At 43.2% G+C, this 288,358-nt stretch overlaps 4 protein-coding genes across 16 annotated transcripts; 3 read left to right on the forward strand and 1 right to left on the reverse strand.

Moving 5' to 3' along the window:
• The first annotated feature begins 16,795 nt into the window (after positions 1 to 16,795).
• METAP1D (methionyl aminopeptidase type 1D, mitochondrial) lies at positions 16,796 to 97,627 on the forward strand. 7 transcript variants are annotated; one of them, XM_082629994.1, is made up of 12 exons: positions 16,824 to 16,866; positions 65,685 to 65,721; positions 72,952 to 73,045; positions 79,825 to 79,982; positions 81,745 to 81,894; positions 83,296 to 83,444; positions 83,999 to 84,041; positions 87,520 to 87,683; positions 94,595 to 94,692; positions 96,017 to 96,064; positions 96,960 to 97,038; positions 97,170 to 97,626. In XM_082629994.1, the coding sequence occupies exons 3-12, from the start codon at positions 72,991 to 72,993 to the stop codon at positions 97,246 to 97,248; spliced, it is 1,023 nt and encodes a 340-aa protein (XP_082486120.1). In that variant the 5' UTR covers positions 16,824 to 16,866; positions 65,685 to 65,721; positions 72,952 to 72,990; the 3' UTR covers positions 97,249 to 97,626. The 7 variants fall into 7 exon arrangements, with proteins under 7 accessions (XP_082486123.1, XP_082486122.1, XP_082486120.1 ...); XM_082629997.1 differs by lacking the exon at positions 72,952 to 73,045 and having other exon boundaries at positions 16,796 to 16,866; positions 97,170 to 97,625; XM_082629998.1 differs by lacking the exon at positions 96,960 to 97,038 and having other exon boundaries at positions 97,170 to 97,627.
• A 4,097-nt stretch (positions 97,628 to 101,724) lies between these two features.
• On the forward strand, positions 101,725 to 105,174 carry DLX1 (distal-less homeobox 1; the record flags this gene model as incomplete). 2 transcript variants are annotated; one of them, XM_082631141.1, is made up of 4 exons in its annotated part: positions 101,725 to 101,770; positions 102,502 to 102,885; positions 103,551 to 103,750; positions 104,920 to 105,174. In XM_082631141.1, 4 exons carry the CDS (start codon positions 101,725 to 101,727, stop codon positions 105,172 to 105,174), a joined length of 885 nt encoding a protein of 294 aa, XP_082487267.1. The 2 variants fall into 2 exon arrangements, with proteins under 2 accessions (XP_082487267.1, XP_082487268.1); XM_082631142.1 differs by lacking the exons at positions 101,725 to 101,770; positions 103,551 to 103,750 and having other exon boundaries at positions 102,573 to 102,885; positions 104,920 to 104,942.
• A 6,523-nt stretch (positions 105,175 to 111,697) lies between these two features.
• On the forward strand, positions 111,698 to 235,194 carry LOC309809153 (uncharacterized protein). Of its 6 annotated transcripts, none has more exons than XR_014294821.1 (5): positions 111,698 to 111,959; positions 123,320 to 123,764; positions 144,128 to 144,216; positions 159,221 to 159,315; positions 160,565 to 161,416. XR_014294821.1 is itself a non-coding variant. In XM_082630002.1 (2 exons), the coding sequence occupies exons 1-2, from the start codon at positions 111,791 to 111,793 to the stop codon at positions 123,724 to 123,726; spliced, it is 552 nt and encodes a 183-aa protein (XP_082486128.1). In that variant the 5' UTR covers positions 111,698 to 111,790; the 3' UTR covers positions 123,727 to 123,843. The 6 variants fall into 6 exon arrangements, 1 of the variants encoding a protein (XP_082486128.1); XR_014294822.1 differs by having other exon boundaries at positions 111,698 to 111,935; XR_014294819.1 differs by lacking the exons at positions 159,221 to 159,315; positions 160,565 to 161,416 and adding an exon at positions 235,060 to 235,194 and having other exon boundaries at positions 111,698 to 111,935.
• DLX2 (distal-less homeobox 2) lies at positions 116,647 to 120,160 on the reverse strand. The gene is made up of 3 exons (XM_082630001.1): positions 119,289 to 120,160; positions 118,611 to 118,795; positions 116,647 to 118,099 (listed from the first exon to the last, which is right to left on the reverse strand). Exons 1-3 carry the CDS (start codon positions 119,689 to 119,691, stop codon positions 117,692 to 117,694), a joined length of 996 nt encoding a protein of 331 aa, XP_082486127.1. The 5' UTR covers positions 119,692 to 120,160; the 3' UTR covers positions 116,647 to 117,691.
• Positions 235,195 to 288,358: the final 53,164 nt, after the last annotated feature.

A 288,358-nucleotide genomic window follows, 5' to 3' on the forward strand; every position in this document is an offset into this window, starting at 1 on the left:
AAAGTAAAAACGTGATTTTTTTTTTTTTTTTTTTTTTTTGCTGTACGCGGGCCTCTCACTGTTGTGGCCTCTCCCGTTGCGGAGCACAGGCTCCGGACGCACAGGCTCAGCGGCCATGGCTCACGGGCCCAGCCGCTCCGCGGCATATGGGATCCTCCCAGACCGGGGCACGAACCCGTATCCCCTGCATCGGCAGGCGGACTCTCAAACACTGCGCCACCAGGGAGGCCCAAAAACGTGATTTTTTTAATGTGTGCCAGTAAGCCACGTATTGTATAACATCAAAAATGAGATGTAAGTTGAACTTTACTTTTAAAATCTGATGTGTTCAATGCTCAAGGCAAAATCCCAACTTGGACAAGCACTGTCTTATCCTTAGATCAGCTTTTCATCAGTAAAATCTGTCAAACATAGGAGAAGGAAAATGACTAGTACCCTCTGGACACAAAATAGCTGTGGCCAGCAGCATACCAATGGCACTAAACCATCCCCTTAAAATGAGAGTGTTGCAAACGTTTCAGGCAATCTCATCTCAGAAGCTTACATATAGATTAAATTTGTTGATTTCTGAAAGAGTATATACATGTACATAACTTGTACAGATTGAATGAACCAGTTCAGAGTCCTTCTGAAACTATATGAAAACAGTTTGTTTTCCATCTAAATTAGCAGATTTTAGAATTCTTTATTGAAAAGTCACAATTGATACCTAAAAATGAGCTCGGAGGAAGAAAATCAGTACAATCTAAATTATCTTTCAACATCCTTTTTTATACAGAAACCAGAAAAAGCCAGTGTGATACCAATTTCTGTACATTGTTTTTTTTATTTTTTATTTTTTATTTTTTTTTGCGGTACGCGGGCCTCTCACTGTTGTAGCCTCTCCCGTTGCGGAGCACAGGCTCCGGAAGCGCAGGCTTAGCGGCCATGGCTCACAGGCCCAGCCGCTCCGCGGCATGTGGGATCCTCCCGGACCAGGGCACGAACCCGCGTCCCCCGCATCGGCAGGTGGACTCTCAACCACTGCGCCACCAGGGAAGCCCTGTACGTTGTTTTTAAACAGTGTTCTGTGTTCCATGGTTAAAGATCTCGCTTAGCATTAATCTTTCGGACTTGAAAGGCTGTACCTTCCTTTTGAGTTAGAAGAGTACGTCTGTTAGATCTGCACCTTGTGCAGGCTAATTAAATACCATGATAGATGTACAGGACCGTGTGTGAAACCTAACACAGCCACCTTCTAGGTCTTAGCAGTCACTTTTCACCCTGTGGTAGTAGCCTTCCTCCGCTTTATCACCCACATACACATTGACTGTATTTACTTGCTGCCTTTACCTTTTCCCCTTCCCCTGTCCACCACTCTTATTTTTTTCCCCTATCTTCTCCAAGTTGCATTTTCTCTACGTGTAATATCATGTTTTCTTTCTAAGCATCAGTGTTTTTCATCTGTAAAATGAGGTTGTACTAGAATTATCTCAAGGCTCCCTCCCTGTTCTAAGATCTGTGCTTAATCCTTTTTACATCTTTTCTCATCACTCTTAAGCTTTTCTACTCAGATGTCGGTGTAGGTGTAGTATATGTCTAAAAGTATTTTTATAAATCACACAAAATTCAGTTTATATGTTAGTTTATGTGTGAGAGGAAAGAAAAACAAACCCACTATATGTCCCTGATTGTCTCCAAATTGCAGGGGCCTCAGCTTGCTGTACCAGAGTCTATTGTCTATTCTGAAGATTTATCTGATCTGTTTTCTTGCCTACTAAAGGAAAGCTCACAGCAAAGCCTCCAGTGCCATATCAGAGAATTATTAGAATCACAGACCTCAGAGGTCAAGTGATTTACTTCCTCAAATTCATTCTTACATTCTTTTTACTAGAATTGAAAAGCCAGTTCGAGAATATTAAATACTGATTAAATAATAAGGTACCCATAGTTCTTCCTTCTCCATGAAATTATATATTATCTCTACATACATTGAACATAGTAGCATTTTGTTTTTAACAAACATTTCTAGTGTTCAAAATGGTTCTTACAGACGTACAATATTTCATGTTGATGTGCCCATATTAAGTCATTTGCCTAGGTTTTTTTCTTTTATTATTACAACATTCAAATGAATTAGTGTCTTCGTGTATATATATTTTTGTATCTGTTAAGTATTCCTCAAGATAAATTCCTGGGAAATGCAGTTAACTGAGTCAAAAGGTAGGAATATCTCTATGGCTCAGTTATATAAACATGCCATATTTTCCAGAATGCTTTGTAAATTACTAACAGATACTAATGTGTATACTGGTTTTAACAGAATTCCCGTGGTACGGGATATTGATTTTGTTGTTGCCTCAATAGGTATAAAATCTCAAATTTATATTCCTTTTGCTTAATGGGAAGGCTGAATAATTTTCCATGTTTTTGTGAAATTTTTTCCCTGATATGAATTCTCCATTTGATTTTTTTTCTCTTAGAATTATTTATTCAATCTTCTAAACAGAATCTGTCACTCCCTCTCTTTTCTACTTCTTATTGCACTCCTGTAGTGACTTGGAAGCCGTAGACAAAACACTCTTACATTTATTTATTAAGCTCCTTTGAAATACCTTAGCATATCAACAAAATATTTCAAAATGTTATAAGGTATATTTTAAAACAAAGGAATTTCATAAGTTGATTTAGCTTGGACACAATTGTAGTTATTAATCCAACCTTTCCATTTGATTTTTTAAATTTGTTTTTTAGGATCTACACTCTGATTTTATAGATGGACAATAGATCCAGAGGTTCACTTGCTTAAGGTCACACTGTGAATTAGTGGCAAAGCCAGGACTATATACCCTAGGCTCCTGGCTTCCACTCCTCCATCTCATCTTCCATCAAGCAGGCCAACCAAGTCTTAAGCATGCCAGGAGGGGCTTTTCTTTCATCACCATCTGGGAAATACCTCACCTGCATGTTTGCCCTAGTCAGTAGACAAATACCCCAACTGCCCTCTTGTTTTTATAACCTACAGGAAGAAGTATTAGGAAAAAAGATGTTTATTTGTAATGACAAATTATTGGTGCCTCATTTGAAGTACGGCTTGAAGTTCCTCGTTTCCTCTCAACATTTTCAATTTTTCAACATCTACAACTTTTCTGTGTTTCCATATGCCTTTACATCTTTATTGTAATACATATTTCATTCTCCTTGTATTATGCATTGCAGTGGTGTTACACAGTGCATTAACTCAAATGACTTAGGCAGAGCTGTCTATGTATATAGAAACTAGTATGCGGGCTTCCCTGGTGGCGCAGTGGTTGAGAGTCCGCTTGCCGATGCAGGGGACGCGGGGTCGTACCCCGGTCTGGGAAGATCCCACATGCCGCGGAGCGTCTGGGCCCGTGAGCCATGGCTGCTGAGTCTGCGCGTCCGGAGCCTGTGCTCCGCAACGGGAGAGGCCACAACAGTGAGAGGCCCGCGTACCGCAAAAAAAAAAAAAAATAGTATGCATATAGTACAAAAATGCAAAAGGGCATACAGTGAAAAGTTCCTTGCCCCAGTCCTCTAGAAACAACCGCTATTTCTGAGATCTTGCATATCTTTCAGAGAGATATGTATAAATGAGCATATATATCTTTTATGTATCATATATACATATGGTAACCTCCTACAGATATTGTTCTCTAACTTGCTTTTTAAACTTAATAATATCTTGGTTTTGGGGGGTTTTGTTTTTTTCTTTTTTTTTTTGGCTGTGCCATACGGCTTGGGGGATCTTAGTTCCATGACCAGGGATTGAACCTGGGCCCCCTGCAGTGGAAGCTCAGAGTCCTAACCACTAGACCACCAAGGAATTCCCTAAACTTAATGATATCTTGGAGATAATTAGAGCTATGGCTGCATGGTATCCATTGTATGGATATACCACGTTACTCCACCAGTCCCCTATTATTTAGGTTGTGTCAGTATCTTCCATTACAAACAGTCCTGCAATGCATGCATGTTCTTGTACATGTGCTGTGCATACGTGTGCAAGTACACTTACAGATTAAAGTCTAGAAAGCATGGACTTTAGTCTGACCTCATTCTTAAAGTGACCATACTACTGTTCACAACAGTCAACATTATTAACACCAACTAAGGTTACAGAAGCATAATACTGTATCAATCTGGAATCAGCTATGCAAACAAGAGCATATTGGACTTCTCCAACCTATACTTCTTTCCTATACTACTAGAAATATGAAGTACCTTAAAGGCACGATGATAACACTTAGGCATATGCACGTGACTTTCTTTTTGTTTATTCCTTTAGTCTTGCTTAGCTCTTCTCAAACCTTATCATCCAGAAGAACTGCTCTACAGCAGGGTTTCTCAACCTCAGCACTCTTGGCATTTGGGGCCAGATCACTCTTTGTTTCGCCAGGCTGACCTATATCTTGGCTGGTTAATAACACCCCTGGCTTCTATGCACTAGGTGCCGGCAGTACTATCCCCACCTCCAGCTGTAACAAACAGACATGTCTCCAGACATTGCCACATGTCCTCCGGGGGGCAAAATCACCCTTGGTTAAGAACCACTGCTATATGGGATTGGATATTCACCCACATTAAGCACTGACTTTTTTTATTACGTAACATGGACATAGTACAAAACTCAAAATGAGTAAGAGTATTTGATAAGAAGTAAACTGCCCTCCCTTCCACGCAGTCACCTAGGTCACTTCTCCAGAGGCAATTACTTTTCCCAGTTTCTCTTTTGTCCCTTAGAGTTAATTATCAGTTTCAGAAAGCCATCATTTTTTCTTTTAACACAAATGGTGATATACTACATGCAGTACTTGGAATCTTTTCCAGTTAAATTTAACTCATATCTTTATTAGTGCATATCAGAACAGTTCAATTCTAAACACCTTGATTCTAAACAGCTGTTGGATATTTATTCCATGGTTTGGTTTCAGTGTGTTTAACCCAATCCTGTATTGATGGACATTTAAGGCCGTTTCCTATCTTCTGCTTTTACAAGCAGTGCTGCAGGGAACGTTCTTGTGTACACCTCATTCTGTACATGTGGTGGGGGTACGTATGCAAGATAGTGATGGAATCGCTGAGTGAAAAGGCATGAACATTTTTGGGGTCTTCCCTGGTGGCGCAGTGGTTAAGAATCCGCCTGCCAATGCATGGGACACGGGTTTGAGCCCTGCTCCGGGAAGATCCCACATGCTGCGGAGCAACTAAGCCCGTGCGCCACAACTGCTGAGCCTGCGCTCTAGAGCCCGCGAGCCACAACTACTGAGCCCACGTGCTGCAACTACTGGAGCTCATGCTCCGCAATAAGAGAAGCCACCGCAATGAGAAGGCCGTGCACTGCAAGGAACAGTAGCCCCTGCTCACCGCAACTAGAGAAAGCCCATGCACAGCAACGAAGACCCAATGTAGCCAAAAATAAATAAATAAATAAATAAAATTTTAAAACGGGCATGGACATTTTACATTTTGGTACGTTTTGCACACATTTGAGACAATAGAGAAATGTGAATATGGACTCTATATTAGATGATACGGAATTTTATTAATTTTCATGGTTGTGATAATGGTACTGTGATTGTGTAGGAGAATGTCTTTATTCCCAGAAGTCACATGCTAAACTATTTAGGAACAGAGTCATGACATCTGCAACTGACATTCAAATGGTCCAGGAAAAAAGTATGTTTGTGTAAATGGCATACACATACATACATAGACATATGTACATAAACAGAAATGAAGCAAATATGACAAAAGTTTTAAATTAGTGAATCTATGTGGGAGGGATATACAGGTGTTCACTATGTGATTCTTTCAACCTTTATGCTTCTATGTTTTCAAAATAAGACTTGGGAAAGATATTACATATATGAAATAAAAACAATACTATGAAAAAGGAACAATCAGTGAATAAGAAAGAGTTCTTAGAAATTTAAAATGATTGTTATAATTCAAGCAGCAGAAACTTGGGGTATCAAGTTGAAGAAATTCCCCAGAACATCAAAAAAGAGAAAAGATGGGAGAAAAGATAAATCAGTGTGGGAAATCTGATAGCTGGCTTATTTTCAGAGAGGAAAAGCAAACAGAAGGACATTATCAAAGAAAGGGAGGACAATTCCTCAGAGTTGCAGACATGAATCTTCAAATTAGAAGAGTTCACTGAAGGTTGAGCAGGATTAAATCATCACTAGCATTTATGGAGCACTTACTATCTGCTAAGCACTTGTAACAGTCATCTCAGTTTGCACAACAACTCTCAGTGGCACACATGGTATCCTCCTCAAGTGAGGTCGAGGGAGATTAGTTCGCCCAACGTCACACAGCTAGTAGGTGGCAGAGATAGGATTTTAGCCCTGGCAGTATAATTCACTTGCGTTTTTTTTTTTTTTTTTTTTTTTCTTTTTTTTTTTTTTTTTTTTTTTTTTTGCGGTATGCGGGCCTCTCACTGTTGTGGCCTCTCCCGTTGCGGAGCACAGGCTCCGGATGCGCAGGCCCAGCGGCCATGGCTCACGGGCCCAGCCGCTCCGCGGCATATGGGATCCTCCCAGACCGGGGCACGAACCCGTATCCCCTGCATCGGCAGGCGGACTCTCAACCACTGAGCCACCAGGGAGGCCCTCACTTGCGTTTTTAACCACTATAACACTTACCTAAAAGGATCCACATGTAGACTACATTATTAAATTTCAAAACACTGAGCATAGGGCCTCCCTGGTGGCGCAGTGGTTGGGAGTCCGCCTGCCGATGCAGGGGATGCGGGTTCGTGCCCCGGTCTGGGAGGATCCCATATGCCGCGGAGCGGCTGGGCCCGTGAGCCGTGGCCGCTGGGCCTGCGCGTCCGGAGCCTGTGCTCCGCAACGGGAGAAAAAAAAAACACTGAGCATAAAAGTGCTGAAAGCTTTCAGAGGGGGAAACTTGGGAGAGCAAGGGGAATTTAAACAGCACCAGACTCCTTATCAGCCATACTTCATGCTAAAAGACAATGGAACAATGACTTCAGAGTTCGGATGGAAAATGATTTTGAATCAAGAATCCTATACCCAAGTGTGAGAGAAAAGAAAGGTGGTTTTGAAAATCTATGAAATCAGAAAACTTACTTCCCACACTTTCTGATGAAGTTACTAGTTGATCTATTTCAACGGCATGAAGGTGAAATCAGAGCATGTAAGATGTGGAGTACAGGAAATAGTAAAACTATTCTGATTCCAATAAAAAAAATCTGAGGATGGCAACTGAATAACATGTCTACAAAAGTAATTGGTCCAAATTAGAATAGGAAATTACAAAAAAAGTGTAAAGAAAGTCAGAGTCTAAATATAATCAACTATAATTGGCATGGCTTTGAGCAGTAACCAGAAATGAAAACAGTTCAGATTGGTTGAGTCGGGTCAAACTGGGAGACACTAGGACGGGAGACTATTGCTTTTCGTTGTAAACCTTGTTATAATTGCATGTTTTTTAAAACCAAATATGTGTTACCTTGATATAAAATTTTGTTTAAATAATATTGTTCAGCAACTGAAGCTCCATATAATTGTCAAAGAAAATACAACTGTAAACTAAGGAAATTTTAAAAACAAGTTTATCTGAAGCAGGTAAGTGGCACCTTTAAACAGTGAGATTGTGCTCAGCCTGACTTCCACAAAGCAGAATTTGCCAAAACAAAAGAGAGTAAAGAGTTTCTTTAAAAAAAAAAGGGGGGGGGGCTATACTCAGTTCTGTTCTTTGGAAACTGATTCTCCAGGGAACCATAGTTTACCATATACTTTATTTGGCTACCAAAAGCAAACTGTCCCCATCTTTCACACACTGGCCCTATGAATCCACAGACACTAAATGTAAAACCAATGCTTTGAAATTTTTCATGTCATAATTCGGGGGGCTTTTCATTAACCCTGTGGAGAAATATAATGCAGTAAAAGTGTAATGCGGTCTCATGAACATCTGAAGAGCTGTTGCGTGTAAAATGCTACAAGAGGGGCTTCCCTGGTGGCGCAGTGGTTGAGAGTCCGCCTGTCGATGCAGGGGACATGGGTTCGTGCCCCGGTCCGGGAGGATCCCACATGCTGCGGAGCGGCTGGGCCCGTGAGCCATGGCCGCTGAGCCTGCGCGTCCGGAGCCTGTGCTCCGCAACGGGAGAGGCCACAACGGTGAGAGGCCCGCATACCACAAAAAAAACCCCAAAAACAAAACAAAACAAAACAAAAAATGCTACAAGAAATGCCTCATAAATGTCTTATAAAACAAAAATTTTTAAGACCTCCAGTGTTACAATGTACACAGGCTGGAAAAGGGGCGAATCTTCTCTCCTATGATCTTTCCGGGCCTCACTAGCTTTACCTTAAAATTGGAGGGATAGAGTTCTAGCTGGATTAGTTGATCTTTAAAGCCCTTTCCAGTTCTTCAACTGTATTCTCCCTCTTCCAACTCCATAAAAGACCAGTTGGAAAACGTGCTTTGGTTGGACTTTCAGTTCACCTGGACAGTCCTTTAGATCTTTAATGAATAATACTGGCAGGTGAATCTGTGCAGAAGTCTTGGGCTGTGCAGTGTGTTTGCCTAGCTCTCTGAATCCCCTTTGTGAAGGCTGTGGGACCACCACAGTGAGGCTTGTTTGCTCTCTGCTCCTGGAGCAGCTGCCGCCTTTCTTCCTTTATCCTTTCTCCAGCAAAGGAAAACGTGGTGATGTTTGTGTGTGCCTCAGATGAGGAGAATGCTCTCCAGACAGGTTATTCTCTGGGTGGAAGTGGATGGGGGGAGCACAGAGGAGCTCAGCTCAATGGGAAGAGAGGTCGAGGCAGCATCTGCCCCCTTGTTTGTTTCAACAGCTTCCGTCTTGAATACAGAATCTGTTGAGTGAGAGGCGAGTAGACGAAGTTAAGAAATGCAGTTTAAGCAGTAGTGCATTTCTGCTTAGTTTGTCAGCCAGTTTGGGGAGTGGAGGTGGAGAGTGGGAGAGGGAAAAGGGACACAGGCTAGTTTTCTTTTTCTATTATTAAATCCCTTGTTATTTCATAATCTCCACTTTGGAGATTCTTACTGCAGTGTAGTCTGCATAACTGTTCACTGACCAAGGAGTACTGCTTCATACCTCTAGGTAGGAAATGTCAAAATCACAAATATTTTCAACCTCTGATCTTAGTGGTCCAACTGCTTTCTATATGAACTGGTCTCACATAACCCTACAGGACACTGTTTACTCAAACACACTACAGTAAACACAGAACCATAAACCCAGCAGAAGGGTAAGCAAAGACGAAAAAATAAGAGAAGGTAACCAGGAATGTACCATCATTTCAGGAGGGAAAGGGAAAAAACAGTAAGAGGAGTAATCTTATAGAAGGGTGGAAACATTGGAAGAAGAGAAACAAGGGCAGAGTGAAGGCAAAAGGAAAAGAGAATGTACAGTAGACAGCAACAAAGACATAGGTAATACTAGGCATTCCTGTCCTCTCACATGTGCTTTGCCTAGTCTGTCTTTTATTCTATATAGATATGTGACTAGTCACAGTAAAACAAGTAACTTCCCTTAGAAAGTTCAGCAAATGGTATATGCACAGAAAGAACTCTGGGTGAATACATAGCAACGTATTAACAGTGATTACCTGGGAAGAGCTTTTCTGGGGAACTTCTACTTTCTATATTTTACACTTCCGTATTTTTAAAATGTTTTTAAAGAGCACATATTACATACATGTGTAAACAAAAAAGAAAAACCAAAACAGACTTAAAAAAATTCTAACAATGAGATCGAGAGCGTTTTCCTTTCTCTTTTTTTACAAATGTGGATTAGAGATGGTAAAGGAAGCATTATTTCCCTTTCACCTTCATCTTTGCAGGAAGGATTTTAACAGGTGCAAGTTCCTGGGAATTTATATAATTAGAGTTCAGCATTTTTCTCAGTTCTTGGCAGCCAGGGATAGCCAAAATCTGTGACCCCTCACACCTGGTGTTGCTCCTAAGAGGCTTATAGTCTCAAGGGTACTTGGTCGGTCTTTATGGACAATTTTGTGAGCATGTTAGTCTCAGCTTTCCAACTGGCTTCCTAAGAACAAAAGTAATATCACATCTCCTTGGAGTCTAGAGTAGGCACTTAAGTATTTATTGATTGGCTGATTGATCACTAAATTCACTTGGAAACTTTTTGCCTTTCTTCCTTACTCTGCATGGAATTCTTCATTCTCCAGAAGTGTGTAAGCAGGTGCTACTTTTCCAGGGCTTACTAATTGAGAATGGATGATAGTCGATAACGGTACACGTTTTTATTTAGATTTCATGGGGCAAATACACCACTTCTGCTTTAACCCAGCTTCCCTTAGAGCCAAGAAATGAGGTCAGGGAAGCCCTGTCCCTCAAGATAAAACTCAACAGCCACTGTGAAAAATAGTGCGGAAGTTCCTCAAAAAACTAAAAATAGAACTACCATATGATCCAGCAATTCTACTCCTGGGTATATATCCGAAGAAAACAAAAACACTAATTTGAAAAGATACATGCACCCCAATGTTCATAGCAGCATTATTTACAATGGCCAAGAAACAACCTAAGTATCCATCAACAGATGAATGGATAAGAAGATGTGGTATATGTACAACAGAATACTATCAGTCATAAAAAAGAATGAAAGTTTGCCATTTGCAACACGTGGATCGACCTGGAGGGTATATTATATTTAGTGAAATAAGTCAAACAGAGAAAGACAAATACTGTATGTTATCACTTATATGTGGAATCTAAAAGATAAAACAAACTAGTGAGTATAACACAAAAGAAACAGACTCACAGGTACAGAGAAAAAACGAGTGGTTACCAGTGGGGAGAGGGAAGAGGAGAAGGGCAAGAGATAGGCATAGGGGATTAAGAGGTACGAGCTTCTGTGCGTAAGGTAAATAAGCTACAAGGATACATTGTACAACACAGGGAATACAGCCAATATACTATAATAACTATAAATGGAGTATAATCCATAAAAATTTTGAATCATTATGTTGTACACCTGCAATTAACAAAATATTGTAAACCAACTATACCTCAATTAAAAAAAAAAGATAAAACTCAGATGCATCAGTGAGTGAGGTCTGGGACCACCCCCATCCTCTTCCTTATGGCCTTCCCATCTCTTCCCTCCCTTGGCCCCTGCCACCACTCCAGGTGGCCTGCTGCTCCAACAATGGACAGGCTGTTATGCTGAAGCACTATTTCTGCTTACAAATCTCCCATAATATCTTTCAAGCCACGAGGTTGGAGCGGCTTTAAATGAATGTGGGCCATACTGTGCCTGAGAGCAACAACTCCCTTGAGACAAAGTTTGGTCTTACCCTACAGCTAAGTTAGCCCTATCTGATCCCATTCCACTCTGCTTAATCACAGTGACAGGCTGCTCGGGAGGGTGCAGCATGCTACTTGCTGAGCCCACTTGGATTAGGCCTATAAATGGCTGGAGAGCCACAGAATCTTCAGAATTTCTATGTAGGAGGGGCTCAGGTAAGGCAATCTTGTTAGAAGGAGGTGGTACTTAAAGTTTCATTTGCCTAGGAATTACATGGTCTAGAAAACGTCATTATACAAATCAAAAATGGGGAGGCAGGAGGGTCACACATGATGCCAGCCCCCCTCCCCAGCCTCCTGGCTTCCTCTTGACACTGCTAGAGACGAAGGAAGCAGGGCACAAACAGCATGGACAGATCCTCTTGCACGTGACACTACTTTTCCTCAAGAAAACATGGAGCATTTACACATTTTCTCTAAGGGCCCCCCTAGATTACCCAGTAACATCTCCATCATTGTCTCAAGTGATTGGTATAGGAAACAACATTCTACCAGCAAGTTGGCTGAGAGTGCCCTAGAAACTTTCTGCCTGAACATAGAATCATTTGAAGCTGGACCTTAACTTTAGAGGGGTCCAGTCAGCTTAGACAGCTCCTTGTTATATGTGCAGATTATGTTTATGCAGGACTCCAAGTTCATGGAAAGAACGTTCATTTGACTTAAATAAAATATAGAGTAGCCCCCGCTCACCGCAACTAGAGAAAGCCCGCACACAGCAACAAAGACCCAATGCAGCCAAAAATAAATAAATAAATAAATAAAAAATTTTAAAAGCTTTAAAAAATGTAAATAAATAAAAGTATTTCCTCACACTAAAACTGAACACATTGGAGGGCAGGATGGGAAATATTCTTCTCAAGCCATAGAGTAAACTGCTAAGAAACAATCCTGATATTAAACGAAAAGGCTAATTTTTCTGATTCAGATGGCAAAACTGAGAAGCAAGCTCAGGAAGGGAGAATGAAGCACCTGAGGCTAAATGACAGCCCTACTGAAGCTGTGCAGGTCCCAGGGCACCAGTTTCCCTCAGCAGGCCACAGAGCCTGCTTTGTGCCTAATAGGAAACACCACTTTATTTCAGTTAGTCTTATGTGTTCATATGTAACAAGCTTCTTCTATAGATATGTAAGCACCTTAGTCTTTATTTTATAGTCTATGTTTTTAAGTATCTTGCATTATAAGTAATCTTCATAAGTACTTAAAAATTTAAACTGTGTAACAAGTTACAGGATGATGTATTACAAAGCAAAATTTATTTTTAAAAGGATTTACTGGGACTTTCCTGGTGGCGCAGTGGTTAAGAATTCACCTGCCAACGCACGGGACATGGGTTCGAGCCCTGGTCCGGGAAGATCCCACATGCCATGGAGCAACTAAGCCCATGTGCTGCAACTGCTGAGCCTGCGCTCTGGTGCCTTGAGCCACAAGTGCTGAGTCCACGTGCCACAACTGCTGGAGCCTGCGTGCCTGGAGCCCGTGCTCTGCAACAGGAGAGGCCGCCACAGTGAGAGGCCCACGCACTGCAACGAGAAGTGGCCCCTGCTCGCTGCAACTAGAGAAAGCCTAAGTTAGCCCTGTGAGCAGCAACGAAGACCCAACACAGCCAAAAATAAATAAATAAATTTATTTTTTAAAAAAAGAGATTTACTTCATGTAGCATAATCCCTAGAGCATTTTAAATTGTTAATCTGAATTACAATTCAGTATCTACATTATAGAAACTAATATAATTTCATCACAAATTTATATACAGCTTTTGAAAAAGTTATGTAATATAAGTCTAAAATAAACTATCATTAAGTAGAAGAAGGAGGAAAGAAAAAAATGACTTTTTAAAAATGAGAATGTCGGAATTTATTTCTGATTTATTTCTTTAATAAAAGAAGATTAGATTTTAAAAGATGCTAATAAGACAATCTTTTAAAAACCAAGGTAAAAGACCTATAAAGCAATAATTAATCACAATTAATAAAAATATTTTAACATTTAAGAATGAATTTCTGGACACAGAAACTGAAGGTATTAGGAAGTTATACTTTATTCCTTGAACCCTGGTTTTGAAAAATTATTCAACTTTTTTTTTCAAGAAACACAAGTACAAAATCTGAATAATGGTGGGAGTTCAAATCAATGAAGTGCCACAACATAATTAACCTTCATTTCACAGATGGGAAGATGGGCAGAAATGGAGTAGAGAAGTGAGTCAGAAGTAGTTACTCAACTAAATGAAAGCAATCTAATGCCCTAACACCCAGGATCATAGATGTTAGAATTGCCACGGATCTTATGTCAGGGGTCCAGCCCTTTCTTATACCGTTGATCAGTATGCATATATCTCATAAATTGATGATTTTGGAGGACACATGCTGGCAGTTCTTAATCTTTCTAAGGTCAGAAGGATGTGATGAAAGAAGCTAAATCAAGAATCGGTGCACAAGAATCACCTGTGAAAGTTCATGTCTGCTTCATTTCTAGCTCATCCTGCATATCCACATCCTTGCTGAACTTACTGGAAATTTCCTCACTGGATTCCACTATGGTGGTGCCACCTGAGTTCTCATAGTGTTTCCTTTTCCTTTTCCTTCTAGTTGCAGGGGAATAAATTGTGCATTGGTTTTCCAAGGATTGGCTGAGCTGAATCACATGAACATGTGTTCTATCTCAGATGTGTTTGAAATTGGGCTTAATGTCTTCTGACAGTTCTCTAGGGACTTCTAGGTTTCTTTTTTTTTGCACACTTCTTGAGACTCGGTGTTCTGCTAACTCTCAGGCTCCTTTCCTGCGCTCAGATTGTTGGCTTCAGTTACACTGAGGACAGATTAGCACGTTCAAAAACTCTCTCCTTGGAATTGATCTGCATTTGAAAAAGGTGGGGCTTGAAGTCACCTGAAAGAGTACTTTTCATTCTCATCCTTGTATATTTTATTTACCTCAGTGGAAAACATTTTTTCTTTTTATCTTTCAAGGTGACCCAAAAGCATACAAAACTGGGTCTGCAAGAAGTATAGATGTGTCCTCTAATGAACTACCCAAACTCACTCTCGTTTTTGTCTTTCTGACTTACTTCACTTTGTACGACAGACTCTAGGTCCATCCACCTCACTACAAATAACTCAATTTTGTTCCTCTTTATAGCTGAGTAATATTCCCTTGTATATATGCACCACATCCTCATTATCCATTCATCTGTCGATGGACACTTAGGTTGCTTCCATCTCCTGGCTGTTGTAAACAGTGCTGCAATGAACATTGTGGTACATGACTCTTTTTTTTTTTTTTTTTTTTGCGGTATGCGGGCCTCTCACTGTTGTGGCCTCCCCCGTTGCGGAGCACAGGCTCCGGATGCGCAGGCCCAGCGGCCATGGCTCACGGGCCCAGCCACTCCGCGGCATATGGGATCCTCCCAGACCGGGGCACGAACCCGTATCCCCTGCATCGGCAGGCGGACTCTCAACCACTGCGCCACCAGGGAGGCCCACATGACTCTTTTTGAATTATGGTTTTCTCAGGGTACATACCCAGTAGAGGGATAGTCTGTCATACAGAGTGAAGTAAGTCAGAATGAGAAAAACAGATACTGTATGCTAACGCATATATATGGAATCTTAAAAAGCGGTACTGATGGACCTAATGGCAGGGCAGGAATAAAGACGCAGACGTAGAGAATGGACTTGAGGACACGGTGGGGAAGGGGAAGCTGGGATGAAGTGAGAGAGTAGCATGGACATATATACACTACCAGATGTAAAACAGATGGCTAGTGGGAAGCTGCTACATAGCACAGGGAGATCAGCTGGGTGCTTTGTGACCACCTAGAGGGATGGGATAGGGAGGGTGGGAGGGAGATGCAAGAGGGAGGGGATATGGGGATATACGTATACATATAGCTGATGCACTTTGTTGTACAGCAGAAACTAACACAACATTGTAAAGCAATTATACTCCAATAAAGATGTGAAAAAAAAAGTAAAAACATCAGGACGATGTAGTCATTAAAAAGAATGAGCTCTAAGTGTTCTAAGATTTGATGTTTATGAGTGGAAAAGCAAGTTGCAACAGTAAGTATGTGATTCCATTTAAAATCTTTACACACATTTGCCTGTAAAAGGCATGGAATGACACACACAGTGGCTGACTAAACACTGGGATTGTGGTGTGTAGAGAGGGTGAGGAAGGGGATTTACCCTTTCTTTAAAAAATCATTTCTGAGGGTTTCCCTGGTGGTGCAGTGATTGAGAGTCCGCCTGCCGATGCAGGGGACACGGGTTCGTGCCCAGGTACGGGAAGATCCCACGTGCCGCGGAGCGGCTGGGCCCGTGAGCCATGGCCGCTGGGCCTGCGCATCCGGAGCCTGTGCTCCGCAATGGGAGAGGCCACAGCAGTGAGGGACCCGCGTACCACACACACAAAAAAAATCATTTCTGAATTGTCTGGGATTTTCACGGAGTGTGTAGTTAAATTAAATTCTTAAATATTAATTAGGAGACATCACACATGTTCACCAAGAATCCTTATCAATCTTTACTGCATTTAGAGACTGTTACATTCTTGGTTTGACTGGGTCCATGCAGAGTTCAATTCCTTCACCAGACATTCCTTGAATATCAGGTTCTTTGCTGGGTATCAAGCTACCAAGATGATTAATACCTGGTCCATGACAGAATGGAAATCTGCCCCAGAATGCAGATAAGAGGAACAGCGAATTTGGTAAATTCACTGTCATCACTAGGGATACATCAGCTCCCTCACTTGATTCATAACTGGCCTTCTTTCTGTAGGCTTCATCTTTCGGCAGCGCAATTGGCAGACGTCATCCTCTCATTGTTAAAAGTCAAATTTAGGATTAAGACTCCACTTAATACCGCTGAGCGCGAGGTGTCCTTGGGGAAGGAGAAGTCCCCTGAATATACCCACTGTGGTACTCAGAATAGATTTTGCAGCTGCACACAGATCCTGTCTTGTCTGTTGTCTCTGCTGAGTAATGTAGATTCTGGGACAGCAAAGGGGCAGCTGGTGACTTTGAACCAAATTTTACCTTTCAACCGAATCCAGGGAAATAATTTGCAACAAAGGGCAGACGATGCAAAGTGCTATGTTGAACGCTAGATTGTGCTTTATTTTTTCCTCCCAACTTTACGTTTCCATGACCAAAATGTTGATGCTACAAATATTGGATACCACGCTTACCTGACAGGCTTCTTCCATCCCACCTGGGCGCGGGGGCTCAGAGCGAGCGCGCGAACCGCGGCTGCAGCCCGTCTCTCGCGGCCGGAGCGGGCTCGGCCGGCCGCAGGTTCCCCTACTGGCCCCAGTGCCCGAGCCGCTCCGCCGCCTGGGCTCCCGCAGTCAGCCCCCGCCGCGCACGCGCACTCCCCCTCCGGCGGCCTCGGCGCCTCCGGTCTTCGGCACGGCTGCGACTGGACGGCTCCAACGGGCGGGGCGGGGCGGGGCGAGCGGGGGTGGGGGCGAGAGCTCGCGGCCACGTGACCGACGCCAACATGGCGGCGCCCGGCGGCGTCCACCTGCTCGTCCGTAGAGGTAAGCACCTGGAGGACAGCCCCGCGGGGCTTCTCACTGTCGCTCACTGGCTATGCAGTCGGGTTCAAAGGAGTACACGTCCGCGATCAGACATCTCGGCGCACACGAATGTGCTTTCAGTTCTGCGGACACACGCAGACACACGATGACACATTGCCACAGGAACATACCCACAGGTGTTCATTTGTCACTTGCCTAGATCACGTCACTGCGTGGCATCTATTTGCAGTCCCTCCTTGAGATTTATGGGACATTGTCTGAGGTTTTCTTCGCCCACGTCAGTTGTGTGATTGCTGTAGCAAACTTTTTTATTCCTGGGGCAGAGCGATGAACCTACAGTAACTGAAATGCGCCTGGACACCCAATTGCCGCAGAGAAAGCAATTTGTATCCGTTGGCATGATACAACACGTCTTTTGGGGAACTTTCAAAATGTGATTATTCTCTTCCATTGACTTAAAGTTAAGAAGAGGAGAAATTTTGTCTGGCTAACTTTCAGTAGGTGTTACTCTTGTGTGAGTGGTGAGATTTTAGTAAATGTGCAAATACTTTTGCAGGTGGATCTTTGTTGGATTTGAACCGGTTTCTGAATCTTTGTTGGAAAGAACTAGGAAGTTGTTTCAGGGATGGGGTAGAAGGGAATTAAAATATTTTCAAGGACTATTTAGGTTTCAGGCATGTAGGACCAACAGTCCTGTGAAGCAAATATTATTTTCACAGTAAATAGCTACAGTTTATTAAGTGCTTTTGAAGTACATGATACTGTGTTAAGCACCTAACATATGCTAGCTACCTTTTAAAACCCAGTGAGTTAGGCATTATTCTCTGCTGATGAGAAAAGTGAGACAAAGAGGTTAAGTAATAAGACTAAGATTGCACAGATTGTAAGAGGCAAAATGGGCATTTGAACATGGCACTGATTTCTTTTCTTTTTTTTTTTTTTAAGTGCTCATTCTTCTGCCCTGCATGGCATGGTCTCTTCACAGAAATCAGTTTGCAAAGTTCAGATGAGACAGGACAAGTATGATGAGCATGTGTGAGAAGTAAAAAGGAAGATGGTTTTAGAGAGGAAGGAGGTTGGTAGGCAGATAGACCTCAGTCTTTCAGTGTAATACAGTGTTAGTGGAGATGACTAAGGAGCCACAGGAAGATATGAGGTGAGAGATGTGTAAAGGGAAGGTGATGTAGGCAGTATTTTGGACTGGATGGAAGGGAGAGTGGAGGCCAGTGTGAGAGTACAGCCTTGTGAAAAGAGCACCAATTTACATCTCTTAAGATCTGGGTTCCAATCCAAACTCTGTTTACTAATCAAGTTACTTTTCTTCTGTTTCCTCTTTTGACAAGAAATAATGGTGTTTGGACTTCTTTTTTGTGCACTGCAGGTAATGGTGAAGAGGATCTGGGCAGATAGTCAAGGTAGAGGAGGAGCCAACCCCCCCCCCCACACACACGTGTTATATACACACACATATATGTATGCATATGTATATAATCTCTTTGCAGAGTATAGAAATAACATATTCATCTTTTTTGTCACTTATGATTTTGACAAATGGTGGTTCAGACAGTCTTGGAAAAAGCTATTACAGAACTAGCTATAGTAACCCATCCCACTATACCCCACAAGAGGGTTATCTTCTGACTAGAAGAGGGGGATCTTCTGATTAGAAGAGGGAGGGAAAATATGTCATCAGGAAGAGATTTAGTGATAGGGAAAGGCCCCTTTATGGGCTATTCATAATCACTTTTATTATGCATTGCAGACAGGTTGTCCTGTACCACCTGCTCTCCGCCCCCCAGGGTTGAAAATGAAGGGTAAATTTATGAAGAGTCCTCTCTTTTCTCTCTTCCTCCTTTTCACCCTTTTAGATTGATGTAAATTAATCCACTATAAGGCTTTATGTGCCAGGATTTATCATCAGCATCTATGTGCACCTTTCCCTCTTGGAAAATGGGAAGAAGAGATTTTTTTAAAATTTATTTATTTTTGGCTGCGTTGGGTCTTCGTTGCTGCGCGTGAGCTTTCTCTCGTTGTGGTGAGCGGGGGCTACTCTTCGTTGTGGTGTGAGGGCTTCTCATTGCAGTGGCTTCTCTTGTTGTGGAGCACGGGCTCTAGGTGCGCGGGCTTCAGTAGTTGTGGGCACGCAGGCTCAGTAGTTGTGGCTCGCAGGCTCTAGAGCACAGGGTCTGTAGTTGTGGCGCACGGGCTTAGTTGCTCCGCGGCATGTGGGATCTTTCTGGACCAGGGATCGAAACCGTGTCCCCTGCATTGGCAGGCAGATTCTTAACCACTGTGCCACCAGGGAAGCCCCAGAAGAGATTTTTTAACCTTAAGAAGGGCATAAGGTTTCTCTCATGACTCTCCAGCTCATTGTAGCTTTAATCACAGTACACCCTCTGTATAGTAGTTACCTACTTCCTCTCTCCATCCCCACTCCTAACTAGATTGTTAATTCTTGTTGAGCAGGAACCGTGTCTTATCTATATCTCTATCTATAAGCATAGTACCTGGCTCAAGAGCTTACTGAATTGAGAGGCTGTTAAGACTTGTTTTCTTCTGAGGAATTCCCTGTCAGTCCAGTGGTTAGGACTGGGTGCTTTCACTGCCGAGGACATGGGTTCAGTCCCTGGTCAGGGAATTAAGATCCCGCTCAAGATCCCGCAAGCCCTGCAGCTTGGCCAAATTTGTTCTCTTCTATCATGGGCTAAGGGATGGGTGGAAACTATAAGTAGTGACATTGGAAAGGGGAAAGGATGGATTAGTCTCTTGGAAGGTAGAGAGAAGGTAACAAGAGCCTTTTAGGGATGAAGGTACTCCTGGTATTAGCACTGACACTAAATCCCTGATCACGTGCAAAATCCCTACCCTGGGGCCCCAGGAGTGCTCTCCTTGCTTAATCTCTCACTCCCAGTTCCCACTTTATTAGAATCTTTGTTCCAGCTCTCGAAGCTGGCACATAAGATCCTTTGCCCGGTGAGTATGGGAAGGAATGGTGAAGGCAAAGAAGGGGGCATATTTTCTCTTTTACACTCTTGTTCCTTTTATGAGCCAGTCTCTCCTGGCTTGCCTCCTGTTTCTCTGATTTTCCCAGACTTCCACTAGGCTCTTCTTCTACTTCTAGGTCTTTAAATATTAGTGTTCCCCAGGATTCTGTTCTAAGCCCTCATCCCTGTTTCCTCTCTTTGTTGTCAGCAATCAAATTTACCTACCTCAATGACTGTCAGTTTTTAAAAATCAACAGAGGATCTCCTGGAACTGAGCATCAGGTCTGAATGCCATCTCTCTGTTAGGTATCTTTTCCTAGATGTCTCACAGGCCCTTTAAGCTCAACAAGTCCAATATGGAAATGAATATTTTCCTGCACATCTGCTTCTCCGCATATATACTCTGTCTCCATTAATGACATCGCCATTCAGGTAGTACCTAAGTGTAAGTATTTAAGGGCTTTTGGTCTCCACCACTGCCTTCAGTGTCTGTGTCCAGTGAGTCAGGAAATCCCATTTCTTGGATGCCTCCAGTTTTCTGCATGGTCTGGGTATAATTCTTTACCATCCCCTGTAACTGGTCTCCACCTCAGTCCATCTTCTTCCCCACACCCAGCTGTCTTTCTAAAATTCAGATCTGATTATGATGCTTCCCTACTAAAAAAACCTCTGGGGACTCTTCATTGCTGGGATAGTCTGAATCCCTCAGCATCAAAGGATAGGACCATCTCAGTCTGGCCTCAGTTTACCTTTTCAGCCTCAGGTCCTGCCAGTTTCCTAACCTCATATCTCTGCTAAGGTTTGCCATTGTGTACCTCCTTAATTGCTTTGCCTGCAATGTCTTTTTTCACCCAGCAAACCATTCATCCTTCAAGGCCACGCTTAAATGCCATCTCTCCTTTGAAGCTGTATTTGCCTCTGCCCAGGCTAAACTAACCCAGTCTGCTTACATAGCACTCAGGGCATGCCTTTATCACAACACTTATTACCCTGTATCAGAGTATGCACACTTATCTGAAAAGTATTTGTTTACACCTACATCTCCCTTGCTAGAATGGGAACGTCTTAGAGACAAGAATCTTATCTTCTTCATCTCTGTCTTCCCAAAACCTGGCATACAATGTGTGCACATGGTAAGTACTCAGTTTCATAACCAAATGAAAGACCTTTCAGACTGCAACCTCCTGTAGAAACATTTGTTCACAAAAGTTATATGGTAGGCCTAAAGAATAATTTATCTCAAAATGTCAGTTTTTGTCATATGACCGGCCTAGTTAGTGACTTTATTCCCTGCCCCCACCCCCTTTTATAGTCCATCTCCCTCCAAGATTAATTTAAGGCAGTGTTACTTCTGTATACCTTTTTGGGCAACTGTGAGAATTCCAGGTAATTTGAGTTGTGAGTCAGACTTATTGGAGATAATTAGAAAAAAGAGGTTGGGAGGGGGAAGGGAAGAAATCTAAAAGAGAAGTGCTTAAGGTTTAAGCAGTATAGTCATGGGAGAGATGAAGGAAGCTGATGGAAGTAAACCCTTGGACCTAATCACTATCCTGCTGTCCTTCCACAGTCCATGTGGAGGGAACTGATGCCAGTGAGAGGAGAGGGGGCAGATTGTGGGCAAGTCCAGCAGAAAGTCTAAGAAAGACACAGTTGGTGGGTGTGTGAAATAGTTTGCCTTTTCCAGAGGGCTGTGTGGCAATGTGTATCAAGGTGTAAGGTATACATACTTTTTACCTAACAATTCTGCTTTTAGGAATTTATCCTGAGAGAACAATAGGATGAGTGTACAAAGATGGATAAATAAGAATGTAACTTTATAATAATGGTAATTGGGAAATATTCACCATAATCTGAAATGTCCATTGGTAAGAGAATGACTAAATAAATTATAGTTTATCCATGCAATGGCATGCTGTACAGCCATTAAAAAGATGATGTAGATATACTGTAGACTTAAAAAGTCATGGACATGCATAGAGGAGAAAAGGCTGGTATAGAACAGTAAATCCCACTTACATAAAGTTTGTATCTTTGTTTCCTTATATGTATATATGCCCAAAGAAATATCTAGCATGATGCTCACCCAAGTGTTCATAGCTGTTATTTCCAGATGGTGAGATTGTACTGATTTTTACTTCCTTCATAATTGATGTGTTTGAATTTTATACATTGAGAAGATAGCATTTTTATTTTCCAAACCTTTTTTTTTAAAACTGTATAAAAGAAAAAAACAACCAAGCAAATACAAAAGATATCAAATGTTTGAATGGGACCAGACGCAAGGGAAAAATTTCTTTTACTGTGCATATTCTCTGCAACACAGCAAAAAGTCTATGTAATTTATAATATAGGAAATGAACACCTTTAAGATTTCCATGATCAAGGAATGGTAACTGGAAATTACTTACATATACTCATTACTGTAATTTAAGATGCATATAATGCTACTAATATTTTATTATTCTTGTCTTTTTTTTAACAAATGTACGAACTTTTACAAGTGCTTTTGTTCATCTGTGACTCTGAGGCCATAGATTCTTCCACTAAGAATTTTCTTATGATAGTGGTTTTTCAAAAATTTAACCTCCAGGTAGGGGAGGGGCTATTTTACACCATAAATTAGGTACTTTAAACTTTTGTCAACTGACCTGAGATCCTTACTGTTTTGTATAGCTTCAGTAGGAAAATGTATCCTCAGTTTCATCAAACCAACTTAGAAATCAGCTTTTGGGATGCAGGCCATGGATGATTTGGAAAATATCAATACTATTAATAAGGAGCTTCCTGTGACTTAAACTCTTCGTGTTGATAGCTGAGAATGGAGATGGATTTTTACTATATGATTTTTTTAACAAGTACCTTAATACAAATACAAATAAACTCTGTTATGATATGGCTTGTTACTACATAAATTAAAGCATACTTCACAATCAAATCATGACCCTGAATTCCCTAAAGTCAGACTTGTCCCTCAAGCCATGTGTGCTCTTATGTTTTCCCTCTGCTTGAAATAGCTTTCTATAATGCATAGTTCCTGTCTCCCATTGAAATTATGAACTTTAATACACAGTACAGGGCATGTAGACCCTCAATGATAAATGCTGTGCAGTCATTAACCAAAAAAAAAAAAAAGATGTTGAGCTCTATTTGTTGACATGGAATGATATTCACAACGTATATTATTTGGAAAATGCAAGTTATAGAGCAATTTCATATAATCTCATTTTGTGAAATCAAATATTGATATATCCATGTGTGTCAAAGTGTAGAACATACAGAGAGAGAGAGAAAGAAAGAGAGAGAAAGATAGAGAGAATGGCATTCACCTACATAAATATTCACAGTTTTTATGAAATGTTCACTTTCCCCAAGCATTGGGAATCTTTGAAAATGAAGAGTGGATGCTATGTATCTTTGGGAATTTGGCAAGATGGGAGGAGAATAAGATATATGCAAAGCTTCATTTGAACATTACCCTGTTTTTCAGTTAAAACAGTTTTTTCTTGTAGAGATTGGATTTTCTTTTTTAGCTTTTGAATGTGCAGAATTTCAAACATACAGAAAAGTGGAGAGAGTAGTACATACCCATCACCTAGTTACAATAGTCATCCATTTATGGCAGCTCTTGTTTCATCTTTACCCCCAGCCACTTCCCCTCCCCAAGCTGGATTATTTTGAAGCACATCTCAGATATATAATTTCATCTGTAGATTTTTCATTATGTATCTCCAAAAGCCAGGAGCCTTTAAAATTTCTTCATATATTGCACTTATCAGTTCTAGAATTTACATTTGGTTCTTTTCTTATAGTTTCCATTTCTGTGTTGAGGTTTCCCAGCTGTTTACTCACGTCCATCTTTTCCTTTAAGTACTTGTACATACATATTTATAACAGCTGCTTTAAAGTCCTTATCTGTTAATCTGTCATCTGGGTGATCTCAGGGTCTTTTTCTGTTTTATTGACTTTATTTTCTTGACTGTGGATCACATTTTTCTGTTCTTCATATAGGTAATTGTATATTCTTCCCAAGAGGATAATACCTTGTGGAGATTATGCTGTTCTGCCAGGCATGGTTTTCTTCTTTGGTAGGGTGGATCTGTTTGTTTTGCTCTTAGTACTAGAGTGTGGTTCTTACTCTAGTGCAGAGTTTAGCAAACTTTTTCTATAAAGGGCCAGATAGTAAATACCTTAAACTTCTGTGGGCCCTATCGTCTCTACTGCAACTACTCAAGTCTGCTAATATAGTACAAAGGCAGCATAGACAGTATATAAACAAATGAGCATAGCTATATTCCAATAAAATTTTATTTATAAGAAAGACAGTGAGCCGGGTTTGGCTCACAGGTCTTAATTTGCCCACCCTTGCTCTGCATGTGCGTGGTTCTTATTCCACTGAGGGCCCAGTTGATCTTTCTGGTCCCAGTTGAATGCCTGTGGGGCTCAGTGAGGTCTGTCTACTCGGGTTGGGCTAAGACTTCAACTTCTCCCAGCCCTGCAACGTCTGGAATCTCTATTCAGCTCTCAGCCTTGCACCAGCCGCTGTCCGGTAGGCCTCGCGCCTCTCTGTTTCCCAGAACCCTCAGTACCGCACAAATTCCAGCTGCTTCAGCAGGCAGCCCTCTGCTCTCTGCCTCCCTAAGTAAACAGTGAGGGGCTGTGCTTGGCTTGGGCTCCATCTCCCAAGGCCACATTTGGGACGGTTTCCCCAGGCAGAACACTGGAGCCAATCTGGGCTCACCTTATGTACTTCTTTACCCTCAAGGTTCACTGTCCTACATTGTTCAGCAGCCAATGCCAAAAAATAGCTCCTTCACGTTTTGTCTAGTTGTCTAGTCATTTAAGGCAGGAAGGAATTCTAGTACCAGTTATGCCAACATGGCTAGAAGAGGATGTCAGTTTTTTTTTTTATTCAGTAAGTTTATTTTCCCAGTTTTTTTTCTTGAAATTTATTTGTTGAAGCAACTGACTCAGCAGTCTGCCCTAACGGAGCTTTCCACATTCTGGATTTTGCTGACTGTATTTCCAGTGGAGTCATTTAGTTCCTCTCTCTCTCTATATATATATATTTTTTTTTTTTTGCGGTACGTGGGCCTCTCACTGTTGTGGCCTCTCCCGTTGCGGAGCACAGGCTCCGGACGCGCAGGCTCAGCGGCCATGACTCACGGGCCCAGCCACTCTGTGGCATGTGGGATCCTCCCGTACCGGGGCACGAACCCGTGTCCCCTGCATCGGCAGGCAGACTCTCAACCACTGCGCCACCAGGGAAGCCCCAAAATGTTCCTCTATTAACTGGCAGTTAGATCCAAGGCCTGACTTGATTTAGGTTACACTTTTTGTTGTTGTTGTTTTGGGCAAGAATACTTCCTAGAGTATTGCTTTTTGTGATGTTAGTGGCCACTGGTGATCGATCATTACTTGGCTCCATTAGCTCATTAAGAGTTTGCAAAATGGTAATTCAGTCATTCCTTCTGCATTTATTAGCTAGAAGATATCTACAGAAAGAAACTTTCTCATCAAGTATTTGATTACCCTGATAGACCTCATCCTGAAAAGTTAAATGTTTGATTTGTTCTCTGTATTTACCAGTTTTTAAAATAACAAGTTTATCCTCCAAAAGTGACCAATGAGTTGTGTTTAGAACTGTGTGGATTTATGTTTAATTGGGTATCTACTTCCTTAATTTTCTGAAAGTATATGAAAGGATCACGCAGTGTGGAAGTGTAATCCTAAAGCAAGATTGAAAGATTATAGAAAGAAGAGCAAAAGCAATTGACAGAAATAGCATTTAAAAAAATGAATTTAGCGGGCTTCCCTGGTGGCGCAGTGGTTGAGAGTCCGCCTGCCGATGCAGGGGACACGGGTTCGTGCACCAGTTTGGGAAAACCCCACATGCCGCGGAGCGGCTGGGCCCGTGAGCCATGGCCGCTGAGCCTGCGCGTCCGGAGCCTGTGCTCCGCAACGGGAGAGGCCACAACGGTGAGAGGCCCGCGTACCGCAAAAAAAAAAAAAAAAAAAAATGAATTTAGGGAATTCTTACTATAACAATGTTAAAGTGGGAGATTATAGAGTAAGAAAGGATTGAACATCCTCCAGTGTTTGTTCCAAGTTGAGTCCCACAGTGTTAGTCCTTCACATTGCAGCAAGAGGTTCAGTTTTGTATCTAGTGAAATGTCAGATCTTGTGCTTAGAATAATATGCTTCTTAATATCTAGAGAGTGATTATATATCAGAAAAAGCAACTGGTAAAGATTTGATTTTGGATCCTGTCTCTACAACTTATTATCACGTGAATTTAAAAAGTAACGTAATTTTCCACTCAACTTTTCTGTGAACCTAAAGCTGCTCTAAAAACTATGTCTATTAAAAAAAACAACTTAACCTTTCTGAATTTCACTTTCTTCACCTGTTTTCAAAAAAAAGAAAGGGTATAAAATTATCTAAGTTAAATGAAAATTAAGAAATTAAGTGGGAGAACCTGTGAAAGTATCTAGCACAAGAAATGTCCCTTTCCTTTTAGCAGATATTCTCCATTGGTTGAAGCAATTACAAGGAAGCCCAGATTCAGGGAAGGGGATATAGAGTCCCTCTTTTTTTTTATTTTTTTATTTTTGCGGTACGCGGGCCTCTCACTGTTGTGGCCTCTCCCGTTGTGGAGCACAGGCTCTGGACACGCAGGCTCAGCGGCCATGGCTCACAGGCCCAGCCTCTCTGCGGCACGTGGGATCTTCCCGGACCGGGGCACGAACCCGCGTTCTCTGCATCGGCAGGCGGACTCTCAACCACTGCGCCACCAGGGAAGCCCTAGAGTCCCTCTTGATGGCATACGTGTCAATGAATCGAGACAATCTAAGGCTGTTTCTTGAATACAGTGGGAAGGAAGAAGATGAACTCCTCCAATACATGCAAAATTTTGTCTATATGGACACTTTCCTGAAGGAAAATACGCGTGACTTTCATTAATTTCTCGAAGTAAGATGATTTGAAAAACAAATAGCATCTCCCTTAGAATATCAATATTCTTTGATACCCCTCCCACTGAGAAGTGGGGTCTCACTTAGTTGCTTCACGGCACGTGCGATCTTCCGGACCAGGGCTCGAACCTGTGTCCCCTCCCCTTGAGTCTAGACTGTCTTGTGACTACTTCAACCAAAAGAGAATTGGGGAGGTGATGCTGTGTGACTTTCAAGGCTGTCATAAAAGGAGATGCAGCTTCTGCTTTGTTCACTAGAACAGTCATGCTGGGAGCTTCAGCTGCCTTGTAAGAAACCCAGCTACCCTGGGGCTGCTGTGTTGTGAGGAAGCCAAGCCACTTGAAGAGGTTCTTTGAAAGTTATCCAGTCAGGAGACCTAATCTTTGAGTCATCCCATTGCAGGCACCAGACATGTGAATGAGCCTTCAGATGGTTCCAGCCCTCAGCCCTAGAGTCATCCCCAGCCAAGTCTTCTTCTTTACTCAGGGCCTCAGATATCATGCAGCCTCAGACATTCATTTCCAAATTCCCGATGCAAATAATCAATGAGCATAATAAAATTATTAGTTCTGTTAAAACACTGTTAACTTTTGGGTAACTCGTTACAAAGCAGTATTAACTAGAACACTATGTAATACCTAAGAGCCAGCAGCAATTAATTTTCAGTGGAAAACCTAAAGAACAACTTATAGGTAGTACATGCAGGCAGGCAGTCACAAAATATCTCCCACAAAACTTGGAGTCACCACACACAACAAGTATCACTTATCACCAGATATTTATTTATTTATTTAAGAAAATTTTTTAGACTTCCCTGGTGGTGCAGTGGTTAAGAATCTGCCTGCCAGGCTTCCCTGGTGGCGTAGTGGTTGAGAGTCCGCCTGCCGATGCAGGGGACACAGGTTCATGCCCCGGTCTGGGAAGATCCCACATTCCACGGAGCGGCTAGGCCCGTGAGCCATGGCCGCTGAGCCTGCGCGTCCAGAGCCTGTGCTCCACAACGGGAGAGGCCACAACAGTGAGAGGCCCGCGTACCGCAAAAAAAAAAAAAAAAAAAAAAAAGGCCATTGGGCTTCATTTAAGAATCCGCCTGCAGGGGACACAGGTTCGAGCCCTGGTCCAGGAAGATCCCACATGCTGCGGAGCAACTAAGCCCGTGAGCCACAACTACTGAGCCTGTGGTTTAGAGCCCGCAAGTCACAACTACTGAGCCTGTGTGCCACAACTACTGAGCCCGTGCGCCTAGAGCCCGTGCTCCGCAACAAGAGAAGCCACTGCAATGAGAAGCCCGCGCACCACAACAAAGAGTAACCCCCGCTGACCGCAACTAGAGAAAGCCCGTGTGCAGCAACGAAGACCCAACACAGCCAAAAATAAATAAATAAGTAAATTTATTTAAAAAAAATTTTTTGGGGGGCTGCCCACGCTGCTTTTGGGATCTTAGTTCCCTGACCAGGGATTGAACCTGCACCTCAGCAATGAAAGCATGGAGTCCTAACTACTGGACCGCCAGGGAATTCCTTATCACCAGATATTTATAATTTATTCATAGTCTAGATGAAGTTTATCAAACTGGAGTCATTTTTACCGTAGGTGATATTACTCAGTATCCTGGCTGACTTTCCACATTTGCCAGGTTTCCAAAGAGAACAGAGCTAGAAAGTTAACCCAAGGTCAAATGTGTCAATAGAGAACTATCCATTGAGAAAAGCAAAGTAAGAATATTAATATTAGACAGAATAGAATTTTTTTTTTTTTTTTTTTTTTTTTTTTTGCTGTACGCGGGCCTCTCACTGCTGTGGCCTCTCCCGTTGCGGAGCACAGGCTCCGGACACACAGGCTCCGCGGCCATGGCTCGCGGGCCCAGCCGCTCCGCGGCATGTGGGATCTTCCGGGATCGGGGCACGAACCCGTGTCCCCTGCATCGGCAGGCGGACTCTCAACCACTGCGCCACCAGGGAAGCCCTAGACAGAATAGAATTTAAGGCAAAAAGCATCAAAGAGGACAGAGAGGTTCATGGACCTTTTCTCTTTCTACCCTCACTATCCCCTTAATGATCTCATTAGTTATATGACTCTAATAACCCATTAAGCTGTTGCCTCCCGTGTTTATGCCCTCAGCCAAGACCTTTCTCCTAAATTCCAGACTCATACATCCATCTGCTTACTTAACATTTCCAAATGTCGAAATCAACATGTTCAAAACTCCAAAACTGGACTTGTAATCTCTTCCCTAAAATTTGCTCCACTCCAAAGACTTCCCTACCTTAGTTGTCGGTACTTTTATCCTGTCAGTTTCTCAGACCATAAATCTTCAAATCAACCCCAATTCCTTTCTTTCTCTCACGTATCCAATCTGTCAAGAAATCCCATTGAATCTACCTTTTTTAAAAAAAGAAATAAATTTATTTATTTATTTATTTATTTTTGGCTGTGTTGGGTCTTCGTTGCTGCATGTGGGCTTTCTCTAGTTGCAGTGAGCGGGGGCTACTCTTCGTTGCGGTGTGCGGGCTTCTCATTGTCGTGGCTTCTCGTTGCAGAGCAGGGGCTCTAGGTGCGCAGGCTTCAGTAGTTGTGGCACGCGGGCTCAGTAGTTGTAGCGCATGGGCTTAGTTGCTCTGCGGCATGTGGGATCTTCCCGGGCCAGGGCTCCAACCCATGTCCCTTGCATTGGCAGGCAGATTCTTAACAACTGCGCCACCAGGGAAGCCCAGAAGATATACCCAGATATACCCAGAATGCATCTCTAGACACCCCACTGTCACCAACCTGAGCTGAGTCACTATCATATCTTACCTGGATTACTGCAGTAACCACTTACTGGTCTCCCTGCTTCTACCGTTGCCCTCCTATACTGGATTCTCAACACAGCAGCCAGACTGAACTTTTAAAAGTGTTAAGTCAGATCATGTCATTTCTTTGCTGAAAACCTATTTCACTCAGAGTAAAAGCCAAAATCCTTATAATGTCCTGTAAGGCCCTACTCATAGCACTTAACACTTTCTAACACACTGTATGACTTACTTATTTGTCATGTTGTCTGTTGCCTACCTCCCCACATATATAGACTATAAGTTTGGCAAAGAGAAGAATTTTTGTTTGTTTTTTTCCCTGATGTATCCCAAGGACCTAGAACAATGCCTGGCACATAATAATCACTCAATAAAGATTTTTTGAATGAATAAATGAAAAGTGGCTAGTTAATAGTGATACAATAATGTTATTAATAATGAATCTTTATGAGTCAAATAACATGTTAAAATACATAAAGCAAGAGCTGTTAAAAATAAAAGGAAAAATGGATAAAACCGCAATCGTAGTAGGAAACTAGCATGCCTCTAATTTGTCAATTTAAGTAGACATAATAAGGTTATTGGATTTCAGAATGTTATAATTAGTAAATTTGATTTAATATTAAATTTGATACCTTGGATTAGGATTTTTTTTTACAAATATACACGAAATAAGATAAAAGTTGGTAAGTTATGCCACTGAAAACCTCAGTAAGTTCTAGAAAGAAAAATTGTATAAACTGCGTCCTCTGATCACAAAGCAATAATGCACAAATTAATGGGGAAAGAGGAGATTTGACCCAAGTATTGTGGAAACACAAAAGGAAACTAGATAGCAGGGGATGTGCCATTTACACTGTACTGGCCTTGGAATACACAGTTCTCATCCTCCATCAGTTCACAGCCCTTGGTGGAATCAAACATGTAAATCAGTTTTGCAGCAGAATAAGAAGGATGCACAGATAGAGGTAAGCATATGATGCAATGGGATCATCCAGTAGAGACCGATGCGCCTTCACCTTTACAGAGGAGGAGAAGACTAGGCTGAGTCCTCCAGTGCAAGGAGTCTAGAAACAGAGAGGCCTCTTGTCCAAAGGCAGAGAGAGGGGAGAGAGCCTGTGCAGCCTTCTGGGAGCTCGGCTGGTTTAATATGGCAAGCAAGTAGGGTGAGAGCTAGGGAGTAGCCAGTTGGAGATGCTACTTTTGGCAGTAAAATGTATAGGATTCGGGGACTACCTGAATGGGACAACTGAGGCATGTGTGTGAAAAGGAGTAAAGATACCAGACTTTAGGGATGGAGGAAATGATAGGTGTGCCTGTAGATAGTTTTTCAGCTGGAAGAGGAGACAGAAAATTGAAGAAGCTCCTCGTCCCCCAATTACTTCTGTTTCTTCCTGTACATTTTTGCAGAGATTAGAGATGAAACGAGGTAGGGGGTTGGGAAATAGGAGGAAAAAATGATAAGGAATAATAGAAGGATTGCCCAGCAGTGTTGAGATCCAAGTGAAATTAGAGACCGTGTATCTGTAGTGACCCCATTCATTGCCACTGTGTGATTTTCTCCAAATGGGCATCATCCTGTGTGTATAAAAGAGTGAAGGTAGATAGTTGGATTGATTGGAATTTTCCAGATGGATGCACTGGAAGGACCAGGGAGTAAGAGAAAAGGGGAGTGGGGGGTTAGCAAGAGGGGGGTTGAATTAATGCATTCTAGAGTCTAGCCTAGGCTGGAAGTTTCCCAAGGTCATGGACCTTGTCTATTTTGTTTGTTTCTGGGCTCATTATTACAATGAATAATCTAGAGCGTAGAAGTAAAAAGGGAAGAGACTGATAGTTTGGGGGTCGGGGGGAAAGGAGTTGTCCTAAGACGAGAATTTCCAGCAAGAGCAAAGAACAGGTATAATGGGAATGAGAAGTGAGGAACTGGAAGATTTGGGGGTAGTAGTCTGGAGTTTCACCACGGAGGTGACTTCTGAACTGGGTTAGATGGTTTTTAGTTTAATTGGAGAAAGAAGCCTAATACCTATAACAATGCAAAACAGTATGACAGTGCTCTGGGCAAAAGAGGAAGGAAAGATAATTTGGGGCTGGAGTGATCACTTCACAGAATTGGGCCTTGAAGGATGAGTAAGGTGGTCAGCAGAGAGGCGGAGGGATGAGGGAGGGGCATTTCTAAGGGGGTAAAGCAGGGCAGTGGTGGGGAAACCATGTGAATACAGGAAAAGTCAAGACCTGTTCAGAGGGTTCTGGAATGGAGGGTTTGGCTGGAGCTGAGAGTTTGCGTAGAAGAGTTATGAAGAGGAAGATTAATAATACAGGTTAGGCAAACAGGGCTTCCCTGGTGGCGCAGTCGTTAAGAATCCTCCTGCCAATGCAGGGGACACGGGTTCGAGCCCGGGAAGATCCCACATGCCGCGGAGCAACTAAGCCCGTGCACCACAACCACTGAGCCTGCGCTCTAGAGCCCGCGAGCCACAACTACTGAGCCCGCGCACCACAACTACTGAAGCCCACGCGCCTGGAGCCTGTGCTCCGCGACAAGAAAAGCCACCGCAATGAGAAGCCCGCGCACCACAACGAAGAGTAGCCCCTGCTCGCTGCAAGTAGAGAAAGCCCGCACACAGCAACGAAGACACAACACAGCCAAAAATAAAAATAAATATTAAAAAAAATTTAAAAAAATACAGGTTAGGGCCAGGTGATGAGAACGTTGAAGGTCGGCTTAGGGTTTATCTTATAGGCAGCAGAGACTGATGAAGGTTTTTGACAAATAAGTGAAATAACCTGCAGCTGGTGGTGCCCTGGATGTATTGAAGAGGGAAAGCTATCGTATCATTTGGGAAATATTGGTGGAAACAAAGTGATGGGGGCCTGAATTAGTGCCTTGTCTGCAGGATGGAAAGGGAGAGATGGATGCAAGAGAAATGATACAGAGAAGGAGGAATCAAGACCTGGTGATTAGAAAGGGGACCTGAGGAAGGAGAGAAGCTGTCAGAGCAGAAGAGAGGGAGTTGGCAGAAACAGAGAACCTAGTCAGAAAAGGGGCTCAGGAGGAAATTTTGGGATGACTCAGTAAGGGTCAGTGAAATTGGCCACTTGGAGGTCATAGAGACTTAGACCAAAATTTTAGCAGTGGAAGGAGAGATGAAAAGTGATGGTGGTGGCTGCAGAGAAGTGTGGAGATTCTTGGTTCTCTTTTTAAATAACAACTTCATCAAGATATAATTCACAGACCATGCAATTCACCTATTTAAAGTTTACAATTCAGTGGTATTTAGTGTATTCAGAGTTGTGCAACCATCACCACCATCAATTTTATATTTTCATCACCCCTGAAAGAAACCTCTTACCCATTAGTAGTCACTCTCCAATCCCCCTATCCTCACCAGCCCTAGGTAACCACTAATCAGCTTTCTGGCTTTATAGATTTCCTATTCTGGACATTTCAAATACGTGTAATCACATAATGTGTGGTCTTCTATGACTGGCTTCTTTCACTTAGGACTGTGTTTTCAAGGTTTATTCATGTTGAAGCATGTATCAGTACTTCATCCCTTTTTTAATTGCCAAATAATATTCTACTGAATGGGATATCACATTTTGTCTATCCAGTCACCAATTGTTGGACATTTGGGTTATATCCACTTTTTGACTCTTACAAATAATGCTGCTGTGGACATTTGTGTACAAGTTTTGTGTGGACGTACCTTTTGGTTTTCACATAGAGGTTCTGGCTATGTTTAGACGCAGAGGGAAGAAAGACAACTGGTAAGGAAAAAGGACCACGGGAAATTCTGGAGAGCAGGGGGCTTCCTGGAGAGAGAGCAGACCTGAAAGAGGTGAAAAGGAATAGAAGGAGGAGAAGGGGGAAAATTCCCCTTGGAAGGGGTGAGAGTATCTCTACTTCTACAACAGGAGTGAAGGACGAGTGGGAATTCCTTTTTCTATGAACGAAAATACTTTGAAAATATATTTTCTGATTATAAAAGTAATACAAGGAAGGCTGTATAAACACAGGCTAAGAGTGTGGGTTGTCAAATCAGGCTCCTTAGGTTCGAATCCTGCTGCTGCTGCTTACTAGTTGTGGAACCTTGGGCATGTTAACCTATTCAGGCTTCAGTTTCTTCGTTTTTAAAATGGAGTTGAGACAAGTACTTACCTCACTAGGCTATTATGAAGATTAAAGAAATAATACCTGTGCAGCTGTATTAGTTACCTACTGCTGTGTAACAAATTACCCCAAATGACAAACACTATGTCACAGTTTCTGAGGGGCAGGAATCTGGGTGTAGCTTAGCTGGGGGCCTATGGCTTAGGAGCTCTCACGAGGTTGTAGTTGAGCTATTGGTGGGAGCTGTAGTCATCCCAGCACTTGACTGGGGCTGGACGACCCGCTGCCAAGCTCACTCACATGGTTCTTGGCCGGCCTCAGTTCCTCGTGAAGGCCACTTTCTTGCCACCTGTGTCTCTCCATCGGACTGCTCACAACATGGCAGCCTGTTTCTTCCAGACTGGTGATCCAAGGAGGGTACCAGAGTGCCCACTGTGGCAGAAGCCACAGTCTTTTATAACCTAATTTCAGAAGTGGCATCCCTTCCCCCTGCTCCCACAGACCAGCACAGTGTAGCGGACCAGGGTGTGGATGCCAGGAGGCTGGGTCATTGGCGACCACCTTGGCTACCACACAGTTCTTAATAATAAGCCCTTAATAACTACAGTTGGCCCTTGAACCACACGGATTTGACCTGCATGGGTCCACTTATACATGGATTTTTTTTTGATAGTAAATACTGCAGTGCTACATGGTCCACAGATACTGAAGGCTGACTATTTATTTGCAGATGTTCTCCTGCGAGGAGGGTCAGCACCCTTAACCCCCAGGTTGTTCAGTGGTCAACTGTATTCATAGTGGAAATATTAAGATATTATAAAAGTGGGGCTTCCCTGGTGGCTCAGTGGTTAAGAACCCGCCTGCCAATGCAGGGGACACAGGTTCGAGCCCTGGTCCGGGAAGATCCCACATGCTGCGGAGCGACTAAGCTCGTGAGCCACAACTACTGAGCCTGCGCTCTAGAGCCTGTGAGCCACAACTACTGAAGCCCACATGCCACAACTACTGAAGCCCACGCGCTTAGAGCCCGTGCTCCGCAACAAGAGAAGCCACTGTAATGAGAAGCCCACAGACTGTAACGAAGAGTAGCCCTCACTTGCCGCAACTAGAGAAAGCCCACGTGCAGCAATGAAGACCCAACGCGGCCAAAAATAAAAACAAATAAATTTATTTTTTTTAAGAGATATTATAAAAATGTATAAAGAAGAGGGAATTCCCTGGCGGTCCAGTGGTTAGGACGCGGCGTTTACACTGCCGTGGCCTGGGTTCAATCCCTGGTCGGGGAACTAAGATCCCCCAAGCTGAGTGGTGCCACCAAAACAAAAACAAAAACAAAAAAAAGTATAAAGAAGAAAGTAAAAGTCACTCACAGTCCACCATTTAGATAGAATTGGCATTTCTAAAATGACTTTTTCCCTAAGGAGGGCTACTAGTAATAGGACCATGATTTCTAAAAATTCCTTCCACATCTACAAGACAAAGCTTATTAATTACTGAAATATTAACTTAGGAAAATTAACATTTGAGGTCCTTTTATCTCTCACATTTGGAGTCTGCACATCACACTTGTTTATCCTTCTATTCAGCATTGTGATAATTCTGAATTTGGGGCATCACATACCCTGTCTCTGTCATCAGTAAGATTGTGATTTTCCTATAAGATCAAATAGAAATAGGTCACAGATGAAAAGAACACCCTCACCGGACTCCCTGCCAACTGGCTGGTCCAGCTGAAAACCAGCCCCTCTAAGAATTGATGTTACAAAAACAGCTCCTCTCTGTTGTCTTCTGTCATTTCTCCCCTACTTTATGCTCCGTGAATAGCAGCTGTTCAGGGTATTGCCGAGTGAGCACAGGGGTGCTGCAATCAGAAATGTGAGTGAGCGACACAGCAGGAGAAGGCTGGGGCCGAGGGAGGTGCGTTCTGGTGATACAGTGAGTAAGTGGGAGACATGACAAACAGCCAGACAGCAGTACGATGGCCCACTGGGAAGCGTGTGAAAGATTATCAATTACCTCGATTAAAAAAAAGAAAGCCCCCAGAAGTCTCTTTCACCAGTAGAGAAAAATCACAGCTGCTGAGGAGAGTCTTGTCAAGTCTCTTAGGTGGATTGGTGCTTTGTGCTAGCTTCTTTTATAAAAGTCAGATTAATTTTCTAATACTGTTTTCTACTTTAATGTTATTGCTTTAATCATTAGACTATCGCCAATTCCTTCAGGCAATAGGAAGCGATTGAAGATTTAATGAGATTCATATTGCTTGTCCTTAAATGTTGATGACTTCCTTCATGCATATTAATCATTCCTGACCTTGATCTTAAATTCCTTCCCAGCACAGATTCTCATCAAGCATACCTACGATCCCTCGGTGTTCACCAGAGGCACCTGGTTTGTTTCCAAAAGTACATTAACTCTAATGTTCAGTGTACATCAGATTTCTCAGTATCCTTGTCTGATTTGTCTTCTAGTTCTTACTATGATTATAAATCTGGAAAATTTAGGGGGAGAAAAATCAGCAACCCTGAAGAGGGGATTTAGCCTAGTTTAAAAGACTGTTCTGTTCAGCAGACCTTGAACATGGCTTAATTGGTTGTCTAGGTCAGTATGTCCAACTGGCAACTCTCAGACCCCATCCAGGCCACAGAGTGTTTCTGGGTGGCTGAAGTGCGTGTGCTCCGGCTGGCGAGCAGCAGGACTCGGCCTTTGTCCCCTGCTTTGGCGGCCCCAGCCTTTAGTTCAGGCCTACCCCCTCCTGCCACAGGGGCCTGGGAAACCCTGGCTGACCACCTGGTCTCCTCATGCCCAGCATCCGTGCGTCTGCATCCCCACCCTTGCCCCAATTATCTCCTCAGCCACCTTGGCAGATTTTCTAACCAACAGTCCTTGCCCGAACCAGGACCCAGGAAAGGAGTCGTTCGAGTGTGTGAGAGGAGAGAGGAGAGGGCTGAGGAGTCGGGGGGAAGATGAAAGTGAGAGCGAAGGGGTGTGGGGGAAAGAGGGAGAAAGGATCACATCGTTGAAGAGAAAATAAATATGTAAGACCTTGAGGGTGAGGGAGTCTGTATACAAGGAGACAGAAGAGTAGGAAGAGCTAGGTAAAGAGGTGAAAGAGCTTGCGTATGGTGATGCTGAGATGAGGGCCAAAAGAGGTAAATTTGCGTGTGAAAGAGGCCACCTGTGAGAGAACAGGAAGAGAAAATGGAGAGAGCAAAACAGCTCTCTGCTCCATAGAACCTGACCAGGCGCATCACTGGGAAACACGGTCTGACAAAGCATTTTTTCAGATTTGTGAATATGTTTTTGGTTTTTGTTTGTTTGTTTTTTGCGGTACACGGGCCTCTCACTGTTGCGGCCTCTCCCGTTGCGGAGCACAGGCTCCGGACGCGCAGGCTCAGCGGCCATGGCTCACGGGCCCAGCCGCTCCGCGGCATGTGGGATCCTCCCGGACCGGGGCACGAACCCGTGTCCCCTGCATCGGCAGGCGGACTCTCAACCACTGCGCCACCAGGGAAGCCCGTGAATATGTTTATAACAAAAAAGTATTGTTATAAAAAAGTTAAACCACAAACAGACCCTTAGAAGATTACATTACATTAAGGTTATTTTAGGATGTCCCAAATGCTTGCTGGCGTGTTGATTGTCTTAAATGTGGCTCATCCCAACCAAGAAGTTGGATATCAATTTTAATGATGTTAAGTGCTTACCATTTTTAAAAAACAAATTAAGTACTTTTTGCATACAAATGGAAGTTTTTCATCTTAGGTAATCATCTGTTGATATCACTTAACTGAGTAAGTAGGAAGATATCCATTTTGTGAAGCAGGTTTCTCATATGTAATGATCAAAATCTTTCTCTTTTAAAGATAACTTTTAAAAAATAGTCAGAAATTTTCATACCTTTTAACTCAATTATTTAATTCCACTTAAAGAAGTCTGTATTCAGAAAATAACTAGAGATGCTGGCAAAGATTTCATTCTAAGGATGTCTATTACAGTATTACTCATATTAGCGAAGAACTGGAAGCTCCCTAAATGTGTAATAAAATAGAGGAATGATTAAATTATGATGCATCCGTAAGATGAGAGAGACTATTATATAGTCACTAAACTACTTCTTCTAATTCATCTCCACGCTACACTCAGGTGGCCTTTTAAGTAGCACATTGGATCATTTCACTTCCTCTTAAACCTTTCCTTGGCTTCCCATTGCACTCACCATGAAAATCCTGACCTCCAAGGCTTTGTCGTATCACCCCAACTCTCCCCTCCATTCCTGTCTACTGGCCTGCTTTTCAGGTCCTCTCATTCCCTAAGCCTTTTCCTCCCCAGGACCTTTGCACATGAACTTCTCTTCCCCAGCTGTTGTCTGGCTAAGTCCTGCTTGTTCTTGAGGTCTTAGCTTCATCAAAGGGATTTCCTGACCCTCTTTACCACCCCTGTACTTCACCCCCCCAGTATACTCACTCATTGTGGCCTAGGCTTCTCTTTCATAACACATACCACATTTTAAAATCATATGTTCATTTGTGTGGTTGTTCTTTTAATGCCCAGGTCCCCTCTGAACTTTGTCATTTTGTTCTCCTTTCTGAGAGAGATCCTCAAGTTTATTCTCTGCCCCTTCAATTGAAGTTTTCCTTTCTGTTGTCGTATTTTTAATCTCCCAGAGTCTGTTTTGTTCCCTGAAAGTTTTGTTTAAAAATAGTATTCTGTTCTTGTTTCATGGTTGCAACATGGTTTCTTGAGTATATTATTAATATACTCACCATGGTTTCTTGAGTACATTATTAATAGTTTTCTAGAAATTTTCTTCTCTATATATTGTTTCCTCTGAGGTTTTTGTTTTTGTTTTTTGGTATTTATATTTTATATAAGAGACTTTCTCAGACATCTGGAAATCCATGGTTGCTTGCTTCTGTATAAGAATGGGGGATTTAAAAATCTGAGTGGGCTCGTGAAAGACAAGGAAAGACTGAGAAACTGTCAGAGACTGTAGAAGACTAAAAAGACTTAACAACTAATTACATTGTGGAATACTGGATTTGGAGGCTGGCCCAGAAAAAAGGACATTAGTAGAAAAAATGGTGAAATTCAAATAAGATCCATACTTCAGTTCATATTAATCTACTAATACTAATTTCCTGTTTTGGATGGTAAAACTCTGGTTATGTACAATGTTAACGTTAGGGTAAGCTGATTGAAGGATGTGTAGGAACTTTTTGTACCTCTGTTTCCCTTTGTACTATTTTCAAAATAGAAAATAAAAACAAGACAAACTGGGCTTCCCTGGTGGCGCAGTGGTTGAGAGTCCACCTGCCGATGCAGGGGACATGGGTTCGTGCCCCAGTCCGGGAAGATCCCACATGCCACGGAGCGGCTGGGCCCGTGAGCCATAGCCGCTGGGCCTGCGTGTCCGGAGCCTGTGCTCTGCGACGGGAGAGGCCACAACAGTGAGAGGCCTGCGTACCGCAAAAAAAAAAAAAAAAGAGACAAACTGAGTGGAAACTCTGAGCAAGGGATGGGGACAAGCTGCTGTGGGTCAGCTTGGCCGTGGGGTGACCTGATGGGGCCGTTGAATGAGAAAGTGAGAGAGATGATAAGCAGGGAGGAACAGGTTCAAAGCAGCATGACATAAAGATCGCCCTGGCTTCAGGGAGGAGAATGATTTGGAGGAGGACCCTAGAAACGGAGAGAACAGTAGGGAAGCATTTGTAACCATTTGGGGCAAAAAATGACAGTGGCTTAGACCAGGTTCGTGAGCATGGAGAGAAGTGAATGGTTTTAGGAGCTGTTGGTGAGGTAGACTCACAGAATGGTTGTTGCTTGGATTTGGGGATGGAGATGATGGAAAAGGATGAGTGGTGGGTGACCCTCTGATGCCCAGGTTCTGGTTTAGGCAGTTGAGTGGATTATGGTACCATTCATAGCGAACACTGGAGGGAGGACAAGTTTTGGAAGAGAAGATGATCAATTTAACATGGAGAGTGTTAAGTGTGAAGTGCCCAGAGAGAGCCAAACGGAGATTTCCAGCAAGTGGAGGAGATGAACAGGTCGGGAGAGTTTGGGGAAGGGATCTGGGCCAAAGATGCAGATTTGGAAGTCATGAACACGTGGTGGCTGTGTGACGGAACATATGTAAGCTCCCTAGGGGAAGGTAGTAGCTTGAGAAGAAGAGGAGAAGGGACAGAACCCTAAGAAAAACTGATATATAAGGAGTGCTCAGGGAAGGGAAGCCTACAAAAGAGGCTGAGGAGTAGCTAGAGAAGTAGGAATGGTTAATTACCTTTTAGTTAATACTTTAAGTATCATCAGATTCTGAGGTAAGTTTCCAGATTCAGTATGGTTGACTTCTCTCCTCAGCAACAACCCTGCCTTTCCAAATACCTTCCAGATACCCTCACATAGAGTCCTGCTGCTACTTGACATTCAGTAAATCCAAACTAAGTCTTCCCCAGACCAGAACCAACGTATCCTCTATTCTTTCCCCTTTCTGTTAATGACACCACTGTCATCAGAGTCATCTTTGACTCCTTTCCGCTAATCTGTATGTGTGTAACCAATTATCAGGTTATGTAAATTATACCTCTGCAGTCTCTGGTATCCATCCCCTTTCTTACATTCCCTAAATTACCACAGAGGTTTAATCCCTCATTACTTTTCATCTGTCCTCTTGTAATAGCCTCTTAACTGTGCAATATCCTGGTTCTCCATTGCAATCCATTCTACCCTTTTAACTTCCCTAAAGACTAATTTTTAAAAACTTTTATTGAAGTATAGTTGACTTACAATGTTGTGTTAATTTCTGCTGTATAACAAAGTGACTCAGTTTTATATATATATATATATTCCTTTTCATATAAGAGCAATTCCTGATATTGGCATTAACCTACATAAAAACTTTAATAGTTTGCTTAATTAAATCTAAACTGAGCTCTTTAAACCTTTCAGAATATAGTCTTATTTTACTCTTCCAAATAAGCATACTCCATACTTTAGCAAAAACAAAACCACTCGACACTTCATATACTCCGGCCTTTCATAACTCTACACTTCTGTTCATGCTTTACCCTCAGCCTATTATGCTGTTCCTTTACCCTTCATTTTTGTCAAAAGCCTCTCTGTATATCAAGGGCTACGTCAAGCACCACCTTCTCTATAGAGCCTCTCTTGGTCTTCCCTAATAATTGCCATCTTGCCTGTCTGCCTCCCTTCCTTCCTTTCTTCCACCAATATTGGAACCCTACCAGTTGGGGAAGTTGCAGGGAACTGAAGTCATTCTGCCTATTTCAAGCAGAAGTGCCTTTAACATGGAAATTGGGTGTCCATAATTGTTGGGAGGTTAAAGAAACAGCCTGTTGGCGGAGCGTGTGGAGAACAGCTTCCAGAACAGCCCCTCCTTTCCTCCAGAACCAGCCCACCAGGTAAGTTAAGCTGCCACCACCTCCAACTGCTTCTGAATACTCACGAAGCCAATGTGGGATGCTAGGATGCTGCTCAGAAAACCCTTACATTTCCCCATCATGCTCACCAGCAGAAGAAAGAATAGCAGAAGCAGCAAGAATGAGGCCGCCATCACACTCCCCACTTCAAATCTCCCATGAATGTTTCTAACTGGTAAGGTGAAATTCAGATGTAGAACCTTGATGTTGGGGAGTCTGGGAAACATAGTTCTCAGCTATTGAGTCTCCACGGTACATACAGAAGACAGCTGAGCAGGAGGTTGGAATGCATGCTGAGACGATCATTTTTTCCACAGACACTTAGTGTGAGCCATGGGCTGTTACATTTGTAATAGTTTTCACACTAACCTTGTCACACCAGTGGATTATCAAGTCTGCTAGGATAGGATTATGAATAATTCCTATACCCCCTCACAGTAAATACACAAGTTTCTACAGAGGGTAAGAACTAAATAACTATTTGCTATATGAGTGAAACTGAGTCATCTTGCCAAGACTAGCATCATTACTTGGATATAAGGGAAAACCTTTTTAATATTAACCCGAGATAAGACAAGGGAGTAATTAAAAGGAAGTCTGAAAAACTCCAGGGAAAATTTCAGTTTGTTTATGTAAAAAACAGAAGTTTAATTGAGATTCTAGCTACAAATTACTTCTTTTTTCTAACACTGAAGAGAAGAGAGCCTGTAGATGGTTCTAATGTCATTGAATAAGAAATGTCCTGTGGGGGAGGTGCAATTGCTATTGATGTTTGAAATGAGAAAACTCAGGGTAGTAGATGGAATTGAGTCCTGTAAACTTGTGCCTGCTTATTAAGAACAGAAATCGATGACTTACTGTGATGATTAAAAGAAAAAGAAAAGAAGTAAAAAAAAGTTACTAGAAAATAGATGCCTCTGGAAAATAAGGAGGACTTTCTTGTCACGGATAGCCAAGGTGATGAACTTGACTTGAGTAAATCCAAACTAAGTCTTAAAACTAAGATTTATGAGGATGTAAGGACTCTAATAATAAATTGCAGTCAGGGTTTGAAGGATAACTTATTAAGATACAACAAAGAAGATAAATTGTATTAGAGATCTTTTCTTTATCTGAGATAAGAGGCTCACTTAAGAGATGCTTCCATAAGTAGTGCAGAGGTGGGACCATAAAACTAAATGAGGAGTGGTAACTTCAGCTCTGGGTATAACTTACCATGTGACCTTAGGTAGGTCCCTTAGTTGGCAGCCTATGGCTTCAGCTGCCATTCCTTTGCTGATTGATCTGTCTATTCATTCCCCAAAGCTCACTGTCCTCTAGAGTTAGAGATAGGCTATCCCAGTGGTTCTAACTGTATTGGGCATTTAGAATCACAAGAGTCTTTAATGTCTTCCCACAGTTCTTTAAACTCCTTATTTTAGAACACAAATCTCTTCATATTTTGACCCTCAGCGTGCATCTCTAATCTTGTGATGGGCACTCTTCCCTCAAGCCATAACACCTATAGATTTTACAAAGACTACTCTTTGTGTGAAATGCATATACCACGACTATCTTCATCTGGCACTACATTTATGCTCATTCTTTAAAATTCATCTCAAGTACACTTTGATTGATATGCACCATCTCTTGGTTCCAGCAGCATCCTTAGTGTACCTCTAGGGCTGTACTGTAACCATGGGTTAATCAGTCTATCTTTTTTTCCCTTCTAGGCAATAAATTACTTGAACATAGGGATTCTAAGTAGTAGGTATGGAGAGGGGCCTGGGAATCTGCATGTTCAACAAGCTCCTTGGGGAATTCTGAAGGCTCAGACCTCAGTTGTTTTTTTTTTTAAACTATATCCTCTGTATCTTTATTTTATTTTATTTTTTAACATCTTTATTGGAGTATAATTGCTTTACAAGGTTGTTAGTTTCTGCTGTATAACAAAATGAATCAGCTATACATATATATCCCCATATCCCCTCCCTCTTGGGTCTCTCTCCCCCACTCCCTATCCCACCCCTCTAGGTGGACACAAAGCACCGAGCTGATCTCCCTGTGCTATGTGGCTGCTTCCCACTAGCTATGTGTTTTACATCTGGTAGTGTATATATGTCAATGCCACTCTCTCACTTCGTCCCAGCTTACCCTTCCCCCTCCCCATGTCAGACCTCAGTTTTAATTGGTTTCTAAGATCTACTTCAACTCTGAAACGTCAAGGCTTTTCTTCCTTGCATTTTAAAAAATAAATTTATTTATTTATTTTTATTCTTAGCTGCACTGGATCTTCGTTGCTGCGCACGGGCTTTCTCTAGTTGCGGCGAGTGGGAGCTACTGTTCGTTGAGGTGCGCAGGCTTCTCATTGCGGTGGCTTCTCTTGTTGTGGAGCACGGGCTCTAGGCACGCGGGCTTCAGTAGTTGCAGGACGCAGGCTCAGTAGTTGTGGCTCACGGGCTCTAGAGCGCAGGCTCAGTAGTTGTGGCGCACAGGCTTAGTTTCTCCGCAGCATGTGGGATCTTCCCAGACGAGGGCTTGAACCCGTGTCCCCAGCACTGGCTGGTGGATTCTTAACCACTGTGCCACCAGGGAAGCCCTTTTCCTTTCATTTTAACTGGTGTTGAGGAGGGGAGAAAAAGCTTTTGGGTAGTTGATTAAAGCCAAAAGAAAGACTGCCTATGCAGTCCTCTTCCATGCCCACTGTAAGATTGCTTATTATACTGAATGTAGGATAAGGTAGATAAGTAGAAATAAGATAAATTCCCTGATTTTATTTAAGAGTGTTGGCTTAATCTGTTCAACTTTTTATTCATTAATTCTGAGACTGTTGAGGGCTTGCCATGTGTCACTGTTCTAGTCGTTTGTTGCACATCAATGAACAAAACAGACAAAAATCCCTACCCTCAAGGAGCTTGCATTGATAGACAATAAATAAATATGTTAAGTAAATCACAGAGTATTTTAGAAGGTGATAAGCAATGTGGAGAAAATGGAACAGGGAGGGAGGACTTCCTTTTACTTTGTCAGTGCTTAGTAATAAGTTACTAGAGAAAATAATTTATTTAATTTGAGCTGTTTAAATAAGCCATACTTTAAAAGGCAGAAGTCAACCTGCACCCAATCAGAACAGAGCTTGGGATTTGCAGAATTCAAGTCTAGTTTCTGTTTATAAAATTGACAATAGCGGTCTTTCCCATTATGTTATTATATGTCAGTAGGAGAGAAATAATTTAAGGAATTGCTCCCAAGGAGTCCTAGTAAATTATGTGATTTTTTGTTACCACTACAAAGAAAAAGGAAATAAGGAATTAAGCCACAAAGCAGTAAAAGGAAGTTTGTGTTTTATACTAATCTGCAAGGCTGATTTAATTTTATTATTTAAAAAAAAAGAAATCCACTTCATTCCAAAGCCTCTTTTCTTATCTCTCCACTTCCCCTTTTTCATTTTTGGTTTGGATTTTCATGTTTAGATAAAAAGTATGGGTCCTTTTAGAATTTATAGGGAAGCCTCATCATATGCATGAGAAGCACAGGACTTTAGCTTTACCTGTCTGGGGTGCTCAGGAGTAGGCTAGTTTTGTGGGGAGAATCACGTATCCATCTTTACTTTCAAATAACTTAATCAAAAGATCAAACATTTCACTGTAAACAGTCTTAAAAGTCAAACTAATGTCACCTGCAGAGTCAGCTAAAAGAGTGATGAGTATTGTTTTGCACAGCAGTTGAAACTGTTTTCAAGTCCTTCCACAATGAGGTAGAAAATGACTTTTCTCGCACTCCTTAAAAACTAGAACTGTGTGGTAATTCTGATGACTGTCAGTTCCTGTGGGGTGTTTACACAAAGGTACTTTTAAATGAAGAGTCATTTTTAGAGCAATTAGAGACGAGGCTAGACAGAGAATAGCCGGCTCAGGGGCCTGGCAGGTCGGGGTTAAGGTTTATTGACAGGACAGGGTCAGGCGTCTGCTCTGCCGCCACTGCCCCTCCTACCTGCCCTCCGGATACATCCAAGACCTCAGCCAGCCTGGGCTCCCTGCTGTAAGCCTAATCCCCCTGCACAATGTGGGAAAGGAAAGAAGAAAGGAGGAAGAACAGGCGAAGTTCTGCAGAAACATTACAGTTCAGTCTTGAAATACAAGTTTGAAAATATTTATGTCTATTTTTCTGGCCCAGATGTTGTGTCACTTTAGGAAGAAGAAATTTTAAAACATACAAAGAATTGTCTGTTCTTTCAACTTTGTAGTTTGCAGTTATTGCATCCTGCAGAAAGAAATTGCCCGGCCAAAGTAGTCTTTTAATTTCATTTTTCAGTTTTGAGTTACAGGTTTCTGGCAAGCTCCCTGACCACTACTGTTACCTGGTGGCGCCTATATTTCATCAAATTTAGACGTGCAGACTACCTGGATCCAGGCCCAGATGAACTGTTGGGACTGATAAACATGATCCCACCCTGCCCCCATGCATGCTCCTGCTTTTCCCTTTAAGGGAATCTAAAACTTTGAGTCCTTGGGTTCCCAAGGGAGTTAAAAAAAAATGTGTTCTGGTATTCGGGTAGTCGAGTTCGCGCTGTGGTTTTCTGTGCTGCGTCTCTGCTTGCCCAGAGGCTGGTGCACATCCCAGCCGTGCCCCACTTCTCCAGTGTTGGTGATTAATGCAGGGAAAATTTTTTGTTTTTAATAAAAACAAGCAGAGACATCTGTCAGTCAAGGCAGAATTTGTTTGACATCTTGTGATTGCTGCTTACAGAAAGACTGACAGCAGTTGTTAAACAAATAAGAAAAAAACTGCTGTTTATGGGTAGTTTGCAGATATCCTAAGGATATCCTTGTAACATTACTGCCTTTGCTTGTATAAGTAGAAAATAGTAGAATGAACAGAATCATTAATTTTTGAAATCTGGGTTGTATTAGATTTAAAGTAATAATAAAAATGGAAATATTAAGCAAATGTATTATTTTTAGCTGTGTAATATACTAGGGGCTTTTCCTTTCGTTAGAATATATTTCAAACATTTGTTTTTATGATTACAGGGGGAGTATTAGCATTCAATGTATTTAAACTTAATTGCATTTCCTATATGAATTATTTTTAGTCTCTTTTTAAAATGCATTTATGACTCTTTTCCTCTATACTAGCTATTCCCATACGTTTGCCCTAAGAAAAGGTTATAGAAAATTTGTCTATTTGCTTGGAAACAGTCAGAAATCACGAATTAGATTTTAATTTAATTTAAAATTTTTGAAATGAAATTTTGGGATATAATCAAGTGGGAAAAGCATGAAACTCTTCAGGGTCTGAGGTTTTGTTCTCATGCCATGTTCATGTGATCTAAGAAAACTACTTAATCGCTGTCTGGCCCAAGTTATTCTACTTGGGAAGTGTTACAATAATTTCAGTCCCTGATGATGTGGAAGTATCAGATCACATATTTCCTTAGGTACTGGGTGAGAGTGGGGTTTGCTGGGAAGAGCAGAAAAGGAACTTCTGGAATGTTGGAAGTAGTCTATATCTTGATAGGTATTTGGTTACACAGGTGTATGCATTTGTCAGAACTCATCAAATGATATACTTTAAGATTTAAAGATTTGTTCATATCACAGTATGTGTATTTTACCTCAAAATACAAAAAAAAAGGAATTCTAAACACATGTTGAAGTTTGGTTAATGTTATACGTGTTGAAATATGGGGGAGAGGGTTACTGTCTTTGAAACTTACTTTGAAATGCCTCCAAAAGAAAAAAAAAGATGGATATAGAATGTTTAGAAATGTGATAAAGAGCAAATATAGTAAGGAGTTAATTGTAGGATCTAGGTAGTGTGAATATTTACCATAAAATTCTTTGAACTTTTTTTTTTTTTTTCTTTTTTTGCGGTACGCGGGCCTCTCACTGTTGTGGCCTCTCCCATTGTGGAGCACAGGCTCCAGACATGCAGGCTCAGAAGCCATGGCTCACGGGCCCAGCCACTCCGCGGCATGTGGGATCTTCCCGGACTGGGGCACGAACCCGTGTCCCCTGCATCGGGTTATATGTTTGAAATGTTCATAAAATGTTGGGGAAAAAGTGAAGGTACTGGTTATTGCTCATTAAAGGATTTGTATACCTCCATTTTTAATTCTAGCCCCCGTTCATTCAAAATTAAGCCACTTGGATTAATATCAGAAGGGGGGAGGAGTGTGAATGTGAGCCATTTAGATAAATAGAAAAATGTACCCACCTCATACTCTAGTTACTTTTGAAAGGCCGTTACCAAGAGTGGAAGCCAAGAGTGTCTTTACAAACAAGAAGAGCTCTGAGAAACCCACATCATGCCCCCAACCAATGACCTTTCTGGGCAGATAAAAATTGGCCTCCAGACCCCTAACCATGGAGAAGGACATGGCCTCCTGACACATAATCTTCACCACTGGTAAGCAGGTAAACCCCCTGCTGTATACCTTATACTAAGGCCCTATCAAATGAAAATGGGCTTTCGGTTTTCAGCCAAATCTCAGGGATTTGGCCATGAACACCTCTACTTTTATCAGAATGCCAAGCTATCTCTTACATCCTGATAGAGGCCTCTTTTTAAAGATATCTTATATGGGACCTCTGTGATACTTATGTTGTGTGTGTTTTAATCTTGAAGGGTCAAAAGGGTAAATTGGTTCTGGTGGAATTTGAACCAAACTTTTAAAAGCTAATGATAATACATTTTTAAATGAGGCCGTGTTGCTCAGTTGGTGCTTGAACAGTAAACTGGAAAGTCAAGATTTGAGAGGCTCAAAGATCTCAATTCTTTCAGGGTCTCACAATGAACTCTGGCCAGTTAATTTATCTCCATTCATTGATTTTCTCACTTGGAAAATGAGAAATGAAACCTGGCACAACATACCCGGTCAGGGGTTCTGAAACTTTAGTGTTTGTAAGAATCATTTATGTAAGAAACTTTAGTGTGTGTAAAAATCATTTAGTTTGTTAGAGATTCCAGCTTCCAACACCTGGGTTTTCTGAATCAGTAGGTCTGGGGCAGAGCTCAGAAAACTGCATTTTAATAAATGCCTGGTGTGATACTGATGTAATTATTGGACCACGTGAAAACCAGCGTAGGTGTGTTTTGATGGGTACTATGTTAACTGATAGAATCTTGTATTATTTTAGCTTTTTCTTAGGGAGAATTTTACACATACACTAAAGCAGAGAGAATGGTAAAACGAACTTCCATGGACCCATCACCCAGCTTCAACAGTCTTAGTTCACTTCTACGCCATCTACTCCCTATACACTTCATCCACGGATGATTTGCAGAAGCAAATCTTAGACATATCATTACATCCATAAATATTTTAGTAGGCAACTCTCAAATGTTAAAATATAAGTACTCTGAAAAATATACCATATTAAACCTTACCAAATTAGAGAATAATTCCCTAGTATCAAATATGTCTGTGTCTAGATTTTCTTGATTCTCTCTTTTTTTCCCCCACAGTTGATTTGTTGGCATAAGGAACCAAACACAGTCTACACATTGCATTTGATTGATGTGTCTCTTTAATCTTTTAATCTAGAGGTCCCCCTTCCCTCCTTTCTTTTTTTCCCTTGTGATTTATTTGCCGAAGAAACTAGGCCATTTGTTCTGTAGATTTTCTCAGTCTAGATTTTCTGATTGGATCCCCATGATGTCATTTATCATTTTTCTTTCCCCCGTATTTCCTGTAAATTCCATCACTTCCATCCTGAAGTTTGATCAGATTAAAGTTCAATCTGGGGGCTAAAATGCATCATTGGTCATGTCATATACTTCCATCAGGAGGTGCATGTCTGGTTATCTCTCTTTATGTCATGTTAGCAGCTATTGATGATCATTGCTGAGATCTGTTCCAACCTAGGGAGAGCCCCGTATTTTGACTATAAGTAGTTCATGGAATAACCTTCTCCCTCTCATCATGGGTATTTCCTTTTCTAAGTTAGGCTTTTAAAGCTTTCACAGCTTTCACAGTGAACCCATAGCTGCCTACTTAGACATTGTGTTTGCTACAAAAAGCAGAAAGGCTTTCTTGCTTTCACATCTTAGTCTCATTTTCACAATATAGTAATCTTTAAAATTTGTCCTAGTGCCTTCAACATTTATTTCAGTTTCTGAGACATATTAAGATGAATGGATGACCACACAACTGAGCAGAAATTTGGGGGCCCTATAATGAAACCACAGTTGCAGGCAAGGTGACCTGGTATAAGTACAAGTGAGTAAGAGCCTCCAGTTCTGTACCATCATCCCATCCTGAGGGGAAGGCGATGAGTTTTTAATACCTATATTTATTTACTTTGTCCTGAGAGCAAACATGAGGTTTCTGGATCAGGGGCAGACAATTATTACTTATAACAATAACCATATTGGTTTCCTATACCCCAGTTTTCTCCTTGAGAGCAATGTGAAGGGGTCTAAAAGAATGAATTGGATATGCCAAGATCTCTCCAGGAACTGGGAATGAACGGGTTCATTCCTTCATTCAACAAACACGTACTGATGGTCAAGTGTATGCAGACACTGAGCCAGCTCTGGGGAAGATGGTAAATACTAGAGTACTCCCAACCTAATGCATAAAACCATATACCTCTGTGCCTAGAATTAGCCATCGAGTCTCATCCTATACTTATAGGTAATCAAATATATATATATTTGTACATATGTGTGTGTATTTGATGTTATATATGTATGTGTATATAATTTTATACATATATAGGCACATGTATGTGTGTATGTGATTTTATATGTGTGTGTATATAATTTTATACATATATAGGCACATATATGTATGTGTTACTTGATTTTCCCCTCTAACTTACATTATAATTTCAAAAATCATTTCTTTAAATCATAGAGTGGCTCATCTTATCTTTAGTTCTTCTCAGCCATTTCTACCTGAGCAATGAGATCCATATAAACCCAGCCCAGAATCCTGCCAAAGTGCGTTCTTAAGTCTTTGTTCTATCCTGAATTCTGTACCATTTGGGATTAAACCAACTCATTTGAAATGGCAAAAAAAAAAAAAAAAAATCATTTTCTTCATTTGTAATTTATCTACAGATGTCATTTGCACTGACTTTGCGTGAAGTTTTCTCATCTCCAGCTTCTCAGGTAGCAAGTGAATTAGCTATACTTTATACCCACTTTGGAGTTTGCTCATGTGACTAGCTTTTTTGAGGAGAAAGTGAAATCCAAATTGGGAAAGTTAGACTCTGAGAAGAAAATCCCTGTGCAAAGTACTAAATATTTCCTCAGGCTGAAGAGACCTACAGCAGGAGAGGGACAGACCCACAGCTGCGGTAGGTGCTGTGGATTAGGTCTGGTGGAGCAGGCATCCTGATAGGAGAGACACAAAGACACAATTAGACAAATGCAATAACTCCGCAACAGGAAAGTGCTTGGAAGGAAATAAACAGTTAAGAGGTAGTGAGTAACTGGGGAGACCACTTTAGAGAGCGCGGTCCCAGAAGGCCTCTCCGATGAAGTGACATTTGAGCTGAGGCCTGAAGGATGTGAATGAGCCAGTGACGTGAGGAGCTGGTGAAAGAGCAGATGCAGAGACGAGAAAGGACTTAGTATGTCTGAGAACAGAAAGGGGGCCCGGTGGCTGGCTGGCCGTGAGTGACAGGGGGAGTGGAGTGTGAGAGGTAAGCAGAGGCCAGACCACGCAGGACCATGTCAACTCTGAGAAGCTGGAATTAATGTTCTAAAAGCAGTTGACAAACATTGAAGAATTTTAAGCAGGAAAACTTAGTAATTATCTTCACTTAGGCTTTTTTTCTACACATGTGCAAACCTCTATGTGTGTGTGTGTGTGTGTGTGTGTGTGTGTGTGTTGTTTTTTTAATTTTTTGGCCGCTCCTCGCAGCTTGCAGGATGCGGGATCTTAGTTCCTCAACCAGGGATCGAACCCATGCCCTCCGCTGTGAAAGCGCAGATTCCTAAGCACTGGACTGTCAGTGAATTCCCTATGTGTGTTTCTAATGGTAGCTTGCTGTAGGTGATCTGCAATTTGCTCTTTCATTTACCAATAACATCATGGGCATCTATGAAAGGAAGATTTATAAGGAAAAATAAGTTTGATTTGCTGTGAACGACATGACAAATAGATGTAGATACGTTAGAACTTGAAGCTGTGGCTAAAAATCAGTTTCCTAGGGGTAAAAAATGGACAGTGCTTGCTTTTAATGTCCATTATAGTTACAAATTCACTTCAGTAACTTAAGAACATTAAAGACATATTCTAACTTGATTCCTGATTTTCTCATAAGCTAATCATGATTAGTATGTTACTTTAATCATGTATTTATTGTTAAAACAACTTTATAGGCCATTTTTAGTCTTCTAGTTACAGCACAGCTTGAACAAAGAAGGAAGATAGAAGAATAAGAATTCAGCAGGAAGTGTATGGTCAAACCATAACAAACCAAGAGATGATCAATAAACTCCACAGAGAATGTGTCACCTTGAAAAGTGTGGTTTACTATTGTCAACAATTATAAATGTACATATTTATTCACTTTTAAAACATATTTAATTTTTGTAAAAATAGACCTAAAAATCCTTAAACTGTAAAAACTCTGGCATCTTTTAGTTCTTGCCCATTTGTAAAACCTAAGCAAAAGCTTAAACAGGAGAAACTGTCTATATTACAGTAAAGCAAAGACAAGGATTATGTTTTCTGGTCTTAGAATCCCCTGTAGTATGGGCTTTATGCCAAACATTTTCTAAAATAGCAGGTGAATGAAAAAACTATAGGCTACAAAAATAACTGCCTCGAATTCATGAAACCTGACGTAGCTAAGTTTTAAGCCTACATTAAAAAAAAAACATATTGCAGAGGTGGAAATGAACTAAAGCAGGCAAGAGGTAAGGGCCTGAGGATGCGTAACACAGCACTGCTGTCATATTACAGGGGGGATATCTCGGGCAAAACCCTTGTCTGCACTCTTGACCCATGAACCCTGGCCCCAGCCGTCAGCATTCGGAAGTATCTTTTTAAATTCAAATCGTTGATATGCTTCTGGTTTTGTAATAAAGTCACAAACAATAGTTATGCACTCATCAGTTACCTTTCTGCCTTTTATGGCAAATTGGAGACCCTGGAGCAACATCAATTAGTGAGAAATATTCTGTTTCTTTTTTCTTTTTTTTTTTTTTTTGCAGTACGCGGGCCTCTCACTGTTGTGGCCTCTCCCGTTGCGGAGCACAGGCTCTGGACGCGCAGGCTCAGCAGCCATAGCTCACGGGCCCAGCCGCTCTGTGGCACGTGGGATCTTCCCGGACCGGGGCACGAACCCGTGTCCCCTGCATCGGCAGGCGGACTCTCAACCACTGCGCCACCAGGGAAGCCCTCTGTTTCTTAATAAAATCTTTCATGTAACTTTCTTCTGTACTTAAAAATGGAAATATAGGGACTTCCCTGGTGGTGCAGTGGTTAAGAGTCCGCCTGCCAATGCAGGGGACACGGGTTCGATCCCTGGTCCGGGAAGATCCCACGTGCCACAGAGCAACACTGCCTGTGAGAAGAGTAGCCCCCGCTCGCTGCAACTAGAGAAAGCCCGCGTGCAGCAGTGAAGACCCAACACAGCCAAAAAAAAAAGTAAATATTTAGCTTCTCCAAACATTGAATTGTATGGGACGCTTTTGCTAAAAGGTATCTTAATTCCACAATTAAACACTCACCGACATGTATGTATGCCTGATACCTCAAGAAATCTTCCTGTTGCTTACTTTTAAGAAATTGTTTTATGGAATAAGTACTCAAGATAATTTAGAAATATTTTATTGTAAGTGCTCATCATTTTCAAAAACTCATAATTCAGAAATATTTCACTGGAAAGGGAGACTAAAGACATTTATAGCTTTTTTTCCCCCCAGAGCTTCATGTTTATGAAACATCGTTAACAGTGGTGTAACTGAAAACACTAGAAGGGTCCGCTGGCCCCCAAATATCTCCACTCTACAGCCTGTTTGAATCTAAAATTTCCTACAAGTAGAATCATTCCTTCGGATTAAGGGAATATCCACACAAAGCCTTTGTTTAATAGGCGTTATCATTCCTGTGTTTTGCTAAGACTGGATTCGAAGGAATGAGTTGGTATGTTTTTAATAGTCTTAGTGAAGAGGTGGAGGGGAGGGTGGGCATTCTTGGTGGGGGAGAAGGTAGACACACCAGTACCAAGGGCTCCAAAAGAGGGCTTTAGGCTGTGGGAAAGGCAGAGCCCCTACTTCCTAAATATGAAATGACTGCTTATGTGGGTGCCGTATTTAAAACTAATTGTACTGTACTCATCTAAGTTGTAGAATGGGTATAATCAGATGGACCGTGTCATTCATGAACACTTCTGTCTCTTTTGGAGCAGGATGCCACAGGGTGTGCAGAATAACTTGGCACCTTCACTGCCTCCACCGTCTGGGGGGAAAGTCCAGAAAACAGTCTAGCTGAATTCTCAGATGGGTTTTTGGCAAGAACACAAGGTCACTTTATACAGCTTGTCTCCCATGTTTTTCACTGAGTGTCTGAAAGAAAAGGGAGAATTTGTGGGCCTGATTAAAACAAGGAAGTAACCCAGTGACTTAAAGCGGCACGCTGTGGAATTTGAATCCTAACATACAGCCCTCCCTCGCTGACTTCTCAGCCCTGGGAATAACCAGTTGCTTCATTGTGTGTTTTGTCCAAATGCCTCAGCCATTTGGCCGGCCTGATGGTTACCTGCTGCCTCTGTTTAGAGCCTCTGTGTCCTTTGTTGTTGCCCCGCTGGTCAAACATGTGTAACGGTGCCCTAGGGCACCAAGTGTGCCCTCAGGGAGCTAAGTGCTGCCAGATGTGGGGAGCAAGGGTTGATTCACATGGCCGTAATTTCCAATAGCTAATTTTACCTGTTTTCTTTCGGTTTTGGGTTTCTTTCTTAAAGAAAAATCCATTTGGAGTTGGGTCCCCCCCCCGCTTTAAATTGCAGTCTTGTTACCTCTAATCTTCTAGCTCCACCCCACCCCCCAAATGAAAGTGTGAGAAGAAAAGGGTGGAGGAGATATGTGATTTATTAAGCCTAGGTGACTAATGTTTTTACTTTACGATAAAAATTAATAGAATGTTTCTGTTTCACTGGACTCTGACCAGTATTTTTACTTCAAAGTGCAGTTAAGTTTCACTGACTCAATCTTTCATATAGAAATTATTTACACAGAAATAGATAATATTTTAGATCAGAATCTTTTCGATAGAAATTTTATCTAATCTCTGATTAAGAACACTGAATTTATTGTTGAGAGCTCTGAGCTTTTAACTAGCTATTCTGAAAACTGGTTAAGTGGAGAGAAAGAATCAAGCCTTTAGCTTGATTTCCTGTATGAACTGAACATAAGGATGGCCAAATACGTAGTCTAAAAAGAGAAAAGATTTCTTTGTAGAAATATTCCTGCCAACGAATTAAAAAGTATTGATGAAATATTACCACTTGGCAAACCCCTAATGAATTAATGGATCTAGGCACTGACCATCAGTGGCTGCTAACCTCACAAAAAGAGAGACATCTGTCAGAGACCTCCCCTTAAATATTCTTGCCAAAAAAACTGAATTTGAATCAAAACAAGTCCCTGGGTTTAATATCAGTCTATAGGAAATATAAGGGACAGAGACACCACTAGATATAACTGGTGAATTCCAGTGTGAGGAAGATGCTAAGGACAAAGAAATTCATTTCCTTAACAAATAAATTACATGGAAGAAAAAATAAAAGAGAGAGGAGTTGATTAAACAGGCATAAGAGACTTGTCAATCAAATGCAATGTGTAGATCTTCTTGGATCCTATTTTAACAAACCATTTGTTTAATAAAAAATTGAATTATATATATAATTTTCATATATTTGACAAAAGGAGAGTATCTGAAGATGACAAATATTTGATATATTAAGGAATTACTATTAATTTTTTAATATGATAAGGTTATATTGTTAAATCATTAAAGAGTTCTCATCTTTTAGATATACATACTGAAATATTTACAGATATGATATCTGGGATTGGCTTCCAAATAATTCAGTGGGAAGGGAGAATGGTTGTAGATTAAACAAGATCAGCATGAGTGGATAATTATTAAAGCTAGATGATGTGTACGTGGGAGTTTGTTATAGTAATCTGTCTACTTTTGCATATGTTTCTAATTTTCTATTTTTAAAAAAAGTTTAAAAAAATAGGCTTAGGGACTTCCCTGGTGGTGCAATGGTTAAGAATACGCCTGCCAAGGCGGGGGACACAGATTTGATCCCTGGTCTGGGAAGATCCCACATGCTGTGGAGCAAATAAGCCCGTGTGCCACAACTACTGAGCCTGCGCTCTAGAGCCCGTGAGCCACAACTACTGAAGCCCGCACTCCCTAGAGCCCACGCGTCACAACTACTGAGCCCATGTGCCGCAACTGCTGAAGCCCTCGCACCTAGAGAGCCCGTGCTCTGCAACAAGAGAAGCCACTGCAATGAGAAGCCCGCACACCGCAACGAAGAGTAGCCCCTGCTCGCCACAACTGGAGAAAGCCCACGTGCAGCAATGAAGACCCAATGCAGGCAGGAATAAAAAAAAAAAACAAAAAAACCTCAAAAAGAAGAAATAGGCTCAGGTTTGAAACTCAGATCTGCCACTTGTAACTTTTGTGATCTTGTGCAAACCCCTTAACCCCCTTGAGTCTCAAGGGTTTTTTGCCTGTAAAATACATACAAGAATATCTTCCAGTTTACCTTACGCAAGTTGTTGGACCAAATTAAATAATCTGTATGAAGTTATTTTTTAAATTGCTATAAACATGTCAGCTATTTTATTATTGTTATTATAAAGCTTCTGAAAGGATACAGTTTTCCTGCTAAGAAAGTTTGGTAGGTTTTTCTACTTCAGCAAGCAGTATAGTTGTCCAATGTACGTTATATCAATTAAAAAGCCCTGGAATAAGAATATAGTTATATGGCCATCGAAGATATTTATTAACTAGTTTGTAGTAATAGAATAATTATAAGAATTAATTTTAATTTTTCTCAAGTACAAATTTCTAATAGCCTGGTCAATTAAATATAATATAGATAACTATGCTATTAATTTTCACTGTATAATAAAAATTGTGAATTATTTCTGATTTTCTATTTTACTTGATTTTTAAAAATTGCTTGAATTTAACATATTAATATTTTGAGTTACTTGCATCATAATATACAGAAACCCGATTGTTAGAATGCGTTCTCATCTTTTTTTTTGGTTTATTTTGTTTTCTAGTTCTGGCTTTATCCCTCACTCACTCCCTCCCTCCCCCCTTCCCTCCTTCCCTCCTTCTTTCCTTTCTTCTTTTCCTGCCTTCTTTCCTCTCTCCCTTCTAGCACTTTATTGTGAAATATAATATATATAGAGAAACATGTAAAAGGATTGGGCAATTTAACGAGTGATTGTAAAGCAAACACCTATATTACTACTGTGCCAGTTAAAACAAAAAAAAAATCAGAATGTTGCCTGTACCTCAGAAGAACTCTCATTGCCTTTCCCAGTCCAAATCTCTTTCATCTCCCAGGTAATCACAATCTTGACTTTAATAGTATTCACTTTCTTACTTTTGTTTATAGTTTTACCCCCATGTATAGATTCTTTTTTTTTTTTTTAGTTTAAATATTATTTATTTATTTATTTTGGCTGCATTGGGTCTTCACTGCTGCGCGTGGGCTTTCTCTAGTTGCGGCGAGCAGGGGCTACTCTTCGTTGTGGTGCGCGGGCTTCTCATCGCGGGGGCTTCTCTTGTTGTGGAGCACGGGTTCTAGGCACGTGGGCTTCAGTAGTTGTGGCGCACGGGCTTAGTTGCTCTGTGGCATGTGTGATGTTCCTGGACCAGGGCTCGAACCTGTGTCCCCTGCATTGGCAGGCGGATTCTTAACCACCCCCCCGCCCATGTATAGATTCTTATAGAGTATGATTCGATTTTGCCTGTTTTTGTACCTTTATATAAATAGAATCACAGATTCTCTTTTTTTCTGGCTTCTTTGACTCGACTTTATATTTTAAATATTCATCCATATTATTGTCTGTAGGTGTAGTTCATTTATTTTGGTTGCTGTATAGCCTTCCATTTTATGAATTTATCATAATTTATCCATTCTGTTGTAGATAGGCATTTGGGTTAGTTACACGTTTTTTCTATTACAAACATTCTTGTACGTGTCTTCTGGTGCATCTCGGTACCTCAGTATGCATTTTTATTGCGTGTATACCTGGGATTGAACTAGTGACTTCATTCTGTTTTTCACTGTGGTTGTACCAATTGACACATTCTCCAGTAATATTTGAGTGTTTTTGTTGCCCCACGTCCTCACCTGTACTTGCATTAAGTTTTAAAATGCTTTCTTTAAAACGTTATTAGTGGGACTCCCCTGGTGGTGCAGTGGTTGGGAATCCACCTGCCAATGCAGGGGACACGGTTTCGATCCCTGGTCCAGGAAGATCCCACATGCTGTGGAGCAACTAAGCCCATGTGCCACAACTACTGAGCCTGCCCTCTAGAGCCCACGAGCCACAACTACTGAGCCCATGTGCCACAACTACTGAAGCCCATATGCCCTGAGCCCACGCGCCGCAACTACTGAGCCCACGTGCTGCGACTACTGATCCCACGTGCTGCAACTACTGAAGCCCGTGCACTTAGAACCCGTGCTCCACAACAAGAAAAGCCATCGCAATGAGAAGCCCGTGCACCGCAATGAAGAGTAGCCTCCGCTTGCCGCAACTAGAGAAAGCCCATGTGCAGCAATGAAGATGCGATGCAGCCAAAAAAAAAAATTATTAGTAAAAACAACATAGATAAATAAGTTTACTGTTGTCTGTTACTCATATGTACTTGTAATTTAAAAGTCTGGGTTTTATTTGAGGAGTGTGTGTGTGTGTGTGTGTGTGTGTGTAGAGGAGTATTTTACTTTTATTTCTTTTGCCTTGGAAGACTGATCTAAGAAAGTATTGCTACAATTTATGCGAGATAATATTTTGCCTATGTTCTCTTCTAGGAGGTTTTTTTTTTTTTTTTATGGCTGCATTCGGTCTTTGTTGCTGTGCGCAGGCTTTCTCTAGTTGCGGCGAGCGGGGCTACTCTTCATTGCAGTGCGTGTGCTTCTCATTGCGGTGGCTTCTCTTGTTAGGGAGCACAGGCTCTAGGCACGCAGGCTTCGGTAGTTGTGGCACACGGGCTCAGTAGTTGTGGCTTGTGGGCTCTAGAGCACAGGCTCAGTAGTTGTGGCACTTGGGCTTAGTTGCTCCACAGCATGTGGGATTTTCCCGGACCAGGGATCGAAACCGTGTCCCCTGCATTGGCAGGTGGATTCTTAACCACTGCGCCACCAGGGAAGTCCCCATTTATCAGTTCTAATAGTTTTTGTGTGGAGTCTTTAGGGTTTTCTATTTAGAATATCATGTAATCTGCATATAATGACAATTTTACCTCTTTCCTTTCAATTTGGATACCTTTTATTTGTTTTTCTTGTGTGATTGCTGTGGCTAGGACTTCCAGTACAAAGTTAAATAGAAGTGGTGAGAGTGGGCATCCTTGTCTTCTTCCAGATTTTAGTGGGAAGGCTTTCAGCTTTTCACCATTATGCATTATGTTGGCTGTGGGTTTGTCATAAATAGCTTTTATTATGTTGAGATATGTTCCCTTTATACTTACTTTGGTCAAAGTTTTTATCATGAATGTATGTGGAATTTTATCAAATGCTTCTGCATCTATTGAGATGATCACATAATTTTTCTCTTCTCTTTTGTTGATATAGTATATCACATTGATTGATTTGCATATGTTGAAGCATCCTTGTGAGTGTAGGAGTATTTTAGAGGTACATAAACTGTTTCTGGGCATTAATGTCCACTTGCTAAATTTCATCTTCCTACCTAACCACTACTGCTCTGGAGACCAGAGGGAAAAAATAATATAGCTTTAAAAAAGGAGAGAACATTTATGTACCTTTTTCATTCAAAGTGATACTATACCTAAAATGAATGATAGCTCAACTTCTTGATTGCTATGTGCCAGGTGCCATAATGATAAATACTTAATACATATGAACTTATTTAATCCTCACAATTTTTAAAATTTTCCCTTTTTATTAACAGATAGAGAAACTGAGGCACAGAATGATTAAGTAACTTGCTGAAGGTTGGCATCTAGTAAATCTTAGAGCCAGAACTGAAGTTAGACAATCCCGCTCCCCTGGCTCCATCTAAGTTATTATTAACCAGACCTCCTGCCCATATTGGTGAACTCCAGTTAGAGTGACCGTAGTCCCACAGAGCCACCATGTTTCCTCTCAAGGTGGCTGTACTGGGGCTTGAGGTGTTCATTCTGGTGCTAAGGGTCAGGGAAGTGGGGTTGCTTGAACTTCAAAACAGACTTGCTTCCTTTCACTTGCTCTAGATGTTGGAAGAAGCTGAAGCAGCATGAGGTTCCTAGCTCTGGGGCTGGTACAGGTTTTATGAGAAGGAATGAGACTTGGCCTACTCTCCTCTCTAGCATTTTCAGGGCCATTCAGCCTCCATCCCCTTTCCAGTGGGAGATGGAGAGGAAGAGGCTGAGAATGGGAGGTAGAAGGCCATAGAGAGGACATTTCACTTTCCCTCATTGTCCATGTAGAACATGTTTTCCTCTAGAAACCACACTGTAAATGGCAGCAACATTCCCAGAAAATCCATAACGTAGCTAAAATATCAGGTGTTTGCAGCTGAATTGTTTCCTAGCTTTTTCTTTTCATTGCAAATGTGTAGTATTTCAGTTATATTGGCAAATGGGCTAGCCTAGAACTTAGACACATTGTTTCTGTAGGAAAATGCTTTCCTAACAGCTAAGACCACATATTTATCTTGGTGTAGAACTAACTTTTTCCATAGTATGGATCACTGACTACCTGAATATCCTGCTCCAAGCAAACTGTACAACATGCATTTGTTTGATAGTAAAGTGAAAAACATCTCTAATAGGATAGGGAATCAATTTATATGGACACACTGTGATGGGGACCAAGCTTCAATAAGCTAAGATATCTTAAAATTCTAGCAATACAAATATCCATGTGCTTTTCATTTGTCATACATGGGCTTTTATTTACCAACCTACATAGAACATTGAAATATTGATGTTGCCACCTGAACCACTTTTAGATCTTCAGATTTGTATGGCAAAAGGAATGATAATTATAATCTGCTTCAGGCTACAGGCTAGAACAATTCAAAAGGAAATGTGCATTACTAATATGGCAGAGCTCATAAATTCTCAATGTCAGTTTGCCACTTGTGGCTGAAAATTGCAGTCAGGCTTGTTGGCTAGAGGCAAAAAGACTAGAGTTACATAATATTTATGAGGTCTGAAGTTAGCCATCACGAAACCCAAATATTGCCAGCCTTTCAGATTACTCAGTGAGGTCAGCATCATCTAGTCATGGCAGTGGAGTTGAGAGCAGAGTGGATTTGGTAATGATGACACATTAATTCTAGGTGTAAATTCTGTCCATGTCAGTCCACTGCTACCCCCTTTACAAGATTTATGGCCTTCCTGTTGTATATATTATCCCTGAAATACTTACCTGAGGGGCCCCATACCATTGTGCAAAAATCTACTTGCTGCCTAAGGTTTTATGACACAAAGGTGGAAATGGAACTTCTCTCACTGCAGTGTTTCTCCAGCACTTCCAGTGTTGAAGTTCCATGAAGACTTCCCGCCTCTCTGTACATCACCATGATGGCCAAGCCCCAGACACTTTTCAGATCCCAGCCAGCACCTTATATCACACTGTGCTCAGAAAGAGTTTGGTGTCCAAACCTGTGCCCTCTTGTGCTATAATGTACTTTAGGAGTTTTACTTGCGTAACATATGAGCAGTTAAAACTCAACCCCAGGTTTACTCCAAAGAAGCATGCGTGGCTGTAAACTGCAAATTAGAAATGTGTGAATAACTGCAGTTTCTACCATCAAGAAGCATCAGTCCTGGGGCTGTTGCTAACAGGAGCAATTGCAGATCAATGCTCATTTTAAATACTTTGTTTTTTCATGTGTAAACAGCATGCTAGATTTAGAATAACTCTTCCATTTCCTACACTTCTTTGAATTCTTTTTTTTTATTATATTTTTGGCTGCGTTGGGTCTTCGTTGCTGCGCACGGGCTTTTCTCTAGTTGTGGTGAGCAGGGGCTGCTCTTCGTTGAGATGTGCGGGCTTCTCATTGCGGTGGCTTCTCTTGTTGTGGAGCACGGGCTCTAGGCGTGCAGGCTTCAGTAGTTGTGGCACACGGACTCTAGAGCACAGGCTCAGTGGTTGTAGCTCACAGGCTTAGTTGCTCCGCGGCATGTAGGATCTTCCTGGACCAGGGCTCGAACCCGTGTCCCCTGCATTGGCAGGCAGATTCTTAACCACTGCACCACCAGGGAAGCCCTCTTTGAATTCTTTAGGAAAGCTATTTTTCTTTTTTAGTGCTAGACCAAATGCTCTTTAAAATTTTTATTATTGAAAATTTCAAATATAGGTAAAACTAGAGAAAAGGGTATAACCCTCCATGCTATTACCTGTGGATCAGATATTTATAATGCAAAAAAAGTAGTCATGGGCCTCCCTGGTGGCGCAGTGGTTGAGAGTCCGCCTGCCGATGCAGGGGATACGGGTTCGTGCCCCGGTCTGGGAGGATCCCATATGCCGCGGAGCGGCTAGGTCCGTGAGCCACGGCCGCTGGGCCGGCGCGTCCGGAGCCTGTGCTCCGCAACGGGAGAGGCCACAACAGTGAGAGGCCCGCATACCGCAAAAAGAAAAAAAAAAAAAAAAAAAAAAAAAAAAAAAAAAAAAGTAGTCATTTTTTTCTGCCAAATATATGTCACAGGGATTTTCCAAACTTGCAGGTGGAGTTGAAAGTAGTATTCTGAAACTCATGGAAGAGAATACGTCAGGACAGCGTCTGCTCTAAGAGAACAGTAAGGAGAGGATTTTCCACACACACACCCTGACCCCCTTCTACAACTTTAAGGAATATTTGGCTTCCCAGGGGGAAGTCAAACTGAATATGAGAGGATCCTGGCAACTAGAGCTATACAGAGACCTTGGTCGGAAAGCTGGCAGATGAGTTTTCAATTTATTTTGAGTTAAAGTTCTTGATTTCTTTCACTGTTATAAGATGAGGGGAATTTTCTTAATTGCGCTGTTTGCTCAATGCAGTCAGACCTTCTTGTGCCTGTAGGTACAGTTACAGCTGCATAAAGGCTGAATTAAGATGGAACCCTACCACTGAAAAGATTACGGTTGCCCCATCCCAACCCAGACACACAACTCAGCACAAAAACAAGACTAAGCTGTAAATTTAGGTGAGTGTAGAATAATAAGTCTTAAAAAGTTCTAACTCTTTCCCCCAACCCCTCATGATTAGGTCACTGCCTTTGAGGGGGAATAGTTTAAATATCAAACCTTTCCCAAAAATCTATCCTTCTTTTTTGGTGCCTTTAATTTACTGGCACTTCCAGCACCTGTTAGCCTGTCTCGTTTAACACTTCATATTTGAGAAGAGGGAGGGGAACGTTGGGGAGAGACAGGGTAGGAGGGGGTGAGTTGGCAGTGATGGAAAGGAAAGTCTAGTTAACCCCAGTCAGTCCCAACTCACTTCTTTCCAGTGGAAAAAGCATGTGAGTCTGTATGTCTGTTTGATTTTTTTTATATATTAAGGAGCATGAAAGTATGACACTGGAATATTATATTTCAACTTTTTAAAACTTATGTTTTTTTAAAAGAAAAACAATTATTGTCCTATATTTAGGCAGATAATATAATGGAAAAAATCCATTTATGATAACAACCAAGAATATAAAATATCCCAGAGTAAACAAATAATAAGGAATATACAGGGCCTATGTGAAGACATTAGATGTCTACTGAGATACAGTAAAGAAGACTGCAGTAAATGTAAGGACATCTCTTAAATAAGACAACTAAATATTTTAGAGAGTCATAGTCTCCCTAGATTAATCTATAAATTCAATATAAGCCCACACTTTATTTTATTTTTTTAATAATATTTAATTTTATTTATTTTTGGCGGTGTTGGATCTTTGTTGCTGCGCACGGGCTTTCTCTAATTGGCGGCGAGCAGGGGGCTACTCTTCGTTGCGGTGCGCGGGCTTCTTACTGCGGTGACTTCTCTTGTTGGGAGCACCGGCTCTAGGCGCTCAGGCTTCAGTGGATGTGGCGCACGGGCTTAGTTGCTCTGTGGCATGTAGGATCTTCCCGAACTAGAGCGCGAACCCGTGTCCCCTGTATTGGCAGGTGGATTCTTAACCACTGAGCCACCAGGGAAGTCCCTAAACCCACACTTTAAACAAAGTTGAAATGCAAATGGCAAACTGAAAAAAATTTTGAAACAATATAGTACACAAATGTTTAATGTTTCTAATTCACAGAGCACACTTAAAGTAAATCCAGTAAAAAAACAGCCCACAGGGGGCTTCCCTGGTGGCGCAGTGGTTGAGAGTTCGCCTGCCGATGCAGGGGACATGGGTTTGTGCCCCGGTCAGGGAGGATCCCACATGCCGCGGAGCAGCTGGGCCCGTGAGCCATGGCCGCTGAGCCTGCGCGTCCGGAGCCCGTGCTCTGCAACGGGAGAGGTCACAGCAGTGAGAGGCCCGCGTACCGCAAAAAAAAAAAAAAAAAAAAAAACAGCCCACAAGGCCTAAATGGAGATTTCACAAAAGAATATAAATACATAAATAAAGAGATCTTCAACCTCAGTAGTATCTGAAGAAAAACAAGTAAAAGCGAGATACCATTTTTCATTTATCAGACTGACAAAGGTGAAATAGTGGTGAGGGTGCAGGGGAATAGGCACCATTGGGATTATAAATTGCTCTTTTGTGGAGAGCAGTTTTGCAGATATGTCAGAATTCTGTATATTTTTTAACCCAAGAATTCTACTTCTGGGAATTTAAGCTAAAAAGAATAATTACAAATACATGTATTTGTAAAAGGTATATTGTGCAGGGCACAAAACAGAAGAACTCACCTAAATGCTCATCATCAGTTAAATAAAGTGCTATGTTACCCATCCATATAAAGGAATACTATGAAACCAGTAACCCAGGAGGATAACAAGTATCACGTAGATCTATAGTTTTTGTTAAAGATAGGTATCTTGGGATTCCCTGGTGGCGCAGTGGTTGGGAATCTGCCTGCCAATGCAGGGGACATGGGTTCCAGCCCCAGTCCGGGAGGATCCCACATGCCGCGGAGCAACTAAGCCTGTGCACCACAACTACTGAGCCCGCGGGCCACAACTACTGAGCCCGCGGGCCACAACTACCGAAGCCCGCACACCCAGAGCCCCTGCTCCACAACAAGAGAAGCCACTGCAATGAGAAGCCCGCGCACTGCAACGAAGAGAAGTCCCCGCTCGCCGCAACTAGAGAAAGCCCACATGCAGCAACGAAGACCCAACGCAGTCAAAAATAAAATAAATTAAATTAATTAATTAAAAAAAAAGACTGGGGGCTTCCCTGGTGGCGCAGTGGTTGAGAGTCCGCCTGCCGATGCAGGGGACACGGGTTCGTGCCCCGGTCCGGGAAGATCCCACATGCCGTGGAGCGGCTGGGCCCGTGAGCCAGGGCCGCTGAGCTTGCGTCCGGAGCCTGTGCTCCGCAACGGGAGAGGCCACAACAGTGAGAGGCCCGCATACCGCAAAAAAAAAAAAAAAAAAAAAAAAAAAAGACTGGAAACTTCTGTATATTGTGGAGAGAAATTACTAGCTTTCAGAATAGCAGTTTATAAAACTACATGTACAAACAGAATATTTATAAAATATAAATTAATATACTATTAAAAATATAATAAAAATATATTAATGGGTACATAGAGAAATGGTCTAAAGTGTGTTTGCTGAATGTTAACAGTGATCATTTGAGGAAGCTCTTTACCATTTTTTACTTTATACTATTTATGCTTTCTCAGTATTGTTATAAAAATGTTTAATACCATGCATATACCATTTTCATAATCAGAAAAAAAAAAGTAGGCTTCCCATGAACTCTGGCTCATTCTGTGTGGCTTCAGGCAAGGACAGAGCACATCCACTTGTGAGGATGACCCTTCTGAAGTGAGTTCAGAAAGAGAAAGCTAATGCCGGACACTGTCTTCTTCACAGCTGCCAAAGACCCACTGAAGAGCTTCTGGTGGGAGGGAAGCGATTGCATGTGGCTTCCATACTTTTATTTGAAAGCACCTAATTCATATGGAACAAAGTGGTAGGATGGCTGTTCAGGATGGTCTTCCAGCATATTGCCTAGCCATGTAGACCAGAGCGTCCCTCGGTCAGACTCAGTGGAGAGGTCAGTCATGACAATGAAGGGAAGAGGAAACTGGAGTTGCTGTTCATGGGTTCACATCTGTCTCTCTCCATGTTCCTTATCAGATTCTTTCTTTTGATGCAGCTGGAACAAGATGATTTGCAACTATTTCTAAAGGCCAGTTCTGCTTTTTCTTTTTCTCCTTCTCTTCTTCACTTCCTAGGAGCCATCAGCGGGTGAAGACATGATGGCTGTCCAAAGTGAGTGGTGTGTCCTCATCCATGCTGCGGTATATTTGTATAGATACCATTTGCCTGATCATACCCTTGGGGCCCTGTCTCATTTACAGCTGGGCTCCCCAAATTTTATTCTTTCTTCTCAAATGAAAAAGTTTTCATAGATTTCCATCTAATGCTTTTTTTTTTTTTTTAACTACAGTTTGGTATCTCAGAAATCTGTCCCTGTGGGTGTTCACTTAGATTCTGAAAACAGAGCTAGGATCTTGAAGTGGTTTCCGAGTAAATAATGAAACATGTGTTCAAAGTCTGTAACTCTTCCTTCTCCTTAACCACATCCTAGATAACCCGCCAATGGTGAGTGTCATTTGTGTGAATAGATTCTCCAGTTTTAGTTTTCAAGGCCATATTTTAAATTCTAGCTGTCCGAATGATTAATGTGACTAGGAAAATACTGTTGACCCATTTAAATCATGTCAAGCAACATCCATTGCTCATCTACATAATGAAATACACACTAAACATTACATCTTAAGTGTGGGAGCCAGTGAACTACAAAATAATGTTTTACTCCTGTAGCTTAAGAAATAAAATAGAAGACATTAGGACTAACTGTAGCATTAAATATTAAACTATTCAAATGGTAATTGTCAGTGAAAATCACCTATAAACTGAAACAGCTGATAGCATTACTGCTTTAGTAGCTAATTAGAAGGGGGGTGGTTACATGCAACAGTGTGAGTTTAAGAAAAGTCTTTATGTCAAAGCATGTTTTAATATTATTTGACTATTATGAGATTTATTGTATACAGCTAAGTTTTTTCAATTGTTAATCAGTGGTTGTGAAAATAGTTTGCTGAAAAATTAGAAAAAATTGTTTGATATTTTTATCATGGTTTCATTAAATTGGGCCATGAATAATTTTAAAGACAGCTGATTTATAGTTGAAACTATTTTGATCAATGATCAGATAACAAAGATAAGCTTTGACTACTTTTGAAATATTTAAATTTTGTAAGGACATCCGTTTGCATAGTGTTAAAATAAATGCAAATTTTAAAGGCACTCAATTTAGGCTATCACGTTACCATGGTTACACCTTTGCAAGTTATTTTGTGTATCTCATGTAAATAGATCTGTGAGTCACTGATAATTATTTGTTTTTTTGTTTGTTCTGTTGGTAGTTCTGTGCTTAGCTGAATTTAATACAGTTCATACGGCTTGCTTTGGTTTTTATATTTTAGTGTTTGTGATTGACAGTGATTGAGCATTTCTTATGGAGTGCTTGCCTTTTTTGTCATAAATGATGTATGTTGGTAGTGCTTGAAATATAAATAAGTTCTTGTATTAATAAACAGGAATTTTTATGCAAAGGAGACTTCTTGATACATTTAAACAATAAGATTTGGTGAGCTCTAGAATATTTCTATTAAATAGTCAAACAAATGTGTTTAAACTCTTACAACCTAAGTTACTGAGGTTACCAAGGACAACGTAACAGTTTATGGCTAAGTATAACATTGACTGAACACTATTTAATAACAGAATAAAAATAACATTCTGCTGTCTCAGAATTATTTGTGGTAAGGAGCTTTACAGGGGATGTGTTCACTGCCAAGTAGAATCTTTCTAGAACATACTTCTCTCATCCCACCCTTTGCACAAATATAAAATCTATTCTATATACTAATGTGTTTGGAAGGATATGATTCTTGAATAAAGCTGGGATCGTTTATGCTTCTAAATGGAAGAAGAGATTTTCCTTAGACTTTACCATCAGCTTTCTAGCAAGGCCCCACCAAGAACTCTCAGAAAAATGTCAAAATTAGGCTGTACATGATTCATCCTACTGAATTTAAGCCTTCTCTCAATACACTACAATCATGAGATGCCGTCTGGTTTATAAAGTGTTTATACATCTGCAGTCTCATTTGATGGTCAGGGTGGTCCTGTGATAAAGGCAGGAGAGGACCAGTGCCTTGGATAGCATGGTTTTTAAGTAGCAGTTCTGGGACCCAACCTAGGATCTCATGAATATTTTGTGAAGTACTTACCTTGTGAATTATCCAAAACACATTTTGACGTTCAGGCTGGTTTCTACCTACTGATCAGTCCATTTTAGAGTGACCTTCTCCCATAGTCAGGCAACCAGTGATCATAATTACCATTTATCGAGTGCTTACCTTGTGCCACTCTCCATACCTCATGTCATACATTTATCATAGCAACCCTGTGAAGAAGGTATTGTTATTCCTGTTAACGGATGAGCAAACTAAGGCTTAGAGAATTTAACTAAATTGTCCAAGTAAACCAACTAATGCTCAGAGAAGGGAAAACAATTTAAACAAGAACTCAAGTAAATATAAATAGAAAGGCACACCTTTCAGAGGAAAATCTCATGGCACATTCACAAGCAAAATATAAAGTGTTTGAAATTCTACTATTTCTTTTTACCTCCAAATGGGCTATGTTTTTTCTTGAGATTTTTGTTTTTGTTTTATAACACTTGGGTAGCACTATAGTTGAAAAAGTGTTCACATTAGATAATAGCATGCTTCAGATATTGTACACATTAAATACTTCAGGACTGTGGCTCTACTGAAGACTTTAATCTAAAAATGAGATGATGAATTTTTCATTCCACCAAATGTGAATGACCTTGGTCAGCTATGGATTTCAAGTAATACTGTGTTTTCAGCTATGAGAGGCAGCCTGCTTTATACAGGTAAAGAGTACACATTTGGGTAGTGGTAGCAGTGGTTTTCATTTTTAATCTTTAGTACAGAAAATAATGATTTTATAGCTGAGCATCCATATCTGAAAAAAAAATACAAGAGCCAATTTGTAATCAGGCTTCTGTGGGACTCCCCTTTTAAGCCTGTACCATTTTAATACATTGTACTTTTTGCATTAATTCTTAAAGCAATGGAGCTGTTATTTCTTCATGTGATTAACTAAGGCTACATAGTTGAATTAAATATAAAGTTATTTGTGGCAACATAACTACATCACTTCAAAAAGCTGCCTTCAGATAATTTGGAACTTTTTTCTTTTGCTAAAGAGGCTACTGTGTATTTTCTCTTTATTTTTTGTGAAAATGACTCCTTGATGAGTGATCTTGGCTTCTATTGTCTTGAATCTGTGTAATCTCAACTGCAGAAGCTGAAAATATATTGTTTTCCCGGAGCTTAGCTTTCTTATTTTCGGTTGTGATTATTGACCTACCTAACTACCTACCACTTCTATTGCCTGGTTACAGGGCAGAACTCCCACGATTGTCAAAATACCACCGTAGGATTTATATTCAAATGGTTTCTTTTTGTTTCATGCCTTTCACTTGGAGCTGTACAGTGAAAGCATTCTCAGGAAAATATTAAGATGTTTTTTGGGTTTTGTAGGGGTTTTTTGGTAATGATACTGTTGTTTGGGTCAAAGCTCTGAGCTATTTTATACCAATTATTTGCATAAATAACTTTAAAGGGCTCATAAAGAGAAAGAAAAAAGAAATGCATCCAACAATATAACTAGAGCATGTTGCATGTAGAATTCAGTTGACCCTGTTGTGAGAGGAAGATTAAAATTACAGTCTTTTCAAAGGCTTTAGTACAATTGAAAAATATTCATACTAAAGCTGTGCCTTTGATCATAAATTATAAGTCCCAACATCTTCTATTACTGGATATTTTTATCCAAATAACTAATATTTTGAGTAGGATTTTACATGACAGTAGTATTTAAGAATAGTCTTTTTTAAAGAATTAAAGAAGGACTTTCTTACTATGTCAGTTTTTTGTAAACTCATGATATTTCTATACAGACTTTCTCTAAAATTGAATTCCATGTGTTATTTCTGTGAAACTGCTCTTTCTGATGCTTACTTGTGTGCTTTAATATAAATTTTTTTCTGTTTTTTCCTCTTCTTTAACCCAAGTATGTGAGGTAATAGGAATGTTTTTTTGAGAGACTTTGGAAAGTTGAAGTTTGCCAGATGTTCTGTGCTAACCTAGAAGTGTGCATTCTCTGGGTATCAGGACTGTGTGAAATTCTTTCCTGTAACTTTGACAGAATGAATGTTTGCTTTTGGGTCATTTTGGTGTCGTACTTCTACTCTGATCAGAGCTTGACTTTTATTCTGTATTTAAATGATACTACGGCATCCAGAAAATCTGGCAAAGAAAATGATATTTTGATGACATTTTTCACAGGGCTCAACTGGAATGAATTATTACATTTTAACCACAGCCCTAATAAACAGCTTCTTTATTTCCTGTGAAAGGGTACAATATTTCTTTGTCCAAGAAGTTGCCTGAGTATATGTATTGTTGAAGTGCTAAAAAGCTGCTTTTCTCTAAACTTTAGCTGAGACACAATGGGATTTTCTAAGCATATACTATTTCAGTGTGACTCAATATTTTATGATTATAAAGATGAATTTAAATTCAAAGTTTGAACTAAACATTTTTCATCTTAAATGGAGAAGTTTCATACAGTAGTCCTAGTTCCTTTTACAGATTAATCATTTCTGTGTAACTTCCACTTATCCACCAAATGATCTGCTTTTAGATTTAGATTTTGTGTTCTTACTATAATCTTTGACACTCTTCCCCCGGCTATGATTGGGCCGGCCTAAAGGAACTTTTTTCTAGGTTCACAAACATGAGTCTACTTTATTAAATAGGTATGTTTATTGATCTGTGTTTCTAGAATAGGTTGGGTTGTTTTTGAGTCTACTTTATTAAATAGGTATGTTTATTGATCTGTGTTTCTAGAATAGGTTGGGTTGTTTTTGTCACCCAAGAAGAAGGGAATGCTTTTTGTTTAAATCACAGATCCCTAGGTGCTAGTGATGTAAATTAATGAATAATAACATATTATCCAATTAGCTTTTGTTAAGAAGCAAAATGAAGTATTTTTCCTAAACCCATTTCTGAACTTGTCATTGACGTTATACTCTATCAGTTGCTATTGATACATTTTGTTAAAAAGGAAGAGGGATGTAGCACGGAGCCAACTTCCTGATGGAGCCTTGGGGAAGGTCATGTTTTGCCGTGACCTGGGCATCATTCTTGAATGTTGTTATTATTGGTAGAGGGTGCCCTCAGGCCGCCACCCTTCCTCTTCCCAGAAGTGCTCTATGGCTGGCTTTCCAGCTCATCTTCTTTAGAACCAGGACTCCCAGGCTCTGGTTTATAGGCTTGATGATGAGTTACATCCATAGCCTCATATGTGTGGTGAAGATTACTATCTCACCTTCCTCTGACTACTTAGTGTTATTAGTTGTGGTGGCCCAATTCTAATATGAGTATGATAAAGTCTCATAGAAATTGCAAACTTAGAGCTTTAAGCAACTAGGACAAATTTTTATGTTTCAGCATAAAAGTGACTTGTGATTTTTTGTCACTTAAAATACTTTACACATTTCTTTTTTTTTATTTCTATGGAATCTTTTTTTACTGTTTTAGCAATCTTAGCTATAAATAACTTCAAGGACAACCCTGTTGGATGTCGAGTAGAATCTTTATTTCAGATAATTGTTTATGCCAGCACACTTTAGACTTGACTATGTGCTTTATTTTGAGCATTAAAGAAAATGATCTGTTTTCCAACACCTGCATAACAATTGGCCTGTATCCTCTTGAGAAATGTTGTTTAATAAACACTGTAGCTTTATCGTCCAGAGGCTGTTGCCAGATGCTGTTGCCAAATGCTGTTAATTAAGAAAAAAAAAAAGTTATATTTACAAGTTTGTGAAACAGATCCACTCTTCTCCTTGTAATGGCATCTTAGCTTGAAATCCAGGAAGTAATGGTGTATGGTGTCCATATCCATGATTTTCTGAATTGGAGAAAAAGTGTGGAAAGCATCTGGGGAAAAGGAGGCTCTTTACCAGCTTGTTTCCTGTAAGCTCAATTGGAAGACCTTGTCCGTGCAAATAGATTTCAAAATAGAGCCTGCCCTTTGACTGTCTCCATAATTACATGGCTTGCTCTGTATTTTATTTGGCAGTCAGAGCAGTTAACCCCTGGAAGGAAGGGGCTGATGGCATGGGCAGCTTAGCTCCCCAGACATGTCCGTGGGAATGAATAAAGCACTGTTTGGAGAAGCTCATAGCTAAAAACACACCAGAACTCAACCAAAACTTTTAAAAAACAAGTTTAATGATGTCTGTTATGATTGGTTTAAAAACTTACTTTGTCCTTATTGTGTAGATTGTAGAGGGGTATTAATTGTTTTTTAAAAAATGGGAGTTGGGCGAGTTCCTTGTTGCTTTGATGTAATCAACATCTGTCAACAGAATGAATTTGCTTTTGTTTAGTTCCAAGGGCCCTTGTCCTTAAGCTTTGCCCAATCAGTATCTGCTTCAGCCTGGGGCATTCCCCTAGCTGTTTTGGGTTTTTTTCCCTTCTTCTTTTTCTTCTTCTTCTTCTTCAACAGATGCACAGGTTATTTCTTGTGAAATGTGAGCTTCTCTTCTGCATTATAGTCTCCTTGATATGGGAAGGAACTTTCTTTCTCATTTACTCTTAAAACATGCACCTCTTACTACTAGATTATAAAAATCAATGGGAGTTACAGAGAGTGAGGCAGACTATTTAACTTTCCTTTCACGACATTTGTGCAAGTTATCAAACCTATCAAGCGGACTGTCAATGTTTTAGGTCAGGAAACATGAGACATGGCTGCATTCGCCGTGCTGTAAGAGCCTGCGCTCCTACCCTGGGTAACTGGTTGGAGTTCATGAACTGTGATCTTTCTGTGGTTCTAAATCAGCACCTTGAAAATGTATTTCTGTGGTACAGTCCCTCCTGAGCCTACTGTAGGAAGCAGTATTTCTAAACAGTTAAAAATCTCTTGAATTGCTGTCACAAAGTTGCTTTTTTTTTAGAGTTAATGTATTATTTTAGCAAATCCTTTGATTTAAAATTAAAATCATCAATGAGTGTAAGAGCCATATTTGAAAATGAATTAGCAAAACATTGTTGTTTTCTCTTAGCAATCATAAATCATTTAAATCTGGCAGGCATTCCTCCCTTCATCCAAAATAATTGCCTCCATTCGTAAAATCAATTAGATGTTGATACGCTATAAATAATAGTTTTGTTACTAGACTTTGACATTTGCTGATCATTATGAAAAAATACATTCAGCAAGACATTTTACAGGGTGTCTTTTAAATTACATATTATCTCTGGTTGACATTGTTGGCTAATGTAAAGTGATACAGGCTACTTTATTGTGTTGTTTTCTACCCAGATACTTGAAGCCTCTGAAACATACCATAACTGAGGATTGATGGCACTCTGGAGGGTGAAAGTGCTTCCCTGGAAACGTACAGTGAAACATAGAGGTGTTGGTAGCCCACACTTGAGTACAAATGTACTTTGTTCAGTTTTACAACTGCTTAAGATAATAAGCATTAATAGGCATTTTAAATGTCTCTTTGCAAGTTCATTCAGAACTCTCTCTTAAAAATACTTGTTGACCAAAAGAAAACTTGCATTTCCGAGGGTAAAATCGGCTTAATTAAGGGTCATTAGTAGAGGTGCACATAAAAACCTAGGGCTCAGTGGGTGAAATGGAAGCTTTTCATTATGTGGTATAGAATGCACGCGCAGATAACAATTAAAATGAACCCTGAGTAAGAGGCCAGTGAATATAGGGCATGTCATGTGCAGCAATATTAGTTATTTTAAATGCATTCTTCCCCCATCATACTTGAATTCTGTAGTCCCACCTTTCAGACTTAATCTGTAAAGGGAAATAAAATACAGCTTTTAGAAATTGATGTTATTACTGAATATGAAAATATTGAAAACTGTAACCTAAATTTACATTTCAAATACAAATTTAGAATATGAAAAATGTGCTGCAGGATCCAAGGGTCATATAGCAATTTCAACAGACATTCAGGCCGCACAGCGTGCTCCTCCGTGGAAGGAAAGAAGCAGTTGCTTATAATTTTTGACATTCAGCTCAAACTAGGAGCTGATAGAATTTTTATGACACTGAAAATAAATTCTTGTTATTACCTGTGATAACAGTAAGTATTCTAGTATTCATAACTAATAACGTATAGATTTACTGCCTAAGGAGACCTTATATAGAGTTTCTGTTACATAACTGACAGTAACAACACTCGCTATGATCATGTCTTTTAAGATCAAATTAGTCCAAAGCAGCTCCTTGCTGATCTGGGGCTCTCCTCTTCTGAGGTTTCCGATGACTTCCTACTGGCATCTCCTAAACTTCAGATTAGTCAGCTTAACCCTTGTTTCCTAAAAATAGCTTTAACAAAAGAGGGTTTGCTGTGAGTCCTGGGTGAATGATGGTGCCCAGAAGACCGAGGGGCCAGTCCGGAGGCTGATGGAAACCTGCCTGGTGTCCCTGCCTCTGATGATGGGCATCATGCATCAAATTAGCTGTGTAACATTGACAGTAGCAAGTTGGAAGTTACATGTAGTTATTAGACGGTATCAGCAGTTCTTCTATTTAGTTATTTTTTAAATTGAAATATAACAGATGTGTAACATATGTGTTCATTTTGGATGTACAAAGCAGTGCTTTTACAAAGAAAGGAAATATACAGGAAATTCAACAAACCTTTTCTAGAGTGATCTATAGCAGATAATGTAGTTTGTGACCCTGAGTATAATTGGGATGGGGGATTTTCATTTTACTCACTCTGCATTTAGAAAATTTGTTAATTGCTATTTATGAATTACACTATGATAAGCAAAGTTGAGGATCTCCCCCCCCCCACATTTTTTGTCATGTTAATTGGAGAGCCATTATCTTCTAAAGGCACATATTGATGTAAGACCATTTCTTCATTTCACCTGTGAAAACACTAAATTGTTTTTTTTTTTTCCTGGTTTGTAATGAATAGTTAGAATAAACACGGTATGGTACCTTATTATCCTGTTACTTTGTGACAACATTTATAGGGTGTCTTTTATCAGATTGAAAGAAAAGATTTTGCTTCCAATAAAAATGTATCTTATGAAAGTGGAGTTGCTGAGAACACTGCAAAACCATAATTGTCAACAGATTGGATGTATTCAGGCTGTGTTCCCAATGTTTAAGTCATGTGTGGAGGTGCTTGCCTCTTTCTGGCAGTGAGCCCATTATTTAGCAGAACAGGTATGTTGGCAACACTGTTCATTCTAGAAGTGAATGTCTCAGAAGCCTCATTCAGATCTCCTAGTAGAGACCTGATGACTTAATGCGTTCAGTTTAAGAACATTGGAAAGATTCCCCCTGTAATGAGTGTGTACTGAACTTGATAATACTGATAAAGATGACCTCTCTTTCATGTTATCAGCTGCATTGAAAAAAATCTACATGAGTCCTAAAATTGATCAGACTCTACATCGTCCCATTGCCTGGGACATAGAATGACAGTCAGAAGCTGCTGAATGAAGGCACACATGTCAGAGCTGAAAGAGACCTCAGGGACTTCCCTGGTGGTACAGTGGTGAAGAATCCGCCTGCCAGTGCAGGGGACGGGTTCGAGCCCTGGTCCGGGAAGATCCCACAAGCCTCGGAGCAACTAAGCCCGTGCACCACAACTGCTGAGCCTGCATTCTAGAGCCCATGAGACACAACTACTGAAGCCTGTGCACCTAGAGCCCGTGCTCCGCAACAAGAGAAGCCACCACAATGAGAAGCCCGTGCACTGCAACCAAGAGTAGCCCCAGCTCACTGCAACTAGAGAAAGCCCGTGCACAGCAACAAAGACCCAACGCAGCCAAAAATAAATAAATAAATTTATATTAAAAAAATAGACCTCAGAGATTATGAAGTTCACTCCCTCATTTTACTAAACCTCCTGTAGCAGTTGATAGTGTCTGTGAAGTGCTCAGCACAGAGCTTGGCACCAGTAGGCTCTCAGCCAGCGTTCACTGCTGTTGTTACTGCCCGAGGTCACACAGTTAGCTCCTGGCAGGACCAGGAGCAGAACCTCTAGCTCCAATGTGGTGTCATTCGGGCCCATTTTTCATCAGGAATATCACCATCTGATATAATCGAATGTATTTGTTTGCTTCTTGTCTGTGTCGCACCACGGAATATGAGCTCCCTGAGGCGGGGACTTTGTCACCTGGTTCACCTCGTGTCCAAAGCATGGCATGTAGGAGGAGCTCAGTAAGTAATTGTCAAATAAAAGAATAAGTAAATTTCGAGGCCCACAGGTAAACATATTGAGTGTTGAGAAGGGAAAGGGAAAGACATTAACATTTATAAGGTCCCAATTTTTTTTTTTTTTTTGGCCACACCACGTTGTCTTGCGGGATCTCAGTTCCCCGACCAGGGATTGAACCCAGGCCATGGCAGTGAAAGCCTGGAATCCTAACCACTAGGCCACCAGGGAACTCCCCCATGGAGCACCTACTTTTAAAAGATGGTTTAGGGATATGTGTTATCTCAGCTAATGTTCACAGCAACCTGGTGGTGAGGAAAGCACTACTCTTCCCATGTAATGGTGAAGAAAGTGGGGCTCAGAAGTTTTGGTAATTCAGATCTGACTTCAAAGCTCGTGTTATTTTCACTACCACAATGCCTCCCAGTTAAGTCAGTTCTAAGACTTTTCATGAAAAATACCTTCATTCTGAATGTTGGCTGGTTCCATGATGTTTATTTTTTTTCATGATTAAAAACAAATTTCTTTGAAATTGAATCGCTGAAAAAACACATGCTATAGCAAAGCATGCCAGCTACTAGAGCCCGTGCACACTGTTGAAAGGCAGCTTGGAGCGGCAGACACAGCCCTGGATTTGGACTTCGAGGACTCTAGCTGGGGCCACCAGAGATGTGAGCCTTTGTTCCTCATCCATAAAATAGTGACATCAACAGCTGCCCGCCTCCCTAACAGCACTGGTAAGACTTAATGTGTGTGGGGCACCTAGGACTGTGCTTAATTAAAGAAACTGGCCATTAAGTGTTAACCACTATTATTGTTTTCTATTTCTATTAGTGTTATCGTTATTAATAGTCATCATAATACATGCTTTTCTCAGGAGGGAAACACTTGGGAGCTTGTCTTTGGTCCTACCTAGGGATGCAGTTAGGGAGCCCAGAATCATGGATTGACTCCACCTGAGCCTTTTCCTGGCTTTAACTGGGACCCAGATTTTCCATTCTGTGTCCACAGACTGCCCAGCCAAACCTCTACAGCACGTTTTTGGTCAGCAAAGGGAATTTGGCTTGAGAAAGAGGATGGATTAGGTCAACCCATCACCACTTTTGCAAAAAAAAACAATAATAGTGGTAACTTTTACAAGTTTTGTGAGGCCTTTTACACTTTCAGAGTGTGTCCTTGTATGTTGTTAGCTCATCTTTTTCTCACGCGTGGGAGAGCAATATACTTCATGAAGGCAACTGGACCTGCTTTCCCGCCGCTTTGGCACTCTGGCAGAGTTACTTACCTTTGTGTGCTTCCATATCTTCAACTGTGGAATGAGTAATAACAGTTTACAGTTTACAGGGTTCTCAGGAAGATTAATGAGCTACCATATGTAAAGGGCCTAGCATAGTAATTGACGCACACTAAGTTCTCAGTATTAGAAGCTATAGTGAAGCCCAGGGTTTCTTTCTCATTTTACTTTTCAAGTATTCTTGAAGGAACTACCATTTTTTGAGCATCTACTAAATGCAGGGCACTTTCACAGACTTTATTCCAATTAATTCCAACTTGAGACTCAAAACAAGACACTTGCTCAGGGCCACACAGCTAACAAGTAGTAGAGCTGAGACAGAAGTCCAGGCTTCTGCTTTCCAACCATCTGCTTTTACTAGGAAACTACCCTGCCCCTCATAGACAGTTAACATCCTGGGGCTGGTGGTGTTGTCTTTAGGGAAATGTTGTACTTTACAAGCTTTAGGGAATATGTACCTGCCTCTATCAAGCAACTTTTTTTTTTTTAAAGAAGTGATATTACTGGCAGCATTTTGTCTGGTATTTGGAATTGTTTAAAATAATACCTGAAACGCTGCTATAAGTTTGATTCAACAATGTTACTTTCAGCTTTCTGGAAGAACATAATTGAGTGAAACTTAGGACACTGAATCAATGACTATTGGGGTTTGTTTGCATCTGTGCCTTTTTCCCATTTTTCCTTTCTCCCACTTAGAGATCTTGAGTTTTGGGGCTAATACTCACCTGCAATTTGTGTTTCCATTGTGTTTCACAGCTGAAAGATTACCCTAGGCCAGTAATTCTCAAACTTTAGTGTGCATGAGAATCACTCTGGTGAGGGATTGTTAAAACACAGATTGCTGACCACATCCCAGAGTCTGAGTCAGTAAATTGAGGAGGGGCCCAAGAATTTGCATCTTTTCCCCATGTGATACTAATATGCTGGTCTGGGTACCACATTTTGAGAACCAATGCTCTAGACCGGGAGTCGACAAAATTCTTCTCTAAGGGGCAGGTAGTAAATATCTTAGGCTTTGTGAACCATATGTTCTCTGTCACGACTACTCAACTCTGCCACTGTCACTCAGAAGCAGCCATGGCTAATTGTAAGTGAATGAGTGTAGCTATGTTCCAATAAACCTTTATTTACGGGCACTGAAATTTGAATATTGTATAATTTCACGTTACAAAATATGATTTTTTTCAAACATTTATAAATATAAAAATCATTTTTAGGTTGGGGCTATATAAAAATAGGCAGCAGGGCAGATTTGCCCTTTGGGCTGTAGTTTGCCAACCCCTGACATGCAATTATGGCATGTTGGGGATTTTTAAAACTATTGTTTTAATTATAAAAGTAATGCAAGTGAATGTTTTTAAAAGTCAATCAGTATAGAAGAAAACAGAAGGAATCAGGAAGTCTTCCTCCCCACCCCAGCCGCAATCAGATACCCCAGAAATAACCACTATTGATGAATATCAATTTTCAGAAATTTTATAGGCATATACAAGCCTGTATAAATGTATAAGTTCTTTTTACATGAGCTTTTTACATAAGCTCCTTTTAATGAACTTTTAATATGTACTGCTCAGCATTTGCCATTTTCCTAACAATATATTGTGACCTCTTTGAATGTCAATACATAGAGATGATTTAGCTTATGCTCTTTAATACCTCTATAGTTTTCTGTTGTATAGATTTACCATAGTATATTTAACCAGTCCCCTACGGATGGACATTTGGATTATTTCCCATTTTTTTTCTACCACAAACAGTGCTACAGTTCATCTTTTTTTTATTTTATTTTATTTTTTTTTTATTTTTGCGGTATGTGGGCCTCTCACTGTTGTGGCCTCTCCCGTTGCGGAGCACAGGCTCTGGACGCGCAGGCCCAGCGGCCATGGCCCACGGGCCCAGCCGCTCTGCGGCATATGGGATCCTCCCAGACCGGGGCACGAACCCGTATCCCCTGCATCGGCAGGCGGACTCTCAACCACTGCGCCACCAGGGAGGCCCTACAGTTCATCTTCAAACATCCATCACTGCATACAGTAGAGTCCTAGGAGATGAATTGCTGAGTCAAAGGATGTGTGCACTTAAAATTTTGATAGATATTTCTAAGTTCCTGTTGTGGGTACTTTAGGACCCTACATTCGTTTTCTTTCAGGGTTACACCCTACAATTTTGCTATGTAGTCTTTATCTGACTTGAGCATTCATTACAATGAATTTCAGTATAATGCCTCGCTGCACATGAACTTAACACAGAGTAGTAATCCTGTCGAGGGCAAAAAATGCAGCTGGCAATTTGTCCAGGATTCGTGAAAGGAAAATGGCTTTAAAGAACATAAAGCCACCCAAACGGTGCCCTGAATCTAGGGTCATCCTGGACATGGCTGCTTTTAAGGTACCACAGCAGAAATTGCTCTTTTTATAGACCTGGTGTTTAGCAGATGTTTCTATATGTTTTTTACCCATTAGAATAGAGTTTTCCATTGTCAAACATTTATGTAAACATACTATTAGCTAATAAATATGCTTTGCTACTATTGTACTAGAACTCAGAATACCACTGCTTTCCTTTCTATTTGGGGCTTTTTCTTTTTGAGCCAATAAAGGATTATAATAATGATTTAATAGACAACAACGCAACCTCTTAAAATGTAGCACTAAGTAGTTTTTTTTACTTAAGATATGTCTACTTCTGCTTCTAGGTTGTCACAGGATTTTCTCTTCACCACTCAATCATATCTACTTACACAAGCAGTCAAGCAGTCAACAAAGAAGAAATTTCTTTTTCCGGAGACAAAGAGAGATTTCACACAGTATAGTTTTGCCGGCTGCAGTTTCTTCAGCTCATCCAGTCCCTAAGGTACTGTATTGCCTATTATTTGCTGCTTTTTCCAGCCAAGATAAAGGTTAACTGCAGAAGCAATCAAGTGTTTTTGCACCTTTGATTTCTGAGCTGTTTGAATTATAATTTTTAAACTTGGCCTGTGATTTAAAACTGTGGTTTGGGAAGTTTTAACATCCTGCAGTTCTATAATATTCATTTTTTTAAACAAAGCACTGAGCTTATAACTGCTTAATTCACTTAGAATTTAAGTTTCTATCATGAAAATTTCCATATTAAATTTCTACCATGAAGATAAGTTTATAGACAATCTGTCCATTTTTCCAAAATGCAGTGTAAAGGAGGTGTGGGGATTGTTTAGGAAGAACGAGAATAGGTGAAAGAAATATAGATTTGTCGCAAAAGTCACCTGCTTTCCTTCTTTTTCTGGGTTTTTTTTTTTTTTTTTTGCAGTAAACCCACATTAAGTATATCATACTCCCTGAAGGTAAGTGGCCCATTTTTGTGACAAGGGCTGACAAGACAGGCCACCAGAGCCCAGAGTATGTTTCTGGTATTTCCTTAGTAGAAAAGAAAAAAGAAGTCTCCAGAGAGGTGAATGTATTGTTTTAGAATTTCAGTGACAAGCCAACAGCCCTTCTGCCTGTGGTTGTAACCTGGCCAGCTTGCAAAGAGAGAGGAGGCGGGGCTGTGGGTGCTGGTGGTAAAGCTGTAGCAGAGAAGATGCTCACCCCGAGCTCGGCTGCTGCAGCCCAAGCAATGGCGTTACTTGTGTCAGAAAGGCCCATCTGAACACAAGAATAAGTGAAGGTCCTTAAATCCTGCATGATGCAGTTCCCAAAGTTCAGAGCCCTAACCTCAGCCCTTCCAGAGATGCTGTGATGTCCATTGAATAGCGTTATCTCTCTCAGCTTCCTGTCCCCAACTGCTCTGTAGCCTTACTGGGTACTGTTCAACAAAACTTATGTAGCAGTTGCCATAAATAGTTTGTAAAGAGCTGTGCAAAACCTTGGGACTGAAAGGAGCTCTGTGTGTAAGGTAGTATTTATTTTCTGAATACTGCCCATGGATTTAAGTTAGTGGTGGAGAACGTTCTCCAAGGGAGATCAGAGTTGAACATTTTGAGTTTCAGAGGAGGGGGGAGTTTGTTTATTTTTGACAAATGATGGAAGTGTTCAAAGTATTTTTTATGTACTTGAAAAAAAAAAAGAAAGGAAAAGGAAAGAGAGCCGTTTCGTTTTGTCCTCTAGTTCCTTCTTAGTTTGGGTACAGTTGCAAAGTGTAAGAGAAGTGCATATGTGATAGGCGTCCGTGAACTTGACAGTCAGCCTTTTACATATATTCATTGGGAGAGGGTGTTGTGAGCTGTCCTTTGCATAAATTTATCTTTGTGTCGAGGAGATGAAAGTGCTCTTAATTAACCATTTGGCAGTTGGGAAGCTTGGTGCTATTTGTTATCAATGGCAATAGGCTTCTAACAGGGTTGGAGAAGGAAGAAAACTCCTGTTTGTTTTGACCAGAAGTCTCCTTCAGTCCAGTGTGACTCAAAGCACAGAAAGGTTAACAGACCATCCAGAGGCAGCACTAACAGGCCATGTTAAGTTCAAAAGGGCAGGGGAAGGAACTGGGGGCAGCCTGGAGGGTCTGTTGTGCTGGCTTCAGAGGTCGGTGCTCCGGCAGGAAGGGCAGAGCTCCATGAAGCAGGAGGCTGTGTCCGAAAAAATGATCCCATTGTCATGCACTGGGTTCTGATCTTCGTTTTCAATCCTTTTTCCTCAAGCACATAAAGAAGCCAGACTATGTGACGACAGGCATTGTACCCGACTGGGGAGACAGCATAGAAGTTAAGAATGAAGATCAGATTCAAGGGCTTCGTCAGGCTTGTCAGCTGGCCCGCCATGTCCTCCTCCTGGCCGGGAAGTGTTTAAAGGTGGCGTCTCACCAAGCCTAGAAGACTTACATAAGGGGCAACAAACCCTCTTCCCCTTTTTTCCCTTTCCCTTTAACTCTTCTTTTGTATACATCTAATTTGTTAAAATTAAGTAAAGCCTTGGGATAGGGGAAAGGGATCATATTATTTCTGTGTTTATTCAAGAGATAATTGAAAATACAAATTTGATGTTAAGTAGCAGAATTCTGGAGATACTTTGAGCACAATCGGCCTATCTAAGTTGATCCATGGCAGATGGCTTTGACTTTTCCCCTCTTACTCCTGCCTGTAGTTTCTGCTTTTATTCCCCACATTATTTCCGTGTGCCTGAAGAGTTGCTTTGCCTCATGCTTTGTCTCTTATTTTCTTACATTGGCTCTGCAAAGAAAGACAGACCAGATACACTAAGCTATAGGTAATTCAGCAATGTAATTATGTACAACTATCTTACTACAAGATTTAGGTCTTTTGGAATAATCTGAAACTGAATCTGAATCCTGCTATGTAAGGATCATAAAAGAAAATACTGTAGTTTCCAAAAGGTGGGCAGAATTTAGGAAGTGAGACTCAAAGATGAAGCACTTAGTGTATCATTTGTGTAATAGACTTGTTATAGCAACACAACTAACCATAATGTGAATATAAAATAACATAAAGAAAACTCTTGAAGAAATACTTTTTAATAAAAGATTTTGTTTTAGAATTTTGCTCATGATTTATGAATTTGTGGAGATAGTCCTCATGTGCCCACAAAACTTGATTTCAGTTTTCTTCTAGTTTGGGAGCAATTGGATACCTTCTAGTAAGGGAAAATATTTTTTGAAAACACATTGATTTATTTAGGCATGAAAGAAATCAAGATTAGTGAACCTGAGTCTCTACAAAATGTATCAGACTTAGTTTTTTAAATGATGATCCATAACCTCCATGCCATTATGGCGAAACCCATGTAATGTTTCGCTGAGATAAAAAGGTGTGGTTTGACCTACTTTTCAAGCTTTGTCATCTAAATTGAAGATCCTTTTGAGAATTTTATGCTTCCGTTAGCCCAGGGCACTAACCATTGAAGAAGAGGAAGGAATTGCCTCAGAACATATTTTTTAAACCTTCAGGCTAAAAAGGAGTCATGTCATTTAATGACTCACAAGTGATTGAAAGGATCTTAGATTTTAAAATGTCCATTTCTTAATAGTCCATAACACCATCATATACCCAAACAGTTGTCAGAAAGGCACAATAGGATTTTAAGGTTAATCATAATTAATTAAAATGTTGTACCACAAGTTTATCACAGTAAATTTATACAGCCTCGTCTGGAAGTGCTGTAGCTATAGACATAGTCAGTAAATACAGGAAGTGTCTTCAACTGTCGCTCCACAATTTCTTTATTTAATATTTCAGGTTGACATGACAACTGAAGAGATAGATGCTCTTGTTCATCAGGAAATCATCAGTCATGATGCCTATCCCTCACCTCTAGGCTATGGAGGTTTTCCAAAATCTGTTTGTACCTCTGTAAACAATGTGCTTTGTCATGGTATTCCTGACAGGTATTCATTGCTTAATAACATATTGTTCCTTTAGAAACTGAAACATGAAACTAAGATCTATAACATATGTTGAAAGACACTATAGTTTAATTGAAACCTACCTGCAAACTTTTGAAGCTGATTATGGTAGAGCAACAATTTTGAAGTATTTTGCTTCTAAATGGACATAATACCACCATTTAATGTTTGTTAAAGCAATATGTAATACAAAAAAAGTGGTTGTGCATTAAGTATTTCTTTTACCATCTTAGATTTTTAACCATCTACTATTGCTTTGGCTCTTTGTAAAATTAAGGTAACTATTAAGTATATTTTGTTGAGAATAAGTAGATTTTTTACCAGTGGCAATACATGTTCATTTAGGTATTTCTAGTAAAAAATGATGTGACTAACATAAATTAAAGATTAAATATAGTTATTCCATTCATTCCTTCTCTGCTCTGAATTATCATCGCAACTCATTAGGCTTGTGATAGTAGTCATTAGATATTTATTTTTATATTCCTTTTATTGGGATCTGTCTGTCACCATTTTTTTGCCTGTTTATGTTTTAGTCGACCTCTTCAGGATGGAGACATTATCAACATTGATGTCACGGTGAGTAAATCATATAAAAAATAGTCTTTGATCAACTTCAGAATTGCCGGTAGCAACAAGAAGAAGAGTGGATTGAAAATGTGAACTGCACCGATGGAAGTGCTGTTTATTTCTAGACCCAGACACAAGCAGCTGGTTTCCTTTTTTGTCTTTAACTCTGTGTTTATTCCAAGTAAACCCAGGCCTGACTTGAATTTAGGGCTGGAATCAGATGCACTGAGATCAATGTTGGCCTAAGTGAAATGTCAACCCAATCCTGCTATGTGTCATGTTTTTGAGAAGGTGTAATTGTTATTGATCCACTGTATAGTTAATGCAGAGCCCACAGTACTGGGCAGCTGCTGAAGCTAGATATGTATGAGATGAGCTAACGCGAAGAAAGCCAGCATTTTTCCTTCACTCTGCCAAGATTGATCTTCCTCTTCCTGCTGATTTTGAGTGGGGCCTGTCATTATCTTACTCTGTCATTAGGCGCTACATTGGCCTGTGTGTGTCAGTCTATTTGGACAGCAACTCTTTTGCTAGCAGTGTTCCCTAGATTTATTAAAATCCCTGAAGGTAACGTTGTATTCCATTTCTGGTATAGAGAGCCTTGAACTCAAAGCGTACAAGCAGAGTGCTTTTCTCTCTGAACTTCAGTTTTCACCAAATGGTTAACAGCCTTTCTTTTAAATAACAGCCCCAAGTAATTTAACACAGGAACTTCAAACTGTACAAGCTCTAACCTTTTCTAATTTCCTTAGCCTTTCACTGTTCTCAGACTTGGGTTATTTGTGCTTTGGCAGTTCATTTTACTAAAAAAATTTGTAATGGTACCTTTGTATTATGGAGATTGTGAATAAATTCTATACATCTGATGATTAATAAATACATTTTAAATAAATAAATATAAATTAAACATCTGATGAGAACTAGTTGAGATAGCATTCAAGGAGTACAGTTTCTATTAATGAGGAAATATTCTTAATAATAGTGATTTCATATCCAGACCATGAACCTTAGGTGGGAGTGGGAATGTGGTGGAGATTGGCATCCAGTAGTTTAGTTCAGTCCAATTTTTAGTCGTTTAAATTAATTCAGCTTTTTTTCTTCATATCAATTGGTCTTAGGATATAGCCAAATATTCTTTTATTGCTGATGCTCTTTCCTATATCATTTTGTCCTACTTAGAATACTTGAACATTTGTTCTACATATATTGTTGCTATCTTTCCAACTCAGAATATGTAGAAGGAAGTATTTTATGAAGTGTACCTGAAATGAAGTATTTTTCATGATGCACTTTTCTTTTGGATTGTACCTGATTTGGGGGCTCTTCATTTATTATCTCACCTAATCGCCCCCTAATAAAATATTGCTTCTTTGAATGAAATCAGCATACTCTTCCTTCCTGTTTCCAATGTGTCCAAAGAGAATAGTCCATGCCTTTTCTAAGTTTCCTGAAGACTTTCAATAAACAATTCCATTTTTAACATTAAAATGGTCAAAGTGAAATATTTTCAAGTGTCTAGAAATGTGAAGGGACCAAGAAAACATACAGGTCAGTATCTTAAATTATATTTCTTATGAAATATTTTATTAAGTGAAAGACTCCATTATTAGATCCTATACTTTCATCAGAAAATACTCATTGCATTTTGTAATTGTTTACATTAGTATATATCACAAGAAAATCGACTTCATTCCCCCTTGAAAGTTGAATGTTTAAAAAAAGATAATGCGATACCCATATTAGTTGCTCAATAAATATTTGTTAAATAAATGAAGTATAAAACAAGAATAGTTTGTGGGTAAAAACAGTAATTATAGATAACTGCCACAGACTTTCAAAAGTATTATTTCCATATATATTGAATCTTTCAAGTAGTCATTTTATAGGCTAGCAAAAAGTAATATGAAAAGGCAAATAAAGATTTTTTAAAATACATTTTTACTTAAATAGCAACTATACAAACATTCAGAGTTACAATTTTGTTTTAATAATTACTCTTTATTAGTAAATGTTATATACTTGTGTATAAAATCAAAACTTATACTCTTTTGGATTACAAATGGAAATAAATATATAAAACACTGTTTCATTGCAAGGTAATTAAGGTAATTTGATGTAGTAGCGGAAACACTTGATTAGAAGCCAATAATCCATCATATTAACCTGGTTCTACCTCTGTATTCTGCCACTAACCTTAGACAAGTTACTTGTCTGTGCCTCAGTTTCCTGACTTACAAAGTGAGGATAAAATAAAGACCTCCTGGGCCTCCCTGGTGGCGCAGTGGTTGAGAGTCCGCCTGCCGATGCAGGGGATACGGGTTCGTGCCCCGGTCTGGGAGGATCCCATATGCCGCGGAGCGGCTGGGCCCGTGAGCCATGGCCGCTGGGCCTGCGCATCCGGAGCCTGTGCTCCGCAACGGGAGAGGCCACAACAGTGAGAGGCCCGCATACCGCAAAAAAATAAAAAATAAAAAAAAAATAAAGACCTCCTGCCTCCCTCACAGAGTATATTTTTTAAGCAGAAGAGTATACATATTAATTTGGAATTAAAACAGCTCAGATAAATCTCTTTTTTATTACAGTTTTGCATTCTATTTCATGAGAAAGAGAAATGTGAAAAATAATTACATAGGACAAGTTTATGCAAAATAGCAAATTCCATGCTATATCAAAGGATCAATATTCAACCAGTCTCCTCTGCCTTCTATAGTTATTACAGTGTTTGGTAATTATTGATTTTTATAATGAATCTGGTGTCTTTCAAGATCCTACAGGGCCTTCTGAGTCATTGAAGACAGATAAAATGCTATTTTCTGTAATTTTATTCTTAAGCCTGTTTTGTTACATTCTGATTCTTTAAAAATCCATGTATAGTGTTTTCTGTTAACATTCTGCTATCTGGGACATTTGATTAAGATTCCACTTCCAGACAGGATTTTTCTATAACATTTTTCATTCCGATATTGAGCCACTTCAGTTCTTGGAACTGAATTCTCCTTCTGTCTGTTATAACACCAACATGTCTATCTTATTTCTTCTTGCCATTATCTATCACTTCCAAGTGTGGGACTGGTAAATAAAAGATAAGTATCTTTATGACACTGAAGAAACTTTTCACTGTGTTAAATACTTCTGGATTCTCTAAACATATTGTAGTAATTGTGGGTCAGTGTCTTTGGTCACTATTTCTGCATATATAACTTTGTCTCAGAAATAAAATGAGGACTCAAAATGTTAAAGAACATTGCTAATCCTAATGCTGAAATAGCCATACTAGTCACAAATTTAAGATTTTGCAATATCATTGCATGTCTTCCTCTTCGTAATTTCTGTAAGGCTATTTCTTCTTTTTTTGTAGGTAAACTTGACAGGAATTCGGAAGGGTGAAACACATGAATCTACTAAATATATAAATGAATGCAATGTAGACTTTAGGAGAGTAGATTTTTAAACAAGGACATATTTTTAAATTTCTGCCTGTGTTTAGGTTTACTACAATGGCTACCATGGAGACACCTCTGAAACATTTTTGGTGGGCAATGTGGATGAATGTGGTAAAAAGTTAGTGGAGGTTGCCAGGAGGTGTAGAGATGAAGCAATTGCTGCTTGCAGAGCGGGGGCTCCCTTCTCTGTAATTGGAAACACAATCAGGTAAGCCTTACACTGACAAGTAAAGGGAGGGTTGGCAAATGGTACAAAGGTTATTGGTGTCTTGGTATAAGTTGATGACATGTTTTACTATTCAGAACCATCATTTCAGTCTGATATCAGTATGTGAACTGCCAGGCTGCTGTGTTGTTCCCTGAGTTTAAAAAAAAAAATTTTTTTTTGAAGTGAATTATATCAGGTCAGCAAAGAAACTTATAGAACCAACAAGCAATATTTTTGTGACTGCTTTAGTTTTAGCTTGACATGTTGGTCTGTAGTGTTCCTATATTCAAAATTACACCAAACGTGGAAGGAGTAACTAAGAAGGGGTAAGTATCCCAACTCTTGGATAGTGAGACAGGAGAAAAGCTAGATTTTATAAAGGCATGAAGTGAAACGTATTCCTGTGATAGAAAGACATAAAGCATTGGCTCAAGCAAGCCTTACCTTTCAAATTGGTGGATTAACAAACAGCCTGAAAAGGTGATCTTCTTTTTTTTTTTTTTTTGCTCTGGTTCATTTTTCCTATAAACCATTGTTTACTTTCCACACAGGCTTCTATGCTTGCTTTTTGAGAGTATGTGTATTTTCCGAATTCAAGACTTTTCTTTGTAATCTGTTACCTACTTTAGATCTCTTTTTCTTCCCCATAACTGTTTTGAAGTAGACATACGGAATATGTGTTTTCATTTAACAGTAACATATTTTGTTAAAGATGATCACATCAGTACCTTTTAAAGTACTGTTCTCATTAATATCAACCATTGAATACTTCCCATTTGTCTGAAGGATGGAAGGCTTAGTCACCTTGAAAAGATGCTGCGTTTTTTCTTTGTAAGCCTTCAGATACTTTAAGAAAAAAGGCAGTAAAATATCAGTTAAATGTATTTATGGCTTTAAAAATATTGTAACAGTGTCTGAATCAAACTTTAGTAAAATCTCTTTGGGTTATATGCGAGAAGCTTTTATTGAAGACTTTGAACAAAATTGTGTTTTTGACAGTTTTAAATTATAGGCTAACTAGCCTGGGAAAAAAGGATAGTGTCTCTCTGTTCTTTCATAGGAAATGTTGAATCAGACCCCTACTGGGAAAAGAAATTTAATGCATATCTCACTATCTTACTGTCCATGAATATAATAGAAATGAATTCAAAATGCAGTTTTATTTTTGCAAATGGGATGAGTCGATAGATGTACCTCATATTTTTGAACACCTAGGGTTCAACAAATTTACTGGTGGTGCTCTTGCATTTTAACAAAATTTATTCTTCAGTAGAAGGGGGCAGAGAACACTAGATTCTTATTCAAGCATTCTATCGAGCTCTGCATTCATGGCTGTGTCTAAAGGGCATGTCAGCCTTTGATTCTCTCTGAGAGGTAATTATCCTTTTCCTGTCACGGAACAACAAATGATAGCTAACTACAGAGGCACATTTGCAGTAGTCACATTCATCAACTGCAGAAAAAAAAATTCAATTTAATTGTGCAACACAGCTGCACATGGGCTTTTGAGCATTTCTGTTGTTCTCCCTGTCTCGCTATTCCTCCCTCCAGATCTATTTTTTAAACTTTTTTTCTGGTTATTTTTTCCCCTTTTTTGTCTCTTCTTCCATTTTTACTCTCTGTACTTTCTTGTTAAAGTAATTTTCCTTTGTGGCTCTCATTCTTTTTTCCCCATTGAAGGCTATGAATGTAGAAAATTATCACAATTACTCATATAATTGAGCCTCTTTGTAGCAAGTGCAACTCCAGTAGCCTTTCTCCATCATGAAAATGGTTTCATTATAGGGTTTTTCATATTCTCTGACACCATCTACACAGAGGAACAGGCGTGCAGATGAGATGTACTAGGAACAGGCTAGATCAGTAAGGTCACAGTAGGAATAATTAGCTCTGCTATGGAAAGAGCATCTAGGCCTTTTACTGCTACATAAATGTACTGTCCGTGGCTTTTAGTCACAAAAAAACTTACTAACAAATGGAGCTCCCGCCTACTACTTTGAAAAAAAGATTTGTATCAACACTACAATTTTCCATCATTAAGACTAATAACACAGAGCCTAGTATACATCAAGGGGAATAAAAAGAAAAATCTCACATTCAAGTGGCGGCTGGGTGCTGACCTTTGTTCCCTTTTTTTGTGTACGACTTAACTCTTTACAAAAAAGAGCCACACGCCACACCAACATGCAGGTGAACTCCAGCTAGTACTAGCAAAGCATAGCATTCAGTCGGAAAATCTGATAAATCTCCATGCAGGATAATGCATTTCATTACATATTCACTACATTAATTCTAGCTACATAAAAAAAAAGAAGAAGAGTAAAATTGAAAGTGACATTGGATTTTAGCTATCTGGATACAAAGGTCAGTTTTCGCAGAGGATGAATTTGCATGTACAAGCTCCTTTGAAAACCAGATCAGTCCCGACAACTGCACTTACGAAACTATGTGAAAAATAACAGACAATGAACTTTTTCCTTTACCCTAATGCATTTCATTATTTAGATGGTCTATGTCTGCCACTGAGGAGGAAACTGGCCCCAATTCTAACAAATGTTTGTTCTGATGTGTTAAGGCAGTGTTTCTGGACATCTATTATTTCGCCTTTTCTCATTCAGGCAAAATCTCAAGGGAGTAAATAAACAAACAGTCTCCACCTTTAAGCCAGAAATACTCGGAATCATTACAGACCTAAAGTTGACAAACATCTTTCAACTCAGCCTTGTTTATTTTAAGATATTCACCATCTTTTGCATAGCCTCCCTCTACTGATACACCATGAAAAGAACATTCAAGCATCTTTCAGTAGTATTATGTCACCAAAAACCTGGTGATCTTTATAGGAAATTTTGAAATTTTCTGAAACCTAAAGGATAGGATGGTATCTCTGAAGAAGTATTGGCTAAAAGACTTTAACGAAAAGAGTTCTCTCTGTGCCCTTCTGCTTCGTGAGGGATAGCTAGTGTTCTTTAGGTTACAGTGTTATTATACTCACTGTACTTGCATTTGCTTTAAAATATTTCTAAATCTGTATTTTTGCAATTACCTCTAGATGATATGAGCTGTGCATATGAAGATATTGTGAATGTGTAGATTTATGCATCACAAATATGTGACAGTTCAATCAAAAATAATTTAAACTTATACTTGTAAATGTCATGATGAAAGTATCAATGAATGGTTTTTAATGTTTAATTCATAAGTATATGTTTTGATATTAATTTAGAAGAATATAAAGCAGATTTTTAAAAATCTCTTTCTATTAGATTATGCACATTTAAACAATAAGTGGCTCAGGCAAAATAAGTCATTTTAATGTCATCTGTGATGGATTTTTCTTGACAGCTACTGTAAATTACAATTACACTGCTTCTCTCTGCACATGAAAGTAAGCATTGCAATAAATTATCTTTTATTTCAATCCATCATGTCTGCTTTTCAGAAACAGAAAACCTCAAATAAAAGTTCAGCACTATTGTAAGAAAAATACAGTAATTTGTGATCCAGTTTGAAACAAAAAAAATGTACCACTCTTTTAGAAAACAGTTGTTGGCTTTCAAAAATATTACTAATTGTACTTAAACATTCCTTGTCATTAAAGGGAACCCTTGAATTTGTGCATTCCTGCATTCAAAACTACTGCTTAAAATAAAAATCTGGAAAGATTAAAGTAAAATTCCATAACTTAGAAAATCAGGTGCCATTTGAGATCCTTTAATTAGATATGTGACCATTTGGAAATCAGTGCTGTTTATAGAGTTCATGAGAAAATGGTAATAAAACAATTTTCATGTGCATTTTTATTTCTTTAGAAGAGTATGTACTTAAATATAGTACTCCTCTGCCCTCTTGGAGAATGTATTCTTAGTCATAAAATGTAGTTTAAGTGTATCAAGAATTTTAATTTATCTAGACAAAACTTCAATTGAGGAAAACTATCTCATGAAAGGGAATTAAATTAAGAAAATGATCACAAGATGAAATTCCTTTAGAGAGATTTTTCTTTCAACTCTAAACTGTACCTGAAACATGAACTGTAATAATACAGTATAATTTTCAGGTAAGTTCATAAACTACTTTTATACATCTCCTTCCTCCTTTCCCCTCCTCTCATCCCCAAATATTCCATCTGAAGGGCTTCAAATCATAGATGTACTCAGGCTCAGGTGAGTGGCTGTCTTAGAAAATTTTTAATTAGAGAAAATCAGAACAGAAGAGCTAATACCAGGAGCGTTCTTTTGGTAGATTTTAACAAAAAAGGCAGATTTCATCTGTGAAATGTCCAAGGCAGGAAGACCCTCATGCTCAGAAATGGGTCATGACCCTCGATGGCTGGTGTTGGGGAGCAGTTGTATACTTCTTGGGCACCCCTGCCCACCCAGCAGCTTCCATTTTCCCCAACACACCAGTCAAGAGAAGCACGTGTACTCCACTTTCCCATGCCACAGCTAGGGATCCTAGCCACTTGATTCCATGTTAGAGTGGAATTTGCTACTACAAATTGCTTGGATTGCCTCCGCAAAGTTAGATTTAAACCCTAGAATCAAGTAAATAATCTTGTGCTTCCCTTATATTCCAAAATAGAAGAACAGTATATGGTAGAATAGTAGAAGGGGTACACTTTTCAACAGTAATTAGAAATATTAATGAAATTTTATTCCATTCAGTCCCAGGAAGTATGTGTTAAAAAGCGAACTACCAATCCAAAAGGAAAATACCCTAAAAAGCAGACTTAGTTCCTGAGAATCAAGCACTGAGATGGGTGCTTAACCAAGGAACTGAGGGAAATTTGTCCTGTTCTTTTCCTCTTTCCACACAGCTGTGAAATCCTCTGACCTTTGCATCCATGACACATACATTCTATGATCCTCCTATAACCAGAAGTTCCAGCAGGATCCAGGCAGTAAATTGTTGTAGAATGCACTCAGATATCTTTAGCCACCTAGTAATTGCACAGCTTCTTTTATGAAGAGGAGTGAGAGTTATGGGGGTGGGGAGGGACCCCAGGTGTTTTTTCAGAGTGAGCTTTCTTCCTCTCCTCTCATCGGAAATTAAAATGAAGATTGCCATTGTAACACACATTTACGACGTAGCTGTGATGCCTGCCAATCAGAGCCTTAAAAAAGAACAAAAACAAAAAAAAACTAGTTTGGTTATTTTAAGAAAAGAAAATAGAACAGTTTATAATGAATCCTCTTAGAATTATTGAGGTTTGTTGGGACATAGATAACATAATTTACAAGTTTAGATAGAACCTATTCTTGTAAAAAAAAATACTAGATCAGTTTATCTTACTAAATAATCTCTCTTCCACCCTCTATCCACCCTCCATCCTGAGTTTCTATTCAGAAATTGTGTGGTACAAATAGGAACATCTTGGAAAAGTTGTAATACCTCCTGTCCAAAGTGCAAAGACACACAGAAATAAGTATAACCATAAAGAACAACTTAAGAGATAAAAGCATTCACTTACCATTCCTCTCAACACATGCATAGCTCACCTATTTCTGCACTGTTACATGGAAATTAAATCTGAATGAGAGGCTGCCCACCTGCTATTTATAGTGACATCCTGGCCTAAGTGAAGACATTTTACAGGTCTGGAGATGAATGTTAAAAATGTATACAGAAAAGTATATTGACAGGAATGCTCATAAAGGTGCTGGCTAAACACCTTTGAGTTCATGTTAAACTAAACCAAAGGGCTGTTGGAACCTCTAGTTTGGGATCTAAGAACTTTGGTTTTGTTAAGAATTTAAACAGTGGGCCTGTAAATCCCAATCCATTATTATGGTTAGGGTTAAGGCACTTTGCCCTTCATCCACATGAAAATATAGATTGTTAATGATATGTATGTTCTTGTCTTTCTGGTGCTCCCAGAAATGAACATGTTCACCTGATTGCGAAAACGACTTCTTAACCTTGTAGGTGAAGATTTTAGGGTTGGATTGTAAGATTTCACTTATATGGGATAGATGGAACCCAAAAGATTTGCATGTAGAAGTAACTAATGAAGCACTAAGAATTAGGAATCACAATACTAGCTTCACTTAAGCATCGTAGCGATTAAAAAGCATTTTTAATGAATTTTGTTAATGGTGTAAGTCTTTAGTAGAAATCCCAAATAATCACAAAGTTTTGGAGTGTTTCAAGGATACTGACAAAGTAGATGTGACCTTTTGTGTGAGCGTGTCTGTTTGTAAAATGTTTAATGTTCTGAAATAGACCAGAATAAGGGAATTATAGAAGTAGGAAGTCACATTTCAGATTGTAATTTTTTTGTTTGGTTCCCAAATCAGTGGTAATTTGCACAGCCTTTTTGTGAAACTCCATACAAATCAGGCAGATTTTTATGACCTGCATTACCTGTACATGTATCTTGGTTATATTGAGCTATATATGTGTGCATGCACACTCATCATCTAAAAGTGGCCTTGTTTGAATGCTGTACTAATGCTTCCCTGGTGGCGCAGTGGTTGAGAGTCCGCCTGCCGATCCAGGGGACTTGGGTTCGTGCCCCAGTCCGGGAAGATCCCACATGCCGTGGAGCGGCTGGGCCCGTGAGCCATGGCCGCTGAGCCTGCGTGTCCGGAGCCTGTGCTCCGCAACGGGAGAGGCCACAAAAGTGAGAGGCCCGCGTACCGCAAAAATAATAATAATAAAGTAAATGAAGCAAATTACTGTGTTAGATACATACTTTTTTTTCTTCATTTATCCAGAGGGAGTTGTTACAAGCTGTGACAAAATTTAGAAATTTTCCAGAATAATGAAAACAAGTTGTTACCATCCGACTCTAAATATAACTTATTTTTTTCTTTTTCAGAGAATATTTTGAAGTGACTTTGTCTTATCTGTGTATGCATTTAAAATGATCCAATTTAATTAAGTATTTTGTTTGGTTACTTTTAAAGCCAGATAACTCATCAGAATGGTTTGCAAGTCTGTCCACATTTTGTGGGACATGGAATAGGATCTTACTTTCATGGACATCCAGAAATTTGGCATCATGGTAAGAAAGTTAGTTTGGGAGCTGTTTATTGAATGTAATCAGTATAAAGCAGTTTTGCTCCTGAATCCCTTGCTGCAATTTTGAATCCACATTGTCATCCTTTCCTATGAGTGTGTGGGTGGGAATGGGGGGGTCCTACCTAATCGTAACCAGCACATTACTATGTTATTGAATTAGAGCCCAGCCATTTGTGTCCCAAAATAAAGTTTGTTTTGCTTTTTGTCTCCTGAAGGGTGATGGCTGGAAGGCACAAGGGATATTTGTCTAGAAAAAGTTACTGAAAACAAAACGCCACAGCATCAATGTCCCAGCAGCATGCACATATGACTGTTTTCTGTTTTTCTTTTTCTGCCCCCTTCTCAAACCGCTGACTGTTGTGGTTAAACTTCATTACATCCTACACAGCGTTGACAGCTGATGTATTTAGCAGCGTGTACTCTTAGTGATTTCTAGATTATACCCACCCTGTGTTCTTTCCCCAGAATCTCCTGTTTTTCACTGCCTGGATGTGTACCCTACAGTGAGAAAGCAAGGGTGGGCCAGAAAGGGTGGGGTATTTGGGTTAGGGTAGGAAGCAGTTCTATGGAGTGCCCCCAAGGGGGGTGCATAGCTGGACAGGGACCAAAGGAAAGTTGGTCCTAGAGCCTTGACCTGTGTGCTTGTGGTGGGAGCAGCCCCTGGAGGAACTACTGGCTGGAATCCACCCCCTGGAAGATCCCTAGAGACTCAGCAGGTCAGAACTCCCTTTGGGCCAAAGAGCTCCACCAGTGGCAGCTCATAAGAGGCCCAGGCTGGAGTGCAGAAAGGGCCTCTTAGTCATGTGCCTACCCAGCGCCAACACCTGGAAATATTTCAAGTCACCCCTCTTCTTGCCTCCTACCAACCTGCTTTCCCTTTGACTCAGTTCCCAAGGTGTCTTACTCTTTGGGTTGGAGGTGTGGAGGGCAAGGTCCAGGACCCAGCGAAGCCAGGAGACCTCAGAGCAAGTGGCCAGGGGTCAGTGGAGAGGGGGAGCCCAACAGGTGTCTCAAGCACCCAGGCTGCTTTTGCTCAGCCTTGGTGCACCCTTCCTGGGGGCCCTGACCCCAAGCTCAGAAAATGCAAAGGCTGAGGCCTAGGAGCCCTGTGCTTATTAACCCATGGGTGGTAGCTACCACCCAGGATTCTAGAAACCTCCACCCTTTCTTCCTAAAATAAAACATAAATAAGATAACCATGTTTGTTGAGTAGCCTAACCCCTCTAATTCCGTTTCTCTCTGGCCTCTCCATTTCCCATTCCCGCTCCCCACACCCATTGTTTTCTGTTTTTGTTTTTGTTTTACAGCGAATGACAGCGATCTACGCATGGAGGAAGGCATGGCATTCACCGTAGGTCAGTGCTGAGCTCCTTTTCAGAGAGCAGTGGATCCCTCGCGGAAGCAGCGGCGCTGGCCTAGGCCAGGCAGTCCAGTTGAAGGACTAATAAAGCCAATCAGCATAATTAAATAATTCAGATGCATAGCAAATCTGATTAAATAATATCCTCGAGCCCCATCTTCCTAAATCAGATACTTACCAACACATTTAGGAGACGGCAGCCGTCCGACCTTTAATTCTGTTACCAGTGTAATGTGGTGGTTGGGTTTTTCGTGTTGTTTTTTGGGGTGTTTTTGTTTTCGTGTTTCATTAACACCCAGTAACTAGAGGCATTTATGTCCGTTGCTCCCTGTCAGCTAGTGACATACTCTCTGGTAACCCATTCCTGGCTGATCATGTGATTGGTGTCACCACCAAATTCCAATCACCTAAGACCCTGAAGGCATCATATTTCTGACTGTGGGGCTTAATGGAGAAGCAATTAGAGTGAAATAAGAAAATTGTTATTTGCTGATTAATGAACATTTTGAGCATCTTTTAAAAATTCAAATATTTTTTAAAAACTGACTGGTATTCATAAGAGGGACTGGTGTTTGGGTGGTTATTATCCACAGGGTCCTAATTAAGGCTTGATTAAAATGCCCTTTTTTCCTCTAAAAAAATTACGAACTAGGCAACTTCATAACATTTTTGAATGCCATAGCGTTTCCTCTTCCTACTGTTTGGTTTGTAGCATACTATGTAAGCAACATCAATTATCAGCGCTTGCAAGATGACAACATGAACCCGTGGGGGGAAGCACTTGCAGGGATGGGGGAGAACCTTTTTATTCTCTTTTTTGATAATCAGCCGAAACAATGTTTAACAAGAATCTGATTAGATCACTGCAGTAAATATTTTCCCTCTTACAGAGCCAATTATAACCGAGGGATCCCCTGAATTTAAAGTGCTGGAGGATGCATGGACTGTGGTCTCCTTGGACAATCGAAGGTGTTTGCTTTCTGCCCGGCTTCTTTTAAATTGTGTAGAAAGGGAAGGCTCGTCCGACGACGCGGGCGAGCTGCTCCTCCCCGCCCTGCAGGCGCTTGAGCGCTTGCTGATCGCTGCCTTGTGTGTTTCAGGTCGGCCCAGTTCGAGCACACAGTTCTCATCACGTCGGGGGGCTCGCAGATCCTGACCAAACTGCCCCACGAGGCCTGAGGAGCCACCCAAAGGTCGCAGAGACCCGGCGCCTTTTTTCTTAAATTGCTGAAATCCAGCTGGAGAACTTTGAGAAGAAACAGGCTAACGGCAGGTCTCACAGTAACCTACCTAGCACCTAGTAGCGCCTTGGGAAAACGCGGTGGGGATTGGTGGCCGTTGAGAGCTCAGATCCGAGGCCCCGATGTGGCCGTGCGGCTTCGGAAAGACGGGCCCTGGCGCCGGGCTCTGCTTCCCAACGCGGGAAACGCATCTGGAAGGGAGTGGGGACGCCCTCATTTGGAAGACGAGGGATTCCTAGAAAAGCATAGCTTTCTCTTTCCCGTGTCTTGACTGCCCGAATAAAAAGCTTTCACCTCCTAAAACCGCTGTGTCTTGTGCTCCTTCGTCTCTGACGTTTACTAGGGGAAGAGGGTAGGTGGTTAATTTTTGAGTCTCCGAACTTTGCACACGCGCGCGCAGAAAGAAAAGCTCGAGCCTAGCTGTTAGGAATTTTTGTAAAGTCTCTTTCTTTCCCCCTTTTGGACCCCCCCTGCATTGGCCAGCCCTGAGGGAGCTCGCTGGGGCCAGCTGCCCCCAGCCCTTACGGTTCTTTCCCCTTCATAGCTGCTTCGCGATGAAAAGATTAGCCCGCCAGTGGAGGAGTTAGCTACAAATATTTCCTTGCCTCTGGACCCTGGGCCTGGCCCTTCCGCAGGGGTTATCACTCCCCAAACTTGACTTTCCTGGTCCCCTGCGGCTCCTCTTCCCTGGCCTTCAACCCGCCCCGCGCGCCCATCCCAAAGGTTAAATTTGAGAGACCCTCCCTCCGACACACAAAGGCAAGCTAGACCTTTTGTCGCCCTAGGAATTGGAGCATCGGTCCCACCTGCCCAGATGTGAGCAGTGTCTGGCGGGTCCCCTCCCTAAATTGATCTCTTCCAATACTGGCCCCCTTCAGACCCGCGCTAATGCGCTGGAGACCCAGAGCATCCCTGCAAGAGGAGTCACGGGAACTTTTGACGGCAAGGGCCTAGTTAGTCGGAATTGGAGCTGGCGAGTTTAACCCTGATTCAGCCTGCCAGCAGCTCCACCTGCTTCAGAAGCAGGAAATCGAAGGGCCCATGTTCTGCGTCTCCCAAGGCCCATTACCGCCCTGAGTACCCTGCCTTTCTTAGCGCTCGCTCCTCAGGACCTCTTCACAACTGGGCTCAGAGGTGGAAAGGGCTGGGCTTCTAACAAGCCATGTAGAAAGTAGTCTCCCTCGGTCATGGTTTTAGGGTGTCCTGTCCGACAGTGCCTGTGCTAACTCTTGTTTCCACTGAAGCGGGTTTTACAAAGCTGCCATCCACTAAATACAGACTGGGCTCAGCTCCAGACCACCAAAGAGGTGTGGACACCTGTCATTGCCATGACAGGTGGCCTCTGTGATAGGACTGGAGAGCCAGCTCGTCTATGTGACATTCAGAGTGTGGGAAAAGTTATAGGAAACTGAGGCCAACGAGCGTGCTTGGAAAAGTGGCTAGTTTGAGCTTTTCCCTGAACTCGGTTCTCATGGGCATCCTCCAACCCTTCCAGCTCCCTTTCTCTGCGTCCAGGGATGTAGAATTTGGACAGAGGGGATTCCGATTCTAGTGGATCTGAGAGCTGGAAAAGATGAGGGAGGGGTTGAAGATTTACAAGATCCACAGGAAAACTTTAGGGTGCCGGGGAGTTGGCCAAGAAAAGGCCTAGAGACTGAGGCTGCTGCCCCAGAACAACCTGAATTTTCTTGAGAGGAACAAGGCCCAGATGGCCTTGGGAGAGTTTTGCCAGAGAATGACTTCACTTCTCTCCTAGATTAGTCGGATTGCAGCGATTAGCCAGTATCTTATCTACGGATCCCTTTACCCGGAGATTCCCCAAGAATAATTTCATTAGGACCACAGAGTTTTACCAGCCACTGGGATAACACGCTGCTTGTGCAGTAATTTTTCCGAGGTGGGGGTATTTATGGGACAGGTTTATAATCCTACTTATTAAAGTGACTAAACTCAAGTTTAAATATGATATGTATATATGTATATATACTAGCACCAGCCAATCGTCAGCAGCTCCGTAGGAAACAAACTTGAATTAGAATGAACTCCGTTTAACATGCTTTGAAGTTGAAATTTGGAAGCAGATTTTTAAATATCTTGTCCGTGTCCCCACCCCCAATCCCGCCAACTCAACTGGCCCCAAACCTCACCCCGGGTTGCAGGGATTCCAGCCACGCGTGACTACTGCTAATACCACAAGGCGCCCGGTCCTGTGGTGTCTCCTACAGGTCCTACTCGGAAACCGGGGCTCTCAGGATAAATGAGAGAGTTTTGTTGCCTCTCTGAGTTGGGACAGGCGAAGATCTAAGCAAGCCAGTGTTTCAGAACAGGTGTCGCCTTAGCGGTGAGGGTTGGGAGAGATCCACCCTGGGCTCTTAGAATAGAGATAAGATCACACATGGAGAAGCTAGTCAAGGCCGGGCGTCTCAGCACCTGAGGGCCCCGGCTCAGCCACCCTTCCCCGAACCTGCTTCTCTGGGGCTAAGAAATAATTCCGGAGTGTAGACACTCCCTCGCCCAGATATAATTCATTTTAAAAATAACCCAGGCTCCGAAACCGTTTCCCGTGTGGGGCCTTTGTTCCCTGGAGCCGGCCCCGTCCCCTGCGCTGCGGAAGACTTGGATTCTCCCCCTCCAGAAGTGAACGGCAAAGAGCCCTGTAGACCGTCGCGACCTGTGGCCGCCTCTCTCCCTTTCCCCCACCCTGCAGTTCTCTGGAATAAACTGGCCCAGGGCAGCCTAGCCGTCGGGTTTCCTCACGCCATGCCCTGAGCACCCGGAATCGCCAGCCTTGTTTCACTCCGTCCCAATCCCTACCCCGTGCCAGCTGCGGCGATCACTTACGTGGGCAGGGCCCATGAGGCGCGCGGGAGACCAGGGGCCCGGGCGACATCAGCTGCGGTGCAGGGCGCACCGCACTCCGCACCCCAAAACAGGCGCTAGGAAAGAGCAGTTAAAACCACAAGTGCAACACGGAAATCAAGAGGAGTGGAACGGCTCCGGGAGTTGTCTGGTGGCGGAGTCATTAGCTGGTTGTTGCTACAAAGCCTCACCGTGTGCTTCGGCGATTAAGGGGGGGGGGGTGGGGAAGAAAAAAGAAAAAAGAAAAAGAAAGAAAGAAGGAAAAATCTTTTAAAACGTTGGCAAACCCGCTATTGGTTTGGAGGATTGGTTGTTTCGTTTTGCTTGGCTTTTATTTTTTGCTCCAACCACGCTGCCTGAAATATCTCTGCCCCCCAATATCTTTCCCTTAAACCAAAGGAGAGGAATTCCCCCGGGCAGCAGCTGCTGCTACAGAAGTTAAAAGAGAGAAGCCCCTTCCACTAATATCTGTAACGACAGCACCGATGTAATTTGTTTTGAATGTTCATTTTTATTGGTGTTCCCTCTGCCAAAATGTGCTTGATTACAGAGGTTTGTCCTGTGATCACTGCGCACTCTAGAAAGGGGAAGGTGCCTGGGCGAAGGTTCAGCTCAGGCCAGATCAAACCCTGGGCTGTTTAAGGCTGAAAGGCTGCATGTTGCTATTAGTGTTAAATATATGGCTAATTATGCGTATGAAAATTAAACATCAGTGTTATGCTAATGGGGCGCCTTCAGCTGCGGATCCGAGCACTTGAGACTAGCATTTAATCAAATGAATCAGTAACTAATACATCTGCACGTGTGAACTTTCACAAGATCATTTCCCTGTTCCCGTCACACCGCTAAATTATGAAAGAAATAATTATCAACACTTTCTAATTACCTAACAAAGTAATTTGGGATTCACCGTGGGGCTGGCGGGATAGGGAACCAACAGCCCCTTGGCAGCCTGCGTGGTGTGCGCCACGCCTCATGGGGGTGGCTGTGTGGCGGTGGCGGCGGGGGCTTTTGTGCACTTTTCTGTACCTAGCGCCCCAGCAGATAGAAGGCGCCGCGGCAGCTTTTGCCTCCACCAGCTCTACCCCAGGCCCAGTGGCGCCCGCTTTGACCCCTGGAGATGAGGAGGATCCTGGGTGACAATGAGAGACGTGTTCACACACAGACAAGCGAGCCTACCACTGGCCTGGTTTTGCTGCGGGTTTTGGTGTCCTCCAGGACTCCTACACCCCGGGTACTCTCGCCAGACCCCAGGAGGCCGGAAAATGACCACCTGGCGTCCGCGGCTCAAGCAGAACTGAGCCCGCCAGCTCCTAGGCTCCACTCCGTGCCGCGCCCTAGGGGCGAGTGAGCCGGGGCGCTCGGCGCAGAGGGAATGGAGAGGGGAGGGGGGAGGAGGAAGGTTGGGAGGGAAAGAGGAGGTGGGTGTTGGGGGGAGGGGGCGGTGCGGTCGCCTTTCCTGGGAGGAGAAGCGCGGGTTCCTGGCTCTCCGCGCGCACTGTTTTAATCAGACCGGTGCAGCCTCGAGCTGGAGTGGCCAGCTTGGCCTGGAGCAATGCGAGCGGGCCCCAGGGAGCGGCGGCGGCGCGGCGGCCGAGTGAGTGAGTGCGCCCGGAGGGCCCCAAACCCGCCCCCAGGGATGTGGCAGAGCGGACCCAGGCCAGGGAGGCGCCGCTGGGAGAGTGCTGCGCTAGGCACGAGACTCTCGGGAGGACAGCGCTCTGTTGACCGCCTCCGGCGCCCCCATTGCGCGACTCCGCGTACGGGAGGCCGCGGCCGGGCTCCAGAGCTGCCCTATCTCTGCACCGGACCGGGTGGCGATTGCTAGGAGAAACTGCCCTGGTCCCCAGTGTTGGGGTCGGGCGGAGGGTGGGAACAGTAGGAGGGGGTGGGCGGCGGCGCCGAACCACTGGTTGATTTCTGGGAAGTAAGGCGCGCCGGGGAGGCGGGAGGCTGATGAGCCGCGGGCCGCGGAGGTCCCGGCGCGGACGCCGCAGCCCATTGTGCGCCCCACGCTGCGTGCTCTGTTGCAGAGGAGCCCCGGCCGAGAGGTGTGGATGCGTCTCTCCCGAGGCCGGGCCGCCTCGCCCGCTCTAGTCCAGCGGAGCCGGAGCGCCTCGGACCAATCCCCGGTGATTATGCAAGACAGCGGACCAATCAGCTCCGCCAGCTCATGAATATTTATGACCTTGGCTGAGTCAAAGCTTTGAAGCGAGTTTGGGGAGCTCGGCAGCATCATGCTTAGACTTTTCAAAGAGACAAACTCCATTTTCTTATGAATGGAAAGTGAAAACCCCTGTTACGCTTAAATTGGGTTCCTTCCTGTCCTGAGAAACACAGAGACCCCCAAAAGGGAAGCAGAGGAGAGAGAGAGAGACCCACACCCAGACCCCGCGAGAAGAGATGACCATGACCACCATGCCAGAGAGTCTCAACAGCCCCGTGTCGGGCAAGGCGGTGTTTATGGAGTTTGGGCCACCCAACCAGCAAATGTCTCCTTCTCCCATGTCCCACGGGCACTACTCCATGCACTGTTTACACTCGGCGGGCCATTCGCAGCCCGACGGCGCCTACAGCTCGGCCTCGTCCTTCTCCCGACCGCTGGGCTACCCTTACGTCAACTCGGTCAGCAGCCACGCGTCCAGCCCCTACATCAGTTCGGTGCAGTCCTACCCGGGCAGCGCCAGCCTCGCCCAGAGCCGCCTGGAGGACCCAGGTACGTGCGCCTGCCAGGGAGAGGAAGAGGTGCGAAGGGAGGGAGGGGGGGGAGAGAGAGGAGGAGGAGGAGAGAGAGAGAAAGGAGGGAGAGGAGTGGAGGAGAGAGACACGGGATGGGGGTGGGGAGGGCGCCGGAGCAGTGAAAGGTTTTGGGTATCAGTAAATGCAACCCTGTCATAGCAAAGAAATTTAAAAAATATATATCCACGCAACTTGCAACTATCCAGCAAAGGATAAATCCGAGAGCGTCCCCTGGCACTGGCTGGGCCTCTGGGTGGCTCCGTGAGCCGAGCACACAATGCCTTGGTGGAAAACAGAAACCCACATGTGCACTTATTAGTCTCGGTAATTATTTGTTGCGTAGAGCTGTAAACAATGTATGCAATTAAGGGTAATTAAACCTCAACTACCGCCTGTAAAAATAGCAAACTTTCCCTGCAAAGGCGGGAGCTGCGCGCCTGGAAACTGCCCCAGTCCGCTTGCAGCGGCCGGGGTCGGGCCCTTTGGACTTGGAGGGACACTTCCCTGGCTTTCGGAGTTTCTTGAGTGTTCTCACTCCTGGTCCTGCCTCTGCCACCCCTCTGCGGTCACTTGCTCTGGGCTCCCCGCACTAAAGGCAGTCCCTCGCCTTAACTACGACCCCCACTTCTGCTGTCCCTCCAGGGGCTGACTCCGAGAAGAGCACGGTGGTGGAAGGCGGTGAAGTGCGCTTCAATGGCAAGGGGAAAAAGATCCGCAAACCCAGGACGATTTATTCCAGTTTGCAGTTGCAGGCTTTGAACCGCAGGTTCCAGCAAACTCAGTACCTAGCTCTGCCCGAGAGGGCGGAGCTCGCGGCCTCCTTGGGACTCACGCAGACGCAGGTACCTCGGCGCTGCCCCACTGTGGCGCCACGCAGGCTTCCCGCGGCCAACCTGCACCCGCAGCTTCATTTCTTGCTCTCTGGGCGTCAGGGTGTGTGTGTGTGGTGTGTGTGTGTGTGTGTGTGTGTGTGGTGTGTGTGTGTGTGTGTGTGTGTGTGTGTGTGTGTGTGTGTGTGTGTGTGTGTGTGTGTCCCCGTCCGTCCCACCCCGGCTCTCGCAACGTCTCTCCTTCCTCCGCAGTTCTCTCTGCCCTCCGTTCCTGGACAATCTGATTAGGGCACAAGAAGGATTTCCCTAGGCATTTTGTTTGGGGACTCTGAGGTCACACGTGCCCGAACAACTGGAACAATAGACGCGGGGGTTAATCCGTTCTTTGCCTTTAAAATGTGTGGCTAATCACTCCTGGCCTGGGCCCGAGCCTCTGTCTCCCTCCTCCTCTGCCTTCTCATCAGTTTGGGCTGGCGGGGGGAATCCTTTCCTCCGCCCTCTCACCTCCCAAGTCCCAGACCCTGGAGGAGAAACGGAACCTTCCTTCCCTGGTTTCTCTAAGATTCCGGGGACCCCTTGGGCGTTCTGATCACGACTGGTGCGGGTTTCCAATGTCCGGGCCGGGATTTGGAGCAGAGTTAGGAGACGCTAAGGAAAGGTGGATTCGAGTCCAAATGAAAAGTTTAACAAAACCCTGTGGCCTCCTCAGTCAGCCCACAACTCGCTCAAGGGCTGAAATGATGGCGCAAAGAGAAGGCGGGTCACACTGGAAATAAATTTCCTCCACTTCTTTTCTCCACTCGGTTCTTTTATTGATGTTCATACTGGAATTGAAGCCTCGATGTTATGCAGGCTCCGCGTCTTCCCCAAAAGATTGCCGGGCTCGGGCTGAGTCCCAGGCAGGCGAAGGCCTGGATCCCTGCACCGCTCACCACCACGCTCCCTGGCTCTCAGAGAGCTGCCCCTGCCGGCCACCGGCGGCCCGCGGTGGGGCCTCCCAGCCTTCGGTTCTTATGGGGGAAGGGGTGTATGTATGCTTCTCCAGCAGGGAGCTGCCAGGTCGCGCAGGGCAGGGACCCGCGGGGTATCCTCTCTCGCTGTCCCATGGCCCCCTTATCTCCCCAGGACCAAGGTAGGCACAATGGACCTAGACCGAGTCACGTTGTTGTCCGCTCTTGCAGGTCAAGATCTGGTTCCAGAATAAGCGCTCCAAGTTCAAGAAGCTGATGAAGCAGGGCGGGGCGGCTCTGGAGGGTAGCGCGCTGGCCAACGGCCGGGCGCTGTCTGCAGGCTCTCCTCCAGTGCCGCCCGGCTGGAACCCCAACTCCTCTTCCGGGAAGGGCTCGGGCGGCAGCGCGGGCTCCTACATCCCCAGCTACACGTCGTGGTACCCCTCGGCACACCAAGAAGCTATGCAGCAACCCCAGCTCATGTGAGGTTGCGCGTCCGCACCCGCCCGCCTCCTTCCCGTCTCCCTCTGCTCGGGCCCCTCTCGCCTCCCGGTCCATCCGCCCCGTCCGCGTGCCGTGGGTCCGGAGGAGAAGGGCCCAGAGGGAAAGAAGAAGGAACAGTAAAGGCAGGATGCCCGCCGCCTCCTCCGAGTGCCGCGCGGTCTGGCTCGGCGACTTCCCTGGCGCCCACGCCCTTGCCCGAACCCCGGCCTCGGCTGCGCGGTGACAGCAGAGTGGCCTCGAAGCGCAGGCACAGCGGCCTGAGACAGCGGGAGCCGCAGCAAGATCCCGCCGGACCCGACCGCCGACCCTCACCTGTATGGGACTATCAGGAAAACAAAACAAAACAAAACACAATGTAGAAAAAGCAAAAGCTCTTTCTGTCCTGTCCGTTTCTTGTCTCCTTTCGCTCTGTATCTGTGCGCTGACGAAGTCGAGGTTCTCGTCCGTCCGCTGTCCTCGTTCTTCGGCCGCTGAAAAAAGTCACCAGGTCGGAGGAGGCTTGGTCCACCGGGCCACCCTGTTCCGGATACTGGAACGTTTTGTCTTTTCGGACCTTTTCCTGGGCCTGCCTAACCATCTGTGTGGCTCGTTCGGGGATTGGGGGAAATTGGAGGGAGGGGTTTTTATTTATTGAGAAATGGACTTCTCTTGAGGCTGAATGTTCGGTCAATTCACGGTTCTGTGGGGCGCGAGGAGAGCAGGGTCCAAATGTACCCATTACTTTAAACGCACCCGGAAAAACGAATAAGGAGGACCTGGTGATTTTTAATTTATATAGTAACTTTTGTACTTCGCTGGTATGGAGAGGTTGGAACCGAATGATTTGCATTTTTTACATATCCCTTATTATTTTAAAAAGAAAAGAGAGAGAGAGAAATGAAGCCAACACAATTTCCTCATCTCGGGAAGAACGCTTGATCGCTTTGCCTGGTTAAGCGGGAAAATCCTAATTCTTCCCTTGTGGAGAGAGAGGACTGATGGGCGGGGAGAGAAAACGTGCAGGGGTGTGCCAGTGCCCTAATGCCGGTGGGCTTTAAAGTAAGACGAAAGCAGCTTTACAACAATCCCCAGAGGCTCGACCACAGAATAATGCCAGTCACCACCCTGAATGCACAGTCTCCAGTGCAGGATCTAATTGCTGTACATATTATTGTTATTAATTATTATTGTTATTATTATTGTTCTGTAAACATGTTGCACAGCTTAGCTTTTTTTCTGTTGTGTGTGGCTGTAAAACCCAATGCTTTGTGAAATGAGAATCTTGACATTTTACTTGTGAAATTTGGAAAATGTGATCAAATGAAATCAACCGTGTTTTGTGTTCTCTATGTCAAAGTTTAGTTTTATATTGAGAATGTTAACTTATTGCTTTGTATCTTGGGGGGGGGAAAGAACTTTGTAAATAAGTTATAAAGTTTCTCCGAGACAGTAAAATTATGGTTTCAAGAAAGGGTTGCTCTCTGGTGTGCTGTGTGAGGGGTGCTGGGGCCAGGCAGCAGACTGCCACCTCTGGGGACAGATGAGGAAGGGGCAGCGACTCCTGTCTCCAGACATAGCAGGATAACAGCGGAGGCATGCGAAGCCCCTGCTGGGACCATTCTTCAAGCTTAACTCCTGCACACACACCCCCCAAAGGGTCTGATCCCTGCCTGGGTTAGAGGGCGGTGGCAAGGGTCCCTGGGAAGGGGAATCATGAACAGGTGCGGCCTGGCAGAGCCAGGGCTCAGGAACCAAAGGGACTGTGAAGGCCGTCTGAAATGAGATGAAAGCAGAGCTCACAAGCAGCCGCCCTGTGAGATGTAAGTGCCCCCTGCGCCCAGTCACCTTGCAGGGGGCCTGGAAGCCTGAAAGTGGAGACACCCGACTATGCCCCTCGAATCCGCCGGGATCTGGCCTCCCGGCTTTTGCTTGCCCGCAGGGCGCTGGATCTCGACGCGGAAAAGACGAGGCCAGACGCAGGAAAGGGGCCGGAAGGACACGTCTGTCACGCTACCCCCCAATCAATCAGTGAGCTCCGGGGGACAGTCCCAAGGCGCCACCCAGGCCCCTCCACAGCCACTCCCACCCATCCGAGCCCATCCATAACGAGAGGCCCATTCCTGCCTAATGACCCCGGGCTTTTCTCTGCGACTAGGAGAAGCGGAGGTGCGGAGGGAGGGGCAGGTGGGCTCCGCTGACTCGACGGAACCTGAGAGCTTGTCAAGCCAAGCCCCCACCCCCTCCAGCGCAGAAGTCCCAAGGCCAGGCGGTTAAGGGGCACCTCCGGTGGCCCGTTTTGATCAGTACACTCCAGAAGAACGTGGGCTCTGAGCCGCTGGCATCAGTCTGGCACCCTCCTTCTGCACCCAGACCAGCCTCAGCCCCAGGCTCCACAGCAAGCCGAGAGAGCTCAGGAAAGCTGCGGGGCCCCGACGGGCTGCTTTGAAAGATTCCCGCTTCCCTCGAACTCGCCTTCCGACACTGCTTCCCGAGGGGGCTGGTGCTCCGCCTTTGGGGGCCCCTTTGCAGTGCGCGGTGGGGAGCAGAGAGGGGAAGGCAGTGATCTGTGTTATGACAAGCACCCATTTTTCAATTGGTGCTGGTGAAAGATCAGATGCGCCAGGCTTCTCCGACGCCCTTTAGGAAAGGGAGGGAAAGGGGGGGAATGGTGGAGGGAGGGGAGGTGGTGGAGAATGGAACGGGGAACCTCGAGGCTCCTTCTGGGCCTGAGAGTGGGGCTCTTCCTCTCCCACAGGCCCCCAGAACGTGGAGCGCTAAGGGGGGGTGATCGGACCTTGGAGACCAGGATGCATGCGGGCGGGTGTCGAAGCTAAAAAGAGGAAACTGTTTTCCCGGGCTGGGCTCCGGCGCGGGGACAGGGACCTTCCTGGATTTGGTTTCCCCTGCCAAATGTGACTTTGCTAGCGGGAAGGTTTTGGCAGATTTCTTTCACGCATCCACTCTGGTACCCCAGACGGCAGACAGGGCCCAACGCCTGAAGCCACAGGCAAAATCTGTTTGGTCAAGCGGATTTTAATACTTTGAGATATTAGCTTATACTAATTTAATAATCTCATGCTAACAGTTCAAATAGAGAAATTATTAGTTTTAGCTCAACGAAGGCGGTCTTTAGTTAGGCTCTATTATAATTATAAGAGGTTGTACTTTTAAAAAATGTTAATCTCAATATAGGTCTAATTAATGCTGCCTTGTTACTGACAAGTAGTTCATCAAATATCCGATTCAAAGATTTTCATAATGAGTATATTAATTAAACTATGAATAATCTAAAGGTGGTTATATTTAAACAATACCTCATTATAATGATTAAATACTGATTTTGAATATTATGTCTTAACAATTGTCACTTAGAAAACACAACCTTTCCTTATGTATGAGTCTGTAATGGCAAAATGCAATTTTGGGATTTTTTTCCCCTTGTTCAAAAAATGTGAACCTCATTTTAAAACACTTCTGAAATAGGTTACACACAGCTTAATGATTATCAAAATGACTCTTTTCTGCAAAAAAAGACCCCAAAGTGCGCGTACAGCTGCAAACCCAAGAGGGTCAGCATCATTTCACTGTATTCTCTTCTTGATTACAAGCCGGGCCCATCAAACACAACATAATTACAGTAATTTCAGGTTTATTTATTCTAATGCAGTTTCCCCATCTCTCTGGTAATTATGAGCAATTTTTTCGCCCAGGGAATCTTTTTGCATTAACAAAAGAGATAACGCACTGAAAGCCAAATTTGCTGTGCATTGAGAAAAGAAAAAAAAAAATCAAATAGGTGCGAGCTGCCATCTCTGCAATTCTCCGGTACCGGAGCCGGCAAATTGCTTGCAGGTGTATGAAGCAAGCTTGTCAATGGCCGGGCCTCCAAATTAGCAAATGCACTGCGTCGAAGTAATGAAGACAGACTTAGCAAAATTGCCAAACAACAGATACCTCTTTAATATCTTCTCTCACACACTCGCTCTAAAAGGGGTAGGGGTGGGGGTGGAGAGACAGAAGCAACAATCCCCAGCCCCCTCCTCACTGGTCTTGGGTTTCCTAAGCTGGGGACTGAGTGGCCCTGCTAGTAGTGGTCTAATTGTAGAAAAATCAAACTCCTAAATCTAGGCAATATTTTAAAATACAACATTGGAAACATGTTTATAATTCACAACGTTCCTTCGTTGATTATTATGTTTTATTTTTATTTCTTTCTTTTTGAGATCTGCACTGGGCTAGGTCAGATGGCTCTCCAGATTTGCCTATTCTGTTTAAAGAGCCACAAAAAGTTTTAGAATCCCCCGCATCTACATGCACGGAAGTATGAATTTACTCTTAGAGTCATTTGATGTAGAAATTAACTAAATCTCTCCTCTTGAAGAAATTGTCAATTTCTGTCACCAGAAGAAAGGTAGGTCTGGGTGCTGGATACAAAACCTGCGAAACTCGATCCCAAGAAAAAGTGGGAGGAAAGAAGCAATCCAGGCCCCTAGCTATATATTTTTATCCTGCTACTCATGTCTTTCATTCTGTATCTTTAAAAAACCGATTTCAAAAATCTCTAGCTTTTGTCATCCCACCGCCTGGGTTAAACACTCCGAAATCAAAGGCTAAAGCGGACTTTTCTGCTTCTCATCCCTCATGGCCATAGAAATCTCTATCAAATGCAATAGAGAGGGTAAGGGTCTCTCCCTCCCATGACTCAAAGAAACCCTCCTTGCGTCCCAGCTCTACAACAAACCCCAATTCAGTGTAGACTGGCAAACGGCTCTAAAGGGTGCCTTCCCCAGGTTCAAGAAACTGTCACACACCCCCCACTCCTTTCCTACCCCCTCCCTCATCCCTCAACCTTCAGGGATTAACACTTCCTGAAACATCAAGTGTTTTTATAAAAAGCAAAAAAAAATAATCCTGACATCGCTGACAAGAAGTTTTGATGGAAGAATTAGCTGGTGCATACATAATCACTCCCCCCACCCTCCTATTCCCGGAGCGGGAGCCGCTGCGGCGGGCGCAGCGCAGCCTTCCAACCCTCTGAAAAATGAAACCGGTTTCCACCCTTACCTTCTTCAGTGTCAATTTCAGATAATCTGGACACAATCTTTGCTACATCAAATCAAAAGGGTCGAAGGCGGCTTTTGGCTGGGAGAATGACAGGAAAGAAAAGGCAAAAAAGAAAAAAAAAAGGAAAAAAAGAAAAAAAAAAGGAAAAATAGGAAATACAAAACCGACCAAACCAGAGCAAAACAAAACCAGAAAACCAAAAAGTATCCCCCAGCCCCATCCTCCTATCCTGAGGTAAAGAGTGGAAAGAGGTCTCCAGGACCAGACGCCTCCGAGCGCCGCAGGCTTTTTGCAGCGCTGCGCTTGCAGAATAGGACTGAAAATTTCGGCTATATAGCCTCTGTCTTTATAGCTGATGAAAAAAATTGCAGATTATTAGCATAAATGTTTACTCTTCATTACGCTGATGACATTGTGCACTCGAGATCTTGGTAATCTTTGGGAAAATTATGAGTAATTTTTAAAAATTTTAAAGCAGCAGCAGTTACCATGCAATTCAGGCTAATTCTGCGTAGGCTCCGAACGGATATAATTATCGAGGAGTCAAGATGTTATGCTAAAAACTATGCATTGATATTCCCATTTATTATGTACATACAACTTTGACAATGTTGATGCTTGAAATAGCAGGAAATTGTCTTGCGCAAAAATTACAGTCCATATTAGGACATCTGAAATTGCGAAGAATTATATAGTAATTGCAGGCTTTCAGATGGGAGAGCCAGAATGCTCAAACTAGTGCAAATGTGGATAAAATTACAGATCAGAGCAAAAATTAGGGAAAAAGGGGGTCTGGGATTTTTCAGGTTGGCTATAGGATTCCGGAAGTGTCTAATGCCACATGATTGCTGCAGCTTTAGGGGAGACATTCATGCCTCAAATAGCGCCTTGGCCAGGGTGGCTTTAATTGAATTTCTTGGGCTTTTTCTTTTAATAGGGGCAAATGAGAAAATTGGCCACCCAAAGCAACTTTTCACTGTTCTCCCGCGGGAAAAGAGAATCCCTTTTCCCGCGTGCCTGCTGGCCCCAGCTGGGATGCCTGAGAGGCCCAGGACCCCGACCCTAAATGCGGCAACTAAGCAAGAAAGTGCCTGAGCAGGATTCCGACCCCCCTCCTCCTCCCAACACCTCTTCTATTTTTTTTTCTTTCCACTTCTCCCCTCCTCCTTCCTTCGGCCCCTTTCCCGTATTCTCGCAAACCCCCTCCAAAGTGCAGCCAAGTAGGGCCCTGGAATCTGCAGGCCTAGTCCAGGGGGCGGGAGGTGGGGTGTGGGGGTAGCTGGCTGAGGAGTTGGTGTGAGGCGGTCATCACCCTTAGACAGAGTGCCGCCCAGTGCCGGCGGACACCAACCTGCTTTTTTGGAAGCTTTGGGAAGAGGAGGGAAGGATCTGAGGATCCTCGGGGCCCGCCCCGAGAACTCCTAGGCGTTTCTTTGATCTCCACCGCAGAGAGAGAGCGCCCCCGAGAAACACCCATTCCCCACTTGGGCGGTGCTTCTCTCGGGCACTGAGACAGCCTGCGACTTTAAGAAGCCAAGGCCAGGGCCGCAGAGGGATGGGGCGGGGCGGGGGCTGCCCCGGGGCGGGGTGGTGGGGGGGCTTGCTGCGGCTCCAGGCTGGAGAAGCCTACGGAAGTGCGGCCACCGCTCGGAGCAGCCCGGACTCGGTCGGGTTCCAGGGCCAGAAGTCGCCATTGTTCCGTGAGCGACGATTTCATCTCTAGGGTATTTGAGCCTCCTGGGCCACAAAAAGGAGGGCAGGAGTGGGAGCGGGGTAAGCCCGCCATGCTTGCTCTGTGCGGGCCCGAGTCGGCCCCCTGGGATTACCCCGGCGCGCTCCAAGTCCAGTCCCTCCCTCTCATTCGCCTTTTCTCTTTCTTCGGAGTTCTAATCTTCTGGCCCGCAGTCCCGACCCACCGCAGGGAGCCTTTCTCCACCTTCCCGGGCTCCGCCCTCCGCCCTCCAGCTCCTAGCGCTGGCGGGACCGGACCCGGGACGCAGCCAGTGGCACCAGGACCCCTGAGGATTCCCAAAACGGGCCTCCGGAGAATCCTGGGAGCGCTGCGCAGCCCGCAAACTGCTAAGACACTGCAGTGTTTGCGGTCTGGCCCGACCGGGAGGACGGAGAGGAGCGGAGGCGGCCGGAGAAAGAAAGGTCTATCTAGAGACTCTGCTTGTGTTCTCACGTGGAGGTGGAATGGCTGCTCCTCCAAGACCTGCCTGCTCTCTCTTTTTGTGAAACACAGCCTCCCCGCGGCCCCGCCCGGCCCCAGGCCCCAGGCCCCAGGGCGGAATGTAAAGTCTTGTAATGGGGCAATCACTGCCAAACCCGTCCCCGCGAGGGGAACTCCCGGCAGGAGGGCCTCAGAGGGTAGCGGGGGCCTCCGAATCCGCCCGCGCCTTTGAGTTTGGGGGGTGGGAGACTGGGCAGCGGGTTAGGCTTGGGGGGCAGATTCCAGATGCGGAGGGAGGCTTCCCTGGGGCGGTTTTGGGTATCACGACCCTGCGAGAGCCCGCCCATCTCCGGAGAGCCTAGTCAGACCCGGCCAGGGGCCCGCGTAATCAAGACTGCAGGATCGCGTCCCACCCACCGGCTTGCGGGGACCCCAAAGTCAAATGCAAAGGAACCAGTATTTTAGGAGGAAGAGAGAATCTGTAGTTTCATTCTCAAAGAGGTCTCTAACCCCCAACAGGTTTAAGCGACTGGTGGTCGCTGTTCCCTAGCGGGAAAAGACCCGGCTTGTGACTTTTGAGCAAGTGCTTGGGACGGGGACGGGGGAGGAGGTGTTTTGGGGAGTGCGGGAGTTGCTCCTGGGTTTTACAGTCAGTGAGGACATCTTTGTTAGAAAGGTAAGGGGTCTTTCTGCTCCCTGACATCACTCTCCTTCACGGGACCTTTTACCCCTCTTTTCCGCCCCCCTCCCTTCTACCAAAGAACTGTTTGTAAACAAAGCTCCGGTGTTTCAGCCCGCTCTCCGCCCCCATCAAACCTGATACTTCCCCCAAACTCTCTCCACTAGTCTCGGAAATCCTTACACAGGACGGATATTCACAATTTTCACAAGTAATCCTGAAAGAAGGCGGAGGGGAAGCCTCCTAAATGGTCCCACATTGCAGCCGCGCTGATTAGGCCCGGGATGCATTCCCTTTCTTTCCTGCCTCCCTCCCCTCCCCCCGCAGCCCGGGAGCGGCGGGGCGGGCGGCGGGAATTCGGGGCCGCGGGAGGGTGTGTGTCTACACCCGGGAAGCACCCTGGGCGGGGTGGCCCGCGGCGCAGGGCGCGCAGGGCGGGGGTACGGAGGGTGGGGGTACGGAGGGTGGGGGAGGGGGAACTGAGAGGGGCAGGGCACTCGGGCTCGCCAGGACTGCCTGCAACTGGAGTTGGACCTCAGTGCCCGTGCTCAGCCGGCGTTCCGAGCAACACTGCCAGGGGGTGGAGCGGAGAGAACCGGGCACCCCTCACTCTTCGTCTTCCCTCCCTCTGCTTCCCAGCTCTTGTCATATCCTGTCTCTGGCCTGATATTTCACGCAAGCAAATGGAAGGGGATTACAATGAAGATTTATGTGTGTGCCGAGCGCGGCTGGTTTCCCAGTGCAGGGAGCCGAGATCGCTGCTTCCCATTTCCATTTTTCATTCGCGCTTTGGGGAGTGCAGTCGGGCGCGGGGGGAGCTTGTCTGCGCGGCGGCGGCGGGCTGATCACAGGGCTCCGCGTCTCCCAGCGGGCCGCGAGACTGAGAAGGACTTGCCAACGCGTCGCCCCCGGCGGGGCTGGAGCCTGCCCCCTCCTCCCCCAGCCAGGCTTTGTTTCTCCCCTCGCTCACCCCTCCTCCTCCCCGCCCCCTTACTTCTGGGACCCAGGTGCATCCTTCTTTCCCTTCTCTTTGCCCTTCTCCTTGTCTGCGGAAACGCCCCCTTCCTCTGGCCCCTGCACCCTTCTGCTCTCTGCTTCAAGGGCTTCCCGGGAAAAGGCGCGCTGTGGCCCGGCCCGACCCCGCCGCCGCCGGGTGCCAGGTTCGGTGACTCCGGCGAGTCTGTGGGGCCTCGGCCCACCCCAGAGCTGGGGCCGCCCGCCCTCCCGGCTCCCAGGCTCGCACATGCCAAGGCCTGTTGCGTGATTCCAACTTGGGCTGACATTCCCTGCCCCGGGCGCTTCGGCGTAGGCCTCTTAATCATCTTGTCTGCTGCAGATCCTCGACACCAGCCAATTTACTGCCCCGTCTCTCCTCGCTGGTTTCAGGAGGGGGAGGGGAGTGCGCGCAGAGGAAGGGAGGGCACAGTCAACCGCAGAAAGAAGGCTGGCACCAGCTACTGGCACTCAAAGAAAACCACGAAATTTGGAGCTGGGGCGGGAGCGGTGGCAGGAATGGGGGTCTGCTAGGCAGCAACTGCTTAGGGAAGTCAGAATCATGGGGTCAATGAGCTACATCCCAGGCTTCCCTAGCCTGGGAAAACAATGCAGGAATGCGAACGGACACTTGACTGAATGGCCTCCCTGCCTTACCCAGAGCCCCAACTCTGTGGACCATACTCTGCTGTAAACTAGATTCAATGCAGGCCTCAAAACAATCTGGCCAGAAAAGTGAGGATTCCTCTCAGGGATGCTTAGAAAGTCACCAATGTCCCACGTCTGTTTTTTTTTAAATTTTATTTATTTAATTTTGGCTGCTTTGGGTCTTCGTTGCTGCACGCGGGCTTTCTCTAGTTGCGGGTAGCGGGGGCTACTCTTCGTTGCAGTGCGCGGGCTTCTCATTGCGGTGGCTTCTCGTTGCGGAGCATGAGCTCCAGTAGTTGCAGCACTTGGGCTCATTAGTTGTGGCACACGCGCTTAGTTGCTCCGTGACATGTGGGATCTTCCCGGACCAGGGATCGAACCCATGTCCCCTGCATTGGCAGGCGGATTCCTAACCACTGCACCACCAGGGAAGTTCCCCACGTCTGTTTTTTGGCAGACATTACTTGAGGACACACAAAAAGGATGGCTTGAATAGCCATCCTAGAGGACATATGGCAAACTGGGGTCTCTGGCTTGCCCCCAACCTCCTCTCCAGTATACGCTGGTCGCTTCAGAGGGGATGGCTAAGGTTCAGCCTCTCGTATAGGAAGGGGCCAGAGCTCTCCCAGCCCTAGAATGCCCTAGAATGCTGCTCTTCCACACAAGGTGAACTTGGAAAGGCCTCTGGGTAACTCTGGGCCTCATAACTGCAGGGCATTTTATCCCAATGTCCTCACTATTTGGGGGCATTGGGATAAAACTCTATGCTACTTAAGCAAAATTTATTGAGTGCTTACCAGGTGCCACACACTGTCATTCCCTTGTTAAAGGCTCACAGCTCTGAGATATCTGTTATTATTGATTCCATCTTACAGATCTTCAAACTGCAGCACAGAAAGGTTAAGTGGGTAGCCTAAAGTCACACAGTTTGTGACTGAAGCCAAGACGTTTCCAATTGTAGGCCCCAGCGCTTTCAAGGAAAAAGACTTTTGGTTCAGGACTGCATTACCCACCTACCCCTGGCCTTTGAAGGGAATGCCAGAAATTAGGGTCACTTCCAAAGCTGGGCGCTAGTTACATGGGACCCAAGGTGGAATGCAGAGCTGAATCATGTATGGACGTTTCCCCTTCGAGATCGTGAGGTGTTAACAACGCCGAATCCACAGCACTGTGCGTCGGTCTCCGTGCGAATGTACATGAATTTTTGTCAGTGTTCTGTGTAGGAGTGTGAGTGTAATTCAGTAAGTGATAGTATGGATGTGACTGTGCGGGTCAGTATGTGATTGCATGTGTGCTAGCGCAGCCCTGTGTGCCCGGGGTCGCCCTGCTTTCCGGAGTCTCGCGAGGGCCTGGGTGACTCACTGAGTTCTCAGCTCAACCAGTCCCAGAAGGGCTGCAGGGCAAACAGTGGGGAGGGTCCAAAGTAGGGGTCAGACCCGGGCTTCGGCAGGTTCCCTGCGGCGGCTCGAAGGTACTGCCCTGCCAGCACCTCGGGCGCGGGGGCGGCTGAGACCTCCCAGGAACGGGGCTGCGGCGAGGGCGCCGAAGGGGCCGGGCGGGCGGAGGCCGGAGCCACCGGGCGCTGAGTGACTCACCGCGCGGAGAGCTGGCGAACCTCGCGCAGGAACACGGATGCGGGCAGAGCGTGAACTCTCGCTGCGGCCCTGCGCTGAGAGTGCGGGTCCTCGCCTCGCCGCACCTCTCCGCAAGTCGAAGCCTCCGATAGATGTAAATGTCACTCTTGTCTGACCTAGTTCCCTGCCTGGGCAGCGGCTCGAGCTTCCAGGTCGTGACACCAAGGAAAAAGCGCACACATCCAATGAAAACAATAATTTATTTAAATAATCTCTTCATATTGTAAAATCAACATTAAGAGCATGTTGTTTTCATAATAAATAACCCCAAAATACCTTTCATTTCAAGAACAAAGACTTTAGGATAAGATAAAACAAATCCAAATCAGTAGCTTAGTTAAACTGAGAACATTTTTCGAAGGGAAAAATAAAACGGAGGGGTTGCTGAGGTCACTGCTAAACCGCAGTTTTCACAAGTGGGGATTTACAAAAAAGTCTGAAAAGATGAGTATTTATTTTTATACAAATAAATCAGTGGGAAAATCTGCACAGACACCTTTATTTACAAACGCTGTATCGAAGTCCAGGCTAATAATCCTGAATAGGTTTTAAAAAAGATAATTTAAACACATTTTTTGCAGTGTCCACATATTAAAAAAATCATTTTTTCCCCAACATCAAAATGAGGTCATCCGCAAAGGCACCTAAACTTTTAAAAAAATAAAAATAAAAAAACTCCACTGGTGAAGGATGAGGAGAGAGCTGAGGGAGCGTTCCTGCGAGGAGAGCTAAGGCGGGGGAGGGACGAGGGCTCCAACGGCTGGAAACAGCAGGGCAGAAAAAAAGCGGCGGGCCGCCGGGGTCAAGGGGTCGGGGTGGGGGGGAGGGCAGGCCGGCAGGACCGGGAGGTCAATAACCCCAGAGGACAGGAGCTGAGCCTGGGGGCGGGCAAGGAGAAAGGAGCCTCAGAGGGCCCAGGCAGCCTCGCGGGCGGGGCAGGCGTCCCTCTCCGGGACTCTGCTCGCGGCCCGGGGCGAAAAAGGCGCCGGACTGCCTCGCCGGGCGGGGCGGGGAGGGGAGGGGAGGGGAGGGGAGGGGAGGCAAGTCTGAGGCGGGGCTCAGGTCGGAAAGGCGGCCTTGGCAGGGTTTCTCCCGCGGATGCCGGGTTTCTCCGAGAGGAGCCCGTGGCGCGAGAAGACGCCTTCCAGTCCCTGGCCGCGCGGTGGCCCCGCGAGGGTAGCAGGGCCTGGGGTAGGCCATCCTGGGCCGCCACCTCCGGGAGCGGCGGGTGGCATCATCGGGCCAGCTGGAGGGACCCTATGGCTCTGGGGACGAGCAGTAAGGATAACTGGTCTCTGCTCTCTCAGTCTCTGGCGCAGTCTCCGGGAGTTAGAAAATCGTCCCGGCGCTCACCGGGGCGCCCCCGCCGCCGTGGTGGTGCTGGTGGTGGTGGTGGTGCGGCTGCGGGGTCTGCGCCGGGTGCAGCAGCGGCGCAGCGGCCTGCAGGTGCGAAGCGGAGCCCGAGGCCTGGTGGTACCACGGGTAGTTGCCCAGGAAAGCCGAGGCGGCGCTGCTCGGGCTGGAGCCGGAGCTGCCCGCGCCGCTGCCGCCGCTGCCCGGGCCGCCGCCGCCCCCCATCCGCTGCGGCGCGCCGAAGTCCCAGGAGGTCGGCGCCGAGGCCGGCGGCGAAGCACAAGGTGGCGAGGCGCTGGCCCCCGGGTGCTGCTCCGAAGGGATCTCACCGCTCTTCCACATTTTCTTGAACTTGGATCGGCGGTTCTGGAACCAGATTTTGACCTTTGTGGAAAAGGGACCTGAGCATTAATGGAGGAACCTCGGCCTGGGGCAGAGGAGGGGAGGAAGCTTAGGAAGACAGCTGGTTAAGAGGTGGACACCCTGGGCAGGTAAGCCGATCACGTGCCGCGGCCCCAGAGGGTCTGTCGGTTCCTGCTCCAATGGGAGGTATTCTCAGAAAACCCGAGAGAGCTGATGTGTGTGCACTTAGGTGATGGTGACAGCGGAGGGAGTCAGGAGGGCCACTTGTTTTACCCGCTTAATCAGTAGTACGCGGAAGGACAACTTGCTACCGGATTTCTGTCCACCTCTGTCCTATCCTTTTCTCACACGAGGTGGCACCCTGGGGGATTTCAGCTTCGGGCGTGGAAGTTTAGGCCGCCCAAGGCGCGGGCCTCGAAATCCTTAAAAGTACTATAAAAAATACTTTAAAAAACATAGTCCTAAACCTGCCTGCTTCCTGGCCATCCCAGGCCAGCGCCCTCCTCGTGCCTCCCAGGCCGCGAGCCCTCACCTGAGTCTGGGTGAGGCCCAGAGACGCCGCCAGCTCAGCTCGCTCGGGCAGTGCCAGGTACTGAGTCTTTTGGAAACGCCGCTGAAGAGCCGCCAGCTGGAAACTGGAGTAGATGGTTCGGGGTTTCCGGACTTTCTTTGGCTTCCCGTTTACTATCCGGATTTCAGGCTCGAGGTCCTCTTTCTCTGCAATGAAATGGAATCGTGAGAACCGCGCAACCGCGGGAGCCCAGGAGTTCCCCGCCTGCCGGGAGAGCAGCGTGGAACTTGGCCTAAGCCGGGAGGCGGGTTCTTGGAGACGCTGCGCGGCGCTCAGGCACAACTTTGCAACGCGCGGACCTGCGCCGCCAGCGAACCCGGGAGTCGGCCCCTCCAGGGAAGGGGAAGACAGGCGCAAACCGGGGGAGAAAGGAGCAGCAGGTGGTAGGGAAATGAGGTTGTTGTGGGGCGGCCGCCGAGGCCACCTGGTTCCACCAGCCGAGTACCCGGGTACCCGAGGGACGTACCCGGTGACCCTCGGCCAATTGAAAGTTGAGGAGGGTAAAGGGCGCGAGGCGAGCGGGAAGCAATCAGTGTGAAAGGCCAGGGCTCCAGATGGATCCCCGTCCCAAACATTTTTATTCCACCCATCCCAGGAACTAGACCGACTTGGCACCCTTGACGCGAAAGTTATGCTTACCAGGTTCGTTGTTGGCCGGGGAAGAACTGGTCCCGTAGGGCGCGTAGGAGGTGTAGGCGGCGGTGTAGCCCAGGTCGTAGCCGCTCTTGGCTGAATAAGGGACGTTGCTGAGGCCGCTGGCGTGGTACTGGTAGGAACCCATGTGCGCGTAGGGCGAGCCCCCAGCGCCGCCGCCGCCGCCGCTGCCCGCCGGGTGTTGCTGGTTGGTGTAGTAGCTGCTGTCGGTAGCTGTGGACACCGGGAGTGTGGGCGACTCCTGAGGCTTGTGGAGGCTGCTGCCGTTGCTGCCGCCGGGGCCAGCGCCGCCGCCGGTCGGGGGCTGCTGTTGCTGGTGGTACGTGCTGGAGGCCGTGATCTGGGTCGAGTGCATATCAGCCACCAGACTGTCAAAGACTCCAGTCATCCTGGCCCGGGACGGGAAAGAGCAGGGGTGGCGGGCGCGAGGCGGGTTGCGAGGCGCCTCCTCCGTCTCTCCCTGTCCCCTCCAGCAGCCAATGTAATTACAGTGGGGGAGGGGGGAGGAAAACAAGAAATGCGGCAATGGTCTAGGCAACTCCTCCTCCGGGGGAGGCGATCACCGTGCACTGCTCGGGACAGAGGCCTCCGGCCGCATCCTCTCTCCGCCTCTCGGGCCGCTCGGCTCCTTGCCCAGCGCGGGCTTGGGCGAGGGGCGGGCAGTGGAGGGGGCAGGGGTGGCGGGGCCTGGCCAGGGCTCCGGGAGGAGGTGAGAGCAGGTGAGCAGCCCCAAGCAGCTTTACGATTGTCTGTGGGCCGGGCTCCCGCAGGGTGGGCATTTAACACTCGTCACGTGAGCTCAGGCGACGTCACCTAGCAACGGCCAATCAGAAGCGCCGAGCCACAAGGCTTCTGGAGCTCAGGAACGCCGGGCGCGGGGCGGGGGTGTGGGGGGAAATCACAGGGCTGGCGCTGCGGCTGCTGTGGTCGTGGGTGCAGACAGGCTGCTGCTGAATGTGAGCTGCGAAGCGAGGGGCTGGAGGCGGGGGGCGGGGAATCAGGGTGACCGATGGCAGGAGGACAGAAGGCGTGAAGACGGAGACTGTCATTTCGCCTCCGAGAAGAAGAAATGGGGTCTCCCAACCCATTCTGTGTACAAGTGTCGACCAATTCCAGTGATTCATACTTTCACGTCCGAGGTCAGCTTTCAAACATTAATCAAAATAAAGCGGTGCGGAGAGCCCGGCCAGTTCTAGCTCCGCTTTTCCTCGAAGGGTCTGGCATTTACTGTTGTCAGCCACTCGGCACTTGACAGAGTCCCTTGATATAGTGGTATAATAATAATACCTGCTTCCTAACCAACCCACAGGGATATTAGGACAATTAATTCGATAATATTTAAACTATTTTCCTTGTTCCTTGAGAGAAAAGCTATATAAATTCAAAGGTAGTATTGCTAATGATATATTTGAAAGCATTTTCCCTTGTACTTTTCTGACACACCGAGACTCTGAGTAATTACGTGTATTTGATAGCTAATTGACAACCGAAAAACGATCCCGGGGATTTCCTCTCTAGGTTGGACTGACCAGATGGCCTTCAAAGTTCGTTCTAACTTTAAATTCCATGTTTTTACGAAAAAGGAAATGGGATGATACTTTGGTGAGAGTGTTGTCTCGATACTACAAATCTTGCTAAATTTACAGAAACAGAAAAGTTTTATCTCATGCACTTAACCCTATTTTACAGTTTTTTTCACTTTAGGGCGGTGTTTGGCCCTATCATTGCAATTTCTTCTTCTTTTGAATCTGAAGTGGCGACTTCCTTTATATCTCTGTTTCCTGGTGGTTGGAAACCGTGGCCCGGAGTTGAGGGACACTCGCCTTTACCGGAGTCCGCAGTTCCTGCCTTGTGGCGCCACCTGGTGGAAGTGTTCGTGATTGCGGTGGGCCCAGTAGACGGTCTAATCACGCCGAGGCGCCAGCCTCTGAAACCCCCCAAAAGAACAAAATAGTAATTAAAAGCCACAAAATTGTGCTAGTGCGCGCCATCTGAAGCACCCCGTTCTAAAGACATAACACGTCGCTGAAAGAACTTGTTACAACAACTGCCTAATGGAAAACAAGTTAATACTTTGAAAAATATCTTTGGTTTTCTTCCTCAGAAAAAGCAAGTGTGTAATTAAAACTGCAGCATCCACATAGCTCACTCTCTGCGGAATAGTGAGGAACGTAATCCGCCTGGATTTAGTTTGCAGCCTTCCTCTTGGTTACAGAAGGCCCCTAGATGGAGAAGCGGGAGCTGGTTTAGAAAGCTCCGGGAGGTGGGTCTCGCCACAGGCCGCATTGCCTCATCAGTGCATTGCGCTCAGCCTGCCGCTTTGTGGGCCCCAGTCTCAAACTTAACCTCTTGATATGTAATCAAGATTGCTTTCTGGTGTCCTGACACCAAGTTACAAATCTTTCTGTCACCACAGTGGTAGCTGTTTTGACCTAAGGTAAAAACTTGTTTTCCTATTGAAAACGAAATATAAAAGATCTAATTTCCATAACCTTGCCGTCTTTCTGCTCCTTTGTTCCCACCCCAAGCATGTACTCCAGACTTTTTCATGGTGGCAAATGTGTTTAATTTTATTAACTGTGAGAACCTGCATTAATGGCCTGAAGTCCAGGTCAGCTAGATCTGGAAAATAGCATCTTCCTGGAAGGAAATATGACCCCAGTTCCCCTTTAACTGCAAAACAAGGGACTTGTTTGTATGTGGGAGAAAAGACCGGAGGCAATGAGCAAAGAAAGAGAGGGAGAGAGAGGCAGAATTTACAATTGCATTTGGAGAATCAAGTAAAGACCTGAGATGTTAATTCTGATAATCTGGGCACAAATCTGGGTTTGCCTAAATTATCAGATCACAATATCCAAACGATTTCCTCACTTTGGTCTAAAGTCAGGGAGACAGTACTGTAGAGAACTGACACTCTTGTCCACAGTTCAGAGTAGGGGGATGCCTCTCCATAGTGATTTGAGAGGAGTTTAGGGGGGGCTCAGACCGAGTTTGGGGTAATAGACATGCCTCCTTGCAGCCAAAATTCCTCCTCCACCTCAGGGCACCCTCCTTCCCCTTTTCTGCTTTCAGTTTTCTAGAGAAGGATGGGGGAAGGAAGGGGGCTCAGTGTCTCTGCTCTGGTCTTCTATGTTCCAGTACGGTCGCTGAGACCTTCCTGTTTTGGATCCCATGCCCACCAGCTTGTCGCGACAGCCCTTTATCTGTCTCCTCCCTTGGGAGCCTCGTGACAAGCCTTGCAGGCAAGGACAGAATCATAGTTCCCATTGTACACATGAACAGTGAGGCTCCAGGGCAGAAACAACTTCCTCTGAGTTAGGTACCCCTCCTTTCTCTGTTGCCATAGTGTAAACCACAGGGTACTTACCGTAAGCCTTGGTCGAACAGCTGCCAACCTCTGGCAGACAGCGAGCGGCTCTGGAGAACAGGTCTGCTGCGCCTTGCTTTCACCACTGGCCTGGGTCAGGCATTTAGGGCTTCCCCTGGCTCTGCGCACAGCCTCTGCCCGACCACTGGGCGTCCTCCATTACACAGAAAGCGGACGCCGAGGGGTGCCGGGATGGGGGGGTGGGGGAAGAGGATGACCCCTGCCGGCAGGGGGGGCGGGGTGGGCGCCGAAGTGCCGTTTGTGCGCAGCCGGGACAGGCTCATTCTCACTCGCCTACGTCACTCGGGGTCACACGCGCTGCTGCTGGACTGCCCCCCTGTTCCCACTCTGCACTCTGCCGTCGAGGGTCCCAGGCAGCTAGTCTCGCTTACCATGCCACGTACTGTGCCAGGTGCTGGGAGTTCCTGTTCTCCAGTACCTTACAGTCTCGTGGAAAAAGCAGATACATTGCGACAACTAATACAGTAGTAACGGCCAGCTTTTATTTCTTGAGAGTTTCCTTAAGTCCAGGAGTTCTGACAAGCACTGACCCCTGGGAACCATCCTATGTGGTGGGTTCACAATTATCCACATCGAGGAAACCAAGGCTTACAGAGACTGATTTTTTTTTCTTTTTTTTTTGCTTCAGGACACGCAGCAGCGTCAGGACTCGAACGCAGGTCCAGGCCACAGAGGCAAGGCCGCTGCTGCCGGGGTCCGGTTTCAGGCCTGGGGGTCACGGGAGATCGCCGCGGCACACCCACCTCTCCCGGGCCAGGGGCTCCGAGGCAGAGGGACGGCTTAGGAAGGGGCCCTGCGGCCCCAGGAGCGGACTGGAAGGAGAGGCTTCTCCGGGAGACTAGCCTGCGCGGGCACGGCTCGCGACCCGGGATCATCCCGGAACAGACTCGAGGGTCACTGTTTGGCGCGGGGAAGGCGGGCGCCCCCTCCCGCTCCGCCCGCGAACCGCAGCTCCGCGCAGGTGTTTTGTCCCCGCTGAGTTGCCGCACCTCCGCTCCCTGCTCGAGTGAGCCCAAAAGGGCTTGGCGAGAGTGAGCCGACGGTCAGCGTTCACAGCCCCGAACCTTCCGCGGGTGAGTCATGGCGCTGGGTGGTCAGTTCAACATGCTTCTAGAACTTTCAGACCAATTTCCCCGACTACCTTCTAGGTCTTCCTGACCCAGAACCAGGCCCATTTCGCTTTACTGCCTCTTCAGTGGTTGAAGGAAAGAGAGCAAAAGCGGGGTTTCCTGACCCGCCAGGGCGCCCAGACTGGGGCGAAGGGTCCCCCGGGTTCTGAGGCGCTGCGCAGGGCCTCAGTGTCCAGCTGGGGCTCGCAAGGCCGGAGACTAGGCAAGGCGGACAAGCTTCAGTGAGCGAGAGGGACGCGTTCTCTTTCCGCGGCTAAAAGCTTCAGAGCTCAGTGTCGGATCAGGCGGGCCAGGAACGCTGATGGAGTAAGTTACGCCCCCGCCCGCCCCCCAGCTCCGAACACTGGGACCTTCATTTTGCACTTTCAGTTGCACCCACGTGGGGTGATAAGAGGTGTGCAAACAAATGGGTCTCAACAAGGTTTATTCTTGAACCTGAAAGAAAACAATCTCCGCCTCTTTGCCCTAGGCACCGCATGGGCGGACGCCGCAGGCAACGTTTGCGTCGGGCGAGCTCAGGTGCCTGCGGGGCGGGCGGGGAGAGCTGTGTTCATTCCGGAACCTCCTGCCCTCTGCGTGCCCAGCCACGGTTGACTGCTGCCTGTCAGGTTGAAGGGTAACTCCTCCCATAAGAGGGGCGGAGGTGAAGCCCTGTGCGGACGCCCAAACTCGATGGTCACCCCCTGAGGCTCATGGTGCTGGGTTGTCAGTTATAGCATACTTCTGGAACTTTCAGAGCCAATTTCGCCTTGTGCCTTACAGGTCTTAGACTCTAGTCAGGTCCATTTCACTTTATTGTCTATTCAGTGGTTGAAGCAACCCGCCCCCCAGTACCAAACGGGAAAAGAACTTGGAAGGAACCGTTTGAAACTCAGAGTACCGTTTTGGGTACACGGATTCCCTTCTCTCCACCCCCGACCCTTCCTCATCACACACTAAAGAGCTGTGCCACCTCCTATGGATGTGCTGACTCCTGGGCTCGGGAGCCAGACTTTTCTGGGTTGAACCGCTGCTCTTACTGTGTGACCTTGAGAAAAAGACAATTTTTCTGTGCTTCGTTGTTTTTGCATCTGTAGAATGCGGGTAATAATAATACCTTCCTGGAGGGAGTGGCAAAGTAGGTGAAGAGGATTAAGAGGTACAAACTACTACTATGTATAAAATAAATGTTAACAATGATATAGTGGGGCTTCCCTGGTGGCGCAGTGGTTGAGAGTCCGCCTGCCGATGCAGGGGACACGGGTTCGTGCCCCGGTCTGGGAAGATCCCACATGCTGCGGAGCGGCTGGGCCCGTGAGCCATGGCTGCTGAGCCTGCGCGTGTGGAGCCTGTGCTCCGCAATGGGAGAGGCCACAACAGTGAGAGGCCCGCTTACCGCAAAAACAAAACAAACAAACAAAAAACAATCATGTAATGTACAGCACTGAGAATATAGCCAATACTTTATGATAACTTTATATGGAGTATAAGCTATAAAAATACTGAATCATTATGTTGTACACCTGAAATTAATATTGTAAGTCAACTCTACTTAAATCAAAAACAAAAACAAGCAAACAAACAAAAAACCCAATACCTTCCTCCTGGGATTATTGTGTGGGAACATACCACCACGTGTTTTCTTGTCTGCTGCCCTGTTTATCTGGAGAACTGGGCATTCTCTGGCCTAGGCTCTGCAGGTTCTAAAAGGCCAAGGCGAGGGTGTTGCCCCATTTTCTTCTCCAGTGCGTAAGGATGCTTTCTCCAGGTGGCAGGCTGAGAGCAGAGAAGGCCTGCTAACTCCAGCGGACCAGAGCTGGGGATATGGGCGTTGGCCTCCCAGTCGCAGTGCAGGGCCCATGTGCCTTAAAAGGAAGAGGTCAGGAGCTGGGACGTGGGGAGTGCAGGGCTGCCTGCAGCACTGAATTTAGGAAAGGCTCTCAGGCTACTTACTACCTAACTCATGTAGCATTGCACTATCCTCATTTAGTCCCCTGGGCAGAGTCCCTCTATGCTGAGCCTTAGGTAGTTTCCCTGTGTGGCATGCCCGGGCTGCTTCTACACCTCTCTGAAACCGTAGAGGTGGATGAAGAGGAGCCCTGCAAGTTATTCATAGGGAACTGACTATAGCTATGTCCAGCTTCTTGCATCCTTTTTTAGATAAAAGGAAATGTTGTTATTGTTAACAGATTACAAAGTAATTTGTCAGAGAATCAAATAGTATTAGAAATATATTGGAGTGGTTAAAAGTATAGGCTCTGGGCTCAATTCCTAGCTTGGCCATTTGCAAGCTGTGTGACCTTGGGAAAATTACTTAACTTCTCTGTGCCTCAATTTAGTGTTTAATCAGAATAAAACTTCATCATTTGGACTAGTAATGGAAAATTGTGGAATAGAACAAGTGCTGTCTCCCCAAATCTGATCTTTTGGGGAACACAGCTAGACCACCATTTCCACCAAACCCTTGCACTTAGGTTAATGATGTGATTCAATTCTAGGCTATGAGTGGAACAGAGTGGGAGTCACGAGTACCACTCCTAAGATGGGCCATTTAAGACAGAGTTGAGACTCTTTCCTGCCCTTCTTCCACTGGCTGGAACCAGAGTCAACTTAGACTTTGCACACTGTCACTTCCACGGCATTCTGTTGGCCAAAGCAAGTCATAAAGCCAGTCCAGAGTCAAAAGGGGAAGTAGACTTAAGATGACCAACTCATCTTGGTTTGCCCATGACTTTCCTGCCATTAGCACTTTAAGTTCTGTGTCCCAGGAACCCCCTCAGTCTGGGGTAAATTGGGATGGCTGGTCACTCTAAGTAGACTCCACCTCTTTGTGGGAAGAGCTACAAAGTCACATTGCAAAGTGCATAGTTATAGGGAGGGATGAAGAAATGGGACATTTTTTACAGTCAGTCTACTACAATGCCTATGAGGTTTCCAAGTAGAGTATCAGGTATCATTTGACTCTTATTTATTTATTTGGCTGTGTCGGGTCTTAGTTGCGGCACGCGGGATCTTCGTTGTGGCACGTGGGATCTCTTACTTGCGGCACACGGTCTTCTCTCTAGTTGTGGCGTGCAGGCTTTAGAGCACGCAGGCTTAGTTACCCTGCGGCATGTGGGATCTTAGTTCCCCGACCAGGAATCAAACCCGCGTCCCCTGCATTGGAAGGTGGATTCTTAACCACTGGACTACCGGGAAGTCCTTCATTTGACTCATAAGAAAGGTCTGGTCTGGAAATAAATTTGGGGTGTGTGTGTGTGTGTGTATGTGTGTGAGATTATCTAATATTTATTGAGCAACTGAATGACAGATACTACTATAGTAAACTTTTAAAAATAAAAATAATATCTTCAAACTATTTAGTTTTAATCCTTACAAATTAAATAGGAAAATACATACTGTTTATCTCCACTTTACAGATGGAAATAGGAGTTTAAAGTATTGTTTCTTGAGATAAAAGGAGAGCAAGATAAAAGGAAACTGATGGTGAGGGATGGAGATAACAAATCTAGCAAATCTACCAAAAGCTGATATATGGTTCCCAAATACAGCAATTTGAGGCTAATTAGCATAGGGGGAATGTCTTGACACACCTTGATTAGGTTCTGATGGACCTGGTAAATTATTGTTATTATTATTTTTTATACATCTATTGGAGTATAATTGCTTTACAATGTTGTGTTAGTTTCTGCTGTATAACAAAGTGCATCAGCTATATGTATACATATATCCCCATATCCCCTCCCTCTTGAGCCTCCCTCCCTCCCTCCCTATCCCACCTCTCTAGGTGGTCACAAAGCACCGAGCTGATCTCTCCGTGCTATGCAGCTGCTTCCCACTAGCTGTCTATTTTGCATTTGGTAGTGTATATATGTCCATGCCACTCTCTCACTTCGTCCTAGCCTCCCCTAACCCCCCTCAAGTCCGTTCTCTACGTCTGTGTCTTTATTCCTGCCCTGACATTAGGTCCATCAGTACCATTTTCTAGATTCCACATGTATGCGTTAGCATACGATATTTGTTTTTCTCTTTCTGACTTACTTCACTCTGTATGACAGACTCTAGGCCCATCCACCTCACTACAAATAACTCAATTTTGTTCATTTTTATGGCTGAGTAATTTTCCATTGTATATAGGTGCCACATCCTCATTATCCATTCATCTGTCGATGGACACTTAGGTTGCTTCCATCTCCTGGCTATTGTAAATAGTGCTGCAATGAACATTGTATTACATGACTCTTTTTTTTTTTGTAAAAATAACAAATTATTTACTGCTTTATAATGTTAAAGTATTTCACCAAGACAAGTTGCAGTCAAATTAATGTGAGTCATGGAAAATGAAATACATAAAGATGTATTTATACAAGTGTAGACTAAATATTTTCCATAGAGACTCTTTTTGAATTATGGTTTTCTCAAGGTATATGCCCACTAGTGGGATTGCTGTGTCATATGGTAGTTTTATTATTAGTTTTTTAAGTAATCTCCATACTGTCCTCCATAGTGGCTGTATCAATTTTCATTCCCACCAACAGTGCAGGAGGGTTCCCTTTTCTCCACACCCTCTCCAGCATTTATTGTTTGTAGATTTTTGATGATGGCCATTCTGACTGGTGTGAGGTGATAATCTCATTGTGGTTTTTTTGATTTGCATTTCTCTAATGATTAGTGATGTTGAGCATCTTTTCATCTGTTTCTTGGCAATCTGTGTGTCTTCTTTGGAGAAATGTCTGTTTAGGTCTTCTGCCCATTTTTGGATTAGGTTGTTTGTTTTTTGCTATTGAGCTGCATGAGCTGCTTGTATATTTTGGAGATTAATCCTTTGTCTGTTGCTTCATTTGCAAGCAACGTTGCATATTTTCTCTCATTCTTTTTTTTTTTTTTTGCGGTACGCGGGCCTCTCACTGTTGTGGCCTCTCCTGTTGCGGAGCACAGGCTCCAGATGCGCAGGCTCAGTGGCCGTGGCTCACGGGCCCAGCCGCTCCATGGCATGTGGGATCTTCCCGGACCGGGGCATGAACCCGTGTCCCCTGCATTGGCAGGCGGACTCTCAACCACTGCGCCACCAGGGAAGCCCTTCTCTCATTCTTGGGTTGTCTTTTCATCTTGTTTATGGTTTCCTTTGCTGTGCAAAGGCTTTTAAGTTTCATTAGGTCCCATTTGTTTATTTTTGTTTTTATTTCCATTTCTCTAGGGGGTGGGTCAAAGAGGATATTGCTGTGATTTATGTCATAGAGTGTTCTGCCTATGTTTTCCTCTAAGAGTTTTACAGTGTCTGGCCTTACATTTAGGACTTGGTAAATTATTAATATTTAGAATAGTAAGCCTTGAGTAATTCAGAAAAAGTTGAAATATATTCACATGTATTTCTACTTTAATTTCGTTTTGGTCAGAGAACATACTCTGAAGGATTCTAATCTTTTGAAATGTAATGAGACTTGTTTTATGACCCATATACGGTCTGATTCAGTGACTGTAATAAGTGTGTTTGAAAAGAACCTATATTCTGTAGTTGTTGGATATAATGTTCTAAAATGTCAATTAAGTCAAGGTGGTTGATAGTATTGTTGAGAATTTCTGTTTTTACTGTTTTTGTTTGTTGCCTTCTATCAATTGCCGAGAGAAAGGTATTAAGGTATTCAATAATGATTGTGTTAGTTTTTCCCTTTAATTCTGCCAACTTTTTCTTTATGTATCTTGAACTTTGTTATTAGGCACATACATATTTATGTCTTCCTAATTAATTAGATCTCTTATAATTGTGAAATGTCTGACTATTTCTCTGGTAATACTCCATCTTGAAGACTACTTTATATAATAATTATATAGCTAATCCGGATTTTTTTATGCTTACTGTTTGCAGGGTTTTTTTTTAAGCATCTTTTTTTTAACCTATATATCTCTGTATTTAAAGTGTCATATTAGTGAGAGTCCAACTGGGGGACAGAAACTACAGTAATTTGAACCAGAAAAGTTTAATATAAAGAATTATTAAGTAAAAGAGGGGATTGGAATAATGAGCGCTTGATTAGTAAAAAGCCAAAAAAAAAATCTCAAGAATATAAGAAGAGCAGATATAAGTAGCACCCCTATTTCTAAGGCTGAGATAGGGTGCCCAAGGAAGGGTCTCTCCCTCCACCTCCCTCTTGCCAAAGCTGATGCAAAGCTCCACCTTGCTGGAGAGGGTTGGGCCATAGCTCGCAGTATGGCAGAAAAGTCAATGTGGTGCCACATCAACAAATCTTGCTGGAAATCCACCTTCTGGAACTTGCCAGAAACTTGCCCTCTAGGATGCTGAGGAAAGTTGTTCACACAGAGGTGGTTTCTGCTGTGAGACTGCCCAAGGGGTTCTGGAGAATCTGCTGGATGCTGGCTGCTGCTGACCATTGTGCACTTAGGAGTTGGGCACTAGAGAAGCTGACAGTGTTGTAGGTGTCTGGTGAGAGAGCACTCTGAAGCCAGCAAAGAAAACCTTTTCTTCCTGCAACGTATCTCCAGTGGTCACCACTGACAAAGCTTAATATTGTGGCAGGTGGCAAAGGGAAAATATTTAGATTCCTAACTCCATTTTTACAGAGCCTGAAAAGAAAGATGAATTTGGGGCTGAGGGGCAAAATACTGATAATTGGCACAAGTGTGTCTCTTGAAAGCATGTAGTTGGGTCTTGCTTTTCTACTGAGTCTGATAATCTCTGCTTTTTAATTGGAATGTTTGGTCCATTGACATTTACTGTAAATCATTGGTAAATTTGGATTTGGGTCTACCATTTTACTATTTGTTTTCTATTGGTTCTACTGAGTTTTTGTTTTGTTTTGTTTTTACTGTTTCTTTGTTCCTTCCTCACTGTTTTCTCTTAAGTCAATTAGGTTTTTTTAGAATTCCATTTTATTTTCTCTATTTTTTAGTTATTCTTCTTTGCATTTTTGTTTTGAATGGTTGCTCTAGTGATTACAGTATACATCCTTAAAGTTTTCTTAGAGCCTACTTAGAGTTTTGGTTCCATTTAATGCAAAATATAAAAATTTTGCAACCATACAGTTTCACTTACCCCCAATTCTTTATGCCAGAGGTCAACAAACTGTGACATTTGGGCCAAATCTTGCCCCGTACCTGCTTTTTTTTTTTTATTGCAACACAACTATACCCATTTATTTTTGTATTGTCTGTGGATGCTTTTATGTTATGATGGCAGAGTTGAGTAGTTGCAACAGAGACCATATATCAATAGCTTACAGAGTCTAAAATATTTCCCATCTGGTCCCTTACAGAAAAAGTTTGTTGACTCCAGTTTATGCTACGGTTGTCATATGTATTAATATAAGTATGCTAAAAATACCACAATATTATAATTTGCTTTATATGGTCATATGTATTTAAATATATTAAGAGAAGAAAGATTGTCTTTTATATTTATCTACATTTTTACTACTTCTGGTCATCTTTATTTCTCCCTGAAGATCTGAATTTCCATCTGGTATCATTTCTATTCGGCCTGAATTTCTTCCTTTAGCATTTCTTATAGTGTACTTCTGTTGGTGATGAATTCTTTTAGTTGTCATTTATCTGAAAACATCTTTATTTTGCTTTCATTGCTTTTTTAAAATTAATTTTTGGCTGCATTGGGTGTTTGTTGCTGCATGCAGGCCTTTTCCAGTTGTGGTGAGCGGGGGCTACTCTTCATTGCAGTGTGCGGGTTTCTTATTGCAGTGGCTTGTCTTGTTGTGAAGCATGGGCTCTAGGAGCGTGGGCTTCAGTAGTTGTGGCATGCTGGCTCAGTAGTTGTGGCTTGCGGACTCTAGAGTGCAGGCTCAGTAGTTGTGGTGCATGGGCTTAGTTGCTCCGCGGCTTGTGGGATCTTCCTGGACGAGGGCTCAAACCCATGTCCCCTGCATTGGCAGGCAGATTCTTAACCACTGTGCCACCAGGGAAATCCCTGCTTTCATTGTTGAAGGATATTTTCACTGGAGGTAGAATTTCAAGTTGAAAGTTTTTTATTCTTTAAATGCTTTAAAGATGTTGCATCACTGTCTTATGGCCTTCATTGTTTCAGATGAGAAGTTGGATAGTAAAGGTATCATTGTAGTAATGAGCTGTTTTTCTCTGGCTGCTTTAAATATTCTTCTCTTTATCTTTGATTTTCAGCAGTTTAACTGTGATATACATAGATGTGTTTTTCATTTCTTCTGCTTGGGTTTTGCTGGGCTTCTTGAATTTGTAAATTTATATCTTTCACCAAGTTAGGAGACTGTTTGGGCACTATTTCTTGACATTTTGGAGGGCTTCTTCTCTCTTCTTGATAATTTTGGGGTTCAAGTTATATGTATGTTAGATTGCTTGATATTGTCCTATAGGTCTCTGGGACTCTTCCATTTTTTTTTTCCTTTGTGTTTTTCAAACTGAATAATTTCTAGTTCTGACTTTCTTCTACCATCTCAATCTGTCCAGTAAGTGCAGTTTTAATTTCATATACATATTTTTTTCAATTCTAGGATTTCCATTTGGTTCTTTTTTATAGTTTTTATTTTTTGCTTAGGTTCTCTATTTGTTCATTCATTATGTGCACATTTTCTTTTATACCTTTGAACATATTTATAATAGTTCCTTTAAATTCCTTGCATGCTAATTCCAACATCTGGGTCATTTTAGTGTTGGTCTTTATTGATTGCAACTCATTATTGGTTGTGAAATAAAATTAGAAAGTTGTGCCTATCATTAAATGATCAAAAAAGAATGAAAATAGCAATGTGCATAGTGAGCACCTTATTTTGTGAAAAAATTATTTATATATGTATATATAAACACATATGTGTTCTTAGTTGCTATGTAAAATGTATTTATTATTGTGGTTATGGTAAAAAAATGTTTGAAAGCCACCAGCCAGAAGACAGATATGTAATGGGATCTGTTTCAGAAGAAAGACCTCAAGTTCTTAGAACCAGAGCTTTCCTGAGGGAAACAAATGTATGTATAGATCTGGTGAGCTCTTTTATTTCAAAGGAGTAAAAAGAGAAGGTAGAAGTACTTGATTGGTATTTGCTAAAATTTGGCTCTCTGTATTAGGATCTCTAGGACTCTTGTTAAAAAATTAAAATGGTGCTTTCTAGATCTGGCTCAGAGGTTCCCAGGGAAGAGCAGGAGAAACCTGCTTTTAACAAGTTCCCTCAGGTGACCCTTAGTGAAAGGAAAATCTGAGAACAGAGGTTTACACTAGAGCTTAGCATGTGTGAAAGAAATGATAATAATGGCCACCATTCATTGAGCTTTGACTTGATAACTGAAGCCAGAGAGGCTAAGTAATCCATCTGAGATCACACACCTTGGAAGTGATGGACCTGGGATGCCAATGAGGATTATCTGACCTTAAACCCTAGCTCTGAACCACTGAGTGGAGTGGGGTCTAAGATACCAAGTCTGCAGAGAGGCAGGGAAGTCAGTTGCCCTAAGCAGTGGTTTGGTGGGGCTCTACTGTGTTAGCTGTGTGACCTCAGATTCCACAAGTTCTTTGGGCTTTGATTTTCTTCTCTGTAAAATGAGGGTCTAATGACACTTCCCCCTCAGGTTTTGGAGGGGTGTGGGCTGCATTACATGGTGGATGAGTGCTATAGGTCTCTGTATTCTGTCTTTTTATCACACTCTTCCCTTTCCTCAAAAAAGCAAAGTAATGAAGGGAGTGTGAAGGAGATCATGGGTCCTTTTGCAGCCAAACATGGGGAGAGAGGACCTCACAGGCTCGGAGGAATGGAGGCCAGCTCTGGGAATGCAGGTCAGCCTCCTGCAGTTGGCAAGCAAGGACAGGAGAATGCAAAGGGCCTGCTTGGGCCTGGAAAGGGCTTCTGGGATGAGCTACAGATGACCTTTCTAAGATTTCCCTGTTCCAGTGGTCTTCATGACATCAGGGCAGTCTGCTTTTGACTTGGTTAAAGTGTATTTCCAAAGCTAGGGACTCCATTTCCTCACTGGGGTATTTTGAAGATTTGTGTTTTAAAGTACATCAGTTGTTTCAAGTGAAAAGTGTTGTAGAAGGAGGGCAAAGAATCATTTGATTATCTAATTTTCATGTTTACATAGCGTTTGTTTTAAAGTAGTAAGAATCTAAATTCCAAATGTGGTTACAAAATCAGCCTCCACTTAAACCGGTAAGTGCATTTTAATGAAGCTTAATTTAAAAGCATGTATTTGCATATTGAAATTTGCTTGAGTCAACTTGTAGAGTGTGATCTCCAGAGCCCTGGTTTTCTAGTGTTCTGAGAATGTGGGAATTCTTTCAAATTACTTTTCATGGCCTGGAAATGTTAGCTCAATTGGTATAAGGGTTAGTAAAATGGAGAAGGTTCAAATTAAATTATGGTATAAGTTACAATACAGTACTTTTCCAAGTCATTCTTAGAATACTCTTGGAATTCTTTAGAACCCAAATGTCATATTTTGGAATAGTTTGTTAACTTTATTCTACAGCTCATCTGTATTTAAGTCAACAGGCATGAGAACTTAACATATGAGAATTTGCCAAGTCAGAAATAGATGGCTTCCATTTTCTACTGATACCTTCATCCAAAAGTCAAAGTGTATTAATACACTTATTAAAAGTTTAACAATTTCAGAGGGACTACTATAGTTATATAAAATGAGGCTGATTTGTTTTTTCTAAACCTTTATTAATTGTGAAAGATAACACACAGAGAAAAGGTACATAAAACACAAAGTATGATGAATAATTACAAAATAAATATAATTAGAAAAAAAACAAAAGCACCACCCAGATCAAAAAATAGAACATTGCTGTTATCCCCAGAACTGCTTCTCATGTGTCCCATCCAGATCACCTCTTTCTCAACCTTCCCCTACACCCCAGGTAACCATTATCCTGACTTTTATGGTAACCACTTCCTTGCTTTTTAAAGTTTTGCCTATTTTTGAACTCTATACCTAGATGGACTAATACTAAGAAACACCAACTTGGCTACCTAGCCTGCCCACATCTGTGTGAACCTGGCTGGGTAACACAATTCCCATAGCTAATCAACCTCACTATGAGGCTTTGTTTTCCTAATATCAGTCCAAGAAAAGTCTTGGTCTTTTTGTCTTTAAATGACCTGCCCTATTTCTTGTCCCCCCAGTTTCATCTTCCAGAGCCTCTACTCTGTGCTGGATTAAGTTCCTCAGTTGGGCAGTACTTTTTTTCTACTCAGTACTCAGTCTTTACCAAGAGATGAAATTATTTTCTTTTCTTTAACACTACAGAAAGTTTTCTTTGGTATATGTCTTTTTTGCTCAACTTTATAAGATTCATCCCTGTTGTAGGTGTAGCTGTTGTTTGCTCATGTTTACTGCTGTATCATATTCCATTATGATTATGTATATAATAATTTATCCATTCTATTATTGATGGACATGGGGTTGACTTCATTGTCATTAAGAATTTCTTGTGCTTGTCTCTTGGTACAAATATATATGCATTTTTGTTGGATATGTATCAAGGAATGGAATAGAGGGATCATAGGATATATGTATCTTATACTTTAGTAAATAATTCCAAACTACTTTTCAAAGTTGTTGTGGTGGGCATTTGTGCAATACAGTTTTTTTAAAAATGTGGTCAGTATAGAAAAATAAATGGTAAAATAAGTCATTCTTCAATATGCATCTGTTAAATTTTGTCATTAAAAACGGTCTATGAAAAAAAACAAAAACAAAACAAAACAGTCTATGAGATCAGTATAGGTGAGCTCAGGTTCAAGTAAAGTGGTCCACTTTCATGATCATTCCTGTTCCAGGCACTTCTGGATACCCCTGATAACATGGTGGCCCTCCAAGGGAGACTAGTATACTTGTAGATTGGTAAGACACTAGTAGCTACCCAGGTGGGCATCTTGGAGTAGGTAGGACAAGATAGATCTAAGGGTTCTTTTCACAGGTCCTGTGTTCCACCCAAAGCAAGAGTCCCCTTTGGGGGCAGCTTTTTTTTTTTTTTTTTAATTTATTTTATTTATTTATTTGGCTGTGTTGGGTCTTCGTTTCTGTGCGAGGGCTTTCTCTAGTTGCGGAGAGCGGGGGCCACTCTTCATCGCACTGCGCGGGCCTCTCACTGTCGCGGCCTCTCCTGTTGCGGAGCACAGGCTACAGACGCACAGGCTCAGTAGTCGTGGCTCATGGGCCCAGTTGCTCCGCGGCATGTGGGATCTTCCCAGACCAGGGCTCAAACCCGTGTCCCCTGCATTGGCAGGCAGACTCTCAACCACTGCGCCACCAGGGAAGCCCGGGGGCAGCTTTTTTTAATAGCTGCTTTCTGCAGAGTTGTAATCCCTCCTGGGATATGCTTTTTGCTCTAAGTGTATTCTCTTACCATCTGATATTCTGGTTACAAGGGGGCACCTTGTTTAAGTTCCCTGCTGAAAATTTATATGGCTTTTTGATTTGCAAATGGCTAAATCAAGAATGAGTTAGGGAAGTGGTTTATCACTTTTTTTTTTAGCATGACAACCTATTAAATGTTTTTTTTATTGTGGACTTTTCTAAATATACACAAATGTATAAAGAATGGTGTCTCATGTATCCACCTCCAAGCTTTGATAATTATCATTTTATGGCCAATCTTGCTTACATCTGTCTTACTCCTCTTCCCACTGGATTATTTGGAAGGAAGTCCAACATATTAAATGATTTTATCTATAAATACTTTAGCCTGTATCCCTAAAAGGTAAGGATTGTTTAAAAAAACACAACCACAATACCATTATTACACTTAAATAAAAGTAACAATTCTTTAATATCATCAAATATCTCCTCAGGATCCAAATTTCCCCAGTTGTCTCATGAGTGCTTTGTTATGGTTGGTTTGTTAGAATCAGGGTCTTATGAGGTAGACACATTGCATTTGGTTTCTAGGTCTTCTAAGTCTCTTATTTCCTGTTTTCTTTGCCCTCTTTCTTTTCTTGCCACTGAGTTGTTGATTAAACTGCGTCGTTTGTGCAGCAGAGTTTTTCTATCTTAGATATTTATAATTTTATTCCTGTGGAGATACAAATTTTATTTCTGTGGTGATAAAAGCCATTTTAACCATATAATAGTAGTTGTAATTTTAGTATCTTTTAAGAAAATGCATATTGATAAAAGGCTACTAAAAATTCAGTAACACTTTCAAATTAATTTGCTCTTTTCGTGCATGGGCAAAACAGTTGAAAAATTGTAAATCAGTGAGTTCTCAAACTTTGTGGTCAGGACTCCTTTACTATTGAGGAGCCATAATAAAAGTCTCTTGTTTGTTTATTGATATCTGTTGTATTAGAAATTAAAACTGAACAATTAAAATATTTATTTGTTAATTCATTTTTTAAAATAATAAATCTGTTAGATGTTAACAAATAATACATTTGTGAGAAAAATGACAGTGTTTTCTAAAACAAAAAAAATTAGAAAGAAGAGTGATATTGTTTTACATCCTTATGAATCTCTTTAATGTCTTGCTTGATAGAAGCCAGTTGGATTCTTATATCTACTTTGGCATTCAGTCTGTTACAATATTACACACAGAATTGCCTCTGGAAATTTTGCTGTATATTTTTGAGAGATTGACAGTGAAAAGGGCAAATAAAGTGTTAGTTTTATTATGAAAACAATTTTGACCTCATGGAGCCTCTGAAAGTGTCTAGGGACCCCTGTGGGTTCCTGGACCACACTCTGAGAATTGCTGTAGAATATTGATGTGTGGAAGACATTATTATCATTAGTAGTATGTAGACGATGCTTAGGGAAGGTGTGTATTTGAGCATCCCTTGCAAATACTTCTCAGCTCCCCCTGTCTCCCAGGTCTCTGCGATCTCTTTCTCCTTGCCCCAAGTTTGTTCTATAGATATGGTAATGGTATTTTAATTATGTTCTATGTTCTTTTAACAAAGTGTTTACAATCTCTCCACACACTACCCACCCCTCAATTCCATAGCAAGCTCCATAATTTTTTCCTGAGAGTGCAAATGAAGTAGTGGAGCAGAAATGTACAAATGTGGAAGAAGCTGGAAAGGTGGGTTCTAGTCCCAGGCCTGTTTCCAGAGAGCTGGGTGACCTTGGGCAAGCCATTTACCCTCACTGAGCCTCTGTTGCTTTAGCTATAAAATATAGGAGTTGGAGCAGGTTATTTTAAGGTGTTTTCTGGGTCCCAAATCCAATAAATGCTACTATGGCTCATAAGTAAGTAAGTCCATCCTGAAGTTTCCTTTAGCTCAGGGATGTAACATTGGCCTAATACACAGAGGAACCCACAGCAACATGAGAAAAGGGGATTAGGACCCTATTTGTTGAGTCAGAGGGAGAGCGAGAACTGAATACGCTGAGACAGACTCAGAATGGAAGAGTAACAAGGTGTAGGAGTTCCTTGTTAAGGAGTTTTGCAAGATTTCCCACACCAAGAGGTATCCTCAGAAAAAGAAACAAAGCCCAGCATTTTTTTTCTCCTAAGATCTTTACAGCCTTCTAAACTTCATTCCCTAAGGAAAAGTGTCAGTAAACTACAGCCTGGAAACTAAGAATGGTTTTTACACTTTCACGTGGTTGAAAAAAAATAAAAAGATGAATACTATTTTGTGACATGTGAAAATTATGTAAAATCCAAATTTCAGTGCCCATCAGTAAAGTTTCATTGGACACAGTCATGCTCATTCATTTATGTAGTCTATGGCTGCTTTGTGCTATAATGGCAGAGTTGGGATGATATGACAAATACAGTAGAGCTTGCAAATATTTATTATCTGGCCATTTCCAGAAGTTTGCAGGCCCCTGCCCTAATGCAAACCTATAATTTGCATTTTATGGCTCTCTTTCAAAGGCTGACCACAGTCAACAAACACTTCTAAACACACATTCACATGCCTTCTCTGACTTAATTTGGTTCAACTTTTGTATTCTCTTAGGTTTCTAATGACTTCCGCTTCAAATCTTTCTTTTATATAAAAACTCCACTCTGACACCTTTAATTAGGCATCTCAATCCCCGTTCCAGAATAGTTTGAGGGCTGAAGCAGGTACTCTTCTGTGATCCACCCCCTTCAGGTCTAGCGGAAACCCCCCGATCCTGGCTTCCCCTACAGACTTCCTCACATTCAATACCACCTGCACCCTTTAACTTTCTCCTTCTAAGGCCTCCTTACCTATAGCAATTGTTGAGAGTGGCAGGAGGAAGATGTGATCTTGTGTTTTTGTTTTTAACTAGGGCACAGTTTGCTCAGCTAAGTCACATTTGTAGTTTTGTCACTTCATGGTTTTTGGTGCTCTTTCCTGCTTCTCAAGGACATAGGCTGAAGTCTGAATGAGCCGGGGAAAGTTAATTCAACAGTTAAAATGAAAAACAAAACAAAATGATCCCTCTTCCTCTCTACCTGGAAATCCTTGGAATTTTTAAAGACACATAGCTACCTATTCTAAAATTATTCCCAGGATTTAATATATAGAGGTTTGATTGAGTGATGGCTTGGAGATGTCAGTGCTGTTTTTTTTTTAAATTTTTATTGACGTATAGTTGAATTACAATGTTGTGTTAATTACTGCTGTACAGCAAAGTGACTCAGTTATACATATAATATACATATATATGTGTGTATATATATATATATATACACACATACACATTCGTTTTCATTTCTTTTCCATTATGGTTTATCACAGGATACTGAATATAGTTCCCTGTGCTATACAATAGGACCTTTTTGTTTATCCATTCATCAGTGCTGTTGAATGAAGATTTTACATCACATCGCACAGGGCCCCAGGGGAAAGGATGGTCAGGAGGCAGAAGGGGCGGGGGACAGGAAACATTGGACCAGAGCCTTTACTGGGGAAAGGCAAGGTAGGGTAGAATGAACAGTTTAGAATTGGCTGGCTTGAATAACTGCATTGGGCCTTGGGACATAGGGGCTGTCTGTAGTTGCCCGGTACCTGGCTCTGGGTTTGATTTAGGGTGGGGGAAACATTGGCTCGGTTGTGTGAGAGTTAGATAAAAAGGTAGTTGGGAGTATAGACTGGGAGATTGATTGGTTTGCATATGAAAGGTGTGTTCTTTGGCAAGTTGTTATTACCTTTAGGAATTAGCAAACTCTGGGAGGGGCAGTCTCTCTCTGGGTCTGTAAGGGCCCCAGAGTATCAAGAATACAGGAAATAAGAAAATATAGTTAACATAATTGGCTCTGTGACGAATGGATGACAAATAGACAAATGCAGAATCTAAGAAAACACAGACCACGACAAAAGCAGCAAACTAATTGAATTTATGTATTTATTGGAATGCTGATTTTTACCATTAAAAAATAGAAATCTTGGGCTTCCCTGGTGGTGCAGTGGTTGAGAGTCCACCTGCTGATGCAGGGGACACGGGTTCGTGCCCCGGTCCGGGAAGATCCCACATGCCGCGGAGCGGCTGGGCCCGTGAGCCATGGCCACTGAGCCTGCGCGTCCGGAGCCTGTGCTCCGCAGCGGGAGAGGCCGCAACAGTGAGAGGCCCGCGTACCGCAAAAAAAAAAAAAAAAAAAAAAAAAAAGAAATCTTGAGTTTGAACTAGTTTAAAAATTAATAATAAAAGGTATAGAAACTCAATAAAAATTTAAAACCTGTATAAAAGTATATAATGTGAAAAGTAAAAAGATTTTTCCACACCTATTCCTAATCCCATTTCTCAATTAACTTCTGATTAACATATTTTCTAAGATGCTTTTCTTTGCAGATGTATCCATCTCACTTAGGGTAAAAGTGGTGTTCTCACAATGTCTACAAGGCCCTGTTACCCCTGCTTGCTCAGTCCCTTCTCCTCCACTGGCTGTAACCCTCCAGGCAGGCTCCTGCCTCAGAGCCTTTGCTTCTCCCATTTCCCTGGCTCTTCCTAAGGACAGCAGCCTGACTTCCTCCCTCACTTCCCTCCATTCTGTACTCAAATACACCTCCTAGAGGTCTAGACTAGATAGTGGTGTCAAAAATCACAACCACCCCACACTTCTGTCCCCCTTCTCTGATTTCTTTGTATCCTTAGCACTTTGTACATGGTACATATGCCTTTTGTTTATTTCTCTTGTTTATTATGCATCTTCCCCACTGGAATGTAAGTTCTGTATGGGTAGAGATTTTTGTGTAGTGTCTGATACACAGAAGATGCTCAATAAACATTTCCTGAATGAATGGATGAATATCAAGCACAATTATATAATATATATTTATTTGTATAATTTTTTTTTTTTTTACTGAGTGGGATCACATTATATATATGATCTCCAGCTTGTTTTTTTTTTCACCCAGCAAGGAATCTCGGACATTTTTCTATGTTAGTACATCTGGATGCAGTTCATTCTTTAAAGTAGCTGCATAGAATTCCAGAGTACAGATAAACCCTAATCTATTTAACCAGTCATTTACTGATGGTTATTAGGATGTTGAGAATTTCACCATTTCCTGCAATAACAACAAGTCAAGGAAAAGAATGCAGATCATTCAGGTTCAGGGTATGGGACTTGTTCTAGAACTGAGTAGGAGACTATTGGTCATTTTCTGACTTTCTTGTGCTATAATTTTTATTTTTCTTTAATCCTTGCTACTCAGTTGGGAAAAAGGTTGCTCCACTGAGGTATGGGCAGAGATGGACGTTGAAAACATCACAGGTACTTAACAATAATTCTATGTTAATAGTTACTAGAGCCAAGGGCAGACCTCTGTGCAGGCAGGCTATAGGCATATGGTGGGAGGCCTGTAGCCCGTGGAGGTCTGTGGTGGGGAAATGGAGGGGAGGATCCCTTCATTTCCTCTGACCTAAGTCACCCCATTTATCCATACCTGCATCTTGTCTTATATGCTCCTTGCTGACTTGTCCATTCATCTACCATGTCCCTTCAAAACTAATACCTGACACTCCATGTGCTGGCCAATTTCTCTTCTCTGCAGTCATATCTTTCTTCTGTTTTCTATTCATTTAAACCACATTTCTCAGTCGCTTCCTCTGTAGAGCATAGTCACGTACTCTCTTTCCCCATTGAAATCTGCCCAGTCTCTGACATCTTCCATACAAAAGTTCAAGCCTCATCTTTCAGTGATGCTTAATGATATGGCCTTCATCTTGCCTTTCATTTCCTCCCTGGCCCTGGACCAGACCATCTGTTCCTTCCTAGCATGTCTGTTGCTTTAATCTGTTTCTGCCTCTGATCTCTGCTTGTTACACCTGCAAGCCCAGCCCATGTAATACGCTCTTCCTCCCTAACCTTCAGAAACCTCATCTGCTTCCCTGACTGATTCCAGCCTTCCAGGCTTCCCTGAGCGATTCTGCAGGCTATCTGAGCTGTGTTCTCCTGGGGACTGGGTGTTTATTCTCCATGCTATATCCCTTTTAGCTCTTTTGAATGTTCCCAGTTTGGCTTAATTAGGGTGCTGTGGGATCATACTTGGCCTTCCATTGTGGAGGAGACTAGGCAGGGGCATAGGAATGATAGGAAGGGCTTGTAAGATGGGCTGCCAAGCCTGGTGTCAGTGAGTTCCTGGTACCCCCCCAGCTCCTCTAAGGTGCCACTGGGGGAGAGGTCACTATTTTCAGGAGGGAGGGGCAGTTGGGTTTTAGAAAATACTGCTGGGTTATAGAAGAGATTTATTTTTACTGTAAGTTAGTGGTTCTTAGTGGTTTGGTTTTTTTCCCCCAATAGTGGGCCACTTGACGATAGCCATGAACACTCTTTCCAGAAAAACGCACATACACACAAATTTTTGAAGGAGCTTCCAAGATGTACCGGGAGCCCCTGAAGGCCATTAAAGATTCCATGGTCTCAGGTTAGAGCCCACTTCCCTAGATCATGTTTCATACTTGTTCTTAGCTGTTGTATTCCCCCTACCCCCTCGACCTGTCCATTGGTTGTGGCTGGAAAGCATTGTCTTAACAAGATAATGAAATAGACACAAAATGACTCTGATGGCATCTTTTGCTTTTTTTCCCCTTATTTTTAAAGCAAGTTTTGCTTCTCTTTGGAAATGTTCTATATTGGGAATTAAAGAATGAGATAGAGTTCTTTCCCTGAACTGTGCACAAATTTAGGATTACAAGGTTCTGTCTTGTTTCTTAGTTATTTGTATTGCAGTATAGGTTGGCAGGAATTCCCCTCTAAGCTGCACTGGGGATTCTTCAACACTGGTTCTTTGCTTCCTTTCTCACACAACTCTTTTTAGGACTGGTGGACTGACTAGTAACAAAGGGAATAATAGAGCAGTGGGATAGCCTAGGTGTTAAGAGCATGGTTCCGCGTAGGCAGGCTGATTTGAGTTAGGTAACTCAAGGATCTTGAACTGGTGACTCAAAGGCCAGAGAAACCAGTGAGTCATTTTTGTTTTGCCTGCTTAGCATTTGCTAAAGCAAAGTTATCTCTTTTTTTTTAAGATTTATTTATTTTATTTATTTTTGGCTGTGTTGGGTCTTCGTTGTTGTGGGTGGGCTTTTCTCTAGTTGCGGTGAGCAGGGGCTACTCTTCATTGCGGTGAGCGGGCCTCTCATTGCGGTGGCTTCTCTTCTTGCGGAGCATGGGCTTTAGGCACGCGGGCTCAGTAGCTGTGGCAGATGGGCTTCAGTAGTTGTGGCTCGCGGGCTCTAGAGCGCAGACTCAGTAGTTGTGGCACACGGGCTTAGTTGCTCCGCAGCATGTGGGACCTTCCCGGACCAGGGCTCGAACCCGTGTGCCCTGCATTGGCAGGCGGATTCTTAACCACTGTGCATCCAGGGAAGCCCCAGCAAAGTTATCTTGATCTCAGTAAAAGGCATTATCTTGATCTCAATAAAAGGAATGTGTAATTATTTGTCTTATACTGACCCTGTTAATGTGTTATGTCAGTTGCTTGACCTGAGGCAATTGAGTTTAGGATTTAGTTTCCCCATCTGTAAAATGGGCATAATGCCTATCTCAAAGCACTAAATAACTTATGAATGTAAGAACTAAATGAGTTAGCCTGTAAATTCTGAACAAATTGTACATCTGATTATTAATAATAATCCACAGTGATGAATGCCTTAAGAAGTGCTAGAAGTGTGGGGATGGGGGAATAGGGGCAGATAGAGCTAAGAGATGTTGAGTCAATTTAAGAATAAAATTAGGCGTGTTTGCTGGGAAAGTCACATAAAGTGGGAGGGCACAATTTGGTCCAGAAAGTTGCAGAACAGCAGCCTGGAGTTGCTGACACACAGCTCAGAGAAGTCAATGCCCAGGGTTCCGCTAGAATGGCAGTGTGTGGGTTCCACTGCTGTTTCTTGCAGGGGAAGTGAAGGCCTCTGCCCAGGCCTCTTTCCTGTCAACTCTCTCACCCTCAGGCCTTCTGTTCTTCCCACAGCTGCCTTCTTCCGCTGCCCACAGATTTCACAGCCGTTTCCAGACACAGGAATGCTTTTGATGCAGCAACATCCTCCACAGCCCTGGAAGGTAGGCCTGAGGTGCCATGGCCGCATCCTGGGTGTCTGAAGCTCATTTTAACCAGCAGCTGGGAAGCTCCCTAGGACTTCCATGAGCTGACCGCCATGGCCTGGTTAAGCACTGACCTCTCACTGACTTGGGCTCTGTTGTTGTCTGTAGGAAGGGAAAGGGTGTGTCAGGAGAGCACTTGATGGGGCAGGGTGGGCAGACTCTGCCTCCTGACTTTGGGTGGCAGGCTGTGGGTCTCAGCTGCAATTATTAAGGAGTGCCGACTGCCATCATATCTGGAGAGCCTGAGGGTGGGACTGAGGTTGGATTGGGGACAGGGAGTGAAACTTTCAGTGTTGGCATGAGCTCAGAGGTTAGGATTGCAGATCCTGGGTTCAAATCTCAGCTTTGCTGTTTACAAGCTATGTGACCTTGGGAAAGTCACGTAATCCCCTGGAGCCTCAGTTTTGTCATCTATAAAAGGGGGATAATAATAGTACCTACTTCAGAGGATTGCTATAAAGACTGAGTGTATGTGTGTGTGTGTGTGCGTGCATGTGTGTGCATGTGCTAGCTTACAAGCGTTAGCTACAATGATCTATTATTAGTGTAATACCAGGGCTTGGATTTCTGGGCTGGGCATTAGGGGTGGGCACTGGTCGGGGCTGGGGACTGGAATGAAGTAAACATGAATGAATGAATGAATGAATGAAACATAGCATTGGGGACAAACATTAGAAAAGTTGGGGTTAGGGTTGGCTCTGCGATATAGCTTGGGCCAGCACATTTGGCTTTCATCAAGGGGTGAGAGACAGAAGCCGGGGATGGGGACAAAGGCTGCCTTCCCTACCCCCAATCCATGAGCATCAGTATGGACACACATATATATTCTTGCCTCTCCTACTAGACCAGGGAGCCTGTAGCCCTGCAAGAGGCTAAGAAGGGGGAAGGAAGGTTCTAAGTTATTTGAACATAGCTCAAGAGCGATGGTGGCAGTAGAGCCAGTGCCAAAGGCTGGCTGAAGGGGAGATGTAACTGCTGTTATCATGCGTCTCCCAGGTCTCCTCCCCATAATGGCTCTCTTGCTGCCATAGTTGGGAAAACCCAAGAGAAGTCTTGGAAGTAGTTCTGAGTGCCCAGGACAGTGGAGATGACACCAAGCTTCCCCTATGGCTGCTCTGACAGCAGCAAAGCTTGGACAGTGGGCTGGGGAGGATGGGATTCCCTGGAGAAGACCTCCTTGCCTAGGTGGTGCATCAGGCCCATACACTTAGGTCCTGGTGCCATTGCATCTGACGGTGTATTGCCCTGTATTTGTGACCGTGGCCTTCATCACCTGGAGGCAGCTAGTGGCAGAGCTTGGTTCTGAAAAGGAGGAGATGTGTGCAGGAGATGGAGAAGGTCTGAGACCAGAGAAGGGCAGAGTCTCTCCATGAGCTCCAAAATGGTTTCCAGTTTCAGCCTGCTTTGAATTAAGTAGAGGAGACAGAAAAAGAATTTGCTTAAGCGTGGATGGGTGGTTGGACCAACGAAAAGAGCCAGAGTCCACCAGAGTCATTGTTTGGGGCAGGAGCAGAAGTAATTCGTTTTATATTGTTTCAGTATGCTGTTCAATTTTGTGCTGATTAGGACAAACACACAGTTAATATCCGGTAATTCATATGGCGCTGCCAGGACTCAGCATGGGAGTGTGCGTGTTTATGCCAAGGGTGCCAATTCTTGATGTTCTCGGAGCTGCAGGAACTGCCTTAGCCACGAGTGCTGTGGATGTGCTGGAGCCCTTGAGTCATCAGCGTTGCTCCACCGCCCTCCACAGCCCCTGAATCCCTGAGGTGGCATAGCTTGGACATGCTACATCTGCTCTGTGTGTGTGTGTGTGTGTGTGTAAGGGTGTGTGTTTAACAGAGGCAAAGGGATGCTCTCACATTATGGTTTAGGGGCAGAAAGGAGACTTCTTTGAGAGCTAACCACCCTGGTGTTATTAAGACTTAGATCGTTATATTAGGATTATTTTAAGTTGTCTGTAGTAAGAGTAAAGTGAAAGGAAGTGAGCCCATGGGAGGTTGCTGGGCTCCAGCTGTGAAAATCAGAATGAGGAAACACCAGAGGCCTTCTCATTAGAACCGTGAATGGATGATAGAACACCCACCATTACCATTATTATTTGATGTCTTTCCCAGTTTGTCACTAGTGCAGTTAAAGATGAAACAGAAACAAGATTTAGATTGTTGGAAAGGAAAAGACAAACTTTTATTGTTTACAGATGATATGATTTTATACCTAACCTACTAAGAGAATCAAGCAAAATGAACCCCCAGCTATTGGATTTAATAAGAGAGTTTAGTGCGCTGGCTGCAAGCAGGATAGACATACTCAAATTGAAAGTTTTCCCACATGCCAGCATTGGTGAGCTATAAAATATAATAAGAGAAAGAGAGATTGCATTTTTAAAAACAAATAAAACTTACAAAATACCCAGGAATAAGCTTAGTGAGAAATGTGCTCTGGGATCTATATAAAGAAAACTTTAAAATCTCCTGAAAATAAAGATGTGAATAAATAGAGAACCATATCACATTTTTTCCTTATTACAAATGTTATATTTATATCTTCTTTATTGCATTTCACTGTATGCTACGGGTTGAGGATTCAATGGTGAAAAACACAGATACCTTTATGGAATTTACATTTGAAAGGAAGAGACGTTGATAAAAGAATAAACAAAACAAATTATTTACATGAATACAGCTCACCATAAGGATCGAGAGATATGGCCTTTCTCTTTGACTTCTGTGAGAGAGCTCCCTGACAGGCCCCTATTAACTCTCTGAAGTACCCAAACATTTTTTTTTTTAACTACAAATACACTGACTATAGCAAATTTGTTGAATAAGCAACAGATGACAAATCTAATTTAGCTAAGAAAATATGCAGATGGGTCACTATAAACCACCTCAGCTCTCAGTTGTGGCCAGAGCTCACTGAGTACTGGGTTCTTTCCTTTAAAAGGAAAATAACTTTTTCTTTTACTTTGTTTAAATGCATTCTTGTGGGAATTCCTTGACGGTGCAGTGGTTAAGACTCTGCTATTTCACTACTGAGAGGGTGCCGGTTCAATCCCTGGTCAGGGAACTAAGATCCTGCAAGCAGTGCGGAGTGGCAAAAAACCAAACCAAACCAAAACAAAACTTGCCTATGTCGTGTGAAAGACAGGAGGGCTTGATTTAGCCTGTGTCCCTGAGAGGTAGGGCAGGCCCACTTCTGGCTTTCACAGTATCCAATCTGAACTCTATTAGCTAATCATAAGGAGGTAGTGGCTTCTTCACTCTGGAGACTATCACAGTTTTGTGGACTGTTGCTTGGCTTGAATGGTTAACCAGAGAATGATGCTGTTTAGATAGTTTTGCATCATTATTTATTATAAAAATGAGCAGGATAGAAAATACCATTGAAGCATAGGGTGGTGAACTGAATGTGGAGAAGGAACCAGTTTGCAGTATGATATTTTCTAAAATATTTTCTTCTCTGTTTATTACCAATCTCTTATACTTTTCATCTTCTTCATCTGCCCTGGTCACACCCTGGATGAAAGTTTACTGATTTCCTTTGCAATTTCTGCCCATATCTTCTATCATCTTCTATCCTTTGGCTCTGTCAGAATTTTCCAAGGGGGCCTATAGCTAACAGATAATGTTCAACTTTAGAGAATAAAGAAAGCCGCTAACCATATTCCACACAGAGTGTCCTCCTTTGATGCTCTCTTTATATAGCATGCTAAGTACATATGGAATTAATTTCTTTCTGAGGCTTACAAGTTGCCAACTGATACATTTGTTTCCAGAAGGAAGGTAAGTATAGGCCAGGTGCTGAGGTAGGTTAGTTTTTATTTGTTTGTTTTTAAAATTTTTATTGGAGTATGGTTGATTTACAATGTTGTGTTAGTTTCAGGTGTACAGCAAAGTGGATCAATTATACATATACATATACATATATCCACTCTTTTTTAGATTCTTTTCCCATATACACCATTACAGAGTATTGAGTAGAGTTCCCTGTGCCATACAGTAGGTCCTTATTCGTTATCTATTTTATATATAATAGTGTGTATGTGTCAATCCCAATCTCCCAATTTATCCCTCCCCCCCTTTACCCCCTGGTAACCATAAGTTCGTTTTCTACATCTGTAACTCTATTTTGTTTTGTAGCTAATTTCATTTGTACCCATCTTTTAGATTCCACATATAAGTGATATCACATGATATTTGTCTTTGTCTGACTTTTCACTCAGTATGACAGTCTCTAGGCCCATCCATGTTGCTGCAAATGGCATCATTTTGTTCTTTACTTATGGCTGAATAATATTCCATTGTATATATGTACCACATTTTCTTTATCCATTCCTCTGTTGATGGACATTTAGGTTGTGTCGATGTCCTGGCTATTGTAAATAGTGCTGCAATGAAAATGTTTCCGTTTGGAGAAGAGCTGAGGGTGCTACTTCACCATGGCAGCAGCCAAGAATTTGAGGACTGTTCTCAAGGAGGAGACTTAGCCCTAGCTTTGCCTTCTGGGCCAAGGAAGCAGGGACTTGAATGATAAACTGTGAGAGCTTGAAGAGGACTTTAAAAACATTCATTCCAATCACTCTTTTAAACTAATGAAGAAACAGAAGCCCTAAGAGGTGAAATGACTTTCCCAAGGAGATTCCCAATTTTTAGCCCAGTAGTATTCCTAACATACCTTGGCATCTGTTATAAACTTTGGAAGCCACTGTTGGAAACTACTAGTGATCTGAGCAGAGGGCTGTGGGCGTGGCCCCCTCTTGCTACAGGGCAATGAGGAGGTCATATGGTATCTTTTCTTCCAGAGACTGGGAGAATGATTCATCTTGAAGTCACAAAGAGACAGTAACAGATTCCTAAAGCTGCACACATCCATGAGAAAATGACAAACACGTGAGGTGCTGAAGCAGAAAAATGCTCTTAGTGATACAGCTGTGAAGAGGGACAGCCTGTACCCTTTTGGGCAGTGGAAACCATGCTTTGCTTGGAACAGGTGTGAGTTCAGCTTCAAGTGCTTCAGGAGGGTCAGATTAGAAGGCGTTTGAAACAAAAGATAATTTACAAGGACATGGGGAATGCTTTACTGTTCAGGATCATGAAGAAACTAAAAAAAAACACAGTTGAGATCAGGTTCAAGTCTCCACCCCCTACATTTTAGTTGAAAATTTTCAAATCTACAGGAAAGTTGAAAGGATAATAAAATTAACATCTATACATCCTTTGCTTAGGTTGACCAATTGTTAACATTTGAAAGTTGCAGATATTGTGACCCTTGACTTTAGCAAGCATCTCTTGAGAATAATGACCCTTCCCCTATGTAACCATAATACCATGATCGTACCTGATAAAATTAGCAATAATTCTGATGTATAATTTGTATTCAGTTTCTCCCCAAATGTCTTTTTTTATTATTTATTTTTAAAAAAAATTTTGGGGGCTTCCCTGGTGGCGCAGTGGTTGAGAGTCCGCCTGCCGATGCAGGGGATGCGCGTTCGTGCCCCGGTCCGGGAAGATCCCACATGCCGCGGAGCGGCTGGGCCCGTGAGCCATGGCCACTGAGCCTGCACATCCGGAGCCTGTGCTCCGCAACGGGAGAGGCCACAGCAGTGAGAGGCCCGCGTACCGCAAAAAAAAAAAAAAAAAATTTTTGGCCGCGCTGCACAGCTTGTGGGATCTTAGTTCCCTGACCAGGGATCAAACCCGTGCCCCCTGCAGAGGAAGCACGGAGTCCTAAACACTGGACCACCAGGGAATTCCCCCAAATGTCTTTTTATGATTATTTTTTCAGTCTGGGATCCAATCAAGATTCATGAATTATGTTTAGTTGTTATGTCTTCAGTCTCATTTAATATAGAATAACTGCCCCCTCCCTTTTTGATGACACTGGTTTTTTGAAGAGACCAAGCCAGTTCCCTCGTGGAATGTATCACATTCGGCATTGTTCTGATGGTTTTTTCTTGATTACTTTTAGGGAAACATTTTTGGAAAAAATGTTACATAGGTGAGATTGTGTGTCTCTTTTTGCATCACACCAGAAAGCATATAATATGCTGCTAAGTGTGGTCATTCAGTTAGTGATCCACCAGTTAGTGAGGTGTCCCCCATATTCCTACATTTCTCCCTTTATAATTAGTAAATCCTCTGTGCAGTGATACTTTGAGTCAGTGTGAATATACTGTTTCCCCTACATTTTTTGCATCCATTGCCTAAATTAATAATTACATCACAGGTTGCAAAATGGTCATTTTCTAATCCTATCATTCCTTCTGTATTTATTAGTTGACATTCTTCTATGAGGAAAATCTCTCTTTCTCCTTCTCTCTTTTAAGTATCACCATGGAGCATGGATTATTACTATTTTTTACAAACAATCCATTATTATCATTACTCCATTTCCATTTGCTGCTCAAGTTGTTCCAAATTTGGGTAGCAGGAACCCTTTCAAGCTGCATCCTATAACCTCCTGTGACTTTTTGACATGTCCTGGTTAGTCTTTGAATACTTCCGTGCTTTCTGGCGCAACAAAATATCCCGGATTCACTTGTATTTTCCCTATCCTAGACTTGGAATCAGTATTTTATCAAAGGATTCCTTTTTTTTTTTTTTTTTTTTTTTTTGTGGTACGCAGGCCTCTCACTGTTGTGGCCTTTCCCGTTGCAGAGCACAGGCTCCGGACGCGCAGGCTCAGCGGCCATGGCTCACAGGCCCAGCCGCTCCGCGGCATGTGGGATCTTCCTGGAACGGGGCACGAACCCGTGTCCCCTGCATTAGCAGGCGGACTCTCAACCACTGCGCCACCAGGGAAGCCCTATCAAAGGATTCTTATGGAGAATGACATTTAAGCCATGGCCCAAGAACCAAGCTCATTGGTACTGTGGCACATTCACATTAAAATGAAATCAACTTATGACAAATTTTAGTTATGTATTTTCTGTTATATATAAATAGTTAAATTTCCTGATCTCAAAATTAGATAAGTCAGGAGTGAATAACCAGTATCAGTAATAAGAATTCTTGAAGAAGTCCTAAGTGTTACAAAAACCCCGAGTACTGTATATTTGAGGGAAACTGGATTAGTTTCCTGTGGATGCTGTAACAAAGTACCACAAACTAGGTGGCTTAAAATAACATAAATTTATAGCCTCACATTTCTGGAGGCCAGAAGTCTGAAATCAAGGTGTTGGCAGGGCCCTCTGAAACCTGCAGTGAACCCTTGCTTGCCTCTTCTAGCTTCTGGGTGTTTACTGGCAATCCGTGCGGTTCCTTGGCTTCTAAATGCATCACTGCAGTTTCTGCCTCCATTGTCACATGGCCATCTTTTTCCTGCATGTCTCTGTCTTTGTGACTCTTCTTTCTTATAAGGACATCAGTCATATTGGATTAAAGACCCACTCTCCTCTAGTATGACCTCACCTTAAAACTTGATGACACCTGCAAAGACCCTGTTTCCAAATTAGGTTACTTTCACAGGTACCAGAGGTTAGGACTTCAACATATCTTTCTTGGGGGGTCCAATCCTACCTATAATATACACCATAATCCAGGAGTTAAATGTTCAATGAAGTGTTTAGCTAGAGTAAGGAAACATCAGTTTATAGAAAAGCACTTCCTTGCTTTCTGGTGCAACAAAATATCCCAGGTTCACTTGTATTTTCCCTATCTTAGACTTGGAATCAGTATTTTATCAAAGGATTCTTATGGAGAATGACATTTTAGCCATCACTCCTGTAAATTCTGACAACAGCTCTCTAAATTGAGTGAAAAAAATACATAAGAAATATTTATAGTATTGTAATCAGTTTTATATTATATATTGGTTAGATAAAAGAGATAGGAGAAAAAGAGTGGTGGAAGACAATGAGAGACATACTGAGAGGACAGAGAGCACTTTAGACAACAGGGGATAAGAGAATGAGGGACCGTGAGAGAGGGATAAGTAGAGGGGTTTAAATAGGGAGAAAGCAGGAGAAAGAGATCTTTTGCCCATTCGGCTGGATTCACACTGTGTGACTTCACAGTCCATCCTGACTTTTAAGCTAATACCACATTTTTGACTTGTGCTTCTCTTTTTTTTTTTTTTTGCAATACGGGGCCCTCTCACCATTGTGGCCTCTCCCGTTGCGGAGCACAGGCTCCGGACGCACAGGCTCAGCAGCCGTGGCTCACGGGCCCAGCCGCTCCACAGCATGTGGGATCTTCCCGGACCGGCGCACGAACCCGTGTCCCCTGCATCGGCAGGCGGACTCTCAACCACTGGGCCACCAGGGAAGCCCCTGTGCTTCTTTATTAATGAGGCTGAATATTAGTCTCTTTTACTCCTTGGCATGGATAGGGTGGGGACTGTGTGAAGTGTGTACCCTTTTGGCTTGAGGTGCATCTTACCTGAGAAGTAGGGGCCATGAGTAACATCAGGACCAGAGTTTGGGGGCCGATCTGTGCCTGGGTGAGGCCAGTGTCTAGGTTACCAAATCCAAGGGGTCAACCTTAAACTGGACATGAGTGTGACCTGAGGAGCTAGTCCAAAGTCTGGTCGCCGAATTTGCTAGGAATTATGGCGGGAACCAGAGCGTGTAGCTAGGAATGGGTACTTAGCCAATACATAAGAGTGTGGCCAAGGGTAGGCAGGGGTGCCAGTCCCCATGTGCCAGAGCAGATACAAGGAAGGTTCAACTTTGTGTGTCTTCCTTTGGGACCTCTCATCTGCCAGCCCCTTTAGCATCTGTCTGATGGAAGTTGGGGGAGTGGCACCTCGAGGACGTGCTAGTGTGAAGGCCTCAGCATTTGCAGGATACAGGCCTCCCTTGTTTCTTTCAGCAGAACCAGGTCCTGAACTAAAGTCAGCCTGACCTGACCTTAGTGACCACTCACCTCCTGTACTGCAGCGTCCAGACTTCTCCAAGAAGCTTGATAAACAATTACATGTTCCTGGTAGTGTTAGGGGCACTGGAGATCTATGGGGGACAAGGCAGACCTATGGGGGACAGGGCCGTGCTCTCCTGGGGCTGACATTCTAGTGCACATAACTCCTAAGCCTGAAGCTGAGCCCTACTCTACTATGTGGGGGTAAGGTTACCACAAGGGCTCATTCAGTTGTGTTGTGCTTTGCTTTTCTTGTTTAGTGTAGTATTCTTTTAGGTGAAAGTTTCTAATAGTAAATGATTAAAATCATAACTACAGACTAGTCCCAGACAATTCTTTGCTTTTGTGACCTTTTACCATAGACAAAATGAGAATAGAGTTATGAAAATGAATCATATATTTTTAATATTATTCTATAACAAAAATGTTTTCTTGGCATCACTTATTACACATTAATACCATGTTTGTTCATATGCTATACAAGTTTTTTAAAAAATTGAGGTAAAATCCACATAGCAAAAGTAACCATTTAAAATTAACCATTTAAAAGTGAACAATTCAGTGGCACTTAGTATATTCAAAATGTTGTGCAACCACCAAATCTATCTAGTTCCAAAACATTATCATCACTCTGAAAGGAAATTCTATACTCATTGAGTTGTCTCTCCCTGTTTTCCCTCCCCCAGCAACCACCAGTCTGCATTCTGTCTCTATGGATTTACCTATTCTGGATATTTCATATAAAAGGAATCGTACAATATGTGACTTTTTTTTTTTATGTCACCAAGTCCCCTACTGATGAACATTGGAATCTTGTGCTATTATAACTTGTTATGGGTGGAATTGTTTCCCCCTCAAATTTATATATTGAATCCCTAACCCCCAGTGCAATTGTATTTAGATATAGGGCTTTAAAGAGGTAATTAAGGTTAAATGAAGTCATGTGGGTGGGGCCCTAATCCCATAAGACTGGTATCCTTATAAGAATAAGAAGGCATACCAGGGATGCATGTGCACAGAGAAAAGGCCATGTGAAGACACTGTGAGAACGTGGCCATCAGCAAGCCAAGGACAGAGGCCTCAGGAGAAACCAAACCGATGACACCTTGATCTTGGACTTCTAACCTCTAGAACTGTGAGAAAATAGATTTTGGTTTTTTAAACCAGGCAGTCTGTGGTATTTTGTTGTGACAGCCCGAACAGACTAATATATAAATTGAGACAGACATTTACAATAACTTCAGCTAGTACAAGGCAGTGATCTAAAACAGCATATCTGTGATCTAAAATCAGCATAAATATCTGTTGATTTTAGGGGCTAAAAAGGGCCCTTTCATTTTCTTTTTTTTTAAAATTGAGGTATAATTGAAATATAGCATTATATTAGTTTCAGGTGTACAACATAACGATTCAATATTTGTATACATATACTGCAAGATGATCACCACAGTAAGTCTAGGTAACATCTGTCTCCATACATAGTTAAAAATCTTTTTTCTTGTGATGAGAACTTTTATGATCTACTCTCTTAACGACTTTCCAATATGCAAAACAGTATTAACTACAGTTGCCATGCTGTACATTACATCCCCAGGTCTTATTTATTTTGTAACTGGAAGTTTGTCTCTTTGACCTATTTTGGATCTATTCTGGATAGTTCAGATAAATGGAATCATACAACATGTGACCTTTTGTGTCTGGCTTCTTTCATTTAGCATAATGTTTTTGACATTCATCTACTCTGTAGCATATATCAGTACTTTGTTCCTTTTTGTGGCTCCATAATCCATTGTGTGTATACACTACAACTTGTTTATCCATTCATGTGTTGATGGACATTTGAGTTGTTTCCACCTTTTGGTTATTGTGAATAGTGCTGCTATGAACATGTGTGTCACATGTGTACATATGTACATGTGTTTGGGCACCTGCTTTCAATTCTTTTGGATATGCTGTTCTGCCTTAAATCATTAAGAGTACCCAGGACTCTGCCTAACCTAGGTCCTCAATGCCATCAGCATTTGGGTCTGTCATCCATCGCTGATTGGGTAACTCTCTTAACTCTAAGTTGCCCTTTTCCTGGGCAAGCTTCTGGTCTCCAGTTCACTCTCATCTGGGAGATGGGGTGGGCTGGAGGAGCCTGTACAGCACTTTTACATCTACATACATAGTTCCTGAGAAGACTAATTTGATTATTTGTTTAGTCAATCAACAAATTTCTTTTGAGCATCTATTCTGTGAAAGGCGCCGTGCCAGAACACTTAGAGGATAGGAAGAGATCTAAATTATGATCCTTGTTCACCAGTGCTGTGCTAACTAGCCAGTGACAGATGATCTTTCATGCAAAGAACTCTAAACCCAGGCACTCGACAAGTGTCCTGTGCCAAATACAGGACAGAGGGAGAGAGCCCTTCTTGCTGGGGTGACCAGGGAGGCTTTATCTAGGAGGCATCACTTGAAATGAGTGTAGGCTGTTAATAGGTGAGACACTGGGGAAGGTATTTTTCATGGCAAAACTGTGGCAGTAGGAACTTCAGTGCATAGATCAATTTGGCCAGAGCAAGGGTTAATATAGGGCGGGAAGACTGATGGAGGGTTTGGTTGCAAAGGCTTGAGAGTTTGCACTTTATCCTGAACCGAAATAGAATCTAGTAGGAAGCAGTCTAATAATTGGGGATAAATCTTTATTTTATTTCATTTTTATGGCTGTAAGGTTGTGATGATCTTTAGCATTGATGCATGGTCATAGTTTAGAATAGTTACTCTTGCCAAATGCTTGAGCGCCTTCAACTGTTCAGTCACTAATTTTTGGCTTCTCTGATACTTACTGATACTCCTTCTGAGAACTTGCCCAGCAGGTAAATTATAAGCCTATGCTGGAGTGTGTTCTGTGGAACATCACTTCTGTGAATAGGATTACATGGTCAAATACATTTGAGAATCACTGTATATAGTGTCTCTCTCTCTAAAAGTTTCACAGTGCCCATTAACAAATTAAAGGCTTTGCAAAATCCTGCAGCAAAAAAAAAAATGGCTTCATTTGTTTAGTCCAGCATTTCCTAAATTTATCTCTGTAGTGGGTTGAATGGTGGGCCCCCCCCTCCAAAAGATACATCCACATCAAATCCCTGGAAACTGTGAATGTTATGTTCTTTAGAGAGTCTTTGCAATTGTAACTAAGTTAAGGGTCTCAAGACAAGATCACCCTGAATTATATGACTGTACCCTAAATCCAATATGTCCATATAAGAGAAAAATAGAGGGCAATTTGAGACAGACAGAAGAGAAGACAGACACGGAGGAAAGATGATGTGAAGACTGAGGCAGAGTTTGGAGGGAAGTGGCCATGAGCCAAGGAAGCCGAGGATGGCCGACAGCTACCAGAAAGTGGAGGCCAGGAAGGATTTTCCCCTAGAACCTCTAGTGGAAGGGTAGCCCTGCTGACAGCTTGATTTCAGACTCTTGGCCTCCAGAACCGTGTGGGAATACATTTCTGTTGTTTTAAGCCACCCAATTGGTGGCAATTTGTTATAGAAGCCCTTGGAAACTATAGGCATACCTCGTTTTATTGTGCTTTGCAGATATTGCCTTTTTTTTTTTAAACAAATGCAAGGTTTGTGGCAACCCTGGGCTGTCAAATGATGGTTAGCACTTTTTAGCAATAAAGTTTTTTTTTTTTTTTTTTTTTTTTTTTTTTTTTTGCGGTACACGGGCCTCTCACTGCTGTGGCCTCTCCCGTTGCGGAGCACAGCCTCTGGACGCGCAGGCTCAGTGGCCATGGCTCACAGGTCCAGCCGCTCTGCGGCATGTGGGATATTCCCGGCCCGGGGCACGAACCTGTGTCCCCTGCATCGGCAGGCAGACTCTCAACCACTGCGCCACCAGGGAAGCCCAAAGTTTTTTTCTTTAAATTAATACATGTACATTTTGAAGACATAATGCTATCACACACTTAATAGACTACAGTATAGTGCAAATAAAACTTTTGTATGCAGTGGGAAACCAAAAGATTCATGTTACTCACTTTATTGCAATATTCGTTTTATTGCAGTGGTGTGGAACCGAACTTACAAGGTCTCTGAGGTATGCCTGTAATCCATTTGCCCATAAAACTTTTTTAAAAAAGCTTTTCATGGAACAACTACTGTGTATGCCCAAATATGAAGTAAGATTTTCTTCTTCCAAATTATCCTTCATGGATATGTAAGATGGAGATGAATATATAAGATACATAAGATGGAGTTTCCTGATATTCAAGGGCTTTCAAGATCTCATATTTCAAGCCAGTTTCTCAATCACTTTCTTTTGAACAACTAAACCATTGTATGAGGAAAACTTGATCCTGAGACAGCTTTAATCAATGTTAGTTTTTTTTTTTTACATCTTTATTGGAGTGTAATTGCTTTACAATGGTGTGTTAGTTTCTGCTTTATAACAAAGTGAATCAGTTATACATATACATATGTTCCCATATCTCTTCCCTCTTGCGTTTCCCTCCCTCCCACCCTCCCTATTCAATGTTAGTTTTAGTAGTTGGTAAAGGTTGTCTGATGGAATTAGTTTAAAAAAAAAAAGGGAGGGAGCAAATAAATGTAACAAAAAATTGGTAATTACTCTTGAGAGTATGAGGCAGATGCTATGGACCAGCTTGCTCATCGTCTTCTCAAACTTTCTTCTCATCTGTCTTCCTATATTGAAGAAGCTGGAAAGCTAAAAAGAACGTTTTCTTAGACTCTGCCGTGAGCATTTGGAGGTACTTTAGGTTCCAAAAGTCAGATTAACTTGCATGAAACTTGATTTCGGAACAAGGCACTCACTTTGGTTTGTGGATGGTAGCAGAGGGGATATTCAACAGCAGACTCTCGGCTCAGCTGGCAGCTTTCTGATTATAGCGTAAGTGGCACAGTGTTGCATGCTGCAGCGGCAAACCCAGGTTTGGCTTGTGGCTTTTTGTTTTCTGGCCAATCCTCTGGTGTGGCTTTGGAATTATTCTTGGAAGCTCAGCCTAGAGTCTGTTTCTTGCCAAACCCTCCCCACCCACCCCCACTTCAGTGATTCTGGAAATTATGTTACTGTTACAAATCTCCTCTTGTGTTAACTAGTCAGAACAGATTCTGTTCTCTGCAGCTAGACCCTTACTGATACAGGGTATGACCTCCCTATGCAAGTATTTGGTGTGTATGTAAAAAGCAATGATTAAAAAGCAATATAGTTAGTGAATATGTCAAAGAGATAAATCTAAACCTATAGCACAAATTTGAAAAAAAAAACCCTGAATTTATATAACTATGGTTAGGATTAAAATGTCCAGTGACAGCACCATACACGGATTTTAAAAAATAATGTATGTAAATAAAAGTGACTGTGTTAGGTGCTTTAAGAAGGGCCTCTTGGGCTTCCCTGGTGGCGCAGTGGTTGAGAGTCCGCCTGCCGATGCAGGGGAAACGGGTTCGTGTCCCGGTCTGGGAGGATCCCACATGCCGCGGAGCGGCTGGGCCCGTGAGCCATGGCCGCTGGGCCTGTGCGTCCGGAGTCTGTGCTCCGCAACGGGAGAGGCCACAACAGTGAGAGGCCCACATACCGCAAAAAAAAAAAAAAAAAAAAAAAAAAAAAGAAGGGCCTCTTGGCATGACTGAGATACTGAAACACTCAGGTGAGAGTTTAAATAAAATTGCTTCATAAAAAGCGAGAGGAAAAAAAGCAGTATTACAAAATCAACCTGCTATTTCACACGTGACTTAAACTTTAATGTGTAACTAAAGGGATGAATTCAATCCTATACACAGACATTTAACTCTCTTATCTATTGCTGAAACATTTATATTTTTAAGGTGGCCAAAAGGCCCCCCCAAACCGTAACCTTGTTTTTTAAGAGGGTTTTCCTTCGCAAAATATGAGATCCCTGTATATTCAGAGTTACCTGATATTCACGAGTTATGGCATTAATATGGCCTGAAACTAATATGCACAGGGCGACCTTTGAGAAATGCTGGCCTACTGGACCAAGGCTTTTATGACATAGATTGTTTCTTCTGTTTTTTTTCTCCTGTTCTTGACGTCTGCATCGTTTCTGTCTTTCCCCCACTCCTAACACAATGAATAAGACATGGTCTCGGCCTCAGGGAACTTGTAGGTCCAGTAACGAGGATGATGTGAAGATCTGATTCACAGTGGAAAGACCTTCACACAGGCCATGACAGTAAGTAAGGGGACACGTCTACTTAACCTAGAGGCCGATTTCAGGAAGGAGTGGCATTTTGGTCGAGCCTGCTTATAGTCAGTTCTACTGTCCATAGATTCTACTAGACCATAATAAGAGTCATCCTTCAGATAGAAATTGATAGTTCCTTCCTTGGACTTCATAAATGACCAGTTGTCCAGAATTCTGAATAAAATACCGCAGGCCTCTCAAACCAGAACTTTTCCAGCAAGCCGAATTTTACCCACAGGGTGAGTGCGGTAAGAAACACTTGTGGAATTTAACAACAGTGTCTTGGCAAACAGACTCCCTCCGTTTACAGAGGAAGGACACTGGGTCCGCATCACCTTTCGTTGAGACTGTAACTGGCAGAAAGCAGTGACTCTCCGGGTCCTCGCCCCACCCACCGGTCGCCGGGGCGGCCGTGGGGCGCAGTTTCTCCGGCGGCCCGCTGGGTCGCACTGTGACCCTACGGATGCGCGCCCGGGCCGGGCAGGGGCGCTCGGGAGCGGCCGGCTTCAGCCCCTGCGCGCAGGTGGCAGCGCCGAATCGGGGCGCAGCTGATGCCGGGCCGCCGGCCTCACGGAGCGGTGCCCGACGCAGAGCTTTCCAAATCCCGAAAAGTTGCCCTTGACAGTATATTCCAGGGCTGGACCTCGCCGGCCCGAGGGGCTGCCCTGCGCCACCTTCTGGAAGGGTGCGAGTTCCGGCCGTCCTGGCTGTCCCCCTTGTCCCGGGAATTTGGCGCCTCGATTTGCTGTCGCCCCCTCGGATGGCACGAAAGAGTGGTCTCTGAGAAGAGAAGGCCTGGGGGCTTCAGTCGCGGTTAGGGCAACGGGTGGTCCTCGGGCGCGGCCACACTCGTTCCAACTCGCTGTATGCTGGTGGAAAGTGCTACTCCAGTTTCTTTGTTACATTGCTTTAATTTTTAAAAATAATATCTGCACGTTTTTAATTTTTAATTTTATTTTAAAAATTGTCTGCATTTGACTTTTCATGAGTGCTCATTGCTGGGGTTGGATGTGGAATCTCCTTCCTCCTGACTCAAAGCACCATGGAGTCCCCCGCTCTGCTTAAATATTAATTTAATATTTATTCAAAATAATTAGCTAGTTTTTAAAATGGAAAAATAATAAATACATATGGTAGAAACTTCAAGCAGTACAGAAGCCTCTCCACCCTTTTATATGGCCCCAAGCCCCCTTCTCAGAGGCAGCCACTGCTAATACTTTCTTTTGATTTATTCCAGAACACAAGTATATGGATATCTCCTTTGAAATGTCCTCTGTACACAGGAACTGTGCACCCCTTCTCTTCTCCCTTGATAATATATTCTGGAGATGGCCTAACATCAGCACAGGTAGATCCCGGGCATTCTTTTAGAATGGCTGCCTGGGGTTCTGGTATGCAGCACACCATAATTATTCAATCAGCCTCCCACTAAAGGATATCGAGGTTGTTTCCGTTCTTTTGCTGTTGCAAACAATTCAGTGAACATCTGTGTGTACGTGTTTGGAGTACATGTGCAACTGTGTCTATAGGATAAATTCCTAGCAGTGGAGTTGTCTTGATGAAGAATATTTGCATTATTAATTTGATAGATCTTGCCAGTTAAAGGTAGCACCAAGTCGTACTCTCCTCAGTGACTACTCCCCATCCCCCACTTTGTTAACAATAAGTTTACTGAGCTTTTTAAAATACTATTTGCCAACATGAAAGATGGAAAAGTAGCATGTCATTGGGGCTGGGACACAGTGGTTGAGAATCCGCCTGCCAATGCAGGGGATATGGGTTCGAGCCCTGGTCCATTGCAGAGCAACAAAGCCCGTGCGCCACAATTAACTGAGCCTGCGCTCTAGAGCTCGTAGGCCACAGCTACTAAGCCCGCGTGCTGCAACTACTGAAGCCCACACCCCTAGAGCCCGTGCTCCGCAACAAGAGAAACCACCGCAATGAGAAGCCCACGCACCACAACGAAGAGTAGCCCCCCGGCTCGCTGCAACTAGAGAAAGCCTGTGTGCAGCAACGAAGACCCAACGCAACCAAAAATAAATAAATAAATAATAAATTTATTTTTAAAAAGGTAGCATGTCATTGTTTTAATTTGCATTCTTTAAATTTTGAGTGAGGTTTATTTTTCACATGAATAAAGCAATTTGAATTCTATGAGTAGATGGTTCCTCTCCTTTTCCTGCTTCTATTGGGTTGTTGGACTCTTTCTTATGGATTGCAAATGCTTTTTATACATTAAAGAAATTAGACTTTTGGCTCTTACATCTATTCAGTCTTTTGACGTCATTTACCTTTCATAAATTTTCATATTTATAGAGTCAAATTTATCAGTCTTTTACTTTATAGCTGCTGGGTTTTCTGTTTTGTTTAAAAAGACCTTCCTGACCCAAATATTGCATTCACATGTCCCCAGCTTTTAGTCTTTCAATCTCTGCAAAGAGACCCAGGTACACGAAGAGCCTCCTGGGTGCTAAAACAGAAGGGAGGGAATATTATTTTTTCCATAAGCCGAATATATGAAGTCAAACAAGTTGTTTGCCTTAAAAAAAAAACATTTTCTACCTGTTTACAAAGATTATGTTCATTGTAGGAAATTTGGAAATGTACAATGATATAAGGAAGAGAATATAAATCATTGATAATTCTACCACTTCGAGATAAACAACGATATGTATATATATATCATTTATACTGTTTATATTTTGTAACCTACTTTTAAAATTATAGCAATATTCTATGGGAATTTTCTCGGGCTATTAAGTATTCTTCTAAGCATGATTTTTAATTATTGAATTATTTTTTATTATATAAGTAAGATAATGTGTTTAATCCTAGTTTCAGGATGTTAGGGAATTTCTAATTTTTCACTGTTTTGAGCAAATTGTGATAATATGCATTCCCCTCTTTTTCTTTTCTTCTAATTTAGCCAATTCTATAAGTGTAAAATGTACTGCAAAGAAGGGAGAATATGGATTTAGTTTCGGGATGGAGCTTTCCTCTCCCTAACTACCTTTTTTCACGTGATCAGTTAATCTCTGGCTATAATATGCCAGGACCTCTATAGATTCTGTGCCTTCCGTTAATATCCTTTTGGGACATAGTCATGCTTTCTGCACATAAAGGAAGAAACAAGTCAGCAATCCAGTTCCTTATAGTTTTCATATTTCAGTGCTTGCCTGACAGACTAAAAATTGAAATTTCCTTTTTTTAATATATAACATCTCTGAGGCTCAGAGTGAGAAACTATAAGTGATATCATTTGTGCATCTAGAAAAGATGTCGGAGACCATCTGGTTTAGCCCCTTCATTTACAGGTGAGGAAGTTGAGGCTCAGAGATGTTATGTGAGTCCTGGACTCACTCCTCAGCTGCATGAGGTGATGCAGGTTTTGTATTAGATTTTCTCTTGTCCATTATCTGAATTGTACATTCTTTCTTTAATGAAATTTTTTTTGGTGAACTGGCCTTTAGTGACTGTGATTACAGAATTTCTGAATAGGGCATACTTCTGTAGAATCCTGGCTGTGCTAAATGCTTGGCTTCCCTAGAAATCTCAACTCCACATACAGGCTTCTCACCTTCTCTTTCTGCTCTACCATTTGCACTGAAAAAGTTCCTTTATGAATTTCCTTTCTTGTCTACCATTTCCCTGCTCCAAAGAGTTTAACCAATTTTATGCTGCGTTTTTGCCTCGGTTACTCATCAGGCTTTTATTTTACTTCTCATTGAGAAAGAAGAACTTACTGTGAACTCCCATTGTTACGGCTTTCATTTATACTATAAAATAATGCTTTAGATGAACATTCTGAAAGCCTTGAAATCTTTTACCTAATTGACTCGAAGGTAAGTATAGTTAAAAACAATTTACTTGGATTTTAGACACTTTCACAGTTATGGAGAATCTTTTTGGACAAGAAATCAGCAAGATTAGTTGGATAAAGCTCAGTTGGCTGAGAATTTGGGGAATTTGAGGTTGGTTTGTTTTGGTCCTTACTGTTCCTGAATTAAGACATCATCAAGACTGTATCTCTCTTTCCCTTCCCTTTGTAGATTATGCAGATAGTTCTCTCCTTTGCTTTTGACATAGAATAAAGCTTTTTTTTAATTTTTTTTTTTTTTTAAAGAAAAGGTCTGGGAAATTGTTTTTTGCTTTGGACTTGGCTTCTGATGAATTGTATGACCTTGGGGGAAATTCCGTATAGAAAGTTCCTTGTACCTCCTTTTCCTGAAGAACAAATAGGATATCCTACCTAACAATGACATTCAGAATATTAGAATATACACTATAATTTTGGATCTTGAATGTGGCTGATAGTCCCAATCATGGAGTGGGTTGTTAAACCTCCAGTGAGGAAGTGGAGATGTTAATTAGTTAGGACCCTTTAGGTTGCAAGGGAGAAAACCAACAAAATCCAGCTCAAGCCACAAGGATAAATTTATTGATTCTTACAAATGGGAAGTCCAAGGGGGTAATCGTGACTTCAAATGTAACTGAATCCAGAAATTGAGGTGATGCCATCAGCTCTGTCCTTCACTCTCACTTTTTCAACTCTGTTTACCTCTGCCTGGGTTTATTCAAGCCTTCATGGTCTTAAGCTGAAGATCCTAGAGTAAGAGAAACAACATTTCTCTTCTAGTGCCTACATGTCAAATCTTAGGGAAGATTCTGATTGGTCCAGTTTAAGACATTTGCCTATCACTGGACAAATAATTGTGGCTAGGAGAATGGGGTACTGTGATGGGCAAGCCAGGGTTGTGAGCCCATCTCTTTGAGGGGGGGTGTGGGGATTGTGGCACCATGACAGACAACCCTACCAGGATCCCATGGAGTCAGGTGAGGGTAATTCTGCTGTTCCAGACAAAGAGCAAAGGGATGCTAAGCAGGCCAAACCAACACTACAAAAGCCTTTGCATGAAGTGTGAGTGTATTAGCTATAGATTTGTTCAGTGTTTAGACATGTTTATATCTCTCTCTGAAAATACACCTTGTACATACACTCACATTTAATTTGATTTCACTATAAAGCTTAAGCTCCATTGAACAGAAGCAGCACCATAGTAAGCCTAGCAAAGCTGTGGTATTAATACAGAAATGTATATCAGGCTAGAGACGTACAAGAAGATAATTTTTTTTACCTTCAGTTAGCATAGAGACATTATATTTATAATAGTTTTTCTTGGCCTCTTTCATCATATCATTTAGAGAAGGTTTTCAATCTTTTAAAAATTATATAAACAGCCAAAAGGATATAAAAGTGAAGCTCCCTCTATCTCTCCTACTTCCATATATAGAATAGTTTATTTTATAATATTCCAGAAACTTTCCATGTACTTGCAAGAATATATGTATTTTTTAAATATTTTATATAAACACATGGAATGATTCTATACGTCTGCACTGCAGCTTGCGTTCTCCACCTAGTGCCCTGTCCTGGACATCTTCCTTTGTTGATATAGACAAAGCTTCATTTTCTTTAACAATTGCATGATGTTCCATAGTATGGATGTGTAACTCATCCCCTCATTAGAGGATTTTAAGGTGCTTTACAAAGCATTTCTCTTTGGCCTCTCCTGCCTGCAGGAGACCTGGTCTGGCTGGAGGGCCTGTAGCTTGGAGTTGGGTGGTAGATGCAGCAGAAGCAGTGATGCCATCAGGGATTTCCCAGAGGGAGCAAGATTCCTCCAGACCTGAGTTAGAGCTAGAATCTGGTCCTATTACTGCCCCACCTACTGCCCTCCCTGTGGTTGGACAGTAAGGAGGCCCATTGTTGAGTGGATTGTCAGGTGTCTGAGAAAATTGCAAGGGTGTAATGACTTCCTCTCTAGCTTGTAGCCACACACAAGGGGACCATACTAATTTCACAGGATTACTGGGTAGCTTGTCTTCTCCAGCCTCCTGAGTGGGCTCCTTTGTCTACCTGCAAACGTCAGCACACATTCCTGGTTATGATCAATCACAGGAAATTAATTTACATCTGGTTTGGAAATGCTCGTATCAGATGTGATTCCCCCAGTGTCTGTTTCTTGCCACTGAGTTACCAAGACTGTCCTAAAAGGCAGGCTGGGTTGGAGGGACTGTGACCGGGATAGGTTGAGAGGACAGCTCTGAGGCAAATGAGCAAAGGAGCCATCCTCAACTCACTTTTCTGACTAAGAAAAGGCCTTTGGTCCTCCTTGTCTCCAACCTCTGCCTCCCGGTATTCCTCCCTCGTGCCCCTTCCTGCTCACTTCCTTCAGCATCCATGTCAAAGGAAAGCCTTCCTTTCATTCACAAAGGCCCTAGCTCCTGGAGTCTCCTGGTCAGATGAATGGCTACAGAGTTGCAGTGACCTTGGAACTACAATTTTAAGACCAGAAGGTGTCTCGTTCCTCTCTTTTTCTCCCAGACATCTCTCTCTGCCTTTCATTGCCCTCCCATATGGCTTTGCCTATTGAAACTCTTATCCTTCTAGACTCACCTCTGATGCCACCATGAAGGTGTCTCTGGTCATCCCAGCGGGAAGGGTCCCTCACCTTTGCCGCATGGGCCAACTGCGCATTGTCTGTCTCCCTCACTGGACCCCTGACATTCCTGGAGGCCTTGTCTTGGAGGTGCTGGGATAGGTAAGCTTTGTCTCTTCCATACCAGACTGTCCCACTTTCCCCCTCAAGGCTCAGAAGGCACTGCATTCTTAGCAACTAGCATGATGCCTGGCACATAGTAGGTACTCAATACGTCTGTTGAAAATATGAATCTGTCTGATTCAGGATCTGCTGCAAAGACTTGGACTTAGTTTGACAATTAAATCACTGGCATCTTTTTTGGGGTCCCTCTATTTGTTGCCTTTGTTGATGTTTGAGTTCTGGTGATGCTTTAACATTTAAAAAATATACATTTATATTTTTAAATGGAAACTCCCTGCTTCCCCTCTTTAGTCCCCTAGCAGACCTTAAAACTGTTGGATCCTAGGGGAAGTAACTGCATGGGGACAGGTTGTATGTAAGTCTAAGTTGTTTTGTAAGTTCTAAAGTCAGAGGAAAACGAGAAAAATGTAAAAAGACCCCAGGAAATAGCATCTTGCCATGCAAGGGGTTGGGCATACTTTGCATCTTGCTATGATATATTTTTGGATCCTGGAAACCCTCCTGAGCATGTCTCCAACATAAGGAGGAACCTGCAAGGACGAGGACAATGGCACTACTTTACCTCCCTAGGGTGGCCACAGCACAAAGATCTCAGAGGCTCACGTGGTTGCTGGTTTGGGGCACAGGAATGTGCTCTGAAAAGAGGTTCTGTTTGTTTTATTTCTTGACACAGATGTAAATGGCAATCCTTGAGACCTTTGCTAAGCAGACATATTTACTCCTTAGGTTTTCTGTCTTGGGACACCACCTCCTTCTCCTCCCTGGATGATGGCAGTTCTGCCTAAAATATGCCACAAAAGCCATCTTTGGCTTTTTATTGCCTTATGAAGACAGTTCTGTCTCTTAGTGCGCATTTTCAAGGCCCCACAAGGCCACCTCTAGTTCTGACATATAGTTAGGATGGTAAGTCTAGAAGCTACAGGAGAATCCATTTCCAATTTTTAAGTGGAAAGGATCAGCATTTCTCCTGTTTTCAAAGACCTCTAGCAAAATTTCTGTGATTTCTATTTGATGACCAATTTTCACTTACGAGCGATCTCTTAGAGAAATTCTGATGAGTTTACCTTCTTCGTTTCCCTTAGGAAGCCTGTCATGTGGTTTAGGGATTTTTCTTTTATTTATTCTTTTCAGACCTTATACGTACTTAAAAATTTTTTTCTCTGAATAAATTGTGTGCTTGTTGGGCTACACCCTGCAGGCCTGCAAACCTTGTAATTGCCCAGCCATGAGACCAAAAAGAAAGAGCCTGGAGACAGTGACAGAGGCATCAATGGTTTGTTGGATAGGGGATCTTACATGTCTGAAACAAAGTACTGAAGCAACACCCCACCGTGTGCAGCAGACATCAGGCAGGACATGGCAGCGGTCTTTACTACTCGGGGGGATGGAGGCTACCACTAATAGGGGGAATTGACATCAGGTTGGCTCATTGGTTACCAGGGCATGTAGACAATTACTGATGAAGCCCTATAATTAAGAGGATTGGCTAGTCATATGAGTAAGGTGCAGGTGAAGCAGGGACTGGTCAAGCAGGGGATGTACGGAGTGCAAGAGAACGGCCATCTTGAGTGGCCTGACTATACAAGGCTCACTGAAGAAGATTAGAAAAACACAAAAAAGTGTAAAGAAAATAAAAGTAGTCCTAATTTTATCTGCAAGATAATCTTGCAGCTCTGGGAAATGTTCTTCTGTCGTTTTTTGAGGGGTTCCTTTCTTAGATTCTCTCTCTTCTGGATGTACCATTCATGCCTGTCTTATCCTTTTCGTTTCTGGGAGGATTTCTCTATTCCACCCGTCAGCTTTCTAAGTCTGCCTTCTGCTGCGTCCATTCTGCTGTTCAGCTCATCTACTGGGTTTTTAAAGCCTGTTTTTTGGGGGGAGGTGGGGCAGTTAGTTCTTCTCTTGTTGTAACTGATGTGTCTGTCACAGTAAGGGTTTTCTTCAAATATTTGGTGGTTTGTGATTGTGTATTGTGTATCTGGGCCATTGAGAGGCCCAGGTGTTGTGTCTGAGAATGTGCTGTCCTCTGGTGGTAGGGCAGGAGCAGGACGTGGGGCTGGGCAGGGTGACTCACTAAAGTCTTCTAGCCAAGACACTTGCACTCCTCCTGGGTGAGGCCAACTACTAGAAGCACCGCCTTGATTCTCTGGCACAAAATATGCCCCTTGGGCTTGCTGCCCCTACAAGTTTGGGATGTGTGTGTGTGTGTGTGTGTGTGTGTGTAACCACTTGCTTGGCTGCTCCTCCGGTTTTTTTTTTGGCTGAACTCCGCAGCATGTGGGATCTTAGTTCCCCAACCGGGGATGGAACCTGCACCCCCTGCACTGGAAGGACAGAGTCTTAACCACTGGACCGCCAGGGAAGTCCCTGCTCCTCCAGTTCTGACGGTGGCCCAGAACCCCTCATCCACACAGGCTCCGAATATCTTCTCCCTCTAATTTAGGGTCCCTTGGAGCCATCCCCACCACTGTCTCCTCGTGTCTGTTTTAGGTTCGTGAATCTGATTCCATCTGTACCTTGTCTTTCAGGGATGGATCATTATTACTGGCCCCAGAGGCTGCCTTTCTTTGCTTACCTTCAATTTTCTAATTCATTTATTTAAAATTATTTTCTGTCATTTCTAATGATTTGGAGAGGGAGGGGTAGGCTGGAACACATCAGCTTTCTTTATCCAACCTTCTCAGGTGATATTTTTCAAAGTCATTTGAGGTTTTCTTGTGGACTAAGAATTCAGTACTGATAATCACAGGAGGAAATAGCTTAATATTTGCCTCCCAGTATCTTAATCGGTGTTAGCAATTAAAAATCTAAATACAGGGAAAGCATGGTTTGAGGCCATCCACTTGACTAAAATCCAAACTTTCTTTATCCATAGTTAAGGGCCGCTTGCTCAGAAGCTGCCCTCCTGACTCTTGGCAACCTTGTTGCTGGAGAACTTCGGTGGCCTAACTGGAGACAGCACCTCCTTGGCTGAGGACACTGTTTTAAAGCTTTGCAACTTTAGGGAGCGGTATGGGTGGGGTCACGTTCCAGCTGCACCCCATAACATTTCCCACGTACTGGCTGTGTTGACAGCTGGTGCTGTCTGCGTTTCACTGTCCTGGCCCACGAAGGCAGAAGAACTGCTTGCGTTGAAAAAGCATTGACTCATCCAGCAGCCTCTGGCTGTGGTTTACTCACATTTATAGCCCTCTGGGGCTGGCATTTCTGTGAATTCTGTCAAGTTCATTCCTGTTCCTCAGGCTCACCCCTTTACAAGTGCTTGCTTGCCCTGCATGCCTAAAATGACAGGAGGACATCAGCTCCACATGATAACTTGCCAGTGACTTTTTTCTAGAATTTTCCTGCACTAGTGTGATATCATATTTATGTTTGTGCAACATACTAATAAAGGTACTTTGTTCTTCTCTAAAACCTTTTCCCTGAAGAATTTTTGAACATCTAAGGACAGTCATTTTGTAATCCTCATAATTTTTCAGTCTGAGGTAAATGTTCCTTTGTTAATTTTTTAGGCAATGAATATGACTTTGAAGATAGCACAGTGGGCTTTTAATTTTACCACAAAACAAAAGAACTCTGTATCCTAGGCCTGTGTAGAAATGTGGCATTTCATACTTATTAGGGGTGTAGATATACGTACAGGCATTTTTTGACTTAGTGATATTTTAGTAAAGTTGATTACAGACTGTCACAAAACTTATTCTATTTCACCAAGATTTTTTGACATGAAATTAGGGATTTTTGAATAGGGACAAATTCTAACAGAAACTGTCTAAATTTTTTTAGGCAGGACTAAGGAGAGAGTTTAGCTCTTTGGTGTCTGGAATGGTAGTTCTTAACCGTGTCTGCACAAGAATCACTTGGAAGCTTTTAAAAAATACGGGTGCTTGAAGTTTAGAGACTGGAAGCAGACCAGTGGTGCCTGGGGCTGGGGTGGGAACAGGGTCTGACTATAAACTGGCACTGGGGAGCTTTTTGGGGTGAAGAGAAGGTTCCACACCAGACTGTAGTGATAGTTGCACAACTGTATATATTTACTAAAAAAAATCACTGAACTTACAGTGGGTGAATTTTATGGTATGTAAATTGTACCTCCATAAAGTTCTTTAAAAAAGCCTGCCTGGGCATCACTTTATACCAATAAAATCAGAATTTCCAGAAGTAGGACTCTGGCACTGGCATTTTTAAGAAGCTCCCCAACTGATTTTAATATCCAGCCAGGGCAAAGAACCACTGGCCTAACCATTGTTTGTCTTGGTTGGACAATCCTGCCCTAAGGCCAAGAACCTTCCAAACAGTATTACTTAGTAATGAGATTTGGTTTTTTTCCTTATCCCTTAAAGTAATAAAGGCTCATAAGATTCAGATATAAAGATGGATGATGCATCCGGATTACAATAAAATGGTTTTGATTTAGGTGGCAATGCTATGTTGGAAATACAGAAGAATGACTGCATGAGTTATTGCTGTTTTAGGGGAAACCCCAGGCTTTGCATGTCTGGTGATTCTCTATGTGCCGAGTCAGTGCCTGGATAAGGGTAAGGTGAGTAAGGCACTCACCTTGGGTGAAAAATTTAAGGGAGCCCAAAAAACTCAGTAGTCAAGGTAAATACTATTTTAATGCAATTTGAAAAATAAAAATTAATGCAAAAGTCCATGGTGAACAAAATATCGAAATTTTAAAGAAAGGTAGGATTCTCCTAGTCTCCCTGATGAGGCTTGGCTCTCTGTCCTTTCCTCATGAGAGTCAGGACCCCATCCAGCTGGTTCTATAAGAAGGGGGGCCTGATGACTCTCTGTGCCTGAGACAGGGGGACTCACACCCAGTCCTGGCTGCTGCTCTTGCACCTGCTGGGTGCACAGATGCTGGATAAGAAGGAAGCCAGCTTTTTGGGGACCCATGGGTCCCTGAGTGTGCTGAACTGACCCTAAATGGAGTGATGAGGAATAACTCCTAACTCTCCCTTTTTCTCCCCTTGGGCACAGCAGAGCAGGAGTGGCCTTGAAGGTTGTGCTGTTATCCACATTCTGTAGGTCTCTGATTCTCTGCTTGATCTCCAAATCTGAAGCTAGAAAATGAGTCTCTAATTTGATAAATTCATGGTCTCATCCAGGGGTGGATCCAGGTTTTGTGGAGTCTGAAGCTTTACCATTTTGAAGGGCCTTCTTTAAGAAAAAGAAGAAAAATTTGAAAATAAAAAATTAAATTTAGAGCTTTGGAAAGAGCACTTTGCGAGGGAAGAACATTTAAGCTTCATCAACTGCATGGTAAAATTGTCTCCAATCTCAATTTAATATTCTATTTTCCTTATACCGTTGCAAGACTTCTCTCTGTAATTTATTAGCTCACAATGCCCACAGACTGTAGGACTATGTCTCAAGTCTTATCTTCCAATTTTATACTTTCAAAAGCCCCAGAATATTTTTTGTGAGGTAGTGAAATGATTAAGAGAATTAATTCTAGTGTTAAACTGGATGATTTTGTATCCTGGTTCTGCCAAACTAGTTGTATGACTTGGGCAAGTTAATTAGTCTTTTTGCCTTTATTTCCTGCTCTATTCTTACTGGGGCAGGACTAAATGAGATATTGCATGTGTAGGACTTAGCACGATGCCTGACACATAAAAGGCACTCAATAAATGTTATTTAGTGCATCAGCTAAGATTCTTGATTCTAGGCAATAGAAACTTACTCTGGCTACCTTAAATGGAAAAAGAATTTATTGGAAAGATGTTGGCCAGTTCACAGAATTGACGCAAGAGTTTGGAAAAGCAGATGCTGTCAATAGACAGGAACCAAGGGAGGCCAGGCAAAAAATCGTCTGATCAGGACATTCTGTACCTGTTGCTGGCCCCAGGTACCACTGCTGGATTCTGCCACTGTTGCAATCCTAATCTACTCATCCCTTCTTCCTGACATCTCTTTCTTAAGATTCAAAATCACTGGTGATCTTGTCTAATGGGCTGAGCTCCAGGTTAGGGAGAGGAGGGTCTATACAGTTCAGCTTCTATAATGGAAGTTGGGGCCTCTTACACTGGAGGATTTCACCCAAATAGGAAGAGGATTTGGATGTTGGGGAACAAAAAACTCCCAAACTAACACTGTTGTTTCTGTTGTGATTCTTTTGGTGTATTCTTTAATATCTAATAGATCTGAGCTGCAGTATGTTATCCTGCCTGTAGGTGTCACCCTTTAACACTTGAGTATGTATATACCTTAACCTCTAACTTCAACCACTCAAAAGCAATCTGCAGAAGTAATTTGTGTACAGAACAGTGGTATTTTTCCACTATAGTCAAACTGTGATGGTAATCTATCAGGTCACAGAAAATGGATTAAGTTCTCTCAAATGAAAGTTTGCTGTCCATAACTTTATGTTAATTCTTTGGTACTTGTTGCTATTTATCTAACAGTAAATATGAACATCTAATAAATTAAATTTAATGAAAAAACACAAAACCAGCTTATTAGGCTTGGCTTACTAATTTTTTTCATGATATGCTTTCACAATAGTAATATTATATTGCCAGTATGTAAAATACCATTATTTTCTGCAAGAATTATTTTCCTAGAATATGATAGAATTAGATGGAGACATGGCATTCCCCAAAGGCCAGGCATGGATTGGTGCTGTTCCAAGAACACTGCCAGCCCATAGGTTCCCCAGGGCCAGGTACTCCATCTTTTATTGATCAATGCATACTTAGCACAGTTCTTGACACAGGTAGTTGTTAAATAAATAGAGGAAGGAAGGAATGAGCATCACAGATTGTAGGGGCAGTACTGCCTGGACCTGTTTGAGAATCACTGCCATAGTCTGAAAAGTCCTTCATTTTGCAGTTTGACTAAAGTCCTAGTTTATGGGTATGGTTTTCTCCATTCATTTGCTATTTTTTCATATCTTTAACCAAAATACACTAACTACTTACCACACAGTAGCTCTGTGCCAGGTGCAGCTATGAGGATTTGCCAGCAGAGTGTCCTGCCCTCATGGATTTCATGTTTGTGTTTAGAGACAGACACACAAAGAGAACTACAAAACAATGAGGTCAGCCCAATGATAGAAATATGCACATAGGCAATTCAGAAGAAGGACACCTCCCCTAGCCTGGGAGGGTCAGGGATGGTCTCCTGGAGGATGGAAGTCTGAATTGAATCTTAAAATTCTTTAAGGAATCTAATTTGTGCTTTTGGATATAACTAAACATCACTATCAGGTGAAGAATTTAGCACAGTGCCTGGAACACAGTAGATGCTCAGTAATAGATAGTTGTGGAATAGTTAATTGGTTTAGGAATACTTGTACTGTCAGGCTGGTGTGATCTATAGCATGCTGCTAAATATAGGCTTAATTTTCTAGTATCCATAAATTGAATACATGCATTTAATCCCCACATTAGCTGGTTAGTTCACACATAGAAAAAGCCTCTGTTTCAGGGTCATAAGTTGAACCTCAAAGCCCACTTGACCCCAGGAAGCATGAGGAGCATGACAGTGGCTCACTTCAGATCCATCTTCATTACTGGGGAAAGTGAGGAAAGCTGTGTCCCACGGCACATGAGCGTCAAAGGACAGCGTACACGTACCTGTGTCCGGTAGGTTCGCTTCCAACTGGGCATCCATCTGGAAGATGTTCTTTATTTTGAAGACAGAAAACCTACCAATAGCTGTGCAAGGAAAGCTGATGAGAAAGTTTATTAATTAGATTAATATTACATTTCTATTCCTTGCAGTAAATACTTCCACCCATCCCTCATGAGCCCCCAAAAGAAATCATTTTTTTTTCGTGTGAAGGTGACTTCTTAGAATGTGTTTCCAAAAGAAATCTTGATTCAAATTGACTGGTGTTTGGAAGTGTGTTTGCCTTGCTGCCATACTGTTCAAGTTTCAGAAACTTATTTCACAAAGGGAAAGGGTTTGTCTTAAAATTTTTCTTTTGAAATAGAAATGTAACTTTAAGTTTTATAACATTTCTATCTGGTTCTCTGCTTTGCTTATCTAAAACACTGCAGAACCTTGATTCAGGTTACATTTCGGTTTGGTTTAACTTATAAGTAATAACTGGGAGATGGGACTGGAGGTGGCCTGGGTCAGGTGAGGATATAAAGAAAGGATGTAAGATGTGAGAAAAGGTGTACAATTCAGCTAGGGTTGGTTTATGACTAAGACAGTTGCATTTTGTGAAGACAGTCATGGGTCCTCCCACTGTGTAACCAAGGGGTCAGCTTTCCTCTACTTCTTCTTCTTCTTCTTCTTCTTTTTTTTTTTTTTTGGCCACATGTTATGTGGGATCTCAGTTCCCTGACCAGGGGATTGAACCCAGGCCATGCAGTGAAAGCCCAGAATCCTAATCACTAGGCTACCAGGGAGCTCCCAGCTTTCTCTACTTCTTGAGCATTACATCTTACCTCTGATTTTTTAGAATTTTGAGTAGAAAACTTCGTGGCGTATGCAGTCAACAGTAAAGACCCACCTGCATATATAGATGTTGCTGCTTTAATTAATTTACAGCCCAATTAATCTGATACATGTTCAGTGATTTAAAAAATGATTTTCTATTCCACTGGAGACAGCACGTCCCATAAATGAAGATATTTTTAAATAGCCAAGTTAACATTTTTCTCCTGTTTATCTAGGACTTGTAATATCTCTACTGCCCACCTCTTCTGTGATACTCTGTACCTTTAATGAAAAGCTGCTCACACTCATTCTCATACATCTTAATACAAAGGTCCCAGGTCTCTTATTCGAAGCTGAAGCTCCAGTCTCCTGCCCAAATCCCACTCCCCAGAATTGATGTGCCTTGGGACTCCCGTCTGTATGTCTAGTATAACTTCTCAAACTTGAAGGTCGAGCAGTTGCTTCTGGTCCCCATACCAACCAAAATCCTGGTTCCTCCTGTGAGCTGAGAATCCTTCCATTGTTTTTTGTTTGTTTGTTTGTTTGTTTTTTAATGTGGCTCTGGGATGGTTCTCATTTGTTTGGCAAAGAGGGATGAACGGCTTTTGCCTTAAATAAGTTCAAAGATTAGTGAGAGAGAAAGGAACCCTTAGAATTCAGGGTTACGAGTATATGATGGGGAAGTTCACAGAGTATGATGGAGCACAAGGCGGGGAGCACTAACAGACCCCAGGGAGGTGAGGAGAGTCTCCCACAGGAGGTGATGTCTCAGCTGAGTCTTGGAGAATAAATGAGAATAAGCCAGACAAAGAAGGTTGGGAAAGGTATTCCAGGTGCAAAGGCACATGCAAAGGCAGGAGTTGATGGAGAGCATGGCAGGTTCGAGGGAGCGCAGTGGTACAGTGCAGACGGCTGACAGGGTTTAAGGAGAGAATGGTCAGAAATGAGTCTGGGGCCTTGCGCTGGGGGACTTCTATGTCATTGTGAGGAGTCAGGACTTTGTACTATGGAAAGCCATTGAAGAAGTTTAGGCAAGGGAGTGACATGGTCAGATTTGGTTTTAGAAAGATCATTGTGGACAGGCTAGAGAATGGTTAGGATGCGATCGATGTCTGAAGCAAAATAACAGCAGAGGAAACAAAGAAGAGGAGAGATTCTGGAGATGTTATGCAGACAGAATTACTACGACAGTGCATCTTGTTGGATTTGGGCCACGAGGGAGAGAGAAGAGGCAAGTTTCCAGCTTGGGTGATAGGGTGGACTTCTGAATTTAGGAGGAGAAGGAAAGGTTTTTGGGGAAAGATGCTGAGGTCCGTTTGGGATTTGTGGGCATGAAATGTTTGTGGGAACGTATCTGGAGGTGCCCATCAGGAAGTGGGATCTTTGAGTAGGGACCATGGGGAGGTCTGGGCTGGATGGGCTCACTCAGAGAGGAAATGGGCGTGAAAAGGGAAGGAGGCAAAACCTCTGGGACCACTGGGTCCCTCTCTCGCCATCACCACAAAGGTCTAAAAGGGACTCTGGGGCCTCCCTTGCTAATATTGGTCTGCTCTGGTGTCCCTGCCTTTGGTTCCTCCTGGCCTTTGACATGCTCATAGGGGTGAAGTTCCAGAATGTGGGAAAGGGAAATCCACTTGTGATTCCTTAGCCTGGCCATTCCCTCTGTTTGGAAAGCTCCTTACTCATATACCCCTGTAGCTCGCTCCCTCAATTCAAGCTTTTGCTCAAAAGTTAAGTTTTCAGGGCTTCCCTGGTGGTTGAGAGTCCGCCTGCCGATGTAGGGGACACGGGTTCGTGCCCCGGTCCGGGAACATCCCACATGCCGTGGAGCGGCTGGGCCTATGAGCCATGGCCGCTGAGCCTGCGCGTCCGGAGCCTGTGCTCCGCAACGGGAGAGGCCACAACAGTGAGAGGCCCACGTACTGCAAAAAAAAAAAAAAAAAAAGTTAAGTTTTCAGTGAGGCTGAGGTTAAAAGGGGTTAGGAAGCCATGCGGCTGTCAGGAGCCCTAAGTGACTTTGTTTATACAGTAGCTTGCAGATCACTTGGCTCTTCTGGCCCCAATTAATGTACTTTTTTGGCATATGAAGTGTTTTTGCAGATAGAGTTGTCTGAGAAGACTTGTTGGTGAGGGAATTCTGTGAGTTCTATCCATCTGTTTCATCATAACTCAAGGGGTAAAAGTCTAGCTACCATGTAATAGCCATGCACTCAGCTGGCAGCTGCTTGGGTCATCATAACACCCCCCTGCCTGAGCTTCCCACCTCGGTAAACATGTACCAGGGGGTTGGGGCGTGGAGGTTAATGGATGAGGGCAGGGTGACCTTGTAACCCTGCCCTGAAAGTAAGCTCTGGTCCATTTTCACAGTGAAGTATTTCTACTCCAGAATAGAAGATGGCTCTCTGCTATCTCCCTTTCCACACCAGTAGGTAGGATTTAGATTGTTGAAGACAGGTTGGAATTCTGACTTACAGACAGATATGCTTATCCACTCGAGACCCTCTCCCTATTCCCTAATTTGGAGCTTCATGGGGGTTTGTCTTTGTAGTTTTATGTACCAGGTGACATCTTGTATGGGGATGGACTAGTAAAGTGGGAGAAATTATATCTTTCACAGAATTCACTGCAGGAATGCCTCCTTAAGATATAGCCACCTGGAAATATTCAGGGACCCCCTTTCATCATTATTTCTTTAGCTAATTCTCCTTCCAGGGGTAACACCTGCCTGCCTCATTTACAGATATCAAGGGCATCTCTGTTTACAGTTATCTCCCACACTACCTTACAGAGGGAAGGACGGTCTCATCTACTGTCTGTTTTCTCCAGCAGATACATAGGAGAAGTACCATGAGTTATCATGGCACTTTCCCTTCTGTGGAGTTCATTAAGGGGTTGGCAGACTGATCCTAGACCACCAAGAGGGATTTTGGTTAGAAGGAGGGATGCATTCTCAGTCAGGTTGTTAATCCTGAGGCAGCTGTGGACTTCTTTTTCTCTAGGCCTTGATAGGTAAAATATCTTCTTACTAGTTAGGAATGTGTACTCCCGTCTGAAAGCTAGAAGAAGCCTTGAAGGACCTCCTCATGGAGGCTGCTCCCCCGTGTCTCTTGTTTGTTTTTGGTTTTTAACTTGAGGGAGCCAATGTTGAACAAAGCCTGAGAGAGCAGAAGAATCTATTTATAGAGCTTATATTGTGAAAAACAGAGTCAGGAAAAGAGCAGATTTTCTCTTTTGGGTTGGCAGTTTTCAAGGCTATACATTGTGAAATAGCCTAAAGAGGGAAGTGGACTTGGTCTGATTCATATCTGACCCCTCTTTCCATGTTCATAAAAGATGGTGAGCCCAGCGTCAGGGCTAAGGATGACTTTTGACTTGATGGCTCAATTGTCAAATATTTTGTGCAGGTTGCAAGGCGTGCCTGGTGCAGCTCTCAAAGTTTCCTGCCCCTCCCAATTCCATTCCTCACTCTTGCTAAACAGTCTCAGAGAAAACACTGCAGTATGAAAATAATAAACCAGAGGAAGGCGCACACTGCTGAGTAGTGAAATATTAAGAGTGGAGTGAGTCATGAACTAATACCATTTAGAGAGTTTTTTTTCTTTTAGTATTCCCAGAGTAAACTATTTTTTTCTTTACGAAACTTTGGAGATTATTCTAGCCCTTATCAATTTTTCTAATGAATTTCTATTAGCTCTTGCTTAAAATCTGAAATTTGTGTTTATATTATAAAACTAAATGTTTGCCGTGAAGTATTAAACCAAGAGAATAAGGAGCAAAAGCCTGTACTTTGTCATCCGTTCTCTCTCCTGGGGCCGTGCTGTCAGATGGAATATTACCCAATGAATTGCCCCACAGGAAGGGCCTAATCAGTGGTGTGGGATAAGTTCAGAGTGGTTTGAAATCATCTGAGCCTGGGGTAGTCTGAGCAGGGGCAGGAGGGATTTGAGCTGGGCCTTAGGGGGCAAGATTTGGTTGGGAAGAAGTAAATGGGGAAAGGCCTTTGCAGAAAAGGGAATGTCATAAGCAAAAGCAAGGAGGTGGAAAAACACAAGGTTGATTGAGGCAATGATGGGTGGCTGACAATGGTGGAAGATGAGCCTGGAAAAGGAAACTGGTTCAGGCAGAGGGTCTCAAAGGCCAGGAATTTGGTCTTCAGCACACTGGCAGTCACAGCTAATTAGAGGTTTCTCAGTAGGGGACTGCCTCTGTGGTGCTCAGTCATTCATGTTGTGGTAGATAGTCTTCCCTGCCTGTACACATATTTTATTCTTTTCCTCAAGAGACGGAGTCTACCCCACTTCCCCTTAAATCTGGGTTGGCCTTAGTGACTTGCTTAACCAATAGAATGTTGTAGAAATGACATTCTGGGACTTCTAAGCCTAGGTCATAAGAAGTCTTGCAGCTTCCTCCTGGGTCTCTTTGAATATTCAATCTTGGGTTGCTCCCTATATCTGGAGAAAAGTAATTTGAAAAGATACATGCACCCCAATGTTCACAGCAGCACTGTTTACAATAGCCAAGACATGGAAGCAACCTAAATGTCCACTGACAGATGAGTGGATAAAGAAGTTGTGGTATGGACTGGAGGGGGTGCGCCTTCAAGATGGCAGAGGAGTAAGACATGGAGATCACTTTCCTTCCCACAGATACATCAAAACTACATCTACATGTGGAACAACTCCTACAGAAACACCTACTGAATGCTGGCAGAAGACCTCAGACTTCCCCAAAGGCAAGACACTCCCCACGTAACTGGGTAGGGCAAAAGAAAACAGGAAAAACAGAGACAAAAGAATGGGGACGGGACCTGCATTTTGGGGAGGGAGCTGTGAAGGAGGAATAGTTTCCACACACTAGGAAGCCCCTTCACTGGTGGGGACGGGGGGTGGGGGGGGTGAAGCTTCAGAGCCATGGAGGAGAGCACAGCAACAGGGGTGCAGAGGGCAAAGTGGAGAGATGCCCGCACAGAGGATCGGTGCACTCAGCAGCCCGAGAGGCTTGTCTGCTCACCCGCTGGGATGGGTGGGGGCTGGGAGCTGAGGCTCGGGCTTCAGAGGTCAGATCCCAGGGAGAGGACTGAGGTTGGCTGCGTGAACACAGCCTGAAGGGGCTAGTGCACCACGGCTAGCCGGGAGGGAGTCTGGGAAAAAGTCTGGACCTGCCTAAGAGGCAAGAGACCATTGTTTCAGGGGTGCTCGAGGAGAGGGGATTCAGAGCACCACCTAAACGAGCTCGAGACGGGTGTGAGCCACGGCGATCAGCACGGACCCCAGAAACGGGCATGAAACGCTAAGGCTGCTGCTGCAGTCACCAAGAATCCTGTGTGCAAGCCCAGGTCACTGTCCACACCTCCCCTCTCGGGAGCCTGTGCAGCCCTGTGCCAGGGTCCCGTGATCCAGGGACAACTTCCCGGGAGAACACACGGCGCGCCTCAGGCTGGTGCAACGTCACGCCGGCCTCTGCTGCCGCAGGCTCGCCCTGCATTCTGTACCCCTCCCTACCCCCAGCCTGAGTGAGCCAGAGCCCCCAAATCAGCTGCTCCTTTAACCCCGTCCTGTCTGAGTGAAGAACAGACGCCCTCAGGCGACCTACACGCAGAGGTGGGGCCAAATCCAAAGCTGAACCCCAGGAGCTGTGCGAACAAAGAAGAGAAAGGGAAATTTCTCCCAGCAGCCTCAGGAGCAGCAGATTAAATCTCCACGATCAACTTGATGTACCCTGCATCTGTGGAATACCTTAACAGACAACGAATCATGCCAAAACTGAGGCAGTGGGCTTTGGGGGCAACTGTAGAGTTGGGGTTTGCTTTATAAATCTCATTTGTTTCTGGTTTTATGTTTATCTTATTTTAGTATTTAGAGCTTATTATCATTGGTAGATTTGTTTATTGATTTGGTTGCTCTCTTCCTTTTTAAATTTTTTATATATATATTTTTTCTCTTTTTGCCATTGTGTATGTGTATGCTTCTTTGTGTGATTTTGTCTTTATAGCTTTGCTTTTGCCATTTGTCCTAGGGTTCTGACTGTCCCTTTTCTTTCTTTTTTTTTTTTTTTTAGTATAGTTTTTAGCGCTTGTTATCACTGGTGGATTTGTTTTTTGGTTTGGTTGCTCTCTTCTTTCTTTCTCTTTTTTCTATTACTTTTTAATTTTTTAAAATATTTTTTTTCTATTTTAATAACTTTATTTTATTTTATTTCTTTTTTTCTTTCTTTTTTTTCTCTCTTTTCTTCTGACCTGTGTGGCTGACAGGGTCTTGGTGCTCTGGCCAGGTGTCAGGCCTGAGCCTCTGAGGTGGGATAGCCGAGTTCAGGACATTGCTCCACCAGAGACCTCCCGGCCCCATGTCATATCAAACGGCGAAAGCTCTCCCAGCAATCTCCATCTCAACGCTAAGACCCTGCTCCACTCAAAGACCAGCAAGCTACAGTGTGGGACACCCTATGCCAAACAACTAGCAAGACAGGAACACAACCCCACCCATTAGCAGACAGGCTGCCTAAAATCATAATAAGTTCACACACACCCCGAGAAAACACCACTGGACGTGGTCCTGTCCACCAGAGACAAGATCCAGCCTCATCCACCAGAACACAGGCACCAGTCCCCTCCACCAGTCAGCCTACACAAACCACTGAGCCAACCTTACCCACTGGGAGCAGACACCAAAAACAACGGGAACTACGAACCTGCAGCCTGTGAAACAGAGACCCCAAACACAGTAAGTTAAGCAAAATGAGAAGACAGAGAAATACACAGCAGATGAAGGAGCAAGGTAAAACCCCACCAGACCAAACAAATGAAGAGGAAATAGGCAATCTACCTGAAAAAGAATTCAGAGTAATGATAATTAAGATGATCCAAAATCTTGGACACAGAATGCATAAAATACAAGAAATGTTTAACAAGGACCTAGCAGAACTAAAGATCAAACAAACAGTGATGAATAACACAATAAATGAAATTAAAAATTCTCTAGAAGGAATCAATAGCAGAATAACTGAGGCAGAAGAATGGATAAGTGACCTGGAAGATAAAATACTGGAAATAACTACCACAGAGCAGAATAAAGAAAAAAGGATGAAAAGAATTGAGGACAATCTCAGAGACCTCTGGGACAACAGTAAATGCACCAACATTTGAATTATAGGGGTCCCAGAAGAAGAAGAGAAAAAAAAGGGACTGAGAAAATATTTGAAGAGATTATAGTTGAAAACTTCCCTAATATGGAAAAGGAAATAGTCAATCAAGCCCAGGAAGCACAGAGAGTCCCATACAGGATAAACCCAAGGAGAAACACACCAAGTCACATATTAATCAAACTATCAAAAATTAAGTACAAAGAAAAATTATTAAAAGCAGCAAAGGAAAAGCAACAATTAACATACAAGGGAATCCCCATAGGTTAACAGCTGATCTTTCAGCAGAAACTCTGCAAGCCAGAAGGGAGTGGCAGGACATATTGAAAGTGATGAAAGGGAAAAACCTACAACCAAGATTACTCTACCCAGCAAAGATCTCATTCAGATTCGATGGAGAAATTAAAACCTTTACAGATAAGCAAAAGCTAAGAGAATTCAGCACCACCAAGCTCTACAACAAATGCTAAAGGAACTTCTCTAGGCAGGAAACACAAGAGAAGGAAAAGACTTACAATAACAAATCCAAAACAATTAAGAAAATGGTAATAGGACCATACATATCAAGAACTACCTTAAATGTAAATGGATTAAATGTTCCAACCAAAAGACATAGATTGGCTGAATGGATACAAAAACAAGACCCTTACATATGCTGTCTACAAGAGACCCACTTCAGACCTAGGGACACATACAGACTGAAAGTGAGGGGATGGAAAAAAATATTCCATGCAAATGGAAATCAAAAGAAAGCTGGAGTAGCAATTCTCATATCAGACAAAACAGACTTTAAACTAAAGACTATTATTACAAGAGACAAAGAAGGACACTACCTAATGATCAAGGGATCAATCCAAGAAGAAGATGTAACAATTGTAAATATTTATGCACCCAACATAGAAGCATCTCAATACATAAGGCAAGTGCTAACATCCATAAAAGGGGAAATTAACAGGTACACAATAATAGTAGGGGACTTTAACACCCCACTTTCACCAGTGGACAGATCATCCAAATGAAAATAAATAAGGAAACACAAGCTGCAAATGATACATTAAATGAGATGGACTTAATTGATATTTATAGGACATTCCATCCAAAAACAGCAGATTACACTTTCTTCTCAAGTGCTCATGGAACACTCTCCAGGATAGATCATGTCTTGGGTCACAAGTCAAGCCTTGGTAAATTTTTAAAAATTGAAATTGTATCAAGTATCTTTTCTGACCACAACGCTATGAGACTAGATATCAATTACAGGAAAAAATCTGTAAAAAATACAAACACATGGAGGCTAAACAATACACTACTAAAAATAACCAAGAGATCACTGAAGAAATCAAAGAGGAAATAAAAAAATACCTAGAACCAAATGACAATGAAAACATGATGACCCAAAACCTATGGGATGCAGCAAAAGCAGTTCTAAGAGGGAAGTTTATAGCAATACAATCCTACCTCAGGAAACAAGAAACATCTCTAATAAACAACCTAACCTTACACCTAAAGCAATTAGAGAAAGAAGAACAAAAAAACCCCTAAGTTAGCAGAAGGAAAGAAATCATAAAGATCAGATCAGAAATAAATGAAAAAGAAATGAAAGAAATGGTAGCAAAGATCAATAAAACTAAAAGCTTGTTCTTTGAGAAGATAAACAAAATTGAGAAACCATTAGCCAGACTCATCAAGAAAAAAAGGGAGAAGACTCAAATCAATAGAATTAGAAATGAGAAAGGAGAGTTAGCAACTGACACTGCAGAAATACAAAGGATCATGAGAGATTACTACAAGCAACTCTATGCCAATAAAATGGACAACCTGGAAGAAATGGACAAATTCTTAGAAAAGCACAACCTTCCAAGACTGAACCAGTAAGAAATAGAAAATATAAACAGACCAATCACAAGCACTGTAATTGAGATGGTGATTAAAAATCTTCCAACAAACAAAAGCCCAGGACCAGATGGCTTCACAGGCGAATTCTATCAAACATTTAGAGAAGAGCTAACACCTAGCCTTCTCAAACTCTTCCAAAATATAGCAGAGGGAGGAACACTCCCAAACTCATTCTACGAGGCCACCATCACCCTGATACCAAAACCAGACAAAGATGCCACAAAAAAAGAAAACTACAGGCCAATATCACTGACGAACATAGATGCAAAAATCCTCAACAAAGTACTAGCAAACAGAATCCAACAGCACGTTAAAAGGATCATACACCATGATCAAGTGGGGTTTATCCCAGGAATGCAAGGATTCTTCAGTATACACAAACCAGTCAATGTGATAAACCATATTAGCAAATTGAAGGAGAAAAACCATATGATCATTTCAATAGATGCACAAAAAGCTTTTGACAAAATTCAACACCCATTTATGATAAAAACCCTGCAGAAAGTAGGCATAGAGGGAACTTACCTCAACATAATAAAGGCCATATATGACAAACCCACAGCCAACATCGTCCTCAATGGTGAAAAACTGAAACCATTTCCACTAAGATCAGGAACAAGACAAGGTTGCCCACTCTCACCACTATTATTCAACATAGTTTTGGAAGTTTTATCCACAGCAATTAGAGAAGAAAAAGAAATTAAAGGAATCCAAATTGGAAAAGAAGAAGTAAAGCTGTCACTGTTTGCAGATGACATGATACTATACATAGAGAATCCTGAAGATGCTACCAGAAAACTACTAGAGCTAATCAATGAATATGGCAAAGTAGCAGGATACAAAATTAATGCAGAGAAATCTCTTGCATTCCTATACACTAATGATGAAAAATCTGAAAGAGAAATTAAGGAAACACTCCCATTTACCATTGCAACAAAAAGAATAAAATACCTAGGAATATACCTCCTAAGGAGACAAAAGACCTGTATGCAAAAAACTATAAGACACTGATGAAAGAAATATCTTTAATTTCTTTAATCATCTTTAGATACAAATAGATGGAGAGATATACCATGTTCTTGGATTGGAAGAATCAACATTGTGAAAATGACTATACTACCCAAAGCAATCTACAGATTCAGTGCAATCCCTATGAAACTACCAATGGCATTTTTCACAGAACTAGAACAAAAAATTTCACAATTTATGTGGAAACACAAAAGACCCTGAACAGCCAAAGTAATCTTGAGAAAGAAAAATGGAGCTGAAGGAATCAGGCTCCCTGACTTCAGACTATACTACAAAGCTACAGTAATCAAGACAGTATGCTACTGGCACAACAACAGAAATATAGATCAACGGAACAGGCTAGAAAGCCCAGAGATAAACCCATGCACATATGGTCACCTTATCTTTGATAAAGGAGGCAAGAATATACAGTGGAGAAAAGACAGCCTCTTCAATAAGTGGTGGTGGGAAAACTGGACAGTTACATGTAAAAGGATGAAATTAGAACACTCCCTTACACCATACACAAAAATAAACTCAAAATGGATTAAAGACCTAAATGTAAGGCCAGACACTATAAAACTCTTAGAGGAAAACATAGGCAGAACACTCCATGATATAAATCACTGCAAGATCCTTTTTGACCCACCTCCTAGAGAAATGGAAATAAAAACAAAAATAAACAAATGGGACTTAATGAAACAATAGCTTTTGCACAGCAAAAGAAAAACATAAGCAAGATGAAAAGACAACCCTCAGAATGGGAGAAAATATTTGCAAATGAAGCAACTGACAAAGGATTAATCTCCAAAATATACAAGCAGCTCAATATGAAAAAAAACAAACAACCCAATCCAAAAATGGGCAGAAGACCTAAATAGACATTTCTCCAAAAAAGATATACAGATTACCAGCAAACACATGAAAGGATGCTCAACATCAGTAATCATTAGAGAAATGCAAATCAAAATTGCAATGAGGTATCACCTGACACCCATCAGAATGGCCATCATCAAAAAATCTACAAACAATAAGTGCTAGAGAGCATGTGGAGAATAAGGAACCCTCTTGCACTGTTGGTGGGAATGTAAATTGATACAGCCAGTATGGAGAACGGTATGGATGTTCCTCAAAAAAGTAAAAATAGAACTACCATACAACCCAGCAATCCCACTACTGGGCATATAACCTGAGAAAACCATAATTCAAAAAGAGTCATGCACCACAATGTTCATTGTAACACTATTTACAATAGCCAGGACATGAAAGCAACCTAAGTGTCCATCGACAGTGAATGGATAAAGAAGATGTGACACATATATACAATGGAATATTACTCAGCCATAAAAAGAAACGAAATTGAGTTATTTGTAGTGAGGTGGATGGACCTAGAGTCTGTCATACAGAGTGAAGTAAGGCAGAAAGAGAAAAACAACATATGCTAACACATATATGTGGAATCTAAAAAAAAAAAAGGTTGGTTCTGAAGAACCTAGGTGCAGGACAGGAATAAAGATGCAGACATAGAGAATGGAGTTGAGGACACAGGGAGGGGGAAGGGTAAGCTGGGATGGAGTGAGAGAGTGGCATGGATATATATACGCTACCAAATGTAAAATAGATAGCTAGGGGGAAGCAGCCGCATAGCACAGGGAGATCAGTTCGGTGCTTTGTGTCCACCTAGAGGGGTGGGATAGGGAGGGTGGGAGGGAGACGCAAGAGGGAGGACATATGGGGATATATGTATATGTATAGCTGATTCACTTTGTTATACAGAAGAAACTAACACACCATTGTAACCAGTTATACTCCAATAAAGATGTTAAAAAAAAAACTTGTGGTATGTGTGTGTGTATATATATATATATATATATATATATATATATATATATATATACATACACACATACATACAATGGAATACTACTCAGATATAAAAAAGAATGAAATAATGCCATTTGCAGCAATATGGATGGATCTAGAGATTATCATACTAAGTGAAATGAGTCAAAGACAAATACCATATGACATAGCTTATTTGTGGAATCTAAAATATGATACAAATGAACTTATTTACAAAACAGAAACAGACTCACAGACACAGAAAACAAACATGGTTACCAAAGAAGAAAGTGGGGGAGGGATAAATTAGTAGTTTGGGACTAGCAGATACAAAGATATAGATCGTATATATAAGATAAACAACAAGGTCCTAGTGTATAGTACAGTGAACTGTATTCAATATCTTGTAACAAACCATAATGGAAAGGAATATGAAAAATAATATATGTGTAACTGAATCACTTTGCTGTACACCAGAAACTAACACAACATTGTAAATCAAGTATACTTCAATAAAAAAAAATCTTGGGATGCTCCCTCTTGGAACCCAGCCACCATGTGTAAAGTCCAAGGCACATGAAGAGGCCCCATGTTTGGTTTGGGTTCTGGCTGCAGCCCCAGCTGAGCTCTTCCACAGTATCAGAGCAGAAAAGACAGAGCCTTGGATCCTTGATGAGGTAGTTAAATCACTGAATCTGATCCAACCCTGACTTCCAGTTACAGGAGCCAATAAATCAATTTTACTGTTTTTAACCAGTTTGAGTTTATTTTCTGTTTCGTACCATGAAATGGATTCTAAATGATACAGAGGAGTACTGGATACATAGTAGTTACAGCTCTCTCCTCTTAGCTCTGTGATCACGTGCAGTGTCTCTTGACTGGCTTCCGTATTTCTTTATTTCTTTATTTTTGGCTGTGTTGGGTCTTCGTTTCTGTGCGAGGGCTTTCTCTAGTTGCGGTGAGCGGGGGCCACTCTTCATTGTGGTGCGCGGGCCTCTCACTATCGTGGCCTCTCTTGTTGCGGAGCACAGGCTCCAGACGCGCAGGCTCAGTAGTTGTGGCTCACGGGCCTAGTTGCTCCGCGGCATGTGGGATCTTCCCAGACCAGGGCTCGAACCCGTGTCCCCTGCATTGGCAGGCAGATTCTCAACCACTGCGCCACCAGGGAAGCCCTGGCTTCCGTATTTCTGCATCTTTAAGAGATGCTTTATGTGGCTGGTCTTCCTAAAGTATCCCATACTTTTGCTTCAGATAAAAGCATAGTTCTCTCCTGGACCTTGTTCCATGCACACTGAGAAATTTCTCTACCGTCAATTAATTTTATATTTTAGAACCACTTCCTTTCTGTTTGCTCCATGCATTAAAGCCACTCCGCCCTTAATTTCACATATAACACTTGTCATAACAATCTCAAATGTGTACCTTTTTTCAATAATGCCACTTTCACTAAAGAACCTCTATATAGAGGAGGGTGTCCTGGTTGGAACATGCAAGTGTCGAATCCTAGGATAGGTTTTACTCAGTTTAATTCAATAAAGTAGCTCTTAATTAAAAATCAGTGTTGACAGAGTTTGGATAAAATGAATAGTTTCCCTTGGGTCTGATTACCTATGGTTAAACTGACTTTTGAGGTTTTGAACTTACAGCTCTGGAACAATCCCCCAATCTGTGAAACCCAGCTGAGATGGTGTCCAAAGACACCTTAGTCTTACTCAGGCTAAACTTCCTCCTTAACTTACTGGACTCCCTGTCTCCAGGGATTTTGAAGGAACTATCCTTCTGTTCTCAATTCTGTTCTCAATCATAACTCAAATTGTGTGGGGGGTCTGGGCCTTCTGAAATAAAACAAATCTCATGTCCAAAAAAGTTGGAATTACTAACCTAGAATAAATATTCCCTCAGGGCTCTGAGAAGTACTGCAGTAGTCATCCTTTTTAGTCATACCTGGAGGGATAGAAACCTTCATTTTCTCATTCTCACTGGCTTTGTGAAGGTAAGGGTAAGGATGTCAATGCCATGGTTAGGAAGCCCTAGTTTAGAGACATTAACCTCACAGATATGGATGCCAACCTCAGGCACACACATCCATTCCCATCCTCCTGCAGGAGTCCTGCTGTATTCTACCCTCATATTAAGAGAATCAGAATTACACCTTCTTTGGCATTTGACTCCTGGAAATACATTCCAGCCCAGTCTCAGAGCATTCAGGATCAGGAGACCTGAGTTCCAGGATATCTTTGAATTTATTAGACCTTTGACCTTGGGGAAGTCTTTAGAAGATATAGTTAGTATGCATGTAAAATAACTGCCACCTCAGGGCTATGAGGTGAGACTAACAAGGCTATGAAACAGCACTTTGGTTTTTTTTTTTTTTTTTTTTTGTGGTACGTGGGCCTCTCACTGTTGTGGCCTCTCCCGTTGCGGAGCACAGGCTCCGGACGCGCAGGCTCAGCGGCCATGGCTCACGGGCCCAGCCGCTCCGCGGCATGTGGGATCTTCCCGGACCGGGGCACGAACCCGTGTCCCCCGCATCGGCAGGTGGACTCTCAACCACTGCGCCACCAGGGAAGCCCCGAAACAGCACTTTGAAAACTGTGAAGCACTAGGTCTGTGCACCTTGCCCTCTTTGTTCTCTGTACTCTCTCACAGGTAAGCATTTCTGGTGGAATGCTTGAAATCATTAGAAGTGAATACCACTTACAACAAAAGCCAGGTTTGGAACATTGCAAATAAATCCTTCTGTAAATCATAGGCCCAGATGGCTTTGGAAGGGAAAAGGACAGAAGGGTAAATGGTGACATATGGAAGAAAGGAGCAAAAGGAGAAGCCCCAGTGGATGCTTTGCAGCTTGTCTGCACATCATGTTGGAGAGTCGGCAATTATTCAGTTAATTTGATGGTTGTAGACAGACATAAGATAATTATGGGCGAAACATTAGCTTTGGGACGTGATTTGCCCAGATTGACTGTCTAAAATGACCTAATTATTGAGCTTACCAGCAAATGTTCACTTCACTTGAGGCTATAGAGAGTTATAGTTAGTTTTATATCATTTGGAGCAATGCTTAGAAATATATATTTCTGGTTTAGTGCTAGAAGAGTTTTTTTTTTTAACATCTTTATTGGAGTATAATTGCTTTACAATGGTGTGTTAGTTGCTGCTGTATAACAAAGTGAGTCAGCTATACGTATACATACATCCCCATATCCCCCACTCTTGTGTCTCCCTCCCACCCTCGCTATCCCACCCCTCTAGGTGGTCACAGAGCACTGAGCTGATCTCCCTGTGCTGTGCGGCTGCTTCCCACTAGCTATCTGTTTTACATTTGGTAGTGTATATATGTCCATGCCACTCTCTCACTTCGTCCCAGCTTACCCTTCCCCCTCCCTGTGTCCTCAAGTCCATTCTCTACGCCTGCGTCTTTATTCCTCTCTTGTCCGTAGGTTCGTCAGAACCTTTTTTTTTTTTTTAGATTCCATATATATGTGTTAGCATACGGTATTTGTTTTTCTCTTTCTGCCTTACTTCACTCTGTATGACAGACTCTAGGTCCATCCACCTCACTACAAATAACTCTATTTTGTTTCTTTTTATGGCTGAGTAATATTCCATTGTATATATGTGCCACATCTTCTTTATCCATTCATCTGTCGATGGACACCTAGGTTGCTTCCATGTCCTAGCTATTGTAAATAGAGCTGCAGTGAACATTGTGGTACATGACTCTTTTTTTTTTATTCATACAGAAAGTCACAAAAATTATAATCATCTTCATCAGTCCACTCAGTCCCATGTAATTAATTTTTTTTCATCTTGATCTTTTGTTAGCACTTTTATGAATTCATCAGTTTTCCATTAGAGTTCTGAAAATGCTTATTCATTCAGTTCCACAATATAGTCAGTTACCAGAAACCTGTACTTGTCAGAGTCTTTTCCATGAATTCCTTGAAGATGAAACCCTTTTATAGGAACATTTTTGCAGAAGCATCAGAGTACACCCAGAACTGTCTGTAAATGACAAAAGACTTAAAAATGACCATGGTTAAAGATTTGATGAAAGTTCATAATAATGCAATTGACAATGAAATTTAGTTATTTCTGAGATACACATTTTAAAATAATAACTAGAATTATGACTTATAACATTATACCAGAACATATAAGATTTTTAGGAATTTCATGTAATGTCTGAAACATTTATATTAACATACTTCCATACAAATAACCCAAAGAAAGTTTAGTATTAGTTTTTCTTTTTTGAATTTTATTTTATTTATTTTTTTATACAGCAGGTTCTTATTTGTCATCAGTTTTATACACATCAGTGTATACATGTCAATCCCAATCGCCCAATTCATCACACCACCATCCCCACCCTCCTGCGGCTTTTCCCCCTTTGTGTCCATACATTTGTTCTCTACATCTGTATCTCAACTTCTGCCCTGCAAACCGGTTCATCTGTACCATTTTTCTAGGTTCCACAGACACGCGTTAATATACGATATTTGTTTTTCTCTTTCTGACTTACTTCACTCTGTATGACAGTCTCTAGATCCATCCACGTCTCAACAAATGACTCAATTTCGTTCCTTTTTATGGCTGAGTAATATTCCATTGTATATATGTACCACAACTTCTTTATCCATTCATCTGTTGATGGGCATTTAGTTTGCTTCCATGACCTGGCTATTGTAAACAGTGCTGTAATGAACATTGTGGTACGTGATTCTTTTTGAATTATGGTTTTCTCAGGGTATAGGCCCAGTAGTGGGATTGCTGGGTCATATGGTAGGTCTATTTTTAGTTTTTTAAGGAACCTCCATACTGTTCTCCATAGTGGCTGCATCAATTTACATTCCCACCAGCAGTGCAAGAGGGTTCCCTTTTCTCCACACCCTCTCCAGCATTTATTGTTTGTAGATTTTTTGATGATGGCCATTCTGACGTGTTTGAGGTGATATCTCATTGCAGTTTCGATTTGCATTTCTCTAATGAGTAGTGATGTTGAGCATCCTTTCATGTGTTTGTTGGCAATCTGTATATCTTCTTTGGAGAAATGTCTATTTAGGTCTTCTGCCCATTTTTGGATTGGGTTGTTTGTTTATTTGATATTGAGCTGCATGAGCTGCTTGTAAATTTTGGAGACTAATCCTTTGTCAGTTGCTTCATTGGCAAATATTTTCTCCCATTCTGAGAGTTGTCTTTTGGTCTTGTTTATGTTTTCCTTTGCTGTACAAAAGCTTTTTTTTTTTTTTTTTTTTTGCAGTATGCAGGTCTCTCACTGTTGTGGCCTCTCCTGTTGCGGAGCACATGCTCCGGATGCGCAGGCTCAGCGGCCATGGCTCATGGGCCCAGCTTCTCTGCGGCATGTGGGATCTTCCCGGACCGGGGCACGAACCCATGTCCCCTGCATCGGCAGGCGGACTCTCAACCACTGCGCCACCAGGGAAGCCCTGTGCAAAAGCTTTTAAGTTTCATTAGGTCCTATTTGTTTATTTTTGGTTTTGTTTCCATTTCTCTAGGAGGTGGGTCAAAAAGGATCTTGCTGTGATTTATGTCATAGAGTGTTCTGCCTATGTTTTAGGGGAGATTTTTTTAAATAGTTTTCCTTAGGGAGTTATATTTAGGAAAAAACCTTACATCAAATTTCGAGACCCTCATTGTATTTCCATCTGAGATGTATATTTTTGATGTTGCCATGCATTTAGTTATGGGTTATTTAACACTACCACATATTTTAAACTCCCCCTTCCCCTTATTTCATTAATGATGAGAAGAAGATTACAGCCTACAATCATAGTCTTCATAGAAAGGTAAAAGGAAATTGGTTGGTTCTTCTGTTATTTATTCATCTTCTCCGACTTCCTCAATTTCACAAATTACCTTCTGGGTTGTGTGCCACCAGGGTGGTTAGCATTCTATTGATGTGGGAGTCCATTTCCTGCTCACTGGCTTTCTAACTAGAGTGCCACATTGCTTTTTAAAAATTAAACCCCTTAGAGCAGTCTAGCTAAGAGTTGGACTAATAGTACTCATGAGCCTGACTTACATTACACTTAGATTCACTGCAGCCACAGGGTCTGTGATGTTAAAATGGTGGCCTATTATCCTAAGGGCCAGAGAAAGCACGTGGAAGGCGGTGACGGAAAGTAACTCTGCAGTGTATTGTTCTCAAGGCAAAAGGGTTTCAAATCTAACAGCCCAACAAAAGAGTGAAAAGAAAGTGCTTTTTGTCACCCTGGAGAATTCTTTGCCAAAACTCCCCTCTTCTTGGAAAGGATGAAGAGCTTTTACAAGGTTGGAAAAAAAGAGCAAGGAAATATGGCTCCATTCCCATGTCGGGCCTGCTATTTCTTGGTGGGTACAGAAGGGCACTTGCGCAGGTCCACTCAGTTATAGGAAAGAAGCGTTTACCAGCAAAAGGGTGGCATGTTTGGCAAAGGCATATAACCTTCCTTTCCCCCCAAACATAAAATGACAGTTTGGTAGAGGGGAATTTGTTCATTTTGACAGGACAATAGCAGCGGTGTTCTAATTTCCATTGTCCTCTTGCTTGAAATTACCCTCCCTTAATAATAAAAGCCTTCCCAATACAATGAGTACTGAATAAAATAGGTGTTAGAAAGACTGTAGATTTCAGATTGTGGGGAGATCTGGGATTTAAATTCAGGTTCAGGTCATTAGAAAAATGACCAGTAATCTGTGATATGTTTCACTGGAATTGGTCTGTTTTTTGTTTTTGTGTGTGTTTTTCTAGCACAGAGGTTCTCAGACCTCACCTACATCAGAATCACTTGAAGGGCTTGTTAAAACACAAGTTGCTGAGCCCCACCCTCCGTGGGTTCTGTTTTAGTAGGGCTGGGCGAGGCCTGAAATTCTGCATTTCTAACCAGTTCTCAGGTGATGCTGCTGCTGGTTTGGGAACCGCACTTTGAGAACCACCAGTAGATCAGGGCTGGTGAAATGTCGAAAATAGTGACCTGACTTGTCTCAAATCTGATACAAAGCAAAAAGTTGAGTTTCTGGCCAACTGCTTTCTAGCTGGACTTAACAAGAAGTCTGGTATGCAGATGTAAAACCGATAGCTAGTGGGAAGCAGCCGCATAGCACGGGGAAATCAGCTTGCTGCTTTGTGACCACCTAGAGGGGTGGGATAGGGAGGGTGGGAGGGAGGGAGACACAAGAGGGAAGGGATATGGGGAATATATGTATATGTATGGCTGATTCACTTTGTTATAAAGCAGTAACTAACACACCATTGTGAAGCATTTATACTCCAATAAAGATGTTAAAAAAAAAAAAGTCTGGTATGGGTTGGTCAAGCTGATGGACTCAGTTCACATCTGGGTTTTAAGTGTTAAAGGACCATGTCAGAGGAATGATACTTTTATACACCCCAGGGAAGAAATATGAAGGAAAAATGTACAAGGGTTTTGAGAATGGTAAAGATATAAATGGGCACAGAAGTTTCATTATAGGCCTTGTGCAATGGGATAATTTTTCTTCCCCTAATTTTCCCTTCATAATTCTGAATTATTTTAATCTACAAATCTACAAATAATTTATTTATAAGGAGGGTTGATTTGAGAATGTTATATTCTGTGGGGCTCCTAGGATAAGCCTTGGGGTCCTTTGTTCTTAAATGCCTGTCCTATAACAGAAAACCACTCTTGGCACCAGGGCTCAAGAATTTTGGGACTTTTACCTCTGTCTAAACATAACACAGGCAGGCAGGGACTATGCCACAATCCAGCCTTACACAAATGGAAACCATAGTAGTGTCAAATGACTAAAACAGTTTATTAGTGAGGTTTCTGCCCTTTACTCAATCCATGGATTAGGGGAGCACAGTGCCTCACAAGCAGTGGAGCACTCTTCCGGAGGGACTTTCGGCAAGAACGAGTTTTATAGTATATTAGAAGAGGCAACACAGAAACAGCACATGATTGGCTAGGAGGTTGGGAACTTTCTTATAAGGCTAGCAGCTCCTATTTTCTAGGGTAAGTTGAGCTAGCTAAAGCTGAGTTGGAGGATTGGTGTTAGACAAGGTACCTTGACAGGTGTTTCCCCTAAGTGCAGGCTGACTTTGGTTTATATTTGTGATGTGGGCTGTGGGGGGTGGCCTCCGTCCTGTGGGTCCCTGTATAGGAATTAACTTCATCAGTAGTGTTGTAGGATGATGGGGTGGAAGGGGACTTCGAGGTCATCTGTCTCCATCTCCGTCTGATCAGCAGACTTAGCCGGGGTGTTTGAAGGAGCTGACTCTGCAGCAGACTGCACAAGCTCACATGGCCACTGGGGGTGGGTCTGGGCGAGGGACATCTTCAGGATAAAGGGCCGGCACGTCCTGCTGTCTTGCTTGTGCTGGCGCCACGCTTGCTGTGTGGTCATGCCTCTGTGACCTGGTGTGCGAAGGCAGGAGATAGATTCAGGCTCTGAGAAGAGGAGGACATCATGGGATCTGGCAGCTAAAGCTTGACACCACCATCCCTCGGGTTTCATAGAGTCTGTAGTTTCACTGGGAGGCCAGCCGACTTGCTCTCCGCTGTTGAGTGTGGGCGAGGAAGTCGGAGGAAAGAACCGGGTGATGAGAAAGTAGGAAGACAAAGAGAGACCGTGAGGAGGAAGAGGCGAGTGAGACACCACAGCCCCAATTTAAAATACACAGCTTCAAGGGCTCTGCCATATGCAGCGGACCGGGGACTTTACACCTGCTGTCCCTTACTCCTTGCCGTGCGGTGCTGGCTCTGGGACCGCTGGCCCTCAGATGGAGCCCCTGCTCGGTGCCACAGGACAGCCAGCTCTAGGGCATGTTTCCCGGGCTGCATCTGGATGGTGTGTCCAGTGGAAGGCGTCCGTAGGACTGAAAGGTGAGAGGGTTGGAGAAGCCAGGGAGACCCGTCCCCCCACCCGCCACCGCCTCTGCCTCAGGAGGCTGCTCTGGCAGCAGCTGCAGACAAGCCCTCAGCGTCCCAGCTTCCTCAGCTGACCCTGGACTTCCATAACTTCATCTCCTCTCTTTGTCTTCCACCCCAGGGTAGTAGCAGCTTCCTCCCCATCTCAAGTCCTCCGTCGTCTGTGGAAATAATTCCCCGCATGGAGCCCTTTCTATTATAAATACTTAAAAGTAGTTTGTTTTATTGGTTAGATCCGGAGACAGGTTAGATTATTATTCCTAGTGAACAGAAGAGTAAACTGCGGCTTATATAGGTTAAATAGCTTGTCCAAGGTCATCACAACTAGCAAATGATGAAATTGGTATTCAGAATATAAGACTGCAGAGCTCACACTCTTAATACACTACTATGTGGCCTCTCAGAATGAGTTAGAAGTAATTAAGGCAAAGGAAGAAAAATCTTTTCATGTATGAAATGGTAATGATGTGGAAGCGTTGCTTTGACCTTAAGAAATTAGGTAATCTCTGTGGCAGAGTAAGTGTGTGTGCCCAGTGTTTCATAGTCCTAAATCTTGGTAAATTAATTCAACTCAGGCACTGGTGCTAGTCTTTTATTATTCCTCGTTTTCTCGGTTGATCACAAGGGGTTACTTATGTCCACTCATCTATTCCATCTATTCCATTTCAGTTTGTGAAAATGTGGCCCGAGCCTCGCTTTGAAACTCAGGTTGCTATAGAAACCTTTGACTGGAGGTGGATGGATCACGAAGGTTTATTAATGAGAATTTCCTCCTTCTACCTCTGGGCTCAGTTTGTGTGAAAATCCAAGAAAGGCTCATTAGTTTTTATATTAGGGTTCTCCAGAGAAACATACCCAATAGGATGGATACAGATAGAGAAAGATTTATTTTAAGGAATTGGCCCACATGATGATGGAGGCTGACATGTCAGCAAGCTGGAGACCCAGGAGAGAGATGGTGTAGTTCCCAGTCCAAACGCTGTCTGGCTTGAGACCTAGAAAGAGTGGATGTTTCTGTTTGAGTCCAAAGGCAGGGAAAAAAAGGATGTCCCAGCGGAAGGCAGTCAGGCAGTTCTTCCTTACTAGTGGGAGGGTCAGCCTTTTTGTTCTATTCAGGCCGTCAACCGATTGGATGAAGCCCACCCATGTTAGGAAGAGCAACCTGTTTTAATCAGTCTCCTGATTGGAATGTTGATCTCATCCCAAAACACCCTCACAGACACAGCCAGAATAATGTTTGGCCAAATGTCTGGGCACCCTGTGGCCCAGTCTGGTTGCACATAAAATTAACTATCACAGTTCTCATTACTGGAGGCTAACTTTTCATCCTGTTTGGTGATCAAAGCTGATGGCTGTCTCTCCGGTCAGCCCTACAGGATGCTGATTTCAGGCATCAGAGGAGAATGTATCCTTGAATTGATTGCTGCTAGAAACCTGTCTTGAATTGATGGCTACCAGAGAGTCACCTGATATTTGAAAGATACTGTGCTCCCTGGAGCATCAGTATCACTTAGGGAAGTTTCAGAGATGCCGATTCTTGGACCTCACCTCAGACCTACTGAATTAGAAACTCTGAAGGTAGGGCCCAGCAATCAGTGTTTTAACAAGCCCTTCCAGGTGATTCTGATGCATGCTCAAATTTGAAAACCAGTGGTCTAGGCTACAACAGTGTTTCTCAAAGTGAGAGCCATGGAGCTTCTATTGGTCAGCAAATGTATTATTACGGATGTTGACTGAAAAAAATGCACAATGTTAAGAGTTGTGAGTTACATTTTATTCAGGGACCTTATGAGGACTATAGCCTGGGAAACAGCCTCTCAGTAGCTCTGAGGGGACTGCTTGGAAGCAGTAGGGGAGGAGCCAGTATGTATATGAATTTTTTTGGCTGGGAAATACATGTCAAGTATAAGATTACTACTAATCACAAAGAACAGATATCTCAAGTTAATGATTTTAGTACTTTTGTACGTATGGAAGACGCAACAAACTGGGGCTAGTGAAATTCTTCCTTAGATATGCATTGTAACTATCTAGAGGCTGTATATCTTAGAGCTTCGTGAGATTTTGCTAAGAGAATAAAAATGAAATGTTTTATTTTGAAAAAAAATCCAAAAAACACAATATAAATGTATTCTAAGTAGCCTAAATGATCTGTTTGTATACAAATACTGCCATACTATATCTTTGTCCATAATTTGTGTCTGTATTAGTTTTTGTGTTGGTATAGAGTAGAATTCCTTTGCCACAGGTTAATGAGATGCATTTGTGCTAAGTGAAGACTGGGTGAATTGTTTAGGAGTTTGAACCTAGAAAAGTGATAGAAAATTGAGGTGTCATGAGGTATGACACTACCTGCATGTCAGACTTGAGACCCTTGCAGTCAATACCTATTCAGGTGTGATTTAGTTGAAGCAAACAGTGTCATCTCCCATCTGATTTAGTGCTGGTAACTTGAATATTATTGGTTTTGTAGTTTTGTACCTGTTTAGTTTATAACCTTGTTTTGGCTTTATAGTTGTTTGTATATATAAGCCCAAGGACCTTAAACTGAAATTTATATTTATATATATCTAAGTAACATAATAATGAAAGTAATTTATATTAACTTTGGGGTCTGTACAAATTCATTACCTTTAAAAGGAATTTGTTTTCATATCAATAAGGATAGGCACACTTATGCAACAATATTAAAAAAATAAACTTAAAAAAATATTTACTTTTATTTATTTATTTGGTTACACCAGGTCTTAGTTGTGTCTGGCAGGCTCCTTAGTTGCGGCTTGTTGGCTCCTTAGTTGCAGCTCACTGGCTTCTTTAGTTGCGGCACGTGTGCTCCTTAGTTGTGGCTCACCGGCTCCTTAGTTGTGACATGTGAACTCTTAGTTGTGGCATGTATGTGGGATCTAGTTCCCTGACCAGGGATCAAACCCGGGCCCCCTTCATTGGGAGCACGGAGTCTTAACCACTGCGCCACCAGGGAAGTCCCTAAACTCAGTTATTAACTCAACAGAAGTTTAGGGAGTTTTGCTAATTGACCTCAACTAGACTCAGGGACCCAGGCTGACTGAGGTTTTGTTTTGACATTAGCATTCTTTTAAAAATTATTTTTTAAAATTGAGATATAATTCACACATTTAAAAGAATACAATCCTGTGGTTTTTAGTATATTCATATGGTTATGCAACCATCACTACTACCTAATTCCAAAACATTTTCATCACCCCCAAAAGAAACTCTGTACCCATTAGCAGTCACTTCCCATTTTCCCTACCCGTCAGCCCCTGGCAGCCACTAATCTGCTTTCTGTCTCTATGGATTTACCTAATTTGGACATTTCATATAAATGGAATCACACAGTATATGGCCTCTGCGTCTGGCTTCTTTTACTTAGCATAATGTTTTCATCCATATTGTAGCATTTATCAGAACTTCATTCCTTTTTATTGCTGAATAATATCCCACTGGATGGATAAACCACATTTTGTTTATCCATTCGTCAATTAATGGACATGGGTTATTTCCACCTTTTGGCTATTGTGAATAATACTGCTATGAACATTCATGTATAAGATTTGAGTGAACATATGTCTTTAATTTTCTTGGGTATATACCTAGGAGTGAAATTTCTGGGTCATAAGATAGGTAACGCTATTTTAACCTTTTGAGGAACTGCCAAACTATTTGCCACAGTGGCCGCACCACTTTGCATTCCTACCAACAGTGTACAATTGTTCCAATTTCTCCATATCCTCCTCAATACTTGTTATTGTCTATCTTTTTTATTATAGCCATCCTAGTAAGTATGAAGCAGTTTTGATTTGCGTTTCCCTGATGACTAATGATTTTGAGCATCTTTTCATGTGCTTATTGGCCATTTGTGTATCTCCTTTGGAGAAATGTGTCTTCAAATCCTCTCTTTTTGATTGGGTTATTTGTCTTTTTATTGTTGAGTTGTAAGAGTTCTTTATATATTCTGGATACTAGACCTTTATCAGATATATGATTTGCAAATATTTCTTCTCTTTCTGTGGGTTGTCTTATCACTTTCTTGATAGTATTCTTTTTTTTTAAATTTATTTATGTATTTATTTTTGGCCACATTGGGTCTTCGTTGCTGCCCGTGGGCTTTCTCTAGTTGTGGTAAGCGGGGGCTACTCTTTGTTGTGGTGCACAGGCTTCTCATTGTGGTGGCTTCTCTTGTTGCGGAGCATGGCCTCTAGGCATGCAGGCTCAGTAGTTGTGGCTTGTGGGCTCTAGAGTGCAGGCTCAGTAGTTGTGGCACACGGGTTTAGTTGCTCTGTGGCATGTGGGATCTTGCTGCACCAGGGCTCGAACCTGTGTCCCTGCATTGGCAGATGGATTCTTAACCACTGCACCACCAAGGAAGCCTCGATAGTATTCTTTGATGCACAGAAGTTTTTAATTTTTATGAATTCCAATTTATCTATTTTTTTCTTTGGTTGCTTGTGCTTTGGGTATCATATCTAAGAACCTGTTGTCGAGCACCCTAATGACCACAACAGTATGCATGTTGTGACAAAATGTGCCCTGGCATTTAAAGCTTCCACTTGAGACTTCCATGTATTACTGATGCTCACATTTCATTGGCCACAGAATGTCACATGGTTTCACCTAGTTTAAGGGGGCAGAGCTATGCAATCTTACCATGTGTCTGAAAATGGGAAAACCAGAAATATTTGGTTAACAGCACTAATGACCACCACAGTTTAACTCACACTTGAGAAACACCAAACAACATATGTGGTATAAGTTAGAACCAAAAGCTCTGTCTTCACTGAACTACAACCAGGTCTTAGGTTCTCATATTTTTTCAAGGATCTATATGAGAACTGGTCACATGAAAAAGTTTTAACATCTTCAGCAAATTTGGGCCAAACTGTATTGTTTGTTATGTTATTTGGTGGCTTTTACATAGGGAAATGCATGGTGATTCTTTTTAGAATTTAGTAACAGGAAGACATCTATTTCTAGATAAAGTTAATGTGCTTCCTTTTTATTTTGGAGTGGGAAATGTGTTTCTGTCTTTACTTTTGTTGCTAGGAAGCTCAGAGCTGAAATTCATGACCATCTCATATCTTTCCCTTTCTTTTTCAAAGAGTAAGATTTTTTTCCTGAAATGTTTATTTTAGCTGTCTTGTATCATGTTTTTGTTTTTGTTTTTGTTATTTTTCCCCTGAGTACCTCATTTTTTGCCAGGCAGTTAGGAGATAAATTATAAATAAATTACAGATATTATTAGCTTTTTCAAATCCAGTTCTTAGGTCAATGTTATGCTTAATTTTCAAATTTTACAGATCATTCTATCATGTTCATGCATCATAATTACAATCATGAACTTTTTTTAAAATTAATTAATTTATTTTTTGGCTGTGTTGGGTCTTAGTTGCAGCACACGGGATATTTCTCCACGGCACAGGCTCTTAGTTGCAGTGCATGGGCTTCTTTCTAGCTGTGGCACGCGGACTTAGTTGTCCCACAGCATGTGGGATCTTAATTCCCCGACCAGGGATTGAACTGGCATCCCCTGCATTGCAAGACGGATTCTTAACCACTGGACCACCAGGGAAGTCCCTACAATTCTGAACTTAAGACATAAAACTGGTGCAACATGAGTAAGGGGTGGAGAAAATGGGTGGAGGCACCTTTACTCAAGAGTAGACACTTTGGTAATTGCACGATACTCACACTTTTGTGGGAGGGTAGTGTGGAAATCATATCACAAGCCTCAAAATTATGCATACTGTTAGATTCAAGATTGAACTTCTGGGTATTTATCCTAAGAAAATAATTTAGGAAATGGCCAAAGGTTAATAGTTATATAATATCTAATGCTTTTTAAGCTCATGGTTAGTGCCTTATATGTATTATCTCATTTAAGAGATAGGCATCACTATTACCCCATTTAACAGATGGGGAATCTGAGGCCCAGAGAGTTTAAGTGACTTGCCTGAGGTCAACTCGCAGCTAGTGAGGGCAGTGTCTGGGACTCAGACCAAAGCAGTCCAACTCCAGAGTCCAGAATTTTAATTATTATTCCCAGTGCAGGTATGAGAGCAAAATCTGGAAACAGTAAAAATATTCAAAAATAGGAATTTGTTAAATGAATTAAGCCATACATTGGGATACCATGCTACCACTTAAAGTGTTGCAAAATGATTTATTGACATGAGAATCTATTCACTATATACTGCTGAGTGAAAAAAGCAGGAAATTTTAAAAGGCATGCTAGGTATGATATAAACGTGTGTGTGTTTGTGTGTATGGGTCTGTGTGTGTGAGGGGACTGACACTTTGAAAAGGGCCTGGAGCAGTGGTTCCCAGCTTTCCCGGAGTCTTAGAATCCCTGGAGGAAACTTTAAAAAATACTGATGCCGGACCAATAAAATCAGACCAGACCAATGAAATAAATCAGACTTCTCCAGACCAATGAATTCAGAATCTCTGGGGGTGTCCCAGGTTTCACTATTTTTAAAAAGCTTCCCAGGTTATTACAGTATGTTGCCAAGGTTGAGGACCACGGGTAGAGCGGGAAGTCCATCTAGGTATTGAGTGGTTGTCCCTGAATAGAATGGGAGTTGGCTCCTTTCTTTTTTTCTTTTCTGTGTACTTTTTTTTTTTCTGTAATGAGGATATTACTTGTAATTAGAAAAATTTTTAATCGAAATAAATATGATTCAGAGCCTAGGAAATGAAATGCTGTGTTCCTTTTGCTTTCCCTTACTTTTCTAAATCTTGTAACTTACTATTTTATTTTCTAGCATGTAAGTATATTTATAGCAAAGATATACAACGTGTATGTGTGTGTCTGTGTCTGTATGTCTCTGTCTGTGTGTTTGTGTGCCTTGAATGCTCCATGGTACCTGCCAGGGAAGGAAGGGGGACAGTTGAGTACAGTCCCTCAGGGAGCCAAACCATGGTGTACGCGCCTGGGGACCAAGCCGGGTACGACAGTCCCAGTTCTCCAACAGCCTGGGGTGGTGAAGTTCCACCCAGGAGCCACTCCTGCAGTTTCCTGCATGCCTGCTAGGGTGACCAGTCGTCCCAGTTTGCCCGGGACTCTTCTGCTTTTAACACTGAGTGTCTCGAGTATCGAGAAGCACCTCAGTCTTGGGCAAACAGGACAGTTGGTCACCCTGTCCTTGCTCTGATGGGCACTGTCATCCTTTGCTCTTGACTCTGTCTCTCTCTGAGCCTCAGCACTTACACCCCATCCAGGTGGCAACTCTTTGTAACTACCTAACCCAACACAGGGAGGCAGGGATGGAGCAAACTACATTGGTATTTGCTCCAGGGCTAAAGTACAAATAAAAAATGTATTTTTCTTTTTTCATCTGTCTTTTTTTTTGAAGGAGGATATCTCCAAGCCTAACAGTACCAGGATTTACTCTCTTGTATTTTGCTCTGGGCTGTCCTTAATGGCCTTGAACATGGTCAATTTCCTAATCTATAGGAGAGCTACGGTATTCTTGCTGAGTAGTACATTTTAAAAATATTCCTGAACCATAATACATTTCTCTAGGGTATGTTAAAGGCTTGCCAGCCAGCCCTTCATTGTGACTTACCTTAGGTAGGTTTTTGTAAAAAGCTGGCCTGGATTTTGCTTAGATAACCATAGAAATGGAATCAAAACAATCTATTTCTCCCTCTCTCTCTCTTTTCCTAAATTGCTGTTTGATCTCATCATTTTCTGCTAAATCTTGGCCCCTGTTTCAAATTGCACATCACGCTTTTTACATGGTTTGACTGATACAACAAACCTTGTTTGAAATGTACACAGTATGTCAAACCGTTTTGATTACTTATAATATTTGTAGTATAACAGCACTGCATATATATCACTCTTTCTCTTAAATTTGGTGCATCAAAAATTTTCCCATCATTTGCATATATGTCATCTTTACCCATCAGTTCCCACTGAATAATGGCTCACAGCTGACCCAAATCAGTTAAACTGAAGTGTTTTTGATGTATTAAAAAAATATTAAGAAGCAAAGCTCTATTCCCAAGCTGCGGTAAGATCTAGCTTGTCAGACAGAGCTGAAGATTTGAGGCCAAGGTTGTATTCGGGATGGTAAGGTTGTACGATCTCTTTACAAAAATGGAGACTGGACTCATTATTGACCAGAACTGGGTAAAACATTTACCCTCCTTCTGCTGTAGCTGCTCACTTAGGAAAATCTGATTTCATCAGGCAAAATTTCCCCAGACCCCTTACTCAATTCAGATAGCCTTGGTACATTACAAAATTATTCTTTTTACATGAGACTAAGTAGCTAGTTCTTCTCTAGCAATTGTAACTTTTCCTTCAAAGTGTGAATGGAATATAACCCCCCTGTTTATTGAGCTAGCATATTAGTAAGTATAGGGGCAATGACTTTTCTCTCTTTCTGTAAACACCTGGCTGGTTATAGACAGATAGGAAGAAAAATGGGTAAACAGAACTTTTTCCCATCCATCAGGTCATTGGCAGGGGCACTCCCTACCCCCTTCAACTGTGAAGACATACTTTCCTTCCAGAAAGGTTTGCGGGATAGAAGAGCTGGTATCCGGTGTCTCTCTTTTAGGAACCTTTGGACTTTGGCTACCTTGCACATCTTTCTCCTGTGCCCTTAAGAAACACTTCTGTTCTATTTCCATTTCTTTTTGGTTAAATGTTATGTTTTAACATTAATAACTCAGCAAATGTTGGCTCCCTTCCTTAGTCATGGATGCTTTTATTCCTTTTAATTTCTAACATTAGTATTTCCCAAAGCCTTCCTCCCCTAACCCCCATGGCAGGGATAGCTAAAATTAGGGGAAGCATTGGGCATTTTTTAAATATGTAAGGTATACTGCACTTTAAAAACTCTCACTGGCAGAGGACTTACAGTTACTGAGACTGAGACCACCTGACCTAACTCCCCTCTTCCTACCCACTTCAGCATCTCTGTGTTTTCACCCATCCTTTCTTCCTTCCTCATATCACAGAAGCAGAAGTGTCCATAGTTAATACTTTCCCATTGCATCTTATACGCCCCCACCCCCCCACCCCCACCCCCACCGCCCCCACCGACTTTTCTGAAACCTTGCAGGTTCCTTTTTCGATTGTATCATTCATCTGGTCTTCATTCTATTCTTTTCCACTGAGTCCTTCTCAGCTTCCAAACATACTTTAGCTTCCTCCTTCTAAAGAAGTAACCTGCTCTAGTTTCACTGCCCTTTCACTGCCCTACTCTCCTCCTCTTCACTGCTGAGCTTCTCCCTGCCTTATCTCAAAAATGCAAAGCTTCCGATCCTTCAGGACCCTGCTCAAATGCTTGACAACCTCCAGGTGGGAAGGACCTTACTCCCCTGCCCTCTGCTCCCCAAATTTCTCTCCTTCCAGAGGAAAGACCCTCATTCTCACGATAACCTTCCTCTGTCCCCTGGTCTCCATAACAGTGTGCTAAACCAGAGGGGTGAAACTTAAGATCAAGTTTTCCCTCAGTATAGCCACCATTGAGAACAGTAGTCAGCTTGGTCACTGCATTGGTTGACCTGTTAAATTTGAGCATCGTCCAAGGACAGACAGGAAGAGGGTGGTGAATAATTAAGTCAGAAATCACATTAAGAAAAGAAATACTTCCTCCTTTAGCTAGGAGCCTAGTCCTGTTTCGGGAAGGTACTGGGCTTCCATCGTTATGTGGCATAGCACAGTTTCTATCCATTTAATTTCTATCTTCACCTGGTTTGGGGGAATCTACCAGTATAAAAGAGGAGCCATATCAGTCTTTAATGGACCTTTTGCTACTCAAAGAAGGGCTCTGACATTCCATCAAATTTTAAGGCTCTTTCTGTTTTATTTAGTTTAGTGTTTCTCAGTGAGCGTCCTTTGGGTATTTCATCCAGGACAGTTATTCTTTGACTACTATATGATATTAAGCATCCTTGCTTCCCCCCATGTTCTGATGACACCAAGGGTTGGGGGGGACCACTGTCGACAATGGTTGAAAACACAGTATTTTTACATGCATATTGTGGCACGCAGAATTCTAAGATGACCCCCAGTGACCCACACACTTATCTCATCTCCTCTCCTTGAATGTGGGCAGAACCTGTGAATATGATGAGATACCATGGTTATGCTACGTGATATGACAAAAGGGAGATTAGCCTATTGGACTTGACCTAATCCAGTGGGCCCTTTAAAAGCAGAGAGTTTTCTCTGGCTGGTTCCAGAGGAGAAAGTCAGAGTTTCAAAGCAAAAGGATTCTACATGCCATTGCTGGCTTGAAGGTGGAGGCCATGTGGCAAGGGAGGGAGGTGGCCTTTAGGAGGGAAGAGCAGCCTGGCTGACAGTCATGGAGGAGATGGGAAGCTCAGTCCTATAACTGCAAGGAAAAGAATTCTTCCCACACTTGAATGAGCTTGGAAGAGGACCCTGAGCCCCAGATGAGAAGCTCAGCCCACCTTGATTTCAGCCCAGTGAGATCTGAACAGAGATCCCAGCCGCTCTGTGCCTGGACTTCTAACCTACAAAACTGTGAGACAATCAGCTTTCGGTAATTTGTTAACATAGCAATAGAAAACTAATACACATGTATTTGTCTTTAAAAAGTATATAGCTTTCCCCAACAAATTATAATGCTCTCAATTACAGGAATGGCACCTACTTCATCTTGGGTTTATCACCACGCCCAGTGATGCCTCATCATGGCAGAACTCAATTAATGTCTGTCTAGTGAATGAATGACATTTTAAGGTTCATCTTAAGGTGGGGGATAGGGAGAGAGAAGTCATCCTTCCTATAAAGTTGTCCCAATTTCAACAGAATAACATTGCTTTAGTACCTGCTGCATTCAAGGCACTAATCAAATACTGTGACATACTGATTTCTTTCAGTGGCTGAAGATATTCAGCCAAACTCGATTTTTTCCTGGACTTCCCTGAAGATTTTCTTCCTTGGCAAGAATTTAACAAGAAAGAGCCAGGTCTACATATGATTTTATTAGTTTTGTCCTGCTGACACTCTGTAGCATGTGTATAGTCTACTAGGCTGTTGGAAATGGCAAGGTAATAACTGATTTTTAAAAAATATTTATTTTTATATTATTTTATTTTTAGCTGCATCGGGTCTTAGTTGCAGCACGTGGGATCTTCGCTGAGGCGTGCGGGATCTTTCATTGCAGCGCGCAGGCCCTTCGTTGCAGTGCCTGAGCTTCTCTCTAGTTGTGGCATGCGGGTTTTCTCTCTCTAGTTGTGGCGTGCGGGCTCCAGAGCACAGGGGCTCTGTAGTTTGCAGCACACAGGCTCTTTAGTTGAGGCCCGCGAACTCAGTAGTTGTGGTGCGCAGGCTTAGTTACCCTGCAGCATGTGGGATCTTAGTTCCCTGACCAGGGATCGAACCCACATCCCCTGCATTGTAAGGCGGATTCGTTACCACTGGACCACCAGGGAAGTCCCAATAACTAATTTTATAGTTGTTTTTCCTGATTCTCAGTGTAGTCTCAGGTCTCTGTGGCAGGGGAGAAAGCCAGTGGTATCTGAGGCGATGGCTAAACATAAGCTGGTCCTTGGATATGATGTGGAGTGATGGTGAGGGTTTACTCTGGTGAGGTGTTGGGATCTAAGTTGCAGCCCTGGCCCTCACTGGGACGTGCTTCTGTCTCCCTACTTGGCCGAGGGGCTGAGGGGATGATGATAGTACTGTCTCATGGGATGGCTGGGGAATCAACCAAATAATGCATTTAAAATGCTCTGCATAACGCCTGGTGTTAGGCTGCTCTCAAATATTAGCTATTATTCTTACTACAAAATGTGAAAGATTTATTTCTGTAAATGTTTGCACTTTCTTTTCTGTAGTTTGTGTTGCAAAAATAAGAAATAATTTTCCAATATAAAATGGCATACTATTAATTTTGCTTTTTTGAATAAAACATCCTGCTGGACAGTATCATTAGGCTTCTCTTGAGGGGCAGGCTCCCCACCCCCGACAGGAATCACTGGTCCTAGACCCAGAGAAGAGTAACTGAAACTGCTCTAGGGTTAGCCAAGGTCACAGGTCACCCGGATCTTCCCCCAGGCCTGTAGCTCAGACACACTGAAACAGGCTGTTAGGAAACTGGAAGGGACTGCCTGTCCCAGGTGCGGGTAGCCTGGCAACGGGGGAGGGGATTGGGCTTGTCCAGAGGAAGCCGGGTTCAGGCTGTTGGTCCTAAGCTCTTGCCAAATCAGGTGCCGTCTTTTGTGGGTGTGTGGCCCGGATGACTTTGTGATAAGAGCCAGGCGCGAGAGGCCACACACAAAATAGAATTTCAGGACTACAGCAGGAACTTGGGGAGGCTGCTCTCCTGGTCGGCTGGGCCTTGGATTTCTCAGGGAGAACAGAACAGACTTTCTGTAGAAGGTGATGTGGAAACATTGACGTTTGTTTCGCTGGAGAGCAGGATAGAAGGGAGAGAATACCGTGCCAGTGAAACCCCCTTGCTGTTCTTTCGGGATCTTGTTTTGAAATGGCATCTAGATTTCAACAACATGCTTGTGCTTGAAAAATGAAAACACTGGACAGAGCTGGTGGCTACGAGTGTGAACTTGCTCTGGCATCTAGTGTAATTTGTTTTTGCTACGTAACTGCCATTCTTCGCTGCTGCTCCTCCAAGCAAATCTTTGTCAAAGAGGAGTTTCCGCTGGGGAGATCTTAGCTGCTTTGTTAAAAATGTGCTAGCGTGGGAGAGGGAAGGGGTTTCCCTGTCGCTAGCAGAGGAGAGTGTTACATGGACACTTACCCTGAACAGGAACTGAGGAGAAAGGAACTGTGTATTTGCACCCAAAGAGATCAATGTACTGTTGACTCATCTACCTTTCTTGGGGTATTTAGGGATCCAACTGCTTAGCTTAGGCCTTTCCTGGTTGGAAGATACTCTCATGAAGCTCCAAGGGAGGGCTCCAGGGGTGGGTGCACTAAGAATTCTCTGGGTCTTAATTCAGGGCCTAGCTGGCTTGGTTAGGTCCCAATCACCATCTGTGTGACAGCTTCTGACCTTTATTAGCATGCTTATTTTTTTGAAGAGAGTAGTGCTATATTGGGAGCACTGTGCGAAATACAGGTAAAATATAAGACCCTGGTTAAATTTGAATTTCAGATAAGCAACAAATAATTTTTTAGAATAAGTATGTGCAAATACTGCATGGGACATACACTGAAAAATACCTGAGCTAGAGTGAAGTAGCAAATGCCAGGAAGATAATGGGGTCATTTCCTGGAGATTTTTTGTGGTGGCTTGTGATGACAAAGTGACACCAAGGAGTTCCCTCCCCAGCAAGTCTGCTAAGTAGCAGAAAGCTGTTTGGAACCAGAAAGGGGCAGATCCCCTGATTAAAAAAGTACCTCTGCATTCTTTCCTCACTGGGTAATGAAAATATCCCCTTCTCAAACCCGCCTTTCCTTCTCAGAGGACAGCCTCCACTGGCTTTGGCCATCCTCTGATGGCCTGGCCCCACGTCATCTGCTGATGCAGTGAGCTGTTTATCCTACATTCCTAACCTGGGAAATGACTCTCGTGCTTCTTGCTGAGGGGTGGCACCAAACTATCTTGTTGTTGTTGTGAGGGCTGATAACGGGGAGGGAAATCAGAAATCCAGTGTGAAGATAATGTAATTGGGAGATATGGCAGGCTGCAGCAGCAAGGGAAGTTTATAGTCAGACAGAACTGGGTTCAAAGCGTGGGACCACTGCTTGCTCGTTGTTGGATCTTGGGACTGGGGCTCAGTTTCCTCATCTCTAAAATGGGGTGGGTAGTGATATTTACCCCACAAGGTTGTGGTGAGTGTTAAATGAGATAGTATAGTCAAGGCTTTTTAGATAGTGTGTATTACTTGGTAAATGCTAAATTAATGGCAGTGCTTACTGCCCCAACCACACAGGAGTTCTGTCTACCCCATGCCACCATGTTTGTCAGAATGATCTTCTCACTTAAGCCTTGCCACGTGCTAGGGAAATGGGCTGTTTTACATGCCTCCTTTTTGACAGCAGAAAGCTGGTCGGCTGGCCTCTGAAGCTACTTCTAGAAGGACTCTGGGGTATCTTGGCACCGTAATCAATGGCTACACTTGGGCTATTAAGCCTGCAGCTCCAAGGTGGAGGTGGGGTTTTCGGGCTCCTCATGATTTCGCGAGCTCCAACTCTAAACTTCGGCACGTCAACATTAAATCTAAGTAAACAGTGTGCTTGCTGCACAGAGCCAGCTTTAGACGAGTCCCCGTTCCCCCAGTCAGACTGCAGCCCCAGGCCCCTGTGTAAAGACCTCAGGGGCCACTACTGGGCCAGACAGTGAGACGTGCCTGAGAGGCCGAGTGCGAGCAGCCTCTCCGTGCACAGAGGGCTCCTGAGTCCTCGGAGCACTGACTCTGTAAGAACACGAGGAAGACAACACAGACGACATTCTAAAGTTTCAGCATTTGGAGGAAAGCTTCTCTATTGATAGCCTGTTGATAGATATGTGCCTATCAGAAGGTGCGAATGTATGTGTTCTATAGAGGAAACATGGGTAGATTAAAGGGAGGCTTTAGTGGGACAGACAGGCTTTTAGAAAGGGCATTAAGAGAAAGCTCCAGTGACATTTTAATGTACCTGATTACACATAACGATGGGAGAGGTTTTTTGGGAATGTGGAGCATAGACCGTGGGCTATGGAGGCTGAGGCTGCCCGGGGATTTGGGCTCCAGGAGAGGGCAGAACGAACTCAGTGGCTTATTCTCCTGGAACTGGCAGCTGGGGCCAGCCTTGCCGCTTGGCCTTCCGCGGCCCCCGGAGAGTCAGCTGGCTGGTGTGTTGGCTGACAGGACTGTGTGTGCTGAATCCCTTTCCAAGGAGGAGGAGGAGATGCCAGCTCTTCCATACATCATCCTCCACCTGCCAAGGAGGCAAGATACTGCTGCAGAGAAAACAGCTTTTACTCATTCCTTTGTATTTGGGGCTGAATAAAAGCCAGAAACAGTGGGGTTTGCTTCATAAATCAGTTACAGATCATGCCGATGGGAGTGCTGCAGTCTGGAACATCAGGGCTGGGGAGCGTGTAATTGAATGTTGAGAATCTTAGGGTGTTATCCTCCCTAATGTCCACTTTTGGAGCTACAATCATGTCATCATGGCTGGTGTGAGCAGCCAGCTATGACAGGGAGGGACAGGCAAGGGTCAGGGTGGTAAATATCTATGATGTGATTATTGTGGGGTTAGCAGAGAGCAAGGTATTGCCCTGCTCTCTGAGTAGTGAAGATGGAGGGCAGAGACATTTTGTTTTATGCACAAAGAAAAAAGAGCAGGTCCAGTGCTACCCCCAAACACAATCAGTTGTGTCTAGGTTGGGTTTCCTTTGGTGTTCTCTCTCAAGATGGCCAAATCAGATATCATACTCAGAGAAAGGATCCACCATGTTCAACAGAAATTCTTTTAGTCCTGAAGACACTGTAGTTTGGCACTGTTTTTCCTCCATCGGACTGTGGTGTGTCTTGGTACTCAGCTCTCACTTTGGCTCAGGTCTGAGTTTCATGCGATCGCTCTCAACTCTCCCTTCCTGAGATCCTGTTCTACTCCGCGGTGCTGCTTGCATCTTCCTCCAGTAGGTAATATGTGGTGCTACTGGGACTTGGTTTCATCAGTGATGTCGGAGGCTTTGCTGAACTCGGAAGAACTCCCCACAGCAGAATGGCTCATGGAGAAGTGTGCATAGGTTATCAGAATGTTATTTGCTGGTTTACATGAGCCATCTTCACAAAAATAGGGGCTATCACTTTTCCTCCAACTATTGTCCAAATGTCTTTCATCTCCCACCTTGCCCCAAACACAGACCTGTACCCCTCATTGGCCTCCTTCTCCCCTTTCCAGATGACTAGTAAGTTTATGAGTTAATTATACTTGAAAAGGCCTCAGTATTTTTTCTTAAGCCATGGTGGCAAACTAGCTTCTCCCCACCGCCTGCCTTCCTGAGTCATTGCCCAGCCCAGCTGCCAGGGAGAGTTGGGAGGAGGAGTGTAGGGTGACTAATAACATGGGTGAATCTGTAGCCTGGAGAAGGATTTCCCTGCTTTCTTTACACCAGGCCATTGTGTGGAAGGAGTGTGTGTGTGTGTGTGTGTGTGTGTACATGCTGGAGCCTTGTCCAAAAGCAAGTGCTTTCTCAGCATCACCTGGGGCCTTGCTGTGGGAAGGTGCTCTGAGGTCATGCACTTTTCCTTCTTGTACTCAAACTTGGAGTCCAACATTAGCTTTGTGGTTCCAGCCAGATGAGGAAACAGACCCTGTGCAAGTCATTTTTAAAATCATGTTCAATGAACTTCTTGAGCTTACAAATCCTAGCACTTTCCTTGGATAGGTCAAGGGTGAGCAGCCTTCACAATGGTCTTTTTTCCTTCTTTTAAATTTCTGTTTTTCCAAAACTGTGAAAATGAGCATATTCTCCTTCAAATGGAAGTCCCTCCATAAACGACTCTATCGAAAAAGAAAATGAAATCCTTTAGCAAACTCCTTGCTTCCTGGGCCCCCAGAGAAGGGATTGGTTTGGGAGACAGGGATCATGTACTCAAACATTACACCTCCATCTGCCCTGAAAAGAGGATCCGTGCCTTTATTTATAATGTATTTACCCAGCTCAGTGGCCATTGAAGAAGTCTGTTTAATGAAATGCTGCACTTGTATTTAGATGGGCTGTTGGAAATCAGTATGAGTAAACATGTGTAGAGATTTATTTTCCTCCCCCAGAGGTCTCTCGGAGGTCCCTCAAAGATAAATATTTGCCCAGAGTCCAGTTCGTATTTCCCCAGTCTAACGTGGTACTGAGCCAAGTGGATTGCCTTCTTCCACAGAGCTTGTTAACATGCACAGAACTGCTCTCCTCCCCGAGCGGCTGTGACATCTAACCCTGCCCTGGAGACAGCGTGTGGGCACCAGCCTAGAACTTTGGTGCAGGCACAGGCTTGTTGCTGTTTGAAGCAACCACATGCCACCGCTGAGGACTGGACCATTTTGAATCAGACGAGTTTTGCCTTGCGTTCAGGAAGTCCCATTCCCTCTCCTGTGTGAATTTGCCTTGCTGCCTTGGTGTTATGGAATTCAAGGGCAGTGGACATAATTCTAGAGTCCTTCGAAATGGAAATTTCTTGAATCTTAATGTTCTCTCTGGGAAGCTGATTGCAACTTTCTTTCAAAAAATTTCTTTTTCTTTCAGACCCTTAATAATATTCCAAAACAAACCGGGATATGTTATCTAAGATCAGGATTAAAAAAAATTCTTTTTGATTGGTCTTTATCTCTTGGGTAAAAGTGAAGGGAGAAGGAATTATAGAGTATTTTATGTTTTTAACATACATTTAAAAATTTTAACTACAAATTAGGAAGGTAGCCTTAATGTTACTCTGTAAAGGACATGACTGATCATTTTAGAGTGCATTATCATTAGCATAAAATGGGGTTAAGAAGAGGTCTGGGACTATTCAGTTTATTTTATATAGCTCCATGCTTGAGACTGGCACAGGTCTTAGAAATTGGTGTCCGAAGAAATTTAGGAAATATATTCAGTTCACACTCAAAATATTCTTTATTATAAGGTATCTATAGTATCATAATCTAAGAAATACTATATGCTCGTGTCTGTAATCTTGAAATGGGTACACAAGTGCATGGACAGTCTTGAGGAAGACTGAAGTCACCTGTCAGGGATTTGGAAAAGGCTAGACAGTTTGAATTCAGACTGTAAAATATGTCAATCTAAGTATATATTGCCCAGCAAGCATGGCTTCTGCATCCTACAAGATTCAGCAATTGATGTTTTTAAAATCATTGTTGGAAGTTTGGGACTGAAAACTATTATGAAATCCTGCTCCTTGAGTAGCTAGCCATCCACTCTATGTGAATTGTCCTGACATGAGAAAACGGAGTGCTGGAGGCCAGTGAACTTTTTGAGAAACTGGCAGCCCAGCAGACATGCTGACGCCAGCAGGACACCACTGGAAACTGAAGGTCTTTGTACCAGGAAGAAAAGTGCTTCTTCCCTGAAGGAGAGGGAGCCCTGGCAATGGAAGGCCGTTGGGAGCAACTGTGTAGTGAAGCTTGGGGGAAGGGCCTGAGGATCAGAGAGTTGCTGTGTGTATAATAGGGGGAGAGGAATTTGGAGCTCTCGGGGTTGAAACATAAGGGATGTCACCATGGGAAGGGGGTGGGGAGAATGGCTGAGAGTGTCCTTCAAGAGGTGTCCCTTCTTCTTGTGGAAACCCCCTCTGTGTTTTCAGTGAAACCTCTCAGGAACTGCTTCATGCCAGCAGATTTATTCTGGGAACCAGTGGAAGGGCTGCATTTCGCTTTAGGGTAGGTGGAGGAACTCAAGAATGGCGTGCAGATTCAGGCGGTAAGAGGACATCAGGCCCCATGGGAACTAGCAGGACCCTGGGGGAGTCTTTGGACCTTCCTCGACTGTAGAATTGGTGGGTTCAAGACAATTTCGTCCAGATGTTACAGGGCAAGGAGATCTGAACCTGAATTTTGGGTCACACCTTTAAAATAAACACCCAAATGAATATTTGTTCTTTAAACTCGTGTCCTATCAGGTTGGCTTAACAACTCCGTCCGTGGATTCTGTTTTTCTGCCCCGATGAATACGGAATGGGAAGGGAGGGTCCGGAGGAGTGAGCTTTGGAAACCGGGCCAGACCGCCTGAGGAAGGCGGAGACCACGGCCAGGCTGCCAGGCGTGCTTTGCCGGGCGGGTGGAGCAGGGCGGCGCGCCGGGCTTCCGGGCAACCCGCGCAGGGCGGCGGTGGGCGGCGGCGGGCAGCGGCGCGGGGAGGGCGGGGGTCGATGTCAGCGGTGGGCGGCGCCGGGCGCAGCGCGCTCCGGGACAGCTGGCGGCTCCGCGGCAGCGCGGCGAACGGTGACAGGTTCCGCAAATAACAGCTGCGGAGCAATCTTTATGTTTGGACAACGTGGGAAGGGCCATTGTTCACAAATTGGGCTCTTCAACAACACCTGCATGCACAGGTAATAATTGACTGTCGGTCTCGGGCTTTCAAAGACAAAAGAGAGCCGTGGAGGGAGGAGCGAGCAGTTACTGGAGATCGCGGGACACCATTTGAACCACGGAGAGTGCAAACGAGGATTCCAGGTTCTGTTTCTGCCTCCGGCGGGACTGTAATTCACCGTGGGGCTCTCTTTCATTTGCCGATAGTGAGCTCCACCTCTTTTATCCTTGCAGGCCGCCGCCGCCGCAATCATCATTTCTTATGCAGAGCGCGCTCCCCTGCAAAGCAGCGGTCAAAACTGGTAAAGTGGCCCTAGGAAAGGTCACACGTGTGTATGTAAATCGAAAGGTGTATGAGGCGCCCGTGGTTTACACTCCTCGGAGACTGCAGTGTTAGCATGTCAAAGCTAGACTGGAACCAAGGTCTACATGCAAAGTCTCTCCTGCGGCTCCGGGAAGGCCTGACCATGACCCTCTTGATCGTGCAATTTAAAATCCCTTGGTGGCGCCAGATGCTGCCACTACGTTGCTAATGCATGCAGTACCTTCCACTTGCACACTGCTTTGCCGTTTATGGTTAGTCTTCCTACTTGCATATCTCATTTTAGCCTCATATGGACAGTGTGAGTCTGTAGTGAGTAAGAGCCCCGTTTTAACAGAAGAGGAACCAAAGGACCAAGTCTGGTGTTCTGTCCACCACTTGGCACAGCTACAGTGTACATTGGGTTATTTGGATCCTATTTAATTTCATTTTTTCCTTTTTCTGCCTTCAGTGAACAGCTACTACCAGGTCCAAGATGAGGTAATAGGCACACCAAGACTTAGGAAATACACTTCCTATCCTGAGTGCCCTGTCCAGTATGGTGCCACTGGCCACAGGTGGCTATTAAAATTTAAATCTTAATTAATTAAAATTAAATAAAATGTAAAATTCAGTTCCTCATTTGTACCAGCCCCATTTAAAGAGCTCAATAGCCATGTATGCCTGGTGGCTACTGTACTGGACAGGGCAGAGAGTTCTACTGGTCAGCACTGTGTGTAGAGGCTAACAATCTAGTGAAGTTTAGGAAATTTTCCCTCTTTTCTGTCCTATGTGCTATGTTCTTGAAGTTCAGTTGTTTCTTGGTGCATACATACTTCTTGCTTTCTAAAAAGTAGCCTGAGCAGTTTCAGTTTCTCAGTAAAGAGGTATAATGTACCTACAATAGATGCATTCTTTTTTTTTTTTTTGCGGTACGCGGGCCTCTCACTGTTGTGGCCTCTCCCGTCGCGTAGCACAGGCTCCGGACACGCAGGCTCAGCGGCCATGGCTCACGGGCCCAGCCGCTCCGCGGTATGTGGGATCTTCCCGGACCGGGGCACAAACCTGCGTCCCCTGCATGAGCAGGTGGACTCTCAACCACTGTGCCACCAGGGAAGCCCAGATGCATTCATTTTAATGCTCAATTTAGTGAGTTTTGACTAATGTAAACAGCACTGTAGTCACCACCATTATCAAGACACAGAACTTTTGTATCTTTCCAAAATGTCCCCTCCGTGCCCCTTCCCAGGTATTCCTCCTGTTAATCCTTAGTCTAGGCAAACACTGATCTACTTTCTGTCATTATATATTAAATTTGTAGTTCCCAGAGTTTCGTATAAATAGAATCATATAATATTCATTCTTTTGTCTGCTGTCTTTTGCTGTTTGAAATTCATCCATGAGATTCATCCATGTTGCTGCATGTATTACTAGCTAGTTCCTTTAATCATCGATAGTGTTCTTTTGTAGGGATATATCACAATTTGTATATCTATGCACCTGTTGATGGACCTTTGGGTTGTATCCAGTTTTGTCTGTTATGAACATTTGCATACCCATCTTTGTGAGGACATGTTTCCATTTCCTAAAAGTGGAACTTCTAGGTCATACTGTAAGTGTATGTTTCACTCTATAAGAAACTGCCAAACTGTTTCCAAAGTTACTGTATCATTTTGCATCCTATTTAGCAAGGTTGCAGGATACAAACTCAACATATAAAAATCAACTGTATTTCTATATGATAGCTATATACAATTACAACTGAAATTTAAAAAGCACCATAAAAGCATAGAGAATGAAATATTTAGGGTTAAATTTAGCAAAATACGTGTATGACCTGAGCATTGAAAATAACAAAATACTGCTGAGAGAAATTTTAAAAGACCTAAGTAAATGGAGAGAAATATACTGTGTGCATGGATTGGAAACACGATCTTGTTAAGATGTCATTTCTCCCCAGATTTTTTTGGGGGGGAGGGGTAGAAACTGACAAACTGAAAATGGATATCTAAGGGATCTAGAATAGTCAAAACAATATTGAAAAGAATAACAAAGTTGGAAGATTTACATGACTTAATTTCAAAACTTTAAAGCTACAGTAATCGGGATGGCATGGCTCTGGTATGAAGAAAGTCTAGATAGAAGATACTGAAGTACTGGAGCAGGAAAAGATTTAGGAAAAATTTGGAGTTTTGAGTTAATAAAGAGAGGCTTATAAAGAGGGATTTGTGGGGAGAAGAAAAATCAAATGGGGATTTTATTAATTTGCTGTCTGGCATATGATGTAATTCTTCCTCAGTGACAACCTTAAATCTTAAGTAAAGTTCTTAGGAAAACTTTCATAGAGATCCACAGAGGGTAGAACCAAGATGGCAGACTCACATGAAGGAGAGGATTTGGGGGGCATGAAATATCAAGAAGACGTAGTAAGATCCGGAAGTAAGTAAGTAGAATATAGTCTGTAAATGTCTCAAGTAAAATCAAGAATTTTATAAAAGTGTGGGGAAGGCTTTAGAATGTTCCAAGCTGTGGAAGCAGGGTTCAGACCATAGTCAGTCACATTCTCTATGTCTAAAGACTTTTGTTATGTAAAGAGAATTCGTGAATCCAGTGCTGGTATATTGTACAACTCCAGGGGACACTGTTTTCATGTTAGCTTTCTAAATGAAAGCTGGTCCTGGAGTTGTGCAGCCCAACTCAGCCGCCCTCATCAACTGAGTCTAAAAATCAGCATTTTTTAAAAGGCTATGGGAGTGTGAGGTTTGCAAAATACTCTTCAATATTATGTATTATCTCTTTTGTGTTCCTCACCTGTGTCCCTAAAAATATGTTCCTTACTTCCCAAACTTCTCACATAAAGACTCAGTAGAGGGACTTCCCTGGTGGTCCAGTGGTAAATAATCCGCCTTCCAATGTAGGGGAAGCGGGTTCCATCCCTGGTCGGGGAGCTAAGATCCCACATGCCGTGGGGCAACTAAACCTGTGTGCCACAACTATTGAGCTTGCGTGCCTCAACGAGAGAGCCCATGTGCCACAAACTACAGAGCCCACGCACCCTGGAGCCTGTGCACCACAACTAGAGAGAAGCCCGCGCCGCAACTAGAGAGTATCCCAGCAGACCACGCGCCATAACGAAAAGATCCCGTGTGCCTCAACAAAGATCCCGTGTGCTGCAACTAAAACCTGACGCACCCCCCCGCCCAGAAAAAATAAGGGGAAAAAAAAAAGACTGAGTAGAAATGACAGGCAAAGGAAACAGTGAAGCCACATATCAAATGGGACCCCCAAAAAGAATTTTTTGCCTTCTTCCTTCAGTCTTCTCGGATTTAGGGATTCAGAAAAAGGAAGAAAATCTCTTATTCACACAGCCTGGATTAAACTGCTTGTCTAGTTCTGTTCTATAAAGTCCTTTCCATTTGGATATTCCAAATAATTAGGCATGTCTGAAACAGAAAGTGAAGCACTTTTACTGCTTTTTAACATTGGACATCCATTTCCCCTTCTGTAGTAGTGGTACCCTGTTTTCCCTCTGGGGAATCACCCTTACCCTTGCTCTGGGTAGAGTTGACTGTTCTCCCAGTACAGAGCCACTCCACTCAGGACAACCAGGGCTTTTATGATTGGTTCTCAGGTGGGGCACATGACTTAAATTGGGCCAATCAAAGTGAAACTCATAACTTGGAATAAGCTTCCTTCTAAGCTATACAGAACTGAAAGTTGGAAGTGTTGTCAATAACTCCTTTCCCCCCCCTTTAAATTAGTTTAGGTCAGGTTTTATAGTACCTCAAAGCAAAACAACCCTAAATGAAACACTGAATTTATTATCTCATCCTCTAAGCCCATATCAACTTCTCTTGGTTGTTAAAATGGCACGATTATTGTTTCAGTCTCAGGATAAGTTAATTGCCGTAACAAATGACTCCAGAATGTCAGTGGCTTACCGCAGTGAGCCATGTGAAGCCCAGGTGGTGTTCCTATTTGGCAGGCAGACTTTCATGTAGCCCTCCTTCAGTCTTGTGGATCTGACCTCCTCTTCAGCCTCAGAGCCCTCTTCATTCATTGGGAGGATGGGAAGGAGAGTGGAGAAACACATGTGGGAAGTTTTTATGGACCAGACCTTTACGGGGAACACATTACTTCTGTTCACAATCTTTCCTCAGAGCTCAATTACATGGTATACCCACCTGCAAGGGAGGCTGGGAAAGGTGGTCTACCTGTGGCCCCAAGAGGAAGAGGAAGCTACACTCAAGCTCCAGGATTAAAAAGTGTGGTCGTTTGTTATTTATTCCTCTCCTTGAGTTACTTTATTCAGCGAGCCACCAAGTCGTGTTAGTTTTTACTTTGCAATGTCTTTCATCTCTTGCTTCTTCCCCCTTTACTCTGCCCCCAGTTTTCTTCCATAATCCAGCCCCAACTCTTGCTGTCCTCTGTTTCAACCCATTTGCATTCCCCGCTGCCAGGCTCCTCAAGGGCAGCCACTGCCTTCTCCAGCTTTGTATTCTCAGTGCCTACAGACACCTCATAAACATCAAGAAGTGTTTGCTTTGTGAAAAGCTGACACACTAATCTTCCTTATCAGCAATTTCAGCATGTCATTCCCTTGCTCAGAAATCTTCAGGAGATCTTGTAGCTTACTTTGTCAAACTTGTATTTATATGCTTGCCTTCAAGCACTCATGCCCTTCTTTTTATCCTACTCCACAGCCTTCTCTGCTCCCCAGGCCAGCTCCAGCCCAAGTGCGTCCTGTTTTCTGGGCACTATGCTTTTCCTGAAATGCTCTCTTCATTTACCTCTTCCCTCTGTCTTTCCAAGTACAGATCTTCCTTGACTTTTGATGGGGTAACATCTTGATAAACCCATGGTAAGTTGAAAATATTGTCAGTTGAAAATGCATTTAGTACACCTAACCTACTGAGCATCATAGCCTAGCCTAGCCTACCTTAAACATGCTCAGAACACTTATATTAGCCTACAGTTGGGCAAAATCACCTAACGCAAAGCCTATTTTATAATAAAGTGTTAAATACCTCATGTAACTTACTGAATACTGTATTGAATGGTTGGGTACAGAATGGCCATAAGTGTACTGGTTGTTTACCCTGTGATCACATGGCTGACTGGGAGCTGCACCTTGCTGCCACTGCCCAGCATCAGGAGAGGGTATCGTACTGCCCATTGCTAGCCCAGGAAAAGATCAAAATTCAGAATTTTTTTTTTTTTTTTTGCAGTATGCGGGCCTCTCACTGTTGTGGCCTCTCCCGCTGCGGAGCACAGGCTCCGGACGCGCAGGCTCAGCGGCCAAGGCCCACGGGCCCAGCCGCTCCGCGGCATGCGGGATCCTCCCAGACCGGGGCACGAACCCGCGTCCCCGGCATCGGCAGGCGGACTCCCAACCACTGCGCCACCAGGGAAGCCCCAAAATTCAGAATTTGAAGTGCAGTTTCTACTGGATGCACATAACTTTTGCACCACTGTAAAGTCTAAAAATTGTAGGTTGAACTGTTGTAAGTCAGGGACCCTGTGTACCACCTTCCCTCAAGGTCCATCCAAGCCCTGGCTCCTCCATGCACCTTTCCCATTCTGCACCTGCCCTCCTTTACCTCCCCCTTCTGTGAACCCCCCTGGCTGCCTGTATTGTTGATAACCAGGGTGACCCTATGTCCTTGCTTTTATTTCTTTTTTTAAAAAAAACACTTTCATATTATTGATCAGCTTATTTATTTATTTATGGCTGCGTTGGGTTTTCGTTGCTGCACGCGGGCTTTCTCTAGTTGCAGAGAGCAGTGCATGGGCTTCTCATTGCGGTGGCTTCTCTTGTTGCGGAGCACGGGCTGTAGGCACACGGCCTTCTGTAGTTGTGGCACACGGGCTCAATAGTTGCAGCTCACGGGCTCTAGAGCACAGGCTCAGTAACTGTGGCGCACGGGCTTAGTTGCTGTGCGGCATGTGGGATCTTCCTGGACCAGGGCTTGAACCCGTGTCCCCTGCATTCGGATTCTTAACCATTGTGCTGCCCGGGAAGTCCCAGTCCTTGCTTTTCTGAGACGGCCCTGAACGCACATGATCTGTCTTGTTGTCAGACGCATCGGCATACAAAGTAGACAAAGCTGGAGCTGCTCTGATTGCAGGGAGGTGGGCGGAGATCAGTGCTATAGCACCACACCTCATGCCCCAGCATCTTCTTGCAGCCTTTTGAGGAGCAGAGTTTAAAAACTATTGATCAAGTTCAATCCCTTCCATTTTACAGATGAGGAAACTGAGGCAACCAAGAGGTAGGCTTGCCCAAGATCATAGCTGGTTGAAATAGTCAGAACCCACAGCTCCTGACTTCTAATGCTGGCGTTCTCTCCTAGCAGCTGCCTCCTAGTCTGTCCTGCTTTTGTCTCTGGTACACCTATATAGGAGATTCTTAACTCTACAGGGCAGCACCTGTCTGGTAGCCTTCCCCATGGCTGAGATTTAAATAATAGTAAATGCTCAATTCATACTTATTGATTTAAATTCCATTTCATATCAGTGGGTTTGAAATCTAGTAAAATTAGTCAGGATCTGTGACTAAAGCTATGAACCCATTTTATATACATGTGGCAAAGATCAGAGGGAGAACACAGAAAAATAAGAGTAATTTAATTTGATGGCTGGTAGGATTATGGATGAGTTTCTTTTATTTGTGCCAGATGTGAGGATGACAATGTGATAAAATTAACTGGAGTCCAGATAACTTCAATGACACTTTCAATGCAGCTGAAAAGTCTTATTTTTCCTCTCTTTTTTTCTAATTTTCTCTTTTTTCTAATTTCAAAGTTTGTTAATTCCAACATTCTATCTTCTCTGAAATTCCCTCTAATCTCTTTTTCATTCAAAACCACTCCAGGCATTTGAGAGTGTAGTTCACAGAAATTTATTATTAATAATATCAGTGAAGTGAATCCTGTAATTATTTACGCCATAATTTTAAACATGGCGGAGCATTTGCAGAAGCATGGACCTTGCCTGAAGGGTTATACCGGGCACATTACACGTCGATATGCAGCATGAATAAATCCGTTTAGATAAGATGACTGTTGGATCTCAAGGATAGAGAATTCTCAACTGTGTTCAATAATGACATTAATCAGTTTTTCATAAAGAGACTATCCCCAAAGGACAGAGAACAAAGGAGGAAGGAAGCTGCTTTGAAGAAAGTCTTGAAAGAGACATCGGTTGGGCATGGCATGTGGCTGGGAGCAGGCCAGGCTAAAGCCACAGAGCATGAAGTTGCTAGCATCTCAGAGCTGCCATCCTTTGAAAGAGAGGATTCTGTGACCTTCCTTCACAAGAATCAGGGACAAGGACCAAGAGCTGCCTGTGTGTGAGAGAGATTGGTGTGATGTTTTTATTTCTCAACTCTTAAGATCTGGGGGCCAGGTTTGAAGAGCCATGATTAGCAACATTTGTCACAGCACAGTCTGGTACAAAGAGAGGAAATAAAATGCTGCTTTAAAATACTTTAAATCACAAGGAAATTGAAGAGTCATCTACAAGTACTTGTTAGGGGCCTTGTTAGGAATCTTGTTGTGTAGATCTTGTTGGATGGGGGCCAGAGCTACCACATAAAGTTGAGCAGTTTGTGTGTTGCACAAAGGTCCAGGCTGAGGTGGTGAATCAATCTTGGCTCTACTTATTGAGCTCTGTATTGGCATGAGACTGCCTTAGCCCAAAGGAATGGTACTTTTTTTCCTAATTTACCCAAAGCTGGCTTGCCAAGCCAAGTGCCCAGAGGGTGTGTACTGTTGTAACTTGCACAAAGACACTGAATAGGTTAACAGTGGCCTGGGAAAGGAAGTAGGGGAGGCTGAAAAGAGAGAGGGTAACAGTAGAGGAAGAAGGTAACATGGATAATTTAATTAAGTTGGGAAGAGAAATATTCAGAAAATGTTACAAGATACCATGTAATCTATTGTGCCATTACTGCCAGGATTCCATTCTCCTGTTTCTTCTACTGTGCTCCCTGCCTTCCATCCTCACTGATTTTCTCCAAACCCATGGCTTTTCCCTCCATGTCGATGCACAAGACTCCCAGATTTCTGTCTCTAGATCTGACCTCTCTCCTTAACTTCAGGACCATCTGTCCAAAAACTTATATTGGAAATATCTATCTGGATGGCCCTGATGCATCTTAAACTCAACATGTACCAAATAATATTAATTATCTCCCTCTACCCTAAACTTGTTCTACATTCTTGACCTTGCAAATCCACATTCTCCTCTTTATTTCCCCTGCCAATGCCTGGGTTCAAGTCTAATACCATCATAACTGATCTGCCTGCCTCTAACCTCTCCTCAATTTAACATGTCCTCCACATTTCTGGCACAGTAATTTTCCAAAAATGGAAGTCTTTTCATACCTCTCTCCTCCTTAAAACTCTACTGGTCCTTTTTTGAGTTATAAGGTCTCCATGATCTGATCCCTGTATACCTCTCTCCAGCCTTAATTCCTACTTTTGCTCCCTTTATATTTTATAACAGCTCTGACCTGGACCATCCTATACTTCACTTCTTCATACCTTTCTCCTTGATGATCCCTCTGCCTGGGATGTCTTGCCCGCCTTGTCTACCAGCTAAACTTGTTATTCACAACTTTGCTTGAACAAGGAAGCTTACCCTTAGAGAATCACCCATTCTTTCTTTTGTGCTACCCAATGCCTTGTACTGCTTTGGAACATATTTTTTTACATGTCAATCTTCTGTGCTAGATGGGGCTCTATGATGGTTAATTTTATGTGTGATCTTGACTGGGCTAAGGGATGCCCACATAACTTGTAAAATATCATTTTTTAGATGTGTCTGTAAGGGTATTTCCAGAAAAGATTAGCATTAGCATTTGAATCAGTAAAGTGGTAGAGATGATCACTATCACCAATGTGGCTGGACATCATCCAATCCATTGAAGGCCTGGATAGAACAAAAAAACAGAGAAAGGACAAATCTGCTTTTTGCTTGAGCTGGGGCATCAATCTTCTCCTGCCCTTGGACATTGGCACTTCTGCTTCTTGGGCCTTCAGACTCAGATTAGGACTTATTCCATTGGCTCCCCTAGTTCTCAAGCTTTTGTGGCAGGACTGAATTACACCACAGCTTTCCTGGTCCTCCAGCTTGCAGATGCCAGTTCATGGGACTTCTTGACTTCCGTAATCATGTGAGCCAATTCCTATTATAAACCTCCTCTTATCTCTCTCTCTCTATATATATATATCCTATTCATTGTATCTCCCTGGAGAACCCTGAATAATACAGGCTCCATGACATCAAGGGCGAAGTCTTGGTCATCTATGTGTAACCCATTCCTGTAAGTTTCCGGCCTCATCAGCCTGTGCCTACTCGAAAAAGTTGTGTAGTGTGTGTCATATCTTATACCCAAATGGTATTAGAACAGGTCTTCTCCTGTCCAGTTGCCAGAAATGGGCTTTCTTTCAAATGGGGCTTCTAGGTAAGTTTCCACTCTTATTCCCACTGTGGTTTTAGAGTGAAGAAGACCCATGCAGACACTAGCCTACAACTGCTACCAAAAATAACCATCCTTAGAAGTTAAAGGTCACACATAATCTCAGAGCCCCCATAAAATCTCTGCTGGGCCTCTACATGAAGAATCTCTCAGCATCTCCAAGCTAGTGAGGGGCCATTTAACCTAAGATGAACCAAGCTGTTGCCTGGCTATGACTTGTCTAGCTCCAGAAGTTTAACTGGGCAAATCAGATGTTCTTACTTGGGAATTTGAAGTCCAAAACACTGAAACAAGTTGCCAGTTGGTAGAAGGGGAAAAAGGTGAAAGGATGCTAAGTGGTAGTTCTGGGACCCTAGCCAGCCAAATCATGGATAAATTGCTGCAGCTTGAAGCCAGCAAAACTATGAGTGAGCAGGGGGAGGCCAGCTGGTGGAGATGGAGAAAGAAGCAAACACATGAGGGCACCAGCTTTGTTATTGGTGGGGCACCAGCAGAGGAAGCTTGAGATTTTCTGCTGCTAATGTCTCTAAAGACACTCTGAAGCTTTAGTTCCCATGAGAACTGGCTGTACCATGGCTCAGTATCAGATCCTGTGACATCCCTGTCCCTTCCCTTTTATTTATTCTTAGAGTAACCCCCTACCACCACCCGCCCCCAGTGAATTAGGTTGAATAGTTCTCTGTTCTTTCCACCTTGGAAAGGGACGTGATTAACACTTGTTGAATTACACCGTATGGATTTAAAAAAGAGCAAGAGCGTGTAAGTTGCTGTGGTGAAGCAAGGCTTCCTGGAAGAACTAGGACTTTCGTGGGAGAAGGGTAGAGGGAGAGATATCCCAGGCCTGAGACAGTGCACAGTAAATAATCCCAGGTCATACCAAGGAAAAGGCTAGTTAAAGAGCAGTAATTTGTAATTGTGTGGCGACGCTGAAGACGTGAGAGTCCTCGAGTGGTTTTCCAGGCTGCCAACAACCCTCACTTCAGTCTCCCCAAGTCATCATTTGGATTAGTCTGACCCCAAAAACTTGGGAAAGACAAAGAATGATTATTAAAGAAATCACACTACGCCATGGAAGATGGAAAGGTAAAATTTTGCTGTAATAATCCCTCAGACAGGATAAATGTTGTACTGGATTATTATGTTGTCTAAAGATAGTCTTTGTGAATGGTGAATGACACTTGTGATATTTTCAGCTATTTACTTTGCAGTGCTTCCATTTCCATTCTATTTGGAGTGATGGTTTCTCTTTTCCAATGCCGCCTCCTTTCCTTCATCTTGGCAGTGGGAAATAACTTGACAAGGTGCTTTCAGGAACTCTCTCAAGGTACAGCACTCAAAGTTCTCCAGAATTCAAAGTTCCTCTTTTCAATCGTGTTACTGTATGTGTGTGTGTATGTGTGTGTGTGTGTGTGTGTGTGTGTGTGAGTGTGTGTGAGAGAGAGAGAGAGAGAGAGAGAAAGAGAGAGAGAGAGAACTACAAAAAGAGAACAAGCAGCACTGGCCAGCTGCCATGGAGACAGACATCCGTGAAGAGGCATTTGTGTAGAAACAGCCCAAGGGTTGGGGAAATACTTCAGGATAAAGCAAAACCCTTGAACATGCTTGAGCTTTGTAGAACAAACCTAAATGTGGCTTATGTACCCTTCTAAACCTAAACTTTTCCAGCATTTTAAATTAATGTTTAATATTTCATTTACTTAAAAAATTTATTTATTTATTTTTGGCTTTGTTGGGTCTTCGTTGCTGCGCACTGGCTTCCTCTACTTGGCGGCGAGCGGGGGCTACTCTTCATTGTAGTGCATGGGCTTCTTATTGTGGTGGCTCCTTATTGCGGAGCACGGGCTCTAGGTATGCAGGCTTCAGTAGTTGTGGCACACGGGCTCAGTAGTTTGGCACGCGGGCTCAGTAGTTGTGGCGCATGGGCTTGGTTGCTCCACAGCATGTGGGATCTTCCCGGACCAGGGCTCGAACCTGTGTCCCCTGCATTGGCAGGCAGATTCTTAACCACTGTGCCATCAGGGAAGCCCAGCAACTTTTGAAGTCAGTATTTTTCCTGTGTCCAGGTGAGGAAGCTAAAGCCCAGAGGGCTGAGATAACTTGCTAAGGTTGCCCAGAAAATTAGTGGTAGAACCAGGCTTCCTGATTCCTAGCCTAGTGCTTCTTCCTCAGATGAATGGCTTTCCAGCTCTCTCTCTCTTTTTTTAAACCCCACATATCTCTTTCTTCAAATGAAACCATTTAAGACGTCCAACATGTGAAACAAGTATGGCTGGAACTGCCCTAGTTGAAAATGGGGTGAATGTGGGGATTTTGATAGCTCAGCTACCCCCTCCCCAAGGGCAGCTGGGCCCTGAACTTTGTCTGAGGAGGGACTCCCAAAACACTGCTCCCGGAGCACCCGATCTTGCCCAGAGCACAGACGAACTCCCTGTTTCATCAAAAAGGGACATTTCCCCCCCAGAAGGGATGCAAGTTCATCTTTATTTTATTTTATTTTTAAAAAAATCTATCTATCTATCTATCTCTCTATCTATCTGGCTGCTCCGGGTCTTGGTTGCCACATGTGGGATCTTTAGTTGTGGCATACGAACTCTTAGATGCGGCGTGTAGGATCTAGTTCCCTGACCAGGGATGGAACCCGGGCCCGCTGCATTGGGAGCGCGGAGTCTTAGCCACTGGACCACCAGGGAAGTCCCCAAGTTCATTTTTATCTAGGCCAGCCACGAGCACAATTTTATCTGGTGGTGACTTATTCTTTCTCTCCCTCTCCCTGCCACTTCTCTCGAGTCACATCTGCAGTGCTCTGTGTGTTTAATCTCTCACTTATCCCTTCTGTCCCGCTAGCTCCTTGAGCTGAGCTGCTTTCATCCTGGCAGGTGACCGCCATAAGCCTTTAAAGAGTGGTAAAATGAGATGGAGAAGTAATCAGAGGCCCCAGGGCTGCTTTAGGTGATGTTTGTTCAATTTCACCCACTCTCCCTCTGAGCTTAAGGTTTTCCATTCAGGCTCATGAGTGCCACGCCCGGGGCATTCCAGCTGAGCTGTCTGTAGCTGAGCCAGAGTTTTTAGATGGCTGGAAAAACAATGTGCTGAAGAAGCAAGACCTCCATGCTGTCATCCTGTTGGGACTCAACCCAGTAGCCTCAGCCAGGCCTCACACAGCTGGGTGCTGAGATGGTCTGCCCTGTGTGGTGAAAAATGAGAGGAGTGAGCAGCACCCACAGCCCTCTGTCTCCCTCCCTCCCTGAGTTGGGAATGACTGCAGGGTGAGCAAGCATCAGGGATGCAGGGTAGACTTGCCAAAGTGAGGGAGGTATGTATGAGCCATGGAGAATGACTCATGAGCTTTCCACCTGATACAGGAATGTCAGCCCTTCCAGGATATGCTTTAGGAGATGATCAACTCTAGAAAGCCCTCCCCAAGTGCCACACGCTGCAAACTCCACACTGTTCCTGTTTTCCAGATAGGGAAAAACAAGACTATAGAAGAGAAGCTGGATTCCAAAATGACACTTAGAGACACCTCCATGTTTCAGATGAGGATTCTGGTTTAAAATGGCTGTTGGCACTGGGGAGACTGTTCCAAGAGTGTGAGTCATCCTGAAACTGCACATTCTGTGACTGATGGCTATTCCCATGGCCCCTTTCCAGATGGCAGCTCTGCACCGTGATGAGTAACCATAGCTCACATTTCCATAGAAGTTTACAGTTCCAGAAGCTCTTTCCCATATATATCACTGAACAGGGTTCAGTGCAGGTAACAGAAACCACTTTAGTAGTTTAAGCAGAAAGGGCGTTAATATAGATAATCAGGTGCTTACAAGGTGCAGGCTTCGGGCTGGCCTTCCATGAATGTCTCCCAGAGCTGGATCCCAGAACTGGCCTACCCAGAGAGCATCTGCTTCTGCCACAATTAGGAAGCCAGTCCCAGAAATGTTGGCTCTAAGAATATAATTCATTGTAATTTGGAGATCAGAAATATTGGCTCCAGCTCCACTTGTGATCTGTGCTAGCAGGATGCATACCTCATGTCTTCTTAACTTTGTAAATTCAAGTCCTTTGCAAAGACATCGCTGCAAGGGAGTCTGGAAACTAGGTTTTAGCCTTGCAGGCTCTGTGGTATGGGAAGGCACACTAGAAAATTGGATAGACACATCTATTCTGTATCTGCCATCCCATACTATTTCTCACTTAGTATTCGCAGGAAATCTGAAAGTGACAGGAGAAGTGATAGTCTCATTTAGCACATGAGGAAAAGGGCTGTGATGGCAGGGCTAGAGAGAGAATAACGGGGAGCTGCGAGGCTCAGGGACTGTTGCTCTGAGCAAGCGAAGTTTGTGTTGAGGTCTAGAGAATGCTAGGGCTTCAATTAGATGAAGGGCTGAGCAGGAACGGTATTCTAGGCAGGAATAGCATGCATAAAATTTCTCAGGCTAGAGGGAGCGCAATCCACCTGCAGCACTGAAGGTGGGGCAGCGTGCCTGTGGGGCGGGGAGAGAAGGATGTGGGATGAGGCTAGAGAGGCACCAGGGACAGACAGGCAAGCCCTGTGTGCTCCATTGAGGAACTTTGCCTTTGTCCCAAGAGCAGTGGGGAGCCATTCAAGCGTTTTATGGAGGGGGATGATGTAAGCGTGTGTGGGACGTGATCACGTTTAATTTTGAAAAGGTGACAGGCTGCGGTGTGTGTCCTAATACCATGCCCGTATTCACTTAATCACTGTCTGCAATTTGCCACCGAACTCTCACCCTTCTGTAGTACTAAAGGGGTTTATTTTTGTGTCCTCCTCATTCTTTCATTCTAAGCAACAGGAGAAAAACAACAGCAAGAAGAGGTCTACAAATCTGGGAGGGTATTTCTAGGGGTTTTACATCTGTATAAATAAAAGCCTCTGGGGAAAACCATTAATTTCCTTTGTAGCTGTTTTAGGATGCTGGGGTGGGGGGATTCGGAGTGAGCTGCGGATTGTTCTGTGGGTGGAGCTCAACGAGGTGTGGAAGTGAATCAGCAGGCGAGGTCTCTGATGGTGCCTCTGGTCCTCTAGAAATTGGCAGTGCTGGGCTACCTCGGCCCCCCTCAGGGATAGGTTGGAGGAGGGTGGGTCTCCTCTCACTGACCAGCATGTCAGGGTCTTGGCAGCCCATGGTCAAGTCCTGTTTCAAAGAGATCAAAGATCAGAAACTTAAAAAAACAGACATGACTGTACACCAAAACGACCACATCTCTTAAAAGAACTGGCCTCTGAGAGTCCCAGGACTCAACTTCCTCCAGAAACCTTTCTTCCAGAGGAACCCAGCTCTGTTAGCACCTTCCTCCGAGGAGGATTTGGCGTCCAGTAGGCAGTCACACCTCCATGGAGACTGTGAGTCTCCTAACCAGATGTGAGTTTCTTGAAGGAAGGGATTACACTTTGCATAAGTCTTTGTATTCCTTACAACATTCGTTGGGGTTGGTTTATGGTCTGAGTGGGAAATATTCACAAATCCCGAGATTCTTGACTTTCTTCTTTGGGTCATGGTGGCCGTGGGGTGGGGTGTTTCTAGACCCCAGGCTAGGAACCTTTGCTTAGACTAAACCTTCCACAGGACTTCTCGGAAGTGAACCTCTTTCTGATTCTCCCAAGCCTATGTACTGGGGGACTGTCCACACCGGCCCTGAGACCAGTGACCAGGGGCAAGAAGTGTGCTTTGTGAGGTTCCCCTGGGACAGCGAGTGGAAGCAGCTGCGGTCCTCTTGGGCACGGCCTCCGCCTTCCTGCAGAGGTGTACAGAGCCAGAGCTGGTCTGCAGATGCATTGTGAAACAGAGTTATTAACAAGCATTTAACTGTGTGGGTCAAAGACATCAATGCTCATTTCTTGCTCTGCTTTTCTTTTATGGGTTTCCCAGAAAAACTGCTAAGGTAGGGAGCCCTGTGCGGCTCACGCACTGAAGTGGCTCACATGCTGGCTGCCTTTCAGAGCCACTGCTGCCCAACTGGGGAAAGCACTTAATTGTGGCATTTTGGTGTCTCTTTGTATGAGCAACCAGAATGTGTTGGGTTTGGTGCTCTGAAGCTCACTTCTTTGCTCAGTTGGACCCCCCCTCCCCCGACCCTGGTCATCCCTGCTTCTCCATCTCTCCATCCTCTGCTACCCAATTCGAATAGAAACTCAAAAGAATCATTTCTATTTATATTTAGGGAATCCTTAAAGAAATAGACGTCAAGAAGCCAGAGCATTACCCATTTTTTCCGTTAAAAATGATAACAATGAAGTGATAAATGATTCATGAAGTAAAGCATTATGGGCAGGGCTTTCCTGGTGGCACAGTGATTGAGAGTCTGCCTGCCGATGCAGGGGACACAGGTTCGTGCCCCGGTCTGGGAGGATCCCACATGCCACAGAGCGGCTGGGCCCGTGAGCCATGGCTGCTGAGCCTGCGCGTCCGGAGCCTGTGCTCCGCAACAGGAGAGGCCACAACAGTGAGAGGCCCGCGTACCACAAAAAAAACAAAAAAACAAAAAACCAAAAAAACACATTATGGGCAGATAGTGTAGTCAGATTCCTAGAGACAGAAAGTGAATTGATGGATACCAGAGCTGGGTGGGAGGGGAGAACGGAGAGTTATTGTTTATGGAGTAGAGATTCACTTTGGGGAGAAGAAGTTCTGGAGATGGGTGGTGAGGGTGGTCGTACAACACTGGGAATGCACATAATGCCACTGAACTGTACGCTTACATGGTTCTAAATGGTTAGAACGGGAAGTTTTATGTAACGTATATTTTGCCACAATAAAAGAAACTGCTACAGACAGAATTATCTCAACGAAGAGACACTAAATGTGTTGAGTTTTAGCTTGGGAGCTGTGTGTGTGTGTATTTATATTAAAAGTAACCGGTTTCCCGAAAACATATAACCTGCTCCCCGCCAAGAGGCTCTTTTCCTGTGCTTTTGTGCATCCTGATGTTGTCTCCACAGTGTGTTGGTCAGGAAGTGGGTGACTCATGGGGCATTTATGACAGATCCCTGAGTCGTGCGCGCGCGCGCACACACACACACGCACACACACACACACGAGTCACCTCCCCCACAGGCTTCTAAGACAGGCAGGGATTTGGATGCTGCCAGAGAAATGTGCCTGGGGCAGGCAGGCACGTTCCTGGGCGGCCTTTCCTGTGGCTTAGTAATAAAGGGAAGCTGTGGCCACAGCTCCCAACCCCAGGCCCAGCATTACTTCTCTCTGGCTCTCTCTTTAAGTTCAACCTGGATGGTGGCAGCAGTGAGAGTAGTTGGTACTGGAAGTGCCTGGTGCCTGCTGGCCGCCGTGGGCTGCGCCTGTTTCAGGGGCCTCTTCACACAGTGATGGGAGCGATGCTGGGTGTAGGCACACGAGACGGCCGGTGCGTCGTGGGTGCCATGGTCCGGTTAATCACAGGGCTGGTCTGACATCTTCCTGGTGGTTGTGAATTCGTTTGGGAGCGACTCAGTTACGTAAAGACGTGGAGGGCTGAGCTGGACGTTAGGAGACCCGGGCTTGGACTCAGCGCTGCCACGAGCTCCTTTGGTGACTATGGTAAATCACTTAAACCTTCCGGCCTCGGTTTCCTTCTAGATCAGGACTGGCCAGCACACAGCTCACGTGCCGCCTACCCCTCCCGCGTCCACAGCAGACACCACTCACTACTCACAGCGCTCTCCCCGAGCCCAGACGCCCGCTCAGAGCCCTTCCCACACAGCCCTCTTGTACCTCTTTCGGGGAATCGGAATTAGCAGTTCAGGTGACACCTATTTGCCTCCTAAGGTTGGTTCTCAGTTCTCACTTAGAATCACTGAAGAGTGTTTACAAAATACACATGTTTGAACCCTACCCATATGGGTTCTGATTTAATTGGACTGGGATGAGCCCCAGGCATTGATATATTTTAAAAGCTCTCCAGGTGATTCTATTGTGTAGCTAGGATTGAGAGCCACTGGTTAGATGGTCACTAAGAGCTCATATCCAGTCACTCTATGAATGAGTGTTGGCAATAAGGTGGCAGACGTGACTGGGCCAGTTGGGCTACACTCTGGTGGCCAGAACGTGAGGTCGAGAACCAGGAGACCTGGCTCTTGTTTATAGTGTTCACTTGTAATTCACTGTATCTTGACTGAGTTATTTATTCTTTTAGAGCTTTAGATTCCACATGTATAAACTGGGAATAATAATCTCTTGAGCTTCCTATTTCACCATATTTTAGGAGGATGAAATGGTAAAAGATAAATGAGAACAGTGCTACATTGTGTTACATAAATTACTCCATTTTAATAACCCAAGTGCCCCTAAATACTTTTTTAAATGTTTGAAATAAAACTTGAATCTATCCCTTAAGAGGATTTGGTGAAGATCAAGTGAGATAAAATACACAACAGCACCCAGCACGCTGCCTGGCAGGTGTGCAATAAAGACTTGTTTAAAAATTTTCGCGGGCCTCCCTGGTGGTGCAGTGGTTGAGAGTCCGCCTGCCGATGCAGGGGACAAGGGTTCGTGCCCCGGTCAGGGAAGACCCCATATGCCGCGGAGCGGCTGGGCCCGTGAGCCACGGCCGCTGAGCCTGTGCGTCTGGAGCCTGTGCTCCGCAATGGGAGAGGCCACAACAGTGAGAGGCCTGCGTACCGGAAAAAAAAAAAAAAAAAAAAAAAAATTTTCGTGGCGATTACTGCAACAATAAATCACACATGGAGTTTTATGTGCCTTAAAGGAAGGATAAGCTCATTTCTGTGGTTGCTTTGTTAGATATGGTTCTTTATTTGATTTTTCTAAGGTAAAAAAATTATGAATGTTAATGCCTGAAATAGCCTCCTTATAAAATATGCAAATGATAGAGAAGTAAAAAAAGCAGAATATGAAAGTCTTCCTTATCTTCCCACCCCACTACTCCCACTCCAGAAATAATCACCAGTGGTGATTGAAGTGTATTTGTCTAGGTAGGCCTCTTTCTTTGCATTTACATCACACACACACATTAAAGATTTTTTTTTTCTCATAGAAATGGGATCTATATAGTATTCTACAGTTTACTTAACAATGTGTTTTAGGGGTCATTCCATGACTTCTGGCAAGTTATTTTAACTCTTCATGCCTAGTTTCCTCGTCTGTAAAAGGGGGTAATAATAAGGCCATTATAAGGTTTGAATTAGTTAATATTTGTAAAGTGCTGAAAATAGCGTCCAGCACTTTTCTATGGTTAAGCTCACAGTCAATCTTATAGAAATAAAGATTTCCCTAAAAGTTTATTACGTAACATTCTCAAAATAAAAAATTATTTATCTTCATTTGTGCTGAACTTAGGGCTAATGGTAAAAAATACCGCCACCCTCCCGGCCCCGCAACCCCCGGCAAATTAAGACGCTGTTTTGAAAGTAGGTACCCTCCCTTACCAACCTTTCGTACTTCATACAATGAATGATGGGCACTGGGACCCAACCGTGGGGACTTCAGTGATTTTATCCTAATGGATATCCGGATCTCAGCCTTTTCATTCCACTTCTGCACCTCAGTTTCTATACTGGAAAGCTAGGTACAGTATTATCTACCAGGCAAGAGGTGACCAGAAGAAATGGACTCGAAGTGGTTACAGATCATGGTAGTTCATGACATTCCAAAGTGTTTGCCAGCATGGCTGAGTCATGGGTCATGACCTTGCCTTTGATTTCTCTTTGGGTTTTGTTAGGGAACGTAGTAGAGAGGAGAAGGTATTGGCATTTTGCCCCAGGAGGAATTTTGATCAAGGATAAACATATTCCAAGATGCTGTGAAGTTGAAGTCACATGATTGCTAAGTGATTTCTTGGCATCAAAAATCAGTCTCTTTCATGTCAGTCCTAAAAAAAAAAAATAAACACTTTTACCTTCTTCAGTACCGGGAATAGCCAGGTTGGTTTCAGCTATTATAGCAAAAGCTTTTAAAATAATTACTTGTAGAATACGATAATATTAATGATTAGCTTTGTGTTAAAATTGAAGTATTTAAATACTAGGAATAATAAACCTTGGAAGTGTCATTATGTAGTAAGTTTGCCCTTTACAAGTATCATCTTTCAAAGATTTTGCTCATAGTAAATTGTTCAGGAAAAATTAAATCCCTCACTAAGTAACCCTTTTTCTACAATTTAGGTGACTTCTTAAAATGATCTTTGATTTTCATGCATTAGAGTCAGACCCTTCAAAACAACAGATTTTTTTTTTTTTTTTTTTTGCGGTACGCGGGCCTCTCACTGTTGTGGCCTCTCCCGTTGCAGATCACAGGCTCCGGACGCGCAGGCTCAGCGGCCATGGCTCACGGGCCCAGCCGCTCTGCGGCATATGGGATCTTCCCGGACTGGTGCACGATCCCGTGACCCTTGCATTGGCAGGCGGAGTCTCAACCACTGAGCCACCAGGGAAGCCCCAAAACAACAGATTTTTAAAGAAATAATTACACTCTCATTTATGGAGTACTTTCTGTGTGCTGGGCACTTGCATGCACAATCTTATTAACTCTGCAAACAGCCCTATGGAGTGATAGTGATTATTATCAATCCATTTTAGGGATGGAAAAACTGAGGCTTAGAGAGGTTAGGTAATTGATCAGATGAACGCAGCATGTAAATAGCACGTGCACTGCATTCATTGTCAGGTCTCTAGCTTCCTTTCATCTGGAGCAGTTCCTCAGCATTCCCCCCCCACCCCCGTTCTTTATGTCATTGACATTTTTGAAGTGTCCAAGTAAGTTGTTTTGCAGAATATCTCTCAATTTGGATTCAGTTGGCTGTTTTCTAATGGTTAAATTTACAAGATCCAGTTTATAGAGTCAAGTGACTCGGCTGGCATTTTTTAATATTATATTTATGTATTACCTATATTTACATGCAAGTATAAATATAGAAATATATATATTATAAAAGTCATATAATTACAGATTGGAGAATTTAAATGGGTTTAGACAATACACGATAACAAATGAAGTTCTCCTGGCCCAGTCCGTTTCCCTAAGGTGATACTGTTGACAAGTTTCTGTTTCTATCCTGAAAAACATTTCTGTGTACACTGCCAGATCCATGTCCATGCTTACATGTGCCCTTTTATTTACACAAAAGGAGTCATGCAGTCAGACTCAGATCCTTGAACCACCTTTGTGTTTCAGTGAAGGACAATTCCCGGTGTGAAATGAATCTCTCGGTTGTTCCCTGGTTTGAAGAAACTCTCCGTGCGGCTGCTTTCCATCAGCCGTGTGAGAAGCTGTGAAGGGCTTGCCCTGAGACAGCAGCAGTTTGATGATCCAGACGGACCAAGATCAGTAGACATAGTAGCTGTCCGGCGTCGGCCCGCCGAATCAAGTTGTTCCCCTATGGGGCTGAGTGGGAAAAAGTGGTGGTTGATTAACTCAGGAAAGCTTCTAACAAGGCTGAACTCAAGGGTATGAAGGCCTCTGCTAAAGAGGTTGGTTAGTATGCCTTCTTTTTCTTTGTTTTTTTCCAAGGATTCAGGTATGCTCCCTGGAAGGGTGTCTGTACGTATGTACGTACGTATGTATTTTCCAGTTTTATGGAGATGTAATTGACATATAGCACTGTACATGTCTAAGGTGTACAGCAGAATGATTTGATTTACACACATCATGAAGTGATCATCATAATAAGTTTAGTGAACATCCATCATGTCATATAGATAGAAAATTTAAAAAATAGAAAAAAATTTTTTCCTTGTGGTGAGAACTCTTAGGATTTCTTCCCTTAACAACTTTCATATATAACACACAGTGATAATTATATTTATCATGTTGTACATGACATCCCTAATACTTATTTATCTTATGACTAGAAGCTTGTACCTTTGATCACCTTCATCCAGTTCTCCCTCCCCCCATTCTCTGCTTCTGGTAACCACAAATCTGATCTCTTTTTCTATGAGTTTATTTGTTTGCTTTGATGTATAACTGACCTATGTTAGTTCCTGGTGCACAGCATAGTGATTTGATATTTCTATACATTACAAAATGATCACCACAGTAAATCTAGTTGCTCTCTGTCACCAGTATGGCTTCTTTTTTTGTTTGTTTAACTCAGGCTCTTTTTAAAAACATAATGTGGTACAATTCATGTAACATACACTTTACCATTAATAATATTTATTATATTCACAGTGTGGTGCAACCATCCATACTATCTAGTTCAAAAGTATTTTCATCACCCCAAAGAAAACCTTGTATGCATTAACATTCACCCCTTATTTTCCTCTCTCCCTCATCCCTGATAATCATGAATCTGCTTTCTGTCTCTATGGATGTGCCTATTTTGGACTTTTCATGTGGATGGAATCATACAACAGATGGCCTTTTGTGTGGCTTCTTTCACTTAGCATGATGTTTCCAAGCTTCATCCATGTTGTTGCATGTATCAGTACTTCATTCCTTTTTGTGACTGAATAACCTTCATTGTATGGACGACCATATTTAAAAAATCCATTTATCAGTTGATGGCCCATTTTTATTCATTTAATTTTATTTATTTATTTAAAAAATTTTAAAAATTTATTTTATCGAAGTGTAGTTGATTTACAGTGTTGTGTTAGTTTCTGCTGTACAGCAAAGTGAATCAGTTATACATGTTTTTTTCCATTATCATTTATTACAGGATATTGAATATAGTTCCATGTGCTATACAGTAGGATCTTGTTGTTTATCCATTCTGTATATATAACAGTTTGCATCTGCTAAGCCCAAACTCCCAGTCCATCCCTCCCCACCACACCTCTGCCTTGGGAACCACAAGTCTGTTCTCTGTATCTGTGGGTCTGTTTTTGTTTTGTGGCAGTTCATTTATGCCATATTTTAGATTCCACATTTAAGTGATATAATATATTCATCTTTGTCTGACTTACTTCACTTAGTATGATAATCTCTAGGTCTATCCACCTCATTGCAAATAGCTCAAGTTCATTTCTTTTTATGGCTGAGTAATATTCCATTGTATATATGTACCACATCTTCTTTATCCATTCATCTGTCGATGGACACTTAGGTTGATTCCAAGTCTTGGCTGTTGTAAATACTGCTGCTGTGAGTGTAGGGGTGCATGAATCTTTTTGAATTATAGTTTTGTCCTGATATATTGATGGCCTGTATTTAAATACCACTGCAAACCTTGGACTGAAGAGGCCCTTTTTGCATGGGACTTTTAAAAATTGTAAAAACCATAAACTATGTCAGTGATCTTCTTAGGTCAGGAGTTTAATATGCCAAATAAATTGTTTTAAAATAATCAGGTGGGACTTCCCTGGTGACGCAGTGGTTGGGAATCCGCCTGCCAATGCAGGGGACACAGGTTTGAGCCTTGATCTGGGAAGATCCCACATGCCGCAGAGCAACTAAGCCCGTGCACGACAACTACTGAGCCTACACTCTAGAGCCCTTGAGCTGCAGCTGCTGAGCCTGCATGCTGCAACTACTGAAGCCCTCGCACCTAGAGCCCATGCTCTGCAACAAGAGAAGCCACCACAATCAGAAGCCCATGCCCCACAAAAAAGAGTAGCCCCCGCTCGCCGCAACTAGAGAAAGCCCATGTGCAGCGACGAAGACACAACTCAGCCAAAATAAATAAATAAATAAAAATTAAAAAATAAAAGAAATAATGTTGGCATGGCAACATTAATTTTTAAAAAAATCAAGTTCCTACCAACTAACAGCTGATAGTTTCTGAAAGGTAAAAGCTAGAAGGACTTCTTGACTGGAAATAGAGCCTCTAAGCTTTGTGATACAGTATTTGCCTTTTTCCCCCACCAACCGTTTTATTGCAGTCCCCCTTGGATGACAGGCCCCAGGACCTCTAAGCTACTCAAATAATTGCCCCAGTCATGAGTCAGATGGAACAGAACAGTCGTTCCTCCCAGGGTGGTTTAAGGATGGGGCAGCCACAAGCACCACAGTTGATGCCAGCTTGCTAGTCACCATCAACAACTGCTTCCCTTGCTTCTTGTCTACTCAACACATGAAAACTCCCAGGAAATGTCCTCCCCTTTCAACAAAAGATTTCAGTATTTCTACTGTCAATAATGTATTGCCTGCTGTTTGCTCCAACCAGAATCTATACTGTGATTGTGTGTGTGTGTGTGTGTGTGTGTGTGTGTGTGTATATGTGTGTGTGTCTAGTATCACCTAGACAGGGATTAGCAAGAAACTCCTTAGGAATTCATTTGATGGTGAATGATGGAAAATCCCAGGATTTAAAAGAACGAGAAAAAAAAATGCCCGACTTGCTTTCCAGACAGTTGCAAAATCTCCACCTTCCCTATTAAAATCTTGAGACCCACAGAGGGTGGGGAGAGAAGGAAGCACAGGCCCTGAGAGCAGGAAGAAAACATCTAGTTGCTGACCCCTTGGTGGCACCGAGCATTGTTTTAAGAGGTGAGATCTGATGAGGAATAGCTGATTTCCCCTCTCCCCTTTCCAGCTTCTCTTAGTCTTTTTCATACTGAACGTTTTAAAGACTTTAATGAGAAAGGGCATCCTGCAGGGAGCAAACCAACATCCTGAAGGAAGGCTCCAAGGCCTGCCTTCCATATTTCCCATGGTGTAAATCCTGTCGCTCCACAGAGATTGTTTCTCCTCCCCCAGCCAACTGAGGCCTCCTCACATACTCCCATTTTTCTCTCTTTTTCATCTATCCTCTCCTTCTTTTCTTTTTGACAGTCACATCCCTCCCTGGTTATAGTGTTGCACCAGAAGGTCGGGCTTGCTTTCTTCACAGACCATGGCTGTCCATGACTAACTGAAACATCAAGCCCCACATCAGCTGTCCTTCCAAGGCCTCTATGCCATGGTCAGCTAGTGTATCAGGAGGGAAATATTTTCTTGATCACATAACTTCAGCTTTGAAGGTATTGGTACGATAAAAACAAACAGAACAGGCTTTCCTACAGCATGTTTTTGAGATCCACTTGGGAATTTGGGTGGGGTTGGAAGAAACCAAGTGTCTGGCCTATCCCAGGGGATATTAGTCACCCAAATTATGTTTTAGGATTTTAAAAATATTAGACGAGTTTGTACATGGTAGTAACTGTCAGACTGGCCACTCCTTGTTGAAGCTTGAGGTTTTGGAATTCTGATCTGTCTTCTCAAAGAATGTGTTTTTCAAAAGTAGAAAGGCCAATGGAGAAGGATCCTGGGTGCTTTCGGAAGGTCATTGCCTTACCAAGGTATATTAACAGTTAAAAAAAAAAAGGAAGGGGGCACGAAAAAGGTAGGCATGGTTGAAACAGGTACAAACCCCAAATGTGCTCTCTGCACTAAACATGTGCCATCTGCAGTGGGACTGCTGAGTGCTGCCCTGGTCCCTGCACAGCAGGAGAGACTGAGGACAACTGCAGAGAAAGGCAGACACTGAGACCAAAGGGGCTTTGGGATGTACAAAACCTTGGGTTCTTGAAAGATTGGGCCTCTTCATGGAACAGCTCAAAGCCCTCATTAGAGGGCTATAGAGCAAGTCAGAGATAACCCAAGGGCCCAGGAAGGGTTGACAGACACTTATTCACCAAATTCCAGACTCAAACAAGGAAGTCCTGATGGGACTAGCTTTAGCCAGTTAAAAAAAAGTTTCTGCGTAAGAGACTCCTAGAATGTAAAGGAATTATCCCAAATAATTTTCACGTTGCAAATGGAAGACATCCAAGCCAGGGGTGATAATTTCTATCCTCTAAAGATGAAAGTATAAGGAAAAGTGGCTGTTATTTAAAAACCAAAAAAAAGCTTACATCCTCTGAAGTTAGCACTGAGAGGTGATTTGGGTATTGACCCCTCCCCTGCAGCTGACCTTTACATTCCTCTAGAGATGTCCAGTATGGAAGCCACTGGCTACACGTGGTTCTTGAGCACTTGAAATTTATATTCGTCAATTATTCCCAATTATTCCTCAAGGAATTTAAAAAATAATAGATAGTTCAAATTGAGATAATTATAATATGTACACTGGAATTCAAAGATTTAACAAAAAATGTAAAATATCTCATCAATAATTTTTTCATATGGGTATATTAAGGTGATAATATTTTAGATGTATTGGACTAAACGAAATATATTAAGATTAACTTCACCCTTTTTTTTTTGCGGTACGCGGGCCTCTCACTGTTGTGGCCTCTCCTGTTGTGGAGCACAGGCTCCGGACACGCAGGCTCAGCGGCCATGGCTCACGGGCCCAGCCGCTCCGCGGCATGTGGGATCCTCCTGGACCAGGGCACGAACCCGTGTCCCCTGCATCGGCAGGCGGACTCTCAACCACTGCGCCACCAGGGAAGCCCCTTAATTTCACCCTTTACTTATTTAAATGTGGCTATTAGAAAATGTGTAAACATTATGTATGTGGCTTACATTTGTGTCTCACATTCTAATTGTTGGAGAGCATTGCTTTAGAGTCCTTTGCTAGTAATCATGGCCATGATCATGCTTAATGGGGATGCTTCTCCTTTGTTCACACTGGCCCGAGCACGTATAGCACTGACCCGTGGCATGGCTGTAATGTCCAGAAGTCAATGTACTGAAGGTCAGGGGCACACCACCAGAGCAGAAACACAGAGAATCTTATTGATGAAACAAGGTTTTTAAACCTGGCTTTCTGAAACTGCTTTAATTGAGACCCGACCTGAGGGCTTCTGATAATAGTAGGTATCTAATAGTATTGGGTTCATTTGTTTAAGGCACTTAGAACAGTTCTCATAGGAAATTCTTGAAAACATTCGTTATTATTCACCCTTTTCTTGTGTGCAAATGAACCTCTTTAAATAAACGGGTTTCCCTGACACTAATAACATTCCTTTGTTTTTCTCCCAATTTTTTAGTGTGGGGAATGGTGGCCCCTATTTGCCTATCTACCAGCTACTAGGGGATGCCATTAATTGGGTGGGTCCAACTGGGACTTGAGCCAGTGATGGAATATAGACCCTCTTTCTAGTTAGTAGGGTTTGGACATGGTCTGAGTTTCTCCATGCCACTCTCTTGGTGTCTGGGGTGGATTTTATTTCTGGGGCATTTACTTAAGTGCTAGATGTCGTTTCCCTGCCTTCCTTCCCTAGTGTCATACCTGGGCTCCTTGTCCTTTTTTGTTTGGGACATCTTAGTCATGGCGTCTGTCATGCTTTGCACCTGCCTTTAGCTGAAAGTGCCCCCCCACCCTGCCATATAGCCCCTGCTCATTGAATGTGGTCACAGTTAATGATGATTACTTACAAATGATAAAAAAAATTTGGTTTTGAGCTTGCTACTAGTAACCAGGTAATGTGGATCTCAAGTTGTTCAGCTACTGTTAAGATCATCTAGATCAGTGGCTCTGAACAAGGGGAAAACTTCAAAATTGCTTGGGAACATTTTCAAAGGACATATTCTTGGGGCCCATTCTCAGAAATTCTGATTTAGTGAGTTTGAGGTGTGGCCTTGGCATTTGTGCTTCTAAAAGGCTCCCTAAGTGATTCAGGTGAATACACTTGATTGAGACCACCAGCTAGACAATAATAGGAACAGGCATTTTCCTACTATCAGTTTGGGTGTTAAGCAATTAATTTATTCGATGTCAAGATTAGATGGCTAATGTTTTAGTTCAAATTTTACAGGTATCCATTTGTAGACACACACACACACGTGTGTGTGTGTGTGTGTGTGTGTGTGTGTATGCTTTTTGCATTGAACATTCTCAGCATAATTGCCTGGCACTTACAAGCTCTGACTAAATGATTGCTGGATTGATGACTCTGCATATTGAATACATATTTGTAGAGAAAATATCTTTAAAATGTATTTCATGAAAAATTTTTTGAGATATCTTTAAAATATCTTTTAAAATGTGTTGAAGTTTTCCATCACAATTCATGTGCTTTAAATAAATGAGAAATGCGCTCCAAAAGAGCCTGGCAGGCGGCCTTGTGGCGAAGGCCGGCTTCAGAGTTGTCTCTGCACAGAAGACTTGGAAGGAGTAACTCGTTTGTTTTCGAACATACAGGAGGGGTGCAGCCGCAGGAGTGGCCTTTGTAGACACCCAGCTCCACTCTGCGGCAGTTCCATTTCCTTTCTAAAGGAGGCAGCACAATAGAGGAAGATTATCTGCTGTTTGCATCCCCATGGGCAGTGCTGAAGGTGCTGGAAATTCAAGACTGAAAGTCAACCCCCCGGGTGGCCAGTGGGAGCCTGGTCTGTGGCTTGCTGTTAGCTCCAGGAATGATGTTCACAGGTCAGCTGACCCTGTGGGGCTGCCCTGGGCAGGGCCGCACCTGTGACTGCAAATACAGCTGTTGGCCTCTTCACCGACTCACCTCCCCTGACCTGGGGACCTCCAACCCCGATGTTCCTTGGTGGCTAGGTCTGCTGTTTCTGCAGGCCCCTCTGTGCTACCCCTACTCACCACCCAGCCTCCCATTTCTTAGATTTTTAGAGAAGAAACAACCCACAAACCTATCTAAAAACAATTCAACTGATGCGGAATTCTAAAAATGACTGAAGAATAACATTTATAGGGTCTGAGCCTGTGTTCAAAGCAGTGCTTTCAAGAGCCCTGTGGGAAATCCCCGCCCACGTGGGTTGGCCAGTTTCATCTTTTCACCCGCATTAGATGGTGGTTTTAGTTTGTTTTTAATTTAGCAAGAATTTGTCCAGTGACATCCCACTTTCACCAGCCCCTTGTCAGGGAAGGAAGAAGGGCCATGTTCTCAAGTTGTCGGTCCCTCTCACTCTTTGATAAAATTCCTGTTGTCCTGTTCCCTGTCTTCCCTGCTCAGGCGTGACCCCCCTCCATGCCCCAAGCCCCCAGGAACCTTTGTAACTACAGGGAAAGGAGGAGCTCAAATTAGTCTGAGTGGGAGGGCGGCAGAGGCTGAAAGAGAGAGGAACCGGGGTGCGCAGACTTTCTGCAGGTGACGTTGCACGGCCCGAGCTGCCCCTTGCACTCCAGTCTCCACCCAGGCTTTACTGTCAGTGACAGTGGGTCAGTGCAAAAGCCACCCAAGAAGCCACGGGCTGCCCCAGGTACCGCTGCTGCCTCGGGCGCAACAGAAAGCGAGTCTCTGCGGGGAAGGGGCCATCCCGAAGCGTGGCTGAGCACAGCTGGTCTCCGATGCAGAATCGTAGCAGGAGCGAGCAAGGAACTCTTCACAGATGCAAGAATATTGGGAACCTGAACTTATAGGTGGGACACTGGGGCTTTCTTCCTAGTTAGTGCTGGGTGTTGTCACCGTAAGAGGGACAGCTGTTCAGTCAACACATATTTATTGGGTATCTACTACGTGTGAGGCACTGTGCTGGCTGCTGGGGGTACACTGGTGAGCAAGAGCTCTACTTTCACACGGCTGAGAGCAGTGCCCTCCAAATTTGAGTCGTTGCGAGTCCCTATAGGCAGAAAATTGAGCCTATCTATGCTGTTTTTATTTATTCATAAATTATGTAATGTATTGCTTATTATGTACATCATAAAATATGTACGTTAGGGGCTTCCCTGGTGGCGCAGTGGTTGAGAATCTGCCTGCTAATGCAGGGAACACGGGTTCGAGCCCTGGTCTGGGAGGATCCCACATGCCGCGGAGCAACTAGGCCCGTGAGCCACAACTACCGAGCCTGCACATCTGGAGCCTGTGCTCCGCAACAAGAGAGGCCGTGATAATGAGAGGACCGCGCACCGCGATGAAGAGTGGCCCCCGCTTGCCACAACTAGAGAAAGCCCTCGCACAGAAACAAAGACCCAATACAGCAAAAATAAATTAATTAATTAATAAACTCCTACCCCCGACATCTTCTTAAAAAAAAATATGTACGTTATAAAATGGACATACAAAATAAGATAATTAGGATGAGATAAATAAATATATACATATAGAGAGAGATACATTCTAATATTTTCTTTCCACCCTCCAATGGCTTATCTTGTACAACTTCTGCGGGGTCAGGCGCCCACTTATGGAGACCACAGATGGGATTAAGAGTGTGATCTGGAGTCAGATTTCCTGGCCTCAGATCCTCCATTTGTAAAATGGGTGTTACAATAATACCTTCCCCAGAGTTGCAGTAAGATTAAATGAGATAATCCATGTCAAGTGCTTAGACGGCTTCCCAGTATTTGGAAAGAGCTCAATAAATGTTAGTTATTGTTATAATTTGTACAGTCTGGTTGGGAAGAAAAACTAACCAACTAAGTACTTAATTTCAGTTGTGATAAGGACCATGAAGGGCAAGTACGGAGGCCAGGAGGCTGTGTGTGAGGGGGGACTTAACCTCGTCAGTTTTGAGCTGTTTTGAGTTTCGGAGGGAGCCAGGGTTAGAGCAGGGACAGAGCATTCCTAGCTGAGGGAACAGCTGGCATGGAGGCCTGAGGCAGGAAGGAACTTAACCCACTGGGGAAGGGGGACAAAGGCCCTGCGAGAGGGGGGAACAGCTGCCAGATGGAACGGGAGAAGCAGGCTGCCTGGAGGCCATGTAGGGCTCCATGGGCATTGTATCTCTCAAGGATCTTTGTTACCAACAACAGAACACACTCACCAGAGTTTAAGCAGAAAAGGACTTTATTAAAGTATATTAAGACACTCTCAAAATCTCCAGGCGGGTCAGAGAGTCAGGCTTGGAGGTAAGGAAGCCAGAACAATGCTTAGACCAGCCGTGCCTCGGGTTGAATCAGCAAAGGGCCTCCACTACTGCCACCAGGTCTAGACTCCACAGCACAGCTCATGCCGCTGTTGCCCATGAGAGCTAGACACCCACTACCACCTTTTCTAGGAAATGGATTCTGCACAGTTGACCTCTTCCTGTGGCTCATTTTTGAATGAAGCCTTGTGTAAGAACATCTGACTGGCAGAGTTTGGATCATGTGGATGAGGCCTTAGCTGCAAGAGAAGCAAGGAAAGTGAATTTTTGGGCATCTACTGAGAGGAGGTGAGCACACCTAAGGTGGGACATTCTCCAGGTGTAGGAATGATGTCAAGGATTTTGGACTTACCTGCTCTCACATCACCAGATGTTTGCTTTGCTGTGGTCAGTAGGATTGGAGAGGGACAGAGAGGTTCAATGTTCTCCTTTGCAGAAATGGGAGAGAAAAAACAAACATCCAAACTCCGAATTCCAACAACCAAACTCCAAAGCCAACCATTTAAGAAATGAAAAGAATTACTACCTCCTTTATTTGCAGTAAGTTTAACAAACCCTTTTCAAGGGGCGGTGCTGAAGGAGCTCATGCATGAGTTTGGATGTCTGTGTGACCAACGCTGAACAAACATCCCTGCCTGAAGGGTATGGCACTCCAGTTTACAGTTTTTCTCAAGCCAATTGTAGGTCTTTTCTCTCAAAGTTACAAACTGGAAAGGCCTGATTCAGAATCCAAAATTAGGTTTTTCTGTGGGGTGATGGGACAAGGACTGGACGGACCTGCAGGGACAGAAATATGAGATGAAAGTATTTTGTATGTCAGAGGAAGATGGATCAAGGAAGCAAGACAAAGGTCGAACAAGAGAAGCTCTTTCTTAAGAAAAGCTGCTTTCTTTTTTTAAAGTAACCCTTAATGATATCATGATTTTTGTTGATTCAGGAAGCTGGTTGAGTTGGCAGAACTTTTTTATATTAACAGAAACAAATTACTGCTTTAGTTCAAGTAATAAATAATGTATTTCTAAACACAGCAAATATATTTAAAAAATAGCTGCAGAGAAGAAGGTCAAAATGAAACGGGGGTAGGGTGATTTCTACGCAGCTCAATATTTTCTGTTTAGTAGTCTGACTTATGGCCAAAAATGGAATTCTTGCTAAGTTGTATTATTCAAAGTAAAATGGTCCAGTACTTTAAAAGTGGAAGATTGATAACTCCTCTAGTATTATAATACAAACCATTTTAAAGAAGTAAATCTTGTCATTATTTTCATGATTTAATAATAATCAGAAATTCTTAACTGATGATTTAACAAATTAAAAACATTATAAACCAGTTAAATATAATAAACCCTTTCTTCATCACACACATACAGACGCATCTTCTTTTTTAAAAAAAGAGTGTTCTTGTGGTCAAAAAAAAAAAAAGTTTGACTATGTTTTTGGTACGAGCAGCTCCCTGAGACCTGTACTAACTTTTGTTTCAGGGCTTTTCTCTTAAAGCAGTGGTTCTTAATCGTTTGGCAGGTGGGATCATAGATCCCTTTAGCATCTGACGAAAGCTATGGGCTCTTCCCTGAAGAAATGCTGTCTCACATTACTCCTGCAACAGCTTGGTGTGTAATTTCAAGGAGGCTTAAGGACCCCACATTAAACTCCTGCTCTAAACCTTGGCTTCCCATAACTCATGGGGAAGGGAGACAGGAAGCTCAGGCTGGTGGTCCATGATGGTATCTTTGATGATGGACAGTCCCAAATGTAGCAGTGGTAGTAGGACTCCTTGCATGTCATCCCCTGAAGTACTGGACTAGGTGGTGCTGGCTTAATGGCCAAGAGGAGCTTTGCACCAGGAAATAATCAGTTGGTTTTATTAACTGCAACAGGCTAGGTAGAATAGAAGTAAAAATGACCACAGCACTGCTGCACCTCACCTCCATAAACAAAGAGTCTGCCAGGACCAACACTCTGCCTTCCTCACAGGAATCCTGCCATGTTAGTGCTTTTGAATAATATGTTCTTGTTAACTTAATAAGGAAGAATAGCTTCCTTGTTGAGTTTCTGCTTCCAGGGAGACACGTACATTTTGAAGGGAAGCGGACTTTAATGTCTTAACCCAAAAGGGTGTCTTCGCTGGGTTAGGTCTGGTTGTGGGGATAGGGGTTAGGAGCAGAGTTTGGGGACTGGTCCTTTGTTGAATTCCTAAAACTTCTGAACATACGACAAAGACTTTTAATTACATAATTACACATAAGGGTGAAATGAAATACTTCTTTGGGTGGGTAGCAGGAAATGTGGATTTCTATAGGGAGGAAGTGGCTGATAGCAGTTCTTTTCCAAAGAGGCTGTGGTGCAGCGTGGTGGCAAGACTTTGGGATTCAGAGTAAAAAAGTCTTGTTCTAAACCTGCCTCTGAATCTTACTGACTCAGTGGGGACAGAGTAGCTTTGAGGCTCTGCAAAAAGTGATTCAACCCAAACACACACCGGCCTCATTTTGTGGCTTCAAGGTTTGAACGTTGCTGGTGAAACCATGACAACAGAATTAACCCTGCTTAGTTTTGGGCAAACTTCTCAGCTTCCTGAGCCCAGTTTCCTCATCTGTGAAATGAGTGTGATAATACCTACCTCATAGTGTTGTTATGTGGAATTAAATGAAATAATACACACTATGTATTTCATCAGTTCTAAAACATATTTCTCCCCTCCCCTCCCTCAAGTTAAAAAGTTCCCTGAAATTGGGATGGTATCCAGGGGTGGATCCAGGTTTTATGGGGCTGAAACTTATATTATTTGGAGAACTTTAAAAAAAAAGAATGTAAAATGATGAATGCAAAATTAGGTAAAATGTGAATATTTGTTTAGATGAGAAAGGAATCACAACAAATTATAAATTTTAAAAAGCTGAAATAAATCACAAACACCGTAAAATCCACAAAAAACACCATACTATTTATTAATTAACTGCCTGACATGCCTTTATAATATCTCTTTGTCCTACATTTTTTCAGCTGTATAACAGTGATTTTGTTATGTCATTTTCTATAGAGAGAATAGGTAGGCTATTCAGTCTTCCTTCTCTGTGGTTGATGGAGAATTCTTTTTTACTATAGATAATTTAGAGAAGTGTTTTCCAGCTTCACCACTTATTTTAGGTAATGTCAGATAAATTTTTAGGATTGTCAAATTTGGGGAAACCTCTATGAAATTTCTTTCATATGGGAGCTATAAGATTTGGAAGAATTTTCCACGGGCTAGTTTTCGGCTTCATATACTTCAAACCTTGTTTTTTCCCACTACTCGTGCCATATACCTCTGGTGAGCATGGTGGGACATGTTGACACTCGATACAACCTGGAGCCCTGCACTGAGGGTCTCACCGCAGGAGAGCTGACGGTGTGGAGGGTAGAAGAGGTGGACACTGTTGCTGCACCAGAATGACCAGCAATGACTTGACTGCACAAATGTGACTGCGACCACATGCACACATCCCACTGAACCCAGACTAAATGTATCCCCAAGTCAACTTTCCCTTTAAGAAGATCCCCAAATTGCCCACAGCCACTCCAGTGCCAGCCAACACAAGGGGAAGTATGGCAGAGGGGAAGTCAGAGTGCAAAGAGACTTTGATTGCAGTCTGATTGCAGCTAAAATACCTTTTTCAAATTTTACAAAAATATGTGGCCATGTGAACACACTACTGGGGCCCCTCTGGGAACCTTGGGAGGGTCTGTGCAAGTGCAGGGCCTTGAGACTTATTAAGTTTCCTTAGCTTCACAATAAATACACCCTGGATGGCATCCTTCAATTAATTGGTAGTGATTTTGCTTTTCTGATGGCACATGAAATAATGAGTATGTTACAGTTGGTGGCAACTTAGATTCCATCTGATACATGTAAAGCATCCCACACAGTGCCTGGCACACGCACCAGGGGTCCAGTAAGTGTTCCTTCCTTCCTCCCCCAAAAACAGGGCTCCGTCAGTGGAGGGGACTATGCCCTTCAAGTGCATTAGTGAAGACTCAGCTTTGTATAAGTTGATAGACCATTAGTTTGCCTATAAAATTTTAAATTGCAGTTTTTGAATTCATAAATCTTAGCTCAGAGTCAATAAAAAGTGATTGATAGGTAACCAGCAAGTGCCCAGGGACAGATGATGTCCTGTTGCTTTGTCAGTGGTCGATAATAGTGTACTCACCGCGAGCCAATCTCTAACAAAGAAAGCCCAGCCCTAAGAAACAGGAAAAAAAAATGGCTACAATGTATTAAAGACACCTGACTTGTGCAGAGTAAAGGAGGATTTTCCCTGGTATCAGCCCTGATGCTGCCCCTCCATCTCTTGAAGGGCATGTGTAAGAAAATCTGAGCTCAAGCCCAGAGTCAGGACACAATGAAAGCCCTTGTGTTATATTTTCCTTTCCACTTCCTTCTTCATCTTATGTTTTGCTCTTTCCTTTCCTCCATTTTGCCCACATTTTCTAGATTGTTTTCTTGTTGTCACTTCCTGCAAAAAGAAAAAAGATTCCACTGTTCATTGTGTGTTAGTGCTCTTGGACGTCCTATCTGACTTTCTACACCTCAGAGGTATTTATATACAAAGGATTAAGGTGTGGAGTACTGACACAGTAGGGGTCTGGGAAGCCCATTTCTGTGGGAATATAAGTTGATACAGCCACTATGGAGAGCAGTATGGAGGTTCCTTAAAAAACTAAAAATAGAACTACCATATGACCCAGCAATCCCACTCCTGGGCGTATACCCTGAGAAAACCATAATTCAAAAAGAGTCATGTACCAAAATGTTCATTGCAGCACTATTTACAATAGCCAGGACATGGAAGCAACCTAAATGTCCGACAGATGAATGGATAAAGAAGATGTGGCACATATATACAATGGAATATTACTCAGCCATAAAAAGAAATGAAACTGAATTATTTGTAGTGAGGTGGATGGACCTAGTGTCTGTCATACAGAGTGAAGTAAGTCAGAAAGAGAAGAACAAATACTATATGCTAACACATATATATGGAATCTAAAAATAAATAAATAAATAAAAAGGTTCTGAAGAACCTACGGGCAGGACAAGAATAAAGACACAGACACAGAGAATGGACTTGAGGACACTGGGAGGGGGAAGGGTAAGCTGGGACGAAGTGAGAGAGTGGCATGGACATATATACACTACCAAATGTGAAATAGATAGCTAGTGGGAAACAGCCACATAGCACAGGGAGATCAGCTCAGTGCTTTGTGACCACCAAGAGGGGTGGGATAGGGAGGGTGGGAGGGGGATGCAAGAGGGAGGGGATATGGAGATATATGTATATGTATAGCTGATTCACTTTGTTGTACAGCAGAAACTAACACAACATTATAGAGCAATTATACTCCAATAAAGATGTTAAAAAAAAAAGGCATATGTATTTTCTTTCTCTGGCACCAATTTAAATTTGCCATAATTCTGAGGCTGCCTACACGTTTCATGTGCGACTGTGTGTTAATGCACCCCATTTGCCTCACATCGTGGGTCAAGCTGTATTTCAAATTTGGTATAATTATAATGGTGTTATTTCATGAACTATAAGGATTGTGAATAATTAAGATTCATTCTAGAATGAGCAAAGAATTTACTGGAATAAAGGGATGTAATAAAAAAGCAAGCCTCCTTCAATTTCTAACAAGGAGCTTGGTGAGTCTGTATTGGCGAATTTGATTTTGTAACAATTGTTTTCCTTAAAGTAATTTGGATGCTACATTAGTTCTAATTATTATGATTTCCTGTTTAGAACCCAGATACCTTCTTGATAGGTCCCCCACAGTATATTTCTGGAAATGACTTCAACCAATTACATTAGCTTTTACTCCCTTGGTTTCAATGTGGTTCACCAGACAGGAACCAGGCTGTTCTAGTGTGCAGCCCAGATAGCGCGAGGCAGTGGGTTGAAATTTAAAATTACCCGAAGGTGCTGTGTGGTCTGAAGGGAGCCTTAAGTGGAGGAATGTGACACAGCTGAGTGTTCTGATGGGCGGGGGTGGGGCTGTTTTGATGTCTGAAATATCTGACCAACTGTTCTTTTAGGGATGATGTTGATGACTATTTTATCTGGTACCAAGTCTACTTTCAGTGTTTGACTAAGGAAGGTGACAGTGATGACAACAATAATGAAATTTACCTTCAAAAAATTTCCCCTTAAATGTTGTAGATGTAGCAGCTTAGGACAAATCAGAGAAGAGTCCTTATGGTCTTCTTAATGTTACTACTTTTATGAATAATAATGCTTTATCATTTACAAAGACCTTTCCATATTGTGTGGCAGATATCATTGGTCCCATTTTACAGGTATTTAAACTGAGGCACAGAGAGGTCCAGGTATATATTCAGTGTTGCTTAGAGTAAGCAAGGGAGATGGTACTTAAACCCCAGTTCCCTGTTCCCACTTCTCCCCTAGTGATGTCATACTCCATGCAGCAGTGGTGGCAGGGGTTCACAGGAAGTTGACAGGGATCTTCAGCCCCCTCTGGGTACCCTCTACACTCTGTGAATCTGCCGGGGGAGCAACATGCTCCAAGACTGTCCCTAAGGGGCATGTGCCCTCTCCCTGTACACATACTGGCTGTCAGAAGACTAAGGAATTCTACATGAGAGGGATTTTTATAACACCTGCATTGACCCTCTCAAAGATCTGGAAGCATCGTCCAGCTACACAGGGCTAGCTGGGATTTCAGGCGTTTAGCATGGAGAAAACACATTCTTCTCTAGAGTCATTTTCAGCTCTTATCCATATGTCTAAGTTTAAAAAAGAGAAAAAGAGGGCAAACCTACCTTGGGCCAAATGAAGGTGTTTGTGTGAGCATGTGTTTCCCCTTTTCCCTTTCTGAAGTTAAGTTTCTTGGCACATTTGGCAGTTTACTATCAGAAAGCTAAAGGCAAAGACAGAAACTGAAGACAGGAGATGCTCTTCTGTGCTGTCTTGTCCTCCTGATACACTGAAGAAATACTCAGAAGAAAGGTAATGTGGGGCTCTTGCAAAAAGATTCAGCCTATGAGAGTGCAGAGTGACTGGGAACAAGACACTCAGAAAGCAGAGATCTTTTAAACTTAATTTGGTAAAACCAATGCTTCAGCTACTCCTCTATTCCCACTCAGTAGTGGGACGCAAGACCTGGGAGAAATTTCACTGAGAAAGAGGTGGTTGTTTACAGCACAGACAATAGGCCGGCAGGTTTAATTTCCCCTCAGTTTTATAAGAGCATGTAACTTGAAACCAGTTTAATGAAATAACTCCTGGATTTCAATGGCTGATGACTTGGGCCAGAAAGCCTGGAACCGCCACGGTTACTAAGGATGTGGTGGACAGGGGTCTGGGAGCCCACAAGCTGCAGTAACTATGGGCCAAAGCAGGCCTTTTAAAATGGTTCTCCAGTAGTGCTCTTAGGCCTGGGAGTGTGGAGGCCTTTGAGAAGGTCAGCAGGGGCCCCCATGAGTCACAGCTTTGTGTTTGGGACTGTGCCCTCCTCTGGAATCCCAGCTACCTGTGCTGTGGATTACTTGGCGTGAACTGTTTGACAGTGTCTCCCTGTGCCAGGGCTGCCGGGGAGGCAGAAGGAATCCTTTGGGATTTGAAGCCCAACAGCTGTGGACTAGGCATGGCTAAGAGGTCTCTGGGTACAGTCATCAAGTCCAAGGTGTTCCTGTGTGGGCAAGACGTTCTCACTCAAGATGAGCAGAGCCAGTGCTGTGCCTCTCCCCCGCTCTTCCAGAGGGGTGCAAAGGGTCGTTGACATAACACGCTGATAGTGGTGGGTAAGGTCAAGGAGTTTGGAGTCAGATCAACCCACTTTCATATCCTGCCAACCCTCTCCCCCACCCACTTATTTTGTGATGTCAGCAAATTAACATTTTTGAACTATCATTTCTTCAACTGGAAAATGGGGGTAATAATAACAAACTTTATAGAATTGCTGGGAAGATTAAATGAAATACGTATGCCACATGCCCATCTCATACATGGCCAAAGGTAGGCACTTGACCATTTTGGCCATGGGGAAACATTACCTGCTCAGCTGGCTGAAGTTTGCCAGAAAACACCTTGATACATTAATCTTTGTGAGAGAAAATTAGGGAGCAGAGTGTAAATCTCAAATTTTTCATCAATTCAGTTCATCTGACATATAATTTTTTCTTTTACATTTATTTATTTATGCTACGTTGGGTGTTTGTTGCTGCACGCGGGCTTTCTCTAGTGGCGAGCAGGGGCTGCTCTTCGTTGTGGTGCACGGGCTTCTCATTGCTGTGGCTTCTCTTGTGGAGCACAAGCTCTAGGTGCACAGGCTTCAGTAGTTGTGGCACATGGGCTCAGTAGTTCTGGCTCACGGGCTTAGTTGCTGACATATATTTGAAGTGTCTTATATGCCAGGTGCCGAGGACCCAGGAATGAATAAGGTAGAGCTCTGCCTTCAGTAAAAGCACTTTCTTCTTCTTTTTTTTTTTTTTTTTTTTGGCCACGTGGCTTGTGGGAACTTAGTTCTCTGACCAGGGATGGAACCCGTGCCCCCTGCAGTGGAAGCACGGAGTCCTAACCACTGGACTGCCAGGGAATTCCCTAAAAGCACCTTCTGGTGCAGTGGGTTTCAAGCCTTTGACTATGACCCATGGTAGGAAATATCACAATGCAGTACGCACTCATACACAGTATTTATACAAAAATTGGAACAAAAGTTTCTTGAAATAATACTTGCCTTTTCATGCAAAGCACTCTATTTTTTTTTAAACATCTTTATTGGAGTATAATTGCTTTACAGTGGTGTGTTAGTTTCTGCTGTATAACGAAGTGAATCAGCTATACATATACATATATCCCCATATCCCCTCCCTCTTGTGTCTCTCTCCCACCCCCCCATCCCACCCCTCTAGGTGGACACAAAGCACCGAGCTGATGTCCCTGTGCTATGCGGCTGCTTCCCACTAGCTATCTATTGTACATTTGGTAGTGTATATAAGTCCATGCCACTCTCTCACTTCGTCCCAGCTTCCTCTTCCCCCTCCCTGTGCCCTCAAGTCCATTCTCTACGTCTGTGTCAAAGCACTCTATTTTTATGCTATTTTATTTCATTTAAAAAATGCCAATGGTGACTCACTAAGTTGATTTTATCCTGCTTACGGATCACAACCTTTAGTTTGAAAAATACTAACTCTGACCTTTGCTATGACCAGGGCTGGCATGAGCCTTTGTGAAAACGGTATGGGAGTCTAGTGGGGTGACCACTCAGAAGGGGCAGGAATAGGTCTGGATCTTGATTATTCTAAGACAGGCTTGAATTCCATCCCCTTTACCTTTAATTATTAGTTTAGAGAAGGACATGTGACACAATTCTAGCCAATGATACAAGAAAGGACATCTTGGGCTTCCCTGGTGGCGCAGTGGTTGAGAGTCCGCCTGCTGGTGCAGGGGACGCGGGTTCGTGCCCCGGTCCGGGAAGATCCCACATGCCGCGGAGCGGCTGGGCCCGTGAGCCATGGCCGCTGAGCCTGCGCGTCCGGAGCCTGTGCTCCGCAACGGGAGAGGCCACAACAGTGAGAGGCCTGCATACCACAAAAAATAAAAAAAAAAAGAAAGAAAGGACATCTTCAGTGGGGCTCCTGGGAATGGTTTTCCCTGCTCTAAAAAAGGGGCCTGGGGGAGGGGCATTCCTTTTTCTGCCCCAGGCACTCTTGTCTACCTGTGCTGCTTGGACTTGGGGCAGGACCATAGTTAAACACGGCAACGTAATACGTGAGCCCTGAACCTGGTCATCACAGAGTGTGATGGAAAGAAAGAACCTGGGTTCCTGGTGACATTTTGGAGCCACTGAATTAACTAACTTTGGAATTGCCCTACTTCTGGACTAGTTATATGAGATAATACATTTTTCTTATTGTTTAAACTTCTTTTAGCCGGGGGTTTCTATTATTTACATCCCGAATGATGGACTGGTTTACCTGTCTCTCTTTTTTTTAAATTGAGGTATACTTGCTTTATAATATAATATTCTCTAAGTTTCAGGTGTACAACATAGTGATTCACAATTTTTAAAGATTATACTCCATATATAGTTATTATAAAATTATATAATGTAAAATAATAATTATATAATATAATATAAAAATATTATAAAATATTGGCTGTATTTCCTGTGCTGTACAATATGTCCTTGTAGCTTATTTATTTTACACATTGCAGTATGAATCTCTTAATCCCTTACTCCTGTCTTGCTCCTCTCCCTTCCCTCTCCCCACTGGTAACCACTAGTTTGTTCTTTATATTTGTGAGTCTGTTTCTTTTTTTTATTATATTCACTAGTTTGTTTTATTTTTTAGATTCCACATATAAGTGATATCATCCAGTATTTGTCTTTCTATGTAGGACTTACTTCACTAAGCATAATATCCCCAAGTCCATCCATGTTGTTGTAAATGGCAAAATTTCATTCTTTTTTATGACTGAGTAGTATTCCATTGTAAATATATACCACATCTTCTTTATCCATTCATCTGTTGATGGATACTTAGTTGCTTCCATACCTTGGCAATTGTAAATAATGCTGCTATGAACACTGGGGTGCTATATATCTTTTCAAATTCGTGTTTTTGTTTTATTTGGTTATATACCCAAGAGTGGAATTGCTGGATCATATGGTAGTTCTATTTTTAGATTTTTGAGGAACTTCTATACTGTTTTCCACAGTGGCTGCACTGATTCACATTCCTACCAACAGTGTACAAGGGTTCCCTTTTCTCCACATCCTTGACAACATTTGTTTATTTGTGATGTTTTTAATGATAGCCATTCTGACAGGTGTGAGGTGATATCTCATTGTGGTTTGGAGTTGCATTTCTCTGATGATTAAAGATGTCTGAGCATCTTTTCATGTATCATCTGTATGTCTTCTTTGAAAAAATGTTTATTCAGGTCTTCTGCCCACTTTTTAAGTGAGTTTTTTGTTTTTTTGATGTTGACTTGTGTGAGCTGTTTATATATTTTGGATATTAACCCCTTATCAGTCATATCATTTGCAAATATTTTCTCCCATTCAGTAGGCTGTCAATGGTTTCCTTTGCTGTGCAAAAGCTTTTAAGTTTAATTAGGTCCCATTTGTTTACTTTTGTTTCCATTGCCTTAGGAGACAGGTCCAAAAAAATATTGCTATGATTTATGTCAAAGAGTTTTCCACCTATGTTTTCTTCTAAGAGTTTTATGGTTTCCAGTCTTACATTTAGGTCTTTAATCCATTTTGAGCTTTGTTTTTGTATATGGTGTTAGAGAATGTTCTAATTTCATTCTTTTTCTTTTCTTTTTTTTTTTTTTTTTTTTGCGGTATGCGGGCCTCTCACTGCTGTGGCCTCTCCCGTTGCGGAGCACAGCCTCCGGACGCGCAGGCTCAGCGGCCATGGCTCACGGGCCCAGCCGCTCCGCGGCATGTGGGATCTTCCCGGACCGGGGCACGAACCCGTGTCCCCTGCACCAGCAGGCGGACTCTCAACCACTGCACCACCAGGGAAGCCCTAATTTCATTCTTTTACATGTAACTGTCCACTTTTCCCAGTTACCTGTCTCTGGCATCTGGAGCATGTGCTATCAATTTTTAACTTTGAATCACTTGGGAGCCAGTAGAATCAGATTATGCCCACTTAATTAACCCCTTAAATATGGTGTTTAATTAGGTTCACATTATGCAAATGGACACCTTCTAATTGTAAACTGTGGAATGACTAAATTGATTTTAAAATTTTAGTTAACCAATGCAACAAGTCATTCAGCTGTGTGATTTGGGGCAAATTACTTCACGTCTCTGTGCCTCAATTTCTTCATCTGTTTATAAAACCAGAACATTGGACTAGAGATTATTTTCCTGTCTAAGATTTTGTGATGCTCTAGGATAGTGCTGAGTGAATTCCACAGAGAAAGAAGTTTGCCTTTAAGTGGCTGTCATGACTATTTGTGGGGCCTTTATGTTTGAATAGAAAGTTTTATTTTGGAAGCTAGGGTTGGTGGTGGTGATGTGTTGAGATTTTATGGGACAGGGTTAGCAATCCGAAGCTCTAGATTTAGGTCGTGGCTCTACTGTTTGGTGGCTATAAAAACCTCATAAGGGGCTTCCCTGGTAGCGCAGTGGTTAAGAATCTGCCTGCCAATGCAGGGGACACGGGTTCCAGCCCTGGTCCAGGATGATCCCACATGTAGTGGAGCAACTAAGCCTGTGTGCCACAACTACTGAGCCTGCACTCTAGAGCCCGTGAGCCACAACTACTGAAGCCCATGCACCTAGAGCCTGTGCTCCGCAACAAGAGAAGCCACTGCAATGAGAAGCCCGCACACTGCAACGAAGAGTAGCCCCCCCTCGCCGCAACTAGACAAAGCCCGCAAGCAGCAACGAAGACCCAATGCAGCCAAAGTTAAAATAAAATAAATAAATAAAAAGAAAAAACTCTCATAGGTTACATCATTCACTGTGTACAAGGCTGCCTTGGATACTCTGTTCTCTAAGAGCATCTGTTTCCCCTTCCATAAAATGGAGATAATAGTCTGTACCTTATCTGTTGACTTTTCAAGGGGGTGTGAGAATCAGATGAGGAATATAGATAAAAACAAAGCACTTGGCTAGCCATTAATGTGTTACGCAAAAGATGTCGCTGTCTTGGTGATGTAAACCATAGTGTTCGTTTAGCTTGTGAAATTCTGTGCTGTGTTTCTAACAAACTCTCAGAAAACTACTTAGGTCCCAATTTTGTGCCAGAGAAATAACCATGCTCCTTGGCTGTGCCCTCAGGCTCTCCCTTTACTCCCTTCCTAGTTTCTAAAGAACTAACTGTTTATGGCTTAATAGTGGGCACAGTCCCCTGATTTTATTCCATGACTTTTCTCACTTGCTAATAAATAACTTCCATACAGAGTGAAGTACATTAGAAAGAGAAAAACAAATACCATATGCTAACACATATATATGGAATCTAAAAAAAAAAAAGTTTCTGAAGAACCTAGGGGCAGGACAGGAATAAAGACACAGACATAAAGAATGGACTTGAGGACACGGGGAGGGGGAAGGGTAAGCTGGGACGAAGTGAGAGAGTGGCATGGACATATATACACTACCAAATGTAAAATAGATAGCTAGGGGGAAGCAGCTGCACAGCACAGGGACATCAGCTAGGTGATTTGTGTCCCCCTAGAGGGGTGAGATAGGGAGGGTGAGAGGGATGGAGATGCAAGAGGGAGGGGATAGGGGGATATATGTATATGTATAGCTGATTCACTTTGTTATACTATACTATACTTTGTTATATATAGCAGAAACTAACACACCATTGTAAAGCAATTATACTCCAATAAAGATGTTAAAGAAAAAAGGTGTATATATATGTATAACTGAATCACTTTGCTGTACAGCAGAAATTAACACAACATTGTAAATCAACTATACATCAATTAAAAAAATAAAATTCCATAAGGGAGAAAAAGAAATAAAATAAGGGAACTGAGCAAATGACTTGAAGGGTGCAGAGGTGAGTTTTGAGTTGAGTATAGATCTGTCTGGAGTTGACTTTCTCTTAGAAAAACCCACATTTTCATTCAAATACAGTATTGGCTCAGAAAACAGAGCACTTAGTGGTCCTTGGTAGGCAAGTCGATGGAATTAAGCATAAATAAACAAGCATGTTGATTCGTTGTCCCCTGACAATGGGCTCTGGTTGTAAAATAAAAGAGAAATAATTAATATTCCAAACTAAATGTGAGGAGTCAGGCTCTTCCTGCCTTTTTCTCTCCAATATGAAATTCTACTTGTCTTACTCGTTCTTGTTGGTGATCTAATCTGAGTACCAAGAGATTAAATGATTTTCCTGACTGGTGAGTGTCTCTCACAAAATCTGTCATTGGAGCTGGGACCCAATGCCTGGACTGTGCTCCTAATAACCATCCCATATGTCTCTATAAATAGACCATTATCAAATGCTTTTTATCGGGTTTGGATTGGACAACAACCATGACTCTTAATGTCCCTTCCTTCCCTCTCATCTGATTTTAAATTATCTCTGACAGTCAGGATGTAAGTCTGCTGTGTTCAGAGTTCAGAGTTCTGAACACAATTTTCCAACATAAGGCAGGCTGGAAATACATATTCTAGACAAAACATGGAAATCCTACTAATTGGTGGTAAATTCCCTCCGAGTTTCTCTCTTCCCTTTCAGGAAACATGGCTCGGGTCTCCTGTCCTTGTTAACACCAGCTCCTCCGGTCTGGCGATAAGTCATCACCTTGGCAACACCACTTCCCACGATCCACAAAGCTTTGGACAACCAGTCTCTGTTTTGCCTTTGTCTCCTAGTCTTTGGCCAGTAGGGTACAGGAGCCCGTGACCCTGCTCATCCCAGCTTTGTTTTGTCCAAGCTCTTTTGTGCAAAGAGGAAAACCAGGACTCTGAAGCATGCTCTGGGCTGGGCTGGCACGGTGCACTGCTAAATAAATCACAGCTCCTGTATTTTAGAACAGCTGGACATTAGCACTTTTAATGGACAGGAGAGTCTGGCCAAAACAGGACTGGGATGAACAGGGTTATCCTTTCAGAATGCTGATTTTGTGGGGGAGGATGCCTCTTCCCTGTTTTTATACGTCACGAGTCCCCTTCCCTTCCAGGCAGCTGCTGAGATGAAGGAGTTCCTGCAGCAAGCATCCTACTCACAACCACATGCTGACTGCACAGACTAGGCACAGTCTGTATCTTTTAAATCTGCACGCACACAAGTCATTAACCCTGGAAAAGTCAGGAGAGCAGGTTTAATTTAATAAAATGAATTAAAATGTAAACACAAGACCAGTTAAAAACCAACAGTTTCATCTTCAGCTTTCACAAGGCTATACCAACTGGTTGCAAAGGGAAAAAGGATTAACATTTACTGAGAGCCAAGTATGTGCTAGGATCATTAAATTCTCACAACAGCCCTATGAAGCAGCTACTATTTTTGCTTCATCCCCACCCCTTTGGAGGTTATGCCAGGCAGTGGTGGTGGCGGTGGCTGCTGACACGGGCAACAGGAAAGGGGTTTCAGAAGCAGTGCCTAAGCCGCATGCCTTTTAATTGTCCTGGGAGACATCCCTGGATAAGTAGGTAGAACCAACGGGACTTTGATGGCCAAAGGTTCCAGCATGACTTTCCATAAGCACTTGGGGAAACACACTGTATAACCCCATCAAATTATGTTGAACTAAACTGCATGCCTCGGTTGTGGGATAAGGTTGGTTCAATCACCCATATCTCATACCCAGTGATTTTTAAGAGCTGTATCTCAGTCAGTTTGGGCTGCTATAACAGAATACCGTAGACTGGTGGCTTAAACAACAAACATTTATTTCTCAGAGTTCTGGAGTCTGGGAAGTCCAAGAATAAAGTGGCGTCAGATCTAGTATCCATGAGGACACTCTTCTTGGTTTGCAGAGGATCATCTTCTTATTCTATCCTCACATGGCCAAGAGAAAAGTCATCTCTCTTGTGTTTCTTCTTATAATGCTATAAGCCCATTCACGAGGGCTCCATCTCTCAAGGCCACACCTCCTAATACCATCACATTCGGGGTTAGGATTTCAACATATGATTTTGGGGGAACACAGAACTTTTTTTTTTTAACATCTTTATTGGAGCATAATGGTTTTACAGTGGTGTGTTAGTTTCTGCTGTATAACGAAGTGAATCAACTATACATATACATATATCCCCATATCCCCTACCTCTTGCATCTCCCTCCCACCCTCCCTATCCCACCCCTCTAGGTAGACACAAAGCACTGAGCTGATCTCCCTGAGGACACAAAATTTAATCCATGACTATCTGGTTTCAATGTCTTTGAGGGTATCAGATTCATCAAAGGGGCTCAAATACTTGAGTATGGATGCACCTGTATGATCTGACTTTTCATTTGGTATGATCTGGCTAGTAACAGCTCAGGAGTTGGGTTAGGAGAAGGAATCTTAAAATTCTGCACCCAAGAGGCAGTAAGGTATAGCGGTTACAAGCACAGATTTTGGGTACAGAGTTCGGATTTAGACTGAGGTTTGTCATCCAAATTCTCCTACTTGTTTCATGTGTGACGTTAGGGAAGTTACTGAACCTCAGTTTCTTCATCTATAAAATAGTGATGATAAACATGACTCTTACCTCCCACAGAAATTGTGAAGATTAAATGAGCTAATATGTGTAGCATTAAAAGCAGTGCCTGGCATTTAACAAACCCTTTACAAATATTTGTTGTTACCGTTGTTATGGTGCTTGTGTTTGTTTGCCAGGGTTGCCATAACAAAGTACCACAGGCTGGTTGGGTTAAACAGCAAAAATCTATTTTCTCACAGTTCTGGAGGCTAGAAATCTGAGATCAAGTTTGGATATCTTCTAAGGGCCTTGAGGGAAAGATCTGTTCCTCTCTCCTTGGCTTGTAGATTGCTATCTTCTCTCTGTGTTTGCAGATGGTCTTCCTTCTGTGTGTGTGTCTGTATCCAGATTTCCTTTTCTTATAAGGACTTCAGCCATACTGGATTTGGGCCCACCCTAATGACCTTATTTTAACTTACTAACTTCTTTAAAGACACTATTTCCAAATGATTTTTTTTAAGATATGAATTTTTGAAAGACACAAGCCCACAACAGTGCCTAAACAAGGTTCTTGTTGAAAATCACTTTCAGAGTAAATTTTATTCTTACAAAGTTGACTGTTTTTTCCTTTTTTTGAGTAATTAATGTAAAATTTCCACCTTTGTCATATTATCTCCTACTTACAGACTGCTTTTTAAAAAATTCGCATAAGTATTGGATTGGCCAAAAAGTTCGTTCAGGTTTTTCCGTAAGATGTGGAAAAATCCGAACTAACTTTTTTGGCCAACCCGATATCTTGGTCAAAGTTCTATGGATGCTGGACAGGATGGATTCAATGTGCCCCTCCCCCAAGGGAAAATCCGTGGAATTGTAGGTCAAGCAATAACTCAATACCTAAACTTAGGGCAGGGTCATTATAATATACTTGAGCTTTTTTGGGTACACTCAGCTTTATTATTTTGCTATTGCTAACTAACCATGAGCAGTCACTTTTTTTCAACAGACTGTTATTAGTTAGGAAATACCATGTCAGTGAAGTCCTGAAATGCTGATGGGTGGTGTGAAGAGGTAGCTCTGAGTGTGAGCTGGGACTGGTCAGGCATGGTTGAGTACTGGTGGAACTCACCTGGGGTTTGACTGTCTACATACAGTCATTCTCACACAGGTCGGGCATGTTAAGTAAGATTCTCTGGGTGGAAAATGTCAGAAACCAACTCCAGCTAGCTTAAGCAGAAAAAAGGCTATGCTGGGAGGATACTGGAAGAACTCACCAAGTCCCAGGAATCACTGAATTCCCAGGACTCAGGTGGACTGGGGATCAGGGCAGGAGTTCTAGGCCTGTGCTGGGTCTTTTCCATTTGCCTCTCCAGTCCACTTTCTACCCTTCCCACCCTGCTCTGTGCTTCATTGGATTATATGATGGGCTCTAGGGACTGCATCAATGAGCTCCTGTTCCCTTGACTTCTGGCTGGGTTTGGCCAGTGGTGTATCCTGCCCAGAGATCAGAGGAAGAAAGGAGAGTGAGTGAGATCAGGATGTTTCTTCCCTTGGCTCCTACCTTGAGGAATGCCTTGGGTTGGCCAGTCTCTTGGTCAGCAGTCACAGGTCATCTTAAGTTTACCTTCTCAACATGACACCCTCCTTCCAAGTTCTAGCAACCCCTCTTGCCTTTCATCTCTTTGGACTTAGCTGTGGTAACAGCTCTGTTTTTACCGTCCCCAGGGAACTGCACTACCCCTGTGGTTTCCCTGCACCCTGACTAGTGCTGTGCTGGGCCACACTGGAGCTTGAGGCAAAAGGAAATAGCAGTAATACTGATCCTGTCATTGTTTGAAATGTTGGTATTTTGTTCATCATAGATATTTTTTGCATTAATTTTGATTTTTTAAACTATTGCATTAAAATATAATTAAATATAAACAATAAAAGTATAATTTATCTTGCTTACTAAGGTTTGTGGTGCCCCCTTAAATTTTGCACCTGAGGCCTCACTCACTTTACCCTACTCCCATTACATTTTTTTAATATATTTATTTATTTATTTAAATTTTTATCTTATATTGGAGTATAGCTGATTAACAATGTTGTTTTAGTTTCAGGTGTACAGCAGAGTGGTTCAGTTATACATATACATGTACCTATTCTTTTTCAAATTCTTTTCCCATTAGGTTATTACAGAGTACTGAGCAGACTTCCCTGTGCTATACAGTAGGTCCTTGTCAGTTATCTGTTTTAAATGTAGCAGTGTGTACATGTCAATCCCAAACTCCCAATCTATCCCTACCCCCGACCCTTCCTCCCTCGTAACCATAAGTTTGTTCTCTAAGTCTGTGAGTCTGTTTCTGTTTGGTAAATAAGTTCATTCGTATCTTTTTTTTTTTTTTTTAGATTCCACAAATAAACATTATCGTATGATATTTGTCTTTCTCTGTCTGACTTCACACAGTATGATAATCTCCAGGTCCATCCATGTTGCTGCAAAAGGCATTATTTAATTATTTTTAATGGCTGAGTAATATTCTGTTGTATATATGTACCACATCTTTATCCATTCACCTGTCAATGGACATTTACGTTGCTGCCATGTCTTGGCTATTGTAAACAGTGCTGCAATGAACATTGGGGTGCAGGTATCCTTTTGAACCATGCTCTTCTCCAGATATAAGCCCAGGAGTGGGGTTGCTGGATCATATGGTAGCTCTATGTGTAGTTTCTTAAGGAACCTCCATACTGTTCTCCACAGTGGCTGTACCAATTTACATTCCCACCAATGGTGTAGGAGGGTTCCCTTTTCTCCACACCCTCTCCAGCATTTACTGTTTGTAATTAATTAATTAACTTTTATTGGAGTATATTTGCTTTACAATGTTGTGTTAATTTCCGCTGTACAGCAAAGTGAATCAGCTGTACGTATACATATATCCCCTCTTTTTTGGATTTCTTTCCCATTTAGGTCACCACAGAGCATTGAGTAGAGTTCCCTGTGCTATACAGTAGGTTCTCAAGAGTTATCTATTTTATACATAGTGTCAATACTATATATATATGTCAATGTCAATCTCCTAATTCATCCCCACCCCTGCTTTCCCCCTTGGTATCCATACGTTTGTTCTCTACGTCTGTGTCTCTATTTCTGCTTTGCAGATAATATCATCTGTACCATTTTTCTAGATTCCACATATATGCATTAATATACAATATTTGTTTTTCTCTTTCTGACTTACTTCACTCAGTATGACAGTCTCTAGGTCCACCCACATCTCTGCAAATGACCCAATTTCATTCCTTTTTATGGCTGAGTAATATTCCATTGTATATATGTACCACATCTTCTTTATCCATTCATCCGATGATGGACACTTAGGTTGTTTCCATCTCCGGGCTATTGTAAATAGGGCTGCTATGAACATTGTGGTACATGTCTCTTTTTGAATTATGGTTTTCTCTGGGTATATGCCCAGTAGTGGGATTGCTGGGTCATATGGTAGTTCTACTTTTATTTTTTTAAGGAACCTCCATACCGTTCTCCATAGTGGCTCTATCAATTTACATTCCCACCAACAGTGCAAGAGGGTTCCCTTTTCTCTACACCCTCTCCAGCATTTGTTGTTTGTAGATTTTCTGATGATGCCCATTCTAACTGGTGTGAGATGATACCTCATTGTAGCTTTGATTTGCATTTCTCTAATGATTAGTGATGTTGAGCATCCTTTCATGTGTTTGTTGGCAATCTGTATATCTTCTTTGGAGAAATGTCTATTTAGGTCTTCTGCCCATTTTTGGATTGGGTTGTTTGTTGTTTTGATATTGAGCTGCATGAGCTGTTTGTAAATTTTGGAGATTAATCCCTTGTCAGTCGCCTCATTTGCAAATATTTTCACCCATTCTGTGGGTTGTCTTTTCATTTTGTTTATGGTTTCCTTTGCTGTGCAAAAGCTTTTGAGTTTAATTAGGTCCCATTTGTTTAGTTTTGTCTTTATTTCCATTACTCTAGGAGATGGATTGAAAAAGATGCTGCTGTGATTTCTGATTACATTTTGTAAATTTTCCCATTATAAATCCCTCCTCTCTGAGCAAGCAATTTGTGTCCTGATAGGACCCTGACTGACGTAGATACTTCCTTTCAAAAGTACAGATTGTGAATCATTGGCTCTCAGGGGGTATTTTACCAAAGACATGATTTATTTGACCAAAATTTAGTTTTGAAATTTAGTTGACAACTTAAAAAAATTGGAAGACCTTCATGTCAAAATCTAGATTTCTGGTTTCTCTTGAAAAAAAATCAAACAATTTGGCAACACTAGGCCCCTCTCCCTTGTGGCAACAATTGGGTGGAGCTTAGCGGCTGCCCCTTCAGACTGGGCATGTCTCTCCTGTTGGACACAGTCCCCACCACTCTCTATTATCCCCCCAAACACAGACTTAGTGTTAGCTGCCATTTATTATCATAGTGGTACTGCTATTTTATTATACTTGCCTGCTTGCTCAGCTGATCCCTGTAAGGTACTGATTTTGAGATACCTGCTTTACCCCTGTGTTTTTATAAGATTCTGCTCCCAACCTCTGTGACTTTCAGTTCAGGGATGACATTCCCAGGAGATGGATCAGATTGGCTCAACTTGAGGCAGGTAGCCACCTCAGCGGCAAACAACTATGACCAGAGGACCAGATCTTGTGATTGAGCACCTGCCGGGGACCCACCCCTGAAAACGGAGAGTGGGGATTTTTAGAGAAGAGAAGGTGCTTCCAGAGTAATACTGTACACATTTTATATTTGATTTATGCTTTAATTGTTTGGAGTAAACACCCAGCGGTACCCCATTCAGTGAATTCTGCTGATGAAATGCTTTCAAAGGCAAAAATGGCAAAAATGAAGGCAATTTGAAATTGATTCTTTATGTAAACAGTGTCTGTGAGAAGGCAGTAGGGATGTGTTTACGAGCCACAGGCTGGTGCTCCAAAATTCCTCTAAGACACAGATCTCTGGTGAACTAGTTTGAGGCTGATGGTCTAACACAGCTCTTGCACATCTGAAAGCCAGGCTAAGGATGGCGAATGTGGGAACCCGTGATTCTGTCTCTTGCCTGGCCCATGGCAACGCTAATACACTGTAGAATTCCTTACTGCTAAGCTTAGGAATCCTTCTCAACACGGCTCTCCAGGAAACCAGTACTAACTAAGCAGGTGGCACACGAAAAAAACCCATTTGTCACTCTTTCCCAAGAGGCTTTCTGGGTGACTTATTGTGGAGCCTCCTTGAGCTACTGCAGCCAGGATTTTATTGGCATTTGTGAATGTTTGGTTGGAGATTGCTGTCCTCAGCAGGTTAGAGGCAGGATGCTCTCACTCATCAAGGTAACTCTGCCAGCTGTGGTCTTGCTAGAGACCCAGGGAAACCAGCCTAAGTCCTGCCCCTGAGGAACATCAAACAGACTAAGGCTACTTGTTGAGTTTAAGGCAGGTAAGTGATTCTGTTGGTTCACAGTTGGGAAGATGAGTGAGTGAGCAGTCACAGGCCTCTGGCATCAGAGAGCCCCTAAGGGGACTCTTCAGAGCATCTAGGAAGCATTTCTTCCTGGGTCCTGGGCAGGGGCCAGCTGAGGTGAAGCCATCAGAGAAGCCTGCTTCCTTCACTGCCGGTGTCTCAGGCTTCCGTCCACAGTGGTGCCATGGTTGTTGGACCTGGCAGGCTTCCAGACACAGACACTGCACAGTCCATTATGAAGCCAAACCTGATCTCCTTATTCATTCTCTCACACCCCACCCCACCTGTTTCCTGATAGTTAAGTAAATAATCAGATGCAGATTGATACTGTTTGAATGAAAGCCTCAGAATTAAATGTTTAGTCCTCCTCAGGACATTTGTGTATCCTATTATTTAGGGGTCACCTTGTGACTTTATTAATCCTCTCTTGTGTCAGCCACTCCTCAGCTTTGAAAGGGTATGAAAGACATAGATGTGAGGAGACCTGGGCTGCCTCTATCAGGCTAGGTGTTCTGTTCAAGGGCCCCTGCTTCTCTAGGCCTTAGTCATCCCATCTTTAAAATTTGGGGCTTGGGTTGGTGACTGAGTTCCCTTTTGGCTCTCACAGCTATCAAGCTAGCTCTGAGCTATCATTCTAAGCTCTGACCCTCTCAATCACTTAATAGTAATAACAAACAATTATTGAGACTTACTGTGTGCTTGGAATTGCACAAAGAATTTTATGTACATTCTTTCATTTAGTTCTTACAAAAACAGGTTGAGGTAGTTACTAATGCTATCCTTTGTATCAGTTAATATTCATTTCAGCTGTTTATACAGAAATGTCCTAAACAATAATGGCTTAAATAGATAGAAGTTAACTTTTATCCCATGTAAAAAATAAAAATAAAACAAGACATTTGGAAGTAGGCCAGGCCACTATTGATATGGTGGCTTCATGGTGTCATTCAAGATATCTATCTTTCTGTTCCACCATCCTCAGCATATCACTTCAAGATTACTTCAAGGTTCAAGATGGCTGCAATAACTCCAGTCATCACATGTCTATTTCAGGCAGCAAGAAGCAGGAAGAGAGAGTGAAAGGGCTACCTTTTTTTTTTTTTATTCCTAGGAATGCAAACAGTACTTCTGCTGACATTTCATTGGTTAGAACTTAGTTACACGTTTATACCTAGCTGCAAGGGAGGCTGGGAAATATCATCTTACTGTTTCACAGTCAGCAATGTAAATATTTGAGTTCTGTCATAAGGAAGAAGATGAGAGTGGATATTGGAGTAAATTCTAAGTTTCTTCACATCATGTTTGAGCAGCAAGGAAGCAAAGCCCTAAGACATATAGCGGGTCAGTGAGTGTGGCAGGAGTTGAACACAGCCCATCTGCATCCAGAGCCTGTGCTCTTAGATGCTGCACCATTAGATCCTCCCTGGAGTTCCCTTGCTGCTTCTTTCTCCTTCTTATCAGAAGCTTCCTGCAATCTCCAGCCCTAAGCTTTAGTTCTCTTTCTGTATCAGGAAAGCCCCTTGTTGAAGCTACATGTGCAGGAAAGTTGGGCAGGACTGTAAGCCCAAGGCCACACTGCCCTTCCTCAGAGGTCCTTCTGTCACTGGTGGAAGGTCCAGTACACCTGTGGAGTCTCCTCTCGTCCACTCCCCAGGCCCAGCCCTCACTCCTTCGTCCCTGGTTCCTCACCTGAATAAGAATTTACTTATTGAATACATTGCTTGGTTTAGAAGAAACTGGACTGAGGAAAAGAGAGCAAGTAAAAATCAGATACTGACATAAATAACTGCCATTTTTGACACAGCCATGGATCTCGTATCTATCCAGTGCATCGTTCAAATGTCAACAGTTCATTGACTGATTGATATATTAGAATGGGGAACCAGACAAGAGCAGATAAAAGGTCTCATGCTTAGATTTCTTCTTAAGATTCCCTTGAAAAGTTACTCAAATCAGTGCCCTTAAGTCTCCAAATGGCTTTTGCAAACCTGATAAGCTTAGTGTTTTGGGTTCACGTAACTGGCCGGTTTTGCTAAGAGACTACCAAAAGCACTGTTGTTATCTAAACAACTATTTTAGTCTAAGGGTACAATCTAGGTCTAAAAGCCAACATGTGATTCACTTTAAAAGCTCAGAGGAGAGAGCCGTTGTACTCTTAGTCTCTTTTTTATATGTTATGGTAGTTCAGACACCTGGAAGAATAACAGAGCTATTTCTTTCTATGAGTTCAGGCTTAAATTGTGGAGAGCCCCAAAGAATTTCACATTTGGTACTTTTAAAATTGTTTCCCCCACTGTGGGTTTGAGAGGTTCACGAAGAGATTTTTCCTTGAGGAGGCAGCATGATGTAATAGTTAAAAGTGTGGGCTGTAGCACCTGACCACCTGGCTTCACACATAACCTTTACCAGCTCTGGAAGGTGGGGAAAATAACCTCCTACCTTGACAGGCAGGGCTGCCATGATTGCTGAGTTAATACGAGTGAAGACACAGAAGAATGGCTGACATGCCATAAGTGCTGAATAAGCATGTGCTATTACCGTGTCTTTCTACAGTATCTAGACATCTGGCTCACTCTCTTAATCTTACAAATGAGAACATGGGGATCTAGAGAGGTCCAGGGGCTGTCTGCTGCATGGCCTGAGCTGGGGAGCCTTCCTTGCCCTCCCTGCTCTCCTGGGGGCAGCTCTGTGCTGGGTCAGCGCCCAGCAGCTCCATTTCACACAGGTGCTCTCAGGGACTCAGGTGAGGGTCAATGGTGAGAAGAGAATCAGAGATTGATTCAGGTCCTGAGTTTTCCTTTGTACATTGATGTCTCCCCTCACTCCCCACTCTCAAAGGTATTTTCGCCTTTTCACCCCTGGCCAGGCATGTATAGTCTAGGGTGTTGCTGCAAACCAAGACTGTGACATCTGAGAGACCAGAGCCGCTACCTCAGCTGCTGTTCACAGCAGAACAGTTTGAAATGACTACACTCAAATCTCCTCCTTCCCCAGGGTTTTGATAATTCCCCCTGCCAATCATAGCACTTTGCTAAGATTAACTAATTAATCCTCACCATATACCCGAGAGACGAAATTAAAGCTCATTTTTTCACACGTGTAAAGCACCTTTTATCTAAGGATTACCAACACTGATGCATTTGTCTCCCATGACGACAGGATGACAAGGAAAATTATTACCATTTCAAGAACTGGGAACAAAGGAAACTCCCCCTCCAGGACACAGAGTAGGAGAGGGGCAGTCGCTGTACAGGTCTGTGGTAGCAGCGTGAACACTGGAGGACACCTGTTGTCCCCGGGGTCCTAATGGGAACTTCCAGGTGGGCCTGTAACCCCATCTGGTCATTGTTCTTCACATTGTTCAAGGTTCCCCAGGGATCATGTCTGAGATGAGGAATGAGAGATGGTTCCATGGGGATGTTCAAGCCTATGTTTGGCTTCCTAAGGAACCTCCTACTTCTACTCTCCTACTTGTCTCCAGAACGCTGGTTCCTCCTCATCTCAATTTGCCAGCATTCTATTTGTGATTGAGATGAAGTGGAACCAGTGAGGAGGAGAGAGCCTGAAAAAGACATTACCAACTGAGGACCTCAAAGGGGAGGAGAGGTAGGTGGGTGGGAGGGAGATGTCAGTCAGTCTGCCAGGGCTCTGGAAACAGCATTTGGAGTAAAAGAAGGGAAAAGCGGTCTGCACCATGTGACCCAATGAAAGGTTTGCTACGATTTCTTTGTAATTCCTTTGGCAGTGGATTCCTTTTACTTGACTTGGCCGCACAGACGGCCAAGGCTGAGCTGCAGCCAGGGGCTGGGAACTGTATTGTCCTGCGTTACACCGTGGGTGCTCCATACGGTGGGGGGGCGGGCAGGGGGGTCTCAGAGGCGATGAAGGAGACACAAGTGGTAACTTCAGAGACACCCCTCCCATAAAGGCCAAGCAGTTGCATTTCTTCTAAGCCTCAGATGATTGGTTCAGACAACGCTCCTGGAAGCAACTTGCTGGTGTCCCTGCCTGATGACAGCTGTGACTTGGAGCTCAGAGCCCTGGACCTGCAGGATCTAGTGCCCGCTTGGTTGCTGCAGCTTCCTCCAGGCCTCTGAGGGGTAGGGGTGTCAGAAGGAAAGGCTCTTGCTTACTTCTAAATCCAAGAAAGAGACAGTGAGCAAGAACTTTACATTTACAGAGATTTAAGAGAAACTCTCACAGGTGCATGACCTTATTTAAGCCTATGACAAGCATATAAGGCTAGACAGTGAATGGACATCTCTTATTTTGCCAGCCCAGCATCCCTTTCTTTGGGAAACTGACTTTTCTGTAATCACTGCATTCTGGTGGGTCTGCCAATCATGGGACTGTCCCACCTTTCCAACCCCTTCTGTCCCCCACCCCCAGGGTTAGGCGTATGGCTCTAGCTAGGCCACTGGGCTCTTTATACCGGACACTTGAATCTCGTGGGGAGAGTTTCTGGGGGAGGAAGGTGTTGGAGCTGTATAAAGAGAAGGCCGGTGGATTCTTGTTTCCATGATCCCCAGGATGACTCAGAGCCTGGCTGTTCAGCTCTTCTTTCCATCCTGTGGGTTATTTATTTTCCTTTCAGTAAAGTTGTCTTCAGCTTATGCTAGCTGGAGTCTACAAAAGAAGCCCAAATTATAACATGCACACCCCGCCCCCACCCCCGCCAGGTCTTCTCACCTCAGGTCAGTGACCTTTTATCACACCAAGTAAATGCAAAGTTGCACAGTTGTCTTTAAGGAAAGACAGAGAACTGAGCAGTGCTGGTAGTAAAGCTTTTCTGTAAGCCCAGCAGGCTGTGCATCTTTCCCAGTAGCATCACATCGGGATCCACCTTGGGAATGTACTTCAAGTTTATAACTGCAGCCACGGAGCTGGCACATACCTGCATTCGCCCACAACCGGCCTCTTTTAAATTTTGTTCTTGTTATATTTTCATGGGATGTGTCTTTGCTGGTAGGCTGATTCTTAAGTGTATTTGGCTATGGGTCTATCTTTGTGTTTTCTAGACCCTATTGATCTGGCAAATGATCACAAGTAGCTGGTATAGTTCAGATGGAGAAGCAGTGAGGTTGGTGGGCGTGGTTAGTAAAAATTTAGTAGCTAGTAAATTTTTGGCAGGTGCGAGAAATCTTTTCAGGGTAGTATATATACTGAAACATATGATCCAGCATTTTACTACTTTATACCACATACAGTTCTAGGATCTATACTTATGGAAACATATAATCCCATGTTACAGCACAAGGCCCTCTCCCTCTGGAGACTGTTCTTGTACTTTCTGCAATAGCGTTAAATTAAGGATGGAGGACCTGTTTCGTGAGCTGAATCTCTTCTAAGTAAAATTAAGAAGTACTAAACTTCTGAATCATGAACTATTTAGAGTGTTTCTAGTCCAGGACTGGATCCCAAAGGGAGTCAGAAGTGATCCTAAGACTTTTTTTTTTTTTTTGCGGTACGCGGGCCTCTCGCTGTTGTGGCCTCTCCCATTATGGAGCACAGGCTCCGGATGCGCAGGCTCAGTGGCCATGGCTCACAGGCCTAGCCTCTCCGCGGCATGTGGGGTATTCCCGGACCGGGGCACGAACCCGTGTCCCCTGCATCAGCAGGCGGACTCTCAACCACTGCGCCACCAGGGAAGCTGGATCCTAAGACTTTTGAAGTTTCTTCTACACAGAAGTTGAGTGACTGAGTGAATGGATGAATGGAGTTAGGGGTGGGAGAAATCTAAGAAGCCTAGATCTGAAGGAACCTGGTGATCACTCAATACGACCCTGCAGTAGTTATCTATGACTGCATAACAGATCACTCCAAACCATAGTGCCTTAAGTCAAGAATCATTTATTTTTTCCTCCTAGTTTCTGTGGGTTAGGAGTTCAGAGCAGCCTGGCGGGGTCCTCCTGGCTCAGGGTCTCTCATACGGCTGTAGTCAGATGTCACCTGGACTGCAGTCCTTGGCTGAGGCTGGAAGATCTGATTCCCAGGTGGCTCACTCACATGGCTGGCAAGCAAGGAGCTGTTGGCGGGAAGTTCCTCTCCACGTGGGCCTCTTCACAGAGCTGCAGGAGCATCCTCCAGCATGGCAGAGGGCTTCCCCTAGAGCAAGTGATGCAAGAGAACAAGGCAGAAACTCCAATGCCTGTTATGACCTAGCATCAGAAGTCACACAGCATCATTTTAGGGAGGCCACTGCACAAGGGTGTGAATACCAGGAGGCCAGGGTCAGTGGGACTGTCTTGGGCCCTGACTACCACAAACCCGTTCTCTTAAAACATGATTTAAAAATTTATCATGGGGCTTCCCTGGTGGCGCAGTGGTTGAGAGTACACCTGCCGATGCAGGGGACGCGGGTTCGTGCCCCAGTCTGGGAAGATCCCACATGCAGCGGAGCGGCTGGGCCTGTGAGCCATGGCTGCTGAGCCTACGCATCCAGAGCCTGTGCTTCGCAGCGGGAGAGGCCACAACAGTGAGAGGCCCGCGTACCGCAAAAAAAAAAAAAAAAAAAAAATTATCATGAAATATTTTCAGACATAAAAAAAGGATTAAAAAATAATTAAATGGATACTTATGTGCCTACTACCCAGTTCAAGAAATAAAATATTATCAATTCAATTGACATCCCCTATGCACTCATGATGACTATATCTTCCCCCTTCCCTATCCCACTGCCCTTAGGAAACTAGTATTCTGAATTTTGTGTTTACCCTTCCATGCATTCTTTTATATTTCCACCATAAATTTGTGTACCCTAAACAATATGTGGAGTTGTTTGGCATATTCTCAAACTTTATATATGGCAGCATCCTGTATGATTCTTTTGCAACCTCCTCTTTTTATTCAGTTATATTTGTGAGATCCATCTATATTAATCTGCATGGCTCTAATTCATTTGTTTTAGTGACTGTACAGCATTCCACTGTGTTAATAAATCAAAATTTGTGTATTCATTCTCCAGTTGATAGACATTCATGTTGCTTGTAATATTTTTATTTTGCTATTACACATAATGTCATTATGAGTGCCCTTGCACTCTCCTTGTGCCCAGGTGCAAAGTTTTTCCAGGATACCAGTCTAAAGGTGGAATGGATAGGTCATATGATATGTGCATTTTGACTTTTCTTAACAGCATCAAATTCTCTAAAACAGTTGCATTAATTTATACAACTTCCAACAGTGGTTGAGTCACCCTGCTCTTTATTCTGGTATTGTCAGATTAAAAATTTTGTGCAAAGCTGATGGATGTGAAATGGTATCTATTTATGGTTTTAATTTGCCTTTCCCCAGTTATTCATGAGGCTGATTATTTTTTTCACATGTGTATTGGCCACTTGGGTTTCTTCTTCTGAGTGCTGCTTGTTTACATCTTTTGCCCATTTTCCTATTAAGTTATTTCTCTTTTTCTTATTGATTTGAAAGAGTTCTTCATAGATTCTAGATATTAATTTTTGTCAATTATATATGTTGCTAACATTTTCTTCCTGTCTAATGCTTACCTTTTTTACCTTTTTGTTGTCTTGGTTGAATAGAATTTTTAAGTTAATGTAATTAACTGTGTCGTTCATTTCCTTTCTGGCTTGTTTATATGGCAGAGACTGCTAGCTGTCCATTAACACCTGCATCTCCTTTCTTTTCTAGCAATAGAGCTGTGGCTGGTTGTGCTATGGAGTGCATCTAGAAGGGATATATGCAACATTGACCTCGCTTGCTTCAGAGGAAACCTTTGTTTCTAGATGTCCACTCTTTACCCCTGCAGCAGACTGAAGTATCATTATTATCCCAATTTTACCTACAAGAAAACCAACGCTGCACTGCCAAGGTGAGCCCATCATCTCATGCCCCGGCTCCTCCCGTGGAGCCCTTTTGCTCTGTTACCGTGCCACAAGAGAGAAAATTCAGCCTAATCAAATCCAACAAATATGTACTAAGCCCCTCTCACATGCACAGCTGTGCACTAAGGCCACACCAAGATGAGCTAGACACAGAGACACAGCCTCTGGTCTGAGGAGCTTACAATCTGGCTGGGGGCAAAGCAGACTCACCTAAGTGTCTGGCTGTGTGTATGTGAACACTTTCAACTCAGGGAATCAGGAGAATCCTCATGATATTTGAGATTCCATCAGACAACCTGGAGCAAGGGCTTTCTAGGCACAGGGGACAGTTTGAACAAAAGCCCACAAGTTGAAAAGCACAAGGCACGTTTAGTACACAGCCAGAGGTTGAGTTTGATTGGAGCGACATCAGGTGAGAGGCTTCGGGAACTGAGGCTGATCTGTAGCCCAGCTGTTGGTGTGAAAGGGCACACCAACACAGCCCTAGAGGTGTGAGGGCTGCAGGTTACAGGAACTGCCAGTGGCGGGGGAGCTCATGGGGTCAGTTAGAATCATTCTTGCTTTAACCTTCTTTAAAATGTTAAAGCAAAGTCTATATCACTGCATTCTGGTAGGGTTTCTAAACTTTGTAGAACCTTATATGAAAGACAAGTAAGGAAGGTGCAAAAACAAGTTACCATCTTAGGATTTCTCTTCCAGAGCCACCTTTCCTCCTGTGGAGTTGGCATGTTGTGCACCTGTTTACAGGTCCTGAGAGACATGGGTGTGGGTCTCTGGCTTGATATCGACTACTTTCAGCAGAATTTCTTAGCCCTCTCTGAGTTTCTCCATCAACTCATGCTTACACACTGTTTAATGTGACCAGTCTTCTCCAAACAAACTTCTGGGATGGAGCCCCTGCCTCATTCACTGTTATGTCCCCAAAGCCTGGCTCTGTACCAGGCACAGGGCAGGTTCTCCACACACATTTGGGGGATGAGTAAGCAGATGTTGGGAGAGAATGAGAGCATGAATTCCCCAAAGCTGTGCACAGGGGTTGTTGCAGCATCACTGTACCCTGGACAGCCAAGACAAGCGAATTCACAGGTGTCCAGAAAGAGTGCTTGACATTCTGTATTAATTAAGATACAGTCCCAGCTGCTATCAGAGAGAGCCAGCTTATATACAGTAAAGGATTATTTCTCTTCCGTGTAAAAGTCTAAGGCAGTATGTGCTCAGTGCTATAGAGTCGTCAGAGACCCAGGGTTTTTCTGATTCAGATATACATATATATATACATTCCCATTTGTATATTCTTTCCCATGATGGGAGAAGGGATAGGATATTGAACTATATTCAATATCATATTATCATAGGATATTGAATATAGTTCCCTGTGTATACAGTAGGACCTTGTTGTTTATCCCTTCTATATATAATAATTTATATCTGCTAACCCTAAACTCCCTCTCCATCCCTCTCCCAACCCCCTCCCCCTTGGCAACCACAAATCTGTTCTCTATATCCATGAGTCTGCTTCTGTTTAGTAGGTAGGTTCATTTGTGTCATATTTTAGATTCCGCATATAAGTGGTATCATGTGGTATTTGTCTTTCCCTTTCTGACTTACTTCACTCAGTATGATAATCTCTAGGTCCATCTATGTTGCTGCAAGTGGCATTATTTCATTCTCTTTTATGGATGAGTAGTATTCCATTGTGTATATATACCACATCTTCTTTATCCATTCCTCTGTCTCTGGTCATCTAGGTTGTTCCTGTGTCTTGGCTGTTGTAAATAGTGCTGCTATGAACACTGGGGTGCATGTATCTTTTTGAATTATAGTTTTGTTCAGATATGTGCCCAGGAGTGGGATTGCTGGATCATAAGGTAATTCTATTTTTAGTTTTCTGAGGAACCTCCATACTGTTTTCCATATTGGATGCACCAACTTACATTCCCACCAACAGCATAGGAAGGTTCCCCTTTCTCCACACCCTCTCCAGCATTTGTTATTTGTAGACTTTTTAATGATGGCCGTTCTGACTGCTGTGAGGTGGTATCTCATTGTAGTTTTGATCTGCATTTCTCTAATAATTAGCAATGTGGAGCATCATTTCATGTACCTATTGGCCATCTGAATGTCTTCTTTGGAGAAATCTCTATTTAGGTCTTCTGTCCATTTTTTTTTTTTTTTTTTTTTCTTTTTGCGGTATGCGGGCCTCTCACTGTTGTGGCCTCTCCCGTTGCGGAGCACAGGCTCCGGATGCGCAGGCCCAGCGGCCATGGCTCACGGGCCCAGCCGCTCCGCGGCATATGGGATCCTCCCAGACCGGGGCACGAACCCGTATCCCCTGCATCGGCAGGCGGACTCTCAACCACTGCGCCACCAGGGAGGCCCTTCTGTCCATTTTTTGATTGGGTTGTTTGTTGTTTTGTTCTTGTTGAGTTTTATGAGCTGTTTGTGTATTTTTGAAATTAATCCCTGTTGGTCACATCATTTGCAAATATTTTCTCCCAGTCTGTATGTTGTCTTCTCATTTTGTTTATGGTTTCCTTTGCTGTGCAAAAGCTTGTAAGGTTGATTAGGTCCCATTTGTTTGTTTTTATTTCTATTGCCTTGGGAGACTGACCTAAGAAAACATTGGTACGATTTATGGACATACATATCCCCTTTAAAGTGATCAGCCTCTCTTGTCACATTTTCTTCTTGAGGGGGCACATTATGGCTGGTATTGGTAGTTGTCCACCATATCTGTTTTCCCCTTCTTCCTGGATACAGGGCTAGACTGTATTTTCCCACCCACCTTGCACATCAGTGTGGTGGTGTGATCAAGTTCTTTCAAATGGAGTCTGAGTACTGTGTGTCATTCCCAGGCCTAGACCTAAGACTGTGTACACCCCTCCAACACTTTTCCCTTTGCCCCTTTTGCAGTGTTGACTTAGAGGCAGTCTAGCTTTCACCAAATAAACAACAACAATGCCCTAGGGGGTGACAGAGCAGTAACCTGGAAGCAACATGGGTCCATGATTGAGCTCCTAGACCGGAGCTGCCCACCGGGCTGGTATGCTTATCTCTGACTATCACAGGGAGAAATGAACTTCTTTGTTCTCTATTCCACAGTGTTGTCAGGTCTTTTGGCTACAGCAGCCTAGCCTTTAAGTTTCACTGATACACACTACACACATGATCGTTTTTCCCCCCAAGTGTGGGGCTGTGGATAAGAAGTTGTCCATCAGGGCTGTGTGCTCTAATTCCGTGAGCACGGGAATGAGGTTGTTCTTCATGATGTACATCACACACATGTCTTCTGTCCAGCTTTTTCAATTGCAGTCAAAAAAATCTACAAAAAATAATTCACAACAGCAATAAAACGTAAGGTACTTTGGAATAAGCACCTTAAAAGGAATGTACAGAATCTATGATGAAAATGGTAACTTTTTTTGAGGTACATAAGAGACCTGACTAAACTTAGAGACATACCACGTTACAAAAGACTCAATTGTGAAGATGTACATTCTCTGCAAATTCATTTCTAACTGTTAAGTCATTCTAATAAAATTACTGTGAGGTTGTTTATGGATTGTGATAACAATTTAAAGTTATAGGAAGAATAAATGAAAGAGAATAACCTAGAAAATGTGAAAAATAAGAATTTGGGGGAATGCTTTCCCTACCAAGCATCAAAATTATTAAAATGCTACAATATATAAGTAAATCTCATATTGTTTCAAGAATAGACTTACAAATTAATGGATATAAGATAGAAAATCTGGTAATTGTGTAAGCATGCACACACATATATATGAATTTTGTACATTATAAATGTATGTTTCATATTTATAAGAAAAGGTCACACTGCTCAATTCATAATCATAGGATGATATTTGATTGGCTAAGTAGAAAAAAGTTATATACTTATCGCATAAACAATAGGGCTGATTTTTTTAAAGGAAATTATTTTTAAAATAAAGAAAATATAGGTAAATATTTATCAGATCTTGCAGTGAGAAAGCAAAGGATGAAATCATAAAAGAAATACTGATAGATTTGACTACCTAAGAATTTAAAAATTTAAGTTAAGGGGACTTCCCTGGTGGTCCAGTGGGTGAGACTCCGTGCTCCCAATGCAGGGGGCCTGGGTTCGATCCCTGGTCGGGGGACTAGATCCCACATGCATGTGGCAACTAAAAAGTCCACATGCCGCAACTAAGAGTCCTCATGCCGCAATGAAGATCCCATGTGCCGCAACAAAGATCCCGCGTGCTGCAACGAAGATCCCGCGTGCTGCAACTGAGACCCTGCACAGCCTAAATAAATAAATAAATATTAAAAATTTAAGTTAAAAAACCATAAGCAAACATAAAAGATAATTAAGAACTGAGAAAAAAAACAGCAAATAAGTTGAGTCTTTATATACAAGAGCTCTTCAAAACAATAAGAAAAAAACTGCTCAATAAAAAATAGACAAAAGACCTGATCAGACTGGACAAAGACCTGATCAGACAATTTGCAATAAACATATGTAAAACATCAACTTCAGTAATGATCAGGCGATAATTAAAGTAACAGTGTATCAGTAGTACAGGTCTTCGTTTATCAAATTGCCAAAGATTTTTAAAAGTTGTCATATCCAGCAGTGAAATGGAAATTCTTACACATACAGAGTTATAATTTATCAGACCCTTTCTGGGCAAATTTGGAATGTGTATAAAAAAGTTCTTACATATTTATATTCTTTGACTAATTACCCTTCTAGGAATTTATTGTATGGACATAACCAGGGGGCTCCCAAGATTTATGTGTTAATCATCATACTATTAATAACAGAGAAAAATAATCAAAATAACCACAAAAGATATTGCTTGAATACATTATGGTTAGTCCATACGGTACAATCCTATTGTCATTACAGAGTTATGTTTTTTAAAAATATTTATTTATTTATTTATTTTTGGCTTCTTTGGGTCCTCGTTGCTGCACGCGGGCTTTCCCTAGTTGCAGCGAGCCGGGACTACTCTTTGCTACGGTGAGCGGGGCTTCTCATTGCAGTGGCTTCTCTTATTGCGGAGTATGGGCTCTCGGCGCACGGGCTTCAGTAGTTGTGGCACATGGGCTCAGTCGTTGTGGCTCGCGGGCTCTAGAGCGCAGGCTCAGTAGTTGTGGCACACAGGCTTAGTTGCTCCGTGGCATGTGAGATCTTCCCGGCCCAGGGCTCGAACCCATGTCCCCTGCATTGGCAGGTGGATTCTTAACCACTGCGCCACCAGGGAAGTCCTAAGAGTTATGTGTCTGAAGAAAATATAATGAAGTCAGGGAATTCTCCCACTATCACGATAGGTAAAACAAAACAGGGTATACCATGGCCTACGGGTCTTCCGTAATCTGACTCCGCCCACTCAACTCCTGTTCTGATCCCATCTGCTCCACCTGCCCCTCACCCACTCCGCTCCAGCTACCCTGGACTCCGGAATGTTCTTCCAGCACGCTCAGTGTTTGTGGCCTCAGGACTTTGCACTTGCTCTTCGCTCTGCCTGAAATACTTGCATAGCTGCTTCTTCATTTTCTTCAGCCTCTGGTTGAATCTCACCTTATCGGCCACATCACCCCTGGCTGCTCGTATAAAAATAGTATCCACTCCTCAGCCCACCACTGCCACCCCATCCTTTCTGTCACCTATCGTGCCTTATTTTTCTCTATAGCACTTACTGCTTCCTGGTACCTGGCATATTTTTGTATTTATTTACTTATTGTCTGTTTTTCCATGAGGAGTTCCAGATCCGTGAGGACTGGGAACTTGTCTGTTTTGCTCATTGCTGTATCCCCAGCACATAATAGGCCATCAAATAAATCTTTGTGAGACAATAAAATATCTAACTATACCAACAATCTTATATGACTTTTATACAAAAATCTCACCATATTAACTCACATATCTCACACCATATTAACTGTGGTTATTCTTGGGTGGCCAGCTTCCTGATGATTTTGATTATTTCTTTACACTTTTCTGTGTTTTTGCAACTTTTTGCCATAAACATATGACATAATAAGAGAGAAACCAGTGTATTGTTATTATTTTAAAATGCCATGATTTGCAAAAATCACCTGATACCTGAGCTGACCAAATATTCCAAAAGTTCTCATTTTTCCCATGTTATGAATCTGGTGACTCTTCCACAGGGCTCTATCTTTTTTTGGTACGCAGGCCTCTCACTCTTGTGGCCTCTCCCATTGTGGAGCACAGGCTCCGGACACGCAGGCTCAGCGGCCATGGCTCACAGGCCCAGCCGTTCCGCAGCATGTGGGATCTTCCCGGACCGGGGCACAAACCTGTGTCCCCTGTGTCGGCAGGTGGACTCTCAACCACTGCGCCAGCAGGGAAGCCCAACACAGGGCTCTATCTTGTCAGCCACTGACTCCTGGTATTTCCTTCCTCTGCCTTTCCCACTGCAATAAGCACCTCGATGACGTGGAATTTCTTTGGGGGCACTTCTCAGTTAACGAAAGGCATGTACTACTGTTCTCTGTCCACTGTCCTTGGCCCAGCGCAGCTCAGGAATTGCCAAGATTTCCTGCTCCTCCTCCCAGCCCAGCCTCTTCCTTGAGTTGCTTCCTGGGATCTGCATTGCCAGGTGCCTCGAGGCCTGGGGCAGTGGCTTCACAGGCCCCCTTAGCCTCCAAGGGGAAAAGGAAGGTTAGATTGAGGGTAATTATTGAAAACTGAGGAGCCTGATTTGGGATGATTGGCTTGTAATCCTCTTAAGAGACCTCATGCCAGCACCTACCTCCAGAGCCCCACGTGCATAGGGATGGGCAAAAGCCCTCTGAGGAAGCCGTGTCCCAGCAACCATATTGACCAGCAGGGGTCCGAGCTGTAAGATTCTTTCCTTAGAAGGAGGGCGACTCAGTCCCAAACCTGAGAGCTCTCTTCATTTGTACCCTCATGCATCTTTCTGGCCTGGAGTATGTAGCTGCACATGATGAGTTAAAGGTTCTCACCCACTGTGAACAGGCACTGTTGTTTCACTTCTCACAGCACCTTCCTTAGTTAAAAGTAATTATCCAAGTACAAAATGTAGCCACCCCTTGAAAACCGGAAGCACACCCATGATGACCAGTGGGTGCACAGGCCTGGGCTTGAAGGAAGGGAGTCATCAGAGCATGACAGGATAAGGCTCCTCCCCAGGACCCCGATGGTGGTGAGCATTTTTAAGGTGACCTGGGCGACATTCAGTTATTATTTGTAGACTCAGCGGGGAGGACCTGTGGGCTGCAGAGAAGCCCTCGGCAGTCCGGGACAGCGGGACAGCGCTGGCTTTGTTTGAGCAAAGATAACTATGCACTGGCTGGTGGGAGGGAGCGCCCTGCCCCGGGACTCCACGCAGGCTAGCAGCCCCAGCCGCTTGTCCGGGGGGGGCCTCCTCTTGCTGGCCCCTTAAATGGGTTACAAGTGTGGTAGTGGCACCTTCTTAGAATGTGCAGCAATGTGCTTAGCAGTCCTTGGTATTTCTGAACCACAGCTGCCCTGGAAAGAACCTAAAAATGCATCCATCGTCCTAGGTCAGTCTCTACTGCCATTTAAAAATCCCCCAACCCCCAAATTGGTCCCATCCTTTGTATTTTCTGAATATGCTGGGCCTGCCTCTGCATATCACTCCCCGTATATGAATTATCTATTCACGTACCTGTTTCCCCTCCTGGACACCATATCTTACATGTGTCGGTCCAGTGTCTGGCACACAGGAGGTGCTCAATCAGTATTTCATGAACCTATTTTTGGAGTCTGTCTTTGAAAGTTCATTTTAAAACATTCCACGAAATGCTGATTCCTTGGAAATGTTTTCACTTACGGCAAGACTCATGGGGGTACTTCTTGGGATTGCCTATTTCTGAGTCTTCAAATGCTGAATAGGGAGGGGGTCTTTAGGGCATCAGGGACACTCAGTGCCTCAAATGGGGTTTGTTACTATTATTTGATAGAATGATTGTTAAAATGACAATCTCTTAACATGTGTCTGACATCATGATTTAAAGCCCTTTCAATTTTCTTATCGCCTATTATGATGTTCTGATTTCTAAGGCATGGTCGAAGGCATATTTAAAACTCTTATAAAAATCAGACACCTTTGTGATTTATCTGAAAGTCTTATTTTTAGAATCAAGCACCATTTTTCATTCATTCAACACATGTTTACTTCATATCCATTATGTGCCAGGCATTGTATAAGGCACTGAAGATACAGAGATGGAAAGTCATAATTCCTGCTCAGATTAGAGGCATTGGTACAAAGTGATGAGCGCTACATTCAAGGTGTCATTAAAGGCTGTGGGAGTAATGGGCAGCAGTGCTTGATTCTGCCTGGAGAGAAGTGGGGGGAGGTTTCAGACCAAGATGATGGTGATGCTGATGGTGATGCTGAGGAGGAGGGTGACGATGCTACTATCAGCGATATACAGTGCTTACCACGTGCCAGGCATTTGCTGGGTGCTTTGCACACCTTAACTCCCTTACTCCTCACAACCACCCTCTGAGGTAGGGGCTTTTATTATTTCCATTTTACAGATGAGAAAATTGAGGCATGCAGAGATTAGGTAAATTGCTCAAGATTGTACCAGTAAGTAAGTGGTGGAGATTATCTACTATTTCTTGAGTTTCTGGACCAAATAGCAACGATAATACTGGCAAAGTACAGGGGCTTCTGCTACTGCCAAAACCCACTTTCCTTGGCCCCCTTCCTGAGGTGCAGCCCACGTACTTCTTGAGCCAGCCCTTGAGCTTGGCAGTACATCAAGGGCCTTCCTGTCTAGATGGTGAGCCTGGTTTGTGGCCCTGGCCCCAGTACCAGCCCCTGACTGATAAAGGGTCCTGGTCAAGATGTGGGATTTCAAATTGGACAGCCTTGGGCTAGACCTCTGGTCCTATCAATCCTCAGCTATTGACCTCTGAGCCTTAGGCTACCCACCTGTAAAATGGGGAGAATAGCTGTATCCATGCCTCTGCGGCCTCACATGTTAGCTACTTCTTGCTCTCCCTCCCCCTCACACAAGATGAGGCCCTGAACCACTCAGATGCTGAAAACGAGCCAACCTGGAAGCCTGTGGAGTTCCCCAGCAAGACTGGAGGCATTGTTCTGCTGCCGGGGGTGGGGGTGGGGGTTGACCCTTTGGCAGGGAGGGCCCGAGGGCTTCCGTGCCCTCGGGAGACATCTGCCTCAGAGGTTTCCTCCGCCTTGCTCTAAGCTTTTCCTTCGGAGGCTGACGCGAATGGAGTTGAAAGCAGCTACTTCATGGGAACAACAGTTGTGACGGGCTGGAGGGCTGGCAAGAGGACTGGAAGTGGGCTTCACCCGGGGCTGCGTCCCTGGGGTACACCTCAGAGAAACCTTGGGGCCAATGGCATGCTCTCTGTTTACTCAGGGGTTTCCTCACTGAACCCGCTGAGGAAACAGCTTTGTAAGGAAAGGGAAAACATATGGTTCAGGCAAGGGACTCATTGGGCCCAACGGAGTCCAAGTGGCTGCCTCCAAATTGCCTGCCACTTCAGTGCCAAGGGGGCACGGCGTACAGTGCAGCTCCTGCCCTGCCTGGGCTCAGGACTAGCCATGGGCTCCACCCCTGCAGAGGGGCCGGCCCTGTGGCTGCAGCCTCCTGGCCACACCTGGTGTCTTTTTTTTTTTTTTTTTTTTTTTGGCTTTTAATGAAATATAATTGGCTTTTATGTTACTTCAAACAGTTCATGAACCAGAGAATTTGCAAATATAGTATTACATCTAAGGCAACTAGGAATTTAGAGGGAGAAAAAAAAGTGTGGACTGTCAGATGGTGGTTTGTTTTGCTCCGGTCTGATGCCCCCTTTTTTCCTGGCATGTGTACGCGCACTTAGTATCTCTTTTAATTGACCTGCTTCTCTGATTTCTTTTCTTTTCTTTTTTTTTTTTTTTTGCGGTACGCGGGCCTCTCACTGTTGTGGCCTCTCCCGTTGCGGCGCACAGGCTCCGGATGCGCAGGCCCAGCCGCTCCGCGGCATGTGGGATCTTCCCGGATCGGGGCACGAACCTGTGTCCCCTGCGTCAGCAGGCAGACTCTCAACCACTGTGCCACCAAGGAAGCCCTTCTCTGATTTCTAATGTGGTTATCAAGGAGCTCTCAGACCTTCCCTCTGCTCCTCCCGGTGGCCTTCCTTTCGAGGGTGCTGCCTATAATGAGATGAGTGCATTGGTAACTATTTGGGAGGTAAAGACAGTTAAGTAACTTTCTAGGCTTGATTTGACTTTCTGGGTCCTTTTGGTTTGTGGTCAGTTCCTTAACCTTGCGCTAAGAATCTCAAAAACATTTGGAGTCCTTTCTTTCGGGTTTCTGCTTTATTTTGTCTGAGCTGAGCTCTTACAGTTAAACTATTAGTGTCTCTGGTCTCTCGATGCACCTGGTGCCTTTTAGGGAGGGCCATTGACTCTTCCAAGCCTCTCAGGCCCCTTAAGTAATTTCTCAGGGGAAGAAATTTGCTTGTTGATGGCAGAATTCTCCGTCTCTTCACTCACTTTACTCCACCTCACCCTTTATCCTTGGTGGAAGGGGTTTTTAAAGCATAAAATACATCAAAATTATGCTGTGAAAGGTTATAATAGCAGCAAGAGAGAGGTTGTCTGATGAGGGCTCCACTTGGAAAAAGAATTCATGCAGCTGTTTCAGAATGAAGGGCAGGCTCCAGAGGCCTCGTGGCTCCAGGCTTTGGTGATGCTGGGGATGGGGGTGGGTGGATGGGTAGAGGCAGAGTGTAGAAGGAAGGAGGGAGGGAAACTGAGGAAGCAGGAGCTTAGTCACGGTCAGAGAGTGACTGTAGGGTCTGCAAGGTGACTTCATTGGGAGTAAATAGATGATTTTATCATCCTCTGGACTCTCGGCTACAAGAAACATCACACTCTTTCCGGAATTGGATTGTGGGAGGAGAAAGTAGCGTGGCCTCCTTTGATTCAATGGCTGAGTATCTCCTATGTGCCGGCACCATGTTTCCTGCTGAGGAGAGGCCTGTGGGTGCTAAGTGGGGGGCACTTGCTGAGGAGATCGTTCCTGCAGTAATGATCACGGACAGCAGCGATCAATCAAAGGACGAGCAAGAGCCTCTTGTGGGTGGCGGTCGGGGGGGGCGTCACAGAGGAGGCATGGCTTCCCTTTCTTGCGAGATGGCAGGACAGAAACAAGGAGTGGGACCGCGAGCAGGACCAGGGACACAGCGTTCCAGAGCCGGCCTTTGAACCTGGCTGTGGGTAGGTCTTTGAGGGAAAACTTCTCCCTGCCTGGAGACCCTCCTTCCTACGAGGGATTACTGGCTCCTGACCAGTCAGTACCCAGGACTCCAGGCTACACTGAAGGGCCTAGCCAGTCTGGGTTTGAAGGCTCAGGGAATTCTCTGGACTCTGGGATCTTTGGCATCCTGGCAAAGACGCACCAATTATACACATACACTGGGAAATAAGGGAAACCGAGGGAGACCCAGACCCTTTGCTGGAGAGAGTTCCAGCTGAGCAGAGAGCACAGGCCTGGGCTTGAAGGAAGCAGAGAACACAGGCGCTGGGCAGCCCTCAAGCATGTGGCCCGGCTCTGAGGGGTGCTGTGGATACCCACATGGCTTCAGAGTGCCTGGTAAACTGCTCCAGCTCTGATGTTCGGGTCTGCAAATTCCCTGGTCCCTCCTCCAGGGACTTCCACCAGATACAGCCTCATATGCCCTGGACTGTTCTACCCGGGACTAATCCCCACCCCACCCGACCTGGTTTATCTGACCCTCTTTCCCATGGGCACATTAAACCTCCTAAAAATGTGTTTGCTTTTTTCTCTCCCACCTTTGTAACTATTTCAGAAATATTCTCCTTTTTGCTTTTTCCTTTAAGAATCTTATAGGAAAGAAAGATCGCAGGATGGTTGGTACAGATAATGAGAAAAGCAGGATTGGGTGGGTAGTTACGATGTCAGGGGGTTTGGAAGAAGAAATGCTTCTTTTCCCTCATCATTGCACCCAGGAGAGAAATCGTTTTAGCCATCCTGAGAAATGTGAGCAAAGCAGAGGGTTTTATGGACCTCAGTAGCAAAATGCATTCATCTGCAGTTATATTCACAAGAAGATTTTAAACATAATCAAGAATTATACACAGTCATTCTGAAACTAGGGAAAGGTGTCAGGGGTTGATCTTAGACTGTCACAGCCAGTGTTTGCTACAGGACCTACAGTGTATGAGGCATCTGGATGTCAGCTGAGAACTCTCCTGTCTACAACATCCAAGGGGGAGGATCCATAGAGGAAAGGTTTTTCCCAAGTTGAGCAATGGTCCTTAGGATTCAACGCTTTATTCTGCTTTAGTAAGACCAGTATTGCCATATTCTCTCACACTGTAGACTGTTGAGAATTTACAAAATGCACTTTTAGAATGTTACTTAATGCTTAGTGCTCTGATATCACATTATTCCATTTCTAGGTTTGTTTGTTTTTGAGATCTGAGCATGTTTAACTCAGATTCTCTGTATAGAGCCTGTGTTAAGGCCTTTGGTACTTAGCATGTTTATTTTTTATTTCCAACTGGAAAAGTCTTAAAAACAGAATCCTTTCCTTTTTTTTTCTTTCCTTTCCTTTCTTTCCCATCATTTCCCCTTCCCCTTCCTCCCTCCCTTCCTCTCTCCCTCCCTCCAAACTGAACTTTGAAAGTACAGATCTAAGAAAGTTGACAACACACAGGCCAGGCTATGAGGAAGTGAGCCATCTCAGAGATGCTGTGGGTGTGAATGGGCGCCCCCTTTGAAGGGCAATATGGTCATGTCTATCAGAGTTATAAGAACAGACACCCTTTAACTCAAGGTTCTACTTCCAGGGATCTATTCTGTAGTTATCCTTGTACATGCAAGGATGTATGTGTGAGGATGTCAATTAAGGCATTGTTTACAACGGCAAGATACTGGAAACGAGCTGAGGGACCATTGGTAAGAGCTATTGAAATGAATGATGGGAACTGGATGATGGAGTTTGTAAGAACTATTTGCTGGTTGCTCTTCCAGAATCCATTCCCTTTTGTCCCTTCTAAGGATTGGTTTGTGTTGACCCTAGTCCCACCTCTAGGGGTGGACCCAGTTGGTGGAAGCCAGTCAGGCCGTCATGCTCCTCTCTCTGCCCTTCCCCAAGCTCCACTCAGGACAGTACTGTCATCCTCGGGGGCCTTCCTTCTTGGGTAGCCCAAGTGCTCGGTGGTGCCTTTCCCTTTCCTGCTACCCACCACATTTTATTGTCATTATTTGTTTATACCTACACCACCTGCTATTCTGTGAGTGAGCTCTTTGAGGGACCCATGTCTCCCTGGACCTAGGATAGTCAGTGCTTGTGACATGATGGGAAGAGGCACCTTGTAGCTGTCCCGTGAACAAAAAAAGGTAGGTTCAGATTCCAACTGTCTTTTGACTAAACTCCTCCATCCCTTTCGGATTTCTTTTCTCTTGCGGCTGCAAATTCTTATCTGTTCTTTGTCTCTCTGCCCAGTAACAATTAGCCAGGTTGTAGCAGAGCTAGAGTTCCCAGCCCAGCCCAGATTGCATTTCCTCCCTCTTAGCAGCTGGGGGGAGTCCCCTTTCACTTCACCCAGGATGTATCTGAGATTCACAGCAGGTCCAATGACCTGCTCTTTGTCTGCCTTGACATGTACAGTCTGTCATAAAGTGTTCATCCAGTTCAGAAAAATTTTAAAAACTGCGGGAGAATAGAAGAGTGAAAAGAGACTTTGTAGAAATGTAGTCAGTCACTTGGGCGTCCGTCCCATTCAGCAGTCTACTCCCTCAGGAAACCAGGTAACCTGGAGATGGGTACAGGAGCTATTCCCATGGAACCATCATTCCTGTTAAATAATCACCAAGCCCAGGAGAAATCTGTCACCTGCACATAAAATCAGCGAGGCAGAATCTTTCCAGGAAAGAAACGCAGTGAGGCAATGGTGTGTTCCTCATTCACGCAGAGACGCTGACTGGCCTGGCTCAGGGAGGTGCTGACCCGCCGCTGGGCCTGCCCCTGCTGGGGCATCGTTGGGGCCCAGGAAGGACCTGGCTGGCTGTTGGCTGGCTAGTGAGGCACAAGGAAAATGATGAGCCATCAATTCTATTTGTGGTTTCCAGCTTCAAGAGCAGTGAGTGTTGGAGGGTGTCAGATGTTGGGGTCTGGGGAAGATGCAGTGTCCAAGGTGTTGCACAACAGATTCAGGGCTGTTGCTAGCCTATATAGTGTCTTTGCATGAATCAGAAAATAAGTGCCCCCTCTGGGCTGACCCGGCTCCACACTAGGGCAGAAGCCTTGCATTTGGAGGCGTCTCTGTTCAAAGAAAGAGTGCTCATTAGTTACTCTGGGTGGGCACGGCCCCATGCCAGGCACCTAGATCTCAATGCCCACTTGCCTTCT

The sequence above is a fragment of the Mesoplodon mirus genome (assembly GCF_964341445.2).
Source record: "Mesoplodon mirus genome assembly, chromosome: 8".
Classification (NCBI taxonomy): domain Eukaryota; kingdom Metazoa; phylum Chordata; class Mammalia; order Artiodactyla; family Ziphiidae; genus Mesoplodon; species Mesoplodon mirus.

Excerpts from the sequence above, each read along its gene's own strand:
- METAP1D (XM_082629994.1), top strand. The coding sequence starts at position 72,991 with ATGGCACTCTGGAGGGTGAAAGTGCTTCCCTGGAAACGTACAGTGAAA. Across the intron at positions 79,983-81,744 it reads CAGCTCATCCAGTCCCTAAG|CACATAAAGAAGCCAGACTA; the intron begins GTACTGTATTGC and ends TTTTTCCTCAAG. Across the intron at positions 97,039-97,169 it reads GTCTCCTTGGACAATCGAAG|GTCGGCCCAGTTCGAGCACA; the intron begins GTGTTTGCTTTC and ends TGTGTGTTTCAG.
- LOC309809153 (XM_082630002.1), top strand. The coding sequence starts at position 111,791 with ATGGGGCGGGGCGGGGGCTGCCCCGGGGCGGGGTGGTGGGGGGGCTTG. Across the intron at positions 111,936-123,319 it reads CCAGAAGTCGCCATTGTTCC|GACACGCAGCAGCGTCAGGA; the intron begins GTGAGCGACGAT and ends TTTTTGCTTCAG.
- DLX2 (XM_082630001.1), bottom strand. The coding sequence starts at position 119,691 with ATGACTGGAGTCTTTGACAGTCTGGTGGCTGATATGCACTCGACCCAG. Across the intron at positions 118,796-119,288 it reads CCCGGCCAACAACGAACCTG|AGAAAGAGGACCTCGAGCCT; the intron begins GTAAGCATAACT and ends ATTTCATTGCAG. Across the intron at positions 118,100-118,610 it reads TGGGCCTCACCCAGACTCAG|GTCAAAATCTGGTTCCAGAA; the intron begins GTGAGGGCTCGC and ends TTTTCCACAAAG.